The 288,358-nt window shown below is 41.4% G+C and overlaps 11 protein-coding genes and 1 long non-coding RNA gene across 18 annotated transcripts in view; 6 read left to right on the top strand and 6 right to left on the bottom strand.

Moving 5' to 3' along the window:
- The window catches only part of lrrk1 (leucine-rich repeat kinase 1), an 89,397-nt gene extending 85,673 nt beyond the window's left edge, over positions 1-3,724 (bottom strand). The window contains exons 1-2 of the mRNA XM_085463618.1: positions 3,541-3,724; positions 1,361-1,460 (exon numbers count right to left, since the gene is read on the bottom strand). Of these exons, the coding sequence (XP_085319744.1) occupies positions 1,361-1,430 (70 nt within the window). The 5' untranslated portion in view covers positions 1,431-1,460; positions 3,541-3,724. The remainder of the gene's footprint in view (positions 1-1,360; positions 1,461-3,540) is intronic.
- Positions 3,725-22,927: 19,203 nt separating this feature from the next.
- asb7 (ankyrin repeat and SOCS box containing 7) lies at positions 22,928-36,165 on the bottom strand. Of its 3 annotated transcripts, none has more exons than XM_085463589.1 (5): positions 35,911-36,165; positions 34,889-34,985; positions 29,966-30,219; positions 27,360-27,965; positions 22,928-23,452 (listed from the first exon to the last, which is right to left on the bottom strand). In XM_085463589.1, exons 3-5 carry the CDS (start codon positions 30,204-30,206, stop codon positions 23,313-23,315), a joined length of 987 nt encoding a protein of 328 aa, XP_085319715.1. In that variant the 5' UTR covers positions 30,207-30,219; positions 34,889-34,985; positions 35,911-36,165; the 3' UTR covers positions 22,928-23,312. The 3 variants fall into 3 exon arrangements, with proteins under 3 accessions (XP_085319715.1, XP_085319724.1, XP_085319732.1); XM_085463598.1 differs by lacking the exon at positions 35,911-36,165 and adding an exon at positions 35,615-35,891; XM_085463606.1 differs by lacking the exon at positions 34,889-34,985.
- Positions 36,166-36,702: 537 nt separating this feature from the next.
- lins1 (lines homolog 1) lies at positions 36,703-43,069 on the top strand. The gene is made up of 6 exons (XM_085463580.1): positions 36,703-37,079; positions 37,154-37,243; positions 38,578-38,710; positions 38,992-39,582; positions 41,190-41,373; positions 41,633-43,069. The coding sequence occupies exons 1-6, from the start codon at positions 36,723-36,725 to the stop codon at positions 42,363-42,365; spliced, it is 2,088 nt and encodes a 695-aa protein (XP_085319706.1). The 5' UTR covers positions 36,703-36,722; the 3' UTR covers positions 42,366-43,069.
- Positions 43,070-45,580: 2,511 nt separating this feature from the next.
- On the top strand, positions 45,581-48,749 carry LOC146719329 (uncharacterized). 2 transcript variants are annotated; one of them, XM_085463552.1, is made up of 7 exons: positions 45,581-45,680; positions 46,279-46,358; positions 46,483-46,506; positions 46,737-46,990; positions 47,998-48,114; positions 48,189-48,310; positions 48,402-48,749. In XM_085463552.1, the coding sequence occupies exons 1-7, from the start codon at positions 45,615-45,617 to the stop codon at positions 48,474-48,476; spliced, it is 738 nt and encodes a 245-aa protein (XP_085319678.1). In that variant the 5' UTR covers positions 45,581-45,614; the 3' UTR covers positions 48,477-48,749. The 2 variants fall into 2 exon arrangements, with proteins under 2 accessions (XP_085319678.1, XP_085319686.1); XM_085463560.1 differs by having other exon boundaries at positions 45,582-45,680; positions 46,486-46,506.
- A 1,288-nt stretch (positions 48,750-50,037) lies between these two features.
- On the bottom strand, positions 50,038-60,429 carry LOC146719328 (uncharacterized). The gene is made up of 2 exons (XR_014921413.1): positions 60,354-60,429; positions 50,038-50,508 (listed from the first exon to the last, which is right to left on the bottom strand). It is a non-coding gene; the product is annotated as an uncharacterized LOC146719328 (long non-coding RNA).
- LOC146719327 (uncharacterized) lies at positions 59,365-60,689 on the top strand. The gene is made up of 5 exons (XM_085463541.1): positions 59,365-59,609; positions 59,744-59,896; positions 60,018-60,112; positions 60,250-60,297; positions 60,401-60,689. The coding sequence occupies exons 1-5, from the start codon at positions 59,381-59,383 to the stop codon at positions 60,626-60,628; spliced, it is 753 nt and encodes a 250-aa protein (XP_085319667.1). The 5' UTR covers positions 59,365-59,380; the 3' UTR covers positions 60,629-60,689.
- Positions 60,690-62,219: 1,530 nt separating this feature from the next.
- Positions 62,220-78,759, top strand: cers3a (ceramide synthase 3a). Of its 2 annotated transcripts, XM_085463527.1 has the most exons (12): positions 62,220-62,329; positions 63,250-63,336; positions 64,037-64,218; positions 64,701-64,818; positions 68,468-68,586; positions 68,666-68,723; positions 68,896-68,946; positions 69,672-69,764; positions 74,604-74,732; positions 75,332-75,438; positions 75,614-75,767; positions 76,567-78,759. In XM_085463527.1, the coding sequence occupies exons 3-12, from the start codon at positions 64,046-64,048 to the stop codon at positions 76,753-76,755; spliced, it is 1,191 nt and encodes a 396-aa protein (XP_085319653.1). In that variant the 5' UTR covers positions 62,220-62,329; positions 63,250-63,336; positions 64,037-64,045; the 3' UTR covers positions 76,756-78,759. The 2 variants fall into 2 exon arrangements, with proteins under 2 accessions (XP_085319653.1, XP_085319646.1); XM_085463520.1 differs by lacking the exon at positions 63,250-63,336.
- Positions 78,760-87,338: 8,579 nt separating this feature from the next.
- mthfs (5,10-methenyltetrahydrofolate synthetase (5-formyltetrahydrofolate cyclo-ligase)) lies at positions 87,339-92,471 on the top strand. 2 transcript variants are annotated; one of them, XM_085463511.1, is made up of 4 exons: positions 87,339-87,362; positions 87,736-87,847; positions 89,594-89,858; positions 91,716-92,471. In XM_085463511.1, the coding sequence occupies exons 2-4, from the start codon at positions 87,737-87,739 to the stop codon at positions 91,940-91,942; spliced, it is 603 nt and encodes a 200-aa protein (XP_085319637.1). In that variant the 5' UTR covers positions 87,339-87,362; position 87,736; the 3' UTR covers positions 91,943-92,471. The 2 variants fall into 2 exon arrangements, with proteins under 2 accessions (XP_085319637.1, XP_085319628.1); XM_085463502.1 differs by lacking the exon at positions 87,339-87,362 and adding an exon at positions 87,369-87,438.
- Positions 92,472-102,932: 10,461 nt separating this feature from the next.
- minar1 (membrane integral NOTCH2 associated receptor 1) lies at positions 102,933-117,990 on the bottom strand. 2 transcript variants are annotated; one of them, XM_085463482.1, is made up of 6 exons: positions 117,909-117,990; positions 117,582-117,762; positions 113,953-114,838; positions 111,185-112,639; positions 105,677-105,940; positions 102,933-103,955 (listed from the first exon to the last, which is right to left on the bottom strand). In XM_085463482.1, the coding sequence occupies exons 2-6, from the start codon at positions 117,611-117,613 to the stop codon at positions 103,758-103,760; spliced, it is 2,835 nt and encodes a 944-aa protein (XP_085319608.1). In that variant the 5' UTR covers positions 117,614-117,762; positions 117,909-117,990; the 3' UTR covers positions 102,933-103,757. The 2 variants fall into 2 exon arrangements, with proteins under 2 accessions (XP_085319608.1, XP_085319617.1); XM_085463491.1 differs by having other exon boundaries at positions 117,592-117,990.
- A 2,401-nt stretch (positions 117,991-120,391) lies between these two features.
- On the bottom strand, positions 120,392-225,466 carry adamts17 (ADAM metallopeptidase with thrombospondin type 1 motif, 17). Its single transcript, XM_085463471.1, has 23 exons — positions 225,275-225,466; positions 224,620-224,978; positions 208,629-208,800; positions 197,823-198,001; positions 196,848-196,931; positions 189,721-189,878; positions 175,576-175,619; positions 171,249-171,354; positions 167,242-167,382; positions 166,756-166,906; positions 164,591-164,692; positions 164,297-164,442; positions 163,427-163,593; positions 160,276-160,403; positions 156,389-156,509; positions 143,123-143,203; positions 140,560-140,717; positions 133,766-133,925; positions 131,670-131,805; positions 129,212-129,416; positions 128,661-128,813; positions 125,531-125,708; positions 120,392-122,628 (listed from the first exon to the last, which is right to left on the bottom strand). Exons 1-23 carry the CDS (start codon positions 225,327-225,329, stop codon positions 122,477-122,479), a joined length of 3,336 nt encoding a protein of 1,111 aa, XP_085319597.1. The 5' UTR covers positions 225,330-225,466; the 3' UTR covers positions 120,392-122,476.
- Positions 225,467-239,904: 14,438 nt separating this feature from the next.
- Positions 239,905-261,180, top strand: fah (fumarylacetoacetate hydrolase (fumarylacetoacetase)). The gene is made up of 14 exons (XM_085463460.1): positions 239,905-240,052; positions 240,541-240,651; positions 242,008-242,129; positions 246,036-246,085; positions 247,446-247,536; positions 248,585-248,682; positions 249,391-249,443; positions 249,625-249,724; positions 253,241-253,371; positions 255,459-255,534; positions 256,558-256,604; positions 258,563-258,664; positions 258,849-258,966; positions 260,418-261,180. Exons 1-14 carry the CDS (start codon positions 239,972-239,974, stop codon positions 260,492-260,494), a joined length of 1,257 nt encoding a protein of 418 aa, XP_085319586.1. The 5' UTR covers positions 239,905-239,971; the 3' UTR covers positions 260,495-261,180.
- An 11,672-nt stretch (positions 261,181-272,852) lies between these two features.
- On the bottom strand, positions 272,853-273,928 carry ctxnd1 (cortexin domain containing 1). Its single transcript, XM_085456249.1, has one exon. The coding sequence runs from the start codon at positions 273,862-273,864 to the stop codon at positions 273,682-273,684; it is 183 nt and encodes a 60-aa protein (XP_085312375.1). The 5' UTR covers positions 273,865-273,928; the 3' UTR covers positions 272,853-273,681.
- Between the last annotated feature and the right edge of the window lie 14,430 nt (positions 273,929-288,358).

Below are 288,358 nucleotides of genomic sequence, written 5' to 3'. Positions count from 1 at the left end.
TTGCTGGCGAAAGTAATTTGTTACACCACTCTCTCGTTACTCTGAAAAATCAACTAAAACGCATTGTCACATATTTACCAGCCTATAAAACAAATCTTTTGTTACAGTTGCACACATCAACACAAATCTCTATCCTAGTAAGGACAGATATGCAATCTTTCCTTCAGTTTTTTTGTTTGTTTTTTTACACTCATATGAACAGAGAACCTGTAAAACACAAAGCAAGCATGCATATCAGCCCAAAGATACTTTAAAGCGACCGCCACAGTGATTCTACTTCAGAACCATGAACAAGTAGAAATAGGCTTTAACCCTGGCTGCTCCTCACTGCTTGTGTTACCTGTTGAAGATCAGGCTCTGGCTGATGAATGTTTTATTTTTTGTGAGTAGGAGTAGCGCACTACTGTGATCAATGAACTTCCTCAGGGATTAATAAAGTTTGTTTAATCATTTCTTTTCTGTGTGCCCGGCACACATGTAGCTGAAGAAGCTTTGTAACTGTAATGTGCAGGACTGTGTTACATTATTGGGTGAGATTCCTTTGTGATAAGGAAAACCTGCCCAGATTGATGGGTTCCTAACTTATATGTTATTATGTCTGTGAAGGTTCTCAGTCATCCAGGTCATCGTAGTCATAGGAGCTTGCAAAGAAAAGCGTCTGGACTTCTTTAAGTTGCTTGAAGACGTTTCACCTCTCATCCGAGAAGCTGCTTCAGTTCTAAGGTCAAATAGTGGAGAGTCTTCAAGCAACTTAAAGAAGTCCAGACGCTTTTCTTTGCAAGCTCCTTTGACTATATATTATTATGCAAGTTTATAAAGTTTAAGCAAAATGTCTTTTTTTTTTTCTTCTTCTTCTTTTTTTTTAACGCTAAATTAATTTGAATGTCTGTCGTATTATAGTCAGGAAGTCAAAAGATACAAACACATTAGGTTCCTCGTTACAGTGGGGAAAAAAGGAGTAATCAAATTGACTACAAACCAGTTTACAATGTTCCACTGTTCTCCTACCTAATCCCACGTCATCTATTATCATTTGCCACACACTGCAGAGTGAAACATGCTGTATTTGGCAGGAAGAAAATCTAGAAGATGCTTACATGTGTTAAGCGAGATGTCAGGGTGCACAGTTTACTTCATATACAAATGGCAAAAAATAACACTTTTGAAACCATCATAGTTTCAGTTCTTCTTTTTCTAAAAGAAAGAAGTGCTGCTGCCACTTCACACATAGCTACATTTCAGTTTGCAGTAACGTCCTTTCTCAACCTGCCTCATGAGGCCACGACTGCATCAAGAAAACCAAGCAAACCAGCCATGTACATAAGAGAGACACACATAAGATGCTGGGAAGGTTACTTACTGCTTTTTTGCTCCATGTTGCTGGGAATGTCTCCAGAGTCCCGGTGAAGACCAACAGACCAGTAGGACATTCTTCTTGGAGCTACTAGTTAGGTTAACCACTGTTAAAGGAAAGAGGAGGCCTAAATATACCTGTCAGCCTGCACACAGACAAGGTTGCTGTGATGTAGAACAAACACATACTCTTTGAATTCATTAAAAAAGGTCATTCTACCAGTTGATTAGGCACAATTAGCTGTGCAGCCCGAATAATACAAAACAACAACTAAGTGTGCTAAAAGATCAAAATCAAAGAACAGACTTTCAGGTTGAATTCAAAGTATTGAACAAAGGCATTGCATGAAATGTTTAGTATTTGGAGAAATTGTGAAGCGCAGGCCACAATTTAACAAAAATCTTATTGGCCCATTTAACAGAATACATAAAATCATTAAATATGGATTGTTTTTAATACTTGGATGAAAGTCCTTAGTCCTCATAACTATCTAAAGTATAAACTCCCTTGAGATGCTCTGCCAGGCTTATACTACAGTTATCTTCTGTTGGAGCGACCGGGGCTCAGGGGGTTGGGAATCGCATCTGTAACCGGTTCGATACCCTTCTGCCTACAGGTGATGGCCAGAGGGGCCGATGGCGCGATATGGCAGCCTCGCTTCTGTCGGGGCAGCTGTGGCTACAACCGTAGCTGCCTCCACCAGTGTGTGAGAGTGAATGAATAGTGGCATTGTAAAGCGCTTTGGGTGCCATGAAAAGCGCTATATAAATGCAATCCATCATTATTGTTGTTGCTTGCGGTTCTCTCTGCCTTCAGTCAACACGCTGTCATCCATTTGCACATTGTAGCGTTGCCCTATACATTTGACATGATATGGCTAAATATGAGCAAGAAGTATGGTGCTGTAGGATTATCCTACTACTCCTACCAGGACTCACATCATCAATAACCACATGTGTTTGATGGGGGCACAGAGGTAGAGAGGATGCCAAGCTGCTGTGTCTGTGTTCCAATTCTGATCCCCAAGGATCCCCAGAAGGAACCGGTTTCATCTAACTAACAGCCAATAACCTGCCTCAGGACCACATGTAATGTCCTATCAGGCATCATAGTGCCTAAGATAAACAGACATATGGCTCACTACACGAGCAGAGCACTAAAAGGATGGTGATGTCGCGAACAACACTAGAGGCCAACTTCAAGCCAACAGCACAAGCTGCCAAGTGCGGGATTTACCAAGGAGATGTCCTGTCATCAGTACAGACAGATATATATCGTTATATCGAACAGCCCTATATCCTGATAAATATTTTGGTCATATCGCCCTGCTCTACCAACTACAGCAGTTGTTAATAGTCAAAACTGAGGAATCGCACAACCAGAAGACAACACTGCAGTAACACAGGACAGCTACAAGCACCTGGGAATCGCACAGGTAAATGGGAACCATGAAGAGACTACTAGGAAAGCGACAAACACCAAATACCTGCAGAGGGTCAGGCAATGTCCCGAGAAGTCGGATGATTGGGAAGGACAAGATCTGGGCAATCTACGCCTACACCCTACTGTTAGTCAGATACCCTGTTGGCCATAGGAAGCACAGACAAGGAAGCTCCTTACAGAGTTTCACCCCAAGTCCAGCACCTTGAGACTGTACAGTAAACGGAAAGGAGGAGACTGAGCACTAGTGGGAGTCATAACCAGTATCTAGCATGAAATACCAAACATCCAGGTGCGCATCTGGAAGATGGCCTATAACTGTGGTTGGTAAATACCTCAGGCAACAGAAAGCTGGAAGGACAGGCCCCTGCATGTGTTCCATGCTGCATTTTCTAGCGTTAGTCTGCAGTGCCAACATGAGGTATAACGACTGTGACTGTAGCCGCTGACAGTCCAAATGTCTGTGCATGTCTCTGCTGTGTGTAGCTGCGCAGCAATTTTTATACCCCTAGCCAACTTCTGAATAATATCGATAATAACAACAACAACAATGACTGCTGGAACACAAGGTGCTTTCATTTGTGGGACATGTCACAGAAAATGGGGCAGACTTTGTTACTTTTTTTTTTTTAACAGTAACTCTGTCAAAAAAAGAGTTAAAAAAACAAATCACGACAACTGAGTTAGTGGTTCCTGCTTACCACGAGACACAGCACGTCTTAGCACCGCATTAATATCCAACTTACCGCATGCCTGAAAGGTCCAGTGAGAGGCAGAGAGGGTTTTGCAGCGTTGCTGTATATACCAGCCGCGGATTACCTCACAACAATCTTTTACTGGACTTCCTGATTCCACGAAAAAACTTTCCACTCCGGACGAATTTTGAGCAGTCGGGTTGTTTAACACAGAGATTTCCGGTATTAATTTTCAAAATAATATGGATGCCTGGTGTGTTTTTCAAAATAAGGTCCAGAAGGGTTGTAAAGGCTTGTAGAAACGCTTTTGCCCATCAGAGTATGCTTGTAGCTCATAATTATAAAGCCTGGACGGTTTGCCACTTCATTTTACCCGTTAAAGTATGCTTGTAGGTAACATTCACAAAGATAGCATGGTTTGGCACTGACTTTTAGCGGTTCAAGTATGATTCTAGCTCATATTCACAAAGGTAGGATGGTTCGCCACTTAATTTCGTGTTGTGCGCATGCGCAAAAACAACGGTTAGGATGGTTCCCCAGAACACCTGTTGAGGTCTGAAATTGGCATTTTCTTTTTCAGGGATTGTGCAGATTTGATAAGTGTTTTTTTGCGATCGTTGTTTTGTTGCATGATCCAGTTTTAACCTAAGCTTGGTCTCGTGGACTGATGGCCTCACACAGTGGTGCTTTTGATATGGGCGACACGGCGAGGTGCGCCTGCTGCTTGCCGCACAGGGAGGAGGGGCGAGGGATTCTCTGGCATTTAATAACCAGCTCGCAAAATAAAAGTAAATAAAAGAAAGCAACAACCACAAAAACAGAATACATTATGATATAGATTTATAATTTGCACCGATGTGTTTTCTAAATTCTGTCACACATATGCGAAAAGTGAGCCCTCAGTGCGCCTGCTTGCTGCCGATGCTGTGCTGCTGAGGTCTATCACACAACCTCTCGAAAGGGGAGGGGGCAGGGTGCTTCCAAATAGAGCACATTTCATTCATAATGTTGTCAGTTCAAGCCTATTATGTATTAATTATTTCTTCCTGGGCTGTACGAAATCCCAGAAAAAACCCCTATACTAATCGAATCTCTGCACTAAGGTGTAGGTCTGTTAGGTTATGTTGTGGTGATTTTCGGGTTTGGGGATGGGTGTTGATACTGGAGTGCAAAATGAACACCAGCGGAAGATTGACAAGAAAAGGTTAAAGCCATCAGGTGCTCAGTGTACAAAAAAAAGAGAAAAAAGGAGGAGGAGAAACTATCAAAAGATACAGGTAAGCAGATGTGTCATTGGATAATGACAGGTATTATGTATAACATGTATCCTGAACAAGATAACATTTCTGCTTACGTTTGTTAGCCACTGGTCTATCTTAGTAAGCAGTAGACAGACACTGATTGTTGATTTGCCTCCTATTGTCATTGTATGACAAATCATAATGGCTGCTTGTTAGCCATTTGCATACTCTCTCTCTCTCTCTCTCTCTCTCCACACACACACACACACACACACACACACATATATATATATATATAAAAAAAGTATTTAGTCAGCCACCGATTGTGCAAGTTCCCCCACCTAAAATGATGACAGAGGTCAGTAATTTGCACCAGAGGTACACTTCAACTGTGAGAGACAGAATGTGAAAAAAAAAATCCATGAATCCACATGGTAGGATTTGTAAAGAATTTATTGGTAAATCAGGGTGGAAAATAAGTATTTGGTCAATAACAAAAATACAACTCAATACTTTGTAACATAACCTTTGTTGGCAATAACAGAGGTCAAACGTTTACTATAGGTCTTTACCAGGTTTGCACACACAGTAGCTGGTATTTTGGCCCATTCCTCCATGCAGATCTTCTCGAGAGCAGTGATGTTTTGGGGCTGTCGCCGAGCAACACGGACTTTCAACTCCCGCCACAGATTTTCTATGGGGTTGAGGTCTGGAGACTGGCTAGGCCACTCCAGGACTTTCAAATGCTTCTTACGGAGCCACTCCTTTGTTGCCCGGGCGGTGTGTTTTGGATCATTGTCATGTTGGAAGACCCAGCCTCGTTTCATCTTCAAAGTTCTCACTGATGGAAGGAGGTTTTGGCTCAAAATCTCACGATACATGGCCCCATTCATTCTGTCCTTAACACGGATCAGTCGTCCTGTCCCCTTGGCAGAAAAACAGCCCCATAGCATGATGTTTCCACCCCCATGCTTCACAGTAGGTATGGTGTTCTTGGGATGCAACTCAGTATTCTTCTTCCTCCAAACACGACGAGTTGAGTTTATACCAAAAAGTTCTACTTTGGTTTCATCTGACCACATGACATTCTCCCAATCCTCTGCTGTATCATCCATGTGCTCTCTGGCAAACTTCAGACGGGCCTGGACATGCACTGGCTTCAGCAGCGGAACACGTCTGGCACTGCGGGATTTGATTCCCTGCCGTTGTAGTGTGTTACTGATGGTGACCTTTGCTACTTTGGTCCCAGCTCTCTGCAGGTCATTCACCAGGTCCCCCCGTGTGGTTCTGGGATCTTTGCTCACCGTTCTCATGATCATTTTGACCCCACGGGATGAGATCTTGCGTGGAGCCCCAGATCGAGGGAGATTATCAGTGGTCTTGTATGTCTTCCATTTTCTGATGATTGCTCCCACAGTTGATTTTTTCACACCAAGCTGCTTGCCTATTGTAGATTCACTCTTCCCAGTCTGGTGCAGGTCTACAATACTTTTCCTGGTGTCCTTCGAAAGCTCTTTGGTCTTGGCCATGGCGGAGTTTGGAGTCTGACTGTTTGAGGCTGTGGACAGGTGTCTTTTATACAGATGATGAGTTCAAACAGGTGCCATTCATACAGGTAACGAGTGGGGGACAGAAAAGCTTCTTACAGAAGACGTTACAGGTCTGTGAGAGCCAGAGATTTTCCTTGTTTGAGGTGACCAAATACTTATTTTCCACCCTGATTTACGAATAAATTCTTTACAAATCCTACCATGTGGATTCATGGATTTTTTTTTTCACATTCTGTCTCTCACAGTTGAAGTGTACCTCTGGTGCAAATTACTGACCTCTGTCATCATTTTAAGTGGGGGAACTTGCACAATCGGTGGCTGACTAAATACTTTTTTGCCCCACTGTATGTATCGAACAATACAAAATTTTTAATTTACTTTATCAATTTTCCTTCTGACGATGCTGTCTGTGTTGAGCGCTCAGTGGATCTGCGTTCGACTACTCCGCCTAGGCTGCACTGTCGAGCGCAGATCCACTACTGCGCAGAACTAGCGTGTTAGCGCAGTTAGCTAGTTAACGTGTTGGCCGTCCAGCCCCACGCACGGGGCGATCCGCGGTAGCTCGTTAACGGAGATTTGCCGTGTTGTGGCGTTAACGTCATTTCAAATTAACACTGACAGCACTAGTGGGAACACAACGAATATCACTGCACATTTACGCCGACATCATCCTAGTGCAAAGACAAGTGGAAGCAGACAAAAACAACAAGCATGCATGCTACAAACTTTACCCGAGTCATTTAGACAGCCGTTAGCACAGGATTCTCCTTATGGGGACCTGATATGTTTAATATGCTGCTGAGAATATAGCCCAGAAGAAGCGTATAGTGTAGCTTTTATTTTGAAAGAGCCATTTCTCTGTAATAAACTCTCTTTTCCAAAGATGAGTGATTCCTCAATCAGATAGATACTTTTGAGTTAAAATATATATTTATAATTTTAATAAATGACAAATTAGAAAGGCATGAACATTTTTTTGTATCGAAAAAATATCGAACTGTGAATTTTGTGTATCGTTGCACCCCTAGTGTGTATGTATGTATGTATGTATGTATATATACATAAATATATGGGGAACTCAATGTGGATGTGGCGTACAATGCTAGAGGCCAGCTTCGAGTCAATAGCACAAGTCAGTACCAAATGCGGGATCTACCGAGGAGATGCTCTGTGTCCACTGCTGTTCTGCATGGGCCTGACATACATTCACTGATCCACAGCACCAGGATATACAGCAGTGACATCGGAATGCCGTTCGGACTGGAGAAGTCTATCTGGTTAAATTCAGTATGGTTCTGACAACAGTTTTCACAATAAAATATGTTAATGTACAATTCTTAATATGCTTTATGTGTTTATGGTCCCATATAACATGCTTGACTCAATAAATGGAAGGAGCCAGGTCCTGTGGCTGCAAAACAAGAACAAATCATCACCTTTTCGCCACTACATTTGACAGCTGATGTGAGGTATTTGCGCTGTGTTTCAGCTTCACCATATGTAGCACTGTGCATTATGACTAAAAACACATTTATTTTGGTCTAGTCTGTCTGAAGACAATTGTTCCAGAAGTCTTGTGGCTTGATCAGATGACATTTTGCAAACCTAAGCCATGCTGCCATATTCTTTTTAGAGAAGAAACACTTTCAAATAAGTCTTAATCACATGGTCTCACCTCAGAATTAATTTGCTGGGACATTCAATCATTGGAAGATGTGACTAATTAAATGAATTCATTACCTGTCATAAATGTCCTTCATATCTCTCCACTATCATTCATTTGGCCAACTTCCTTAAAGCCTCTTCAGATATAAAGAAATCACATTCTTATAAAAAGAGGCTCACAAAAGTTGTATTTTATTTTGTTCATTCTGAATTTCTATCAAAAGTACAAAAGTATGAGAAAACAAGTGCTGCTACTTATGCAATGATAACATTCGTGCTATGACCAGTGCTGAAATGTAAAAGGCAAGGTCAATATTACCTTGTGTAGGACTGGAAACATTTGGTTATCTATGTATTATATCTGAAATGAAATGAGCATCCTCCTCAGCAGCAAATATTTATATTAGATTAAATTCGGTCAGAACAAAAAAGTCAATTTGCATACATCAGGAATACTGTAAATGGATGGTATTTCTGCCCAGTCTCCCAAATAAAAACGAATGACTTTGTGGATGTTTTATTGGTTTGTGTCTCTCATAAAACCTTCTGTAAGGAAAAGAACAAACAAGGTTAACAGACACATCTATGTAGTCACCAGTGTTGGTCAAGTTACTTGAAAAAAGTAATCAGTAACTAACTACTGATTACTTCCCCCAAAAAATAATCCCGTTACTTTACTGATTACTTATTTTCAAAAGTAATTAATTACTTAGTTACTTAGTTACTTTTTAAAAACACGATTTACAACCTGAAGAGGTGATAGAGCGATAGATCTTTCAGCCCAATTCTACTTTTGCTACATAATCCATCATACAAAATGTAATCAAATGGAAAAGTCTCTTTTTAAAACTTGTTTTATCAGTTTTAATCTTTTAATTTTATGCATGAAGCAAACATTTAATTATATGCAACATTCACTGACTGGAAGAAATTAGTTTAACATTTAAACCTATTTTCTGCACATTCCAGCACATAAAATAAAATATTTTTGTGTTTACACTCAGTCTTTCAAATAGATGCAAGTAAAACACAGCAGAAAATAAATAAAGTCAAAGACTCAGCGGTGCTGTTGCTCTATTTTCACCTGTAAAGCAGGAGTGGGGTAGGCGGAGGTTTACCCTGGTGCAGGTGTGCCGCGGTCAGTTAAAGAATCCGTGAGTGTCTCTGTGAGTTTCCCATTACGTCGTAGCTACTCGGTGCTTGCTCGGAAGTTTAGGGGTTTTTTTCGCTGTAAAAAGAAGTTTTCTTCCCACGCACAGCGGACACTAATGTTTTTGTCACTTTTTATGGAATCAAACTCAAAGTAAGGTCAGTACTTCCACGCTTTAAACGCTGCACGCTCATACTCTCTCCCACAATCGATATGTGATCCATTGTTGATCTGCACACAGCTGTTGTCACCAACGTCGCACTCGCTTACGTCACTGTCATGAGACATTCTCGCAAAAAATCACGGTTTTAGTAACGCAGTAACGCAGCGTTCCTACGGGAAAGTAACGGTAATCTAATTACCGTTTTTGCAATAGTAATCCCTTACTTTACTCGTTACTTGAAAAAAGTAATCAGATTACAGTAACGCGTTACAAGTAACGCGTTACTGCCCATCTCTGCTTACAACAAGCAAACAAGTACTGAACAGGTAGTAAGTGGGGTGCAATGGGATGTCAGGGGCAGGGTGGTCTCAAACTGAGCAAAGAAGGTATTCAGCTCCTCTGCTAGTGTCAGGCTGACCTTTGAAGCTGGAGAGGGCTTGGATGCCTCTCCACACCTGGTGGGGGTTGTTGTGTGTGTATAAGCTCTCTATCTTCCTCCTGTAGGCCTCCTTGTACACTGTACACATGATCCGGTGTCCTGTCCCTACTTGTAGGAAACCTAACATGTTGGTGGAATTTGGGGAGTACAGATGTCAAACGTGCCTTATTGAAGTCCTCAGCAACAACATGGATGCCCTTTGGGTGTTCTTGCTGCTGTTTGCTGATGACAAGTTGGAGGTGGTTGAGGGCTGAGCTAACATTAGCATCAATGGGGATGTAAACAACAATAACTACGACTACCATTAGCTCGCCAGGTAGATAAAAGGACCTTCAGTCAATGGACATTCAGGTGTTTTTTTTTTTTTTTTTTGGTTCTTTGTTTTCTTTGATCCATTTTTCTCACATAGAATTTCACTTTCAATAGATTGTTGTATCTAGATAGTCACACTTGATGATATCACTGGTAAAAGAACCCTGAAAAAAAAAGAGCAGAGACAACTAATCAAATAACAAATCAAACCCACTGACAGCATCTTCGAGGACAGACCAAAGTTTATCAGCTTAGGATCTTTGAGATCAAAGTGAGCTTTGGTTGTACACACAACTGAGATTTTTCCATGCTTAATTTACGTGCTGTGCTCTTTTGATAAGCTAGAATTCCCTGCCTAAACGAGTTTCTAATTTCAAACAATATACAGAACTCACTGTACTTCCATGGAGCTTCACAATAAATTATTGGGGTATTCTTTGAAAAATGAAATGAGACATCATCAGATTTATGTGCTGCCACAATACATTTACCTATGACAAAAACAAAAGTGGACCTTTTAGTGCTCTGATATCTCATATATTGCCCCTACACTGCTTTCAGCATAGTTTGTTTAAAACAAAATTTGGAGTGTGTGGGTGTTAGAGAATTGTGATGTGGTCTCGTGCAACAGGAAGTGCAGAGCACTCGATTTTCCCAGTTCTTCTCAGACGTTTTCTTTCACTTTGATCGTCACTGTTTTCACCTCAGAGTATTCAGCATAGCATATTCTCCACTGAGCGGACAGAGACAACACATGAGAAAAGTTAGAAAATACAGATCCAATAAATATAATGAAAGTGTATGAATAATGAAACAGCTGAGGCTTATACCCTCTAAAGCAGGGGTGTCAAACTCAAGTACACAGTGGGCCAAAATTCAAAACTGGAACAAAGTCGCGGGCTAATGTTAATATTTAATGAAATATATTTATTCCTCTAGATATAAGAATGAATCTTTTCTTATGGACTCAAACACGTTTTGCTGAAAAATTGAATATGGAACAAGCAAAGCTTAGTACTAAACAATATATATATATTAGCTGTATAATACCAGCAGGCCAGCTCTGATAGTAATTTGGTATGGCTTCGCGGGCCAAATGTAATTAGGCTGCGGGCCAAATTTGGCCCGCGGGCCAGAGTTTGACACCTATGCTCTAAAGGGAGTCTGGGGGAGTGGGGTCTCTTTTTATTGACTGTCAGTTCTTTCATGTGTTCAGTAAAGATACAAACCTTTGCAACAGCCCATCCATGGTATAAATCAAATAAATAAACCATTTACTGATATTTAATTATTTGGTTTTCAGTTTGAGTAGAAATAAGCAAAGATTAACATTATAGTTAACCAGTGTTCATGTTCATTTACACAAACTTTAACTTGAACATCCCTCTGCTGTTAGGACCATAAACAGGGACTTTAAGGGACTTACCAGACAGTGCCAGTCTCCAGTGCTGCAGACACAGATAAAGCTTTGTCCACACTTTTTGTAAAGACTGCTGACACTAGGCCATACTGTGTGTGAGTTGCTCTCTCTATGGCCTCCTGTTGGCTCTTGAAGCTGAATATACATTGCTCTGGACCAAAGAAACAGGAACATATTAGTGAGCACCAGCCAGATGTAAAGCATGTAAAGTGGTTCCCAATCTACAACAGTGTATAACACTGAGAACAGAAAATGAATGAGAAATTGCATTTCTTGTTAGTTATTTATGACTATGTTCAGTACAGCAACGACTTTCTTTCTGTTTTTATACATTGTGGCGAGGTGTGGTTAAACAGCTGGTACTGTTTAAGTTACTCAATCAGTACCAGCCTACCTGCCCTGCCAGCCTCTATGGTGCTCAACCCACTGCACCACCCCTCTTATGCAACAGAGCCCCAAACCACACCCCGCCAGTGTATAAAACAGAAATAGAGTCTTTGCTTTATTGAACATAGCTAAGGGCCATGCAGCTATTTTGTTGTGTGTTTTCTTCTTTATCATTAGTAATGAAACAACGTTAACGTTAACTGCATTAACGCGGCAAATCTCCGTTCACAAGTTAGCACGGATCGTCCTGTGCGTGGGGCTGCACGGCATCAGCGCGTTAGCGCAGTTAGCTCGGTTAGCTCGTTAACACTCGACACATCATCAAGTGTGTCTGGGATTACATGAAGAGACAGAAGGATGTGAGGAAGCCTACATCCACAGATGAGTGATTAGTTCTCCAAGATGTTTGCAACAACCTACCAGCTGAGTTCCTTCAAAAACTACCTAGAAGGATTTATGTTATTTTAAAGGCAAAGGCTGATCACACCAAATATTGATGATTTAGATTTCTCTTTTGTTCATTCACTGCATTTTGTTGATTAATGAAAATAAGTGATTAACACTTCTATTTTTAAAGCAATCTTTGTTCACAGCCTAAAACAGACCCTTATTTTCCACAGTATAAGGCATACTTAAAATGCTTTAATTTTCTTAATTTCTTATAATCTGGTGGGCCTTATGTATGAATTCTTGTTGTGCTTACTGACCTCGAACCGATTTTATGTGGTACATGGCTCAAAAAACTGCCAATAAATGTTTAAGTACAACTTCGGTAAGCTACGAAGCCACACCACATGATGGATTGTCGGAGCATTATGACTACAGTAGTCAGAAGCCTTGCGGAGTAATCTGAGTCCAAAACTCCGTCCGTTTCAGGTCCCAAAGTCAAACGAACACTGCAGCATCACTGAGAGTTAAAACTGCCTAAATTCTTTCATCTTTAATAAAATAATGAGCATTGCTGCTTTACCTGGTGTAACAATTAAGCTAAACATCCCGGCATCCATGAAAACAGAATTTATTAAATTTAACAGAATTAGAAGTCAGCAGAACGTTAGCTCGCTAGTTTCCATCTAAATGTAATATACCATGTTCTGACTGAGAGATCGGTCAGACTGAGTCCACTGTTAGAGGCCAAGATCATTAAAAACCTTCACTAAAGCTATTTCTGTATGTGCCTATGTGCTCCAAAACCTGACTGAAACTCTTCAAATGAACCATTTCTCTGCACATAAGTTAGCTGTTTTACAAATACTATTCCAATAGTTTTTGAGATAAAAAGGAAGGTTAGTCTGTAATTAGCCAAGACAGCAGGGCCTTGGGTTAAATCCACACATACTATCTCCTTCACGTCTTTGTAGTGTTCATTTCTTATGCAGTGAGACAAATGCTTAACAAAAAAAATCCCCTGGATCACTGGTTAAGAGATAAAAAAAGAGTAAACAAGCAAAAGGAGAGCAACAAAATAAACACAACACCATCGCAGTAAGTGTAAATAACAGTAAATACTAAATATTGAATACTGGGCACGCAATGTGCTTTGAGGTAGCAGCCAAGAAAGGTGCAGTTTGTGTCTGTGAACACCCGTATGTACACTTGTATGCACACCTGTGTGGATCAGCACGCTTGTGTTCAAAAGGTTTCTCCATGTAGTGATCTGCTAGGGGGTGTGGGGAGCCACAGCCCCGACCCCTAGGGCATGAAGCAAGCATGGAGGAGATCCAGGCCCCAGACATCCAGAGGCCCCCAGACTGCGAGAACCCAAGGAGGACCATCGGAGGGGCAACCATGGCACCCTTCTGAGAAGAGCTGAGGAGAGCCCAGACGAGGGGTTACCCGGCAGCCATGGAGCAAAAGCCAGAGGGGGCTGCAGTGACTTGCCCGTGGGCTCTGCGCCAGAGCAGACCAAGCTCCAGGCCCAGAGACCTGAGGGCCCCCCACCCTCCGGAAGTGGCCCGACCGAACCACAGGCGCCAGCCACCGGCAGGGAGTGTGGTGAGGGGAGATAGGCCTTCATGCCTTGGAGGGCGTGAGATGTTCCCAGAGGGGTGGAGTCTTAGACCCGACCTGACATATAAACACACACGAACAGGCACACACAGACACAAACGTGCATTCCCACCCTCATGCTCACATATACAAACACTCGGCACTCATCCAACATGGAGACTGACACAAATTGACACTGTACACACAATCACACTCCCCAAACATACTCTATACCCCAGGTCCAGGTACCCTCACCCCTAGAGGGGGAAACCGCACCTAGACCCAGGAGATGTTACCCTTTTCCCTGGGGTGGACACAAGCAGACCACCCCTGGCTCCACAGTAGCAGGGAGGCCCTTCACTCCAGATGCCAATCGGACAGTGAGCTCCTCATCCCAGCCCCTCTGCTCCGATGGCTAACAGAGAATGGGGGTGAGTGAAGACCCCAAACCTCCCTCCACCCGCTCATATGTAGTGTTGCTGCGTGCTGTTCTAAAGTGTATTTAAAACATGGGAGGTCATGGTGCTTCCTGCCAGAGGACAACAGGTGTACTTGCTGTGTTGTCGGTTGCAATGTTAGATCACACGATCAGGAAGGGAATAAGCTGGAAAAAGGGCTCTCTTTTTACTGTTTCCCCTCCTGGAAGCAACGGGGGGCTCAGGTATCTGATGTTACCAAACAAAGACGGCAGGCCTGGATAGCAGCGGTGAGACGAGCTGATATCGAGTTCTCTGCCATCCCCAGTTTTTTGTTGGTGTGCTCCCCACATTTTCATTCCGGTAAGTTCTAAAGAAATTCATATTGCTCTTTATAGGCTTTTAGTTTTATTTTCAATGCGCCGAGGTCATAGAAAATTAGAACAAACACCCTAATGTGTGATGCAGCAGAACTATGTTCTGTTTATGGAGTAGCTTATCAACTCCTCCAGAGTAGCAAGTGGAATTTGCCTTTTTTGCGGACGGTGTGTTTATGTTTTCATCTAGAGCAATTTTGGGGGCAGCTGCTGAGGAGAAGTCAATGTTATGTGTAACCTCTGGCTGTATCTTGGTGATATGGTCAACGTACTCACAACGTGGAGGCTTAAAAACGGCCAAATCTTGTACCCAACCGTTTGTGAATTAGATGTGCGCCTCCAGGGATTTATAATTCCGAAACTGATTCGCCGTGTATGCGCTGACTCCACAGACAAGGTACGCGAAGATATCGGGATAGGACAACAGCGGTGGGTCGTCTGGGTTTCCACTCCACTGCCTTATTTCAAACGGGTCCACATTACCGATGCACACTATTTTTTCCAGTTACCGTCTCTTGGCGTCTGAGTGCAATCGGTCGTGATACAGCCCTTTTGCACCTATTATAAGCATGGTTCTGGCAGTCCTATTTCCAACACAGTGTGTTTGTTTTGATTCGTGGCCTTCTGACATGGCGCCGCGATCCTACAATGCACTGCAGCGTGACGTCAACTCCAAAGCCCTATATGTATGTGTTATGAGAGTGTGAGTAATGTGGATGTCTAGGTTGTGGAATAAAATTGAGGCACAGGCAGCCAGAAGAGGACAGAAGGGGAATGCATCCTAGTGACACACCTGCACCCCAAGGCCCTACATTATGGTGGGGATGGGGAGGGAAGAAAGGCAGGGGCCAGTTCCCCTGCTGACTCCAGTAGACACCCCTGCTCTCTGGAATCCACCAAGGTTAGGGGGCCCAGGCCCATCCGAACGGGGGCCCATGGCAGCACCGCCCTGCCCAACAGAACCTGAGGTCAAAGTCTGCCGCATCTGCAGAAAGCAAGTACTGCTCACCAACCTCTTCTTCCTCTGGCCAGCCCAGGGAATATAGTGTCCGAAGTTAAGCATTGTTTCTCCAGCTCCTTGGGGAATCACCAGCTTCAGAAGTGCGCCCACCTTGTTAGGAGATCTGGGTTGTTGACCCAGAGTTTTGAGTTCTCACTATTATTGTACTTTGATTTTGCCTTAATTTATCATTTCTAGTCTTTTGCTTTCTTTGTCAGAGTTCTGCCTTCTGGTTTCTGTTCTGTGTTCCACAGTTGCTTTCTCCCCTGTCTGCTGTTTCCCCTTGTCCCCGCGTCTCTGTGTTATGTTTCCTGTTTTACTTTGAAAGTCCGTGTCTCATGTTAATGTATCTGGTTTTGCTTCCCTTGTCTCGTTAGCCCTGATTTGTCCCAGTCATGTTTCCCTCCTGTTTCCCATTTCTTGATCGCTCCTTCTGTGTATTTCAGCCCTGTGTTTTCTTTTGTCTGTGTCTTGATCTCCATCATCCTACGCTGTGTGTTCTGTCCATTTGCCAGCCAGTTTGTATTCTCAGTTTGTTTAGTTTTCTGTTCTGCCTTGCTATCCAGCAGTGAAGCTGAGTTTGTATTCACGTTTGCCTCCGAATGTCTGCACTTTGGGTCCTCCATACCAGCACTCCTGCCTGCACACATCCCACACATGACACACCTGATGGTAAAGTATGCCATTTTGCAAGACATACTCACTTCTGTTAATTCCTGTCTCCTCTACTTGGTCCTTGTCTATTGCTTGCTGAAAACAGGAAGTTAAACTAGGATCAGCTTTTAGCAACTCTACTATATTGCCAAGAATTTGAAGCCCGAAAGGGAAGTCCGGCTTAGAGTGCACTTCTGGGAGTACTATAGTATGCTGGAACTTTTCCTGTCTCCTTTGTCTGCTACTTTTCTGAGGCTTTCCAGATGCAGCTTCCCTTTCCTCATTAAAAATGGCAAAGCACTGAAAACTTCTGAGGTTTCACTGGACTTTTGAGCTTGAAGTCTAGTAACAGCCACCAGTTGGGGTGAGTGGATAAGCAGTAAGAGAGCAGGGGTCCGTTCTTCGTACCTCGCTTACTACATCCAAGATCAAATCATCGCGCTAACTTTGAGCTCGCTATCCTGGTTCTCCGAACACACCTGTTGTTGACGATTAGTACAGCTGGATGAAGTAATGTGAGATCACTGGGTGGCTTAACAGGGGCTACGCATCGATAGTAGAAACATTGATCGGGAACCCTCTGATTGGTCGGCGAAAATGTCAAAGGAGCGTGCTCGGTATTTTTCGGCAGCAGAGCAAGAACTGTTGATTGAGGGATTTCAGGAGTTTCAGAGTTTAATTAAAACGCAAGAGAACACTGCAAAGGCTGCAAAAGCAAGGAGAGAGGGCTGGCAGGAAGTTGCTGACAAATTAAACTAGTAAGTAATTTAATAATAATAATAATAATGATGGATTGGATTTATATAGCGCTTTTCAAGGCACCCAAAGCGCTTTACAATGCCACTATTCATTCACTCTCACATTCACACACTGGTGGAGGCAGCTACAGTTGTAGCCACAGCTGCCCTGGGGCAGACTGACAGAAGCCAGGCTGCCATATCGCGCCATCGGCCCCTCTGGCCAACACCAGTAGGTGGTAGGGTAGATTTATTATATTATATTACATTATATCCTCTTTCACATTAGAGCCACAACAGGACCCACTAGAACATGGGAACAGGTAAAAGTGAAATATAAGAATATCCTACAGAATGGTAATATTTATCACTTATATTGCTTTTAGTCTCTTGAAAATAGACCCTGAAATAATCTGTTTGTTTATAACAGCAACCAAGAAAAGGGCAGAGCAAAAAAAGACAGGTGGTGGTCCTGCACCCCCTCGTCAACAAGTTGGTTAAGTAAATAATACCCTCACGGGAAAGTCGATATCTCTCTATGAGCACACTGTCGCGCTGAGCTAAAGGATCCTGTCTGTCCTGCAATATACGCTGAATTCTGAGGACTCTCCTTATCAATCTTGCACCTTCCGCAATGGGTGGCTCGCGTATACGGACAGGACATGGCTGCGACAGGCTTCCCAAATCCACCTTCGCTTTTATAGCCGTGGTCTCTCATCTTGATTACACGAAGTAATTTACAATTACTACTCTGAAATATGAATTACATCTGTAATAATCAAATACATGAAATAGAATGATTAATATGGTAAATGGCCTGTATTTATAGCACTTTACTAGTCCCTAAGGACCCCAAAGCGCTTTACATATCCAGTCATTCACACAGACATTCACACACTGGTGATGGCAGCTACATCAGAATCAGAATCAGAAAGGGTTTTATTGCCAAATGTTGAGCAGGTTTACAACATTAGGAAATTGCTGCGGTGCTTCAGTGCAAACATGCTGTCATAAATTGCGCTTAAATAGACATGAAAAAATAAAAGTGCTACGTAGAAAGATATATGCATGAGGTGGTGATCAGTGCCAAAACATGGAATCATGCAGTGAACACAGCGTAGGGTCATGAGTTAGTGGCGGGGACAGTTGTACGTTTATTGTTCATGTGTCCGACAGCAGAGGGGAAGAAACTGTTCTTATGGCGAGAGGTTCTGGTGCGAATAGACCGGAGTCCACATTGTAGCCACAGCCACCCTGGGGCGCACTGACAGAGGCAAGGCTGCCGGACACTGGCGCCACCGGGCCCTCTGATCACCACCAGTAGGCAACAGGTGAAGTGTCTTGCCCAAGGACACAACGACCGAGACTGTCCAAGCCGGGGCTTGAACCGGCAACCTTCTGATTACAAGGCGAACTCCCAACTCTTGAGCCACGATCGCCCAATAGTACATTTCCCTTTTTTTAGGAAATGACCTGTATGTATCTGTATGAAATCAATAAAAGGATCAAGTACTGCATTATCTTTAGTTACATTGATAATATGTATTTATGGTAAAACAGTGGTGGAATATCGCTGTTGCTTTCGTATAAATGAAGCGGACATACCTGCGTGGCTGCGATCTAATCCTGTTTACATAAAGTAAACCTGCTCCCGAGCAGGTTTACGCTTACGGATCTGTTGCTATGAGCTTCGGGGAACCGAACGATCCAGGATCACGCGAAATCGTCAACAATCATATCCAGCTAACTTACTTGGCGAGGTACGAAGAACGGGCCCCAGACTGAACGAGTTAACGAAGGTTTAAAAAAAAAAAAAGGGTCAAACCCATTACTAGAAAAACTTAACTAATAAAGTGTCTGTTGGGCATTGATCAAGCAAAATTGAAAAAAAAAAGGTTTTGTTTTTTTTTTGTTTTTTTGGCCATCATATTACAACACTTTTTGCCAAATGCATAAATAAAAACAGCCTTACATAAGTCTCTTAATTCAGGTAATATAGGACTTTCATAGAATTCCTAATGTACTCAGCACTTGATGACATCAGGAAGGAAAACTGCTGTCTCAAGAGGGCACACAACATCCTGCAGGACGGCACACAACATCCTACAGGACGGCACACAACATCCTGCAGAACGGCACACAACATCCTGCAGGACGGCACACAACATCCTGCAGGACGGCACACAACATCCTGCAGGACGGCACACACCCAGGACACCGGGCGTTTAAGCTGCTTCCGTCTGGCAGGAGATTCAGACTGCTGAGGTTGCGCACAGACTCAAGGACAGCTTTTACAACAGGGCAATAGCCCTAATCAATGCTAACAGCTGACCTCCCTGGGCTTTTTTTCTTTTCTTTAATTTTTTTTTTTTATGATAACAATGTGCAATAAACATACACTCATTCTTTTTATCTATTGAGTTACTGTGTTGTGCTGATGCAGGACAGTTTCCAATCTTGTTGTACTATTGTACTAGGTATGACTGTGCAATGACAATAAAGTTATTTTATTTTGTCTTATCTACCAAAGTGCACCAAAATACACTCTTGAAGGCACAGTACTTGTACAAACCAGACTAACTGAAGTTATCTTCAGAGGGTATGTTTGTTTATTTTGGGCAAGATAATCTAATGATGATGTAGGAAGTTTACCCTATGATTTCTGCCTATATCAGTGATTTATGTATTCAATGATCACGTCAGGCTCAGGTCACGTCTCTCTAGAAATGTGTCTTGTTTTGACTTCATCTTTCCTGCTGTTTTCATCTGCAACTCAGAGATACCTCTATAGCATGATGCTGTCTTTTAATTCAATGAGAAACTGTAAAGAGTGTTATTAAAAAGGAATGACTCTGAATACCTTTTCAATCCACTGCAAATGTAGTTGTGCAGCAACAAAGGCAGAAAAGTGTGATCAGTCAATAACATGATCAATATAAGGTTACAATTCTTAAAACTGTCAGTTTTGCAAATGTCTGAGAAAGGAAATGCACTTGCTGAGTCTTCAAAGAGAGACTTTGCAACCCATTACATGCACAATATCTTTCAAGTTGTGGTCCAAGTTATGCATAAAAAATGTATTTTACTGTGGAAACCACTCGATGCCTGTTGGTAGACATAAAATACCACTTAAATTCAGGTAAAGCTATCCATTTCAACTTGCAGCCTAAAATACAGGTGCTGGTCATAAAATTAGAATATCATCAAAAAGTTAGTTTATTTTACCAATTCCATTCAAAAAGTGAAAGTTGTATAACGTGTACATTCAGTCCACACAGACTGATACGTTTCAAGTGTTTATTTCTTTCAACTTTGATGATTATAACTGACAACTAATGAAAACCACAAACTGCAAATTCAGTATCTCAGAAAATTAGAATATTATTTAAGACCAATACATCCTGGCCAACTGTCAAGTATGAACATGAAAAGCATGAGCATGTACAGCACTCAGTACTTAGTTGGGCTCCTTTTGCCTTAATTACTGCAGCAATGCAGCGTGGCATGGATCTGATCAGTCTGTGGCGCTGCTCAGTTGTCATGTGAGCCCAGGTTGCCCACGCCTTGCATACGTCTGTGCGTAGTGGTTCTTGAAGCACTGACCCCAGCTGCTGCCCACTCTTTGTGAATCTCCCCCACATTTTTGAATGGGTTTTTTTCACAATCCTCTCCAGGGTGCTGTTATCCCTATTGCTTGCACACTTTTTTCTACCAAATCTTTTCTTTCCCTTCACGTCTCTGTTAATGTGCTTGGACACAGAGCTCTGTGAACAGCCAGCCAATTTTGCAACGACCTTTTGTGTCTTGCCATCTGTGTGCAAGGTGTCAATTGCCTTCTTTTGGACTACAGTCAGGACAGCAGTCTTCCCCATGATTGTGTAGGCTATAGAACTAGAATGAGAGACAATTTAAAGGCCTTTGCAAGTGTTTTGAGTTAATTAGCTGATTCAATATTGAACCTTTTCACAATATTCTAATTTTCTGAGATACTGAATTTGCAGTTTTCATTAGTTGTCAGTTATAATCATCAAAATACAAAGAAATAAACACTTGAAATATGTCAGCCTGTGCGGACCGAATGTACACGTTATACAACTTTCACTTTTTGAATGGAATTGGTGAAATAAATCAACTTTTTGATGATATTCTAATTTTATGACCAGCCCCTGTAGAAAGCTGGTGTTTCAAAATCAGCATTTTTCCTAAAAGACAAACATGCAAAATTTAAATATGAAAATAATACTGACGTCATTGCAGATGACTTGATTTGTAAATGTAACATTTTGGGAAACAGAATTCCACCATGCAAGACAAAGGAAAAATCTTAGCTGCACTGTTTCAACGCCAAATCCTGCATTTTATTTTGTAATAAGTAAAAAAAAAGATTCACAGTATCTCTCCCAGAACACTTAACTGCAAGTTTTTTAATTTTAAGAAAGCATTTCTGCAATAGAAATCAAACACACTGATTCCAAACGTTTCATGTATTTGCACAAAAGAAACATGAGTCACAACAAACAGATCACAATACTTTCCAAACTTTAAATACATTTAGAGATCATTGTTTAAATAAATTCTCCAAAAAATATCTCTTGTTCATGTCACATATTTACACTGATCTTAGCTTCTAGTGATTGTATATCCATGTTACTAATTCAGGACTTTATTATTCTTGCTTCCATGAAAACTTTTCCCCATTAACATGTGAAAGATTGACCTCATGCTTAAATAAGCAGCCTCACGGCTCTTTTTAAATTAGGCAATTTCAATTTTACATATTGGTGTCAATACGTAACAAAGAAAACTGGATGCTGTCACAGTAACAGATTATGACTTTGTAGGTCTCTTGTGAGTTTTATCACAAAGACAGCATTTGTCTTATAAATCCTGCTTCTAATTTACACTGATTGAGACGCTGGTCTGTGCATATTTACTTTGCCCGATGTAGAACAGAGATCATCCTTTCTCAGTGCTCGTGTGCAATGAGTGGGGCAGGATAGTTTTGTATTTGCTGAATAAAATACAGACAACACAAAGACATGACAACAGCAGAGAACTCAACTTGAAAAGGTGGTTACACTGCCAATTCTGACAAGCCATCAAATATCTTAATGTAACCTTGTTCTACCAGACACACGATGTCTGAATCTAGCCATGATTAACAGTTATGTAATTGTGACTTATGCTGGAATGACAGGATGTTGTCACTAGAACAGATTGATCAAACCAGTAATGCTATGAATGTCACATTTGAAACACGCTCAATAACTACATATGGCACAGAAACTGAGAGCCCACCTTTTAAGTGACAGAGTTTCAAGCGTTAACCTCGGTTGCAAAAGTCTATACTGGGTATATTGTTGTGTCATAATAAAGTCAAAATATGTCTGCATAGTCTATTGTTGTCCATGACAAAAAAAGCAATGTTGCACTAAATGTAATAAAAACATATTCTTGCTGCTTTTGTCACAGCATCCAGTAGAAGCTTGAAACCTTTCAATTTATTTTAAAATGAACCTCAATCTGGTTGGACAAGCAAACAAAAAACTAGCTGGTATGAAAGTTTGTTTAATTGTTTGGAATAATTTACAACTTGTTTTCATGTTTGTATAGTAGTATTCTACTGTTAGCTATAACACAGAATCTGTATTTCCTGCCCACCTAAAGCTCCATATCTTTTCTTACTCCTTTCAAACACACCTTTCATCAATGTGAGGAATACAGCTGAGACAGGCCTGTTGTAAGGAGTGATTCAGAAATGTAAATGCAGTGCCTTTTGGATTCAGGCTCAATATTGTGCAGTAAAACAAATCAGGGAGCGCACTGGAGAATTTGTTGTTTGCTTCTTTAACAATTATAATTAGCATTCATAGCATTTTTGAAATCATTATTATCATTTTGAAATCATAATCATTGAAGCACTTTGTTTTAAACAAGGTTTAATGAGAAACAAAATGACAATCAATACACTTTGAGTATACCCATGGAGAATAGCATCATGCACATTTACAAAAAGAAAATGAAGAGTAAAAATCCTAAGTGCAGCAAGAATGTTTTCTGCAGTCAAACGAGGTTTCTCTTTTCTACAAAACCACAAAAAACAAACAAACTTGAGGTGTATCCATTTCCATTCTTGGGCAACTTTTCTTATTGTAAAAAGTTTGAATAAAAGTGGGGAAAATGTTTTAATGCACTGAGAACTAGGTGAAGAAAAAGCCCTGTGAACAAGTTCACAATTGGTTTCTGTACCTTTCCTTTCAGATGAGGATGATTGCATAGTCTCTTAAGAGATTTGTCATCTCTCCTATTCTTGTGTTATTGCTTCACACAGTGTCAAACTTGTGTTTTAAATAGTCTTTCATAACCTTTGCAAGTGGTAGATCCTCCAAGAATTTCAAGCTTTGAAGGCCAATACAGTGACGGATTTTTATTCGACACAAATCTTGTAGAGTCCGAGGTTGTCCTGAAAGAAGAATAGAAACAATGACTACACATGACTATCATTGACTCCCAGTAACATGACAGAAACAGAGCAAGAAATATCAACTCTGAGCAAAATTATTAGCAAGAGTAGATGTCTCGTTATTTAACAATTAATACAGTGACAGTGCTCACATGCCCCCATTAGTGCAACACTTCGAGTTTTAATTCTACTTTATCTCACAGCAGTGTTTGCATCCTACTGCATTCCAAGCATAAAATAAAAACAATAAAATTGAGAGGAAAGTTAGATAATCAATCAGGGTGAAGGTGCACATAACATAATATTAATAATATTATCAAATTTTCTTTTTCTGGAAATCAATACACTCTGCAAAAGAAAAAAAACCCCTCACACACGGTCAAAACAGCCGACTGAGTCAAACAAAGGGTTAGAATAGGGAAGAAAGGTCATTCAAATAACTGGATATGGCATGGTTGTTCATCTGCCACACAACCATCTCTCAGGTTTACAGAGAATGGCCTAAAAAAGAGAAGCTAGCAGTTCTCGGTGTGAAAATACCTTGTTGGTGTTGGATAGGGCTGTGCGATATGACCAAAACCTCATGTCCCGATATAAGACATCTATCGTCCGATAACGATATAAATCACAAACATTTAACATTTGCTGTAAATTCTGTGAATCTCGGGCAGCTCGACTTGCCTGAAGTGTTTCCAGCTGCGCGTCGTGTAGCTGGAGTCGAGTGTTTTAACCGATGCATTAAAATATACATTTTTAGACAGAAGTTGTAACGGCGCCGTTTTCTTTGTGAGTATTTATTACACGGCGTGCTGCGGGGGAAACCTGTTCTAACGTTTGAGTCTAAGGTTTATTTTTTTAGCACCTGACGGCTCTTTTTTGCTTCTCATTTGTAAACTCTGCATACTCATTCACATGATTCAGTTTATTTTGAAAAGTCTCAACGGGCTCTTAAGCTTTATTGTGAAAGGTTTACGTGGAAAACAAACCAGCGGACAGTGGAGCCACGTGATGGTTTTTACCATAATTGTTGCTAACGACAGCATGTAAAAACATGTCTGTCAGTAGTGTGGTTTTATTAAATATAAGAGAAAGAGAGAACTTTAAGGAATGAATACAGCCACTACAGTGACATAAGAACCATGAAAAAATATTGCCGTAAACAGTTTATTTTGCGACACCACGAAACAAACGATAGCTTAAAATGAAACGACAGACGTTTTTATATCGTTATATCGAACAGCCCTAGTGTTGGATGTTTTCAAATATTAAATAACCTCAAATTGGTTCTTTCACCAAGTCCAACAGCCCTCTGTGGTGTGGTGGAATAGAAGGATTTGCAGAGGACAAGTCTGCAGAAACTGTGTAATGCTATTGTGTCAGTATGGTGAAACAATGACTGAGGAATGTTTTGGGAACCTTGCTGAATCTAAAGGCAGTTCTGAATAAAAAAAAAAAAAAACGTGGTCCAGACTTGACAATTACTGATTCCTGATCATGCTTCGGTAAGAAACTTAGCTATGTTTGTGGTATGATGTGCATGTAGCGTGCTGTTATGTTGTAAATTGTCTGGATACGCTTGGGAAGAAAAACATTTTTAATTGCATAAAATGGCACTGATCACATCAGCTGATGGGGAAACATTGTTGGTTTTCCTGGAAAATTACCATAAAATTATGCACTACCCACTTAAAATTCATGAAACTGTTCTGAATATCACTTATTTGTTACTTAAAATTATTTAAGTACAATTTGTGTCTCCTTTCCTGTAACCCCCACTAGAGCTGGGCGATATGAGATTTTTTCATATCACGATATGTTTTTTTAATTTCAGGCGATAACGATATCTATCACGATATAAGCCAAATAACTATATTTGTAAGATTTAAATGTGCCGTTGCTCACAAGTAAAATGTGAAATAATCAGCAGCTTGTTTTTATTTAAATATTTATTTCCCATAATAAGTTCAACAGGGTAGATGTACTTAAGGAACATGAGACTTTTTCAGATAAATAAAGGCAAATATTGCAAACTACACAAAAGGCAGCCGCTAAAGCGTTTAAGTTTCAAAACAGAACAAACGAAACAGACTAAACTGTCAATTCCACTTAGAAACAAAATATTAATTCTAAAAATAAATCTTAGTTTGTTTTACAGAAGAACAGACAAAACTGACTAACTTTTGTCAATATCAAATAAACTGAGAACTAAAAGGAAATTCTCAATCTCTCCTTGTTGTATAGCTGAGCTTTTCAAACAGTTTTAACAGTTACTTTAGTCTGACAAAAGCCGAATGACGAATTAGCGCTTCCAGTCAGAGACTGAGGCTACGTCCACACGTACACGGGTATTTTTGAAAACGGAGATTTTCCGTTTTCGTTTTAAAAAATAATCCCGTCCACACATAAAGGCAGAAATGAAGGAAAACGCTGCTATGAACATGCCAAAGCAGCAGGTGGCGCTAGATTCCTAACCGTGCAGAAATATTGGCCAATCAGAAGTCTAGAAGCCTCGGTGGGAAAAAGTAAACAAAGCTGGGGCATAGAAGCAGAACCGAGTCGTATGTGTGGAGGGACAGTAACTGTGTGTATATGTAAGCATTTAAACACTGCAGAGAGTAGAATTAACAGTATTGTAGAAATTCATTTCACCGAAACAATAACGTGGCGCACAGTGTGACGCATGCACCAGTTTATTGTATTTCCAGACTTGCTTTCGGCACAATTTACAGTGCACGCTACTCTGTTTTTAGTCAGACTTGAAATAGCTGAAATACCTTCACACTACGGAACTTCTATGGCTCTTCCGTTTGACAATCTCTCCGGCATTGGAACCATCATCTGTTTTCTCTTCGGTCACGCTCATTTCCTCCATTACCCGCTGGCTGCTTCCCAAACAAACACACGTGCGGCTTGGCACTTGTGCTGTACGTTACAAGTCACGCGACATGACGCTGCGGCTGTGATTGGTTCGGCTCTGCGCTACTTAATTTGGATTGGCTGACCTTTTTTTTTTTTTTTTTTTTTTAGAGGACAAGAGCAGCGAGGTCTATCGCGATAGCTTAATTTCTCTATCGAGTAAAAGTTATATCGCGATACATATCGTTCTATCGCCCAGCTCTAACCCCACCCCCTTGTACGTATGTAAAAAGGGAAAGGCAGAGACTGTACAAAGTTGCTGAAATATACTGACCCCAAACACACAACTCCAGAGCCCAGAATGATCTCAAGACTAGAGCACAACCATAAAAAGGAGATAAATCAGAGATTAAATGCACGTGCCATGAGCCAGTTGATTAATGTATAGACAACACTGATGAGCCATTTCACCACAGTACTATAGTCATTTTGGGCCTTCAGAAGAAAAAACCCAGAGTAACAAAATCTGCATATCTAGTCGTGTAAAACATGCTGACATGTTTTGTACGCTGTCGAGTCGGTTTTCAACCTTACCTTTTTTTTCCTTTAAGAAAAACAAACAAACAACCCAAAACTCTGGCAGTTCACCACTTACTTTTGTTCCATTGCAAGCTATTCATTGGACCTGGATGAGTTGAATTGCAATAACTGGAAAAATTGGGGTGTTCTAAAACTTTTGACTGGTAGTCTAAGTTTGCATAGCTAACTTCAGGATGGTGCTGCATGAGATAACCCATTGTTTTATTTAATGATATAAAGAAATATTTTGGTATCCCAAATATTGATACTGAATGCTATATCTATATTTGTTGCACAAAATGAAACAGGCAGAATATTGCAATACTATGTTGTAGCAATTTTCTTTCCTTCACCCCTAATTTTCTTTCATAGTTAAGAATATTTACTTTTTCCTCCTTTATGCAACAAACACAACATTGGCATATTCTTCACAATGCCACCGGACTTATATGACAAAGAGTGTGTTACTCACTTGTGACCTTCTGCAGGAAATCCAGACAAGGCCGGCTAATCCCTGACATGCTGACAGACACAGCCACCGGAGTCTGGCCCTCGTAATTCCTAGTATTGGTATCTGCTCCATACGTGTAGAGCATCTGGGCACACAACACATCATCCCTTAGAGCTGACAAATGTAAGGGAGTTTGGCCATCTTCAAGGCGTCCAAGATTAGTGTCCGCTCCCCTCTGCAGGAACATGCGGCAGTATGAGTGATTGCCTTTGATGACAGCATAGCGTAGCAGGAAGCCATTTTGAATGTCAATGTTGGCGCTGTGGTCAAGGAGGATCCGTACACAGCTGGAGCGCTCGCGGATTATGGCAAGCTGTAGTGGCGTGGTTCCTTTGTCGCTCAGAGGGTCTACCTCGGCCTTGAACTCGAGCAGCAGCCGCACGAATGAGTCTCGACCATAGTGGGCGGCCACATGCAGCGGCGTCCAGCCATCGTTACTTTTTGCATTTATAATGTCACTTCGAAACTCTGACTCCAGCATCAGTCGGGCAATGCGTGCTCTGCCATGCATTGCTGCATAGTGAAGTGCGGTGAAGCCACCAATAAAGTCCTTCACTGTGGGGTCAGCTGTACAGACGAGTGAAAAGAAAAGAAGAGTTAAATGCAGCAGACGCTTCATATTATAGGATTTATGATAAGCCAAGATAGTACAGTCCAAGAATAATCTGCTAGAAAGAATTTTTCATCAATTCGTATTTACAGTGCATTCCTGCTAGACTGTTATACTTTAAGTGGACATGAAACACGAAGCCCTGCTCTCAGAAACTGACAGATTTAACAGTCTGTGAAGTTGCATTTAGAAAATAAGTGTTCAAAGTTAAAGTTTTGAGAACATGTTGGTTGGGTTGCAGCTAATAGGTTTACATTAGTGTATGTTAGCTAACTAGTAGCTGAACCAATACCTCACTGCCCAAAAAGCTGATTCTGTCATAGCGCGGTGGTGGCAATGGGAAATCTTTCAAAGATAATGGCAGACGGCTTAAGTGGAGTGGCCAAACAGTCAACTTTTAAAAGTAGCAACAGGGTTTTACCTGACTTATTCATGTAGCAATTTAAATGTTTAGTTATGGGCAAACTGAAGCTTCGTAAAACACTGAAACATTTGAAGCATTTGTGCTGGAATTGTACTGGTTTTGAAACAATATCAAACCCATCTCCACAGTGACCCCTGCTGGCCAATTTGGATATTGCCACATCTTAAACAATATTCAGTCAAACAGTAATGCAGACAAGCCCAGCACAATTCCTAACAAGGTTTTATTTTTAATTAATTTAAAAATATATAATTAAATGAAGAAAATAAATGTTCTCCTTCTTTATAAAAAGGTAAGATTTATTTTCACAGGCTAATTCTGACCAATTATAACAGTCCATTTTATGCACGAGTTAGGACAGAGTGAGGAACCAACTTTGAGGGAGAACTGGTGAGATTGTTCTCTCCACCCCGATGATACACCAGGACAAATTCAGCAGTGTAAGAGGAAAAAGAGCTCGCTGGTGCCAGATGAGAGATGGAGAGGAGAACAGGAGAGAATATAAAGACTGTTCTCCCTTTGTAAAGGACCGCTAGAAAGGTTTAACCCTTTAACCCTAACAGGTTAGGGCTACACTGGTGGCAACGTTTCTTTAAACTACTGCAACTCTTGAATGATGTGAGCAATCTGAAAAATGGCAACCGCTCTTGAAAGCAGCAGCTCTGCGCTTTTCAGTGATATTAAGAGTCATTACATTAATCCGAAGCACTGCATCACAGCAGCCCCAGGAATGCAAAGGTTGAGAGAGTGAGCGTGTGCAGTGGAGTTGTGCAGAAAACTGATGTTTTGTTGGACACTTTTCTAATTATTTTATTAGTGTGGTGGGTTTCTTTTTCAGCATTTTCTGCCATGTTTTTTCCAATTGTTTTATTTTTTTTAAGTTCTATACATGACCTATCACCCATTACAAAATATACACTGCCCAGCCAACTTCTAACATTTGAAAAAGCATGGTTGCTAGGCAACCCAACCCATTTAACAGCCTTGCACTTCTGGCCTTTAAAGCACCTGGCCTATGCAGACCAGGTAGTTTTTTGAAGGATGCGGGGCCTGAATTGGGGCACACCTTGACTCTGTGTATGAGACTCACTGCTGCTATGTTATCTTAAATCAGTCATCTGATTTGGATGCGCTAGCCCGTCATCTCCAGAGTGTATGTCCATGGTTTTTCTGATTCTAACAGAAGATGCACGATAATAATCATATTCTGGGGTGACAAAATGGTATCTGGATGAATCTTAAGTCATATGAATAATATCCCAAACGTGGATTCTGTTCATCTGGACATGGGTGAGTGAAAAAACTTTTCTCCCATTGAGAACGATAAGTCCAGATGAAAAGAATGAACTTTTGGGATTTGGGACACTTAAACATTTTTTAAGTGTTTAAGGGATATTTATCTGAATGCTATAGAAGTGACTTCTTTTCAAATTTCACCTAACATAGCTGAATAAATGCCCACTTTTTAGTAACACAATGCCCTGTAGCATTAACAGCAAAAACATTTTCAGGTCGTGGGGTTGGGGGTCTGACCTCCATGCTCCAGGAAAACTCGAACACATCTCTCTTTTCCCTTGGCTGCTGAGAAGTGAAGCAGTGTCCAGCCATTGGCATCGCGGATCTTTGGCGAGTATCCTTGCTCCAGCATTCTCCTAACAGTGTATACATCCCCTGCTGCCACTGCAGCCTGGATCTGCAGCTCTTCATGAAGCTCAGGGTTCCTTCTGCAGTGGTGGTTCAACATCCTGTCACATTTCGGAATGGTAATTTTCATCTGTACCTAAGCTCTGTTTAAAATAAATAAATAAAAATCAGTAAATATATTCAGATTCAGATGGTACATTAAGCATGACTGAAATTAAGTTCAGACTTATGGCCGTGGCTTTTAATCTGAAAAGACAACACTAAAATTGAAAAAGTAGTAACGCATTACTTGGTGATAGAAGTGGCCTAAGAGCCTGTGTCAGTTTAAGTGTTGTTTTCAATAAATTGCATGATCAAAAATTTTTTGGCCTCACTCCCATTTCTTCTTGTTGCATGCTGAAGCTCAACTTGGAACCCTGTTAATATCCAACCATGAAAAATATGATTTTTTGCCATTTTTCAAGTATGTGAATGAAGTCTGCCTACCGCCTCAGTGCAACAAAGATCTACAGTTTAAGCAGTTCATTGTAGATCTGACAGACTTGAATGGACATAAATGGCTGACAAAACACACAAATCAAGCACACACAGGTGGTGCATTAAAAAAATATCTTAAAAAAAAAATCAAAATCAAAATGTTAAGTCATTTTAAGCATAAGAATAGGAATCAAAATAATACTGAAATGGTGTACTAATGATGTTCAGGAGTTTTTAAGGGTTAACATTAATAATGAGCTTCCTCAAATATTGAGGAAGCTTATTTGATCGAGGGCTGAGTGATGAGGAAAATCTAATATCTATATCTCATGATATGTTTAAATAACCTCCAGAATCAAATGTTTTTTTTCAACCACATGAGTGCGGAAGGAAAAACTCTTTTTTTTTTTTAAACAGGAAGAACCCTCCGGCAGAACCAGGCTCTGGGAGGGGCGGGGCATCTGCCGTAACCAGTTAGGGAGATAGAAGGAAGACAGGATAAAAGACATGCTGTGGAAGAGATTAATAACAAGTATGACTCAAAGCAGAGAGGTCTATTAACACATGAAGAAGAAATACTCAAAGCATCATGGGATTTGTTAAGTGTGGATAGTTAAATGCAATTGCAAGTTGTGCCTTGTTCTCAGAAGGACAGCAAGTGGACAGGGACAGGTGAGATGAGGCAATGCAAGGAGGAAGAGAGGCAAAGAGTGATTCAGAGGCAGAGCCTGGTTTATTTCCCACAGCTTGTGTAATCTGTTGCCTTATGGTTCCAAGTGCTGTCACCAATCTTTGCATTTCATTATTATCTCACAACACTTGTTTAATCAGCTACCAGCTCTCCTACAGACTTTTTAAATGTCTACAGTAGGGCTGGGCCATATTATACCGTTCACGGTAATACCGGTATAATGTTAGGCAACGATAGGAAAATGAAATATCGCGATAGAATATGAGTAAAACGCGCATGCGCAGTGCCTTTGTTTTCATACGCACATGGCCGATTGTTGAGTGAAACAGATGAACCAGAACTGGTTTGTAAAAATGGTGCAACTTCCGTGATGTGGAACTGGTTTGGTGTTTGTCCGTCAGATACACAACAAAGCACATTTTTTTGCAGAACATGCAAGCGGCTAAGACTAAGATGCTCTTAAATCTGGGAGTAATCTGGGTCCTAAACTCCGTATTCTTCAGGTCAAACAACACTGCAGCATCACTGAGAGTTAAAAACTGTCTAAATTCTTTCATCTTTAATAAAATGATCAGCATTGCTGCTTTACCAGGTGTAACTATGAAGTTTAACTTCCAGGCATCCATGAAAACAAAATTTATTACATTTAACGGAGTTAGAAGTTAGCAGGAAGCTAGCGGAAGTTAGCTCGCTAGTTTCGCTAGTTACCTAAGCATGATATAGCATGTTCTGACTGAGAGATTTCTGAAAAAAATCAAACGTACAGCTCTGCTATCACTTGCAACATAAATGAAGACAGGAAACTAAACAGCAGTGACGTTTGTAGGGTTACTGAAGTTGGGCTAGCTGGTATATAATGATGTGCTACGTGATCGCTAGCGACACAGCTATGTTAGCATAACATAAACAGTGAAGCTGGAGGACGAACACTAACACTTTTCCACTTATAAAAGTTAACGTTAAGGTTCCTCATGGTTAGAGACAAATGCAATCGCATGGCAGGATGCTGTAAACGGACCAAACTTCAGTCAGGAGAACAACTGAGATAATCCATCCACAATACGAGGTCAGTCATTAATATACATGGGAATAGAGCAGCTGCCAGAGAATTCAACATTAATGAATCAATGGTACAGAAGTGGAGGAAGCAAGAAGAATGAGTTTAATAAAGTTTGATTTATCTGACTGCTTTGTTTCGCTTAATGTGCCTTATAATCCCGTGCACCTTATGGTCCGAAAAATGCGTACTGCACACTGCAGTTTAATGTTGCAAAGCACCTCTTTTTAACTTCAGTGGATATTATACATGGTTATGCTCAGGACATGTCAGCCCATTTCTACTGGAAATGCCTTTTGGTTAAACTTTCAGCAAGGAATTTGCATTTGCACTGTTAAATTTTTATAAAGCTTTAATGTACATAAAAACCAGCTTCTTGTTTAAGTGAAAATAAATGGAAGGTTGTCTTTTTGCGCTAGTAATGTTGTGGAGTTGTATTTTGTCTCGCATCAATTATATCGTCAGTTATATCGTTATCGCAAATTTTCAAATATATATCGTGATAAATATTTTTGGCCATATCGCCCTGCTCTAGTCTACAGTGTCAGATCAACACAGCCCTGCCCTCCAGTACTATCAGGAGCAGCAGCAACACCTCAACAGCAACATTGTACCCATCGGGTAAGAAATAGGCTACCTTTGCTTTGCCTTGTCCCCGCCTGATAACAGTGATATAAAATGATGTGAATCCATATTAGATTTTTGAAGAATGCAGGTTGTTGTTATTCACCCTGGTCCCATGTGCCCCTTTTTAACTTTCAGTACCCGCCCCTTCAAAAATCTCTACACCGCTCTGCCTGAAAAAACAATGCCGTGGTCCCAGAGTCTGCCGAAAAGCGACAGACTGAGCAGGAGGTGTATTCTTGCCTCGACACCCACCTTTGTTGTAGTGTTTGTGTTGCATATTAATTACGTCACAGGACACTTGGACGCATTGCTATGACAATGAAAACGCACATTAGGTGGTACTCTATTATAATGGAAAACCAGTTAATCCAATTCGAGTCGTGGCGAATCAAACCGAGCAGGTACTAATGGGAAAGGAGCCCATCTGATCTTGAGCTGCTTTCCTGCTTCTCAATACTTTCCCCATCGCTCTGGTTAAAGTTAATCTTTGTTTTATGAGTCTAAAAATACAGCTTCTTTCCAGCTGATTCTGACAAAGTTGAATGTGATCTTCTTGTTCTTGAGTGTAACGAGTAGTCTGCAAATTGTTCTGTATTAACACTGATGATGTGTATTGATACAGTGTACATTGATGGGGTCTCCAAATTCTAGATGTCGACACTGATACACATGTAGAGTGTTTTTGATGAAATATTGTGAACAATGTTGTTACAGAAATAACTCTGGCACATTAGTTGTCTGCTATGGTCTTTCGGTGTTGGCTGGCTAGTGCACTAATTGTTTTTAAGGATGTACCACTGCCACTGGCCACTGCCAAATTTCTTACCATCTCTCTCTGGTTTATTGTGGGGTTTTTTCCCAGCCTAGTGATGGTGTACCTTGTGTGCACTGCCATCTGTCTGAGACTTCTATTCAAAAATGCAAAACTACAAATACAAAATCAGCTCTATGAGTCAACTTCAGGCATCTGCTTCATTTGTGATGACATAGCAAGGAAACAAGCCCCATCTGGCAATGAAACTGCTTTGGAGTCAACTGTCCAGTTAATTTTGAGCAGCTAAAAACAGGGGACTACAAGAAAAGGGTGTAAGCCGCTTCTTACTGTACTGCAGCTAGGATAGGCTCCAGCCCCTCCATCACCCTAAATTTCTCAGCAGTTAATCCAAACTCTGAAAAAACACTGACTTAAAGCTCAAAGTCTGCACTTGAACACATTTGACTTAAAATCCAGAGTGGTGGAGTATAGATGGTAAACGGACTGGTTCTTATATAGCGCTTTTCTACTCTGAGCACTCAAAATGCTTTACAAAACTTGCCTCATTCACACAAGCATACTGTACTGTTTCTATCTAAGCTTCCTATCTAACATTTACACGCATTCACTGATGGATGCATCTTGCCCAAGGATATTTGGCACGCAGACTGGAGAGACGAGGATTGAACTACCAACCTTCTGATTAGCAGGTGCTCTACCACCTGAGCTACACTTCAAAAGACCATCAAATCATTTTTTTATTAAATTATTAACAGTTTGAAAATTTGGTTGATCTCAGAATTGCACAAATAATGTATAAAGCAGCAAACAAATCTTTACTCCACGACATTCAGAACTTAGGAGTAAAAACTATAATTTATTAATTTTCTTTAATTCAGTCTTACTGAATAAAAAGCAGAAAACTTGGAATTTAAATAATATAGAGGCAAAACTATAAAAGTTGTATATATTCCCCCCAAAAATGTAATTATAAATGAAGTTATCTGAAAATGTACATGTTTGACGTATGTTCAGGCACAACAGTGGAATTTCAGAGACAGTCACTTTTTTGCTTCAGCTAACAAAGGCTTAACCATTACTTGATGAAGAGGTCTAGCAAGTTTTTTTGGTTTCCTTGTTGGGAGAAATTATGTTGATGTTAAAAGAAAAGAAACAAAAGCTAATGTTTTAGATATTAAAATGTACCTTTGGACCAGCTGAAGAGATAGGCTTCTTTTAGTCATATCAGAGCTGCTTTGCAGATGTACTGGTGCACACTGTGAAGAACTGAGAATTTGTTTCCCTGTGGCACAGTCATCAAAAAGAGATTAGAGGCAATGAAGAGTATTGTGAACGCTAACGGACAGAGTCAATTGATTATGGATACACCCCATTCCTGCCTGTGGCCATCTCCCTGTACAACGCATCCACTTAACACACTGTTTGCTGCTACAGCTACACATGTTTCTTTTCCAAATATTTATTTATAAGTGACTTATGTATGTATGTATGTATATATATGTATATATTGTACTATTCTTAGTTAGCGTATTGTCTGTCTTGTCTTAATGTTGGTTTAAAATGGAGCACTGTAACAAAAAATAATTTCCCCCAGGGATCAATAAAGTATTCTGATTCTGATTTATTGCTGAAAACCACAACAGCCAAACAATAGTAACAACCAGAGAGTTAAATACAAAAAAATAATGATATGCATATACACTACCCAAAGGTAAACTTACTAATTACACTATTTTTTAGCCAACCTGGGAAAACTTTGCAAATGAATGAAAACGTAACTATCTGTCATTACCTTAAAAGTTTGGCTCGTTAGTTTAACTCGTTTGTGATAAACAATAGACATCACCGTGGCTTTATTTGCTAACATGACCAATAATACAAAGCACGCACAAGTATACAGATATAACTTACAAAAGCTCGGCGGTGAAGATAGCTCGTTTCCACCACCCCAGAAAGTGTAACGACAGTAGATCCTTTTAGAATAACCCATGGTCTACGGCTGTACGTTCTTAGAAGGTTAGCTGAAGCTAGTTAGCCAGAAAGCTAACAAACTCATTCGCTCGTTTTTAATTTTATTTGGCTTCATTTGACTTTTTACACTATTATAATTGGGTAGAAATAAACCCCCAAACACAGCGCGTGTGGATATTAAAAGGAATTCTACGCCTTTATTGACAAAACAGCAGCTCTATAAAACAAAGACTTACTTGTCAGACGCTGAACCGACGTGTAACTGAGCCAATCAGCTTTCAGGTATACGGAACGATTGAAGTTGTCAAAGCTGCATTATTCCGTTACTTTCAGCACAAATACAAAACCAAACAAAGAAGCTAGTGTCAAACTTTTATCCATATCTTTGTAGGTAATGACAAGAATAATCTAACTGTTCAACACTAAGACTTAATCAAAGAGTGTCTGCGAAGAGCTTCACCAGCGTGACTCCATCAGCAAAAACAATAACACTTCCGTCTGCAGACTTTCACAATATAAGTATAATTTCCACAGCCCCAAGCACGTCAAGAACTACCATTTGCAAAGCAGACGTATGAAACTGTATTTTAGGATGCAATTAATTTAAAATAAACCAGAAAGGCAAGGAAACGTGCATATATGATGATGCTATTCTGATTAATCAATTTGCAGATTAATGATCATAAAACTAACCTCACGGCCCATTGTTAGTCAGTGGAGCTAGTTTCCATCATTATTCTGCAGTCAGCTGAGATTAAAGGAGTGGTTTGGATGAAGAAACCTTTCTCCTACAGAAAACGTCCAGTTTGACAGAATGAACTTTCTGAAACTAGACACATTATATAAATCCATGGTCATTGTAGTAAATAAAGTGCTAGTATTATATTCACTATTATATATTCCCCACAATGTAAAAACAACAACAACAATATAAAGTTGTGTTTTCATTTATTAGACTTTTTTGTTTTATTTTGGTAATGCTTCACGTATTTTGTAGGGGTACTTCCGTGTATATCACGTGGGAGATCCACGCGGAAGTAGCCGCGCAATGGAGGGCAATATGAGTTGTAAAGACGAAGACCTGTCCGTAATGACAGGGCTTTTTAACTGTTTGACAGAAGCGTACAGATGCTTTCTTGCGGGATCGTATCCCCCCCAAAATGCTGCCGATGTAGCGGGCGTAATATATTCCGGCTTTTGTGGACCTGTCCACGGGAAAGGCAGAGAAGGTTCCCCCTCAGAGTACTGCGGTGAAAACAGTGCGGAGCTGACTTGCATGTGCATGTCTTTCCTCGGGAGGGTTTCTTCCAATCTGACGTCTCAGGGGCTGCATCCAGACGTTAGGTTTTATTATGCGGAGGTCCTAAAAGTATTGCTTGAAGACATGGATCTCATCACGCACCTTGTAAGTGCTACCACTGCTCAGGGAGTAAAGACGTAAAGTTATCTTAATAATTGATTTAATTACCTTTTCCATAGGTAAAGCGGTTCCAAGCCGAGGACCACATTATCTCACATCTGGCTGCAAAGACGGCATCAAACTGTGTTTTTTACCTTATCTGCAAATCTGTAAGTAGTCATTCTTTGGGGATTCGTCTTCAGCAACGACTTTTTGTTTCCGTCTCTGAGATGACCGAAGCGCTTTAGCCTACCTACTGTAAATCACATACTATTAAAAAATATGCAACACTGTTCATTGTGTGTAATGTTAAGAATGGTGAAAAAAGCAACGTTTAAAATAACGTAAAAGGGTAAAACTTCAGCAACTGGTAGGTTGTACGACTAAGACCAGACTGGCCAGCCTGTGCACCACCTGGACTTACAAGAAAGCCTATGACTCAAAACCTCACACATGGAACCTGGAATTCATAGAGCTACACAAGATGAGCAGAACCCTAATAGTAAAAAAAGAGAGGAAAGGTAGTTACTGCAATCCTCTAAGGTCTATCAGAAGGCAACACACTGAAAATAGCCAATTGGGAACCATGAAAAGGCTACTAGGAAAGCTACAACAACCCAGCGAGTAAGGCAGGTCCTGAGAAGTAGGTGAACGGGAAGAACAAGATCAAGGCAATCGCCACCTACACCCAAAGGAGGAGATCAAATCCACTGACATCAAGACAATGAAGCTTCTTACTTATGCATCTAGCCCTCTGAGACTGTACGCTGAGCGGAGGGAAGGAGACCAAGTGTCAGAAGCACTATCCAGGGTGAAACAACAAAGAGCCACATCATTTATTGTGGCCATCAGGAAGATGTATAGTACCATATCACCCCAATGGAGCACTTTGCTCTCAGATTGCAGCTTTACTTGTGGTTACTGGGATATTTAAAAGTAGTATGGGAGGCAGAACCTTCAGGTATCAGGCACCTTGTCTGTGGACCCAGCTTCCAGCTTGGATTTGGGAGACAGAGACCCTTTCTACTTTTAAGATTAGGCTGAGGACTTTCCTTTTTCTGAAAGCTTACAGCTATGGCTGAATCGTGTGACCTTGAATCCACACTTAGTAGGACTTAGCAGTAGACTTAGGCTGCTGGGGTCCTCTCAAGATGCACTGAGCGTTTCTCCTTCTCTTACCCTTTTTTACTCACCATCAACGGCTCTTTCACAGCATGTCTTTTATCTGGTCCCCCGCCCGACTGGTCATGGCAGATGGCTGCCGCGACCTGGTTCTGACGGGTTGGACAACAGTGGAAAGGAACTCCCTTTTAAAATGAAGGTTGAAAGGGAGTTTTTCCTCCCCACTGTTGCCAAGTCCTTACTCATAGGAGGTTATCTGTTAGGGTTTCTCTGTAAAATTTTAGTGTCTTTACCTTTCAGTATTGAGCACCTTGAAGTGACTGTTGTTGTGATTTGACAGTTTAAAATTGAATTTGAGTGCTTGTATGCTTAAATTTCTTAGGGACTTATCAGTCCTGCCTGGCAGAGGAAATGTGAACAAGCATTTCAGAACCCGTGGCCTGGTGCTGAATTAGATGCCTGTTTGTGGTCACTGACTGAAGTCTCCAAAAAACTTCTTAAAGGAGCTCATCGAGGTAAACGGTGTTAGTAATTTTCATTTTCAAGGAGTCCAAAATCCGCGATATCTAAGCTATAATGGTAACAAAAATACAGAAAATTGTAGAAACTGCAGCCAGAACATTTTAAGATTTTGAACATTTAAATGAATTTACTGAAAGATGAGTTTATTGAAATCATTTGTTCTGTAGCTAGGCTAACTCCTTGGGGTAAGATATGGGCAGATATGATGCTTACAGGATGACGGTTGATTTTGTCTACTCTCACATTTTGAATGCCTTTTTTTTCCTTCCATTAGAGCTCATGACACTTCTGGTAGGTTTTGACCTCACTCTAAGTGTTCTATGTTCAAAACTGCTCCCTGAAGAGAAGAAACACACGTCACAGCATTCAGTGGATTTTACCAGAAGCTCACACTGGGGAACATCATTATGTCTACTGCTAGACCTGCTTGAGGTGCTGACTTCTTCTAGTTTGGTATGTGGAGCTGGTGTCCGTTTGAAGAGTCAGAGAGTAACCCACCTTCACTCGTTGGCCCTCCTAAACATCTGCTGCTCCTCAGAGTATTATGTTAAAAAGAGAGTGCTGCTTCTTCTAAAGAGAGCAATCCTCCAGAAGGCTGGAGAGGACTGGATTTCAGGCGATGTGGCGTCAGGGAGGACGTGTGGAAACTGGAGCTCTGATATGAGCATTCTAGCTCGGACTGTGTTAAAAGCAGCTTCTGACAATTGGTTACTGAGTATTCAAATGCAGTCTGGCGCTTTCTTTGGAGGAACCAGGCACATTCTGGGAGATCAGATTCAGAACTGGGATTGCATGATGCTGAGAGCTGTCAGCCTCATTATTCTCAAGTCCATAGAGCTTTGCATCCAAACAGCTGCAGGATCAGGTGAGAATTAAAAAGAAATACCAGCGTGGTTGATGATCTATCATTTTTGCATGAGTACAATTAAAGATGTTGCTGAACTTTAAACCAATTAAATTAAAAACAAATCATTTGAAGCTCTTCTTTTTGATAACTGTGATAGTACTGGGTTTTTTTCCTCACTCAGAAATCTCAGCAGCACATTCGGTGGAAAAACAATGAAAGAGATGCTGAATGTTTTCACTCAGTGTCTGTTCTCTCCCCTGACCAGTCAAATCAAAGACAAAAATCTGGATGACAAATGCTTTGAAAATGACATTTGATATTTCAAATGTTGTGTAGCCAATGATTGTAAATCTAAAGTTATTAAGAAATGATCAGTCAAAAGAGGGTTTTCAGGAAAAAGTGTTAAATGTTCAGTTTCTATGCCATATGTCAGAACAAGCTCCAGAGTGTGATTGAAGTGGTGGGTGGGTCCTTTTACATTTGGAGAGAAGCCGTTCAATAACAGATTAAATGCAGAGTTGAAGCTGCATCTATGTTTAAGTCACCCACAGTAATTATTTTATCTCAACTGAGTGTGATAAATTGGAGAGAAGCTCGAAGTGCCAGGTGGACAATAGATATCAATAAATAAAATGTTTTTTGTCCTGGCTCTCTGCCATCACCCACACCTGGTTATGCGGCAGATGGCTGCTCCTCCCTGGCGGAGTTTCTGACGGTGGTTTCGTCCTTTATGTCCTCCAATGGGCAGGGATAGTTCAGTAGGTAGAGTAGTGGCCCCATGATCGGAAGGTCGGGGGTTCGACTCCACTGAACGGCTACCCTGAGGTACCCCTGAGCAAGGTACCGTCCCTACACACTGCTCCCCGGGCGCTGCACTGGTGGCTGCCCACTGCTTCACTGGGTGAATGGGTTAAATGCAAAGGAACTATTTCCCCATGGGGGACTAACACGCACACTTTACTTTTACTTTTTTTTTTTTTTGAAAAGAGTTTCGTTTTTCCATTCCACTGTCGCCAAATGTTTACTCAAAGGAGGTTGTTTGATTGCTGCAGTTTTCTTTGTATTATTGTCGGGTCTTTACCTTTAATCGCTTTCTCTAAACAGGCCAGGTTTCACCCAGGAAGTTTACCAATGATCTTAAAAGCCTTTATATGCACTCCACACTGTATATAAATGCCACTTGTTTTGCACATATTCAACTCTGTATATTTTATATATTTTATTATTATTATTATTATTATTATTATTATTATTATATATATTTTTTTTTTTTTTTTTTTTTTTTTTTTACTATTTAATTTGTAAAAATGTGTACACACACACACACACACACACACACACACACACACACACAGGAAAATATTTAGTATACACATCCAGAAATGCATATACTATTATATATTGTACATATATTTATTAGTTTCAGGTTGGCCATTCTTGTATTTTGCTCGTTTGTGTTGTTGTGTTTGCACATCTCTGTTGCTTGTGGGGCTCGCACACAAGAATTTCACTCGCATGTGCTGTGCCAGTGTGCCTGCACATGTGATGTGACAATAAAAGTGATTTGATTTGATTTGATTTGCTTTCTGCTGTGGCTTAGGCGTATGATTATCTTCTCAACACAGAAGTGAAGACTGCAACAGAGGTTCATGCATACATGCAGAGTCTGTGGGGCTTCCTGAGACAGTACAGGTTCAAACAGAGAGAGGTCACTCATCTCTGCTGCTGGATCAGCATGCTGTTTGGAGAACAGGATGATGACATGATGGAGGCAGCTAAAGCTCTGCTCTACATATTTCTTCATTACAGGTAAAACAGATACCAGATTTGGGTATGATATAAAAACTATAATGGTAAAGAGGTCCTGATGTTAGTTTACCATCTTTAAAGATGCTTAAAGATAACTTCTACACATGTAAAAGTATTCAGATTTAAAATATACATGTGTGTGTTTCTGTCACTGTTTACTGATACTTCACTGTCTTTCACTTTACCAGAAGAGAAAAATTCAAATAAGCTGTTAGTGTTTACGTGATATGTTCTAATTAGATTTTTCTCTCATTTTTAGACTGATGTCTGGGATGGATGAATTTGCAGTGCTGGAGACGGCCTGTGCATCTGGCTTTAACCCTCACTGTCACTTTGTGCTTCTGCTTCAGAGCATGTCCTTTGACTATAGCATCCTCCTAGACTTTCTGATCTCAGCTGAAACCTGCTTCCTGGAGTACTTTGTGCAGTACTTGAAATGCCTCCGAGATGATTGGCAGGGCTTCGCTGCAGCATGTGGACGTATCACTATGTCAGACTGTTGTCTTTCACAGCAGAAGAAGTTAGGCGCCGATAGGTCAACATTGAAATGTAAAGGAGAGCCAGATAAAGTAGAATCTGGTTCCTGTGTTATTCCACCAGCTGGAAGGCTAGGTATGGCTTCAGAGCTTCGCCTTGTAGAGTATGATACTTCTGATGAGTCTGATTCTGAGAATACAGTGGAATCTGTCTGTGCCTTGAATGGGAAACAATATAAGTCAACAGCTTTACTGAGTCCAAGACCGGAAGGATTATTACAGCCAGTGTTGCAGAGTGAAGAAACATCACATGCAAACATGGCATCTCTGTCATGGCAGCTTACAGGTGAAATATCAGTCAGAGCAGTCCATTGTTTGTCACAGCTTAGAGAGGTGGTAACGAGGCTGCACACAAAGAAGCTCTTCCCATATAACCCTTCTTCACTCTTAAAGCTCCTAGCGCAAGTAGAGAGCTGTTACCAGAAATCACACCTGTCACAATGCAGTAAATCATGAGGATGACTAGTTTCAGTGATTTTGTTTGTTTGCTGATGTGGTGTGCACTTCCTGTTCCTGCTATTGCACATATAAAAATATTATTGTCGATATTATAAATATTCATCCCTTTATCTGTATTTACATTTTGTGTTTCACTAATTGTTTTATATTTCTAAGTACAAATGCTATTTCATTGACAGTGTTACATTTAGTGCTCAGTCTTTAAAAAATATTACCATGTCTTACTATTATCATGTCATTAAGTAAAAAACGTCAAATTGTTTCTGAAGCTATACCATAGGGTGGCAGCAGAGGACTTTTAAGTGCATTCTCAGAAGGCAATTTTAATGTCACACCGGGGTGGATGTACCTCAGGAAGCTTTGGTGTTTTGGTCCCTGGCTGATCCAGTTTGTTTGAAAGATACCAAAGTTGTTCACAGATGCATTCATCAGGGTCTAAATGTTGGATACAGAATGATCTGACTCAGGAATTGTCCCAGCTTTTATAAAGCGCTTTGAGTGCACAGATAGAATAGAAAAGTGCCTTAAAGTCCATTTACCATTCACTCCCAGAGTTGCTATTTTTTTTTATTGTAAAGCAGTTTTGCTCTACGATTATGGCTGTCAAAGAGAACCACATTTTGTGCCATTCCGAGTTTTAATTTTTGTGCTATTTTGGCTGCGCTGAACGAATAAAACCCCATATTTGCTAGTAGATATAATTTTTTATTTTCATTTTAGAATTGTTGTCTCATTTCCTTAAATAAGCTTAAAATGGCTAAGCCATGCAAAAGCCGCCACAATTTATCTTCCGGCCAAAACATGTCCCATTTAAACAAGTGAAAATACAATTTTTGATCCCAAATCAACTAACGAATTCCTTTATGCTAAGATTTCATTTTTGACAACTTGCCTTTAATGTTTTGTTTTTATATTTGTCCAACCAAATGGGTGTCTTGCTAATGAAATGATGAACGTGTGCTGCTAATGATGGTAGATAATTTTGTGTGTGCAAGTCTTTTTTTCTTAGAAGGCCACACTGTGTGTCATAAACTAATTCAATAATAATTACTGATAGGTGACCTTTCAGAGCTTCAAAGCTATCTCAGCAGCAAGAACCAAAGCTCAGGTAATTTATGCAACTGCACTGCAGCCATGGTTAGAAGTATGAGCAGTAGTGCAGGAGCACTCTGCAAGAAGATGGCAAGACTTTACAGCACAGAGGAGCCTCTGGAAAAGACACATCATACTCCTCCGGGCTGACATGGAGGAGGCCTCGGACGTAGAAACAGACCAGCTGGAGTCCAACTCTGACTCATCTGAAGGTGAGAGTGAAAATATGGTTGAAGCAGTCACAGGATGGACTCCTTATCCCCATATTTTGGTCTTCAACAAAGACTGCAATGCTCTACTACCTCCCAGTAGCCAAAGGTTTGCACTGCTGCTGATGGATGAAATCCTGCAGCAAATTGTGGCCATGCTAAAACCTTGAATGGGAAACACTTAGTGGCTTATGTAGGGATGCTCATTTTTGATGGTGTTTACAGGGCAAAACTCTTCTTCTTTAACGGGTAAAATCCAAAAACTATAATATTTGATATTTATATTTCAGGCTGAAGTAGTTTTAAAAGACCATTGGTCATTGGTTTTCAAGATGGCAGCTTGTAGTGAGGTTGTACTAGGGAGTGCTAGTACACCAGTTCGCTGATTCTACACCCATAACTTTAGAAATGCAATTTATTACAAGTTACTACAGTGACATTATCTGTAAGCCTGGGATGAGCATTAGCAGCTACTTTTTGGGACAGTCTGACAACATGCCGTGAAGGAAAGTTGTAATACCCAACACTGTGGGGGACCCCAACTTGCAGAGCGGAGAGGCAAATGAGGGAACTAGCATGGGAACTGATGCACAGTTGAATATTGGAACACATCCATTAGTTTGTGAGGTGATTCAGGAAGTAACTGTGAAGTCATTGAAGATAAACTCGAGCCGGGTCTCCCTGCTATTTACAAGCACAAGGGAAACAACTGGAGGACCATGAGACGCACATAAAGGAAGCGGACGCCCGGATCTTGGCTATGGCGGATGTCACGACGGTGACCCTGGGCAAACTCCAATCATTGAAGAAGTGGGTAGAGGAACTAGCACAGCATGCTGATGACTTGGAAAATACAGGGTGGGCCATTTATATGGATACACTGTAACAACATGGGAATGGTTGGTGATATTAAAGTCCTGTTTGTGGCACATTAGTATATGTGAGGGGGCAAACTCCTCAAGATGGGTGGTGACCATGGTGGCCATTTAGAAGTCGGCCATCTTGGATACAACTTCAATAGGAAGAGGGTCATGTGACACATCAAACTTATTGGTAATGTCACAAGAAAAACAATGGTGTGCTTGGTTTCAACGTAACTTTATTCTTTCATGAGTTATTTACAAGTTTCTGGCCACTTATAAGATTTGTTCAATGTGCTGCCCATTGTGTTGGATTGTCAATGCAACCCTCTTCTCCCACTCTTCACACACTGATAGCAACACCGCAGGAGAAATGCCAGCACAGGCATCCAGTATCCGTAGTTTCAGGTGCTGCACATCTCGTATCTTCACACCATAGACAATTGCCTTCAGATGACCCCAAAGATAAAAGTCTAAGGGGGTCAGATCGGGAGACTTTGGGGGCCATTCAACTGGCCCACGACGACCAATCCACTTTCCAGGAAACTGTTCATCTACATCATCATGTAGCAATTTCAAATATCCAGTGGCCTTGAGGTTTCCATTGATGAAGAATGGACCCACTGTCGTTGTTCCCCATATACCACACCAAACCATCACTTTTGTTGTTCCAACAGTCTTGGAGGGATCCATCCAATGAGGGTTAGTGTCAGACCAATAGCGGTGGTTTTGTTTGTTAACTTCACCATTCACATAAAAGTTTGCCTCATCACGGAACAAAATCTTCTGCGTGACCTGAGGGTCCTTTTCCAATTTTTGTTTTGCCCATTCTGCAAATTCTGTGGCCGATCTGGGTCATCCTCGCTGAGATGCTGCAGTAGCTGGAGTTTGTAAGGGTGCCATTTGTGAGTAGCTAATATCCGCCCAAGGGATGTTGGACTAATGCCACTCTCCAGTGACATGCGGCGAGTCGCTGTGGGCTCTTGCTGAATGAAGCTAGGACAGCCACTGATGTTTCTTCATTAGTGAGTTTTCTTGCTTCCAGATTTTGACAAATCCAACACTGGTAGAATGTGGACCTTGTCATGATGATCATGGAAGTGGTGGCGTCCATCGCTGCTTTTGTCAGATTCTTGCCGCTTGCCAACAGGGTACGATTTCATAAACACGTGCAACTGTTTTATGTTTTACAGAAGGCTGCAAGGCTTGTCATGGTGTCTGCTGTTCTTTTCATATTGAGAAACATTTTAAATGAGTCTGAAGGAGACTTTGTGTTTTTTTTAACACGAGTTGAGCAAGTTTAAATATTCCATGTACAGACAGTCCCTGCGGCAGGCAATCTGAATTACACATGCCTTTGCAAACACTGGTGAAGAAGGACTGCCTGAAATGCACCAAGTTCTCAACCAAGTAGTAATCTTATGACCTGTTCAGCCTTTTGTCCTGGCCCATCGAGCAGGGGAGATCCCTGCAGTTTGAGGCAGCGCTAAGTTATTCTTTTAGTGTTTCTTGCTCAGTGGTTGTTGTTCAATCAAAACTTTGAAAAAGTATAGAAATATGTTTGCACTTATTTCCCATTTGCAAGTTTAAAACCCCAAGATTTTTTTTTCTTTGCCTTGTACTATCGTACAGGGCAGTAAAGAAACTCGCCAGGACAAATTCTTTATCGCCCTGTACAATACAAATCGTGCCTGTAGCACACCCATTGAGTACCACTGTGTTGCTCAAATATCCGTTCTGTTCTCTCAGATATGCATTGAGATGGCCGAACCTGGTGGATTAACACAGGTGATGGAGAGCAAAGTCACCAAGGACTATTTATCTGCTTGGTAAGTGTGTCCCACGATCAGAAGTGAGAAAAAGAGGAAATTTATTTTACGCTGTGTTTGTTCATTTTCTTTAAAGTGTCTTCATGTCTGTCTGACCTTGTGCTTCTTTCTCTCCTCTTCATAGCAGTAAAGCTGGACGTATTGAGTCGTGAGTATCTTTCTTTTTCAGCTTTAGTGGCAGAGTCAAATATACCATACGCTCCTCAAGGTCGTCTGTAGTAAACAGTTCCCAAAGATGCAAAAAGAGCAGCATGTGATTTAGATATAAGCAACTCTAGATTAGGAATTTGAAATGGAATTTCTTATTTCACATGAACATTTTGTGACAACAAACCTCTTTTCGTGGTAACCTACTGGCATCTTTGCTTTCAAATTCAGTTTGAAGAGCCTGAAACAGCGTCTGCAAGACTCTGGTGACAACCTCAAAATGAAAACCAAGAAGACCGCAGAATCGACTGATGCAGTGACCAAAGGTGACTGCCAGGCGGAGAGCCAGAGGACCGAGGAGGAAGCAGGGACCCAGCCCGATGCTGCAGCCGCCCCTGCTGGACAGCAGCCAGAGCCCAAGTGTCCTGATGACGAGACACAGGAGGGAGAGGAGAATGATGGATGGAGCATGGCCGACATTAAAGGTACAAAGAGCTGCTTTAAATCAGCAAAATACACCGCTCTGACAGCCAAAACACAGTAAAGTGAATATAAAAAGACAAGTTGTGATATTTTGTGGCTCTGATCTCATATTTGTGCTCCTCACTGTGCTACAGACATTCAGCCTGGTGGTAGTAATATATTTTATATATGTGGTGTTTAAGAAATGCTCCGTTGGTGCGATGACTATGTCCCACACCATCACCAGCCTGAGATTTTGATACAAGGCAGGATGGATCCAAGATTTCTGACCCTACCATCCTAATGTCACAGCAGAAACTGAGATTCAACAGACCAGGCAGCGTTTTTATTTTACAGCGTTGCTGAGCCTGTGTGAATTGTACCCTCAGTTTTGCGTTCTTAGCTTAGAGAAGTCGAACCCAGTGTGGTCTTCTGCTGCTGTAGCTCATCTGCTTCAGTCTTGGATGTGCTGTGCGTTCAGAGATGCTCTTGTGCATTGTAATAAGTGGTTGTTTGGCTTGCTCTGGCCTTCCGGTCAGCGTGAAGCAGTTATTTCATTCTCCTCTAAACTCAAAAATGCATTTCCTCCAGGGAACTGCCACTCACTGGATATTTTCTGTTTCAGACGGTTTTATGTAAACCCTAGAGATGCTTCTGTGGGAAAATCCCAGCACATCAGCAGTTTTTGAAATGCTAAGCTCAGCAAACATGCCACGTTTAAGTGACTTAAATTATTTTTCTTCTTCATTCTGATGCTCAGTTTAAATTTCAGCAGGTCACCTGACCATGTCTACATACCTAAATCACTAAGTTGCTGCCATGTGATTGGCTGATTAGAGAGTCGCATTAATGAGCAGTCAAACAGGTGTACCTAATAAAGTGGCCGATGAACGTTTCAGCTTTTCAAGTAAATCGAAATCATTTGTTCAATTATTATTGAGTTATAATTGAATGTTTAAATATGTTATAAACCCAGTGGCTCCTGTAGCAGATTCGTTGATGATTAACGTGTCGCTCTTTTCATTTTCAGTTGTGGCTAAACGCAGGAGGGAGCTTGTCGGAGCTGAGGCAAAGCGATCTCGCTCTCAGTCTCCGTGTGTTGTAGCAGATTTCAGACTGCCTCAGTTCAACCCTAACAGCCCCATCGGTCAGACACACACACTCTAAATTCAAATGTGTTGTTAATACTTGTCTAATCTTCCTGTTTCTGCTTCTCTGCAGGTCAGGAGTTTGTGGTCCCTAAATCAGGATTTTTCTGTAACATCTGCTCTGTTTTCTGCCTGAATGAGAAGACCGCCAAGGAACTCCACTGCTGCAGCCAGAAACACTACGACAACCTGCAGGTACGCACGCACATACATATACACGATTCAGCACACAAAATCACACTGTTGGCCTAACGATGTTTGTTTTCTCACTTTTCCCTTTTTTTAGAAATATTATGAGGAACGTCGACAAAGAGCTACAAAAGCTTTGTCTCAGACGTCTCCAGGCTCCGTTTCTGACTGATGGACCTGATCTACTGTATTTTTAACACATAACTGTGCAGAGTGTATATAGGATTAGGAGTAGCAACCGACTGAACAAAACCAATGCTTTTTGGCTTTTTCCATGTGTGAGTTTGCTCTTTGCGACGGAGTGACGGACAACTGGCAATGAGATGGCCAGTATCATGGCAATAAAAGCATTCTCGGACAGTCATGGGGACCTGATCAGGGCGCGTTTGACGCTTAGGAGAAACCCTCAAACTCCTCGCAGGTTTCGACAACGGGGCACATTCACGGCGCACAGCTGAAAACGCAACGCAATGGGTCAACACAAACTCATCTGCGAGAACAGCAGCTTTAGACAACGAATCCACCTTTTGCTCATTGATATATACAACAACATTCTCTGGAAGACACGTTTTGAATTCCTCCAGCAGGACCAATTCTCTTAGCTGAGCAAAGTCCTTCACTTTACTTGCAGCTAACCACTTATCAAACAAGAGAGTCTTCTCCCTGGCAAACTCTACATGTGTTTGGTTGGCAGATTTTTCACACGACCGAAACCTCTGGCGATATGCCTCCGGAACTAGCTCATAAGCCCTTAAAATAGTGGATTTCACAATTTCATAATCCAGGCTGTCATCAATAGACAAGCTCGCACACACTTCCTGTGCTTTCCCCACCAATTTACACTGCAGCAACAAACTCCACACATCCTTGGGCCATTTCAAAGTGGTTGCGATGCGTTCAAAGGCATTAAAGTAAGAGTCAACCTCACTTTCTCTGAAAGGTGGCACTAAAGCAATTTGCCTGCTTGCATCAAATTGGTCAGAGGAGAGTGAATCAGAAGATTTACTCACAACTTTACTCACTGGGGTAGAGGTAACATTGCGCTGCCGGGAAGGATCCAGCTCCATAGCCCTTATGCGGAGATGCATAAGCTCAACTTCTTTGGACTTAGTCGCAAGCTCCACCTCTTTCAGGCGAAGGGCGAGCCCAAGATCCTCCGTAACCAATCCTGTTGATTGTCCGGCTGGGCTAACGTTTGGGATCTGAATGGCAGCAGGAGCCTCCGCCCCTGGCGACACCCGTCCACTGGGAGCTTTTGGGATGGTTGCAGCAGCTTCTGCTCCCGCATCCACCACCAAACCTCCAGTCGCCTCAACCGGCCGAGGTTTCGACTCCGCAAATACCCCCTTATCCACCAGCTGAGCTGTCAGGCACTGCTTAATTTCTGCCTTTTTAGCATGTAAAGGCACACTAACATTAAACAAATCTGCCACCAACAACAAATCCGCCTTTGTGCATCGATCCAACTTATCCACGGTGGGTTGTAGTGCAAAATCATCCACATCAAAAGTCATTGTGACTAGATCACCCCCAACACTACAAGAAAACTGCCAACCAAAAACTGCAGACAACCCACAAAATACAATGAGCAAAAAGAACGGCAAAAGAAAAAAAAAAAAAAGGACGAGCCCCCACTTTATGTTACGCCCCAGTCTAGGGGTACAGGAACGCAACACAAGTTTGAAAGAATTGCCCCGCCCTGGTCCCCAAAACCATACACAGAGGGAAACCAATTTCTTAGTGAATCGTGATTTATTTTTCTGCACTGCAAAAATGAAGCTCCGGGGTGAACAAAGGCCAAAATAACAAACAAAACAAGCTAAGTCAGGAGGAGGTGTTATCTACAACCCTATGTGAAATCAAATATCAAACAAAAGACAAGCGCTACACCTAACTCCCTAACTGAAATAAACAGGAGAAAACAGTGCAAGGAAAAACAATAAGGCAGCTCACCCCTTCTGTTGCAGTGCTATTTACAAGGCTATTTACAATGAAAACTAATGTACACACTATATACAAAACTCCAAAAAAGTCGCACAAAGTCACAGGCACAAAAGTCTCAGGTTTTGGAGGCCAGGGTCAGGTCTGCTGCTGCTGTCAGTGGCTGCCCCGGGACAACTGCTGGTGAGGGATTTGAATGAAGATCACATGGCCAGGGGACCAATCAGTAGCCGTCAGCTCATCCACTCCGGGACCTGCAAAGACTTAAAGGCACAGACAACAACAGCCACCAAAACAGATTATGGACAGGGCCATAACATGTTTGCGGTTTTGTGATTTGTTTCTTATTTCCTGTTTTACTTTGAAAGTTCATGTCTTATGTCAGTGTGTTCAGTTTTACCTCTCCCCTGTCTCGTTAGCCTGATTTCTCCCAGCTGTGTCTCCCTCCCTCCCGCCCATTCCCTAATTACTCCCCTGTGTATTTAAGCCCTGTGTTTTCCTGGGCTCCCTGTCGCGTCGTACCTTCAACCTGCTGTGTGTTTGTAATGTCCAGTCCTCCAGCACCTCGCTTTAGAGTCTTGTTTTCCTTTTGTAAGTTTTATTTTGTCAGTCATTCTTCCAGCAATAAAGCTGCGTTTTCAGTTTATTCCCGTCTCCAAGACTCCTGCATTTTTGCGTCCACTGCTTCTGCTCGCCTGCCACACAGCCAACCATGACAATAGCAGAATCTAGTATAACATGGAAACACCTACCTGAAACACAGACTTTATGTATTTTAAGTACTTGAGTAAATGTTCCCACTACTATCTGCACTCACTTCTGAAGATATTTAGACTAGTGAGAGAACTCTGAGCTCCTCCGCTTCATGTGAGATTCACTTTCCACTGTTTCCTTTCTTTCTTTTTTTAAATCCCTTTCCATTGCATTAATGTCTTGAAATACCAGGAAACCAAGCATCTGCCTCTGGAGACTTTTGACTCAAAAGGCAATAAAAACCAAAACAAATGTAAAAAAATGAATACAGGAAAAATTCCATTTTCACAAATGTCAAAACATTTTTTAATTAAAATTAATCTTTTTTTCCTATTAAAAAGTTGTAAAAATGAGTGCAAGGCCATGATGCCATAGCAGAGGATGTGCTTCCTGAGGGAGCTGAAGAAATTCAACCTGCCAACACGGGCGATGATGCAATTCTACACTGCAATCATCGAGTCCATCCTCAACTCCATCACCGTGTGGTACGCTGGAGCCACTATCAGGGACAGTGGCGGTCCTAGCCTGTTTGGCGCCACGGGCGAACACTCTCTCTGCCCAATGGTGTGCTTGGTTATCCTTTCATGAGTTGTTTACAAGTTTCTCTTTGTTCACAGCCATTGATATGTCGAAGAGGTTAACATGTTAGGAGCGGATCGAAATTGTGTTGATATCTGGTGAACGCAGTAACCGGGTCATTGCAGCAGATTTCAATGCAAGACACCCTACGAGACCACCCATCTCCCATGCTACAGTCCGCAAACTGCTTGCTAAGTTTCGTGAAACTGGTTCTACGGTGGCTGGGAAGTGCAAATCGCAACAAATTAAAAAACCGCAACAAATTAAAAAAAAACCACAACAAATTACAAAAAGCCCACAACAAATTAAAAATCCTTGACGGAAAGGGATTGTCTAAAATACCGGAAGTGACACAACGATTAGCCTAATAGGGCTTTGGAGCGTGATGTCACGGGGGTGGGCGTGTTGTGGGGGTTTTGTATTTTGTTGTGGGCTTTTTGTATTTTGTTGTGGGGGTTTTGTATTTTGTTGTGGGGGTTTTGTATTTTGTTGTGGGCTTTGTGTAATTTGTTGTGGGGGTTTTGTATTTTGTTGTGGGCTTTGTGTAATTTGTTGTGGGCTTTTTGTAATTTGTTGTGGGCTTTGTGTAATTTGTTGTGGGGGTTTTGTATTTTGTTGTGGGCTTTGTGTAATTTGTTGTGGGGGTTTTGTATTTTGTTGTGGGCTTTTTGTATTTTGTTGTGGGGGTTTTGTATTTTGTTGTGGGGGTTTTGTATTTTGTTGTGGGCTTTTTGTAATTTGTTGTGGGCTTTTTGTATTTTGTTGTGGGCCTTGTGTAATTTGTTGTGGGCTTTTTGTATTTTGTTGTGGGCTTTGTGTAATTTGTTGTGGGCTTTTTGTAATTTGTTGTGGGCTTTTTGTAATTTGTTGTGGGCTTTTTGTATTTTGTTGTGGGCTTTGTGTAATTTGTTGTGGGCTTTTTGTAATTTGTTGTGGGCTTTTTGTAATTTGTTGTAGGCTTTTTGTATTTTGTTGTGGGCTTTTTGTAATTTGTTGTGGGCTTTTTGTATTTTGTTGTAGGCTTTTTGTAATTTGTAGGCTTTTTGTAATTTGTTGTAGGCTTTTTGTAATTTGTTGTGGGCTTTTTGTAATTTGTTGGGGGCTTTTTGTAATTTGTTGGGGGCTTTTTGTATTTTGTTGTGGGCTTTGTGTAATTTGTTGTGGGCTTTTTGTAATTTGTTGTGGGCTTTTTGTAATTTGTTGGGGGCTTTGTGTAATTTGTTGTGGGCTTTTTGTAATTTGTTGTGGGCTTTTTGTAATTTGTTGGGGGCTTTTTGTATTTTGTTGTGGGGGTTTTGTATTTTGTTGTGGGCTTTGTGTAATTTGTTGTGGGGGTTTTGTATTTTGTTGTGGGCTTTTTGTAATTTGTTGTGGGGGTTTTGTATTTTGTTGTGGGCTTTTTGTAATTTGTTGTGGGCTTTTTGTAATTTGTTGTGGGCTTTTTGTATTTTGTTGTGGGCTTTGTGTAATTTGTTGTGGGCTTTTTGTATTTTGTTGTGGGCCTTGTGTAATTTGTTGTGGGCTTTTTGTATTTTGTTATGGGCTTTGTGTAATTTGTTGTGGGCTTTTTGTAATTTGTTGTGGGCTTTTTGTAATTTGTTGTGGGCTTTTTGTATTTTGTTGTGGGCTTTGTGTAATTTGTTGTAGGCTTTTTGTAATTTGTTGTAGGCTTTTTGTAATTTGTTGTAGGCTTTGTGTAATTTGTTGTGGGCTTTTTGTAATTTGTTGTGGGCTTTTTGTAATTTGTTGGGGGCTTTGTGTAATTTGTTGTGGGCTTTTTGTAATTTGTTGTGGGCTTTTTGTAATTTGTTGGGGGCTTTTTGTAATTTGTTGTGGGGGTTTTGTATTTTGTTGTGGGCTTTTTGTAATTTGTTGTGGGCTTTTTGTATTTTGTTGTGGGCTTTTTATATTTTGTTGTGGGCTTTGTGTAATTTGTTGTGGGCTTTTTGTATTTTGTTGTGGGCTTTGTGTAATTTGTTGTGGGCTTTTTGTAATTTGTTGTGGGCTTTTTGTAATTTGTTGTGGGCTTTTTGTAATTTGTTGTGGGCTTTTTGTAATTTGTTGGGGGCTTTGTGTATTTTGTTGTGGGCTTTTTGTAATTTGTTGTGGGCTTTTTGTAATTTGTTGGGGGCTTTTTGTATTTTGTTGTGGGCTTTTTGTATTTTGTTGTGGGGGTTTTGTATTTTGTTGTGGGCTTTGTGTAATTTGTTGTGGGGGTTTTGTATTTTGTTGTGGGCTTTTTGTAATTTGTTGGGGGCTTTGTGTAATTTGTTGTGGGCTTTTTGTAATTTGTTGTGGGCTTTTTGTAATTTGTTGGGGGGGTTTTGTATTTTGTTGTGGACTTTTTGTAATTTGTTGTGGGCTTTGTGTAATTTGTTGTGGGCTTTTTGTAATTTGTTGTGGGCTTTGTGTAATTTGTTGGGGGCTTTTTGTAATTTGTTGTGGGCTTTTTGTATTTTGTTGTGGGCTTTTTGTATTTTGTTGTGGGCTTTGTGTAATTTGTTGTGGGCTTTTTGTATTTTGTTGTGGGCTTTGTGTAATTTGTTGTGGGCTTTTTGTATTTTGTTGTGGGCTTTGTGTAATTTGTTGTGGGCTTTTTGTAATTTGTTGTGGGCTTTTTGTAATTTGTTGGGGGCTTTTTGTAATTTGTTGGGGGCTTTTTGTAATTTGTTGGGGGCTTTGTGTATTTTGTTGTGGGCTTTTTGTAATTTGTTGTGGGCTTTTTGTAATTTGTTGGGGGCTTTGTGTAATTTGTTGTGGGCTTTTTGTATTTTGTTGTGGGCTTTTTGTATTTTGTTGTGGGCTTTTTGTATTTTGTTGTGGGCTTTGTGTAATTTGTTGTGGGGGTTTTGTATTTTGTTGTGGGCTTTTTGTAATTTGTTGGGGGCTTTGTGTAATTTGTTGTGGGCTTTTTGTAATTTGTTGTGGGCTTTTTGTAATTTGTTGGGGGCTTTTTGTAATTTGTTGGGGGCTTTTTGTAATTTGTTGTGGGGGTTTTGTATTTTGTTGTGGACTTTTTGTAATTTGTTGTGGGCTTTGTGTAATTTGTTGTGGGCTTTTTGTAATTTGTTGTGGGCTTTTTGTAATTTGTTGTGGGCTTTGTGTAATTTGTTGGGGGCTTTTTGTAATTTGTTGTGGGCTTTTTGTATTTTGTTGTGGGCTTTTTGTATTTTGTTGTGGGCTTTGTGTAATTTGTTGTGGGCTTTTTGTATTTTGTTGTGGGCTTTGTGTAATTTGTTGTGGGCTTTGTGTAATTTGTTGTGGGCTTTTTGTAATTTGTTGTGGGCTTTTTGTAATTTGTTGGGGGCTTTGTGTAATTTGTTGTGGGCTTTTTGTATTTTGTTGTGGGCCTTGTGTAATTTGTTGTAGGCTTTTTGTATTTAGTTGTGGGCTTTGTGTAATTTGTTGTGGGCTTTGTGTAATTTGTTGGGGGCTTTTTGTAATTTGTTGGGGGCTTTTTGTATTTTGTTGTGGGCTTTTTGTATTTTGTTGTGGGCTTTGTGTAATTTGTTGTGGGCTTTTTGTATTTTGTTGTGGGCTTTGTGTAATTTGTTGTGGGCTTTGTGTAATTTGTTGTGGGCTTTTTGTAATTTGTTGTGGGCTTTTTGTAATTTGTTGTGGGCTTTTTGTATTTTGTTGTAGGCTTTTTGTAATTTGTTGTGGGCTTTTTGTAATTTGTTGTGGGCTTTTTGTAATTTGTTGGGGGCTTTTTGTAATTTGTTGGGGGCTTTGTGTATTTTGTTGTGGGCTTTTTGTAATTTGTTGTGGGCTTTTTGTAATTTGTTGGGGGCTTTTTGTATTTTGTTGTGGGCTTTTTGTATTTTGTTGTGGGCTTTTTGTAATTTGTTGGGGGCTTTGTGTATTTTGTTGTGGGCTTTTTGTAATTTGTTGTGGGCTTTTTGTAATTTGTTGTGGGCTTTGTGTAATTTGTTGTGGGCTTTTTGTATTTTGTTGTGGGCCTTGTGTAATTTGTTGTGGGCTTTTTGTATTTTGTTGTGGGCTTTGTGTAATTTGTTGTGGGCTTTTTGTAATTTGTTGTGGGCTTTTTGTAATTTGTTGTGGGCTTTTTGTATTTTGTTGTGGGCTTTGTGTAATTTGTTGTGGGCTTTTTGTAATTTGTTGTGGGCTTTTTGTAATTTGTTGTAGGCTTTTTGTAATTTGTTGTGGGCTTTTTGTATTTTGTTGTAGGCTTTTTGTAATTTGTTGTAGGCTTTTTGTAATTTGTTGTAGGCTTTTTGTAATTTGTTGTGGGCTTTTTGTAATTTGTTGTGGGCTTTTTGTAATTTGTTGTGGGGGTTTTGTAATTTGTTGTGGGCTTTGTGTAATTTGTTGTGGGCTTTTTGTAATTTGTTGTGGGCTTTTTGTAATTTGTTGGGGGCTTTGTGTAATTTGTTGTGGGCTTTTTGTAATTTGTTGTGGGCTTTTTGTAATTTGTTGTAGGCTTTTTGTATTTAGTTGTGGGCTTTTTGTAATTTGTTGTAGGCTTTTTGTAATTTGTTGTAGGCTTTTTGTAATTTGTTGTAGGCTTTTTGTAATTTGTTGTGGGCTTTTTGTAATTTGTTGTGGGCTTTTTGTAATTTGTTGTGGGGGTTTTGTAATTTGTTGTGGGCTTTGTGTAATTTGTTGTGGGCTTTTTGTAATTTGTTGTGGGCTTTTTGTAATTTGTTGGGGGCTTTTTGTAATTTGTTGTGGGCTTTTTGTATTTTGTTGTGGGGGTTTTGTATTTTGTTGTGGGCTTTGTGTAATTTGTTGTGGGGGTTTTGTATTTTGTTGTAGGCTTTTTGTAATTTGTTGTGGGCTTTTTGTAATTTGTTGTGGGGGTTTTGTAATTTGTTGTGGGCTTTTTGTAATTTGTTGTGGGCTTTGTGTAATTTGTTGTGGGCTTTTTGTAATTTGTTGTGGGCTTTTTGTAATTTGTTGTGGGCTTTGTGTAATTTGTTGTGGGCTTTTTGTATTTTGTTGTGGGCTTTTTGTATTTTGTTGTGGGCTTTGTGTAATTTGTTGTGGGCTTTTTGTATTTTGTTGTGGGCTTTGTGTAATTTGTTGGGGGCTTTTTGTAATTTGTTGGGGGCTTTTTGTAATTTGTTGGGGGCTTTTTGTAATTTGTTGTGGGCTTTTTGTATTTTGTTGTGGGCTTTTTGTAATTTGTTGTGGGCTTTTTGTAATTTGTTGTGGGCTTTTTGTAATTTGTTGTAGGCTTTTTGTAATTTGTTGTGGGCTTTTTGTAATTTGTTGTAGGCTTTTTGTAATTTGTTGTGGGCTTTTTGTAATTTGTTGGGGGCTTTTTGTATTTTGTTGTGGTCTTTTTGTATTTTGTTGTGGGCTTTTTGTAATTTGTTGTGGGCTTTTTGTAATTTGTTGTGGGCTTTTTGTAATTTGTTGTAGGCTTTTTGTATTTAGTTGTGGGCTTTTTGTAATTTGTTGTGGGCTTTTTGTAATTTGTTGTAGGCTTTTTGTAATTTGTTGTAGGCTTTTTGTAATTTGTTGTAGGCTTTTTGTAATTTGTTGTCGGCTTTGTGTAATTTGTTGTGGGCTTTTTGTAATTTGTTGTGGGCTTTTTGTAATTTGTTGGGGGCTTTGTGTAATTTGTTGTGGGCTTTTTGTAATTTGTTGTGGGCTTTTTGTAATTTGTTGGGGGCTTTTTGTAATTTGTTGTGGGCTTTTTGTATTTTGTTGTGGGGGTTTTGTATTTATTTGTGGGCTTTGTGTAATTTGTTGTGGGGGTTTTGTATTTTGTTGTAGGCTTTTTGTAATTTGTTGTGGGCTTTTTTAATTTGTTGTGGGGGTTTTGTAATTTGTTGTGGGCTTTTTGTAATTTGTTGTAGGCTTTTTTAATTTGTTGTGGGGGTTTTGTAATTTGTTGTAGGCTTTTTGTAATTTGTTGGGGGCTTTTTGTAATTTGTTGTAGGCTTTTTGTAATTTGTTGTAGGCTTTTTGTAATTTGTTGTGGGCTTTTTGTAATTTGTTGTGGGCTTTGTGTAATTTGTTGTGGGCTTTTTGTAATTTGTTGTGGGCTTTGTGTAATTTGTTGTGGGCTTTTTGTAATTTGTTGTGGGCTTTTTGTAATTTGTTGTGGGCTTTGTGTAATTTGTTGGGGGCTTTGTGTAATTTGTTGGGGGCTTTGTGTAATTTGTTGGGGGCTTTTTGTATTTTGTTGTGGGCTTTTTGTATTTTGTTGTGGGCTTTGTGTAATTTGTTGTGGGCTTTTTGTATTTTGTTGTGGGCTTTGTGTAATTTGTTGTGGGCTTTTTGTAATTTGTTGTGGGCTTTTTGTAATTTGTTGGGGGCTTTTTGTAATTTGTTGTGGGCTTTTTGTATTTTGTTGTAGGCTTTTTGTAATTTGTTGTGGGCTTTTTGTAATTTGTTGTGGGCTTTTTGTAATTTGTTGTGGGCTTTTTGTAATTTGTTGGGGGCTTTTTGTATTTTGTTGTGGGCTTTTTGTATTTTGTTGTGGGCTTTTTGTAATTTGTTGTGGGCTTTTTGTAATTTGTTGTGGGCTTTTTGTAATTTGTTGTGGGCTTTTTGTATTTTGTTGTGGGCTTTTTGTAATTTGTTGTGGGCTTTTTGTAATTTGTTGTAGGCTTTTTGTAATTTGTTGTGGGCTTTTTGTAATTTGTTGTGGGCTTTTTGTAATTTGTTGTGGGGGTTTTGTATTTTGTTGTGGGCTTTTTGTAATTTGTTGTGGGCTTTTTGTATTTTGTTGTGGGCTTTTTGTAATTTGTTGGGGGCTTTTTGGAATTTGTTGTGGGGGTTTTTGTATTTTGTTGTGGGGGTTTTGTATTTTGTTGTGGGCTTCTTGTAATTTGTTGTGGGGGTTTTGTATTTTGTTGTGGGGGTTTTGTATTTTGTTGTGGGCTTTTTGTATTTTGTTGTGGGGGTTTTGTATTTTGTTGTGGGCTTTTTGTAATTTGTTGTGGGCTTTTTGTAATTTGTTGTGGGGGTTTTGTATTTTGTTGTGGGGGTTTTGTATTTTGTTGTGGGCTTTTTGTAATTTGTTGTAGGCTTTTTGTAATTTGTTGTGGGCTTTTTGTATTTTGTTGTGGGCTTTTTGTAATTTGTTGTGGGCTTTTTGTATTTTGTTGTAGGCTTTTTGTAATTTGTTGTGGGCTTTTTGTAATTTGTTGTAGGCTTTTTGTAATTTGTTGTGGGCTTTTTGTAATTTGTTGTGGGCTTTTTGTAATTTGTTGTGGGGGTTTTGTATTTTGTTGTGGGGGTTTTGTATTTTGTTGTGGGCTTTTTGTAATTTGTTGGGGGCTTTTTGTAATTTGTTGTGGGCTTTTTGTATTTTGTTGTGGGGGTTTTGTATTTTGTTGTGGGCTTCTTGTAATTTGTTGTGGGGGTTTTGTATTTTGTTGTGGGGGTTTTGTATTTTGTTGTGGGCTTTTTGTAATTTGTTGTGGGCTTTTTGTAATTTGTTGTGGGCTTTTTGTATTTTGTTGTGGGCTTTTTGTAATTTGTTGTAGGCTTTTTGTAATTTGTTGTGGGCTTTTTGTATTTTGTTGTGGGCTTTTTGTATTTTGTTGTGGGCTTTTTGTAATTTGTTGTAGGCTTTTTGTAATTTGTTGTGGGCTTTTTGTATTTTGTTGTGGGGGTTTTGTATTTTGTTGTGGGGGTTTTGTAATTTGTTGTGGGGGTTTTGTATTTTGTTGTGGGGGTTTTGTATTTTGTTGTGGGCTTTTTGTAATATTGTAAGTAATACTAATTTAAAATTCAATGATATCAAAATCCTTCTAGTCCTGATGTCGAGCGCTCTTTTTCACTAATGTGTTGTTGTTGTTGTTGTTTATAGATTGTAAGAGCAGGATGGCTAAAAGAAAGGCCAGTCCTGAAAAAACGACCCCCATAAAAAGAAGGAGGGTCACTGAGCAGGCTGGTCCTTCCACCAGCTCAGATGCTCATGTGGTCAGGGGAGTCAAGCGAAAGGTCCAACAAGATGAAGCGGGGACAACCAATACAGCAAAAAAGCGTAAACTTCTTGACCATGTGAGCGGTGACAAGGGGCAGGCATCTTCCTGGTTGGACACTGGTAAAGGTAGGCTAATTAGTTGAGTGAGGGGTAGATTAAGTGTACATCTGGTTGCTAGTTTGAAGGTATTAGTGTTTGGGAGATATTTGTGTCTATTATCTAATAAGCTGACGTGCTTTTGGTGTTTTCCACATCTGCAGACTGCAGCATAGAGATTTCAGAGAGCTGCAGTAAAAACAAAAAGGCTGGCAAAAGGAAAGCTGCGGGAGACACCAGGGACCCACCTAAGAAAAAGAACGTGGACCAGGACAAAACCAAAACTGTTGCCAAAAAGTCAGTGGCTGAACAGAAACGTAAGTAGCAAGCAGCTTAGCTTTTATATTCAGGTGAAGAGCAAAATGAACATTTAGGGTACAGCAGAGAGTAATTTGTGTGACAGCTGTAGTAAAACCCAATTTGTGTTTGTCTGTTTAGGAGACTTCCAAGCGAGATACGTGGAGGAGCACCGGCTTGGAGAAGGAGGATGCGGAGCAGTGTTTGCTGGCTACCGCATAAAGGATCATTTACCAGTAAGTGTTCAGATGGTGGTAGTGAGACAGGCAGTAATGCAGATAAGGGATAATATCGTAAGCTGAGACGTGTGCTGTTTTACACCTTTAATTATGTCATACTGAGGAAATGCTCATCAATGCCCTGTGTCTTTTAGGTGGCCATCAAACACATCCCAAAGGGGAAAGTGTACTGCAAAGTGAAGGTAAATGTGCAAGACTTGCATTGTTTTTACATTAGTGGATTGCATGCAGCGTTCACCTGTGGAACGTCTGTGCCTCATCATCCACTTTGTTAAAATATTTCAGGATGACAACGGGAAGAATCTGTCGGTGGAAGTTGCCATCATGCTGAAGCTTGCAGCTGAAGCAGATGGATCAGTGGAAACATCAGCCCCAGTGTCTCTGTTGGAGTGGTTTGACTTTGGCAGAGAGCTGATCCCGGTGATGGAGAGACCTGTCCCCGCTGTGGACCTGGATAAATACATAGAAGAAAATGGAGGATTTTTGCCAGAGGACAAGGCCAAGGCAAGTTGACTTGCCTTAGAAGAGTCTTAGACTGTACATCATTCAATCAAAGCACAGAGTATTAGAGAAACATTAACCCATTGATTGGTTATTGTCTTTTTCATCGTTTCCAGGTAGGGCTGGGCTATATCATACCGTTCACGGTAATACCGGTGTAATTTTGGGCAACGATAGGAAAATGAAATATGGCGATAGAATATGGGTAAAACGCGCATGTGCAGTGCCTTTGTTTACATAACTCATGAAAGAATAAAGTTATGTTGAAATCAAGCACACCATTGTTTTTCTTGTGACATTACCAATAAGTCTGATGTGTCACATGACCCTCTTCCTATTGAAAAAACAAAAGTTGTATCCAAGATGGCCGACTTCTAAATGGCCACCATGGTCACCACCCATCTTGAGGAGTTTGCCCCCTCACATATACTAATGTGCCACAAACAGGACTTTAATATCACCAACCATTCCCATGTTGTTACGGTGTATCCATATAAATGGCCACCCTGTAGAAAAACCTGACTATATAACATTTTTGGTGGCATTGTGTATCCTTAGGGTAAAAAGAGACTCAGTTTTTTAAGAGTCATCTGAATGTTAAAATTTTTTTTTACATTTTCCTTTGTTATCCTAAATGTTTATGTAGGAAAATGAAAAATGAGATCATGAGATGGCTACAAATGAATAAAAAGCAAATAATATCCTCAGGAAATGAGCTGTGGGTTTATGGCCAGGGGATATTATCTTCTGTATATGTAAATTGGAATAAAGTCAGTTGAATTCAGTTTTATTTACAGAGCGTCAAATCTCAGCAACAATTGCCTCAAAAACCAGTGATGTCTCTGTAGCTGAAAACCAGAACTTATGGTTACAAAACACCTCTTTGTTTGGGAAAAAGTTTTTATATACCATCCTCAGGCTGCAGTGGAAGTCTTGTACAAGACTAACTTGCTCTGTTAATATGTCTGTATGTGTGTACTGACCTCCCTAACAGAACATGAACATTTGGGTGTTTTTGCACAAACTTAATGTTTAAAGGTGTTTGTTTCATTGTATTTGGTCCTAATAGGAACTTTTAGGTACCTTTTCATTTTTATGTTATGTTAATGATTAATTTAGAGTCTCATCAAAGCTCTCTATTGGTTTTAGCTTAGTACAGAGTCCTGGTGCTATTTGTTCCGTGTGTACACACACACACCCTAAAGTTTAAAAATAAAACATAGGTAAACTTTAGCAAATATTCTTTCTTTCTTTAGTCTTTCTTTTTAAAGAAATATGTCTATTATATACAGTATCTGGGATATTTTTACATTTTCCAGTTTCTATTCCTGGAGGGTTTGTTCTGTCAGAGAACTTGTCTTTTGTATTTTATCAGGAGCACAGTACAAACAATGTTATTAGATCCTTTGAGGGCAGAGAGAAAAAAAAAGCCTGTGTGTTGTGGCAATCCACTAGCCTACCTCCACTTCCTGAAAGCCCTTCCCAGATAATTGTCGCTGGGTGGGTGTGACCCTAAAGAATATCAAACAAAGACAAGAGTGGCTGATTGCTTGTCATATGGTGGGGGTGGTGGTGGTAAGGTGTGTGAGTGTGTTTGGGGATGGGGTGGGGGCAACGTAGGACTTTCCCATCTGTGTTCATATTCCACAGCAAACACAAGCAGTCAGCTGATGTGGAAAAGTTCCCTTACCTGTTCTATCTGGCTGTGAAAAGGTAAGCTTTTCTTTTACTGTGACCTTGAAATGTGACTAGCAAGCAAATTGCGTGTCTTCCTTTGAATATGAGTAATATTTCCAAGTTTTTGCTAGATATCTATTGTGTTTAAACTAGAACTGTGGGCAGGAGGAGATATTTGATCCAGGCTTTTCTGCAGTAAGTGATGTGGTTTGTAACGAATCGATTCTCTGTTCTCAGCAAGATCACAGTAAATCTGAGTTATGTGGTTTGCCTCCTTGAAATAAAAAAAATAAATAGCGGTAAGCTGTTTAAGAAGCTATATTTGTCTAAGGTCACTTAAAGGATCTGTATAGCATATCACATTTATAAAACCAGCATCTATGAAGAAGGGTAATGGCTTTGACTGTGAAATTATACTTTGACTAGAGGCAAGTTTCCTAACCCTAATGTCACTTGAAACACTAAACAAACAGCTAACAGACCAAGCCTGAGCTAATGGGTGAACAAAGTCAGGTGATTTAAAAGTTTCATTTAGTTTTACTTTGACATTATTATACTCTTTTTACTTTTCTGCACATTTAATACATATTCTTACATTTTCTGTTAGTGCTGTGTTTATTAAAGATAAACTTTATAAATGTGTTAAAGTATTCAAAACTACTCTACGTTGATGACAAAACAGCACATTTAGAGATATGTGTTTGTAGCATGCAGGGTGAACATGTCATGCACACCGAATCAATTCTCAGTAGATTTCAGCTGAAGTATTTATAGAGGAAGTAACAACCGTAATGAAAACTATTGTCCCCTTATTGACTGGGGGTTATAATGCGAAGCCTCCTTAACAGTGTGCTAATATGGCTACAGGGAACTGTTGTAAAGATAAATGTGATGCAAGTGAATCTACAGTAGGTTCGTGGGCATTGACACAGTCAACAACGTTTTCTTTGTGAAAGGTTGATCTTCATAGGAGTATCCTGCCAAGGAAGGTCAATAGCCAAGCTTTATTTGCTTTACCTGAAAAACCCAGTAGGATATAACAGGTATGATGTTAGTTATCAACTCTCTCTGTTAAGCTGGGCTTTCTGCTGAGAGGTTTTGTGCAGGCTAACATTAAAAGAGGGTTGTGTTGCACAAAGTTTCAGCATCAGAATAAGCTGGCACTGAAGCTTTCTTAAAATGATCCCTGTGAATGCAGCCAACTCTAAACGGAGATGTTATGAAACACTGTTGAATGAAATGAAACCGTTTGGTGATGGCTTGAAATCAACTTTTCAGCTTCTACAGTAGAGAAGAGTAGATTACACAGTCCTTTTCAGAACTATCTTTGAAATTCACATTATTTTATTATGTGATTATCATCACCTTATTTGGACTTTATTAAAAAAGTGCTTTCAAATGTAATTATATGTTGCCAAGTTGCAAGTGAGGCACTCCTTGCCTGTTTCAGCACTCTTTCTTTCTGTGTTTAGAGAGGCCTTGTTGAAAAAGTGTGGGAGTGATCTCAGGGAAAGGATCAATAAGTCAATATTTGTTTTCTGAACAGATCTGTATGTAGACTTTAGTAACTGTAACATTTTACCATACTGCTGCCCATGTAAGGTAAAGGAAAGTGTGTGTGTGTGTGTGTGTGTGTGTATATATATATATATATATATACATATATAGTATATAGTACTACATGACTACTAATATCATGACCTTTGCCTCTCTTTTGTTTGTATAACCTTTTGGCTCCCTTAGGGAGGAGGGATGTTTGACACACTGTATGAATGCTTCTGGTCAGACAGTCTATGGTTGCCTGTGGGCCTAACATGGGCTGACCTGGAAGACAAAGAGGGCCGGGTCTATGCCAAAGCCTCCAATCTTTATGTGACTCTCCCCTATGCCTTAGCCTTTTTACTCATCAGATACCTGTTTGAAAGGTAAGCTCCAAATTGTGCACCTAAACCACCTAACCCTACTCCAGTAGAGGAGTGGGTGGTGGTGGGTTAACACTTCACTTACTTGCTTTTCATTAATCGTTCATCGTGAACCATCAACAGTGTTTGCTGGGAGTAAGCACAAATGTAACCAGTCTTCCTGGTTGTGACAGGTGATACTGTGGCTGGATATAGTTATTGCTACTATAGTTCATTTTGTGTTGCTATGGAAAAATTCAGCTTTAACTTGGAGTGTGGCTCTGATAGATTTGATCCCAGCACAACCATCCAGCACAATCGCTACTGCACACACACATAAAACAAAAAGAACAAAACAAACAAACAAATGTTGCAGCCACAGGCCTAACAAACAAAGCGCAGCCATGGCTACAGACAAAGTAACGGCCCAATATACCTGTTCTCCTTAAAATGTCATTTTCCATCATGTGCTGAATTTCATTTTGCTTATGTCTATGGTACTTCAGATGGATAGCAACACCACTTGCAGTTTCTGCTGGAATCAAGCAGAGAGTCTATCTGAAAGCTGAGGAAAATTCTATCTTGGAGTTCTACTACACTACTCAGTGTCGAAATCCTGCTCAGGTAAACCAAGTCACACACCTTTAGTCCTGACAATCAAAATGTTGTTGTTTACCTTTGGTATTGTTAGGTCTGAAAAAATAATTGTAATAATTGTAAAATAATCAGTTCTCGAGTATGTAGAGTGGGGAGCCGAGAAGGATTAGCATCTCTCCAGATGTCAATAAATACATATTATAATAATGCAACTTATTTTCCATTTTTGCTGTACTATATATGTGCTTTAGAAATTTCTAATTTGGATAGCCTTATATTCATGTCCCCTCCACATATCAGCATTGCTTCAGTTTCAGATCAGCTCAAACATGAGCTTATCGAAAGCCCAGTCATTCCTATAGTTGTGTATATATTGGGGGTAGTGGGTGGAAAACCATCAGTTCTCCATTTTACCAATACATATCGGATCTCCCTATCCCTTATATCAAATAAATATTCAAAACACATCTGTTGTGATATTAAAATTGCTAAATCTCTACAGTGCCCAGATCTCTGTGATAATGAATAGGCATAGTAACAAAAACCTTGTTCTAGTTTTTTGTGTTCTTTATCTGACAAACGCGTCTGCTGTAGGAGGGCTGCACGAATCATTTCTTTCTTTACCTTAAACAGTATGTTGGACCTTTTTGTGGGCTGACTATTCTATTTACATTAAAGGAGAGGATATTAACAGTGTTTGCCATTTTTAAGATGGAACATTGTTGTCAAAATAAACATAACAATACCGCTTCTCCAAACTGCTCAGAACCACAGTTAACAAGATAACAATCAAACAGATAATAAGAAAATAAAACAGGATTTTCAGGTCTGTAAGACCTGATGTAATAAGTCAGGTGTGGGCTGACCCACACACTTCGGAGTGGGGCCCAGGATTAGAAGTCCTCCTCGCACAATTCTTCCACACTGCACATGAACCACTACTCCTTGCATCTCGATTAAGCCAAGGCAATAGTTCTAAATATTACACATTTGTCTTGTCTCATAACTCAGAAAGCGTGCAGTAATGGACCGAGTAGTGGGAGCGCTTTTCTCTTCATTCCCAACTTTATCCTTCGGTGATTTGTCACTTGAGTTTGGATTGTAGTTTTAATAGCTCCGTAACAGCATCCTGCATTGTTTGAATCTGCTCCTCCATGTCCAAAATATGATTATCTGCTTCCTTGAGTCTTGCGCTGGTTTTGCACACTTTGGTCTTAACTTCTTCAAACTGTTGCACATTTTCTTTTCCAATTCCCTAATTTCCATAAGTATCGCCTTAAATTGATGAGTTAATATTGACGTTCTCCTCCATTTCATTCTTTTTTGCTAGCATTAGCCCCAGCACTAGCCAAAATGTCGCCATCTTCGTTAGCTTCACTTTCTTCAGTATACATTGCAGTCATAGTTATCACCCTTCTCTTGGTTTTCACCTTGCCGTGTTTGTCATTCACCATAGCCCCATCCTAGTTAGCTTTTTATCTTGTTAGTATTTCGAGCCAGAAGCAGTAGTTCTACGTAGCTACCTCCACTGTGCGACCTGGAAGTCCTTTCTCCAGCACATTTAACACTATACAGTCCCCACTACTGAGAGACTAGTTGTTGCAGATGGGGCTGGACTCCTGGTGTCCTCAATAGCGAACCTCACACAGTTTGTGAGGCTGAGAGACTGCACCTCAGAGACCGTGGTCAGCAGCATTGGTGACCTAAAAATGCTCTCTCAGTGCTCTCTCCTGTCCTTTTTGCCCTGTACATGGCTGACTTCAGCTACAACTCTGCAACATGTCACATGGAGAAGTTTTCTAATAACACAGCTATAGTTGGGCATATCATGGAGGGACAGGAGGGAGAGTATAGGAGCTTGATTGGACTTTGTAAACTGACGTAAGGTAGACTTCCGCAGGGCTAGGCATTCTGCACTACCTGTATCAATTGGAATTTGTCAGTACCTACAGGTACCTGGGACTCTGTCTGGATACCACACTGGACTGGTTAGTGAACATAGATATACTCTACAAAAAAGGGCTGGCTGAGCTTCCTGAGGAAATTGGGGTTGTTTACCATCTGCAGCAAATTCTTGTTTATATTTTACCAGTCAGTCATCACCAGTGTCCTCTTCTGTGCGCTGGTGTCCTGGTGAGGCAGCATCCAAAAGAGAAAGAGAGATGCCAACAGACAAGCTGGACAAGTTGTGAAGAAAGCTGGCTCTTTACATTGGTGGCAGGGAAAAGGACCCTGAACAAGCTGCTGTCCATCATGGACAATGACCAACACTTAATCTTCAACAAGCAGAGAAGCTAGTTCATTGGCAGACTCTTGTCACTCTACAGACATGCTAAGGAAGTCCTTTGTTCCAAGGACTATACATCTAACAAAGCAGTCAGGCGCAGGGGTAAGGTGGACTAATGGGCCCCTTCACAACCTCACCCATACACACTCAAGGACTGTTCATTTTTGCTGGTCGTACATTTCTGGTGGTTAGACTGTCATTGCACTACAGTTATTTACTTATTTCACTTATTTTGGGATAGTTCATCACTGCTCCACAGCTATTTACTGTATTTTAGTTAGGAGGCTAGGTTTGTACAGCTCTTGTACAAATGCTTGTCTTTTTTTTTTTGTAACTTGGTGTAGCCAGTTTGCTTTCTGTTAGTGTATTTGGTACAGTCGTCCCTCATTTGTCGCAGGAGTTACGTTCTAAAAATATTCCGCGATAGGTAAAATCTGCAAAGTAGCCAACTTTATTTTCTACAGCTATTATAGATGTTTTAAGGCTGTAAAACCCCTCACTACACACTTTGTACACTTTTCTCAGACAGGCATGAACATTTTCACACTTTTCTCTCTTGTTTAAACTCTCAAAGTTCAAACCTTAGTAGAAAAATAAGTCCAGTATTAAAGAATGAAACCAAAGGCACCCACAGGGGCCTCTGACAGTGCAAAATCCAGCCACAGGAGACACGGCACGAGATTGATTGACAATTGTCTACAGCCGATCAGGACGCAGAACACAATGCGAAACAGTGAGACCGTGAAAGGTGAACTGCGTTATAGCGAGGGACCGTATATGTCTTTGTGTTCAATAAAGTATCCCTCTACCTACCTACCAACCACCCCTCCCTCTTGATGCATGTTTTTGATGCAATCTCATGTTCCCGTAGAGAGTGGGAACATGAGACCAGACCGGATCTGAACCATGGACTTTCTTGCTGCAGTGTGTACCACTCCACCACTGTGCCACCTTCATTATGAACAAATGTCCAAATATAACATATTTGTTTTAAACTGTACTGGTTTGAGTCAGCGGACATGCACATTTTCCATAAGTGATGTACATTATTAACAGATTACCAAATCACGACAAATTACATCGATACATTTCTGGAGTTCTGCTGACTGCAAGCTACTGTTTCTCGCAGTGAAAGTCAAGGATGTCTCAAAGCTTGCGGATATATTTCTGCTCTTTAATTACCTTCAACAGCCTGAAGTGTGACTCCACACTTTCCAGCGTTTGTTTGCAAATGTGCCTGAGAGATTCCTGCAGTTTTGACAAAACTACATTATTTATGTATCTGAAACGAGCGGGCTAGAGATATACATTTAAGCACCTACACGATACACATATGTAAACAAACATGCATGTGTTTTTGTGTCTGTCTGCATGTGTATTTAATACCAGGTTGACATTGATGGGTTGTCTAAGAAAAGCAGTCTGTCCACGAGACAAGTGGAGCGCTGGTTTAGAAGAAGACGCAGACAGGACCGCCCTGGAGTTCTGAAGAAATTCACAGAGGCCAGGTTACTACGCTCTGCTTTTGTGAGTGTGTGTATTTGTGATTATTCTGATATTAACAGCAACTTTATTGTGTCCCAACAGCTGGCGATTTGTTTTCTACCTGTCTGCATTTATTGGAGGAATGGTAGCACTGCATGATGTAAGTAACATAACCATTTCAACATTTTTCCAACTCAAGGCAGTGATGGTTAAATGATTAAGTCTCTTTACTCATTAGGCTTTTGTCTGAACAGCTCTTTATAAGTTAACATTTCACCACTCTTCTTTATTTTGCATTACCTGTACAAATATAATACCTTTTTTTTCTGCAGAAAGAATGGCTTTATGATACTAGGGAAGTATGGACAGGTTTTCCCAAGCAGGTTTGTTGCATACTCTCCCACACCACATGCCATAATCATCAATCAATCATCAAGAGCAAAAACACAGAAAACCACAAAACCACTGAGGAAACATACGGAAAACACAGGCAAGGGCAATAAAAAAAAAGAGTAAAAAACAAACTCAGAAAAAAAGAACTCAGAATTCTACCAATTATCCATCATCCAATGGGATGATGGATAATTGGATCCATCATCCAATGGGATGATGGATCCAATTATCCAATCATCCATCCCACGCTACTTATAGATGTCCATCTAACATCCGGTTAGGTCCATAGATTTTTGGGCATCACACATTTTTGTAATTTCTCTTCTGTACACCACTACAGATGTGAAGTTCAGCAGACATTCAGACAAAGCAGACGATACATTTATTTATTTTTGCAATCAGTACAAACTGAAAAAACAGGGCTATACTTTGTGAAAGGATTGTAAACCTGCCATGTTTCTTGCCATGTGGGACTTTAATTACTAGTACTCAGATTTCCTTTTCTTTCAGTGTTTAACAGAAGCATCAACCTGTACTAGCATTTACGTGGAAAGCTGCAAATTGGTGTAAACAATAGATTCCTCTGCAGCTTATTTTTAGCCTTAAGGTCTAGGGGAAAAAAACAGAACCTTATGGGACAAACCTTTTGTCTGTATAACTGATTATAATTTTGTCCCGTCTTCTTGAATCTGTCTCTTTGTCTCCCTGTCTGCAGACCATGCTAGAGTCTCAGTACTGGTATTATATCTTGGAAATGAGTTTCTATGGCTGTCTTCTCTTCAGTGTTGCTTTTGATGTCAAGAGGAAGGTAAGTAGTGGTTCTTAGAGACCACAAACTTCAATTAGGTTCATTCATCTGCTTTCTTTTTTTCTTTACATAATATGTAATGTATAATTTTAACCATTTCTAAATATGTGAAAGAGTATTAGTATTAAAAAAGGTAATATTATTTTTTCGAAACTTCAGGCTAATATTAATATTTGAATCTCAACAATACAATACTCAACAAATGCAATTATACATACTGCTCAAGAAAATAAATGAAGACAGCAGACTCGTACTCGTATAGACTGGGTAATTTGTTGGAAAGGATGCTATATTGTTGAAACTGAAATTAAAATGATTAGCCTACAGACACCTGAATTCAAAAGCAGAGAATCAAATTGAAAAAGCGGCAGCGGCAGGCTCGTCCATTTCCCAACATTTAATTGCAGCAACTCAAAGTGGTGCTCAGTGTTCCTGCGTCTCTGGATCTTTGAGTTTGTTGTGGACTCGCGATTCTTTCTGCTGCATCTAAGAGATGACTTAAGTGCTAACTCTGTATAGTTTAGTTTTCTCTGTTGGGTCTGCGCTTATTTCTAGTTTCTGGTTTTTGTTATTCCTAATCTCATCCATGTGTCTTGCCATCAGCGTCTCCTTTGTAGTCAATCTTTTCTTGGTGTCACAAGTTCACTTTCTGTTTCCTGTTTTATTCTGATAATCTCTTGTCTTGTCTGCCTTACGCTCAGTTGTATTGTTACAGTTTTATATATTACACTTCTCTCTCTGCAGTGGGGCTATGAGTTGTGGTGAGAACTACTAGGAAAGGTTTTTGTGTGTCTGTGTGTGAGGTTAAGCACAAGCAATGTCCAAATGTCCACAAATTTAAATCAGTGTATAAAGATGTGGTTTTTATGCAGTACAGGGATGAGGGCAGCATTAAGCTACAAGAGGTCTTTTCAATATAGATATTTCTCGTGTGGTAAATTATCATTGTTATATAATGTATTACATATACTCAGGAAGCAGCTGCTCAGCTACATGACTGAACTATAAATATCTGAAGGGGGTGGGAGTACATAAGTGTTATTTCTTCCCACTCCTCTTCAAACACCTGTTTCACTAGAAGACTGACCTAACCAGAAGACCTCACCCATACCTGGGTATCACTCAGCTCCTCCATGAGGTGCAACCTGGCAGTGTTGGATAAACTGAAACATAATGCCTCAAAGGTGTTCTATTGGACTTAGGTCAGGCAAGCATGGGAGCCAGTCAGTGGTATCAATTCCTCGATCCTTCAGGCACTGTCTGCATACTCTCACCATTTGAGGCCAGGCATTGTCATGCACAAGGAGGAACCCAGGGCCTACTGCACCATGACTTAGTTCAGGAGGTATGGGAGGTTTGGAAGTTTGGTGGTTTGATCGATGGCTGCTCCAGTCTGCCAAGCCAAGTATACTTGGGCAAGACACTAACCCTAGGTTGCTCTCCGATGCATCCACATGAGTATGAATGTGTGTGAATGTTAGATAGAAAGCACTTCTGTGGAGAAATAAAGCATAGAAAAAAGTGCTTGTATAAATAGGTGTCAATTGATAAATGAGGCAAGTTGCATGAAACATTTTGTGTGCTCAGACAGAGTAGTAAAGTGCTATATAAGAACTAGTCCATTTACCGTTTAGCCTGTAGAGGTCTGTTTGTCTCTCCATGGATATTCCTCCCCACACGATCACTGATCCACCAGCAAACCAGTCATACTGAACGATGTTACAGGTAGCTCAGGTAGTGTTCTCCACTGCTTCTCCAGACCCATTCATGTCTGTCACATGAACCTGCTCTAATCTGTGAAAAACACTGGGCACCAGTGCAGGACCTTCCAATTCTTGTATTGTATGGTGAATGCCAATCGAGCACCATGGTGCTGGGCAGTGAGCACAGGGCCTTCAGGCCACCCTCATGAAGTTTGGTTCTGATTGTCTGGTCAGAGACACACACAAGTGGCCTGCTGGGGGTCATTTTGTTGGACTCTGGCAATGCTCTTCATGCTCCCTGCACAAAAGAGCAGATACTGGACCTCCTGATGGTTGAAGACCTTCTACCAGGGCTCCTAGAGTAACAGCCTATCTCCTAGTATCTCCTCTCTTGAGACTTTGCTAGGAGATACAGCAAACCTTCTGCCAATGGTACATATTGATGAGCCATCCTGGATGAGTTGAAATATCTGTGCAACCTCTGTAGGGTCCAGGTATTGCATCATGCTACCAGTAGTGATACTTATCCTAGCCAAAAGGAAGTAGCAGTGAAAAAACAATCCGAACAGATGTGGAGGGAAAAATGTCAGTAGCCTCCACTTGTAATACCATTGCTTACTCATTTCCTTCGGGGTCAACCTTCAGGATCAATAAAGTTTTATTGAATTGAATTGTTTTGGAGGTTGTCTCATTGTTGCTCCTCTTGAAACCGAAGAAGCTAAAACTGATTAACAACCCCATTTACTACCTTACTGACCAAATCAATATTCCAGATGTTTAACTGACATTCTAATGGAATTATTTGAATCGCTATCTGTACAAAATGAACATACGTAGTACTAAGAAATGATCGTGAGAGAAAGGAAAATCTTACAGAAGAGAGTGGGCATACATGAAAGCTAAACAAACAATTAAACCTTACTGTCTGTGTCTTACTGTCTGCATTTTAAAGAGTTCACTTCAACTGAAAATAAGATGCTATCCTTCATAGAAACAGCAGGCTTGGTGAGAACAGATATCCAGCCACACTGATGGACTGATATAATCTTGGCATTTTGGGTGCAGAGCTACTTTAACTGATCAGTCATAGCAACATGGCAAAGAAAACAGTCCAAGCATCTATTCAATCTAATTTTATTACCTTTAAGGTGCTTGGTCCCTTTCTTTCCAGTACACACTATAGCCCTTCTGAAGACTTATGAGTTGTCTTATCAATGCTACCTGTTGTAGAGAAAGATAAAAAAACAAAACAAAATAAAACATGTTTAACCTATTGTGATCAGGCATGTGAAGAAGTTTCCCTTTCTTTCTAATACATGAAACCTCCTGACAGGGTTTTAATAGTTTTGCAATTTTCATTAGTTTTTATTTTTATTTAGTTTTGACTTCAGATTTTCAAATTTATATCAGTTTTAATTAGTTTTTACCATTTGTTTGCTAGTTTAGTTTTTTTTTTTTTTTTTTTTTTAGTTGTTTGCAACATTTAAGTGTAACAAAATCCCAGTTTCATCATATCAGTCATGCTCTTCTGCTCATCCTTGGGTATGTTGCTATTCCAGCTGCCATACCCTGCACCCTGGACAGGTCGCAGGGCTAACACGCAGAGACAGACAACTCACATTCCCACCTATGGGGAACCTCTGGGTTCTTAAAAAAAAAAAAATAGGCCAGATGAACAACCATTGATAGCAGGCAACTATAAAAGATAAATCTTGGCCCCAATGAGACTATTAACTTTTGCAGCACCAGGTGTTCGTAATTTTGGTTCAAGTGAATTGCTAAACTTTTTGAAGGCAACTGACTCACACAGTTGTGTAGATGTCCCCGTCTCAATAAACATATTCATCAACGCTTCCTCTCGCTTGTGATGTTCCTGCAAATTGACCAACCAGCAGCCATCGGCTCGCTGTTGCAACCACTGCATTAATGTTTTTTGTGGAGTTGTCTCGGGATGCATCACGCTGCCTTGCCCGGGGTTAGCTTCTGTTTCTGGGGATGAGGGTTGAGTGTGCTCCCTTACCTTCTCAAGGTAAGCTAGGTTAGCCTTCTTGTGCGAGCTTTTTTTTTCTTTTTTTTTTAAAATTAATTAATTAATTAATGAATTTTTATTGTATATATGTGTGAGCTTTTCAAGTGCACTTTAAGATTTGTGGGATTTTTTCCCCTTTAGAAATGTCCCTCATAATTTGTCTCTTTCCACTACAAGACACTTGCTTTATCCAAAACACAGTCATATTCAAAGTAATCCCAAATTGGATTCGACTAACGTGCTGACACCTGCTGGCATAATGTGACACAGCAAGAAAAAACCCTGAAAACTACACTTCATTTTCACCCTTGACTATTGTAGGACACGCACACATCAATGAAAACTAAACACATTTTCGCTATAAATTTAGTTAATTTTAGTTAGTTTTGTGAACACTCATGACAGTTTTAGTTGGTTTTCATTTTTTTGCAAAGTCTTGTTTTTATTTTTATTTCCGATAACGAAAATGATTCGTTCTAGTTGTTATTTCGTTAGTTTTCGTTAACGATAATAACCTTGCCTCCTGTTAATTAGATTCTGTTGGAGTGTACAAAGATAACTATTAGAATGCAGGAAATGGGGAAAAAGTTCTTCCTGTCTTTTATGGTATTTTTTATATTTCAAATCAAATCAAAATCAAATCAAATCACTTTTATTGTCACATCACATGTGCAGGTACATTGGTACAGCACATGTGAGTGAAATTCTTGTGTGCGAGCTTCACAAGCAACAGAGTTGTGCAAAATACAATAATGTAAACAAGCAAAATACAAGAATGGCTACATCTGAAACTAATAAATATATGTACATATTTAATGGTATTATTATAATTGATGCATTCTGAAACTTGTTCCACTATTATGAAAAGTGTAAATAACGTTAGAAATGTTTATTTATTTATTTATTTTAACTTGGCAGAGTCAGCGCTGTTTTCTGCGTCATGACTTTCTGTATTTCTCTCTCTCTCTCTTTGCTTTTCTTGTCCTTCTGTCATTTAACAACATGTACCTTTTTTTAATATGCAAACATGATTTGTGATGAAACAGTACTCCCTGTGTTGATTGGAGTTTTCTTTGTGTGTTTTTGTGTGTTTCTTATCTCCATCAGGACTTTAAGGAGCAAATCATCCACCACTTGGCCACTCTGGTCCTCTTATCCTTTTCCTGGTGTGCCAACTACATCCGTGTAGGAACACTGGTTATGCTTATCCATGATGCTTCCGATGTTTTCCTAGAGGTCAGTCTCGGCCACATGTTTGGTGGCCACATGAAGGTATAGATTAACCTTTAGTAACTGGACACTGCTTACAGTTCAAAATAAATCCACCTGGTATTGCAGGTAAATGAAAATAGTTGTGACACAAAAGGAATCTTAGCTCAAAAACGAGCAGCATGGGTAAAAATGAGACCTCACCTAAGCAGTAACGTATTCTGAACAATGACCACATGGTGATATTTTTCAAAAATACACTTTTTGAAGTTTTCTCTTGTGAATTGTCAGAAAGCAGATAAAACATGCAAAGTGCCAATACCTGTTTCTGTTACTTTGTGGTGTGTCACATATTAAAGAAAAGAAAATATTTGAGATCTAGAATATGATGGAAGTGTTTCTACTTCACTGAACCCTTTTCACTCTCCACCAGTCGTGGGAGATGGCTGACCTGGTTCTGCCAGAGGTTTCTTCCTGTGAAAAGGGAGTTTTTCCTTCGCTGTCACCAAGTGCCTTCTCATGCGGGTCAACTGATTGTTGGGACTTACTGGGTCTTTATCCTACATAAAACCTGCTGTGTGTATATGTGTGTTGTTAATTAATGGTAAAACTCATTTTTCTTTTAGTCTGCCAAATTATTCAACTATGCCAAATGGGAGAAAACCTGCAAAACTCTCTTTGTTTTGTTTGCCATAGTGTTCATGGTAACACGACTGATCATCTTTCCATTTTGGTAAGCCGATAAATAAGACTTAAGTTGTGTGTTTTTTTTCTTCAAATTAAGTCTAAAGTAACCAGTGAACTAAGTTTATTGGTCTTTGTTCATTCATACTCAAGCAGATTTCCTATACATGTATTACATTTAGTATGTAACAGATTTTTACATTTTTGATATGCTTGTGTTTCAGGCTGATCCACTGTACTTGGGTCTACCCTGTTCTCTATTACCCTGCCTTCTTTGGTTACTACTTCTTCAACACAATGCTGGTGGTCCTGCTTTGTCTGCACATTTTCTGGGCCTACCTCATTCTACGCATGATCAGGAAATTTATGTTTGGCACAGTAAGTCTGCTGTGACAGTATTTATCCACGTCTCTCTTTACACCCCACACTCCTAAAGAACACCCACAGGATACTCAGAGGGCCATAAAATACATGTGGACTGGGTGGGCAAACTCGAACGTCCTTGAGATGATAAAGAGCTGGCCCAGTGTTCCCCAACCAGAATTAAAACATGTACCCTGCGTTCAAAGTTTGACTAATGAACAAACTCTGCGATGTTGCAGAGGCATGTCAACCAAGACAGCCCTACAACATCCAGAGCCTTCAAGAACTCAGGTAAAGGCCAGACCATAGGTTTTAAGTACCTTACTGACCTAGTTTCCCAGTGATGTAAGAAAGCTAATAAAACATGCAATTTTCAATGAAATACTCCAAACATACCACAAACATGGTTCAAAAGGTTAGTTAGTAACTCAAACCAACACGCCTAGCAAAAATGGATCTTTTAAATAGCAGGTATGTGGTTCTTTGCATCCTATAAATGCAGATCACTCTTACGTGGTAACTTTAAAATGCATCATTTCGTCCAAATATGTCACTACGTTGTTAAAAAACCTGCATTGTGATGAGCAAAATGTTAATGTCCAGGCTTCAAAATGCTCAACAAAGCTTTGTGTTTTACATTGAAAGGAAGCCAAACTGCTACCCAGAGTTCTCTGCTGCATCTCAGATTTCAAATCTGCTTTCAAGTAGACATTTTGTCCTCTTTGGCGGCTTTTTTCTAAATACAGTCTCCTTTTCTGTTGATTTTCCCATCATGTTTTTCATTCTGTATTTTTACTGTAATCATTTCATTCAGCTAACCAAAGATGAAAGAAGTGACAATGAAGAGGAAGATGGGGACGAAAGCAGCTCAACACAGGATGAAGTTGAACAAAGGCACAAGCCTGCCGGATCACTGGTGGCTGATAAGAAGTATGACAAGAACGGAGGGTCTAGATCCTTATCTCCACCAGAGAACATCTGCTGGTCAAAGACTGTGTGCTGACTCGTATTCACGACTCTGAGTACAGGAGAATAATCCTGAAATAGACTTTGTGTTTTGCTTATCAAAAAAGTCCAGCGAGCCAAACATATCACATATACATGCATTAAGTAACACAGCCCAACTGTTGCCCTCCACAGACAAGAAAGCTACACTTAAACATTGTTTTCAGATTTTGAAACTCAAAAAGCTCTGACTATGCAACAGAATTCGAGTTTGAAACATGCCTCATGTGAGCAAAACAGACTCTTACACAGAGCACCTCTGCAAAATCGTGCTGTAAATGTGTTTAAAGCTATTTTAAAACAAAAAATCTGGAGAATATCAGGAGAATCAAGTTCCACAATTTTACCTTTCTTACATGCAGAATACATTAGGAATAGCCGAATAAAAACCAGTTTAGGATAGTGTTAAGACAGCATATCGAATGCAGAACAAAAACAGAAATCAGGGAAGAAGCAGGGAGCTGAAAAATTGAAGATTCAGAGCTGTATTTATGTCTGAAAACAACTTCAACACGAACACATGACCAGGTTTAGATGTTTTCAGATTTAAGTTAATTATTTTCCCTTCTTAAATGTATCTATTACAATCCAGTTTTCTATTAGACTTTGCAATACCTGCTTTGGTCAACCACACAAAGATTGCATTATAACAAAAAAAGTTTTAAAATGATTCCCATATTCAACTTTTTTTTATTGTACTGGTACTGTGTTTTTAGAAAGCATGAATAGAATGCTGATAATGAGCACATTTGTATCACATTTTTTCTTTTCTACCAAAATGAAACCTGTTTGTTTCCATTCCAAAGTGAAAAAAAAGAAAACAACCAAACAAACCACTCCCACTAACACTTGGAATGATGCTTAAACTTGGGTTGATAACTGCAGTAACTGTCACTGACCAAATCAACTTTGACAACTGTCAACTTCGAATCCTAGCATGTTAGGTATTCATTCAAAACACAGAGAAATCCCACAGTCACCTGATTATGGTCATAACAACATTTTAGTGTAAGTTTACAAGATGAGCTGTAGGGAAAAAGTAGCATCCTTGTTGCCTCTATCAGCTTTTCAGATGTCATGGTCTTCCTGGAAACATAAGCAGCAAGTTCACTGTCTGAAAGAGGCAAGTTACAGAAAAGCAGATGAGTTTTGAAGCATGTGTGCATTAGTAACTCAGGGGAACTGAAATAGTTTGTTTGGGACTGATGTTTTACTTCTTTAATTTTATTTGTCATCTGTCTTTTTTTTTAACATCTGGTTCTTATTCAGCGTGACAGTAAGACAACAATGCCACCATGAGGCCAAAGAGAAGCATCGTGCTACTTGTTGCTGTTTCTCCAGTGACTAAAAAAAATAAAAAGTGTTATAGGTTTTAGACAGCAAAATGAAAAAGCTTTTTTTTTTATTTATATGGTCAAAACCCAGTTGTGAGGAATTGTCATTGTCACATTTGTCACAATTTCACCCCAAACCAGAATTTGTCCATAAACTGTTGTGTTCGTTTTCTTTTCTTAAAGGAAGTACATCTTTTAAAAGATGGAATTCGCTTCAGCAGTTGAAATTATAACTTACAATGTGCTGGACCTTGATGTGAACCAGCAGTCTGCTCCACAAAAAGGATGACCCTTAAAGCAGGCGATACAGTTTTATACTACAACAAAAACAAGTATTGATACGTCCTGTACTTCATTCTCCTCTTCCTCTGCCCATCAAGTTTGTTTTGTGCTGTAGCTCTAATCATATCGCTGTCACATCTGTACCCTGGACTGTTTTTTGACATTTGTTGACTATAGTATTCATAGTGTTCTGTATTGTTCAAGAGAGCATCAGCAAACTTGTTAAATTAAATTTCTGGACATTGAAGATTACCTGGCTGATCAGCTGCATATCAGTGTTACTGTATAATGTCAGGAGCCAATGGGCTTTCCAAGTGCAAAAGAAAAAAATCTGATAAAGTTTACTCTTACATTATCCACATTGTGTAAGAGAATTATTATTATTATTTTATTGTCACTGTTTTTCATTTCAAAACTATTTAATTCTATATATTCTATATAATTCTAGGACACATTTCATTTACCTGATCTCACACATATACAGTGTTTTTAAAAGCTCTTTTCCTAACTTTCTCACACATGCAGTAAGCAATGGGGTAAATAAGGGTTTTAAGTATCCTTGGGCGAGATATTTAAATCTATTGCAGGAGCCGGGGATCATTTCTGCAACCTGTGGCTCAGTTGACCCACTCAGGTGGCACAATGAGTTTCTGAAAAAAATATTACTTGATTTGAAAAATCTCATTCAGAATGAAAATAAAATGATGAGTTTCTGCCTTTAAGTTCATTAATACTTTTTCAGGGAAATTGCTCTGACTCCAACTCTGAGTTCAGCTAACAGCAAATCCTACTAGACTTTGCCCTTTTTGGGGGTGGAGGGTGTTAAAAACAACTTCCTGCTCTATTTGTTTTGTCAAATCTGGATGATCTCTAATTTCCTGCTTTCAAATTCAGATAAAACTGGGTTATTGTAGCTTTCAGTTTGGATTTGTGAGACTGACACCATCTCTACTTTCACAGTTTTTCCCCATTGTTTGACAGGCCACTGTACTGTCTGTAGTAAGTGTAACACAAAACAAAAAAAGGCTTACAGTAGTCATTATGATGACTGGAGAAGAAATGGTCATAGTATTTTACATTAAGCACATCAGTGTTCAACTGGTGATGGGTTGTGTGTGTCATTTGAAAACAAAATACCATTTTGAGAAGAAATTACATTCTCCAAAAGTTGGTTCTGTTCATCTGGACGCAGCGTTTTCAGTGGGAGAAACATTTCATCATCATCATCAGGTGACGTCTTCAGTCTCAGCTGACTGCAGGTTTCACCCTTATAAACAGTACATTTGCATAATGACTGAAACCAGCGAATGAAGGAACAATGGGCTGAGAGGTCAGTTCCTTATTCATAGTTATGCAAATTCTCATGACCACTGATCAACAAAGCCCACTGATCAATGGCCATGAGTCCCATTCACAGAGAGTTGGGGAATGGCTGCAATCACAGCATTGTAAGATGGTGACAGATGTACCCTTAGGCCCCTCCTCCATTCAGAGATGGTCTTTCCCTTTTCACGTAAATGGCCTCCTTGACTCCGCCCTCAAACCAGCGTTCCTCCCTGTCCAGGATGTTACATCCTCATCATTGAAAGAGTGTCCACTGGCCTGTAGGTGTAGATAGACTGCAGGTGACTCTTCTGTGTTGTAGCCAGAGGTTGTTTGGTTTCCCCGACGTATAAATCCTGGCACTCCTCCTGCACTTAACAGCGTACACTATGTTACTCTGTTTGTGTCGGGGACCCGATCCTTGGGGTGCACCAGTTTTTGGTGCAGCGTGTTTTGGGGTTTAAAAGCCACAGAGACCTGGTGTTTAGAAAAAATGTGTCTCAGCTGCTCCTATAGTCCTGACATATACAGGATCACTACAGGTTTTCACTTGGGCGGCGGTTGTCCTTCTCTCCTGGATCAGCTGGAGCTTTCTTCAGGTGCCTTCCCAGCTTTGACAAAAGTCCAGCTGGGATAACCACATTTACTCAGGGCCTTCTTGATGTTCTTCTGCCTCCCTGGCTGCTGTGTCAGTGGGGATGGTGTTTGCTCTGTGTTGTAGCGTCCTGATGACGCCCAGTTTGTGCTCCAGTGGATGATGAGAGTCAAACCTTAGATACTGATTCGTATCCGTAGGTTTCCTGTACACATCAGCTTTTAGATGTCCCCCACTACTGATGGAAATCTCACAGTCTAAGAAGGCTAACCTGCCTCTTTTCATATCCTCCCTGGTGAATTTGATGTGTCGGTCCACCGAGTTAATGTGATCCGTGAATTGTGGTATGAGATTTGATTTTCACCCCGGTGTCATCCACATACCTGAACCAATGACTTGGTGGTGTTCCAGGGGAGGATAGCAAAGCCCTCTTTTCCACTTCCTCCATGTACAAATTGGCCACGATGGGTGAAACTGGGGAGCCCACGGCACACCCATGTTTCTGCCTGTAGAACTGACCCTTGTATGTGAAGTAGGTGGAATGAAGACACAGTTCAAACACACTTGGTCGGTGCTGAGAGTGGTCCTGTTGCTGAGGTTGGTGTCATCCTGTAATCTCTTACGAACTACCTCCAACACTTCCATGACTGGGATGCAAGTGAAGAGAGATGTAACGTCGTACGAGACCATGGTTTCATCTGCCTCCATAATGACATCTCTCACCTTCCCAACAAAATCCAGGGTGTTCTGGATGTGGTGCTCAGAGTTGCCCACCAGCGGGTTGTGTCACGGTCCTGGGTCTTATGACCCAGTGTTTTGAGTTTCAGTTCTTTTGATGCTGTTAGTGTATGTTCTAGCTTATTATGTTTCCTATGTGCATCTGTTTATCAGTTCCCCCTTGTATTGTCATACCCAGTGAAGTCTCCCTTGCCCTTCGCTTCGTGTGTTTCTTATCTATGTGTCTTATGCTGTCAGGTCTGCGTTTCATTAGATTTCCTGTTTTATTTTGAAGGGTTCCTGTGTCCCTAGGTTCGATGTTGTTAATGTTACGCTCCCCTTGTCACGTCGTTATGTTCATGTGTGTCAGCTGTTTCCCCATGTGTTCCCACTTTCCTCATTATCCTCCTGTGTGTATTTAGTCCGCGTGCTTTCAGTCATTCCTGGTCAGGTCGTCTGCTCATCCATGTCTCATCTCCAGGTATCTCTGTCAGTTCACTATGCTTAAGGTTTTTCATGTTTAGTTTTAGTTCACCCAGTTTAGGTTAGTGTTTAGTGTTCACCAATGCCCTATTATTTGTACCCTCGTTGCTAGCCTCAATAAACGGCTTGTTTTTGTTAATCCACGCCACGTTTTGGTCTGCGTTTTTGAGTCCTCTTTTGCAACACATACAGTCTGCCCCAGCCAGACTGTGACAGTACGACCTGACCAGGAATGACTGAAAGCACGCGGACTAAATACACACAGGAGGATAATGAGGAAAGTGGGAACACATGGGGAAACAGCTGACACACATGAACATAACGACGTGACAAGGGGAGCGTAACATTAACAACATTGAACCTAGGGACACAGGAACCCTTCAAAATAAAACAGGAAATCTAATGAAACGCAGACCTGACAGCATAAGACACATAGATAAGAAACACACGAAGCGAAGGGCAAGGGAGACTTCACTGGGTATGACAATACAAGGGGGAACTGATAAACAGATGCACATAGGAAACATAATAAGCTAGAACATACACTAACAGCATCAAAAGAACTGAAACTCAAAACACTGGGTCATAAGACCCAGGACCGTGACAGGCTGAGGATTGAAGCCAGAAACTTGGAGATGTTATAGGTGACAGAGTTGATCATACAGACAATCGGTCTTAAAGGTGCACCCTGTTTATGTAACTTTGGTAAACCTTTCAGACTTGGTGTAGACCCCCCTGGATATAGCCTGTGGTATGAGGTCCGGTTGATAGCCTTGTCTTGGTCTAACTGCTTCAGACAGTCTCTCACCCTCTTCTTGTAGCCACTTCCTGGGTCTCGTTTCGGGGGCTCATAAGTATTTTAGAATAGAATAGAATAGAATAGAATAGAATTCAACTTTATTGTCATTGCACATGCACAGGTACAGGGCAACGAAATGCAGTTTGCATCCATCCAGAAGTGCTTTAGTGATATAGATATATTACAATATATATTATAATATAGATATGTGAGTATATTACAGAAATGGGTCTATTATGGTATGTTATAATGTACACGGTATGAAGTATGTTGTGAATATTCTATAACTATAAGTATGTACAGGCTGTAGTGAGTACAAGCTATGTACAGGCTATGAACAGGATATAAATATGAAAAACTATACAGAATATGAAATAAATAACTTTACAGAATCTGAGATATACAGCTATACAGAAATGGGAACTATGCAAGTTGTAAACAGTTGTAGGATTAAAGATTATCGAATGTACAGAATGACTATTTACACAGAGCTATACAGTAGTGCAGTTAAGATAAGTGAGGGTGTAGATAGTTTCTACAGAGGCTATATAAAGTGCTGGTGGTTGTGAGTGGTGGTTCAGTCCATGTTATTATTGTGTGTTTGAGGGTACAGTTGTCCATTGTGGGTGTGTGTATGTTCAGTCCATGTTTTAACGTGGGTCAGATGTCAGGAGGCAGAGTTCAGGAGTCTGACAGCTGTGGGGAAGAAGCTGTTCCGGTACCTGGTGGTCTTAGTCCGGAGGCTCCTGTGGCGCCTCCCAGAGGGCAGGAGGGTGAAGAGTCCATGTGATGGGTGACTGGGGTCTTTGATGATTTTCCCAGCCCTTTTCAGACACCGCTTCCTGTAGATGTCTTTTATGGCAGGAAGTGGTGCTCCGGCGATGCGCTGGGCAGTTTTCACGACCCTCTGCAACGCCTTCCGGTCCGAGGCAGAGCAGTTCCCGTACCAGACTGTTATACAGTTGGTCAGGATGCTCTCGATGGTGCAACGATAGAAGTTCACCAGGATGTCTGAGGACAGGTGGTTCTCATGATAGTCTTTTTGGTTTAGCAATACTGTGCACCTACCCTTGTCCGCCAGAAGGATGATAATGTTGTTGTCATCACTAAGTGATGTGAGTGCCTTCCTCTCCTCCATGGTGATGTTGGACGCTGGGGGCTTTGCATTGCTGAGACAGGCTAAAACTTTCGTCCGTAGTTGCTCTGCTTCCACTTCTGCAATATTGTTATTTCAAATTGCTGTTTCTGTGGCTGTGATCAGGTCCACTAGCGGGATTTGTCTCAGCGTGACAGCAAAATTCAACCCTTTAGCAAGGATGTTTTTCTCTGTTTGGGTGATCTGTCTGTCAGACAAATTCTTCACCCAGTTGTCCACATCCTCGGTATCATATCCTCCTCTCTTCTGGCTGTTGAGGACACTCTCCGTATTTTGCTGTGGTTTCCGACGTACAACAAGTCAAACTTATTTTGTTGCCTGGTCTTAGACTTCTTGTAAGAAGAAATTACATTGTTTTGAATGTAGAGTTTCATTTTGCAGGACAATTGAAGGGTTTTGCCCATTTTGTGTGTTTTTTTGATTTGTGTGTAGTGAGGCATGCTTTCAAAAAATGTGTGTAAACAATTGGGAAAAACTGTAAAAGCTGATTAAAGGCTCAATTATAGAAAAGGATTAGGGCCACTGGAAAAAAAGTCTTTGTTTTTTGTTTCTTTTCCAGAATTCTGAGAAAAAGTCTGAATTCTGACTTTTTCCCCAGAATTTTTTTTTTTCTCAGAATTCTGATTTTAATCTCAGAGTTCTTGGAAAAGAAGAAAAAAAGACATGCCCACTTTTTTTCTTTTTGTGCCCCTAATCCTCTTCCATACTCAAAAGCTCAATGTTTGCTGATGTTTTAAATGCTGTCTGTAGCGCATCTGCAAGCACTTAGAACTGAAAGAGTAGGTTGAAGGAAGATTCTCTCTATTAAAATACATTGTAAAATGAGCTATCCAACTGAGTCCCAGCAAATTGTTGGGTTCATTTTCCTTATGAGAGGAGACAAATAAACTCAAAAGCTTTCAGAGTTTGTTAAGTGGTTGATGTTTTGATGTTAAGTTAGTTTCACATGGTACAATGGAACTCTCCTTTAACAGAGTTTTTATAACATGGTGGATGTTAGAATTATTATTATTATTATTATTATTATTATTTGTAATAGACTCCAAAAATGTACAGACAGCTAATGTTTAGAATGGAGTTAATATTACTCCCTCCCCCCCCCCCCCCTTTTTTTTTTTTTTTTAATTTCCATGTACAACAACATCATGCTTGACCAGATGTTTCTGTTTCTGGTGAAAATGCTCGAACTTTGCTCCTGGATTAAAATATTTTCAATGTTAGCTTTAATAAATTGTTAAAATAAGAATAGCACATTACTACACCAAGCAGTTAGGATGAGCAAAGATTAATTTCCAAATTTACCGACAACTCTTGAGTGAGACATTAGGGTTCAATAAAACTAACTTTAATCTTGGCTATAACCGATTTGCTCGGAATCAAATAAAATACTGAAATAAACCAAACATTATTTGTCAGCAATAATGTTTAATTTCCACTGAGTGTTGAAAGCCAGTGGGGGTTTTGAAAACAATGTGCTGGGTCTCAGGTGTTCTCAGCAGGTATCATGCGGCTTAAAACAGCTGGAAACCTGTGTGCTACAGTAAATACAGCAGTCTTTTCTCTGTATGTATTACTTTATAAATTGAGTTATCGCTCACAATAACTCGCTTATTAGCTTGTCAGAAAATACTGAGATGAGCTGGTGATTCACTAATGAGGTAGGTCAGCAATCCAGCGAGGAATGACCCTCGGCCACTGTCTTAAGTAGGGGGTAGTGACTGCTTGTCAGAAACAGGTGGGTGTCGATCCACAGGTGAGGAGGGTGGGGACCTACACATGACAACTGATAAAGAGAGAGACCGCTTTGGGCACACCTGGCTAAACAGCACACTATTTATTTTAGGGAACCATTGCACTTGAAAATGTGCTGTGTATTGTGGAGATAATGAGACAGTACAGCATGCTATACTACACTGTCGAGAGGCATGAGGAAAAAAGAAGACAACTGGTTCAAAGCCTAAATAGAATTAAACTGAAACTAGATTTAACTGAGTTGCTTGGAAATAACTCAAGAAATAAAAGTTATCACACAATACTTAAGACAAACACATTTGTATGATTGGATCTAATCCTTATGCGACATCCAGTCCACACTCCACTCTAGTTGGTGGCAGTAATATACCAATTCATTGTTTGTTAAATGCCAATAAGCACCAAGAAGAAAAAAAGGTAATAAAGGACGAATTCAGCCTTTATCACTCTCCTCCGCCATTGCCGCGTTTCCGTTTTGGACGAAATGCATTCTGGGATATTTGACTGCATCAAGTCTACACCAATCAGCACCGAAGCGTGCTCGACAGAATGGGAGAACACATAGCAGGCAATTTTTGTTTTTTGTTTTGTGCATTTTATGTTCAATATAGGTATTTGTTGTGCCTGAAAATGAACAAACAAATGAAATGATAGCGAGAGCACATCCGGGAATTTTGAGCGTACTTGGCTACTTGACGCATTCTGGAACAGTACTTGGTCCGCGACTGATGACGTATCACAAGTCCACGAGAAGGCAAATACAAACGGCCCTAGTCACTCAGAATTCTTAAACACCTATAAATTTCCAGCCACACCCAAAGAATATGCCATATTATTTGATGCAATACCTACGGGTATTATAATGCTTTTTAAAGGTATTCAACCTTGCATATCATCTGTTTCTCTCCCCAACCCTTTAGATTCACACATAGGAAGAATCTGTCTAACAAACCACAGTAAAAGTAATAAGAATGTTCAGGACAGAATCTCTAACTGTCCCACATGTGGTCTCTTACTGGAATTTCTTTGTCAGTGACATTAACTGGAAAAGAGTATGGACAATTCCTAACAAGTATCTGGTGACGAATAAAGTGAAGGAAGTCCCATTTAAAATACTGCATGAATTTTATCCTGCTAATCATTACATGACGAAGTTCAAAAGGGACATAAATGTGAGCTGTGGATTTTGTGGAAGCCATCCTGAGACTGCAGCACCTCTTCTGGATCTGTTCATACGCTAGAACATTTTGGAAAGACTTCAGTAGATTCATTGCTGGACATCTCTATAATGACTTTACTGTGAAACGGGAAAATGTTGTATTTTGTTTCTTTCGAAGGCAAAAAAAAGAAGATGTTTACTTTATAATAAACTTGTTAGTTATCTTAGCTAAATTTTATTTTCACAAATGCAAATACAGTAACAAAAAACCTCATTTTAAACATTACTATAATGATGTTTTATGTTACATAAAATTGATTAGTGGATCACTTAACAAAAAGGCTATGAAAACTATTACTATTTGTAGTAATTACAAATTATTTGAATGTTTGTAATTCTTTGTATTACACCCCCTGGCATATGTTAATTTTGTTCTGATTGTATACATGTTCTGTATACTGTTTCTTAATAAAGTTTAATATTTTGGAAAAAAACAAACAAACAAACAAACGGCCCTAGTCAGCCCCAAGCAATCAAATTGCATAGATTTTTAGAAGAGTTTGATTTTTCTTAGCCCCTTATTTAAGTTATGTGTCTTGTTTATGGAACCTCACTTTTAGAGATTTTATGATCCCCCTTGTCGTCTTTATTTCTGTTCCTTGTTTTTCATTCTTTTTTTATTGTTATTTATTTTTGTATTGGTTATTCGTCTTTTTATTTTATTATTATGTAGATGTGTGAATATGGATGTGTATGTATGCATGTGTATATGCATATATATGTATATATATGTGTGTGTATGTATGTATGTTTACTTTCAGTTATTGTCGATGTCATCGTGGTGTACAGGAGATGTGATTCTGTTCTGATTTGTGGCTTGTCTCTTTGAGATTGTCATTGTTATTGTTCTAAATAAAGTTCATTAAAAAAAAACGGCCCTAGTCGATAGTGGCTACGTCATCAGAAGTATGCGCGCGCACCCTTATACGTCGTCACTGTTTAACTGTAAGTATAAAAAAACGCAGTGATGATGACATTCCAACACTCGTGGGGGCAGCAACGTGGCAAAAACGAGGACGAAGTACGTTTAAAATACAAACGAAGAAACATGTTCGGTAGTGGTGTCCACCACAGCTTTACTGTAACGTTTACGGATCTTTTACGGTTCAGGGCCGTCCTGATTTTACCTCGTTTACTCGTCACAGTGCCAGTCTTGTGTTGATAAGCCTGTTAGTGTTTAATGTTGGGACAGTTGCATGAAGCAGAATAGATGTCGAAATCCCGCCTGTTACACAACTCGGCACCAAAGGTTTTGCCAGTAGACGTGCTCAAACGCAATGTAAATCATCTCTTTTCCTTTGGCTTAATTAAATGTTAGAATGGCCGCATTGCGAGCAGCAAAGCAAGCCCTGAGGAAAGAAGTAAAGCGACGGGTTGCCACAGTGACGGACGACGAGAAACGACGGCAGTCTCTGGTCGTTTCACAGAAGGTAAGGAAATGTTCATGGAAACCAGTCTGTGTGTCTCAGATGTTGCATCCCCAGATTCTAACATTTCTGCGAGTATTATAAAGACTTCGCCGAAAAAGAAGATTGCCATTTTTACATATATGCAAAAACATGTGTATACAGATGTGGCAAAAGCACAGACATGCTGTACTTAAGTAGAAGTAAAGATGCTAGTGTTAAAAAATGATTCCAGCAAAAGCTGAAGTACTTATTCAACGTCTTTACTGAAGTAAAAGTGAAAAGGTGCAAGCTCTGAAATGTACAAAAGTAAGAAAGTTTAAAAAGGACACTTCCACCAACTACTTTCACGCACTGGTAGCTAGACCTTCTCATATATTACTGTAAAACAAAAATAATGTTTATAAGAAAATAGAACTGTTATGTAAATCTAAATTCTAATGCTAATGAATGTACTTATTTTGAAACGTTTATTTATGACACAAGCAATAAGGGAATAGAAAAAAATAGTTGGGGGTGACTTTGCTTCCACACCTAAACAGGAAAATGACAACAGTCATCAGATTTAGCAGGTGGAGTAACACAAAGATCTGTTTTAGTGGCTCAGTGTGGGGAACATGCTAACAGCTCACAATCATTTCTAATGTCAGCTACAGTCGATTTTCTTAGTGGCTGTGAGCCGCTAACCTGCCGCTACACACGGATCGAGTATCTGTTTAAAAATTATGGCCTTCCAGGTCATTTTAATTGGTACACTTGATAAATTGGTAGTTTATCAAGTGTCACTGAGCAGTCTTTACGTTACATCCTTCACTCCTTTCTCTGTCTGAAAATTCAGCAGCTGGACCTTTATCTAGCAATACACTGTGCAACAAACAAACACAAAATGCAGTTTGTAATAAAGGTGTTTATTATTAAGGGGGGGGGGGATCCAAACTTACATGGACCTGTGTGAAAAACTGCTGCATTATCCAGAAATGGCTAAAACGTGGAACCTGACATGGAGGTCTGCTCCGGGGCCTCCTCCCAATGGGAGATACCCGGAAGCCTGGCCTTGGCCCTGGCTTGGCTACACCTAGAAATTCTGTCTATAAAAATTATGAACAGAATCAGTGACAAAGGGCAGCCTAGGCGGAGTCCAACACCCACTGGAACAAGTCCAACTTATTGCTGCCAATGTAAACAAAGCTCTTGGTTGTACAAGGACTGATTTTTTCTCATAGTAATGGACAACACACCCAAGGTGAAACTCATCCCATTCTGCAACTCTGTAGGCCATTTATCTGCGTTCACACTTTTGTTTTTACTACATAATTCCATATGTGTTCATTCACTGTTTTGATGACTTTAGTGAGAATCTACAATGTAAATAGTCCTAAAAATGAAAGAAAAAAGTGTCTAAACTTTTTACTGGCAGTGTATCTTAGACCCAAAAACCTTCTAAAGATTACTGCTATAGGAGTGAAATAAATAAGTAAAATTAAATGATATAAATGATAGTAGCAAGTCCTTATTTGCAAGTCGCAAAGAGTGGCCCAACAAGTTAAGTTGGTCAAAAATAATACGTTGAATTAACTCAAATGTAAGAAAATGTTAGATAAACTTGAGCTTTTTGAGTTTTAAAAAATAATTTCACATTAGTTAATTTATTTAATTCTTTTGAGCATTCAGATTTACAGGGTATTTTCAATTAAATTAATAAATTAATTTACTCATGGAAGATTAAGGATTCAGAACCTTGATTTTCTCTTCATCTGCATTTTCTTTCAGTTGTTCAGTCACCCCAAGTACATGTCCTCTCAGCGGATTGCTGTGTTTCTGAGTATGAAGGATGAATTAAATACTCAGGAAATCATCAAGGACATGTTTAAGTGTGGTAAAAGCTGCTTCATTCCTAGATATGAGAGCACTAGCAGTCATATGGACATGTTGAAGGTCAACAGTCTGCAGGACATAGAGACGCTGCCTCTGACCTCCTGGAATATCCGACAACCTGCTAAGGAAGATGACAGCAGAGAGGAAGCATTGGCTTCAGGTTAGCATGCACACACACAAGACACTTTTATTAATAAGAGCAATAGGGGCAGACACAACTTAATACTAACCAATTGTTACACTGAATGTGGGTGGTCTAAAATTCAACTTTCAAATCAAATTCTCTGTTACACTTGATGTAACCTAACCCTGACCATACATATACCATATATATATATAATGTTCTTCCCCCCCCCCACTATATTTGCACATGTCGAGGAGCGTGTCAGGTTACATTTCAGTGTGTGTTATACTTGTATAACTATGCATGTGACAAATAAAGAACCTTGAACCATGAACACCACAGCCACTGCACACCAGTTCAAGACAGTGCTTTACTTTGAATTCACCACAGTATTGCAAGCTAACGTGTTTATCCTGCTCTAAACCACAGAGTATACGTGGTTTGAGTAACGCAGTTTATTTTGCAGGGCATTTCAGAACATTATATTAAGATCTAATATCAGATTTTTAAAAATCAGGACATTTATGTTTATGTTATGTATTTTCGTTGTTTTTTCCTATCAGCCGACCTCTCTGACATGTCTCCCCAATGTGATGTTTGTGTAAAGTTGGTCAGAAGGTTCCTTTGTAAGTGCGCATGCGCCATTAGCGTGCTGCCTGCTGTAACCCTAATTTCCTTCGGGATTAATAAAGTATTCTGATTCTGCAGAATGTACTATGCAAAACTATACATTACTGAAATAGAAACAGGAAATGGAAATGGCAAAACCAAAATAATTTCTTTGCTTTTATAGAAAAGGGAGATGCGCACCACTTGTAACAAGTGATTAGCAAGGAAGAAACAGAAACAGCCATAAACAGGATGAAAACAGGGAAAAAAGTTGCACCAACTGATGTATATAAAAAAACTAAATTGCTTACCCCGTTCCTAGAGGCGTTGGCCTTCAAAGGTTGTCCTTTACCTCCTTCACTATTTACTTTAGCAACTGAACCCTTTGCAATTCGATGCACAACTACGATGCAATAAAATAAAATATATAAAATAAAAAGAGGGACTAAAACAAGAAGACAATAAAAACAACCAAAACAACAATTACTAAGTCTGTTAAAACAAAAAATGTTTGGGTCAATGTGTGCTGAAAGCCTACATTTGTCTTCAGTAATGATTCAAAAAGTTAACCAAACGCAAAAAATTAGTTTTTGGTTGTTTTTTTAAGAGACTAATGAATCGACAGATCTCAAGCTTAGGGGAAGGGAAATCTAGAGTCTGGGGGCCACAGTGGCAAAAGCTCTGTCTACCTTAGCTCTCAGCCTTGTAACAAGTAGGCCCTGATTACATGATCTCAGGGCCCTGCTAGGGACACAGAGTGTAGAATTACAATAATGTAAGCTGGTGCTTGTCCACGAAGAGCTCTAAAAGTCAGAACCAGAATCTTAGAATGAAATGTGAGTTCAGGGTCCATTGCTGCAGCATTTTGAACAACCTAGAGGGAGTTTTTTCTCAGAAAAATCAATATGAATTACAGTAATCCAGATGTGATGAACTGAATGCATCAATACCAATCTACAGTTCAGTGTGTGATACAACAGGACTTGATTTGGCAGTGTTTCTTACGTGATAGAAGCAAAACTGAACCAGAGACTTGACATAAACATCCAACATGAGACCGGAATCAAGGGTTACCCCAAGTTTCCCGACAGACGATTTAGCAAATGTTGAATGGGGACCAAGAGCTTTTATTATCTTGGGCATAAATCTGTCAGGGGAACATACAAGGACTTCCTGTTTAATCTGTATGTAGGAAGGAAAAACTGAATTTTTGAGTTAGGATGTATATGTACAGACACAATGAGAACTTTAACAGTAATTATACTGTCTACTTGCACAATCCAGGAGGTCTGGACCTGATTCTGATGCCAGGGCTGGGCTTTGACCGCGCCAGGAACCGACTGGGACGAGGGAAGGGTTTCTATGATAACTACCTGGAGCGTTGCAAAAAACACCCCAGAGGCAAGCCCTACACAATTGCCTTGGCCTTCAAAGAGCAGCTTTGTGAAAAAGTACCTGTTGATAACCATGATGTGCCCATAGATGAAGTACTGTATGAGGATGAAAAATAGCTAGTTGTCACTAGGGCTGGTCTATGAACTCAGGAAGTCCACTAACCCTTTAAACATGGCCTTTCCATTCAACACCAGGGTTTTGTAATTGTTAGAGTGGATGAAATTCGAAGGATGTCGTAATTAATGCCGTTATTATCAATGTTATCACTTCAGTCTGTGGTTGTCCTGATATGAGACAAGCTAAGGTAATATGCTCAAGGCTACAGTCAAGAAGTAACGTGTCATTTATGAGATGCATTGTCTGGTTAGTTTGTTCTTCATTCAGCAGCTCTCTCCAGTGGACTTAATTTCCAGCCAGTTTTCCGAGATGTTGTAGAATGTGATCAGATGTGGAATGCTCATCTTCAATTCAGGTTGAACTGAAGTTCACAGTGGACCGACTTTGTCAAATGAAGTCACCAGGCTGTTTGTCTTGTCATAAAAAGCTTTTAAAAGGTATTTTATGTAATACTGTCTAAAATTAAATATTAATTTCCAGATCATAATAAATTGAAAGCAGCAGCAAATAAAGATGTTAGAAAATGTTTTCATGTTGCCTTCTTATCAACCAGTATTTTGTATGATGTGTGATTAGCTTGGTTATCTGGTCACTGTCTCCACACAGGCTCACTGAGACAACCACAGTAGTGGGTGTCAGCCAGCAGTTCTGAGGGAAAAGTTCACAAAACATCGTTTCAACTAATTCTTAACATAAAAAGGTCGAATGAATTAATGTAAGCATCATCACACTGTGTGTTTCTTAACAAAAGTCATTGAAATTAATGTAACTAAATAACTTGTCATTGTCCTCCATGATATTATTCCTCACTAACTACTGTTGTTAACTGGATGGAAGCTTTAGCAGTGAGGGAGCACATGCAAGTTACTTGAGAAAAAGGAAAGTATGAATTGTATTTACATTTTTGTGGACTTATTAACTATTCTTACCTATTTACAAGCTTCAAAAACATTAGCAAATGTAACTTAAATCGCTGGATTAGATAGAGCCCACATTTCTTTGCTTTGTATTTGTAAATAGACCTTAACATCTTTTTTGCACACGCACAGTCTAGATGCACAAACATAACATTTTCAGATGTTTTGGTTTACAAGGTTGCAAAACTCGGTTCATAACTACGCAGTCTGATGTACAAGTACAAAATATTTATGAGTTTTTATGAAGTTTGAGCCCATACACCTCTTTCTCCCAACAAGGTTTAAGTGTTTCCTGTGTGAGGTGATCCTGTCCATGCCCTTGCAAATTCACTCAGTAATTTAATGAAAATGGTTTTCTTCTGATATCAAGAGGCATTTCTCACATTTCCATCTGAAGTGTAGCTGTTGGGGTTGATTTTGTTGCACCTGTACAGAGTCTTAAAGCCTGGTTCTGGATGCACTCTAACTTTTTAAAAAACAAACTTGTTCCTGCGTCTACTCCACGTTGTGATTCAGGTCCTATTTGAATGATTTCTTGATTGAGAACAGGTGTGGCAGTAATCAGGTCTGTGTGTGGCTAGAGACTCGATTTTCCAAAGACAGTTCATCTATGTTATAACAAGATGGGCAATCAGCTTTTCACGCAGAGCTAGGTTTGAATTTTCTTTCCTGTTAATAGTAAACACATTCATTCAGAAAACTGCATTTTGTATTTACTCGTGTTGTCTTTGTCTAATATTTCAATCTGTTTGATGATCTGAAACATTTTAGTGTGACAAACATCAAACTCAGCACCGTGGGATACCACAGATATACAGTTCATGCTTTGAGCCATTTGTCTAATTCAATTAAAATTTTAGCCTCAGTCTTACTGCAGTTTTTCACCTTACATTGAATGGAAATTAAATATGATTTCTGAATCTCATTCAAGTATTTCAAAAGTATAGTGTCATGTCTAAAATATGACCACATGTATTTTGGTAATTTTGCTTTTGTTGATGTACTAAAACAAAAGTTGGACAAAACCATTTCCCGACCCCCCAATTCTACTAAAAACCCCAAACCAAACAGAGCACAACTCCCCCCAAAAGGCAACGGACATACTAAAATGTATGTTTTTTTAACACGCTATTGTCTGCCTATTTTCATACTGCAATATGATGACGTCAGCCTGCTTTTATTAAAACATTCTGATGCCTGACCTTTAACTTAAGACCTTGAATCATTACAACTCAAAAAATCTATTTTATTATCTTTGCCCAGACTTCCTCCGTGAATTGTGACCCTATTGTAGTGAAGGGGTTTATTTGTTCTTGTTGTTTTGTTTTTTTCTCTTGGACAAAAATACAGGGGAAGAAACCCTTTGTGACCTCAAAGATAAGTAAAAGTCATCATATAAGTACAACTATTTTACTGTTCCTTGTGATGTGAGGAATGGAAGAGCTGCACTTATATAAATTCCCTTGGGCTTAAGATTATTTGCTGTTTCTAAATAAACTTTAAAGGGGGTAATGAAACCAGACTTTTTGTCACCAGCATGGCCCAATAATTAACTGGGAGAAAAATGTGTTGGGAAAACTACAGCCTGTTAAGGAGAAATATAAATTTTGACATTCCTCATTGGAGCTTGTCACAAAGTCTCCAGCAGCTGGGAAACAGAATTGTATGGGGAAAGGGAAAGGCCATAAAAACAGGCAGACAGGAAGACTTAATGATCTGAAAAGGTCACAACATTTTAACTCGGACACAAAAGAGGTAATGGGAGGAGAAGTAGGAGGAAAGGGGGGCGGCAGCACTGCTGCACATTGGTAGCAAAGCACATGAATAGAAATGAAGTAATGTCATCCGCTGGCTTGTATAACATTGCATAAACCTAAATAGGAATGCCAGCTGTGCACAGACATTACAAAGCATGTTGCATTTAAATTGAATAGCCCCTGAGACAGAGCAGAAATGCTGACACAAATGAATATGGAATAAAGCAAAGGAAGGCTTAAAGTGTGTACTGTCGTATGAACCTGCAGTAATGAAGTAGCCGAACCATTTGGACAGATGAACAGCTTCAGACGCCTACTGCTGAAAGATCACTGGACCAGCCCTTTATCTTCTCAAGCATATTTGAGGGTGCATGGGAGTTTTCCTGTGATAGAAGGAATCCAACACATGCAGCATTACAGGCACTTGAACATTTTCTGTCCAGTGTTTTTTCACTTTTCTGCTTGTACAGTTTGCCAGCTGCCTCTCTAGTGCAGCACACCACCCTGCTATCAGGTCCCAGCATCCTGTTCATACAGGGCAAGCATGTTACAAGAAAGCACATGGGTCAGGTTCCCCTGACAACCCACTGCTCCACCCCTCCCCTGTAGCTGAGCCACAAACCACACCCTGCCACATACCCCCATTGCCCGAGTTAGGCTGGGGAGCCATCTGTCCTCCTGCGAGGGACACAACCATGTAGGAGTGTGATCTGAACAGAGGGTGAAAGAGCAGTCCATGAGGTAATAACAAAGCTAGTCGACGATGTGAGTGAAGTTGGCCCCCCCACCTTCTTCAAATCCAACAAAAGTGGTATCAAACGTTTGTGCTGGTTTGTGCTGCAAAAATTTTCGTTTGTGCTGCTTCTGTTTTAAAGATATTAATAAAAATTTCTAGAGGTCATCAGAGGTCAACCAGCCCCCCCATATTAATGGAATCAAACAAAATTGATGTCAAACGTTTGTGCTGCAAAAATGTTTGTTTGTGCTGCTAACATTTTAAAATGTTAATAAAATAACATCTTGATGCGTGCTTAATCATCCAGGTAAGTAAATTCCAAAAGGTTGATTCTGTTCATCTGGACATTTTCAGTTGGAGAAACGTTTCATCACTCATCCAAGTGACTCACAACTCTTTTCCAGAATTTTGGACATAAAAGAAAGTTTAGAAATTGGCCTGCAGTTAGAAAGAGCATTTGGATCAAGAGTTTGCTTTTTAATAATGGGTTGCACAACAGCATGTTTGAAAGCATCTGGTAATGACAGGGAAGCATTAGAAGTAAAATACTAGGCCCAATAACGTGAAGAGCTTCCTTGAAAAGGTCAGAGGGAAGAATATCCTGTGGGGGATTAGAAGGTGATCAATGACTTCCTGTAAGACAAAACAAAGTCACATGCTCAAACTGCTGAAGAACAGCAGAGCACTTAGCAGGCAGAGGTCAAACACTGCCTGTGAATGTGAGACCTTAAAGCAGAGTTTTCTGGCCCATGCCCACACACACATCACCAAAATAAAACTTAAACAATAAACAAGCATTTCTAGCACTCAAACTTCATCTCTGAATTTTATATGTATCAAACTTTGATTTTGATTTAGCTTTGATTAAGAATAAAAATGCTTTATTATTAGGAAATAGACAAAAGCTCTGTGTTAGCAATCTGATCATTTTTAATCACAAAGGCTGAATATTAATGCCTTTTACGCTCTCTTAGCTGTGATGTAGCTGTGAACTAAGGCATTTGCTTGATTACTTGAATATAAAAATGTTTGGTTAATATAAAGATATGATGTTCAAGTTTGTTACATGATTCCTTCTTGTTGGTTGTATTTGAATCAAAGAAAATTCAGAGCAACTAGATCTATATGTGTTCACCCAATAAGTACTTGAAAACAGTGACTCTGTCGTTGCTAATGATTGTGCATGCTCCACACTCCTGAAAAAGCTAACTAATCCTCAGAGCTACCATTTGCAGAAATACTTTTTTGTATCCCTGATGCCAAGGGTATAGCTATAGACCTGAATGTATTTATTTCTGTAGGAGTGAAGAGTAAATGTAGTTATTAAAGTTTTGTAATTGTATAGTTAACAAAGCTAGCTCAAACGTGTGCTTTGTTGTTCTGTTTTCTAGTTTACTCCAGGTATTTTTTCACAAGTGAATAATAAAGAGAAAGACTTTGTGTGGAAATCTATTTGTATTCTCTTGATTAGCTACTGTTAGCCTCTGTGCTATACCTGAGACTTGGCGGCGACTGTTATGGTCACCAGCTTCAAAGGCCAAAGCCCCCCCCTCCGATCCTCCTTCCCCAACCCCTGACACACTAGCAGAGGGGCTCAACAGCTTCTTTGCCTAGCTTGAGACCATCCCTCCCCCGGACCCATCACCAGGGTCCAGGGGAGGGATGGAGGGCGAACCAGTTTGGTGATAAAGCTCATCTTTATCACCAAACTGGTTCGCCTTCAGATCCCCTCTGCCATGCCTTCAAACGTTTGAAATGTTGCTACTCTTATGAGTTAGACATCAATGTCTTCATCCAGGATGTGTTGGTCCTCACTTGTTTGTTAGCAATGCCCAGGTGTCTGGTCTGAATAGAATAGAATTCAACTTTATTGTCATTGCACACGTCACAAGTACAAGGCAACGAAGTTCAATGAAATCTGCAGTCACATCTGCTTTAGTTGCAGTTGTTGCAGTTGTTGGGTTCCCTCGCTCAAAATAAGCATAAAAGTTGTAGTGGTGTTTTGCGTTTTTTAAGCTCCTCTTTAGCTTAGCCCTGGCTGTATGGTAGGCCTGTGCATCCCTGACCTGAAGGCGTTATTGCGGGTCCAGGGGCCCGTTCTTCATACGTCGCTCACTACATCCAAGATCAAATGACACATCCAAGATCAAACCATCGCGCTAACCGTGAGCTCGCTAATCCGGTTCTCCGAACACACCTTCCGTTGACGATTAGTACAGCTGGACGCAGTAATGTGAGATCACTGGGTGTCGTAAAAGGGGATACGCATCGATAGTAGAAACATTGATCGGCAACCCTCTGATTGGTCGGCGAAAATGTCGACGGAGCGCGCTCGGCTCGGTATTTTTCGGCAGCAGAGCAAGAACTCCTGAGTGAGGGATTTCAGGAGTTTCAGAGTTTAATTAAAACGCAAGAGAACACTGCAAAGGCTGCAAAAGCAAGGAGCGAGGGCTGGCAGAAAGTTGCTGACAAATTAAACTCGTAAGTAATTTAATAATAATATATTGGATTTATATAGCGCTTTTCAAGGCACCCAAAGCGCTTTACAACACCACTATTCATTCACTCTCACATTCACACACTGGTGGAGGCAGCTACGGTTGTAGCCACAGCTGCCCTGGGGCAGACTGACAGAAGCGAGGCTGCCATATCACGCCATCGGCCCCTCTGGCCAACACCAGTAGGCAGTAGGGTAGATTTATTATATTACACTATATTATCCAATATTATATTACATTATATTATATTGTTATATTATATCCCCTTTCACATTAGAGCCACAACAGGACCCACTAGAACATGGGAACAAGTAAAAGTGAAATATAAGAATATTCTACAGAATGGTAATATTTATCACTTATATTGCTTTTCGTCTCTTGGAAAGAGACCCTGAAATAATCTGTTTGTTTATAACAGCAACCAAGAAAAGGGCAGAGCAAAAAAAGACAGGTGGTGGTCCTGCACCCCCTCGTCAACAAGTTGGTTAAGTAAATAATATCCTCACGGGAAAATCGATATCTCTCTATGAGCACACTGTCGCGCTGAGCTAAAGGATCCTGTCTGTCCCGCAATATACGCTGAATTCTGAGGACTCTCCTTATCAATCTTGCACCTTCCGCAATGGGTTGCTCGCGTATACGGACAGGACATGGCTGCGACAGGCTTCCCAAATCCACCTTCGCTTTTATAGCCGTGGTCTCTCATCTTGATTACACGAAGTAATTTACTATTACTACTCTGAAATATGAATTACATCTGTAATAATCACATACATGTAATAGAATGTTAATAGTACATTTCCCTTTTTTAGGAAATGACCTGTATGTATCTGTGTGACATCAATAAAAGGATCAAGTGCTGCATTATCTTTAGTTACATTGATGTTATTTATTTATCGCTGTTGCTTTCGTATAAATGAAGCGGACATACCTGCGTGGCCGCGATCTAATCCTGTTTACATAAAGTAAACCTGCTCCCGAGCAGGTTTACGCTTACGGCTCTGTTGCTATGACAGCAAGTCCCGGATGAGCTTCGGGGAACCGAACGATCCAAGATCACGCGAAATCGTCAACAATCTAATCCAGCTAACTTACTTAGCGAGGTACGAAGAACAGGCCCCAGTTCATCCAAAGCTTCTGGTTGGGGTACATGGTGATCTGTTTCTGGGTGATGACACTGTCTGTAGTCGTGGAGATGTAGTCCAGTACAGATGAGGTGTACTGGTCCAAGTCTGTGTGGATGAACGTATTCCAGTCTGTGGTTTTGAATTGGAGCACGGCATCTGTCCCCTCTGGCCACACTTTAATTGTCTTCACAGCAGGTTTCACGCATCGGATGAGTGGTGAGTACTGAGGTGTGAGGAACAGGGAGAGATGGTCTGTTGTTTGGACCTGAGCCATCCACCAGAGCTCAAACACATGTTTGAAGTCTTGCAGAGGATATTTTGGAATCTTGATGTCATCCAAGATACATCCTCTCAAAGGCTCTTTCTCACCTGTTTATTAAACAGAATTTTACCCCCTCATTTTCATGTTTTTCTCCACAAATGTCTCTTGTAACCAAAACTACAATCTCAATTCAGGTTAATGTGTTAAACCCACTTGATTAACTTGTTTATTTTTATGTATACAAATACAAAATATTTACCTTACACATGGCAGCTTTACCAAGTCTGAAAGCCAAAAGGAAAAGTTTGTACCTAATTGTCGGTAGCAGTAGTGAAGTTGTGGAGGTGTTCTGAAAGTCTCAATTCAGTTCAGTTCAGTTTTATTTACACAGCGCCAAATCACAACAACAGTCGCCTCAAGGAGCTTTTTATTGTAAGGCAGACCCTACGGTAATACATACAGAGAAAACCTTACAGTCGTATGACACCAAGCATTGCTAACACCAAAATCATGTATGTATTATTTAAGAATGTCGTAGTGTCTGCCAGGTCCTTTGACTCATTGCTCTACTGTGCCTGTCAATTTCTGGATTAAGTAACAGGTTGAAATCTCTTCCAGTTCAAATAAGTGTGGTGTCAGACTGATCCAAAAATAAAGTGAAAAGGGCATTAACAAAAGGAGGGATCACCAAAATTTATATTAAGTATATGAACTACACATTTTGTAGTGTTGAGTGTGTGTGTAAAGGTGTGTGTGTGTGTGTGCCTGTGCTTTAATTGTGCAATAACTCACACAGTCCAGCCACCCAAGAATACGTCTGAAATGATCTCAAATCAACAGCAATAACAACAGGAAAAGGCAGATATGTCTATAATAGACACGAAGAGAGAATTAGAAAAAGGCGTTCGACACAGGATCAGCACAGCCATGGAGCGGTGTTCTGGTCACGATAAAGTTGACTTTAACATATAGCGTATCAACTGCAATGACATCATGAGAGCCTCCTTGGACAACTTATTTCAAATCAGGACCGTGCGTTGCTCCAGGATCCCCTTAGGAAACTGGTCGTTGAAGTCCCTTCCTCTCAGTTCCTGGCTGTGGTCTGGGTTTGTGTCAAAGCTGAACAGGTTTTTATCTATAGATTCCAAAATATCGACCATGTCACTGTCTGTGGAGAGAGACCAGTTCCAGGGAGTCTTCCTGGCGGCTTTTCTTTGTGGATGGAGTACCTGTTCTTTTGGAGGGAGTCTCTGTCTTGTTTGGTTTCCCCATGATGACGCACTCAAAACACTCATCAGTATAAAGCTGTAGACTGTCCAGATCATATGTTGTTATGTTTAAAGCTGCCTGGCAGAAGACTGTTGGTGAAAATTAGTGACAGAAATGTTTTTTGGTGAGTATGTTCAGTATGGCCAAGATTCCCAGTGGGTCTCACATTACTACAGTACAGCATCCTGTGCAATTCAACTTTGACAGTTCTGCCTCAGCACAATTTAAAAGACGAGTAAAGGCTGTGTAATTGTGTTGGTGGAAGCACGCCATTTTGACAGGAGGGATAATTTGCTTTTGAGAAGAATTTCCTCTTTAGTGGCGAAGTGTTCTCGGGTATGAATGCAGTGTAGGAATAAGAAAAACACAGATCCATTAACAGTCAGAAGAATTTGTTTTTATTACAATAATTTTTCAATTAACACTTCAAGCTGGTTCAAATCTCAACAATATTTACAGACTTTCACAGTTTACTGCAGCTCCGAGTTCAAAGCAATAGATAGTAAAAGGAGAGAGAAACACGACACAGTGGGTGCCTGCTTAGAGCTGGGTTTCCAGCAGATTGATATGGTTTGCATTGAGGATCTAAAACACAACCATTTATTTAGAAGTATTTAAGAATGGGGAAACTGATGTCCTGATCACTGACAAAAGTAAAGCCAGTTAGCCAGAGGGGTCTGTTGAGTAAACACCTATACAGAACATGAATACTGGATATGTTCATTTTGTGTCTCTAAGTAAAAATAAATAGTTTTTTCTTTTCATATTTTACTGAAAGTGTCAATGAAACTGTAAAAGTTGCTATCATGGCGCGCAGTATGGACATGCTTTCAGCACATATTGTGCAGTAATATATTATCTGTCTGCCCGTATGGCTACTTTTAGAGGCCGTGGAAAAAGCCATTCAACGGGTGGATAACATTCAAATTAAGTTTATAGTTTCAAACAAATGTGAGGGTATTGCATTGGAATGCATTCATTATTAATCCATTTGTGTAATAAATGATTAATATTTTACATATTTACAATAAATTAAATGAACAGAATGTACAGAATTAAAAAAAGTGTAAAGTCAAAAGTAGACTGATAATTTCATCTGTAGTAACATGTATCTGGCAGAATAGCTTGGGTCTAAGACACTGAGTGGAGATCAGTTGGATAGGAAGTTGGAACAGATTAGCGAATGTATGTGAATTGTTTCAGTTGAAAATCTAGCAGAACTAATGTTCTGCTAGATTTTCAACTGTTCAATAAGTTGAAAAGTTGAAAATCTGGAATGCAATGTTGTAGTCCAATGAGCACCTACACATAAAATGTGTAGGTGCTCATTGGACTACAACATTACAGCTGTTCTGTTCTGTTTACACATTTGGCTTCACTAAAGAAGCTGGTTCAGTTAATTGTCCAGCCCATTTAATCCTCTTAGGTGAGTTCGCTAGCTAGGACACTGATGTAGAAATATTCACTGAACAAATGCCTGCAAAGAAATGAACAAAGCCACAGTTTCTTTTTTATTTAAAGGACATGTGCTTTTGGCTGGTTACAATTCAGAAAAAGAGGAGGAGACTGCAGCAACATTCAAATGTAATTCTCATTCTTCACAAGTAGGCTAAAAGTTATCAATACATTCACATTGGCTGTACAGTCATACTGTACATAGTCATACATCTACTTTGGAGTATAACTGTACTTAGGCTAAAGGACATACATATTTCTATTTAGAAAAATGTGTAGCATAAATGTCATTACTCAAAATGCTTGTTTTTATTGATAAAGATAAATTCTCACAACTAGATAATTAATCAAAAAATAACTTTGAACAAAATAAAGTACAGTAATCATATGAAAAATAAAAAATATATACCCTATCATAAGTTGCTATATGTTGGCTAAAATTACAACAGTTTTGTTATCATGTGCTGTAGTTGTTTAAGATGGACAATTACATCAACTACCTTCCATCTAGCATTACAATGAACTAGAATTGTTAAAATAGATAGATAGATAGTAGGGGTGCAACGATACACAAAATTCATGGTTCGGTTCAATACTTTGGTGTCACGGTTCGAAATTTTTTCGATACAAGAAAATGTTCATGCTTTTTTAATTTGTCATTTATTAAAATTATAAATATATATTTTAACTCAAATGTACAGTTTTTAAATTTAATGTTGCTGAAACAACAAAATAATAAAAAAAAAATCTATCTGATTGAGGAATCAGTCATCTTTGGAAAAGAGAGTTTATTACAGAGAAATGGCTCTTTCAAAATAAAAGCTATACTATACGCTTCTTCTGGGCTATATTCTCAGCAGCATATTAAACATATCAGGTCTCCATAAGGAGAATCCTGTGCTAACGGCTGTCTAAATGACTCGGGTAAAGTTTGTAGCATGCTGCTTGTTGTTTTTGTCTGCTTCCACTTGTCTTTGCACTAGGATGATGTCGGAGTAAATGTGCAGTCATATTTGTTGTGTTCCCACTAGTGCTGTCAGCGTTAATCTCGTTGAAATGACCTTAACGCCACAACACGGCAAATCTCTGTTAACGAGCTACCGCGGATCGCCCCGTGCGTGGGGCTGGATGGCGTCAACACGTGAACGAGCTAACTGCGCTAACGCACTAGCTCCCACCCATGTAATTGAGCATTGTGTGGCACATCCAACATACTGTTTTACTTTAGTCCATGACTCGCTTACCTTCAGGGTCATGCGTCACATGAAAACCAAAATAGTTCCAAACGCCAGATCTGAATGAGGGTGGGGGAGGTTCAATTTGCCATGTTGCAACGAGCTTAGCTTCTGTCTTGCTAGCTTGCCCTGCGCTCAGTGAATCTGCGCTCACAGTCTAGGCAGAGTAGTCGAACGCAGATCCACTGAGCGCTCAACACAGACAGCATCGTCCGAAGAAAAGTTGATAAAATAAATTAAAAATGTTGTATTGTTCGATACATATGCGTACTGAACCGAAAGCACTGTATCGAACGGTTCAATATCAATACGAGTATCGTTGCACCCCTAATAGATAGACAGATAGATATTATGCACTTGCTGATTTTATAACCTTAATATTTCTACATTGGCAATACTCCCAGATGTAAACACCATAAAAACAAAAAAAACAATGTAAAGTCGTACATTCTCATGCTGTCACTCAGTTTGCTTTGCACTTACTGGTCCACAAAAAGAAAACACCTACAGGTAGAAGTATAACATCCATTGTGCATGGCTACCACCTTTCTCATTTATTCATGATTTCATGGTGCAAATTGGAACAACAATAACCAGGATCACAGTGCAAGTAGCAGCTGCAATCAGTGCTCCAATCTTACACGCCTTGGCCCTCCTAAATTCTGCCTCTTTCCTCTTGAGCAACGAGTCATAGCCTGGGGTGTAGATGTCCTCCATCCAGTACTCCAGATTATTGGGGTTTAACGACTCCTGGGTCTGATGAAAGACACAAAGACTATAAATAACAATTAGGGATGTTTTCCATTTGGCTTTAAAAAAAAACATTTTTTAATTAAATGCTGTGTTGAGGCTGTTATTTTTAGCATCTGCATGGATGTTAAAATCACCCACAATAATTGTTTTATTGTGAGTGAGAAGTCAGACAGAAACTCTGTGTGAGGTCCAGGTGTACCATCGGTGGTAGCAAAGCTGGGGCGGAGGAGGCTGAGCATCAGGCTTTCAGATGAGTCTCTAATTCAATGATCCTGGTATCCAGAGCTTCCAATAGGCTTATTACTATAAACGTCTGAATGAATAGTGAAAAGCTCATATTCTTTAAATTACTTACAGAGTGAAATTATGTATTTTAAATGTCTAAACTCAAGAATTTCAAATGAATAACCAGAATATCTGTTGTGTGTGTATGCGTGTGTTTGTGTGTGCGCATGCATGTGTGTCTGTGCATGCGTGTGTGTCTGTTAGTGTAAGTGAGTGAAAGTGGGGAATTGTTATCAAATGAGCAGGAAAAAAAGTTTTATTTTAAAACTGTGTGTTTGTGGGGAGATAAACTATGTCTGATATCAAAATTATCTGTCATTACCATACATTTAAATTCACCACCCATTGCTAATTAAATAGGTCAATCAGGAGCTGGAATTCCAACCGGACCATGCAGCTTGCCTGGTTGGAATACACCCAAAACTGCATGACCTGCTGGTCAACTGGTCTGCTACCTTTTGAGGCCTCCATATGTTACCAACATCCACTCTGGAAGACCACCCAAGCAGCCTTCCTTTGGACGAAGGAGCAAAATAAATGGCTGCCTGACTGGAACAGGACTACTGCACTTCCCTGTACTCGTCCACCTCGGCCTTACACAGAGTTTGTCTGATTTCTCAGACTTTTTATCTGATTTAGTGCTCAGCTCAGTTAAAACAATTATTGTGGGTGATTTTAACATCCACGTAGATGCTAAAAATGACAGTCACTCTCCCCCTTTCTGGTAATCGCACGGAACAAATCAATTTTTGCCTGTTCAAAGCACAGCACACACCTCTTTTTCTGGGTCACCCCTGGGTACGATAAAAAAACACTGTATTAACTATGACAAGGATTGTATCTCGGGTTGGAGTAATAGCTGCCTTAAGTGTGCCCCTCTATACGTCCAAAGTTGCAAGACCTCCTCGTGTATGGTCTTAATTTATTTATTTGTCAAAGTACTGTCCTTGGTGCTGAAGACTGAAGAAGTCAGTTGATGAGTGACCAAATGTTTCTGGAAACGCTACATCCAGATGAACACAATCAACTTTTTGGGACTTGGTGCTGAATATAAATGGCCAGGATGGATTCTTGGCTCCTTTTGGACAATATCATTGTGTGATTGTATTACGAAACAAAACAACAATTAGATACTCCAACAGATTTCATTACCCACTACTTCTTGTTGCTTTTGGTGGGATTGAAGTGAAATGGTTTCAATAATACATGCATATTTTTGTGAAGATTTTAAGTGATAAGTATGTAAAACACAAACTATATGAGATAGAAGACAGAATTTAATGAGTGACAAGAGGTGAGTGGAGAAAAAAATGCTCAGTGGATCATAGAAGGACCCCCAGAAGCCTGAATCTACAGCAGCATGACTAGGGTATGGTTCAGAAATTAAGTTGCTCGACATTTCATAATATGCAATATGTATGCAGAGCCCAGAACTGTACCTGCAGGTCAAGAGCAGTGAGCTGCTTTTCCTTCTTTCCTGAATTGCGTTTGTATTCCTCAATGGTCCAGGATGGCTGGCCACGTATCCCAGCTGATGGACTGGTGAGCCTTACATCAGCGTACAGAGAGCTGTCTTTCATATGGGCCTTGACAGAAGGGTTGAAGTGATGCGGTGAAAAAACCTGCTCAGTCAGGTAGGAATCCTTTGATTGTTTTTGGAGTCGTTGCACTTGGGGAAGCTCATATTGACGCTTTCGATCTGTCTAAGAAAACAGCGAAGGATAAACACAGCAGATTTTAATCACCGCAGAGAAATATTTACAACCATCTCACAGATATATCATTACGTCCAGATACTTTCAGCACTACTTATGTTCTTTTAAACTTGTTCCTGAGTTAACTTCAATATTCACTCCCTCCAAATGATCGATTTTTAGACACCATTGCTACAAGAATGCTCAGAAAAGTCCTATTCACTTTTCAATTAAATTCAATTTTATTTATAAAGCACCAAATCACCTCATGGTGCTTTATACTGCACGGTCATGACCCCACGATAATACAAAGACAACAGAAAACCCCAACAATCACTTGATCCCCCTTTGAGCAAGTGCTTAGTAACAGTGGAAAGGAAAAACCCAGCTACACACACACACACACACACACACACACACACACACACACACACACACACACACACACACACACACACACACACACACACACACACACACACACACACACCCAAGAAACACCTGATTCCAGGTCTCTCTTGGAAATTAGATCTCAATGAGATTTTTACCTGGCTGAATAAAGGACTAATAATACCCACGAACCCACTATTGACACACAAAGACACACACGCACACACTGACAATCCCCCCGGCGGTGCGGTAAGGAGACGTCCCTCTGAAACAGCAAGCCAGGACGCAGCCACAGCGCCCCACAAACGACCTGTAGACCCCCGCACCTGGCAGAGTGTGACACAGTGTGCTGTGGAGTGTGAGTGTATATACGGGATGACTATTACTGTATGAAAACTAGAGTGCTGTTGGGTGGGGGACGTGACACAAACACCCCACTGCTGAACAGCAGTACTTACACACATCCCCCAGCCGATGAGAAGAACTTTAAATTGTATTCTGGATTTAACAGGAAGCCAATGAAGGGAAGCCAACACAGAAGGAATCTGCTCTCTCTTTCTAGTCCCTGTCAGGACTCTTGCTGCAGCATTTTGGATTAGCTGAAGGCTTTTCAGGGAGTTTTTTGGACGTCCTCATAATAACAAATTACAGTAGTCTAGCCTAGAAGTAATGCAATAATATGAATCCTACAAAAATGAATACTTCAGTTTTGAATATGATTAGTCTATCTCTATTACCCCCACAACCTCACCTGCAGTCAGCCTGGAATCCAGAGCCACACCACTGTGCCAGCCTCTCTCTTCACATGTTGCCTCCTGTGAGATTCCTGACACCCCTCCCCCACCCATCACCTTCACTCAATACCAGGTTGAGATGCAAATGAGGAGACTTCACTCAGGCAAGTCTGCTGGACCAGACGGAGTGAGTCCCCTCGTCCTCAAGACCTGTGCCCCCCAGCTGTGTGGAGTCTTTCATAAACTGTTTATGCTGAGTCTGAGTCTGCAGAGGGTCCCGGTGATGTGGAAGACATCATGCCTCGTCCCTGTACCAAAGACGCCTCGTCCCAGTGGCCCCCAGGATTACAGGCCCGTGGCACTGACCTCCCACATCATGAAGACCCTGGAAAGGCTCATCCTGGACCAGCTGCGACCCATAGTAAGACCACACCTGGATCCCCTTCAGTTCGCTTATCAGCCTCGTCTCGGAACAGAGGACGCCATCATCTACCTGCTCAATCGTGTCTACACCCATCTGGACCAGCCGGCGAGCACTGTGAGGGTCATGTTTTTTGACTTTTCCAGTGCTTTCAACACCATCAGGCCGACCCTCCTGGGTGATAAGTTAGCAGCGATGCAGGTGGATGCTTCTCTGGTGTCCTGGATTGTTGATTACCTGACAGGAAGACCACAATATGTACGTCTCCCACAGTGTGTGTCTGACAAGGTGATCAGCAACACAGGGGCACCACAGGGGACTGTCCTCTCCCCCTTCCTCTTCACCCTCTACACCACAGACTTCAGCCACTGCACAGAGACCTGCCATCTTCAGAAGTTTTCTGATGACTCTGCGGTGGTTGGATGCATCAGCAGGGATGATGAGACAGAGTACCGGGCTGTGGTCGACTCCTTTGTCACGTGGTGTGAGCAGAATCATCTGCAGCTCAACGTGGCAAAGACCAAGGAACTGATCGTGGACTTCAGGAAGACCAGGAAACACTTGACCCCTGTTTCAATCCAGGGGGTCAGTGTTGACATTGTGGAGGACTATAAATACCTTGGAGTACACATTGACAATAAACTGGACTGGGCTAAAAACACCACAGCACTTTACAGGAAGGGCCAGAGTCGTCTCTATTTTTTGAGGCGACTGAGGTCCTTCAACATCTGCCAGAAAATGCTGAGGATTTTCTATGAGTCTGTTGTGGCCAGTGCGATCCTCTATGCTGTTGCATGCTGGGGGAGCAGGCTGAGGGTCGCAGATGCCAACAGACTTAATAAACTGATCCGTAAGGCCAGCAATGTTGTGGGGATGGAGCTGGACTCCCTCGAGGTGGTGTCGGAGAGGCGGATGCTGTCCAAGATAAAGACAATGTTGGATAACACCTCCCACCCACTCCATGACATGTTGGTCAGTCACAGGAGCTCGTTCAGTGAGAGACTGAGATTACCGAAAAGCACCACTGAACGACACAGGAAATCATTCCTGCCTGTGGCCATCTCCCTGTACAACGCATCCACTTAACACACTGTTTGCTGCTACAACTACACATGTTTCTTTTCCAAATATTTATTTATAAGTGACTTATGTATGTATGTATGTATATATATGTATATATTGTACTATTCTTAGTTAGCGTATTGTCTGTCTTGTCTTAATGTTGATTTAAAATGGAGCACTGTAACAAAAAATAATTTCCCCCAGGGATCAATAAAGTATTCTGATTCTGATTCTGATTCTGATTAACAGGCTGCATACTACAGGCTTTTAAGCTGGCAGTAAACCATTGCATAAAAAGTGTCTGTGAAGGTTCTCAGTCATCCAGGTCATCGTAGTCAAAGGAGCTTGCAAAGAAAAGCGTCTGGACTTCTTTAAGTTGCTTGAAGACGTTTCACCTCTCATCCTTGCATAAAAAGCCATCACTTGACCCAGTGTCTTAGCTGATTATAGACCAATCTCTAACCTTCCTTTCTCAAAAAATCTCAAAGATTCTTGAAAGAGTACTTGTAAATCAGCCAAACTGATAATCAGAAGAAATAGTATATCAGAAAAGTTTCCCAATTCTTAGTTTCCAAATTATAGAACAGAAACAGTAAAGCATACACGTTCTAACGAGCTACGGTGGCATTACCTTACTCTGCAGCAGCACTGTGAGGAATCTTGGAGTCATTTTTTAACCAGGATATGTCCTTCAATGTGCACATTAAACGAATATGTGGGGTTGCTTTCTTGTATTTGTGCAATATCTCTAAAATTAAAAAAACATCCTAACTCAGAGTGAAGCTGAAAAACCTTCATGGGAGAATTCGAGGCTATATGAAAACCTTTCAGGTGATTTGAAATGCTGCAGGCAAAGTACTGACAGTGACAGGAAAGAGAGCAAATGTCTCTAATGCTGGCTTCTCTTTATTGGCTACCTGTTAAATCCAAAATCGAATTTAAAATGTTTCTCCTCATACAAATTCTTGAATAATGAGGCCACATCTAATGTTAAAGACTTCATAGTAACATATCACATCACCATATCATAGTACCTACACCCTGCCAGTGATCAGATAATCAGCTGGCCAAAGGTGGAGACAGAAGACACTGACATCAAGTGGCTGGACGAGGATGGACTGAAAGACAGCTAAGAGACACTGATCATGGCAGCACAGGAACAGGCTCTAAACACAAGATCCACAGAGGCTGGGGTCTACCACACCAGGCAAGACCCCAAAGATGTGCAACATAACTGGGTGGCCAAAATAAGATACAGGAACATCTGTGGTGTTTCCTGGAAGTCAAGGTCAAAATGGGACACGTCCTCTAGTGTGGTTGAGAATGACAGAGCTAAGATCAGGTGAGACTACAGATACAGACACAAACTGGTGATGGCTAACCAACTGGACATTGTAATGGTGAACAAGCTGAGGAAGACAGTGATCGATGTAGCTATCCTGAGTGATAGCAACATCAGGAAAAAGGAACATGAGAAGCTCAAGAAGTACCCAGAGCTGAGAGATGCCAGCTTCTTCCTCTGCAGCTCTGCCATACGTTCTGTATTCTGTTTCCAGTCCACTTACTATTAAGTCATTCATACTGCAATAGCAACTTCTGTTGTTTGGAGATATTAGAAAACTCTCCTGACATACAACATAGAGATTTCTTAATCCCCTCAATCTCATCCTCAGAGACTGTACCCATCTTTGCTCAATTAAGATATAAACAAACACAGTTAACCTGTTTAGTTGTTGCTTAGCAGGAAGTTGACAGTTGGCTTCCACAATTCACAGTTGTTAAGGAATGCTAGATGTGTCAGCACTAGAGGGAAGCAATAGAAACCGTTCCCCTTTTGATTGTTACGCTAGTCGGACACCACAAAAGTGTGTAACTTGAGAATGTCAAGCAGATTGTTGATATTAGCCGACCTTGTTGGTTTGTGACGCCAATCAGTTGATAATGTGCAAATGACAAGGCACAGGAGCAAAACATAAGGTGCTTTGTGAAGGGAAAAGTAGGAGCATTCACTGTCCACAACCCTAGTCAGTCTGTCTTCTGCAAAAATGGCTGGAGGCTAATAAGGAAGCCTGGTCCTGGGCTATTGAAGCCTGGTTGTGGCCTGGTGGCTGAGCTTGGTGACTGCTGGAGGATCCTGGGCCTGATGTTGGATAAGAAGGCCTGACTCACGGTCTCTGCTCTGACTCATGCCAAAGGTGTTCCATCAGTTAGAGGTCTGTCCAGGCCAATCAGATGTTTCTACACCAGGGTCACCAGTAAGACACAACACACAAGCTTGTTAAGGTGACCAAAATGCAGCCAAGACTAAAACAATGACTGGTTTCTTATACTAACTCCAGTTCAGCATAATGCATGATCTAACATCACCTTCACAAGAAGAATGACAGATACAAATAAGAATGTGCATTTAGTTAAGTAGACGAATATCAGCAGTTATACTTATAAACCTACTGCCCCGATATCTCGTCTGATCATACAAGTGATAACTCCAGGACACAATATACATTCCAGATTGTTTCCCTTTAAAAACTCTCTCATGCTTTGTGAATACAATGTAAAATGATTCCATAAAATCTACAAGTGCCATGCAAAATTCTTGTTACTGAATTTGTGTTTCTTTATACAAACACACACACACACACATACCTCTTTAACCTTCCGATGCCTATCCTTGTCTCTGTCCTCAGGGTGACAGGAGTAGGACACAGTCCCCCGGTCCTGTAGAGAGTTGGTTATGCTAGCAACCTTCGACTCGGTAGCCATGGGCTCCTCGTTGAGTGAACAGGAAGACCTTCTGAATAGCATGCCTTTCTTCACAGCCTTAATCCCAAGAGTGTTGCTATTACTCCCATCTGAGCAACACCACTCTCCGACATATCCATTGTCTGTTTTCACATTGTGACCAGTGGTGTTGCACTGGTAAACATGGGGTGAAAGAGCAGTACTGTTGAAATGTGGCTGTGGGTAGGGTTGAGCCTTTGTCGGTGTGGCATTGGACCTGGATGATGATGATGATGCTTTCTCCCCGTGCCTCCCATTGGCCTCAGGCTCCTGGATCTTTTCATCCAGTTTGTTGAGCTTGGAAAGTACCTGGGATATTTCACTGCGAACCCCCGACAAAGACTCCAACTTCTTCTCAATCTCACCAATTCTCCTCACAAGCTTACACACACTTGTTTTGAGCTCATCATCGGTGTTTTCAAGTGAATGGAACAGGCGGTCTACCTTAGACTTGGCTAATCTGACTGTGTTGCATTCAGGGGAGCTGTCACCTTCTGACTTTACCTGAGACAGAGACCCATTACTATTGTAACATGATGACTGAACAACACCCAGAGAGTCACAAACACTCATATCATCCAGAAAACGAAAAATATCACTTATGTCATCACTAATGACCTCACACTCCTCAACTGAGCGTTTCAAACCGTGCCTTTCGCTGTCGTTATACTTAGATTGGTATTCTTTCAGCTTCTTCTGTTCAATCCGCTCAGTTTGTGTTCCAACACTAGAGGTGCTTTCCCCTTCTTGAAAGGATGCATTCTTCGTATTTTTGTCCCCAAACCTTTTGGCTACGTCTCCATTGTCCAGACCTCCGGGTCCCCTACCCATCAGTGATATATCCTTGGGTTTTATTTCAGTACTTTTCTTTGCAAAGCCAGGTGACGCTGATACCTTTTGCATCGGGGTGTGAAAATATTGCTCACTCTCAGTGGTAATAATGTTACACTGATGGTTTTCTTTGAGTGGTCTGCTGCTTTGAAAAATCCTTTCTGAAACAGGAGGGCCCTCTTCTGCGTTGAGACTGAGGCTCTTCATGGGCCATACTGGCTGTTTCCCTGCTTTGTTAATGTGCTTCTTGCTACTAACACACTCAGAGACGGTGGTTGGACCAAAATAAGTTGACACCTGTAAGTCATCCAGGCTCTCGTGCTTCACCCTCCGTCTGTCCTGTAGGGGGGAGTTAAGTGGCGGTTCAAAGTAGGGGTTACTGTAGGGCAGTTCGAAGCTACGGTTGAAGAAGGTAGCAGGCTTACGTAACTCCCTATTGTGGTAACCTTCAGCAGCCTTACTGCCCTGTTTGCACTCACTGGTGATGACCTGCAACAATAACCAAGACAAAGATGGAGTTGGCTTAAAGGCACAAAAATGCAGCAATTATCAATCATAACTCGGGGATTAAGAAAGTTTAGAATTATGAAATAACACAATACTACAGAGAAATCTGGGCAATAACTGATTTATAAAATACAAATGGACTAATTAGATCTTCGGTGTAGAGAATCTAGTCACATCATCCATTATGTTACTATTTTTTAGCACATCAATCAACTTTAATTACAAGACAATAGAGGTGTCAGGAACATCTGTATCAATAAACTGTACAAAACCGTATACAAAACATTTTTATTATACTATGTGTGTGTGTTATTGACAGGACATCGAATCTTTCATGTTTAGTTCGTTTAGAATATTTGGGATGTGAGATTATTAAGATAACACTATTATTCACTAAATCAAAGCAGGTATTGATAATAGTGGGAGAAAATAAGTAAATATTAAAACACTCTCGTGTGTGTTGTACACAAGGTGCCACTTTAGCTCAGTGGGTGAGCAGGAAACCACATGACCGGCGGGCAGCAGCCCAGGTGTATGACCTGTGGCCTTGTGCTGCATGTCCACCCACTCTCTCACTTTCTGTCTGTCTTTACTGGTTCACAATTCTAAAAGAAGCAAAACATTTTCGACACGGTCAGTTCAGGGAGCCAGCATATGATTAAGGGTCGCAAAGGGGAAAATGCACTCACTCAGTACTTGCATATTCTTTATAATTTGTCTGTTCAGAAAATGGAGGCTTAGGTTAGCACTTGTTGTTTTTGTGACAATGAATATTTCATTGGGTGGCTGTTACATTTCCTGACACCAGCTGTATTTGTCAGTGTGAGGAATGTTTACTTTGCTAAAGCAGAAGAGTCAAAGTTGAGGAGAAATACTTGTGGTGTCATATCATAGTATTGTGTTGTTTGGCCATCAAACTAGTGAGCAGCAAAACATATGATCAAGGCCACCGGCCTGTGGGTCACACTTTAACAACCTTGTATTATTGTTTTTTTTTCATCACTGCATTTCAGAGGACGTAAATAAAATGCCCATAACATTGCCTTCAAATGTTTAAAAATGTTTTACATATATGTTTACGTGTTTGTGTGCATTTTTGTGTGTCTACAAACACGGGTTAGGGTATAATTTAGTATATTTAAATTATGAATCTCCAATAGACTATTCAACTCAAATGAAACTCAAATTTCCATTTCGTTTACTAAACTTGTGTACCATCTCATATGTCACCTGGCCGTCTCCCTATAGACATCTGTCTCAGTAATTCCTTTCAACAGCACCCTAAAAACACAAACCTGTGGTGAAAAAGCCACAAAATTGTGAAAATCCTTCTTAAAATCGTTTCTCTTCTGGATGCAAGTGTGAAGAGAGAAGGGCTCTGGATGTCCCATGTTCTGCAGGGACTCCTGGTCAGTGGTGGACTCGGTGTCTATGTCCATAGGAAAGTAGGTGCTCTGCATTTCACAAGGTGGTGATGGTGGACTGCTGCTAGAGTACTGAGGCAGATGATGCAGCTTGTCCAGAGAGCCTGCTCTACATTTCATGTCTTTCCTCATGCCCAGGAGGAAGTTTGGTCCTGAGGAGACAAGAAAGCGCTGCCGGCTGTTGCAATCAGAGGAATTAGCACAGGGAGGGGCGTTCTGAGCCACAGGATGCTGCTGAGAGTGGTGGTGATGGCGCCCTTCCCTGGGGTGATCCATGTGCTCATAACCAATCCCCCTGTCACAGTCCTGATACTTAAGGTGATCACTGTCAGACCTGCAGAACTCCACTGACTGACTCTTGTGAAACGTGGCTCTTTGAACTATAGGAAGCTTATCTTTGGCTATTCCTCCATTCATGTGGATCAAATTGAACATGGTGACAATGTCCGCTGCAACCATGAGCTTTTTGGACAGCGGGTCCTCAGTGGAACAGCGCATCTTGTCCTTGAAGAGGGTGGCTGGGAAGGCAGGGTCCAGGCAGGCTGTGTGGAAGAGCAGGCTGCGGAGCTTGGCCAAGTGCACCAAGTCAAAGCGAGCACACAGAGACTTGCACAGGTCCTGGTAGGACATGGTGGTGTGCTTGGTGTCCAACTCTTCCAGGATCCGAACCAGGAACAGAGAATACTCTGGGAGGGAGTCCATGGCTGCTGGATGGCAGGAAGAAAGAATCGGTTCTTCCTCAGGAGAGGCTTGACACCTGGAAACAACACAGTCAAATGTTCATTCTGTGCTAATCTGGTTTTCTGTGAAATAAGACACATAACAGAATCAAACAGACACAATGCAGACAGGCCACAGTCACAACAACGAATATAATGGACGAAAAAGTTAACACAATTCCTTCCCATCCAATCGATAACCTACATTCTGACAATAACAGCAATAGTGACATGTCTGTCAAAATCAATAAATACAAATCAACATTTCACGTTTTTAGTTGTATTCAGGGGCGGATCTACTGCGGTGGCAACTAATCTCTTGTCATCCTTGTGCCATTGTAGTTTTGCATATGACAGTGTTGTCTATTGCAGTGAGATTTTAGATTTCAACACTGTAGAAATGGAATGAAGGTGTGCGGTATTAACCCTCTGGGGTCTACGGACACGTCATCGCCTCCAAATCACATGACATAGCAACAAGATGCAGACTGACTGAGTCGTCATTTCAATTTCAATTTCCTTTGACAGTTCAGACTTCAAACTATATAGTAGTTTTTAAATTGTGTTAATACGCCATGTGAAAACAGAGTTATATATATATAGACAATGCTTTTTTCTGAATACTATCGTCACGTTTTGTGCAAGAAGAAATTGTAAAAACTGCATTTTCTAAGGACAGCACAAAACAACAACATGAACAACAACAACAAAACGTCACTACTTTCCTATTGGTGGGGAAATGTACCATGTCGACCTTAGGAAGGTGAGAGAGCTTTGGGAGTGACGATGGTGAGAGCAAGTGAGCGAGAAAGAGGAGACATCAACAGTGTGGTTTGAGATTTGAGAGATTTGTGACATTTAGCATGTTTGGAGTGTACAGTTAGTGTATAGTGTAGTCATTGTTTTGTTTTGTGTGACACTGAGGGCACTGCTGGATGTCACAGTCGCTGCCAAAAAGTCATCAAAGGCAGATTGCAGTGTAAACGCTGTCTCCAGGTGGGAAACAGGAGTGATACACTTCCTGTTGTCATACCTGCAGGTTTCAGGAATGTGATGTGCTCCTCTGTCTTGTGGTGGACAGAAACTATTTTTTGGAGTGGCACAAATAATTTGTGTGGCATCTTATTGTGACACAAAACAGTGAAGAAGGCGCAGCAGCGCCTCTTCTTTCTCAGGAGACTGAAAAGATTCGGCATGAGCCCCCGCATCCTCAGGACCTTCTATCACTGTGCCATTGAGAGCATCCTCACTGGATGCATCACCACCTGGTATGGCAACAGCACCGCCTACAACTGCAAAGCTCTCCAGAGAGTAGTGCGGTGCTCTGAATGGATAATTGGAGGTGAGCTTCCCTCCCTCCAAGACATCTACAGGAAGCGGTGCCTGAGGAAAGCGGGGAGGATCATCAAGGACTCCAGTCACCCCAGCCATAAACTGTTCAGACTGCTTCCATCAGGAAGGAGGTTCTGCAGCATCCGGTCCCGTACCAGCAGACTGAGAGACAGCTTCTTCCATCAGGCCATCAGACTGCTGAACACGTCATAGACACCTCAGCTTCACTACTGGAACTTCAACATTATGCACTCCACACTGTATATAAATGCCACTTGTTTTGCACATATTCAACTCTGTATATTTTATATATTTTATTATTATTATTATTATTTTTTTACTATTTAATTTGTAAAAATGTGTATACACACACACACACACACACACACACACACACACACGTAGGAAAATATTTAGTATACACATCCAGAAATGCATACACTATTATATATTGTACATATATTTATTAGTTTCAGGTTGGCCATTCTTGTATTTTGCTCGTTTGTGTTGTTGTGTTTGCACATCTCTGTTGCTTGTGGGGCTCGCACACAAGAATTTCACTCCCATGTGCTGTGCCAGTGTGCCTGCACATGGGATGTGACAATAAAAGTGATTTGATTTGATTTGTATAATTTTAGTTTTAGTAGTAGGCTCAAATAGTTGTACAGAAAACACAGAGGCCTTGGCTGCATCTTTAGAAAAATAGTTGTTTATAATTTTATTGTATGCAAAATTTGTGCATAAGTTTTTAAAATTCACAGTTTTCGCTAAACATGTTTGTGGCTTTTACAGTAACAAAATACAACTTTCTTCTACTCAGATTTTGTGTTTTTTGTGTGATTTTAGATTATTGTGCCCATATTATACTATGACAGTATGCCAGTGAAAACATAACTGTAAATTCAGATTGTGCTGAAATAAAAGATACCACACAAGACAAGGTAAATAATTTTTAAAAGTGAAATACAAAGGTAAAATGAAAAGCAGTCAAAAATGGCCAGTTATACCCTGGCCCTCAATAAATTATGACAAATTAGGTTTAAATTTCAGGTGAAAAATCTTTTCATGACAGTGCAGATTTTGTGTAAATGTAACCTTGTAACCACGTGGTTATTTCTAATTTAACTAAACCACCTCATGTTGTGTAGATTTCTGAATTTTGTACTTATTGGGCTATGTTTATTTATTACACAGGCTATACAGTACATGAAATCTACATTCACTTGTTTTATGTAACAGATATTTTCCATTTGTTTGGGCTAAAGAAAATAAGAACCTACGAAACGTGTACATTTACTGCGTTTGACGTATTTTAACCATATATAATGCATATTACAGAATGTATGTAAAGAAATTGCTTTGATTTTGCCACCCCATTTGATTCCTATGCCACCCTAAGAAAATTTCTTTAGATCCGCCCCTGGTTGTATTTGTACAAAAATCACTTACACGGACTCACTGTGAACAGAGCTGAGAATCATCTGATCAGCTGGGTGCGGGATCGAAACGGCACGGCGCTCGTTAGAGCCAAAAAACGGGAAAATGAATGGAGGATCATCTGGATGTGAATCCGCAGCGCGCACCCCGCAGCATCCAAAAACGCCTTCAGCCCGTTACATTATCCGCCAGCCTACAGAGGAGCAAACCAAACCCACACGCATGACCACAGCGAACTGTGAACACAATGACATTTAGTGTCCCGGTTGGTTTAAACGTTAAACACGGATCCACGCTCCTGCCCACGCAGAGCGGGCTGTAGTGAATCCATTGACCTACGTTTTCCCTCCTGGTTTACTGCTGACTACAGCTGTGGGTCTGTCGCGAAGGGCCTGGGTGGAAATTCAAACTGCCTGCTGTGCGAAGCCTGAGTACTATCACATTAACTGGACACCAACAGCACTGATTTCCGCTTTCAGAGGAAAAGCTTGAGAAGTAACACAAACACAAAAACACGTTTTCACTTAGAAGCAACAATTCTGATCAGCAGCAAGAATTGCATCAGCAGTTTGATTTATCTTATTGCTTTCCAGCAACGTCATCAGTGTTTTTAATGCATTCATCTATTTGTTTGTTTGCATTTCAGTTGAACTTTGCTTAATTAGAGCAGATTTTATCTGCCAGACACCCATCGTTACAGTATTTAATCGCTTCCTTCATGTTGTTTTGCAGTAACAACATCGCTTTGACATGTAATGTAGCACCCGAAGAACCGCGTTGAAAAGATGCGGGCATTTATTTTGAAGGCGGAGAGTCGTATTTCCGTTCACAGACTGGGTGATGCTGCGGGGTCGCTGCGGTTCTTTGTTTCTACTCAGAATGATGTAACTACACTTAGCATCCGACACAATATGCCGTCTGCGATCTCACACGCGCTATTATTTCACAGGATGCTACACTTGACATCTGTGACTGCTGACCAGTAATCAGTGTAGAAAAAGTAATCATTATACAAACAAAAGTGTCATACGTATCTCATTATTATTGAGAAATAGTGCGTTTAGGTTGTTTGTTGCTGTTTTGATTTTTTGTTTTGATTTTAAATCAGTGTGTCACTAACTTTTGTTCCTTAACCATATGCAGTGTACATTTGATCTGCAGTGGGCTGGTCCAGTAAAACCATTGTACATAACCAATAAACATGAAGCATGCTTGAACAGGAAAATAAATAATATGTATTTTGTGCCGTGCAGTGATCGACATTAGGGTTTGATTAGCACGTAATGTTAAAAACTAAAGTTCTTGTTCTATATTTGAAGTATTTATAAATGTACAAATATTTTTACTTTCTCTGAATTCTCTTTATTTAAATTAGTTTGTACCTTTTAAGATGTCAGTAAGCATAAAATCATCTATTTATTTAAGCTTTTTGCTATTTATGGAGGACAACATGACTGCGGTATGACACAAATGTGGGTGTGTCCTCATCTCCCAGAGGAGTCCAAATTGTCATCAAACAGACCAACAGACAGAAAAAAACATTTGAAAATAAACAACCAAACTATGAGCTGTGATTTAATTACTTAATTACTACTTGATTTAATTACTTTATGATCTCTGTGAAAATTTCTTCCACATCATTTACTGTATATTTCACAGCACTGTAGGTGCAGTGAATGCTTAAACTGTACTGACTGGAATATACCTGACATTCAGTGACATTTAGTATACTTTGTTGGGATTTGGCTGGGTTTTGATGAATTCATCATCCAACTTTTGAGTATTACTTTTCAAACTGAAGAAATAAAGACAAGCATCATGTAAAAACATAAAATAAAACCACACATTGTCTTTGATCATCATTTATGAATCTATGCACTCACATATTAAATAAATTAACTTAAATCAGTAGTGCCATCTCCGGTCTTGGCAGAGGGCAGTGATATAAAGAATAGGAGAACTGACAGCTATTCTTAAAAAAATAAAAATAAAAAATCCATTTACCTATTTTGAAAAAACGATTTTGGAAATCGGAAAATGGTTTTTGAAATGAGGTTTTCATTGAGAGTTTAATTCTTTTTTGTGAAATTAATTAATTAATGGATCAATAATTCATCCTTGTGTACAGGAGGTAAACAACACAGACTCAAACACAGGCTGAGATAACACAACTAAGATCACTGAGAACTAAAGAAACCCAAAAACATGAACAACAATAATTAAAGAATTACAAAGACTGAAACACAAATACTGGATCGCAGTTTCAGTACCGTGAGAGTAACAGTGTGTTTTAAACAAGACTTAAAAACAGCCTGGTGCTTTTCTGTCACCAAGTGGGTCACAAATCTGGGACACTGTTAACATAAAAATCACACAGCTGCTCAGAGTGATGTCAGGATGGTTGTTTCTCTTTTCTGCTCTCAAATCGTGTACACGTGATGGTGTACCTGTATCTTAAACATTTCTCCCTATATACTCATTGTGTTGACCGACAGCGGTGTCAAGAAGTGTTTGAACCTTTCCTGATTTCCTATTTTTTATATGTTTATCACACATAAATTGATGATCAGCAAAAAATGTAATTGTTAGACACAAGTCAACACAAAATGCAGTTTCTACCACCAGCATATCTCACTGTTTATAAGTGAATTCTAAATTTACGTGGCGAATTCTAAAATATGAAAAAATGTCAAATTTCAAGATTTACATTTAGTCTTAAAAAAAGACCACTTTCTAGGCTTTTCCAGAATTTTCAGCTGCACGTCACAACCTTTTAATCAAGTTTCAGGCAAAAATGTTCATAAATATAAGAGATACTTAAATCACAGCATAAAATATTTTTAATACTTACATACAGTATTCTTCATAGAAAGTATAATTTTCATTTTATTAAATTAACCATCTATGACACGTCTTTATGCATGAATATACAAACAAATGCATGCATACACAAATACCCAGCTCTCAATCAGCACGGTGAAAAACACTTACTATTGAAATTTTATTAATCAAACATGGTGTATGTGCAACTAACAAAGAACAGTACAAGAATAATAAAGAATATTTATACCATAAGAAAAAAAGTATTGTCAAAACAATGGTATCAATCCACCAACAAATAAAAGCAGACAGCCATTAATTGTAAGGATCATACACGGACATAATCTGAATTCCACAAATGTGAAACAAGTTATAAGATAGCACCATTCAACCAACTGTAAAACACGTTTATCATATGATGATATACACACCAACACGCATGTGTTCTCCCTGACTGTATAAGGGAAATGAACTGGCATTCATACAGCACCTTCTAGTCTTACAGCTAAAAGCATTAAAGACCCCATAAAATTCATCAAGTATTACATTTTTTGGCCATTTGAGAAAAAATATTGTATCTGGCTATTTTATCTGGATAGTAATCACACTAGTAACTGATGTTCTTTTGAGCACCTCATACTGAGGAAAATAAGTGCTTATAACTTTTGATTGGCAGTTTTAAAAGAGGAAGAAGCAGCACCAGTGAGGTTTGAACAGGCTGAACAGAATTGTCAGCTGTGTCTACAACAAATACTGGTTCTGACTTGTGTTTAGCTGTATATGCAACTATACAGGTTAACTAGCTTCAGGTCTTGGTGCATCTAATCAGATACTGCTAGCGAAATAGTTATATTCTTGCTCCTGATCACTACAGGCAGTTTAAATGATTGAACTGTAAAATCTTACTATCAAACTAAAAAAGATTAGCTGACCTAATTCCTTTGCACAACTTTATAAAAACAAAAACTACCAGGATCAAAATTGACAGCAACTGCTATCACAACTAGAGATCAATGAGGTACATGAACGCTACGGCAAGGGGAAGCCAGGACTTTAGGTCAGGACGAGATATTGTGATCCCCACCCTCTGAGATGGATACCAAGCCCCCCCAAAAAACTGATGCGTTCAAGGTGTTCAGTATGGCAGCTGGAAAACTGGACCCTTTTGGTCGATTACCAAGAATACGTGAAGTACGCTCCCAAGGTGTGACCATCACCGAAACCAACCAGCTCTGAATATCTCAGGCGGCAGTAACTTGAGAAAGAAGAAGAGCAAGTAGAGGAACCATTTTGGAAGGCACAGAGGCACTAATCATGTTTGCACAGGAACAAGCAAGATTGATAGAGGCTGGGATCTACCACACCAGGCAAGACCTCAGGTGCAGGCTGTGCAAAGAGGTCCCAAGATGCTAGCAGACAGGGCATGGCTGGCATAGTATACAGGGATATCTGTGCCAAATATAGCCTAAAGTCCCAAGGTCAAAATGGAATACCCCCCTTAGGGTGGTGGAGAATGACTGAGTGCAAACCAAACACTACCAGAGCCCCAGAATTTGTTTTCATCGTTATCTGCTACATGAGCTTTCCACACCCGAGTAAGATCAGTGTGTCTTCTATTATAAGCTGGAGTGATTCAGTAGAGTTCTACAGTATTTTACAATGGCTCCTGATCATAGGCACATATTACAGTAATTTATTAATACTTACATAATGTTACTTAAACATTAAAAAAGTGACCAATGATTTGAAATTTGCTATATAACAGAAACAATACAAAAGAAGGAGAGGGGAAAGTTCATGCTTACTCTGAATCACATGTTATTTAGTGGACCTGCCAGGTTATTATATAACACACATTTGTCAGTTGCTGTGTACAATAAAGTTTGTTCTTTGTTTTTGTCTACAGCAAGTAAAATATCAGATATTTTCTAATGTGCATTAAAATTACAAGCTAAATATTCTTGTTTCCAGTATACATTTATGTATACTTACCTTTTTTGTTTTAAATTAAAAAAAACCCAAAGAATTTCTGTAGATTATTTATCAGTATTATATAACATTTAAAAGGGAGTATGTGCTTTTGGTTATTAGCGCTTGTGCAGTATTTTGTTAGCATAAAAGACCCGACAGGTTTCACAGCATCGTTGGTACCACCTCATGTCCTGACAAAGGTCTTTATCCCGGATCACATGACAGTACACTGTCCACCTGTCCCCCAAGCACTTGTAGGTCAGAGCAGCTGTTGGGGTGGAAGAGAAGAAAGCAGCAATTCAGTATATTTAGCAGATGTGAGAGTCTTGTTAAATGTTAATAAAAGTGTACTTCATTAGCAATGCCTTCCCAGCAATCAATCGTATCTTTTTACCAGTGTGACAAATTGAGTGGGATCATTCCATTTTTGTTCTAACAATGTCCTCCTAAGCATTTCTTTTAATTCCCCATTATACTACTTTTTCTTGTAATTAAATTATATTGCCAAAAATGTTAACCCACCTAAATAATTGATGTTCTAATCACTTCCACATAACCACAAGCGTGTAAAGTTAAGCAGCTAGGCATGTAGAATGCTTCTACAAACAGGAGTTCATTGAATTCCAGCATGGTGCTGTGATGCGATGTCACCTGTGCATCCCATCGCAGGTGGCATCCCATCACAGCACCATGCTACTAAATATTCCACAGTTAGTGGCAAAGCAGAAGTGACTGTGAATGATAGCAACTCAGCCATGAAGCGGTAGGCCAGCATCCAAGGTCAGTGGATACTGAGGCACATAATGTGCAGGGGTAGCCAATTTTCTGCAAAGTTGCTACAGACCCCTAAACTTCATGGGGTCTTCAGATTAGCTCAATAACAGTTTGGGTTTCTATGGTCGAGCCTTACACCACCAAGTGTAGAGCAGTAGAGGCGTGTTCTCTGGAGTGTTGAATCACGCTTCTCCATTTCAGGTTACCAGCTTTGTTGGAACAGTTTGGGAATGCCTCCGTCCTGCTCCAACATGACTGTGCACCAGTGCAAAAAGCAAGGTCTATAGAAACATTCGCAGAGCCAGTTTGGTGTGGAAGAACTTAACTGAGTCCTGACATCAACCAGACAGAACACTTTTAGGAACTAGAGCATATACTGAGAGCCATGCCTTCTGTTTGATCTGAAAAATGAGCTTCTGAAAGAATAGTTTAAAAATTCCCATAAGCATACTCCTATACCTTGTGGAAAGCCTTCACAGAGGAGTTGAAGCTATTATAGCTGCATAGGGTGGGTCAACATCGTGTTAAATAAAGAATGGACTGTCACTCAAGTACATATGCATGTAGAGATGGAATTGAGAACCGGTTCCCAGTCGTCCAACTCCTTGGAACTGCTATCAATCTTATTTACCGGTTCAATTTGCATATGCACTACAATCAGCTGATTTCAATTCTCACTGGCTCAGGCTACAGTATGGATGGGGACATAACTTTCATTTTTATTGCACAAATGGATAAGAGCATGGTAGGTGGAAATTGCATCCAGGACAGAAACAACTCCATTATGCTGCAAACACACATTTGGCTCGTTGCAAGCATCTGGACAGGCAGCATGCTAATGCTAAGTTAGCCAGCTAGCATGCTAACGCTTAGCTAGCCAAGAACCCAGAGTGACGCTAGAGCCGAGTGTTTGCTGACACTAGCCCAACAGCCAGACGCTGAACTTCACCAGGTAACACAAATAAAAGAGCAGTCATTTGCAGACTCTTTATGCTTAGAACTTTCCTTTTTGCTAAAGCAAATAATTAGGGCTGGATCAGGTAACTCTGAATCCTCCCTTAGTTATGCTGCAACAGGTGTAGGCTGCGGGGGGATTCCCATGAGTATTTCTTCGTCAGTCACCTTTCTCACTCAAAATGCGTTAATACAGTGGTTCCCAAACCTTTTTTGCTAGGCCCCCCTTTGTTTTACAAGAAAAATGTTCGCGCCCCCCACCACCTGGGAACATATTTGGCGATGCTTCATCTCCTGCTTTGCTTTTGTGTGGGAGCCCTGTCAAAAAACCTGTCAATTATGGTGACAGTGTCCTCATTTTTTTTTCTTTTCATACCGCGCCCCCCCTGCAATGGCTCTGCGGGCCCCACACTTTGGGAACCTCTGCATTGAATCGTACTTATTATTAATCTCTGTCTCTCTTCCACAGCATTACTTTTGTCCTGTCTTCCTTCTCTCACCTCAACCAGTCATGGCAGATAGCCCCGCCCCTCCCTGAGCCTGGTTCTGTTGGAGGTTTCTTCCTGTTAAAAGGGAGTTTTTCCTTCCCACTGTCGCCAAAGTGCTTGCTCATAGGGGGTCATATGATTGTTGGGTTTTTCTCTGTGTGTATTATTGTACGGTCTACCTTAGTGCCCTGAGGTTGTTGTGATTTAGTGCTGTATGAATGAATTGAATTGAACTGAACCACACAGGGGGTGGGTAGAATGGGGCTGTCATGGTGGGAGAATGAATACACACACTGGAATATATTTTGGGTTTTTTTGTGAGGACCTTCACTGAGATTCCTCTTACCCCTAGGTTTCACTAAGAACAAACAAATACTCTAACATAAACAACCCTAGCATAAATCTCATTCTAAATGTTATCTTAACACCAGGCTTTAATCGTCATACATGAGTAAAACCTGGTGAGAGCCAGTCATAAAGTTCTTTTTGCATCTTGCATTTTTAGCATCTCTACAATAACTGATGTTTTGTTCAAATCAATTTTATTTAAACAACACCAAATCACAACATCAGTTGCCTGAAGGCAAGGATGGTATTATAACCAGTTATTATAAATAAATAAATGTTGCAGTGAACACAAACACAAATTTCTGTTTATTTTTCCAAAAGCTATCATAATTAATCTATGAAACACATTTACATGCAAGTTTAATTCTGACTTTTCTGTATATTTATTAATCAAGCAAATTACTCAACAGACCTTAATCATTTGTAAATTGAGCTTGTGCCTCGGAGAAAGTGTTCCAGTTCTTTAAATTACAAAGCAGCTGTTTTCTTAGTGTTCTACAACTTGAGGAAGCTTTAGCTGTTCAGTAGGTATAGGTGAATCTGTACTGTGTGCAAGATTTCTTTATCCTTTAAAAATGCAAACTGCAATTGCGATCAGTGTCTCACCTAGCCTAGGGGAGGTGATGGTATTCGCATTAATTTTCTCATCACAGTTCCCACTGTGACAGGATCGATATGTTGGTGGTCTCAGCATCACAGAGCAGTTGTTACCATGTCGACCGGTCACCTTGTGCATACACTGAACCACCCGTGACTGCAGTCCCTTTCCACAGGATGATGAGCACTGAAACAGCAAACGAAAAGTGCCAGTTTGCAGAGGTTTTACTAAACTTGGTTGATTTTTAAATGGAACAGTAAAATTATCATTTTACAGGTGAGAACTCTTAAGAGCAAGGAAATACTACAGTAGGAATTAATTTATTCATCTTTTAACAGCATTGTTTTAAACAGAGGTAGATTATTTCAAACACTTATTCCCAAAGCTATAACACAGGGTGAATAGTCTACACACATTCTACCATGGGAGAGATTCATTTGGCAATGATTTATGTACTTCACTGCAGAAGTATATCTGTTGTTGTCATTTTCATATATACACATATTAACCTTGAGCATGATGACGAGGAATGAGGAATAATTTCCTTAGGGATTAATAAAGTATTCTGATTCTGATTAAAAATGTAAAGTGCATTAAAATTATAAATGAAAATCAGGATAGAGTCAAGAATCAAGATTTAGCCAACTTCAACGTTATACAATAATAAGAATATTAAGATTAAGAACCGGTTCACAGCAGTTGTAAGTCTGCTTGCCTATGGATCCTACTTATAGGTTCCACTTGTGCTAAAATCAGCTGATTTCAGTTTGTGAGCCAGAAGTGAAAACTAGTGGTGCAGTCTACAGCGTGGATATAGACATCACTTTACAAAAGGATGAGAGTACAATGGTAAATTGCAAACTGTCCCCAGAACAGAAACAACCACATTATACTGCTATAACTTTAGCTCTTTACTCCAAAAGTTGATTCTGTTCATATATATATATATATATATATATATATACATATATATATATATATATATATATATATATATATATATATATATATATATATATATATACACACATATATATATATATATATATATATATATATATATATATACATACATATATATATATATATATATATATATATATATATATATATACATACATATATATATATATATATATATATATATATATATATATATATATATATATACACATATATATATATATATATATATATATATATATATATATATATATATATATATATATACACACATATATATATATATATATATATATATATATATATATATATATATATATATATATATATATATATACATATATATACATATATATATATATATATATATATATATACATATATATATATATATATATATATATATATATATATATATATATATATATATATATATATATATTAGGGGTGCAACGATACACAAAATTCACGGTTCGGTTCGGTTCGATACTTTGGTGTCACGGTTCGATATTTTTTCGATACAAAAAAAATGTTCATGCCTTTTTAATTTGTCATTTATTAAAATTGTAAATATATATTTTAACTCAAAAGTACAGTTTTTAAATTTAACCCTAACCCTTGTGCGTGTTTTTTATTTTGACAGTGAATGCGCACCTGCGGACCACTTATGTGCAGCCCTGGTTATTTAGCTCGTCATATTGCAGCCACAGAAATTCTTTTGTCCATGAAACCATAAAGCTGCACTTTCTTTTTGCCTTATAGTCTGATTTGTCATAACTTCTCCGTTTTGTGGTAAGCTTTTCTTTGGCTGTCACTTCTTCACCCTGACCTGTCTTATTTGGCTCAGCAGAACTAAAATATATATCCTGCTGCTTTTACACATGCACTCACATAAGCTCAGCGATTCTCTGCGCGATCAACCTCTCACATGTTTAAGCTGCGGGAGATTTCACTTGTCATGTTTGCATAGTAAGCTAACGATTAATAAGACGATGTCAGAGGAATTGGTGCACAAATTATCATCACTCACAGATCAGTGCTGTCGCTCTCTATACACAGTTCGCACGATTGCAAAGTGAAAGCAAAAAAACAAGCGCAAATTCAAACGCGACTTCAATATGTCACATATTGACAGTGGCTCATCGATGCCAATGACATAATTACCCAGCTACATTTCTGAAAGAATGCAAAAGCATTGACATATATTTTTCCTACAATAGTCCGACGGGCAGGGCAGAGATAGATTTTGGTAGCCCGACTGAAAAAATCGCTAGCCCCGGGACATTGGGCTAGCGATATTGCGAGCCCTGTATCTGATTGAGGAATCACTCATCTTTGGAAAAGAGAGTTTATTACAGAGAAATGGCTCTTTCCAAAATAAAAGCTATACTATCCGCTTCTTCTGGGCTATATTCTCAGCAGCATAAGGAGAATCATGTGCTAACAGCTGTCTAAATGACTCGGCTAAAGTTAGTAGCATGCTTGTTGTTTTTGTCTTTGCACTAGGATGATGTCGGAGTAAATGTGCAGTCATATTCGTTGTGTTCCCACTAGTGCTGTCAGGTTAATCTCGTTGAAATGACCTTAACGCCACAACACGGCAAATCTCCGTTAACGAGCTACCGCCGATTGCCCCGTGCATGGGGCTAGACGGCCAACACGTTAACGAGCTAACTGCGCTAACACACTAGTTCCCACCCATGTAATTGAGCATTGCGTGGCACATCCAACATACTGTTTTACTTTAGTCCATGACTCGCTTACCTTCAGGGTCATACGTCACATGAAAACCAAAATAATTCCAAACGCCAGATCTGAATGAGGGTGGGGGAGGTCCATGTTGCAAGGAGAGCTTAACTTCTGTCTCGCTAGCTTGCCCTGCGCTCTTCCTTCTGACGATGCTGTCTGTGTTGAGCGCTCAGTGGATCTGCGCTCGACTACTCCGCCTAGGCTGCACTGTCGACCCTAGGCAGAGTAGTCGAACGCAGATTCACTGAGCGCTCAACACAGACAGCATCGTCAGAAGGAAAGTTGATAAAATAAATTACAAATGTTGTATTGTTCAATACATATGCGTACCGAACCGAAAGCACTGTATCGAACGGTTCAATATCGATACGAATATCGTTGCACCCCTAATATATATATATATATATGAATTTGCTTTTGTCATACCTTGGACCAGTCTCCGGTTTTCCATTCGTAACATTTGGAGAAGTCCTCACAATATTCTTCTTGAGTTGGCTGGGATAATGGATCACACAGACCCTGAGGGTTTGTACACAACACTGTACGTCTGCGGACACCTTGACCACAATTTGATGAACACTGGAGAAAAGAATAAGAAAGAAATGTCTTGATGCAGTCTCAATCATCCAGGTAAGTAAATCTCCAAAAGTTGATTCTGTTAGATTAAAATCCAAGGGTTTTTTGATCCTACGCTACTTAAAGGAGCTGACATGAACATTTGCATTCTTGACACTGCAGCAAAATTACATCTGAAGGAATCTGGCAGATGCTTACAGAAAAAGGGCGCATCATACACCAAATGACGTGACTTCCAAATATTCTGGGTGAGGAATTTGATTCAGTTTTCAAATCAGTACACCTCTTACAGGATGCCCTTAATCTTACAGATTAAATACATCCGGTATACTCTTAAGGGCTCTTCTTACAGTTTCATGTTTTCTTAAAATTAAAGTACAGAAAGTGTGCATGTGCCATACCTTGGACCATTCTGAAGCCTCCCACGCTGTGAGGCAAAGGCGGCCCTCGCAGCCCTGTAAAACAGGAGGTTTTCCTCCTTGGCAGTACAGGTCCCTGGTGTGGATGACTGAACCATTCTGTAGGTGGTAAAGACACAACACCTCCCTCTGCTGATGACCTTTACCGCAAGTGACAGAGCAAGGCCCCCACTCACCTGTCATCCACCTGTGAAAAATATCAGTTGTTTACATTTTGAGTTCAATCATACCAATGAATGGTAGAACAAACAAGGATGTAACTTCTGTGATGTTATCCACTGGTTAGAGCAGTGTTTCCCAACCTTTTGGAGCCACAGCACATATTTCACATTATAAAAGTCACAGGGCACAGCATCAAACAAAGATGTCACAGAAAGCATATTGATCATTTTTCCCTGTGCACCAGGCGTAGCGGATTTGGTTCGGTTTGTCCCCAGTATACCTTTTTTGCTTTCTTCTGACCACTGCTCATACTAGGGTCTTCATCTGAGTCAGTTTTCTCCAGGACTCAGGTCAGACTGAACACTTTTTCTTTTCAAATACAGTGGAACCCCAACTTACGAAATGAATTTGTTCCAGAGGGTCTTTCGTAAGTCACAATTTTCGTAAGTCGAAGCACCTTTTTCCGTCGCCTTTTGAGTGAGGCGATGCTGGCTGAAGACGAAGTTCTTGGTGGAGGAGGAGGTGGCAGAGGTTGAAGAAAGCATACGTATACATGCATACATACGTACGTGTACATGTACATAACATTATTGAATTTAATTTATTTATTTTTTTATTTTCTATTTTATCTATTTCATTACGCGGGCATATTGCCGTTCAGTGCCTTCGTAACTTGAATTTTTCGTTAAATGGGGTCTTCGTAAGCCGGGGTTCCGCTGTATTTATCTATTGCTATTTATCTATCTACTGCGTCGTCTTACGGCGTGACTCATTTAATTAGAACAGGTAGTTGTACTGCCCTCTAGTGGAAGAGAATGTAAGTGTTTTGCCCATCACGCTGATTGCTTACAGTAGTAATCAGGTGGAACCAGATGATCTTCCATGGCACACCTGATCATGTTTCACGGCACACCTACGGGCTCTAATACTGGGTTATAGAATATCCATTGTGAAACCTTGAACTGATCATTTCTGTCATCACTCGGGTGAAGTTATTTTCCTAAATTACAAAACTACCAGCAGCATCTAGTGCTCTGAAAATGCAATTACAATGACACCTCGGTGGAGAAAAAAAGTAGATTGTGTTATCTCACCAGGATTGGGGCTATTGGGCCCCACCGTGAATAAGGGTCAGACTCAGGGTAGGGACTCCATTGTCCCCAGTTGGGTCACTTTCCTACTGTGGGATTTCCATGCGAATGTGGGAAATAGCCCCATGGTTAGTGAGGGCACACTGTGAAAGTCTGGAAGAGACCCTGGTCTGTGAGAATTCCCACTTCTAGCAAAGCTTCAACAGCATGCAAGTTGGGAGACTGGGGCCATTGAGTCTGAGTGGACCATGATCCATACCTGCACTGTCAGAGCTCTGTCCCCAAGCTCTATAGAGCTATAACGGTTAGTGATGGTGATGGAATCGAGAACCGACTTGCCAGCCTATATCTATCCTGCTTATCGGTTCGTGCACTCTCGCTACGATAAGCTGATTTCAGTTCGCGTGTCGGAGGAGTACAATAACTGCGTGGTTTCCAGCATGGATATGGACATTACTTTTTTTTATTGCACAAATAACAAACAAAAAAACAAAGTGGTAAAGTGGAGACTGCTTCAGGACAGAAACAACTGCATTATACTGTTAACAAAATTTCGGCTCTTCGTGAGCACCTGCACAGACAGCATGCTAATGCTAACCTAGCCAAGAACCCAGAGTGATGTTAAAACTGAGTAAATGCTGAGCCCTGCCCACTACTGTGATAAAGTGAGCCATCCATCTAAAGTCGAATCACCATGGTGATCGCTGTGAAGTCTCTTTGTCATCTTTGAAAACAAACAGGACACAAAAAGAAATTACTTCATCTTATTGTGCTTCATAGTGCAATGAATGCTCCTAAAACCCCCAAAACATTGACCTATTGATAACAAACTCTGTATAGCACTTTGGTCATCCTGTGTTGGTTTTTAAATCTGCTTATAAATAAATTGTTTGATTGACTGAACGAACTACAGTCTGAATATGGCCTAAAAATGATTGAGAAAATGAAGTATGACCCGAGATTTCGTGTGTTTACTGAGTTTTGTAGGGAAGTATACGTATTTTGTTATTTGTATCTTCTGTTATGTTATTATTACAACTACATCATCACTGCTGTAGCAAAAGAATTTCTAAAAATGGGCTAAATAATGTATATGTATTATGTCATACTGTATCTATTCCAATGGCTATTTGTTTGTGTGTGTGTGTGTGTGTGTGTGTGTGTGTGTGTGTGTGTGTGTGTCTCACCGGTACTGGCAGGGGTGAGTGTTGCAGAGACGTACTTGCGGTTGCGGTCGGTTTTCAGGTTGACAGTAACTATTGTTGACAACCTCCATAGTTTTGTTGACTATCCTCATACATGAAACCACTGTCCTCCTCTCTCCTGTACAAAACACACACAGACACACATACAAACACACATATGTGTAAGTGCTATACCTTATCCCACCCGTTATAAAATACCAGAAAAGAGCAGGGAACAAGAATTTCTTTATCCCATTTCTGCTGAGGTACCCATAAAAATCAGCGTGGCTGAGAGAATTGAGTGAGGGACTTAAGGGGGAAAATGCAACACCTTTTTAATAACACCATATTAACTACTTTATATTATAAAGTAGTGTCTGAGTTTTAACTAGTTGGACTTAGTGCTTACTGCTTTTCTAGTCTATTGGAGCACTCATAGTGCTTTATGCAAGATGCCACATTCCCCCATTCACCTACAGTGATACTAGAATTTTACTCTACAGCAGGGTCGGCAACCTTTCTGATGGCGAGTGCCATCTAACATTTCCTCAGAGGTCAGTGTGCCATATGACTGCATTAGCAATAAATTTAATAACGCGCTATATTAACAGTTACACACTATATAGAACCACTTTATAGAATTATATTTGTTGGCAGATGTTGGCAGCTGTCAGCGAATAGTTATCAGCTATTTTGAAACAAAAAAAGACTTTTTATCCATAACAGCAAATGAACTGTACAACAGAAAATGCAAATGCTATTTATGGTCTCCTCACAACAATGATAAGAAAAATAAACTGAGCCAATATAACATGTCTGAGGAAATTTTAGATGCACTCATCAACAGAAAGGTTGCCTACCCCTGGTCTAAGAGAAACGTCACTCATCCAAGTGACTTCTTCAGTGTCAGCTAACTGCAGGTTTCAATGCAGGAGAGAAGAAAGACAACTGCCATCACAGTGAAAACCCTTAGTGATCCCGTATGTGTCAGGAGTATGGGAACAGTTGAGTTCATTTTGTCTAAACACCGGGTCTCTGTGGCTTTCAAACCCCTAAACATGCTGCGCCAAAAATTGGTCCACCACAAGGATCGGGTCCCCCGACACAAACAGAGTAACATAGTGTACGCTGTTAAGTGCAGGAGGATTGCCAGGATTTAAACATCGGGGAAACCAAACAACCTCTGGCGAAGCAAATAGCACAACACAGAAGAGCCACCTCGTCAGGCCAGGACTCTGCAGTCTATTTACACCTACAGGCCAGTGGACACTCTTTCAATGATGAGGATGTAACATCCTGGACAGGGAGGAACGCTGGTTTGAGGGCGGAGTCAAGGAGGCCATTTATGGTAAAATGACCTTCTCTTTAGAGTAATTAAGTAACATATTGCATTGCTTTTAAGGAAAGTGTAATATCTGTACTACGTAAATTTTTGAGCAGTGACCCTAACACAGATCACAACAACATGGGGAAATACCTCCAACATGCACAAACCAAATAAGCCAGTAAGAACCAAATGAGAATCAAAGGAATCAAATCGAGAGGTGATTTCAATAATTGAATCGTTATTGCTAAATTCTTATCAATTTCCATCCCTACCTGCTCATCTGTTTCCTATTTCCAAATTCATCTCACAACATTTCTAACATTGGCTACAAGTTCCACTTATTTCTCTTCTGGCCTGCTTCTAATTAATGACCTGCCTTTTTGGATTCATCCCTCTGGTTATTTTTGTCTGCATCCCTGTTGACAAAACTCGAGCCAGTTTTTTATCCTTCCAATGTGTCCTGCCTAATTTGGGTCTATCAAGTCTACAGTACACACATATGTTGTCATGGTTGTGAAGGTTTACGCACTGTCTGGTTTTGTTTTATTTTGAATTAATTTGGAAATGTATTTGTTAATTGAATCGTGTTTTTGTTTTCCTTAGTTCCTGGTTATAGTTTTGTTTATATAGTTCTTTGAGCATTTTCCTGATTAGTTATATTCCCAGTTCCTGGTACTTTGGAGTTTAGCTTCATCCTTTTGTGTCAGTTCCCCTGTATTACTTCATTTTTGTTTGTTTCCACAAAGCAAACCAAATAAAGCAGAGAGCTTACCTCCTCCACAATGGACATTACAGTCTTGCCAGCTGCTATGTGTCCAGATGTAGAGATACTCTGGTTCCCTTTGTTCCTCACTGCTCCTGTTCTGACCTGTGTTTAAAGACACTGTGTACTCATAGTGGATCCCATAGCTCTGGTCATGAAACAGCAGTACCTGTTAATATGACATAGAAGGGTTGAAAGACAAGGGAAGTTGTACCTATAGCTTACCAAATTTCTCTACATTTGCTTTTCTAGCTGTAAAATATTGTTGATAAACCCAGTCAAGTGTATAGCTGTTCTTTAAACGTTTCTTTTCTGTTCTTTAAACTTTAATAATAAAGCGCGTCAGAGATTTATAGCTGCACCAGAAGGAAGGTGGCTATTTAAAAAGGTAAAACTCAAATGCCTAATCCATTTCAATAGAGACATAACTTATATCTTTAAAAAGACTGACAAAATCTGAGGGATGCAGATTGACCGGCTGATGGACTGAGATAGGACCACCATAGTCAAAAGAAGACTGCTGTTTCCGTTTGAATTGTTTAAATACAGTAACAACATGGCTGTGTTCTGGGTAGCTGCCCTTCTATAAAGTGGCTAAAATGGTATTTATAATTGTTTATTTGCCAAGTTGTCTGTTAGGGTTATAAAACTGGTCCAACCCTGGAGTTGGGTGCCTTTTTAATGCTTGAATGAATCACAGGTGAGCATTAAGTGGCTTAATAAAAAAAAAAGTCCTCTGATTCAGTGGTAGATACACTGAAAAAAAAAAAAAAAAATATATATATATACATATATTGTGGAGGTAAGCATCAACGACACAGCTCTCAGTTCTCACTCCTTCTTTATTCGTCTCCAACATCAACTGCGCATATCGCGCCACAAAACACAGGAACACACTTCCTCTACACTGGGTGTGAGTGGAGCCCTCTATTGGTCCACCACACATGCCCCCCCCCGAACACCCAGCAGAACTAGTCCAGGACCCGGGGCTTAAGCAAACGGCCGGAGCGGCTGAACTGGGGGGGTGGGGAACTGACAGAGGGCAACCCAGCCCGGGAGCGAGGCTGGCACTGGCGGTCAGAAAAAGCTGAAGACGACTCGGACTCCGTTGATTTCGGGTCGCTCCTGGGGGAAAAAACAGAATCCATCAGCCCGGTGGCAGGTGGGCGGCCGCGGCGAGGGGCCTGGGCCTGGACCACCTGATCCTCTTGCATAACATGTGCAGGCTTAAGTCTGTCAACAGAGACAACTTCCTGCCGACCGCCAAAGTCCAAAACGAAATGTTTGTTGCCTGGTTTAAGAACCCTGTATGGCCCGTCATATGGTGGACGCAGCGGAGTCCTATGGGCATCGTGCCTGACGAAAACGAAACGAGCAGAGTCCAATGAACTCGGAACAAAGGTGTCAGGCAGGCAGTGGTGCACAGGACCAGGAACAGGAAATGAGTTTCTTGGGGGGCGAAAAGGCAACAAAGAGGTATCGAAACATGGGGGAGGGCTCTCAGGTAAGAATTCCCCGGGGACCCGGAGAGGCTGGCCGAGGACCAGTTCAGCCGGGGAAACCCCGAGGTCTTCTTTAACCGCGCTACGCAAACCCAGCAAAACCCACGGAAGACGTTCGACCCAGTCGCCACTTGTCAAGGAAGCACGGAGCGCGGCCTTAAGTGACCGGTGAAACCGTTCGCACATCCCATTAGCTTGCGGGTGGTATGCTGTGGTGCGGTGGACCTTGACTCCCAGGCCGTCAGCCATAGCAGACCAAAGCTCGGAAACAAACTGGGGGCCCCTGTCCGAGGTAATGTCAGCAGGGGGGCCGAAACGTGAAACCCACGTTGACAAAAATGCCCTGGCCACCGTCGCCACTGTCGTGGACGCCAGGGGTACCGCCTCCGGCCACCTGGTTGTGCGGTCCACCACAGTCAAAAGGTGCGTGAAACCCTGTGACTGCGGCAAGGGACCAACCAGGTCCACATGAACGTGATCGAAACGCCTACCCGGGACACGGAAAGGCTCGAGGGGTGCCTGTGTGTGGCGGTGGATTTTCGAGCGTTGGCATGGGATACAAACCGCCGCCCATTCTTTCACCGTCTTGCGAAGGCCCGGCCAAACAAACCTGGCGCTGACCAGCTTGACCGAGGCCCGGACGCCGGGATGACAGAGGGCATGCACCGAGTCAAAAACACGACGACGCCACGAAAGGGGAACCACCGGGCGGGAAACGTCGCAAAGAAGGCGCGGACCGCCGTCCCACACCGGGGTGTCCTCCAGCACGAGGCCCGTTTTTGTTGACTGAAGGGCAAGGACGTCCGGGTCAGCACGTTGCTCGGCGGCCATGGCAGCGTAGTCGATGCCGACATACACCGGAGAAACCAACACACGCGAGAGACAGTCAGCGACGTGATTGGACTTACCAGCCACATGCTGAATGTCTGTGGTAAACTCAGAAATGGCCGCCAACTGGCGCTGCTGGCGTGCGCTCCATGGGTCAGAGACCTTGGACATCGCAAACGTCAAAGGTTTGTGGTCAACGTACGCAGCAAAGTTGCGACCCTCGAGGAAAAAACGAAAATGCCGTGTTGCGAGGTGCAGGGCCAGCAACTCCCTGTCAAAAACACTGTACTTGCGTTCAGCATCCCGGAGCGTACGACTGAAAAAGGCGAGCGGTTGCCAGAGACCTGAAACCCGCTGTTCCAACACTCCGCCCACTGCCACGTCCGAGGCGTCGGTGGTCAACGCGATCTCCGCCGACGGAAGCGGGTGGGCCAGCAGGGCGGCGTCAGCCAGCGCAGACTTGGCTGCGGAAAACGCACAGACGCGTTCAGGCAGCCAGTCAACCGGATCTTTGGCTGTTTTACCTTTTAAGGCAGCATAGAGTGGCTGTAGCAGGTGGGCAGCTCTGGGGAGAAAGCGGTTGTAAAAATTTATCATCCCCAAGAACTCCTGCAACGCTTTAAGTGGTCGCCCCATGATCGGAAGGTCGGCGGTTCGAATCCACTTAACGGCTACCCTGAGGTACCCCTGAGCAAGGTACCGTCCCTACACACTGCTCCCCGGGCGCCTGCTTAGTGGGCTGCCCACTGCTTCACTGAGTGAATGGGTCAAATGCAGAGAAAAACAAGTAATTTCCCCATGGGGATCAATAAAGTATCCATTATTATTATTATTATTATTATTATTATTAACCGACGTGGGACGCGGGAAAGCCGAAACGGCCTGGACTCTGTCGGGCAACGGAACCACACCTTCAGCGGAAATGCGGTGCCCGAGGAAATCCAGAACAGGCAACCCAAACTGGCACTTGGAAGGGTTGATGATCAGGCCGTGCGCTTCCAAACGCTGGAAAACCTGGCGCAGATGGGACTCGTGCTGGCTCGCTGAGCAGCTGGCCACCAATATATCGTCCAGATAAACAAAAACGAACGGCAGCCCACGCAAAACGGAGTCCATCAGCCGCTGAAAGGTCTGGGCGGCACCTTTCAGGCCAAACGGCATGCGCAAAAACTCGAACAAGCCGAAGGGGGTAATGACAGCGGTTTTAGGAACGTCTTCGGGGCGCACGGGAACCTGGTGATACCCCCGCACCAAGTCAATTTTAGAAAAAAATCGACGTTCCGGCGAGATTGGCAGAAAAATCCTGAATGTGGGGGATGGGGTAACGGTCATTCTCCGTGGCATTATTTAAACGGCGGAAATCTCCGCATGGCCGCCACCGACCGTCCGATTTGGGCACCATGTGAAGCGGAGAGGCCCATGCACTGTTCGAACGCTGTACAATGCCAAGGCGCTCCATGGCTGCAAACTCTTCCCGAGCGACGGACAGTTTCGCGCGCGCGAACACCGGGGGCCCGACCGTGGGAATATAATGCTCAACCCCATGCTTCGTTACCGTGCTAGAGAAATTAGGGACAGACAGCGATGGAAACTCTAAAAGCAAACGCTGAAAAGCATCCCCGGAGGTCACTACATTAGCCCGAATCAGGGGCTCGGCGGCCCGAGTAAAACAGGGTAGCGAAGAAAACGAGAGAGCATCGATTAAACGTCTGTTAGCGACATCGACAAGTAGTCCATGAGCACACAGGAAATCAGCACCCAAAATAGGTACAGAGCTAGCAGCAACAACAAAGTTCCACTGGAAATCCCGGCCATGAAAACAAACAGTCACCAACCTTTCCCCAAACATTTTGATGGGAGAGCCGTTAGCTGCAATGAGCTGCGGCCCACAGTTCGCTGCTAGTCCGTCGGCAGTGGTAGGGGGAAGGAGGCTCTTCTGGGAGCCGGAGTCCATGAGAAAACGTCTCCCGGAGCGCGAGTCCTCTATGAAGAGCAGCCTTTCTGTATTGCCAGCGGTCGCGGCTGCTACGGCGCGCTGGCGGGTCCGTTTCCCTGGGCCGTGAAAGCGCAAGGCGGCAGGCAGCGACGCGCTCTGTCGCCAAAACGCTGATGGTAGAAACAGATGCTCTTTCCGCGGTGCCGGCGTGTAGCAATCCCTGCCGTCAGCAAGGGGGCGGATGCTCCGGGGGAGGCAGGTGGAGGCGTGGAAGGTGCCGCCGGCGTGTCCGTAGCCAGGGCGTGAACGTCGAAAGTGCGGCTAGCCAGGAGAATGCGATCCGCTTCTTCAGCCAGGGAGCGATAATCCTTCGCAGGCAGAAGCGGAGAGTTCGCGAGGACAGCTCTCACGGCGGCCGGTAGTTGGCGAAGGAAGAGGTGCACGAAGAGGAAACCACCGTCATCCGGCCCGAGCAACGATAGCATGTTCTCCATGAGCTCGAGCGCGGTACCGCCACCCAAGCCTGACAGGTTGAGGAGCTTTTCGGCTCGTTCGGCGTCGGAGAGGGCATAGCGCCGAAGAAGCAGCTCTTTGAGGGCGGCGTATTTCCCTTGGGCGGGTGGGTCCCGGAGGAGCGCCATCGCGCGACGGGTGGCCAGCGGGTCGAGCGAGGCCACCACATGGTGATACTTCGTGTCGTCAGCCGAGATGCCGCGAAGGGCGAACTGAGCCTCCACGTGTACGAACCATGACGGGGGGTCATGGAGCCAAAAGTCCGGCAGTTTCAGCGCCACAGCGAACGTAGCTGCAACAGGAGGCGGAGGTCCGGCGGCCGCTGATGCATCCATAGCGGAGTGTGCGTTATCTACGGCCCGTTGCATGCTCGAGTCAGGGGTCACCAATGTGGAGGTAAGCATCAACGACACAGCTCTCAGTTCTCACTCCTTCTTTATTCGTCTCCAACATCAACTGCGCATATCGCGCCACAAAACACAGGAACACACTTCCTCTACACTGGGTGTGAGTGGAGCCCTCTAGTGGTCCACCACAATATAAGTAAAATATGTGAATTCAAGATATATGAAATTATGAAGCAAAGAATAAATGAATAAATAACTCTGAATATTCCTGAAAGTAGCCACCCTTTGCTTTGTTGACAGTGCTGCAAACCCTTGGCCTTCTCTCAGTAAGCGTCATGATGTAGTCACCTGAATTGGTTTTCCCTTCACAGGTGAGCCTGTCAGGGTTCATTTGTGGAAGTTCTTGCCTTCCTAATGCAGTTGGGAACAGAAGTCAGGTCGGTACACAGCTGACAGCCCTATTTGATAACTGTTAGAATTCATATTATGGCAAGAACCAATCAGCGAAGTAAAGAGAAACGACAGTCCATCATTACTTTAAGAATTAAAGGTCAGTTAGTCCAGAAAATTGGTAAAACTTAGAGGTTTTTTGTGTCCCCAAGTGCAGTTGCAAAAACTATCAAGCCCTACACTAAAACTGGTTCACATGAGCGCCGCCCCAGGAAATGAAGACCACGAGTCCCCTCTGCTCCTGAGGATAAATTCATTTGAATTACCAGCCTCAGAAATTACAACAGCACCTCAGATTAGAGCCCAGATAAATGCCACACAGTAGCAGACACATCTCTACATCAACTGTTCAGAGGATCCTGTGTGAATCAGGCCTTTAAGAAATGTCGACTAAGGAAAAGCAACAAGCAGAAGAAATTTCTTTGGGCCAAGAAACACAAGGAATGGACATTAGACCAGTGGAAATCTATGCTTTGGTCTGAGGTGAGGATGGTCTCTCTACATGCATGGTTCCCACCGTGAAGAGCGGAGGAGGAGGTGTGATGGTGCGGGGGTGCTTTGCTGGTTGGGGATTTATTCAAAACTGAAGGTACACTGAACCAGCATGGCTACCACAGTATCCTGCAGCAACATGCCATCATTATTTCCGGTTTGATTTTAATTGGACCATCATTTATTTTTCGCTGTGGACAATCACCCCAAACACACCTCCAGGCTGTTGAAGGGCTATTTGACCAAGAAGAAGAGTGATGTGAAGTGTTGCACCAGATGGCCCGGCCTCCACAGTCACCTAAGCTAAACCCGTTCAAGATGTTTTGGAATGAGATGGACCGCAGAGTGAAGGCGAAAGGACCAACAAGTGCACAGCATCTCTGGGAATTCCTTCAAAGCTGTTGGAAAACCATTTCAGGTGATGACCTCATGAAGCTCATTAAGAGAATGCCAAGAGTGTGCAAAGCAGTAATCAAAGCAAAGAGTGGCTATTTTAAAGAATCTAAAATCTAAAACATTTTTGAGTTATTTCAGACATTTTTATTTATTACATAATTCTTCTATATGTATTCATTAACAGTTTTGATGCCTTCAGTGAGAATCTAAAATTAAGAAAAAACATTAAATCAGTATATGCGTCTACCTTTTCAACTACCAGTCAACTTTTTACTGGTAGTGTATCTGTGTGTGGGTGTGTGTGTTTGTTTCCATGAGTAGCAATACAAATCAATTTACCATTAGATATAAAGGAGTCTTAGTGGGTCCCTTGGCAGACATCTTCTCCCATATTCCTCTTCTAACATAGCGCACAGTGGTTCCAGCCAGCTCAAATTCTCCTGGAAGTTCAATTTTCCAGTCATTGTTGATGGACCTCTTACTTGAGTCTTTGAGAGCTATAAGTAAGATACAAGAAGTTACACACACACATCTATCTATCTATCTATCTCTATATATATATATATATATCTCTCTCTATATATATATATATATATATATATATCTATCATATATATATATATATATATATATATCTATCATATATATATATATATATATATATATATATATATATATATATATATATATATATATATATATATATATATATATATTAGGGGTGCAACGATACACAAAATTCACGGTTCGGTTCGGTTCGATACTTTGGTGTCACGGTTCGATATTTTTTCGATACAAAAAAATGTTCATGCCTTTTTAATTTGTCATTTATTAAAATTATAAATATATATTTTAACTCAAAAGTACAGTTTTTAAATTTAACCCTAACCCTTGTGCGTGTTTTTTATTTTGACAGTGAATGCGCACCTGCGGACCACTTATGTGCAGCCCTGGTTATTTAGCTCGTCATATTGCAGCCACAGAAATTCTTTTGTCCATGAAACCATAAAGCTGCACTTTCTTTTTGCCTTATAGTCTGATTTGTCATAACTTCTCCGTTTTGTGGTAAGCTTTTCTTTGGCTGTCACTTCTTCACCCTGACCTGTCTTATTTGGCTCAGCAGAACTAAAATATATATCTGTCTGTGAAGGTTCTCAGTCATCTAGGTCATCGTAGTCAAATATATATCCTGCTGCTTTTACACATGCACTCACATAAGCTCAGCGATTCTCTGCGCGATCAACCTCTCACATGTTTAAGCTGCGGGAGATTTCACTTGTCATGTTTGCATAGTAAGCTAACGATTAATAAGACGATGTCAGAGGAATTGGTGCACAAATTATCATCACTCACAGATCAGTGCTGTCGCTCTCTATACACAGTTCACGCGATTGCAAAGTGAAAGCAAAAAACAAGCGCAAATTCAAACGCGACTTCAATATGTCACATATTGACAGTGGCTCACCGATGCCAATGACATAATTACCCAGCTACATTTCTGAAAGAATGCAAAAGCATTGACATATATTTTTCCTTCCTATGATAGCCCGACGGGCAGGGCAGAGATAGATTTTGGTAGCCCGACTGGAAAAATCGCTAGCCCCGGGACGTCGGGCTAGCGATATTGCAAGCCCTGTATCTGATTGAGGAATCACTCATCTTTGGAAAAGAGAGTTTATTACAGAGAAATGTCTCTTTCCAAAATAAAAGCTGTACTATACGCTTCTTCTGGGCTATATTCTCAGCAGCATATTAAACATATCAGGTCCCCATAAGGAGAATCCTGTGCTAACGGCTGTCTAAATGACTCGGGTAAAGTTTGTAGCATGCATGCTTGTTGTTTTTGTCTGCTTCCACTTGTCTTTGCATCTGAATGAGGGTGGGGGAGGTTCAATTTGCCATGTTGCAAGGAGAGCTTAACTTCTGTCTCGCTAGCTTGCCCTGCGCTCTTCCTTCTGATGATGCTGTCTGTGTTGAGCGCTCAGCGGATCTGCACTCGTTGCACCCCTAATATATATATTAGGGGTGCAACAATACTCGTATCGGTATTGAACCGTTCGATACAGTGCTTTCGGTTCGGTACGCATGTGTATCGAACAATACAAAATTTGTAATTTATTTTATCAACTTTCCTTCTGACGATGCTGTCTGTGTTGAGAGCTCAGTGAATCTGCGTTCGACTACTCCGCCTAGGCTGCACTGTCGAGCGCAGATCCGCTGAGCGTAGTGCAAGCTAGCAAGACAGAAGCTAAGCTTGTTGCAACATGGCAACTGCCTCAATGCTAGCCAAAATTGAACCTCCCCCACCCTCATTCAGATCTGGTGTTTGGAACTTTTTTGTTTTTCCTGTGAAGCATGACCCTGAAGGTAAGCGCGTCATGGACAAAAGTAAAACAGTGTGTCGGATGTGCCACGCAATGCTCAATTACATTGGTGGGAACTAGTGCATTAGCACAGTGAGCTCGTTAACGTGTTGACGCTGTCCAGCGCCGCGCACGGGGCGATCCCCGGTAACTCGCTAACGGAGATTTGCGGCGTTATGGCGTTAATGTAATTTTAATGAGATTAACGCTGACAGCACTAGTGGGAACACAACGAATATGACTGCACATTTACACCGACATCATCCTAGTGCAAAGACAAGTGGAAGCAGACAAAAACAACAAGCATGCATGCTACAAACTTTACCCGAGTCATTTAGACAGCCGTTAGCACAGGATTCTCCTTATGGGGACCTGGTATGTTTAATATGCTGCTGAGAATATAGCCCAGAAGAAGCGTATAGTACAGCTTTTATTTTGGAAAGAGACATTTCTGGTATCTAATGTCTCAGCGTGTCTAAAAGTGAGCGGCATTGTTGAGAAGAACCACAAAGTCATCTGGAAAACACAAGCATCATTACCCAAAAAACTATGTGAAGGTTTGTCCTCCACTACTCTGATCCTTCTAGCTCCTGCAGGGATCACCACAGCTTCGATATAGCCTGATAGAGACACAGAAGCAGGACAGAAAAACTATCAGAAGCATAAATGGTGGGCAAAAAGGGATGGGCTGGTTATTTCTGTCTACATCGGAGTTGTCTATTTAAAGATAAATTTAGTTGTTCAAAATCACACAAGGCTGGCCGACATGACAGACGGTTGGCAGGGCTGTGAGTACTCAGACTGTGTTTTGAACGCAATATGGATAACATCTTGGAGAAGAACAACGGGAATTGAGAGAATTGGTGACCAGTGATAGACATTAGACCAATTGTAAAAATTGGATGCAGTTGTTTGCACTAAACCCAAATCATTCATCTTCACTCATGCGGCTATCCCACTGGCGCCAGCTGAAGGCCTGCCAAGGTCTAAGCTGACTGGAACAACAAAAATCTCCATGATAACAGGATTGTTGTCAGGACTCTTTGTTCCTCCTTCAAGGCCGTCCGCGTTGATTGAAGATTGTTGACTTTTGCTTAACCGGGTGAAGGGACACTTTCTCTCAGTTGACACGGAACACACAGACACACACACGCATGTACACTGACACAGACCTACACTCACCCCCCCAAACGCCTTCGAAGCTTATGTCATCTATGTTGTGAGATGTGATGATTCATGTGCTGAGGTGTTTTTTTTCTGTTCTCAAACTGATCTCCCTGTTGGAGCTCAGTCTAGGGCAGACCTTCCCAAAGTGTGGGGCCCGCCCCCTATGGGGGGTGCAGAGCCATTGCGCGGTATGAAAAGGGGAAAAAAACAACAACAAAAAAAACAAAACAATGCTTGGACACTGCTAGCACGGGGCGCCCACACAAACGCAAAGCAGGAGATGAAGCGTCGCTGAATATGTTTCCAAACCAACTTCATTCTAAGCCAAAGACTAGAAAATATGGTGAAGCAAATCTGCCCTTTGGCTTCACCTGCACAGGTGCTGAGGTAGGTCTCCCTGCAGGGTTGGTTTTCCCTTCGTCGGGAGCAGCGCTGGGCTCTTCAAATCAAACAGTATCCCATATTCTTGATTTTTACTTTACAAACACTTCTTGTAATGACTAACTACTCCTGACATTTTGGAGATGTGAGCTCTTTATACAGTAAAGTTACAGCTGGATACAAATAACATCAGGCTGATCCTGCCACGATTTGTTCCCCCGGTTCAAGTCACGGACAAACAGGATCCAACAGCTGTTTATGTTTTTAAACCCATTTTGCACAGAGAGGCATTTTTTGAAAAATGTATTGATGCAATGTTGAACATTATTACAGAGGGGAAAAAAACAACAACACATAAAATAATGACACCGTGACGCCTCTGCCTTTGTAAATAGAGGGACAGTAACTGCGTGTTTATGTAAGCTTGTAAAACCTGAAGATGGAGACAAAATACTGTTAATCTGAATATCTGCCATTTTGCAATTCATCTCCTGTAAACAATAACGTGGCGCACAGCTGTTGCGTGACCAACTCTGTATTCCTCGTCCACACGTAAACGCAAAAAAGGAGTTTAAAATTTTTTCGTTTTCAGTGATTCGAAACGCCGTTTACGTGGACGAAACAGCTGCGTTTTCAAAAATACCCGTGTAGGTGTAGACGCAGCGTAAAAGGGTTAGTAGTTTATTTTATTACTACCTGTCATTTATTGCTGTTTACTTGTATTTGCTTAATTGTTTACTAAATGTTTGAGGTGTGAAATAAACCGCAATGGAGCAAAATATGGGCGCGTGTGGTTGGAGGATGTGTTTGTGCGTGTGCTTACGGGGGGGGCTTAGTTTCTTGGAAAACTAAGGGGGGGCCCAGCAAAAAAAGTTTGGGAACCACTGGTCTAGGGGGAGTTCTTTCTTCTTCTCGTCTTTCCTCATGTTGTGCATTTTCCATTGTTATACCTCTCTGACCTGTATTCCCCATGTGATTTTTGTGTAATGTATGTATGGTCGGAAGGGTAAGATGGCGCTGGCACAGCTGGCAGCCTTAACCCAACTTCCCTCGGGATGAATAAAGTATTATCAATCTATCAATCAATTATTCAATTCAACTTTACTTATACAGCACCAAATCACAACAACAGTCACCTCAAGGCGCTTTATATTGTAATGTAGACGCTACAATAAATATTATGTGACTGAAATACTGTAACTGCAATAGGTTTGTGCATGATGCAGTGTATGCCTCTGCATTTAAAAAAGTGCATAAAGCACTTTGGTGAGAAGCAGTATGGCTTAATACTGAAAAAGGGAACGACACATGGGATTCTGACAGTGTTGATGGAGAAGTATAGATGAACTGGGAAGAAGCCACACAGTGTTTTTGTGTATCAAGAGAAAGCATATGATCGAGTGCCAAGAGAATAGAATAGAATAGAATAGAATTCAACTTTATTGTCATTGCACATGCACAGGTACAGGGCAACGAAATGCAGTTTGCATCCATCCAGAAGTGCTTAGTGATATAGATATATTACAATATATATTAGCAATAGTATAGATATGTAAGTATATTACAGAAATGGGTCTATTATGGTATGTTATAATGTACACGGTATGAAGTATGTTGTGAATATTCTATAACTATAAGTATGTACAGGCTGTAGTGAGTACAAGCTATGTACAGGATATGAACAGGATATAAATATGAAAAACTATACAGAATATGAAATAAATAACTTTACAGAATCTGAGATATACAGCTATACAGAAATGGGAACTATGCAAGTTGTAAACAGTTGTAGGATTACAACTTGCATAGTTGCATAGAACTGTGGTGCTGTATGAGGAAGTCAAGAGTGGCAGAGAAGACAAGTCAGACTCGTGCTGGAATAAGCCAATTGGATCGCCTCAACAATCCAGTGGGAAATGCGTTTTTTTCTAACGGGCTTGCCAAGATGTGGTTTAGCCCAGGAAACAAACAGCTGATCCGACCTCCTGGAAGCCTTCGTTCTCTCTATATAGGTACATAAAGCCCTAACTGGACAGAGAGCATGTAGGCGCTCCTGTTCAGGGGAGGAGAAAGGAGGAGGGCAAAAAGCTTCCAGCTCCAATGGGGTGCATTGGAGATAAGGATTTTTGGGCACAAAGGCCGGATTTGGCCTGAGTGTGCCTCTAGAGTTATCCCGCGTGAATCGGGTGCACTCTTTGTGTACTGACAGCGCATGAATATCACTGACACGCTTCGCAGATGCGAGAGCCAGGAGCAATGCAGTCTTCAAAGACAGGATTTTTATTTCCACCTGGTTTAGTGGTTCAAATGGTGGCTGTGAAACTGCCCCCAGCACCAGGGATAAATCCCACGTGGGAACGAGAGGTTTAGACACCGGGTGGAGCCATCGTGCCCCTTTCATGAAACGGCAGACTAGCGGATGATGGCTCACTGGGCCATCCATGAAGCCCACATGGCAGGCTGAAATGGCTGCTAGATATACTTTAATCGTGGAAAAGGCCTTTCCTTTATCTAACAGTTCTTGGAGAAAGGAGAGAATTGTTGTCACGGAGCACTGAAAGGAGAGAGTGTGAGACTTTCCACACCATTCCTCAAATACCCTCCACTTGTTCTCATACAATGATCTTGTGGAGGGGGCTCTAGCACTCTGAATAATAATAATAATGATAATAATGATAATAATGGATTGGATTTATATAGCGCTTTTCAAGGCACCCAAAGCACTTTACAATGCCACTATTCATTCACTCTCACATTCACACACTGGTGGAGGCAGCTACGGTTGTAGCCACAGCTGCCCTGGGGCAGACTGACAGAAGCGAGGCTGCCATATCGCGCCATCGGCCCCTCTGGCCAACACCAGTAGGCAAGTAGGGTAAAGTGTCTTGCCCAAGGACACAACGACCAGGACAGAGAGCCCGGGGATCGAACCGGCGACCTTCCGGTTACAGATACGCTTCCCAACCCCCTGAGCCATGGTCGCCCCTTAGTGGCTATAACAACCTCTCACGGGCCAAGCCCACAGGGCAAGGCGCTCGGGGTGAGGGTGAAAAATCTCGCCCCTGGCTTGGGAGACTAGGTCTTGTCGGAGAGGGAGAGGCCAAGGTTCGCTCCACAAGAGGAGCATAATCTCCGCTAACCAATGGGACCTCGTCCACCTTGCGGCGATCAATATCCTTGTTAGCCCTCTCTCTCTCTCTCACTCTGGTTAGAGTGGGAGAAATTAAGGCCAGTGTCCAGCCTCCTGGACATTAAGTCTGCTCCCAAGTTCAGAGCTCCTGGAATGTGAGCAGCTCTCAGTGACAACAGATTGATGCTGCTCCACATGATCAGTCTGCGAGCCAGCATGTGCAAAGGACGGGACCGTAACCCGCCCTGTCTGTTGGTGTTGTCTGTTCTGATCAGAACATGGTGGTTTCTCAACAGGGGAAGGAAGTGTCTCAGTGCTAGAAATGCTGCTAGCAATTCTAGCCAGTTTATGTGAGCACCCCTCTGTCGTGAGTCCCAGCTGCCACTCACTGCTCTGCCCTCGTGAGTGGCACCCCAGCCCGTGAGACTCGCATCCGTGGTCACCACCTTCCTGGTGGTGACAGCCCCCAGTGACACCCCCTGAGTGAGAAATGTGGAATTTCTCCAACAGTGGAATGCTGCAGTGCAGTCTGCTGTCACTCTGATATGGTGGTGGGTATGGCGCTTTTGATTGAGTCTCAGTGATGCAAGCCATCGCTGAAATTCCCTCATATGCAGTCTGCCTAGTGGAAGTCAGTGAAGACGCCATTAATCCCAGCATCTGCAGGCATCTTCTGAATGGGAGATATCTTCCCTCCTGAAAAATGCCGGCATGTGATAGCATTTTTTTACTCTGTCCACAGAGAGACACGCTCGGTATGAGGTGGAGTTTAGAGCTATTCCTATGAAAGAGATGGCCTGAGCTGGCTGCAGGACACTCTTTTGGTAGTTTATGGTGAAACCCAGAGCCATCAGATGATCCACTGTCAACCTGGTGTGCTGTCTGACTCTGATATCAGCAGCCAATTGTCTATGTATGTTGCTATGCAGATGCCCCGCCTCTTCAGTGGGGCTATGGCTGCCTCTGTGCATTTCACAAATACCCGAGGGCTCAGTGAGAGACCCAACGGCAGGACCTGGTACTCGTACATTCTGCCCTGAAACGCAAAGCGCAGGAATTTTCTGTCAGGCGGTTAAATAGGGACGTGAAAATATGCGTCCTTCAGGTCTCTTGATGTAAACCAATCGCCTGGGCGCACTACATGCAGCAGAGTGGTGGTCGTCAACATCCTGAATTTGTATGACCTCAGATACTGATTCAGAGCCCGTAGGTCCAGTATCGGACACAGTCCCCCTCCCTTCTTTGGCACGAGAAAATACTTTGAGTAAAAGCCGCATTGGCTGTGCTCCTGGGGTATTTCTCGTACTACTCCCTTTGATAGCAAGGCAGTTATTTCTTCTTGCAGGATCCTGGCTGATTCGCCTTTTGCAAGAGAGAAAATCACTCTGTGAAATCTGGGAGGGGTGGTTGCGAATTGTAAACGATAGTCTCGCTCTAATGTCCTCACAACCCATTCAGGCGCAGCGAGAGCTCGCCATCTCTCTATTCTTGCTGACAGCGGCCCCAAAGACAGCGCGGGCGGCCCACGCTTGACCAGTGCTCATGGGGCCGGACACCACTGAGGGAATCGACCCCGGTGGTGTCTGGGTGCGTGGGGGCATTATGTTTTTCAACATACTCTGTGTTTTTCACACATTTTTCCCGTGCCCTTGGCAACATGCCTGGATGCAACGGGTGAATTTTTAATAAACAGTGTGTTTTTGTGAGACTGTGACATGCTTGATTCAGCTGAACAGTGTCTCGTCATCTCTTTGTTGAAATGCGCTCTGTGGGATCCAACTCGAGTCCCAGGCGCTGAAAGGTGGAGGCAGAACAAATTTCTCCGAACGGGCTCCGGAACTGAGCCCTGGAGTGAACTTGGAGCCCGGGCTGGTCCGGCTCCGATCTCCCCGTGGGGGATGTTAGGCAGTCCGCTTCTTCTTGCAGTCCGACTTCTTGGCTGGTGATGGGGCACCCTGAGTGGCAGCAGGCGGGACATGTTGTGGTAGATGCTGCCTTTTTTAGTGCTAAAGTCCATGATCCATAAGTTCCTTCGCGTAAATGGGATCGCTGGCTAGACCCTCTGTTATTTCCAGCGCAGGAGGTGCCCCAGGGCTCCACAGGATTTTCTCCCTTTGAGTTACTGTTTGGCAGGAAGCCGCGGGGGGTGTTGGACCTGATTAAAGAAAACTGGGAGGAAAGTCAGAGGCTGGCTGAAAAGGAGAATCAGCACGACCTGGACCTGCAAGCAAAGCTGCTCACTTTGGGGAGGTTGTCACAAGAAAATTTGCTCCAGGCCCAGGAACATCAGCAGCGCTTGTACAACAGAGGGGCTAGGTTCAGGCAATTTTTACCAGGAGATAAAGGGTTGTATTCCTCCCTTCTAAAACTTCAAAGTTACTCACCAAGTGGGGAGGACCTTTCATGGTCACACGGCGAATGTGGGACGTAGACTATGAGGTGGTATGGTCAGACAGAGGTGGAACCACACAGATATTTCATGTTAACCTCCTTAAAGCATGGAGAGAGGCTGAAACCACTTCTCTGGTTAGCCTGGTTAAGGAAAGAGAACAGTTGTGGTCAGTGGTGCTGAATTCCTCTATTCCTGCCTCCCTCCATTGAGATGACCATCTCACACAGGCCCAGAGAGCGGATGTTGCTGCATTGCAACAGCGGCTTGCAGAGCGGTTTGTTCTTCTCCAAGCACAACAGACAGACTGTGAAAAAGGAATTGGCACAAATGCTAAAGCTGGCAGTAATAGAAGAGTTGCACAGCGCTTGCTGTAGCCCCATAGTTCTTGTAGTGAAGAAGTATGGGTCTATACGGTTCTGTGCTGCAAGGTGAACTTGGTCTCATGGTTTGATGCTTATCCCATGCCCTAGATGGATGAGCTCCTTGACCGGTTAGGCACTACTTACTTTTTACGACGCTGGATTTAACCAAGGGCTACTGGCAGATTCCTTTGTCTATGGAAAAAACGGCCACCCAATACGGTTTGTACGATTTTGTCACACTTCCGTTTGGCTGGTTTGGAGCCCCTGCCACTTTCCAGTGCCTCATGGACCGGGTGCTGCATCTGCATATGCTGCCGCCTACCTGGAGGATGTTATCATCCATGACAACACCAGAGCGGAGCATGTGTAGCAGGTGGCCGCAATCCTGGAGTCCCTGAGGCAGGAGGCACTCACGGCCAACCTAAAGAAGTGTGCAGTTGGACTGAGGGAGTTACAATATTTAGGGTACCACTTGGGAAGCGGGCAGGTACGTTCACAGATGGATAAAACAGCAGCCATTGCATCTTGCTCGTGTCCTAAGACAAAAAAAAGGTGAGGCGGTTTTTGGGGCTGGCCGGTTACTACCGCCAGTTCGTGCCCATTTTGCAGAGGTGACCAGCCCCCTTGACAGACCTCAGCCGAAAGGGTGCCCTAGATCTGGTCCGGTGTAGGAAGCAGTGCAAGGCTCCATTTGTGCAGTGGAAGAAAGCTTAACGTCAGAGGGCTGGGGGCTATTTTGTCACAGGAGGTAACAGCTGGAAACTGTCAGAGTGGGATGCCGGGTACAGGACCATGGAAAAGGAGTGCTTGGCCATCCGGTGGGTGGTCGACTGCCTATGTTATTACCTCCTGAGCCACCGTTTCACCCTCTGATCACGCGCCACTGCAATGGCTCCACCGCATCAAGGATGCCAACACCCGGATCACACGGCGGTATCTGGCCCTCAAGCCTTTAAAGTTCAAAGTGACTTTACTGGAAGCAGGGGTGCAGATGATCCTGGCAGATTTCCCCTCCCACTCTAGGGGGAGGTGGGCGCGGATGGGTCCCTGCCCTAAGTTGGGTGGTGGGGGTGTGTAGCGGAGTGTGGTTGGTGGCTTCTATGCAGGGGAGGAGTGGAGCAGTGGGTTCAGGGTGTGGTGTCAAGGAAGGCTCCAAGCCCTCCTGGGTTTTAAATGCACCTTAGAACACACATGCATCAACATTACAATGAGCGGGTGGAGGGAGGTTTGGAGTCTTCTCTCACCCCCATTCTCTGCGACCTGCTGGAGCAGGGGGGCTAGGACTAGGAGGAGGAGTTGGCCGTCCGACTGCGGTCTGGAGTGTGGAGCCTTCCTGCTGCTGCGGAGTCGGGGCGGTCTGCCTCCCCCCACCGCAGGGAAAAGGGTAACACCACCTGGGTCTGGGTGCAGTTCCCCCCTCCAGGGGCAAGGGTACCTAGACCCGGTTTGTAGAGTACGCTTGGGGAGTGTGATCGTGTGTACAGCGTCTCTTTATGTCTGTCTCCACGTTGGTTGAGTGTGGAGTAAGTGCATATGAGAGCATGAGGGGGGGAATTCAAATTCAAATTTCAAATTCAAATTCAAATTTTATTTGTCACGTACACAGTCATACACAGTACGATATGTAGTGAAATGCTTGGACAACTGCTCGTGACCTAAAGAGAACAAAAAAGGAAAAGGCTATGAATAAGATAGGAAATAAATATGAAAAATTAAAAAGGGTAAATTTAACTAGGAAGGAATAAAATATAAATTAAGGTTAAAAATGAAATAACTGTACAACACAAATTAGAATGAAGGGTAAATTTAACTGGGAAGAATAAGATAAAGATAAATATATAAATTAAAGTTGAAAATAAAATAACTGTACAACAAAATACACAATATAGAACTATATAAGAATGTATGAAGAAATATAAATAAATAAATATATACACAATAACAGCAGCTGTACAAGTATTAACCGGAAATGAAGAATATAGTGACCAGTGTTGTGCAAAACCAAAGTCCAGAAAGTCCAGTGTGTGTGTAAGAACCATATGTGTGGGTCAGTACTGTGTGGTGGTGTGATTGAGAGACCGTATCGCCTGCGGGAAGAAGCTCCTCCTCAGTCTCTCTGTGTTGGTCTTCAGGGAGCGGAATCGCTTTCCTGACCTCAACAGAGAGAACAGTCTGTTGTTGGGATGGCTGAGGTCCTTCACCATCTTCCTGGCCTTGGTCCAGCACCGCCTGCTGTAGATTGAGTGCAGGTCAGGGAGCTCGGAGCGGATGGTGCGCTCAGCTGACCGCACAACCCTCTGTAGAGCTCGTCTGTCCTGCATGGTGCTGTTCCCGAACCAGGTTAAGATGTTTCCCGCCAGGATGCTCTCTATGGTGCACGAGTAAAAGTTCCTGAGCACCTTGGAGGGCAGTTGGAAGTCTCTCAAGCGTCTGAGGTGGTAGAGACGCTGTCGGGCCTTTTTCACCACGGTGTTGATGTGACAGGACCATGACAGGTCCTGCGTGATGTGAACTCCGAGGTATTTGAAGCTGTCCACTCTCTCCACTGGGCACTCGTTGATGACGGGGGTCTGGTAGTTCCTCTCCTGCTTAGTGCTGAAGTCCACTATCAGCTCCTTTGTCTTACTGACGTTTAGAAGGAGGTTGTTCCTCTGGCACCAGTTCTCCAGATTCCTAATCTCCTTCAGGTAGGCCGTCTCGTTGTTATCAGAGATCAGGCCCACCACGACGGTGTCGTCAGCAAACGTGATGATGGTGGTGGAGCTGGTAGTGGCCACACAGTCATATGTGTACAAAGAGTACAGCAGGGGGCTCAGAACACACCCCTGGGGGGCTCCAGTGCTGAGAGTGGTGGAGGCTGAGACATGTCCGCCCATCCTTACTGCCTGTGGTCTGCCAGTTAGGAAGTTGGAGATCCACTGACACATAGATGAGCTGAGTCCCAGATGCTCCAGCTTGGTGGTGAGTGTGGAGGGAATTATGGTGTTAAATGCAGAGCTGTAGTCTATGAAGAGCATTTTAACATAATTCCCCCTTCTAGTGTCCAAGTGAGTGAGTGATGTGTGGAGGAGATGAGAGATGGCATCGTCTGTGGAACGATTTGGACGGTAAGCGAACTGTAGTGGGTCCAGTGTGTCTGGTAGTGAAGAAATGATGAAGTCTCTGACCAGGCGTTCAAAGCACTTCATCACTACTGAGGTGAGGGCTACAGGGCGATAGTCATTGAGAGAAGCAGGGTGATGGACTCTTTGAAGCATGTGGGGATCACCGACTGAGATAAAGAGATGTTGAATATCTCAGTGAACACAGGAGCTAGCTGGTATGTGCAGTCTCTGAGGATACGACCTGGGATGCCGTCTGGTCCTGCTGCTTTCCTGGTGTTCACTCTCTTGAAGGCTCTCCTTACTTCATGCTCGGAGATGACGAGCACGTTTCCGGTGCTGGCAGTATCTTCCTGTCTGCAGCCGTTAGCGCCGCTAACACTAGCATTGTTGGAGACCTTAGCTGCAGCCTCGAAGCGAGCATAGAAAGTGTTCAGCTCGTCTGCCAGAGTCACGGCCGCGTTCGTCATACCGGTTGTTGGTGCTTTATAGTCCGTTATTGTCCTTAGTCCCCGCCACAGGCTCCTAGAGTCACTCTGTTGGAGTTGTGACTCTAGTTTCCTCCCGTAGCGCTGCTTCGCCTCTTTCACCGCCCTCCGCACGTTATATGACGCGGCTTTGTACGGGTCCATGTCCCCCGTCATGAGTCCCGTGTTGTAGGCAGCGGTGCGGGATCTCAGAGCGTTGCGGATGGTTTTATCCACCCACGGCTTCTGGTTGGGAAACGTTGTGATAGTCTTTGTCTCCACGGTATCATCCGCTAGTTTCCCGATGAATCCCACAACCGCTTCCGTAAACACGTTGACATCATCGTCGGAGCTGTTTCTGAACATGCCCCAGTCTGCGTCATCGAGTGCGTCGTGTAACGCGGCCACCGATTGATCCGTCCAGCGCGCGACCTTCCTCTGAACCGGAACTTCCTGTTTCAGCCTTTGTTTGTATTTTGGCATGAGGAAGATGGCGGCGTGATCAGATTTGCCAAACGGGGGGCGGGATTGTGCCTTGGATGGATGTTTGTATCTGTGTGTGCCTGTATGTCTGTGTCTATATGTCAGGTTGGGTGTCAGGCGCCACCTCTCTGGGGACATCTCAGGCCCTCCAAGGTATGGAGGCCTATCTCCCCCCACCACCACCACTTCCCCTGCCAGTGGCGGACCCCCTCAGACATCGGTGCGTTGGTGGTTCTTTGTGTCCGGGGATGGGCGTCCAGGTACACACCGGCTCACTCCTTGGCGGCTGCTTATCGGGGCCTGGAGCCTGGGGCTCGCTCGGGCCACTTCGGAGGTGGGGTGCCCCCGGCCTCTCGGCCTGGGGCTCGGTCACTCAGGCGCAGCTGGCTGCCGGCGGAGCTCACGGGCGCGTCACTGCAACTCCCCCTGGCTTCTGCTCCGCGGCTGCTGAGTGAGCCCTCATCTGGGACTCTCCTCAGCTCTTTCTGGGACAGTGGCGCGGCTGCCCCTCTGTTGGTCTTCCTTGGTCTCTTGTGTTCTGGGGGCCTCTGGATGTCTGGAGTTTTGATCTCCTCCATACCTGCTTCATACCCTGGAGGACGGGGCTGTGGCCCCCCCACACCCTCTAGCAGATCATTACATGAAGGAACCTTTTAAAAACAAGTGCGTCCATGCTCACAGGTGTACACACGGGTGATCACACCCACAAACTACACCCTTTTTGGCTCCTACCTCAAAGCACACTGTGTTCTGTTGATCTTATGTGCTGCACAATAATGTTTAATATTTAGTATTTACTGTCATATTCCCATATATCATCGTGATGTTGTTTATTCTATTACTCTTGTTCTCTTCTGCTTGTTTTCTTTTTTCTTTCTCAGCAGGTGATCCAGGTGATTGATATATGCATTTTTTTTTCTCTGCCCGTTCTGTTGGTTTTTGGTTTTTGCCCTTCTCCCCCGTCCCTCTTCTCAGCTGTTTCTCTTTCCCTCTTTCTTTCTCCCCTTCTTTCCCCCAGTCAAGTCTGTCCCGTATTCAGTAAGTGAAAATAAAATTAACAATAAAAGGTGAATCAAATGGACCATTACGGCAAGGCTGGGATGGTCAGTTTGGTAAAGTAAATCCGTTGGGCATCTTTCTTTGCCTTTAGACAATAATTCTGATGCAAAAGAGCCAAACGGGACAGGCAAAAAAAAAAAAAAAAAAAAAAGGAAGGCTGGTTTTCGCAGCCGGTGAGCATCATCTAATCATGCATTCTGTATTTCAGAAGCAGCTGGACTGGAGAGGAGAGAGAGCTGCTGGAGCAGAGAGCCAGCTGCAGTGCTGCTGAGCATTGTGCACTGCAAAGTGCTGAAGCGCAGAGACCGCAGGTCATTTGGGTTACAGTTAGGTTTAGGATAAGGGCTAGGGTTAGGCATTCACTTTTGATGGTTAGGTTTAGGGTAAGCGGCTAAGGAAATCATTATGTCAATTAGATGTCCTCACTAAAATATAAAAAACAAGTGTATGTGTGTGGTTGTGTAGGTGTGTACGCAGATGCTTGAGGGGAGTGTTTAAATGTGTGGGGGTAAAAACACCAGGGGTGGGTTTTGATTATCGATTTATGGATATTGATCTCGATGTCCTGGACTGGAGATCCAGGACAGTAGATATAAAAATATAGATATGTACTGATAAGTGATCAGAATTATAATATTTCTGACTGTCTGAGGCAAAATTTACCTGATTCAAATCGAATCGTGGATCGAATCAATTCAGGACCTTGTGAATCGGAATTGAATCGATTCTAGAAATCAGTGATGATACCCAGCCCTAGTAAACACATGCGCATGCTTAGAATTTTACATCTAATAATCTCTCAACTATTAAAGTAACTGGTGAGCAGTAAATAAAAACCAGGGACAATTTTACTAACTAAAGAAAGGCACATTGGTCCATTAATGTAACCAAATAAACAATACATATTGAATACCAAAATGACTAAACTGACTAAAATTAACTTGCATCTCATTGTGTTGGAAAAGAAGCAAATGCAAAGACAGAAACATCCATCATGTCACGTTTATAAATGGGTGTGACTTTAAGTTGAAGGCCAGTATAATATACCATTGTAAAATTTTAATAAAACAGAAAACATTAGAATATGTTGGTTTCACCTGAAATATTTATTTAGGATCGCTTTTGGAAGAATCAATTTAAACAACCCATCAAACCACATCAAACCAGGAGTCAATGGCAAAGACTGGGTACTTGTTAAAAAAAAGAACTACAAAAAAACATCTGAGCAGCATACTAGCTAGACATGAAAAAATATATACCCACCCATTCCCCTAGTGTGGTTGAAGTCCCCTGTCACTATTTTACAGGACCGTCCATCTCCATTACAAACACCGCAGCGGTCCTCTTTAGCAGATGAGCCAATGATGCTGTCACAGCCGATTTTCTGTCCATAACAAAACAAAACCCAACTGTAAAATGGAGGAAGTACATTACAATTTACATCTTTGTATGCATATGTAAAATTATATCCTTAGGTCAACACACAGCAGTCGCCAAAAGGATTGTATATTACCTTGAGCATGGAATGAGTTTACCACAATATTAACAGATGAAATAAATGATATAATTAACCATAATTTAACAGTAAATAATTGAGGTCTTTTTATTGTTTTTATTGTTAGGACTGAAAAAGAACAGGAATTTCTTAGGTAAACAGAAACTGCAGCCCATTAAAAAAAAGATCAATATTAATTAGTCTATTTCTTTGCCTCTCTCCTAGCATGCCATTACTCACATGCCGGATTTAAAAAAAACAAGCCTCCCACTATGGCGTCATTTTTGTGCCACTATTCTGAGCGCACGTAAAAACTATTTGCAGGTGCAAGTGTTGCATTTTGAGGAGAAATTTATTTTGAGAGAAGAAAAGCTAAATTTGAGTGAACAAACTTCATTGCTGCCTGCAAAAAATGTATTTCAGTGTTTGCTATTATCCACACAGACACAGCAGCCCCTCTCGCTCAGTTTTTGCATTTGCGCTCGCTCGCAACGTGTTGCTCACGCTCTCAACATTTCTGCCCGTGGACGTTCAACTCTTTCTCTACACCGTTATGTTTGTGCCACAAAACCAGCCAATCACAGACTTGGATGCAAAAAAATCTGATTGGTTGTTTTGGTCTCCAATCAGCTCGAAATGACGAAATGCAGCATCCCAGAATGCATTTCGTCCAACACTCAAACGAGGCAGTGGCGGAGGGACGCACAATGGCGGAGTTTGAAATATTACTCTTTCTGGATCACAAAATAAACTTTTAAAATATTTTCAGTCGAGAATGGTGCTGCGTAAACTTCAAATATCTGCTCGATTCATCAAGACATATTTGCAAAAGTGCTCTAACGTTTTCGGAGATGCCTGTTACCCACCAGACATCTCCGAAAGTGGTCAAGGCGCGGCTCCCGGCACATCGTTTTCACATATTTCACACATATTTTCACGGACCGGCCTTAACGTTTCGTGAATAAATACAACAAAATAAAATGATACGACCAAAACAAAAACTGTGGTATTTTGAAAATATAATAATCAACACAAATTCACGGCGTAATTGTGTAACTTTATTAGAAGTGTCCTCCTGAAATGCGCCAACAACATTGAGAGTAACATCCTCCTCTCTCCCCCTTTGGTCGATATGGTAACGCCTAAATATTTATTTCAAAATAAGACACACAACTACAAAACAAATGTAAAGTACGTGAAAATTAGAGATGGACCGATCCGATATTACGTATCGGTGCGATACTGACCTAAATTACTGGATTGGATATCGGAGAGAAATAAAAAACGTTATCCGATCCGAAGTATCACAAAATCACCTCACAAAAGGCGCTACTTGGCCTAACCCAGCTCAGCGCATCAGAGCAGTATGTGATAGAGCTGCTGTTGTCTGCAAGAAATGTCAGTGGTCTGGTGGAGCATTTGGAGCCTTGCTACCTGCTTCCAAACCGCAGCATTTCATCTCAGAGAAAACTATCCCAGAGAAGTAAAACAAGTGTGTAAGTGCATCTCTGAATGTTTGCATAGTATTTCAATGTTTACCTTAACAACTGATATATGGAGCCACAACTGGACTGGCCATCGGAGTTTCATATTGAGGCGAAAAGGAAGCGATTTTTCCCGTACATCAGCTAGAATGAAAAAAGGCACAAAGCTGGAGTTATTCTGTCTTTGCTGCACAGCTGCCTCTTCTTCTCTCATTCTCTCCCCTCCCTCCTTGTTGCTACTTCAATTAAGAAACTGATCAATGATCAGCTGATTGGCTTTTCTGTCGCAAGTCCCGTCTTACTTATTTGTTTATCGCCCACTTCACGCCAGAAAGAGGAGACCAGCGGATAAACAGCAGCAGCACGTTTGATCAGCTGTTGTTAGAATTTATTTAATATTAATTTCTAGTATCAGCTGATGTTTGCTGGAGCCACAGCTGTAAAGCTGCTGGTCATGATGTTGGTTTGGATATGTGGTGAGAGGGAAACATGAAGATGAAACCAGGAGATGTCCTTACTGAACCATCAGAGCTGAACAGGTGATGGAGAAACAGGTTTACCTTTTAGGTGACATGAATGAGTTGAAGTTATGAACTGTTTCTGAGAGACAAATAACACCAGGATCCTTTTCTAAGCAGCTGACAGCTGGTAACTGTGCAGGGGCGGGTCTAACAAAGTGTTGCCAGGGGGCCAGGTAGGGCATTAACAGGGAAAGGGGGGCACAAGGAAATAATTTTCTTTGTTATTTCATTAAAAATGACTAACTTTTAATAAATAATAATTCTCTTAATCTTAACCAAAATGGTCATCTGATTACATGTATAGAAGTCCATTACTGTATATAGTAACTGTTAAGTCTAATATACACTAAGCTATAGTACTTGTACCATCTGTGCAGTCTGCAGTTCTGTTGAAGAAAGATGTTGAGTCCATTTAAATATTGTAGAAAAATAATTGATTTCTGTGTATTTGTTTTACACATGCATTAAATTAAAGTTGATTATGTTGATTAAGCATTGTGAGGTAGAGGGTGGGGGGGTGGTTCCCTAATATTGCTGATGGGAAGTGGTAATCCTATTAGTTAGGCTGTTTAATATTTCTGCTAAGTGCTCTTTAAGAGACCAGAGTAGGGAGGATGGTGACAGGTAAGACTTAAAACGGTCCAGTTATGAAGCTGAACTTTAATCTCAGCCAAACCGATTTACTCATGAACAAATCAAACACTGAAATAAACCAAACATTAACATTTAGCAGTTATCTAAGTGACTTATATATCGTGTTTAACCCAAGTAGCGAAAGACCGCAGGGGGTTTGAAAATGATGTGCTGGGAGTCTGCGCCTTGACCACCCAAATAGCCAGGGCTGGACTGGGACAAAAAATCGTCCGACTACACCACCAGGTGTTACAGGAAAAACCATAAAGCCTTTGAACTAAAACAAACGCTGTTGTGACAGTGATGTACACTGTCTTGTTGGTATATATGTAGGATTTGTATACAGTGGATCACCTTCATGTTTCCAAACCAATATCATGACCAGCAGCTTTACAGCTGTGGCTCCAGCAAACATCAGCTGATACTAGAAAGTGATATTAAATAAATTCTAACAGCTGATCAAGCTTAAACGTGCTTCTGTTGTTTAGCGCGACATCTGCTGGTTTCCTCTTTTTGGCGCAAAGTGGGCGATAAATACACAAGAGAGAAAAGCCGATCAGCTGATAGGAGAGGGAGAGAATGGGAGAAGAGGCAGCTGTGCAGCAAAGACAGAATAACTCCAGCTTTGTGTCTTTTTTTTCCATTCTAGCTGAAGTACGGGACGGATCACGTTCCTTTTCACCTCAATACGGATGTGTTGTAATTTCTCCAGCCCACAGTTGATCATGACCAATTGGCTAATCCACCACCTTTCATTCTTTATACCGTTACAAAAACAAACAAACAGAAATGAAAAATCACCATCGGCCCACCAGTATGCCCAATGGCCAGTCCAGCTATGCGCTCAGCTGGTGTAGTATGTCACAGTGACATCCCAAAGCTTTTTTTTTTGCTCGGGAATTACTGAATCTATCTAGAGCTGGGAGGTCCCCAGAAGACAGAAGTCACGAATGGAAAGAAGTCAAACTGTATGTGGTCTATTTCATCACATATGTGCAATATTGGATACATATGTACCTGACATCTTCCATTAACACACAGGTCCACCTCATACGGTCCACAGGGAGTCCCATCCATTACTCTGTCAGCCATCAGAACTGGGATGTCTCGGCCCACTGGGCTGCAGAACAACATGCATGGCTTATCTGCTCATAAACACACACAAAATCCAGTTGTAAGATGTATGCATGTATGACAGTCAAGTCTGATTTTGAGCCGGTGTTAATTCAAAATAATAGAAATATTAATGGCATGGTGAACTGGGTTCACAAACAATGACTTCTAAAAGTATTCAGTGACAGAGTCGTGTCAGCTTTGAATGTATTGCTGCCTGACAGGCTGAAGATCACAGGCATCCAGTACTGATTTCTGTTGATTACATTATGTACTATAGATGATGAATTACTCACAGAAATCTTTCTAGAATTTGTAGCTGCAGTTTTTAAACTGATTGGTGAAACTCAGCCTGGTACCATCCAACCTAATTAGTTTCAATTGTTCTTTGTACGGTTTCTTTTTAGTACCACTTCATTTTCCAGCCATTTGTTTTCCCGATAAGTGTTGCTGCCATCAAATTAAAAGTAAGCTAATATTTTTCATGAAATAGTAAAATGTCTCACATATTTCCTGTGTTCTCTTGGGAATAAATTACATGTTTGCTCAGTTTTATTGGCATTTTACACAGCCTCCTTTTTTTCTTTTGTGGAATTGGGGATGTACATTTCTACATTCAGTATAATTAAAAAAATACGGGCAGCTGCCAGTTCTATCCCTTAGCTGTCCAGTAGATACACTTATGGTATCAATTTAAAATTCCCTTCGCTTTGTTCTCAAGTTATCACATTCACAAGATTTTCAGCTAAGGGGTAAAAACTGTATTCAGTGTTATTCTGGAAAAACGAGTAATGTAGTTATTCAGAAAAAACATGACTGGAGGACTTTACCTAACAGTTCTGTGCATACAGTGTGAGCTTTTACTTTTTACACTCCAACTGGAGTGATTTAAGTGGTTTTTCTTACCTGTTCTGTACCTCTGGGATCCAATCACCCAGGGGTCTAGAGCAGGGGTCCCCGAGGGCCGGTGTCCTGCAGGTTTTAGATCTCATCCTGGGTCTACACACCTGAATCAAATGATTAGTTCATTACCAGGCCTCTGGAGAACTTCAGGACATGTTGAGGAGGTCATTTAGCCATTTGAATCAGCTGTGATGGATCAAGGACACATCTAAAACCTGCAGGACACCGGCCCTCAAGGCCTGGAGTTGGGGACCCCTGCTCCAGAGGATGCTCTCACATTTAACTTATTTAATATATTTGTGCTGGCATCCAAATCAGTTGAGTTGATTGGTTTGCCCCAATTCAAAACTACAATATTTTTAAACGAATGCCTCGTACACAGCAGTGTACCCATCCCAGACTCAGTACTGGCTTGTTAATGGCTAAAACTGTGGGAGCAGATATTGGGATAAACAAAGCATAATCCAATATGATCCATTAACCTAACCACTCATGTTACTGACATTATGGATTAAGAGTTACATATGATATATGTCACGGTGCTCTGTGACCCACAGTTCTCTTTATGGTCTTGTGCTTATGTTATAGTTTCAGTCTTTAGGTTTCTGTCTCGGTGTTTTGCTGGGTCTCACTTGTTTCGTGGTCTCCGTGCTCCACGCTCTCCTCTGTCAGTCTCCATGTCACAGTGTCAAGTCCACGTCTTTGTGAATGTGTCATGATTCCTGTTTGATTTTGACACTTCCTGTGTTCAGTGTTTTCACTTTTGCTTCCTTGTCTTATTATATGTAATTAGTCCCAGCTGTTTTTCCCTCATTATCCTCTGTGTATTTATATAGCGCCAAATGACAACAACAATCACCTAAAGGACAACCTTTATAGTACTCTGACTGTTTGTCAGCCTGGCTACAGAGCTGAAGAGAAACCTTCTTATTGTCTTCAATCAGTGATGAATAGTAAGATGTTCTGGCTTTGCGGAGGGCTTTCTTATAAAGCAGCAAACTATTTCTCCAGGCTAAATGATGATCCTCTAAATTTGTGACACGCCATTTCCTCTCCAGCTTACGAGTCATCTGCTTTAGGCTACGTGTTTGAGAATTATACCACGGAGTCAGGTACTTCTGATTAGAGACCTTAGTTTTCACAGGAGCTACAGTATCCAGAGTCGTACGTAGTGAGGAGGTGAAATTATTAACAAGATAATCGACCTCTGTTGGGGTAGCGTTCAGATAGCTGCTCTGCTCTGTGTTGGTACAGGGCATTGGAGATGATAACAGTGGGTGGATTATATTCTTAAACTTAGTTACAGCGCTTTCAGAAAGATCTGCTGTGATGAAGCCTACTCCTCCTGATGAATGTTATCAGGAAATGATCAGACAGGAGAGGGTTTTCGGGAAACACTTTTAAGTGTGTGATTAAATTGGTGGGTGGGTTCTTTTACATTTTGAGAGAAACCAAATGAGTCTATTAACGAATGCCGTGCTGAGGCTGTCATTTTTAGCATTATTTCAGCGAGAACTAAATCAGATAAAAAGTCTGAGAAATCAGACAGAAACTCTGTGTAAGGCCCAGGTGGACGATAGATGACCACAAATAAGACTGGTTTTTGAGTTTTCCAGCTGTGGTGGACGAGGCCAAGCATTAGCCGCAGGGGTCCAGAGAGGCGTCAGCCACGTCTGGACCCCAGAGTTCTTGAATCCATTCAGCCTGTTCAGTCGTCTGTCTACGCTTGAAGCTCAGCCGGGCAGTCTTAGCCTCCTGTCTCCACTGAGAGCTCAGGCAAGCCAACCCAGCCTCCTCTGTTGTCTGCTGGGGAATTGGGCGAGCTTATCCAGCCAGCTACTTACTCGGCATTGCTGTCCGAGCCTGAGAAGTGTCCTGAGTGGACTGTGTGCACTACGCAGCTCCAACCAGCTCTGTCTCTGCCAGAGGCCTCCACACCGTCTGGTTCTGATTCAGCTCCGCTCGCACCACACATGACAATATATGATTTGAAAAGCATTGCCATAGTTTTGAAACTGACATCTGATGCCCAGACATGCTTCCAGACAAATTTATAAACTGCCGATGTGCTTCAGAGTTTTACAAACACACTATTGAAAGGCACTGATTGTAATGATTGTAACTGTGCAGTACGACGTTCTATGGAACTCACCGTCATTAACAATAGCAGTCAGCATGCCGCCCTTCTTGTTGGCTTGTTGGTTATAGGATAGACACTGCAAATCTCTGAAGCTGGGTGACCCCTTGGGACAGGGAGGGGCTTCACAGGCCTTGTGTTCCACACTGGCCTGTGGGCAGTGTCGCCCACCTGGACCAGGTCTGTGCCCACGCACACAAACACATACAGTGTGAACACTTAGTTTAGAAAACAAGAAGACTGGAGCGTTAGTATTAAAGTAACACATGTAAGCATTACATACATTTCATAATGCCTGTAAGGACCTTTTTAGTACTAAAAGCAGTATTTATTTAAACCTTATTCAGTAGATTAATACCTGCAAAGTGCCTTAAACCTCATACTTCTTTTTAATAGCCAGCAAGGGGACACCTCTTCTGATTGCAAAAAGACCCTTGCTATGTGACCACACTTTATATTAGCTTGTGGTCTTAATCAGCAGCTGCAGTGTTTCTGTTTCACAGTCAGCATATGTAATATATAAATGAATACATTTTTCAGAAATTGGACATTTCGGTGCTATAAATCCTTTGTAGACTGATCTCATGAAATATTCTAATCATCTGGCATACTTACCTTTGAATTGTTGTGGGATAAAAGCCACCATCAAAATTAAAATGAAACAAAAAAATCTCAAGATATGTTAAAGTTTACCTTTGAGATTCATTCACAAAAGAAAAGTTTTTGCAATATTTTAATTTTTCAGTTATATTAACTTCAAATACTTGTGATGTTAATGAGACCAAATTTGAAATCATAACAAAATGCCCCCTCTTTGCTTTCTGGTCTCAGGTAGGCGAACGTGTAACATTAGTAAGCAAATACACAGACAAACTGGTGACGTACGGAGGGTTGTCACATTTCCTCTGTCTGAACTGGACTCCAGTACCACAGGTCCTGCTGCACAAGCTCCACTGGCTCCATGGACTCCAGTCACCATCCACATGCTGAGGGATGGGAGTCTTACTGACACATTCGCCTGCCCTGCACCACTGACAAAAACATATTGAGATGTTTTCACAAATACTTTATTCGTAATTTTTTCAAGCTAACACGCAATATAAGCTACTGGCCTGAACGACCTGTAGCTCTGAGGATTGGTGAATGGATGCAGATTGTTTTTGAGCAAAACAGTCCTACCTTGTCTGCCCCACACTCCGTTCCGTCCAGGGGAGGATCCAGTTTAGTCTTGCAGGATGTCTCTCCCTCTATTAAGCACCACAGCCCAGCACACATGAGGTGCTGAGACATAAAGATGATAACATGAATTCCCACATAAATGCGGGTGTTAACATAATATGTTCAATGTTTCGATTAATTTACCACCAAACTCTTTCAAAACATATTGTTTCTTTTCTCTTGTCTTTTTAATCAGTAAAGTAAACACAAAACTTCTTGTTAACATCCCACAATAAAAACAAAGCATATGAGCATCTACTGCCGATGACAAGATAATAAATATATTAGACAGAAAAACGAAAAGGAAAAAGGGACCTGTCTCCCCCACAACTCGAGCTTGAACACATGCACGTCATCCCCAGCAGGTGAGAGGAAGATTTTTATACATACAGTATTTTTAAACCATTAATTTTGTTAATTTCTTCCAATGAAAACAAATGGTTTTGTGGAATTGTTAGACCCTTACTTTTCATACTAAAAATGCTATCAGCTGGTCACAGGCAAAAATATTTGAAGGACATTATTGAAAAAGTTTGAGAAACAATATCCTAGTGGTCGGTGTGCATATCTCTAACCACCAAATCATGTAAATATACTACACTGTCCATCAACCCACCAATATGGTGCTGAAAGATGGCTTTTGCATTCCTCAAGCCAAATGCCATCACATTCTAGGAATACAACCAAGATCAAGTAATAAAAGCTGTCACTTCATGTGCTCTTTTTGACAATGCACCTGTCAGTAACATTTTCTGATCAAACCACAATAAAACTTTTCCTCTTTCACTCTTTTGCACCAACAACCATGGAGCATGTACTCTACCTCAGCTTCTAGACATTTATGGTTCCAAAGACAAACTAAAAATGCTGGAAAATAGGCTGTGCATCCCCTACATCAAGGTCATGCTCCACTCAATCTGTGCAAGAAAGCACATCACCTAGCAAACACAGATACTGTATTTCAAAATGAGTTTACAAGCCTGAGCTTCAGGCAAATGGTCCGGATTCCACTAGCTACCAAAAGGGGACTGACAACTGTATCTCCTCCTTGACAAATAGGAGAAGACATGACAAGGTTTTAACAAATTAACATGAAATAACTTCACCGACTTCTGATGACCAGGAGCTGAAATCACATAGTTCTTGGCCTATAATGGTGAACTCACCAGTGGAGAAAGAGCCAAGGACTAAACTCACACAACTTAGCGCAGCGATCATATCTCTCTTTTATTTTAGCCGGTGATGCAACCAATGTCTCCCTTGCCAGCTCACCTGCAACAAATAAATTGTTGCCTGAACCCATTCACATAGTCATTTGGGCTGGACTGCTGCCTGATGGAGAGGAGGACACCGCCACGGCCCTTCTGAGGGTGTTCGACTCCGACACTGACAACGAGGATTTCTTTGGTTTTGAAAGTGACAACAAAGGAGAGAAGCGGAGAGTGGATGACGAAGCCACCCTGAGCCTGTTCGTTTCCGACACTGGAGGAGAGGACTTTGGTGGTTTTAGTGCGCAGGAAGAAGAGAAAGATGGTGAGTGACTGACTTTTCTTCTTGTTAAAGCCGTGTCACTGCACCTGAGCCTAAAAGGTAGTCCGAATCTATTTTTCTGGTGTGCTGTAGGTTACTGTTATGTACTACATGTGCAAATATGTACCCATAACTTGTTTTTCAAAATATTAATAAAAGTGATGTCTCCAAACAGTCATCTCTTTCCTGATTCCCTTTGTGCATATTCTCTTACATATGATAAGTCAACATTGAAACACCTGCGGCTTTTAGTCAGGTGCGGCTAATGTATGTACAAAACAGGATTTTCCCCTGATTTTAGCTTGTGCGGCTAATATTCAGGTGCGCTTTGTAGTCCGGGAAATACGGTAATTTAAAAGGATGGTGTCTTGTTATTGCTTCATCCAAAAGCACAAAGCGGGAAGCATGGGACAAGGTGTCTTATTTTTATTATGAGAATAGTCAGAATAGTACTTTCTGAAGAGTTTTAAAAAAAAAGCAACCATTAAACTATTTTGCTATTTATGGGAAGATTTCTGAAATTTTAAAATCCCACCTCCTTTAGTAAAAGCTGCCTAATATATCAAATATTATACACAGGTGCAATGGGATTGTACCTCCATTTCACTGCAGAAGGTTGCATTGGTTCCAAAAAGGATCTGGCACTGTTCAACCACACTGTAGTGCATGCCGGGCAGCTTGGGGGGCAGCTGGACCTGGTAACGCCTCCTGAGGTCTGTGTGAAGTAGGCAGGTGCTGGTTTTTGATCTGTTTGAAATACCAAAAAGAGACATTGATCAGGTTTGCTAACAATAATCAATTTTACTTCAAAAAAATTCTCTTTTCATTTTCTTTTTATTGTCCCATTCACAAGAGACTTGGCATTTACAGCAGGGATATTTAAACAGTATTTTTTCTTTTGAAAAGAGATATAGGTGGTAATTGATGATATCAACATCCACAATGCATGTTTTTTATATTTTCATTGTAACTTGACTTTTTAGACAAGACACTATTCCTTGGCAAAGACTTTAGCTAGCTATGTAAACAATGTAAAACAACAATAACTCGAGAAGAGAGACTTTCCAACTTGTGTTTTGTACCTGAGGAAATTCTCCAGGTCATTGCGACTGCAGGACGACCAGGAAAGATCACTGGGATTTCTTCCTTTCACCCACTCACCAGACATTATATGGGAATAGCCAATGCAGGTGGCGTGGTCATCATCATGGCTCATTCCCATGCTGAAAAGACAGGATAGTATACATAGAGTAGATTGAAGATGATCCCGGACTTCCCAAACTCCCAATTTTTGTACTTGATCACATCGATCGAATCTGAAGCATTTTCTGCACCACAGTCAGCATGTTAAGAATTGCATTCAATCCTCAGGTCTCCAAACATGAACGCTACCATCATTAGTCAGGCAAAGATCCTACACTCCCATAGGTAGACCTTAAAATAGTCCTTGGCAGAAGAAACCCCACTCCATTCATAGTACATTGTGACCAAATGGGCTTTGTCTAGGCCAGACAGTAAGCCAATGATACACTTGCACTAATAAATAGAATAAATTATTGCTCCATCAAAGTCCAGATCAAAATGTCTGGACACAAATATGCTGAAACACTTTAAAAATGACTAAAAGCCACCAACTTACAACATATATAATACAAAATTCTCCACAGAACACACTATACAGGACAAAGGTTGTTCCAAATGGGTGTTACACAATAAAACATATGCACAGATTGCAAAGACAACTCTCCTGAGAGCTACTGTATATGTCATTAAAATAGTCATTTTAAAGTGATTTTCAGTCCTGTTTATTTTTTTACTACATCTTTTTTTACATTATAATCATCACTTAAAGAACTCTTGAGAATATCGCAGTATAGGTTTCAAAGGTCAGTATAGTTCCGGTGAAGTTTTTGGCTTTGTTTTGGTTTGTGTTTTTGACATGAAATAACTATTGCGATCTATTTTATTTGGGTCTTTCTATTGGATGTGATCAGTAATAAGCATGGTGCATTAAAACACTCATACAGTACTGTCTGTTCTAAGTTTATACTAACAGCATAGTGCTTTGACACCTTTGTGACACACACACACACACACACACACACACACACACACACAGACACACACACACACACACACACACACACACACACAAACACACACACACACACACACACACACACACACACACAAACACACACACACACACACACACACACACACACACACACACACACACACACACAAGAGAATTCTCTTTAGTGTGTCTGGATGAATCATGAATCTGTGCGTGCACTTATGTAACACCATTGCCCTGTTGTGCATGTTCATAGACTGCACTGAGGTACAGTGTGTGCCAGCTCATTATTTTTCCCCAAAAATGGAAGAGAGCTGCTGACTGAATGACTTCTGTGGTACTTAGAACAGCCACAAAGCTTCTTTAAGCTTTTATACATGATTCCCAGGTGAATGTGGTGTCAGCTTTCTGTCACTGTGCTGTCAGTCAGTTCATGTGCACGTGTATAGTTACAGCAGGATGCTTATTTTAGTTTCAATGAACCAATACCCGAGCAGAATTGTCAGAATCCTTGAATCACAGCCTGACGAGCTGGTGTGGCAATAATCTTCCGCTCCAGCTAATTAATCAACCAACAACACAGACAGAGTTTTAGTTCATTTGGAAACCTAAAAATGACAGCCTCAACACAGAAGTTTATCTATATTAGACTCAAATGGCTTCTCTCAAAATGTAAAAGAACCCATAACTTTAATCTCACTGTAGATCTTGTTCTGACATATGACACAGAAACTGAACATTTAACAGCATTTCCTGAAAAGCATCTTTTGTCTGATCATTTCCTAATTTCCTTTAAATTTACAATAATGCATTACACAGCAGCAGTCTTCATCACAGTAGATAGCAGTCTTTCAGAAAGTGCTGTAATTACATCTCAGGATAAAATTCATCCACTCTTATCTTCTTTAATGGCTTGTGTCTACACAGTATAGAGCAGCAGTATGAGCTCTACTCCCACATAGGCTAATCATCTTGTTGACAATTTTACATCTTCACTGTGTTGACTGTAGATTCTGTAACTCCTCCAGAAAAGAAAGCCTCAAATCAGAAGTAGTTAATTTCCTTGCGTAGCATTCAAACGTGCACCTTAAAGCAGAAAGCTGTAGCCATGCTGATGGAAAGAAGAAATGGCACTTCAGTCATTTAGAGGATCATCATTTAGCCTGGAAAGTCAGTTTGCTGCTTTATAAAAAAAAGCCCTCCTAAAACATTATTATTCATCACTGATTAAAGAAAATAAGAACCCTAGATTTGTCTTCAGCACTGTAGCCACGCTGACAAAAAGTCAGAGCTCTGTTGAGCCAACCATCCCTTTAAAGTCAACTCATGGTAGCTTCATTAATTTCTTCAGAAATAAAATTTTAACCATTAGGGGGAAAATTACTCATAACAATCCCATAGATGTAATGTTACAACTACTTTAAATTGATATTCATTTAGAGTCTTTTTCTCCAATAGATCTTTCTGAGTTAACTTCAGTAATTACTTCCTCCAAACTATCAGCGTGTTTTTTTAGATCCCATTCCTACAAGACTGCTGAAATACATCCCACGCTGATACCATCCATCCATCTATCCATTTTCTTCCACTTCTCCAGGGTCCACCCTTCTCCCCAGCTACCTCCTGTAGCTTATTTGTCCCGCCGAGGAGTTCCCGGGCCAACCAAGAAATATCTCTTCAGCATTCTGGGTCTTCCCCAGAGTCTATTCACTTTGGGACATACTTGGAACACCTCACCCAGTTGGCACACAGGAAGCATTCTTTTAGATGCCTCCAGCACCTCGAGTCGCTCCTTTTGATGTGGAGGAGTAGAGGCTCTACTCTGCAATCCTCCCAGATGGCTGACGTACTCACCCTATCTCTAAGGGAGAGGCCCTTCAGAGAAAGCTCCTTTCCACCATTTGTACACACATTCTCTTTCGATCCCTACCCAAAGCTTGTGACCATAAGTGAGAGTAGGGACGTAGATCGACCAGTAAATTGAAAGCTTCACTTTTACAATGAGCTCTTGTTTCACGACAACACACGGTTACAGCATTCGCATCATTGCAGCCACCACACTAATTCGTCTGTCGATCTCTCGCTACCCTCTCCCCTCACTTGTGAACAAGACCCCGAGATTCTTTAACTCCTTCACTTGGGGCAGCAACTTGTCCCTGTGCTGGAGTGGGCACTCCACCCTTTTACAGCTGTGGAGCTTTGCTTCAGACGTGGAGCTGCTGATTCTCATTTCTGCTGCAAACCACTCCAGTGGGCCACCACCTGATGAAGCCAACAGAACTACACTGTTTGTGAAAGGCAGAGACGAGACTAAAAGTTACGAACAGAGTCAGTGACCCACTGTAGCATTGGCGGAGTCCAAAACCCACTGGAAAGAAGTCCAACTTGCAGCTCTTGCAATGGTTGTATATGAACCAAATAGCGTGCTCTGGCCACCTTGCTGTCTAGGGTGAGTCAGCCCACATTGGGATGTCTAGTCTGCGTCTCCAGGGCTCATGGGTGCACGTAGGCCAATTGGACGGGGTGGGGCACCCAGTTGAGGACGTGACCATTGCTGGGTGTGGGAGAAATTGAAGAACGCTATACTTCCCACATACTGTAGCTTGAAAATATGCATTGTGCATGATTTTAATTGTTATGCATACATTTAACAGTTGTGGCTGAAATGGTAGAGTTGGTTTATTTAGTGAAAAGCTGGTGGACCAATTCCCAGCTCTTACAGTCCCTGTGTATCTTATGTGCATCTTGGCCAAGATATCAAACCTAGACTTTCCCCCAATGCATCCACTGGAGCGTGAGTATGTAGGAGAGTGTTAGATAAAAGACCTTAGGTATGAGATAGAGATAGAGAAAGAGATGAGGGGCGTCAAACTTGATACTTGTATAGAAAAGTGTCATAGAAGTGCAATAGAAGTATTAATCCATTTATGATTTACAGCATTTTTAAAAGATAATGCAGGATAATAACAGGATATATTGATTACAATACAATTGTTTAAAACTTGAACCTACTTGTGTCCCAGCTCATGAGCAATAGTGAAAGCCAAATTGAGACCATTGTCCTCAGCTAACACACACTTCTTCTTCGCACTGCAGACACCACCCAGATAAGCAATACCTGTAATACAGTTGGGTAAAATGACAATGAGTTTTATGAGTTACACTTATGATTGTGTTTTAATGTTTGACAGTGTTTGAGCAGTTAGTATAGTTAATATAATAGTTAGTATAATGAAGTTTAAAAGGTGTTTTACCTAAAACAGCTTACTGTGGATCAGTTTTTCTGTCTCGTCAGTTCAGTAGCTTAGTAAAAGGTAAATTTGTACCCATTTATTTAATGCAACACAGCAATCTGTGTTAGACGTGTCTGTCACAGGTCCCTGTTTAATTGATGCCATAGCACGATCATATTCATTCACCGTGACACATTCAGAATTCAAAGAATGCACTACAAATCTAAGACTACAAGATGTGAAAAGATCTGTCATATCCCCTGACTGCCGAAATTGGTTACATGGATATGGAATAATAGGGCGTTACTCATTTCACAGCATTGCCATAAGATAAGATAAGATAAGATAAGATAAGATAAGATAAGATAAGATAAACCTTTATTAGTCCCACATGTGGGAAATTTGTCTTGGTCACGACAGAGAGTGGACAGTACCAAGTTAAGAGCACCAAAAATTAAGAAAAAAACAATAGAATAGAATGAGATAAAATAGAATAACATACTATACAGACTAGAATAAAATACTATGTTGCCTCAGAAAAATTGCACATCAGGGAGACAGACCTAGGCTACCGTGGTGTACTGGATGTGTGTGTGTCTGTCTGCATGTGTGTGGTCATCTTTGTCTTTGTTGTGGAGTCTCACAGCAGTGGGGAGGAAAGACCTGTGGAATCTCTCCGTCTCACACCGTGGGTGCAGCTGCCACTGAAGGAGCTGCTCAGTGCTGTCAGTCTCCTGCAGATGTTGTCCATCAGGGATGACAGCTTAGCCACCGTTCTCCTGTCACTCACCACCTCCACTGGGTCCAGAGGGCATCCTAGAACAGAGCTGGGCCTGCGGATCAGCCTGTTCAGTGTCTTCCTGTCCCCAGCAGAGATGCTGCCGCCCCAGCAGACCACACCGTAAAAGATGGCAGAAGCCACCACAGAGTCATAGAAGGTCTTCAAGAGTGGGCCCTCCACTCCAAAAGAGCAAAACAGCCTGCTCTGTCCTTTTCTGTAAAGAGCATCTGAATTGTGACTCCAGTTTATTGTTCAGATGAACACCATGGTACCTGTAGCTGTCCACAGCTTCATGTCCATGCCTTGGATGTTCAGTGGTTTCAGTGGAGGATGTTTGTTCCTGCGAAAGTCTACAACCAGCTCCTTGGTTTTTCTAGTGTTGAATATGATGCTCACAGTGCTCCCAGCGGTCTCCAGGTGAGAGAACAATGTAGGAGGTGAATGATGGCATCATCCACTCCAGTGCCAGGCTGGTAGGCAAGCTGAAGTGGGTCCAGTGATGAGCTCACCAGGGGCTGAAGCTGAACCAGGACAAGCAACTCCAGGGTCTTCATCAGGTGGGATGTCAGAGCCTCTGGCCTGTAGCTGCAGAGGTCCTACAACTACAGGCCGGAGTCCAAGCCTGCAGAGGTCCTTGGGACGTGGGGTCTTTGGCACTGGTACCACACAAGAGGTTTTTCAGAGCTGTGGAACTCTCCATAAGCTTCAGACTGAAGCTTACCACACAGTTGATTTGCGCAGGACCTGACAACCCTTGAGCTGATGGTATCTGGTGCCTTATTGGCTCCTTAGTTCCCTCCTAACCTGGATGGCTGACAGAGACAGGCTGGAGCCGTGTGTTGGATGTGTACTGGATGCTGTGGTTGGGGGTGGGGAGGAGTGAGCAGGTTGAGTGGAGGAGATGTGAAGTGTCTGAGGTGTAACAGCAGGAGTTTGAGTTGGTGTGTCTGCAGCCGATGTTGAAGACTGCATCAAACCTGTTGGTTTGATTCAAAGCTGGTTTTCCTTCTTCTGCCTTTAGCTCTCCTTCCCATTCCCGATCAGTCCTTTCAGCTCTCTCTGCACCCTTTTCACCCCCTTTCTTGTCTCCAGATTTGAAGGCCCTCCACTTCTGCTTGAAGACAGCTTTTATTTCTGGGGTAATCCAAGGTTTGTTGTTGGACAAGCACCGCACAGTCCTGGAGGGCACGGGGTTATCCACACAGACGTTAACGTAGCCCGTAACGCATGTCACATTTTGTTGGCGCTCCAGAAGACCCTGGTGGTATGTGTCCTCTATTGATGGGAAGCCTGCTCCTGTGATGTACTGATTAAATGATTAAATCACTGTATACACATTCCTTCTGTCAGTAAAGTCTTCCAGCAACCTAATAGTAATGCACATAAGGCCAAAAAATGAAGAACCCAAACATTGTGAAGCCCACAGACAAAGACGTGTGATCCACAGTGCTGTTAAATAAATATATCAGTGATATATTTTGACTGGGGTCTGATCAAACAGTGATGTGATGGCTCCCAGAGCTGGCAGCACAGTGAGCCAAACAGACTCATCAGGCTTCTGGGCTGACCACACTGTACTTCCCACCAGCAGCTTATCGTGGTTGATAGGAGTCAGCGTGGGCACTCTGACTGTTCTGCAGCTATGCAGACACATATGCAACAAACAAAGTGTTGCAAATACTTTGTATTCTGACATCTTTCTATCAGAACCAGCATCAATTTTGGGGAATCTGAGCTGTAATAGCTTGCCTGTTTGATTGGACCACACAGACCAGCTTTCACTGCATGCATACATCAGTGAACCTGGGCTGGCCGTGACCCTGTCACTGGTTCACCATTGTTCCTTCCTCAGACCGTTTGACAGATATATCTATTAACACCCATAAGAGCTGCAGTTTTGAAAACCTTGACCTACTCATCTAGCTATTACAATTTGACTATCGTCAGACTTGCTTAAATCCTTGCTTGATTCATGTGTGCTCATTTTTCGTGCTTCTGTTAGCTGGGTCCCTCATAGATCCCACCCACCAACAGGTGCTATGTCCATCAGATATTCTTTTTTTTTTCAATTCACCTGTCAGTGGTCTTAATGTTATGCCTTATATCAATATATAATCTATAATCATTTTAATTAATTAATTTTTTTTATTTTTAAAATATTACAGAATGGAATAGGACTGGGGGGGAGGAGAGGGAAACACATAGACAAGAGAAGTTGGGAAGAACCTCAAGAGAAGCAGAAGGAAAGAAAAACAGAGGGGAAGAGGGTCGGGGAGAAAAGACACTAAAAATCTTCTAGATCACCTGTTGGAAAGAACAAGCAAAAAGAGAACAACACAGTAGGGAACCCACAGCAATAACCTAGATAAGCACAAGTAACAATAAATAATAAATACTGAATGCTACTGAGCGCAGATTAGACCGAAAATGCATGATATGCTTAGAGGCAGCAGCCAAGGAAGGCACACCTGTATGCACACAGGTAGATATATATTCTATTTTGTAACTTTGTAATATATTCTGTTATTTAATTTATTTCTGTTACTGTTCTTATTATTGGAGCAATTAATTTCTTAATTAATAAAGTATTCTGATTCTGAAAAAGAGTTTTGACAGTGTTTTGTATGCTTAGTTTTTGAGATCCAGTATCAGAGAAATATTAATACTCAACTCAAAATGTTTTGTCTTGCCATGAAGACAACTGTCAGAATTGTTGTCATGTCTTCTTATTGAAGAAGACATGACGATCACATTTTACAGTATACTCATTCTGGTCAGACTTTTCAGTCACTCAAAAGTCTGTAAGCCTGATCTTTGCTTGCCAGTCATACTAGCAATAATGATGACATAAACTGTGCAACTGAAATTGTAAAATGAGAGCTTTTGCATACGGGACACTTGTCCTTGTATGAAGAGACAAAAGCAGGGAGGCTTGTTTTTTCTGGTAAAGTGAAATTAATGATTATAAAGAACTCAGTGTGAGGTTTGGGGTCCTACAGTTTACTATTATCTATCATTACATGTTCCTTCAACAGAAATAATCAATGTGACAGAAGCACAAAGAAATCTTCCACATTCATCACGACGTATTACAGAGATTTTTATAGTTGAGGAAAACATGAAAATAAATGGTTCAATTTGATCAAATGTTTAATGATCTCATTTTTTTTTGCATTCAATGGACTTTTGAAGTTTAAAGCATGAGGGAAAAGGAAATGCAGGTGGCAGGGTTTCTTGCAGCTGAACCTTTGAGTTCTGTGATTATAGTGAGGGTTCAAGTATGTCTTATGTCAGCTGAGTGAGTGAGTGAGTGAGTGGTACTCACCCACAGTATCACATGGCTCATCTTTGTGAACACAGAAATCTGTTCTGAAAGAAGAAAAGAAAGAATTTGCAACACTGATTTACTGAGATTAGTTAAAACATTAAAGTAGAGTACATTTACACTTAATATGGATTGTGCTAGAAAAATGATGTCACGGTCCAGCGGCAGACCGTATGGAGCGTGAGTGGAGGACCCAAATGCTTGAACAAAAGGCGAGCCTTTATTGGGCTAATACAAGAGAAACATAAATACAAGGCAAGATCCATGTGGGGTGAAACTAAAACTAAACATAAACTGGAAAAAAATAAATAACTGACAAGCTGTGATGAGACTGGGAAACAACTATGAACCTATAAAACTATGACAATAACTATGACAACTATGACAAGAGGTACATGACTAGACGAGAAGAACGGACATCCTTACAAAGACTGAATGACCACACAGAGACTAAAGACACACAGGAGGTATTTAGGGGAAGTGGAAACACACGAACGTCATGACACCCACAGGGAAAGTGAAACTAAAACAATGAACATATCATCACAAGACCTCTACAAAACAACACAGGAAACGCTGAGAGACGTAGACATGGCACCGGCTTGACAACATGAAACCACACACACAGAAGACATGAACAGACTTATACCAGGGGATATGAAGAGACTCATAACTAAGGAGACATGACAGGACCTAAATAAGACATAAATAATCCCAAAATACAAAATAACTCAACTAAACCCTTAACTTAAAACTCGCACATGAATTAAACACAATATAAACATAAGAAAATAATACAAAATAACACAAAACAATATATCCGATTGGGTTTAAATGAATCTAAATGATTGAAGCCACCTCATAAGATGTGTGTTGTTAAAAAATTTTGCAGCAAATGCAAGTTGCTCTTCTGGACTTCACGATAAAGGGAAAACAATAAAGCAGTGAAAGCTAACCAACTTTGGTGCTAGCAGTATAGACCAGTAAGCTCACAAATTATACTGAGGAAGACAAAGACAGAAGCCAAATAGGTAGATTAGGACAAGATAAGGAAATGGGCCCACCACACTCTGGACACAACCTGTTACAACTCCTCCCCTATGGTAGGCACAGAGTACACCAAAACAACCAGACACCTGTACAGCTCCTTGCTACAGACCATCACTCTGGTGATGACTCCACCACACCTGCTAGTGAATTACAGTGTGCCATATGTACTCCTAAACACCTGATTCTGTTCACCTGGACGTAGCATATTCAGTGGGAGAAACATTTCATCAAACACTTCTTCAGTCTCGGCTAAATGCAGGTTTCCCCAACATTATAAACAGTACATTTGCGTAATAACTAAGAGGGCTATGAGGTCGTTTTCTTGATCATTAATTGTCATCACCATTGATCAATAGCCACTGATCAAAGATCACTGATCAATGGCCATGAGTGACTTGACTCCCTGCTCAAACCAGCATTCCTCCCTTTCAAGTATGTGCACATCATAATGAAAAGAGTGGCCACTGGCCTGTAAGTGTAAATAGACTGAATATATATGTTTTTAAATTCCCCTCTTGCCCCTGTGGGCAGTCGATCCCTCGAGCTCGGGTTCTACACCAGAGGCCTGGGAGCTCGAGGCTCCTGCACAGCATCTTTGCTGTTCCTAGGATAGCTTGGGGGTTGTTGAGTGCTCTTATTACCACTGGGACCACTGTTACCCTCACCCTTCACATCTTCTCGAGTTCTTGGTACTTCCTCAGCTTCTTCCTGATGTTACTGTCATTCAGTATAGCCACATCTTTCACTATGGCTGTCTTCTTCTGCTTGCCCACCAATACTAGGTCTGGTTGGTTAGCCATCACCAGTTTGTCTATCTCTATCTGAAAGCCCCACACCATCTTAGCGCCGTCATTCTTGACCACCCAGGAATCCCATTTTGACCTCGGGACTTCAGGGCAATACTCGGCACAGATGTTCCTGTACACTATGCCGGCCACTTGGTTATGGCGTTCCATGTATGCCTTGCCTGCTAGCATCTTGCACCCTGCTGTTATGTGCTGGATTGTCTCTGGGGCATCTCTACACAGACTGCACCTGGGGTCTTGCCTGGTGTGATAGACCCCAGCCTCTATGGATCTTGTGCTCAGAGCTTGTTCTTGTGCTGCCATGATTAGTGCCTCTGTGCTGTCTTTCAGTCCAGCTTTGTCCAGTCACTTTTAGGATTTCTGGATGTGAGTCATTTTTTTTCTGTCTGCCAGTGGTCTCTCCTTCCATGATGGTTCTTCTCCTCGCTTCACTTTTTCTTGGGTTTCTGCTGTCTCTGTCTCTCTGATTCTGATTCTGACAGAGCTGAATTTTAAGTATAATGGCAAAGGCTGTTAAAACTTTATATTATAATTTATAACTAATATAAATTAGCAAAGAAATTCATGCAAATTGATAGGTTTGTAGCTTAAACCTATTCGCTGGAACGCTCAAGACAATTCAACTGCACAGCAAAAAGCATTGAACACCAAGCAGAGCTCTTTATGATTCTTGTACACGAGGGAGACCAAGTGGACAAGCGCCGTTCCTTCGCTTGACCCCAGTCGCTCTTGTCTGCTACCCTGTAACACTGCTCTTTTATATAGACATAGGTTCATTAACATATGACGTCTACATACACACAAAGAGTACCTTGCCTGTGCATTGTGTAAGTGTGTGTGTGTGTGCGTGCGTGCGTGCGTGTGTGTGCGTGCGTGCGTGCGTGCGTGTGTGTGTGTGTGTGTGTGGTCAGTGTGTGACCCCATAACCAACTTCCCTAAACCTGCTGGTCTAGAAGTCCGGACGTTTATCCTACCATGAAACAATAAGAGCAGGTAGACCTCTCCCATGCTCCCAGGATGTGGGTGTGAATGCCAGAACCCTCTGGAATGCACACAAAGTCTTTGCAGACTGCTAAGGATCAGACCCCAATCAATATGACATCGACTATAAACTCTAAGCATATATGAGTAAATATTTCTAAGCATAAATGACAATCAACAATACAAATCTAACATTTATTGCACATACAAACATCAGGAGATAACCTCAAGGATGAGAACTTTTCTGTAAGTGTGATTGTCTTCATAAGAAGTTTGTGAGTTCCCAAGGAAAGGTAATACATCATGAGCATAAAGGCTTACTTTATGGTCTGTATTTTCAGTTTTAACTTGACATTTTGTCGAATTGGTGCTGCTAGTGGCTCAATGAAAATGACAAAAGTGAGGGGGAAACTGGACAGGCCTCGTCTGGCGCCTCTTTGTAGCTGGAAGCTTTGGGAAGTAGGATGGTTAGTTATAGCACAAGCATTTGTGAAGCCTTATAGTGTTTTGATCCAATCGATGAAGAATGAACCAAATAGGTTATAAGTAAGGTTCCCAGTCGAATCCTTAATAGAGTAAATCTTTTTTTTCTTTATTTAGCTTTGACTGGTTAACAAACATTTTCCAGATTTATTACCATGTCCAAAGTTCTCCAAATGCAACCTGGTGTATTAAGTCTTCCGTAGAGCTGGGCGATATATCGAGTTTTTTAAAAAATATCGATATATTTTCATACGAGATATAAGATGTGACAATATCGTTTATATCGATATAGTCTATGTTACGTTGTGGAGCCGCAGGTTTGCCTCTCTTTCGTCCACTTTTGTCTCTATGCAACGTTACTCGGCCTCGCCTCTCCTTCACTGAACACAACTCCCCCTCCCCCATAGCTTCACCTGCAGGCAATGACAAGATGAAAGCGGAAAATCTCCGTTAGCGAGTTACCGCGGATCGCCCCGTGCGTGGGGCTGGACGGCGTCAACGTGTTAGCGAGATAACCGCGCTAACGAGCTAACCGCGCTAACGACTGTACGGCCTAAAATCCTTTCATTTTCTCAAAACTCGACAGTGCGCCTTATGTATGAATTCTGGTTGTGCTTACTGACCGCGAACCGATTTTATGTGGTACACAGCGCTCAGCAATCTGTCAAAAAATGTTTTAATATGACTTTGCTAAGCTACGGAGCTGCACTGCTTGATGGATTGTCGGAGGATTACGGCTACCGAGGAGGAGCCTCGCGGAGTGATACGTACTGTGCTTCAACGTAATATTACCGTACTGTGTGTGTATAAGGACCACAAATGGCTCCTGTTCAGAGACGTGGTGCAGCTGTGAAATCTGTCTCTTTGTTATTACGCTCAGCGTCTATTAGTTTACATTTTGACTGCACAATTGTGAGCTTTTTGTTATGCACAAAAACAACATTGTTTTCTTTTATTTATGGACCATGATTATTTAATAAATGCTGATAATTTGGAGTTTTCTCTATTTCGGGCTAGGCAAAAATACTTCGAAGATGGAGATAAACCTGGCAAACTGCTTGCAAGATATATTAAACAAAAAGAAGCTCAGACTATCATAGCAGCAATTAGAGCACAGGATGGCACTATGGTGTCAAAACCCTCTGAAGTGAATGAAGCCTTCAGAGATTTCTATATGCAACTCTACTCCTCAGAAATACAAGCAAACTCTCAGGAAATTAACAGTTTTCTCTCCCCCCTCAACCTCCCAACTCTCTCTAGGACACAGGTGGACTCCCTGGACGCCCCAATTTCAAAGGAAGAGATCTTAAGGGTAATCAAAAATCTCCCAATTGACAAGGCCCCTGGGTTGGATGGGTTTACAGCAGAGTTTTACAGGAACTTTGCAGAGGAGCTCTCCCCTTTACTCCTGCAAATGTTTGAGGAAGCCCTGGATAAGGGCAGCCTGCCACCAACACTGTCAGAGGCACTTATTTCCCTTGTCTTAAAGAAAAACAAAGACCCGCTTGACTGTAAGAGTTACAGGCCAATAAGCTTGATCAATTGTGATTGCAAAATTTTAGCCAAGTTACTAGCAACCAGATTAGATAAGGTCATGACTTACTTAATACACCCCGACCAAGTTGGCTTTATTCGGACTCGCTGCTCTGCCGATAATATTAGACGCCTAATTGATATTATGTGGGCAACCCAGAATAAATCCCCTACGGGGGACTTTTCTCCAGCTATAGCCCTCTCCCTAGATGCAGAGAAAGCATTCGACAGGGTGGAGTGGCGTTTTCTATTTTGTGTAATGGAAGCATTTGGCTTTGGCCCAAAATTCATAAGGTGGGTCAAACTTCTCTACAACAATCCAAGAGCATCAATACTAACGAACCGTATTATATCAATCAATCAATCAATCAATCTTTATTTATAAAGCACTTTTCATACAGAGAAAATGTAGCACAAAGTGCTTTACATAGTTAAAAGCAGCCCACCCCACCCTCCAACTCACTCCCCACACTCTCAATACACATATATCCCCCCACCCACACACACATACACACACGCGCACACTTAAAGAGTAAAAATTGGGCTGGGCTCGCATGAGCCAAGTGAGGAAACATTATAACAGGGAGCCGTCTGCACCGGGAGCCGGTCACAGACCGCAGCCTCCAGGCTGGGCACACAGCAGGAGGGAGGCAAAGGAGCCCCCCAGCCAGGCTGAGAGGACCCCAGAGACCCAGCAGCCACAGTCAATAACAGCCCCGGTGCAGAGAGCGCCCTCCGAGGAAACACTGGAGATATGACGCAATACAATATATATAGGGTAAAATGATAAAATAAATAAGAACAGGATACAATATAAATATAAATAGAATAAGAAGATTAAAAAATGAATAAGAATAAAATCAAACAAATATTAGGTAAATCCTAAATTAATAATAGAATAACAGGATAGAATAAATAAGCATAAAAAATAAATAAACGCTAAGTAAAAGCTAAATTAAAAAGGTGGGTCTTGAGCCTGTTCTTAAAAACATGTACGTTCTCTGCGGCCCTGAGCTCCTCCGGCAGGCTGTTCCACAGACGAGGACCATACCACTGAAACGCTGCCTCTCCGTGAGTATGTGTCCTGACTTTAGGGACAATCAAAAGGCCAGTACCAGAGGACCTCAGGGTCCGCGAGGGTTCGTATGGTAAAAGCAGATCTGAGAGATAGGAAGGCCCAAGACCATTAAGACATTTAAAAACCAATAAAAGAACTTTAAAATCGATCCTGAAACACACGGGGAGCCAATGCAGCGATTCTAAAACCGGTGTAATGTGGGCCCGCCCTCTGGTCTTCGTCAGCACACGAGCTGCCGAGTTTTGCAAGAGTTGTAAAGTTGAAATATTCTTCTTAGGAAGACCAGAGAGCAGGGCATTACAGTAATCAATGCGACTGGTAATAAAAGCATGCATCAGCATCTCCGTGTTGGCCCGAGAGAGAATAGGGCGACTCTGGCTATATCTTTTAGATGATAAAATCCAATTTTAGTTACATGTTTAATATGTGGGATAAAACCAAGCTCAGAGTCAAAAATAACACCCAGGTTTTTCACTTGTAGCGAAGGACATAGTGAAAATGCCTCTAATTTAGACAAGAGTTTCTCTCTCTGAGCCTCAGGACCGACAATTAAAACTTCAGTCTTGTCCTGGTTAAGCTGTAAAAAGTTTTCTGCCATCCAAGATCTTATATCCAAGATACAGTTAAAAAGGGCATCCATTGGTCTGGTGTCATCAGGAGACACGGAGATGTACAGCTGCGTGTCATCAGCGTAACTGTGGAAGTTCACTCCATGCCTCCTGATGACACCGCCGAGAGGGAGCATATACAAATTAAAAAGTACAGGGCCTAGAACCGACCCTTGAGGCACACCACATGTCATTTTATGGATCTTAGAGGAGCATGTATCCATACTCACCATAAAAGTTCTGTCAGAGAGATAGGAAGTGAACCAGTTGTGTACAGCACCAGAGAGGCCCACCATGTGTTTCAGTCTGTTTAAAAGAATAGCGTGGTCTACTGTATCAAAGGCTGCGCTTAGATCCAGCAGCACCAGGACTGAGAGCTTTTGGGCGTCCCAGTTACATCTAAGATCATTTAAAACCTTTAGGAGAGCCGTCTCTGTGCTGTGGTTCACCCTAAATCCAGACTGGAATATCTCCAGGATCTGTCTATCATTGAGAAAATCAGTAATCTGAGTAAAAACAAGTTTTTCTAAGACTTTACTTAAAAATGGTAAGTTGGATACAGGTCTGTAGTTATTAAAATCATTACAATCCAAATTGCTCTTCTTCAGAAGGGGCCTCACCACCGCCGTTTTAAAGGCAGCAGGGAAGACACCCAACTGAAGAGAGCAATTCATCATGCATAAAAGCTCAGCCTCAAAAAATCCATAAAGTGTTTTAAAGAGTGAAGAAGGAATTGGATCTAAAAGACATGTGGTGGGTCTCACTGTGGAGAAAACTTTCTGAAGGTTCTCAGCATTAACCAGGACAAAGCTGTCCAGTGTCTCCTCAGGTACAATCGAGCCCTCAGATGTATTTAAAATCATATCACGATTAGATAAAATATCAGATCTGATGGCGCTGATCTTTCCCCTGAAGTGGTCTGCAAACTGCTCACAGAGCGAGTCTGTGGGGGTTCTTTGGGAGCTGTTAAAATCAGGGTTAAATAAGTGATCTATGGTGGAAAAGAGGACCTTGGGATTATTTTTGTTAATACTGATTATTTTGGCGAAGTATGAATTTCTTGACTTCCTTAATGTATTATTGTACACTTTAAGTTGCTCGCAAAATATTTGATGGTTGATATTATTTTTAGTTTTCCTCCATCTCCTTTCTGCTGCCCTGCAATTTCTTTTGAGTTTTTTGACTTCTTCGTTTCTCCAAGGTGATGCATGTTTTACGTTAATCTTTTTGGTGGTGAGTGGAGCAACGGAGTCAAGGCTTTTCTTCAGTTTGCTGTTGAAATAACTAAAAATCAAATCGCAGGGTGCAGGTAAAAATCACAGGGGGGCATTCGTCTAAAACCCTGGTAAAATTTGCAGCCACTTCAGAGGTTAGATAGCGCCTCCTCACAGTTCGCACCGAGGTCTCCCGCTGAATAAAACCGGTGATGTTAAAAAACACACAGTAGTGGTCAGAGACAGCCAAGTCAACAACAGAGGACACGCTGGTGGACAGCCCATGGGTGATGACCAGGTCCAGAGTGTGTCCTCTGTTGTGAGTCGGCTGCGTGACGTGCTGGGTAAAATCCAAACAGTGAAGAATGTTTAAGAATTCTTTTGCTGCAGGGTCAGAAGGATTATCTATGTGCAGGTTAAAATCACCGGTTAAAATTATCATGTTATATTTTGAATGTATGTTTGTTAAAAATTCAGAGAATTCCTTGATAAAAGCAGCGCTGTCTTTAGGTGGTCTATAAACTGTGACAGATAAAACTGGAGGGCTGCTGAAAACAATAGCATGGAATTCAAAAGTGGTAAAATAGTCAAATAAAATTTGTTTGGAGGTGAGTGTGTTGTTGGCTAAAGATGCAGTCCCACCACCTTTCTTACCACTTCTAATAGAAAAAGAGAAATTAAAATTTGGTGGGGAGGCCTCAGTGAGAACAACTGGTGCATCCGAGCCCAGCCATGTTTCAGTTAAAAATAAACAGTCAAGTTTATTATCTAAAATTAAATCATTAATAATAAAAGACTTGTTCGACAGAGAGCGGACATTTAAAAGTGCCATACTGATCGAGACTGGTGGATTTTTGACAATAGAGTTGAATGGATGTTGATATTTTTGAAGAGGCCGGAGGTTATTAATATTTTTGGAGTTACTGGATTTATGATAATTCTGTTGCTCTCTGTTTGTGATTATGACGGGTATTGTGTTGACTGTGGGAGAGAAAGGTCCTAGTCCAGAGTTTTGTGTATTACTGTTAAAAGTGGAACAAATATAGGAGCTGGGACCAGGGGAACATCAGTCAGTGGCAGACGGATCAGCAGGTAATGTCAGTTTGGGGTAGTGACAGGGCGATGTGCGGGAGTGCTGTACGCCAAATGCCAAATTGGCGGACAGCAAACGGCGTCCCCAGGCGTTGAGGTGGAGCCCGTCTGCCCCAAAAAGATGCCTCCTCTCCCAGAAGGCATCAAAGTTGTTAATAAAACCCACGCCGTGGGAGACACAGGCGGAGGAAAGCCAGGTGTTAAGGCTGAGCAGCCGGCTGAAACGGCCTATCCCTCTGCCACAGGTGGGGGTGGGCCCAGAGATAAAAGCACTCACCTGCAGCTGACCAAGGAGGCTGAAGAGTTCGAGGAAGTCCAACTTCAGCAGCTCAGATTGCTGTTTGGGGATGTCATTGGTGCCGATGTGGATGATGAGCCGGTTAACCTGTGGGTGGGATGCCAGAATGTTGGGAATTCTGTCCACTATGTCAACAACAGTGGCTCCCGGGAACGACAGCGTGAGCGCCCCCCTCATCCGCACGTTCCTGACGATGGAATCCCCGAGGACCAGCGTGGAGAGAGGAGGTGCCACTGGGGGCTGTTGGCCATCTGAGATGCCCGCGCCGCGACGCCGGGGGTGTTCAGATGGAGATGCGCCAGCCGGACTTCGTGAGTGACTCCCAGGTAGCCGCGCCGTGGGTCCTCTTCTCCGAGGAGCCGGGGTAAAGCACAGCTCTCCGCGGTGAGTTTGCACCACAGCGTCGGGTTGCCCGCCGCGGCTCCGGGGGCGTAGTGGTGGAGATGGCGCAGACCTCTGTGACACAGCGGGATGGCGAGGGCTAGCAGTCAGAGGAGGAAAGTCCACAGGATCCAGGACATTGAATTTATTCTCCAATACTACCTCACCAGAGGGGTGAGGGTGCGAGAGACGGATCCTCCTGCCCTCTCTGCAGCCACCACGCGTCTCAACCATGGTCCATGGCGCTGGTTGGAGTGGAGTGGAGCTGACCAGAGCCTTGGGTCTGGCCCCTAGCTGAAACCAGGAGTTCTCGTCCTTGGCAGAAGCAGCAGCGACGCAAGTTGAGAGCCTGTGTTGACTGTTGGCGGGATCTTGGGACACAGCAGCTGGATGGTGCACTGTGTCGGCTAGCTCAGCGCTAGTAGCGGTGGTTTGAGCTTTGCCAAGGAGGATCGTGTCAAGCTCGCATTCAGCCCCCTGGATTTGGTATAGCGTGGATATCCTTTGTTCCAGCTCGATCACTTTTTGGCTCAGGTTGATGCAGCTTTCACAGCTGGATGTTGAGGTAAGTGGTGCCATTCCGGAATCTCGTACCGGCGACAGCGTCAAAAACAAAAACAGACACTGCCACTTTAGCTTACGTTAGCTAAACTCCTTTGCTAGCTTGTTCCCAGTACTGAGGTTTGTGATGGTCTTCCAATTCTCCGTAAAATATCACAGTCCTTCGACCTCCACAGGGGTACAAGACAGGGCTGCCCACTGAGTCCTCTGCTTTTTGCTTTAGCTTTAGAGCCTCTGGCAGCGACAATACGTAGAGACCCTGATTTTCCAGGTATCCAGGTCCACAATAATAACCACAAATTGATGCTCTATGCTGATGACGCCCTGGTCCTAATATCGCAGCCAGAACGATCTCTACCTGCTCTCTTGAGAATTATTAACCAGTTCTCTAATATATCAGGATATAGAGTAAATTGGTCAAAGTCTGAAGCGCTCCCTCTGACAGCCTTCTGCCCCAAAACCCTGTTCCAGCCAGGGGATTTCAGCTGGCCTCAGACTGGTATTAAATACTTAGGCATTACATTCCCCCGTTTGTTACACAACATAGTCCAGGCTAATTTTGAACCTCTATTGGACAAGTTCAGAACCGACATAATTAGATGGTCCCCTTTGTTCCTCACCCTTTGGGGTAAAGTTAACATCATCAAAATGAATTGTGCTCCAAAATTTAATTACCTACTACAAACACTCCCGCTAAAAATCCCATCAAAATATTTCCATCAATTTGACAGATTATGCAACCAATTCATATGGAATAACAGACGCCCTAGAATAAAGCTTAAAAAGCTACAGCAACCAGTGGAGTCGGGTGGCCTGGGGGTCCCAAATCTACTATTTTACCATTATGCTTTCAGTCTGAGACACATGGTTCACTGGGCTCTCCCTCCAGAACGAGCCCCCCCATGGCTTAGTCTGGAGAGTACTTTGTGCTCACCACTCCCTCCGATGCACACTTTAACCACCAAGCTCCCACCAGATATACAAACCCACCCCATTCTTTCTTTCCTGCAGACGGTCTGGAAGAAGGTGGCCTTGCTACTAAATTTTAACTCCCACCTTCACACTGAGGCTTCCATATGGCTCAATCCCAAACTCTGCATTAATAAATCGCCGTTTTTCTGGAGACTGTGGGTCCAGAGAGGGATACTTGTTCTCGGAGACCTGTATCAGGGGAGGATTCTCAAGTCCTTCAACGACCTTAAAGCACAGTTTCAGTTGCCACAAAGTCAGTTTTGGAGGTATTTGCAGCTCCGGCACTTATTGCTCAAAACCTTTGGTTCCTCCTCCACACCACCTCCAAATATTGAATATCTCAGCTACATCAAAAAAATCTTTTGGGGGGGGTCGTGAAGTCTCTAAATATTACTCAATGCTTGTTACGGGCACGAGTAAAGGACTACCTGCCCTCCGGTTAGCTTGGGAATCTGACCTTGGTGTGGCTTTTACAGATCAGGAATGGACTGCAATGTTGCAGAATAGTAAAAAGGTGTCCAGGGAACTTAGAACGAGACTAATCCAATTCAAATTACTACACCGAATTTACTGGTCGCCACACAGACTGTATAGGGCGAACCTCATTCAGTCCCCTGAATGCTGGAGATGTCAGACTGGGGTAGGCACATTGACCCATATGATTTGGAGCTGTCCTAAAACCCAAATCTTTTGGACTGAGATACATGACTTTATCAAATCAACCATACGATGGGATATTCCTTTTTCACCAAGACTATTTGTGTTGGGAGACCCATCACTCCTTAACTATGCTCCACCTAAGGCTGCTGAGTGGGTACAGACTGCATTGATGCTGGGGCGTAAACTCATTATCTCCCAGTGGAAGGCCCCCTCCACCCCACCTGTCTCTGTATGGCATATTCAACTAGGGAGACTCGCTGCACTAGAACAACTCTCATACAGGCTCCTGAATAAAGTGGAGAGTTTCCATCTGAAGTGGGATCCATATCTGTCCAGAATAAAACGAACAGACTAGACCCTAGAGTGGGATAGTCATTGGAATTCTGATGAAGCACTCTCAGGGATGTCAGAGTGTGGCATGCAGTAAGACCCACATAGTCAAAGGCTGGCTGTTTTTGTTTCTTTTTTTTCTTTTTTCCTTTTTTGTTTGTTGTTGTTTTTGTTTTTCTTTCCATGCTTTTGTTTATCTCTTGCTTTGTTTGCCCCCCCCTCATTTTGGTTTGGTATTCTCTACTGTTCTGCTGCTATGCTGATGTTTTTTTTATGCGATGTAATCTGTCTCCGCAGTGGACTGTAGTGTTCTAAAAAGTACAATAAAATATTAATCATAAAAAAAATAAATGCTGATAATTTATTTTTGAGTAATTTCTTCATGTACATCTACGCTGTATGTAAAGAAAATGCCCGTGTGACATCTGGGACACAGTGTGACTAAGAACTCTCTTTTTGTTCTTAACTTATGGCTTTTAAAAAAAAAAATCAAGATATATATCTTATATCGCCATCCAGCTAAAAAATATCGAGATATGAATTTTGGGTCATATCGCCCAGCCCTAGTCTTCCGTTCTTAATGGGTGGTGTGACTGTTTCTTGTGTTAGAGAGGCAGACGCTGGCACCACTGATGTTGATCAAATGAATATGAGTGTCTGTGATATCCTTCATAATGGAGCTGCTAACTTAAAAACGGTCTAAGCGAGAATGTGCATGGTTTACTGGTGAAAGGAAAGTGTAATCAGACATGAGTGTGTCTACGTTGTATGGTTGTATGTGTCTGTGCTGTATATTTATGTAGTTAACTGCAGCACTGTGGACAAAGAAAACATGACGGCTGTGTAAATGAACTGCTTATTCATCAATGTTACGACTCTAGAAGATTATTTTGTTGCTTGTATACTAAGATGCAGCTTTCTTTCTCCTGTGCCAACATTATGCTTGACCCTGTCGATCGGAGAAGTGCAAGTATATGGGATCTCTTTTAATGAAGCGATATCCTGCTTCCTGCCTCTGGGCAGTTACGTTCTGACAGGCACTAATAAAGATTTAGGGGGGACCCTATATAAGTAGAGCCCGGTTCCTTTGTTCAGTTGAATTCTTCACTACAACGCCAAAGTGCCTTGTGCTGACTGAACTCCTTCTTGCAAGAATAAAACCTCCTCTTTAATGCACTCAATTTCCACAACAACTTGGTATCAGAAGTGACACCTACACTGATACAGACAACAATTAAACATTTAGAGCAGAAGGATTCTGCTCTAAATGTTTAATACTCACACGAAGCTTTTCTCACTTATACTTTGATTATTACCGGCAAAGATATTGAATGTAGGATAGATTCTGGTGCCACGCATTCATCATCAGAGCAGCTGACATTCCTGAGCAACCTGCTCTGAAAGGCCATTTCATGTGTTCTGTGCAGAGATTGATGTCTTATTTTACACCTCATGGCATTAAGGGTTATAAAAACAGAAAACATTGTCACATCTCAAACTTTGACATGATTGAGGACCAGTATATATATGAATGGCTGCCGGTAATCACACTCTTTGTGCAGCTGTTCTTCAGAAGGCTCATAAGCATGTCTCAGCATCTCTCACAGAAGTTGATTTTATGCTACCAACAAACTTGAATTGTATTGCATCTCTGCAGGTCCTGACATAAGATTTGAAACCCAGTGGTTAAAAGTGTTTAATTATGTCATCACTGCTGACTGCATGTACTGGCAAGACAGCACGTGCTTCTTCACTGTCTGTCTCACCCCACCTCAGTGGGAGTTATTCAGTATTTATCATTCTGCACCTCACACATCTCTGAGCAAACAAACATAAATGCTGCCAAGACATTGGTGTATTTGCCTATAAGTATCAGGCAGCACATGATTGGACCCTAATAGAACAAGACAGAGTTTTCTATTCACCATCTTCTATGGCACTGGTCTGGCCTGGGGAGTGGGGGAACTGCGGAGTCACATTTATATAATGCTCAGGTTTTTTGCTCTGACGGGGAACAACAGTCAGACTCAATAACATGGCAGCTCTCTTCCTCACAGTGAAGTTCTAAGAAGCTTTAAAACAGTTCATAGCTGCATACCTGGTGACCAATACAGCACTGTCCACTGGAGGGATATCATCTCTTCCACCGGGAACATGGTTGGTACCAAGGTACCAAGGCCCACCAAATTCTTGATGCTGCCAGTGACAGAAGCTCTCCAGAGATCTTTCTCCATGATGGCCCACCTTTAGCTTTTCCTGGAGAACAAAGACACTAAATTAATTTAATTCTGATAATAATGAAAAAAAAAATTGGGACTTATGCACAATGAACATTATGTCATTAGGCTAGTTGGTTTGACACAACAAAATGGCTGAAGGCGAAGCCAATAGGTGCTTTGATAACCTACTCAAAAACCCAATGGCCAGTGAGGAGGATAGAACAGCATGTGAGTCCGTCTGCTGTAAGGAAGCTTCCTTGGATCACTTGTTTGGGGATCTTCCCTGCATAACCATGATGTTTTAGAAGGGACACACATCTTCCAAAAAGTTAAATTTTTATCTTATCAGTCCACAGAGTATTTCCAAAAATGTTTAGGGGATCGTCAAGATGTTTTCCGGCAAAATTGAGACAAGCCTTTATGTTCCTTTTTCATATTAGACCTCCATTGTTGCTCAGTCTCTTTCTTATGATGGAGTCATAAACACTAACCTTAACTGAGGCAAGTGAGGGCTGCAGTTCTTTGGATATTGTTCTGGGGTCTTTTGTAGCCTCTTGGATAAGTCACCGCTGCACTACTCTGGTAATTTTGCTCTGCCAGCCACTCCTGAGAAGGTTCATCACTGTTCTATGTTTTGACTTTATAGCCTTTCCCAGACTAAGAGATCTCAATTACTTTGTTTCTCATTCGCTGCTGAATTTCATTGGATCTGCAGATGGTCTAATGATGCTTTGTTTAGGCAGGTGAATGATGAATGGTAAATGGTAAATGGCCTGTATTTGTATAGCGCTTTACAGTAGAGTAATCCAATCTTGAAGAAACAAAAGCATGAATAACAGTTTCCAAGTCTGTTTGCGGGATAATATTACTTAGCTTAACAATATTTTGTAACTAATATAAACATGAATTAACCAGAGTATGAACATGAACATCTGAGGGAAAACCAGACTCAAAATTTGCCCCGATGTTTCTGATGGAAGACTTGGCATAAGAGGCTAACGGACCAAGAGTTTCCATTATTGAAATTTACGCTCTTCTGGAGCACAATCAGGAATTTCAGCTTTTCCTGATTAAGTTGAAGAAAAGTTCTATCCATCCAGACTTTTACAAACCCTAAGCACTTGTGTAAGACATGCAGATTCAATACCTCATTAGGCTTAAAATGGATGTATAAATGAATATCATCTGTGTAGCAGGTATATGAGACCTCTACTCAAAATGTGTTGAAGAGGGATCATGTAAACCAGAAATAGTAAGGTCCCCGAAAAAGAACCCTGAGGTACACCAAAATTAAGATGGCTTAAGGAAGACCTATAATTGGAAGCAGCCACACAAAGAGAACAATCAGAAAGATATGAAGTAAACAGTTGTAAGGCAGATCCTGATACACTGGCCCAATACCTCAACCTGTCAAGATCTGGTGATCACTGTATCACCAGATCTCGCTTGGTTGATACAGTGGTTGAGAACAGAACAATTTCCTGTGTCACTAGACACTCTGACAAGAGCTCTCTCCTTTGAATGTCCTTTACAGAACTCAGATTGAAATTTATCAAGAATGCTGTATTTATCTAAAGCAGCAGTTAGCTTAGCTTATCAATAATCTTGGTAAGAAATGGTAATTTAGAGATTGGTCTATAGCTGACCAATAGAAGGGTCAAGTTTGGGCTTTTTTTTAGTATAGGGTGAATAACAGCATTCTTGAAGTAAACCGGACTTAACCAGAGGCCAGAGAGGGATTAGCCATGTGCGTACAAGAACAGATGGACCGAAAAACATCTTTAAACAGGGATCCAGGTAAAATGTCTAAACAACAAGAAGAGGCTCCACAGCATATGGTCATAGTGAATTCTGTCTCTAGCTTACTAACATAAACCAATGTAAAACAGCAAACCAACCAACCTCATGACATAACATTCTGTAATGACAGAAGACGGCGCTAAACATGTTTTTTAAACTTAAGTTTTAAGCACTTATTTCTTACATTCAGCTTCACAGACAGTATTTAACAATGCTCGAGCATGGTTTAAACTGGCTTTTATAAATGTATGTCTGTGAAGGTTCTCAGTCATCGTAGTCAAAGGAGCTTGCAAAGAAAAGCGTCTGGACTTCTTTAAGTTGCTTGAAGACGTTTCACCTCTCATCCGAGAAGCTTCTTCAGTTCTAAGGTCAAATGGTGGAGAGTCCCAGATATAAACCTAGTGGGAGTGACCCCCCCACAGAGGGACAAAAGGACCCCTGATGATCCTCTAATCACATGAGCCAAGGTGGGAAACTGGGTGTGGGTCCCAATCAGCCAGAGTTTCGGGTGTGTTCATTGTGAAACCTGGCCCCACCTTATCATGTGAATTCCTGAGGTCAGATGGCCCAGGATGTGAGTGGGCGTTAAGGCGTCTGGGAAGGGATCTCAAAACTGGATTATAGATGGCAGAGAGTTGGTGTCGTAAACCCCCGCCTCTGTTCAAAGATGGTCGCTCACAGTGGACATAGATGGCTTCTTTCACTCCTCTTTCAAACCATCTGTCCTCTCTGTCCAAAATGTGAACATTGGCATCCTCAAAGAGTGACCTTTGACCTTTAGATGCAGATGGACTGCTGAGTCTTGTCCTGTGGAGGTGGCTCTTCTGTGTTGTGCCATGCGCTTGTGAAGTGGCTGTTTGGTCTCTCCAATGTAGAGGTCTGAGCATTCCTCGCTGCACTGTACAGCATACACCACATTGTTAAGTTTGTGTTTTGGCGTTTTGTCTTTCGGGTGAACCAGTTTCTGTCTGAGTGTGTTGCTGGGTCTGAAATGCACTGGGATGTCATGCTTGGAGAAAACTCTCCTGAGTTTCTCTGATACACCGGCTACATAGGGGATGACAATGTTGTTGCGTCTGTCCTTCTTATCCTCCCTCGCTGGTGTCTGGTCTTCTTTTCTGTGCCTCTTTGCTGACTTTAAGAACGCCCATTTAGGATAGCCGCACGTTTTGAGTGCTTCCTTTACATGTGTGTGTTCCTTCTTTTTTCCTTCAGGCTTAGAGGGAACATGTTCTGCCCGGTGGTGTAGGGTCCTGATTACTCCAAGTTTGTGTTCCAGAGGGTGATGGGAGTCAAAGAGAAGGTACTGGTCCGTGTGTGTGGGCTTCCGGTAAACTTCGATGTTGAGTTTGCCGTTCTCTTCAATGTGCACGGCGCAGTCCAGGAAAGGCAAACAGTCGTCCTTTGTGTCTTCCCTGGTGAACTTGATGTTTTTATCCACAGCGTTAATGTGCGCAGTGAAGGATTCCACTTCTTGTGTCTTGATTTTGACCCAGGTGTCGTCCACATATCTGTACCAGTGGCTGGGTACTCTTCCTTTGAAAGAGCCAAGAGCCTTTCTCTCCACTTCCTCCATGTAAAGGTTGGCTACAATAGGTGACACGGGGGAGTCCATGGCACAGCCATGTTTTTGTCTGTAAAAGCCTTCGTTGTATTTGAAATATGTAGTGGTGAGGCAGAGGTCTAACAGTGTGCAGATCTGATCGGGTGTGAAGTTGGTCCTGTCCTCCAAGGAGCTGTCTTCTTGTAGTCGTTTTCTGACAGTCTCCACGGCCTCCGTGGTGGGTATGCAGGTGACAACATTGTCAACATTGTCATCCCCTATGTAGCCGGTGTATCAGAGAAACTCAGGAGAGTTTTCTCCAAGCATGACATCCCGGTGTATTTCAGAACCAGCAACACGCTCAGACACAAACTGGTTCACCCAAAAGACAAAACGCCAAAACACAAACTTAACAATGTGGTGTATGCTGTACAGTGCAGCGAGGAATGCTCAGACCTCTACATCGGAGAGACCAAACAGCCACTTCACAAGCGCATGGCACAACACAGAAGAGCCACCTCCACAGGACAAGACTCAGCAGTCCATCTGCATCTTAAGGTCAAAGGTCACTCTTTGAGGATGCCAATGTTCACATTTTGGACAGAGAGGACAGATGGTTTGAAAGAGGAGTGAAAGAAGCATCTATGTCCACTGTGAGCGACCATCTTTGAACAGAGGCGGGGTTTACAACACCAACTCTCTGCCATCTATAATCCAGTTTTGAGATCCTTCCCAGACGCCTTAACGCCCACTCACATCCTGGGCCATCTGACCTCAGGAATTCACATGATAAGGTGGGGCCAGGTTTCACAATGAACTCACCCGAAACTCTGGCTGATTGGGACCCACGCCCAGTTTCCCACCTTGGCTCAGGCGATTAGAGGATCATCAGGGGGTCCTTTTGTCCCTCTGTGGGGGGAAACTCCCACTAGGTTTATATCTGGGACTCTCCACCATTTGACCTTAGAACTGAAGAAGCTTCTCGGATGAGAGGTGAAACGTCTTCAAGCAACTTAAAGAAGTCCAGACGCTTTTCTTTGCAAGCTCCTTAGACTTTTATAAATGTAGTGTTTCATTTTCACTTTAACTTTAAGTACTTACTTTTTAAGGTTTTTAAGAACATGCTTAGCACCATCTTATGCCAGTACACGATGTGATGTCACTGGGTTGGGTGGTTGATTGATTGGGTTCAACTGACAAACATTAGTTCATATTAGTTAACTAACAAAAGCACCAACAACTCAGGGGAAAAATAAGGACACTAAAACTAAAAAAGCAGTCTAAGGAGGTCACGTTTCCACTGCTCCTGGCTGCAACAATGAGTTTTATGTTAAGAAACCAATGATTTCAGTCTGTCTCTTTAGCAGTAAGTGCTTCTTTGATGTTTGACTACCTACACAGACACAGGGAAATCCACCTGTTAGCTGTAATATTTAGGTTTGTAAAGCACTTTATAAATGAGCACTGTGTGGACGAGAGCCTGTTTGAATCAGGTGGTTCGTGGGACCGACAAGCTGGAGACTCTGGTCTGGTCGCGTGTACTGAGCTGATGCCATAAGCAGTATTTTATGCAATACAATAATCTTAAACACAACAACATAACAGCTTACTACATGCAAATCACACCACAAACATAACTATGTTTCTTACTGAAGCAGGATTGGGAAAGAAAAGACGTTGATGTATGCGATGAAAAAAGCAAAACAAAAAACAGACTCAGAGGAAAAGATGCCACGACTTTTTTAAAGACCTTTTTTATCCCTCAAGTCATGTCCCTGAATGGATTACTTCATATTAGAAGTGAAGAAAAGCAAAGCCCAAATGTGAGCGAGTGACCCCTTTTTACTAAATTTAGAGTGTCAGACACCAGGTTGTTGGTCTGGGGACTCAAAAAGATTCTGCTCAACGCTATACTTATTTACACTGTGGAGGAGAGTGCTTTACAAACCTGAGCATTACAGCTAACAGGTAGATTTTTCCATTTCAATGCCACTAGTGTTAAAACTATGCTTCAATAACAGCAATCCTGCCTACCTTTTCATTAGGCCCATTTTCTTTCACGAGCAACCAGCTAGGCTCGGTTCAGAATATCTGGCGAGGCTCAAATCAACATCGCTCCGATTCTGCTCGCCAATGGTGATCTTCTCCTCAACTCAATCAAGCCCCATGTTGGGTGCAGAATTGTCTGTTTTTTTATGAGAGAGAAAACAAATATGCTCAAATTACAAGTTTTCCCAATTTATTATCAAACGGATTTCAGATTACTTTTACATGCCGCCATGGACCTCCATCTCTCTGGCTCAGAGACAAAAGGCTGGTACACCTAGGCAGACAAAATAATTTCCCTCAGGATAAATAAAGTTCTTATCTTATCTTATCTGTATGTATGTTAAGATGATTGGTCAAAAGTTGGAGGAAAGCCTTTAGACCTCATGTACGGCTCACGTTTCAACTTCTACACATTTCTGAACATCTCCTTTTATAGAGATGAAACTTTTGCATGCAACAATGCCATCACCATGGCAACTGCCTCTTGTCCTCTGGTCAGGCCTGTAGAAGGTGGGAGGAATGCATTCCCAAACACCAGAATTTATGGCCCTGTTTTCTTGTATGTATCACAACCCTCACCCACATACCTGACAGGGGGTCATAGTGTAACAGTCTGCATTCAAAACTACCTGATATTACATACATTTGTGCAGTAAAGGATAAACCATATGTGTGATGCAAATTATGAGGTATATAGCCTTAAAGATAAAAATAAATTCTAACACTAGCCAAACAACGGAAGACCCACTTGGACAGAACTGAAAGTGGACGGCATATTCTTCATTTGTTAACATGAAACTTGTTGTTGCAGCCAGGGGGAATACCAAAGTGACCCCCGAAACCGAATTATAGTTTTAGTCTCTTTATATTCCATTTAGTTTTGGCTTTGGTTATTAATTAGCTTACATAAACTAATGTACGTCTATTAGCAGCAAACAACCAACCAACACACCCGCTGGACTACAGTATGTGTGCTTTTTTATTAGTCCTTTATTTATCCAGGTAAAAATCTCATTGAGATTAAAAATCTCATTTCCAAGAGAGACCTGGCATCATGGCAACAAAAGCTACATACCACATAAGTACATAACATTTAAAACAAATACAATATCCCAACATGTGTAAAATAAATAATTTTGCTGCCATTTGTTGTCTTTGTGCGAACTGGAATCAAAGATAGTGAGTTACACTATATGTAATCATTGAATTGTATACATAGTACACCACATTTTAAGAAAACAAGGTTATAAAAGTGAAAGAAATGTCATCATAAAGCAATTTTAACACACTGAAAGGATGCACACAAGGCACACCTTGAGAATAAATCTTTGCATAGATGAAATTTAGAAAAAAGCCTGTAAAGTTTGGCAGATTGTTTTGAAAGAGAAAAAGGGGATTTTTTAATTTCTTTTCTCACACACACACACACGCACACACGCACGCACGCACACACACACACACACACACACACACACGCACGCACGCACGCACGCACGCACGCACGCACGCACGCACACCTCAGAGAGAGGTAATCTCACAAACCTATGAAACTCAGGTTGTTAGGGTTGAAAGCAATTTTAATGTGGGTCAAAGAAGGCGAAATGTCAGACTTACTGGGCGGTTGTAAAGCAGCATCAGCTTGGTGACTCGAATGTCTAGTCTAACTCTGAGACTCGGGTGATGAAACATATTGTAGACCTGAAAGAAAGAATTAGTACAACTGAACCATGTGAAAGGTCATATAAAGGAAAAAAATCATCAACATACTTGAGTGAATGTCAAAATTTATGGGACAATTTTCTGATAACATCCATTAGAAATAATGCATGAATGGATGGATAACCTGCTAATGCAAATAAACAAACTGACTATTGCAAATGAATATTTTAATCCACTTGGATTAGATAGTTGACATCAACATCACACTTTTCTATAGACATAAATTAAACAACTCTACCTAACATAGCCTAAACAGATATTAACTGGTTATGTATTTTAAAAGGTTTGGGGTTTGTTAATTTGGTTATGAGAAGCATTATTGTGCAGTGGTGCAAACACACAACTAGCTTGTCATGTTAACTGGTGATTCTAAATTGGCTCTAAGTGTAAGAGAGTGTAGTTGCCTGCATTAATGTTGTGAGTATAAGGGTAACACACTCGAGTGTGTAAAGTCGCCTGATGATAATGTGATAGGCTTCAGTCCCTCTGCAACAAAATTGTATAAGAATTTAGGAAAATCGATCTGTATTTAAAGTGCACTGGGTTTCCGAGGTAGTATTGTAAGTATGAGACCAAACAGTACACAAGAAGGCTGAAATTGCAAATTTCAGTATAACTTTAAGACAGTTATACTGGCAAACACTAAAAAAGTTATTGCTACTGCTACCATGTGATGGTTTTTTAATGAAGTTGACTTAAATGCTCACATATTAAATACAGAGTAACTTCTTTCAACATTTTTACTGGTTTAGAAATGCATCAGTCTCTGTATTTAAATAAACACTTATATGTATTTGAATAAACAGTTTCGGTTTGACTTAAACTCAAGTGAGGGAAGTCAAAAACAGCGTTTGATTCTAAAAATCTTACCATATTCATAACAGTCAATAGGAACCTCTGTGCTGCCTCACCACCATGGTACTGGACCATGTCCGAATCTGCTACCACCACTGTCTCCAGAGTGTAGACTTCGTGCAGGCGTATGGCATCTCTCTTCCCACGACCCTCCTCATTCTCTTGAACTCTTGAACTGCTTTCTTTCTTCCTTCCTACCACAAAAGGAAGACTAAATTTAAAAACAGTACGCCAGAAGTATGTACAAACCATTTAAAAAATAACTACATCCTATGAAAAAACTTCCAAATAAACATTTTAAAACTTAATTATCTTAGATTCAGTGTCTTTGATTTGAAAAGATGCCGTACTTAAACACGAACACTTTGATCATTTATAATAATAATAATAATAATAATAATAATAATAATAATAACAATAATAATAAAGAGATGTAGTGTTTTGTAGAAAAAGAGCCTGATATTGCCTGGACCAAACTTCTAGAATTGGGAGAACTGTTCAACAGATTTGTACGCCTGCTAAAATGTTCAATATCTGCAAAATTCCTCTAATTGTGAATAGTTTAATGATAACTTTTTAAAATATAAGGTAAATAAAACACTAGCATAACATATTACAATAATCAATATCACTTACACTCGATGGCTGTTACCTAACGACAAATGCAACATCCTTTTTAGCACAACTGTATTTAGACTTTTATATTTGCTGTTTCATTTTATTCTGCGGATGAATGATGAGGGAACGCATGTAAGAATGTATGTATCAGTGTTGGGCAAAATACTATGAAAAGGTAATTAGTTTTGGTTAATAGTTACTTTTTCAAAAAAGTAACTGGGTTAGTAACTCAGTTACAATATTATAAAAGTAACTAATTACTAGGAAAAGTAACTATTGGTGTACGTAAAATGACCAAAAACATAAAATCAGAGTAGAAAAAGGTTATATTTTTACTGTAAGAACCACAAACATGTTTAATGAATCATTAACTTGAAATGCAAAGATAAATTATAAACTTTAAGAAGTTATGAACAAGTTTTGTAAACAACAAAGTTTTTTGCAGCTATTCACCTAAAAATGCACCCAAGGATTTTTAAAATAACTATTTCAAACTATTTACAGAACAATCAGCTGTTCTACATCAAATAAGATGCCACAAAATGATTTGTGCCACTCCAAAAAATAATTTCTGTCCACTATGAGATAATGGACCTCATCACAAGCGTGGTACCTGCAGGCCTGACAGCAGGAGGTGTATCACTCCTGTTTTCCACCTGGAGACACCGTTTACACTGTAATCTGACTTTGGTGGCTTTTTGGCAGCAACTGTGACAATCAGCAGTCGCCTCATTGTTCTGACACACACACAAAAAAATATCGACTACACTACACACTAACTACACAATCCAAACACGCTAAAGGTCACAAATATCTCACATCTCAAAACTCTCTCTCTCTTTCTTTTGCTGTCTCTCTCGCTGCCATTGCTCCTAGAACTTTCCCCTCTTCCTGCCATGTTGCCAAATCATTTTTGATTGGTCAGTATGGTACTTCTTTTTTTTGGTCACAAGCGCTATCCTTACACAGTAAACACATCAATAGTATTCAGGAAAAAACATTGTATATATCAGCGGTCTCCAACCTTTTTTGCGCCACGGACCGGTTTATGCCCGACAATATTTTCACGGACTTTAAGGTGTCGCGGATAAATACAACAAAATAAAACTAGTACCGGTACCGAAAAAAAGAAAATTTATTCATAACACACATGAAAAGACCCAGGAAAACCGAGTTAATGATAAAAACGATAACAAAATAACGCTGGAAACCGATAAAAACCCTGAAAACCACACATTTCACACCTGAACGTCAACTCTCGCGGCCCGGCACCAAACGACTCATGGACCGGTACCGGTCCGAGGCCCGGGGGTTGGGACCGCTGGTATATATTTTTTATCATGACTGGTTTTACGTGGCCTATCAACACAATTTAAAAAACAGGTATATAGTTTGAAGTCCACACTTTTAACACAAAAATAGAGACTCGGGCTTGTCTTGGGCTGACATAGCATCTTGTTACTATGTCACCTTAAAGAAGTCATGTGATTTGTTTAACATGATTACTTTTCTTTCTCAGCCAATCAGCAGCACACGTGCGATTGTTTCAACCCCTAACTCTGAATAAGCTGAAGACAGCTTCAACAGTGTATTGAAAAAGTAAAAAAAACAGTAGTAACGCATCTGCACCTTGTTAACAGTAACAGCGTTGTAATGATAGAAATAGTAATTAATTAGATTACTAGTTACTGAAAGCTGAAACATTTACAGCATTAGTAACGGCGTTACTAATAATGCCGTTATTCTCATCACTATGTCACTATGTATGTATGGCATTCTGCTAAAATGTTAGCTCTGCTCCAGTACAGCACAAATAAAGGAATCACTTTTCACATTGGTTTAAATAGGTTCCACTTGGATACATGGAATTGTTATTATTAAGCACTTATTGTGATGGAGGGGTTTGTGTGTCCCAGGGATCCCAGGGGCTAGGTTGTTGGGGGGCCTTTGCCCACCTGGTAGGGTGTCCCATTGCAATTTTGTCCTTTGTGAGGGATAAGACAAAGACCAAAAAGACTCCTACGAGTATACAACCAAGGGAACAATTCACCCTGCCCAGGATAGGGTTACTGAGTTAGTGCGTGAGGTTGAGAGGTACCGGCTAGATATAGTCTGGCTCACCTCAACGCATGACTTAGGCTGTGGAACCAGTCTCCGAGAGAGCGGCTGGACTCTGTCTCAGTCTACAGTTGCCCTAGGTGAGAGGCAGCAGGCTGGGGTAGGTATCCTAGTATCCCCTCTGCTGCCTGTACATTGGGGTTTCTCCCTGTGGATGAGAAGGTTTGTTCCCAGCGCCTTTGGGTCAGGGGAACCGGTCTTGAGTACCCAGCCTTCTTGGAGAATAATGTAAGCGTTTAGAAAAATGTACTTTTTATTGCACCATGTTCATTCACTCATGAGCAGCTGTAACATGAATTCAGTGGTTGAATTGCCACCTCAGCACCCTGATCTACAGTGTTCTATAGAGTCTTGCAAATGACCTACTAATATTATTGAGGTGTGTGGTAGCAGGGACACTTGTAAGTTTCAGGACACTGGCCCTAAAGGACTGGAGTTTGACACCAATGCTGTAGATGGTCATTATTTGGTTCCTGGCTCTACAGATTGTTGTCATAGTCAATGCTCCTCACATGGTTTTTAATAACTGCTTTGCGCAGTTATTAAAACCCAAGGTCCTCCCTCTATAAGACAGCTGTATGTCATATAGAGGCACCCACGAGACAAGCAGTGGGCTTGGGTCCAGCAGATCTCACCAGTTTTTAGTAAACCCTTCCAATTTTTTTCATCTGGAAGTCATCCCTTCCCAGAAACACACTTAAACATTTCATCCCCTCCCTGTCCCACTGTAGCAGAGCTGGCATTTTTGGTTTCACTTTATTAATCCACTCTTCTGGCAAAGGCCAACACATTTTGACCAGCTGACCTAAACAACAGAAGCTGGTTCATATAATGCTAATTTCTGAGTGCTGATTTTATTGTGCCCGGTCATAAAGACTTTTACATCATCAGCATATGGTGACAAACTCACTGTGGCCTTTTTCTCCCACAAAAGGTCAACCCCGTGAGGCTCTGTCTGGGTTGGTTTAGATGGGACTCAATGGCCAGAGCATATAATATCCGGCTCAATCTGACTGGTTCAATCTGAGAGACATAAAAATAGTTTTGAATTCTCATATTCTGAGGTATTTTGGGGCAGTCTGAGACCAATTAAACTGGGTGACACTTTTTTACATTCAGTACACGGTGGAATGGTTTTAGTGGATAACCACACTTTGTGACCTGGAGAGTGCTTTGAACCAGGAAGGTACTGATTGTTAGAATGTTTTTTCTTTGGGGTGTTTATGAATAAAAACTGTATGTCCCTAATTTCTGCCTTTACATGTATGTAAACTACAGACATCAGACTGTTCATCTCCACTATCCCCACTTTAATTTTATATGTATTTTGTATGCTTTGTACTCGACTTTGTCTACTCTGTGGTCAAAATGGCTTGGTCCCATTAAAACTTTTAAAATCCTTTTGCTTTAAAAAGCCAAGAAATTCGATGCAGTGCTGAGGAACTTGGATTTAGCCCAAGCAGAAGACAAGGCCAGTTATGTACTGTCGTCACTGGCTGCGACCGAGGAAGAGAAGAAACAGGTTGAGGAAGCAACAGTTGGACAAACAAAGAATGCATTGTGGTAATAAATTAATTCTGTTAGGTGTTAAGCAAGAAATTTTAGTGAACTGTGTCTCCTAATTTGTGTTTCTTTATAAAAGGCTGGTATATTGCAAGAAGACTATCACAGCTAGCAACTTTGGTTTGGTCGTGGGTGCACTCCAGGGGAGCTCATACCCTCCTTCATTATTTAAGACTCTGCTTGGCCGGTAGAACCTGACAAAAGGATGTAAAGTAAGTTGTTAGTAAAAAGGGGTCTGTGCTTCTAAGAAGCATTTATGACTAAGAGATATTTTCATCCCCAAAGGCATGTGATTGGGGGATCCTTTATGAACCGAAGGCCAAGCAGCTGTATACTGACTCTACTGGAGCAGTTATCAAGGAGGAGACTGTTTTTATCCAACAATGGGCTGCTTGGTGGTTCTCCAGATGGAATAGTCAAGTTAAGTCAAGTCAGCTTTATTTGTGTAGCACATTTAAAAGACATCAAGTCTCAGCCACAGTGCTGAACAGGGGTATAATGTAAACAGATAAAAGAAAGAATTAAAATAAATGAGGTTAATTGTATACACACACACACACACACACACACACACACACACACACGTGGAGATTCCCCCCCCCCCCAAAAAAAGATTGACACACAGGAAAACCACGTTAACAATAAAAATGATAAATAAAAAAACAATACAAACAGATGAAAAGCCTGAAAACCACAAATTTCACCCCCGAGCCTCAACTCTCGCGGCCCGGTACCAACGACTCATGGACCGGCCCGGGGGTTGGGGACCACTGCTCTGCATGATTACAGTAAGTAACTAAAGTTTATTTATTAAGCACTTTTCATAGACAGGCAGTTGCAAAGCACAGCACACAAAGGTTAAAATAAACAGAGAAGTAATAAAATAGACAATACAAAGGGATAAATGTAAAAACAAACAAACAAATAAATAAATAAACAGCATTGATCAACAGAAGGCTTGTTTAAACAGAAACTTTTAACTGCTTTTTAAAGGATTCCACAGAGTCAACCAAACGCAGCTGTGGTAGGCTGAAAGGCTCTCTGCCCTTTAAAATACATAAAAACTGATGCCATTAAATAATAATATACTCACAATGTTGTTTTCCATGTTGTTAGTGAAAATATTGTCAATTAAGGTGGCACAGTGAGGTGTAATTCTGCTTGGCCTGGTTGTTTTAGGATGTAACCTCAGACTGTATATAGTGTTTAAAATTCATTGGTAATTTTATGCTTATTCGCATTCAGCAGATCATTGTTAAAATCACCATGATAAACATAACTTTTGATTTGTTTTTGAGAACATTTCTTCTATGAAGTCATTAAATACATGTATGCTTGAGCCTGGTGCTCGATATAAACAGCTAATTATTACATTTTTCACTTTTTCCTCATAAACTTCAGTTGTTATATACATTCTAATAAGTTATCAATTGTAGTTGTCATACTTTTCTCCACCTTATAATTAACTTCAACCCCTCCAGTTCAAGATCCAGTCGTTTCTCTGCATTGATCATGTTTTAGATATGGCAATAATTCCAAATGGTTTTGTGAATTGATTAAAATATTGCTTTATATTATTGAAACTGCCACATAGACTTCTGCTATTAAATGGATTATTGACCATTTGTTTTCCGTGTTGATGGTGTGACTACACTGTTCATCAGTGAAGTAGCAGCGGTTGTTGCTGATGTTGTAGAAGAAATTATTTTCTGGGTCTACATCGATTTCCAAGTCCACAACATTATGGTCTGTGTATTGAAATGTTCTCAGTTTCAGTTGATCATAAAGCGAATTCCATTGAATTAAATTGTTATTGTTGTCAGATTCAGATGAAATTCTTTCAGATTGTGCCATGTGGTGTGTTGTGTCACATCACATGTTTATTCATACCGCCAGTGTAAGAGTAACATCAGTATTTGCCCAGTTCAATGTTTCTAATGACCAACACTTTGGCTTGTTCTGGTGTTCCCCTGAGCATAGCATTAAACTCAAGGACCAGCCAATATTATCTAAGTGCTCCTCAGCCATTGTGTTTTCAGCTGTCCATCTCTATGTTGGCGACAGAGTCTGATCAAGGTTTTATTTACAAAGTGAACAGTTAAGAAACACTCGTCGGGTGCAAGTCAAGATGATCAAAGAAAAGTGCGCCTTCAGTCAACAGGATGTGTTATGGAGAATTATTTGGAGATAAAAAAGAGAAATACTTGATTCATTATGAGACCAGAGAATAAAGAATACTGACTTCTTGCAAAACTTAAAGAAGAAGAACCACAATCTCCCAGCAATATGAGACAGCTGAAGGGCTTTGTAAAGAACAAGAAACAGACAAAATTAGAAAGACCCCAAGATGAAGTATGGAAAACAAATGGGGAAAAGGAGGATTGATTTTCACCGATCCAGAAACACAAGTCCCAACTAATGATGCAACAAAAGCCCTACATCAAAAAGCAAGAGAGGAACACGTGAAAACCTGGGGCTCAAGGAAAGTTGACGTGAATAAAACAAGAGCTCTTCCGATGACAATACCAATACTGTGTCGAACAGTTGTTAAAGGGAAGAGGCAGAATCAACACAAACACAAAGCCAGTGTCTCAAAGCAACTGAGGTCAGACCAGCAGCTACAGAGCCCGAACATAAGGCTCCACTTTTATTTCCATCTTTGTCAGCAAGTTCACTTCCACAAAATAAAGTGTAACTCCTGAGCACCACCCATGCAAGCCCCACTCATCATGGTGACAGGTGGAGTTTTAGAAGACAAGGGAGGCCTACCACAAAAATATTTCACAAGATCTCAGACACAGATCGAACAAGCTCAGAGCTTTCCTCCAAGGGTACACATGCCACTAGGGCAGGGCAATGTGACCAAAAATATATACTTCACACGAGACAAAATACTTTACAACTCCACAACTTTATTCATGCAAAAAAAACCATCAATGTATTTTCACTTAAACAAGCAGCTGTTTTTTATCTGCATTAATGTTATATAAACATGTAACAGTGCAAATGCAAACTCCTCGCTGACAGTTTAACCAAAAGGCGTTTCCAGTGGAAACTGGCCGACATATCCTCAGCATAACCATGTATAATATCCACAACACTTAAAAAGAGGTTATACACACACAATACGGTAATATCATGTTGAGGTGCAGTACGTATCACTCCGCGAGGCTCCGCCTACGATAGCCGTAACGCTCCGACAATCCATCAAGCGGTGCGGCTTCGTAGCTTAGCAAAGTCGTAGTAAAACATTTGACAGATTTTCGAGCGCCGTGCACATAAAATCATTTCGATGAAACTATGAAAAAGACTTTTTTTAATACTTGTGTTAAGTTTTGTATGGTAATTACACAAAATTCAGGTTGTCAGGTTAAATCTGACAGAAATAGTTTACACTGACATCCATTAAAGCATGAGTGTCGCGAGAAGCTGTGTTTGCATTTATTTGCACTGCCTTCCTCTCTTGATGTCTATTTATTTTAAGCTTTAAGTATAAAAGGGTCCATTCTACAAGATACGAACCCCAAACTGCTCTCCGATGCATCCATCGGAGTATGAATGTGTATGAATGTCAGCTAGAAAGCACTTAGAAAAACGTGCTTGTGTGAATGGGTGAATGCAAAAGTTGTATAAAGCGCTTTGAGTGCTCAGAAGAGTAGAAAAGCGCTACATAAGAACCAGTCCATTTACACGTGAATTAAAATGACGTATTTTAATCATACTAAAATTAAAAAAAACCCAGCAACAGTGCATTACCTTTTTGTCATGGTCCCCGTGACTGCCTAGCCGGCCCTGCAGGGCTACATGTGTTTTGTATTCTCTCTCTCTCCTTCACTGCTCTGCCTGGGCGGAGCTCACTGTGGGCTCCGCCCTGCTGTCGACTGTGACACTTTCATTATTCTAAGAAGAGTCGATATACAAAATACGACTGAACAGAGAAGCAGTTTGAGATCTTCTTTTTCAGTTTTTTAATTGGAATAATTGCAGTTTTTGTTTTTTCTGTTTTTTGTTTTTTTTGCTGTTTTGCAGCATTGGCATTTGAACAGCGTACACATGTTAGAGGGTCAAATTCATAGCTCTGGTTTTGCACATTATAGAACACGACTGTCTCCTTGATACTTCAAGACTGTTACTGAACATCACCAGAAATTGCTATTGCAGTTTTACTCAGAGAAAACTGAGTCAAATGTTTAAAGATTCAAAGATTTTATACTATGACTGTTTGCATGTGAACCATACCTGTGCTGACCTAATTTGGTTTTGTGGAGGAAAAGACTTCCTGCCTCAGACGGGGTCAGGAACCTGGTAAGATTAAAGTTACCAGTGACTGTAATAGGACACTGGCTGAACCTAACTCAGGTACTTGTGTGGTTAAGATGATTTCTTAATTTTGATCTTGATTCAATAAAGATTTTGATATAAATTGGTGTTATTCTTAATTAAGTTGCAAATGGATTTAAATTCATACTGTTGGGTAAGTTTCCATAAAAACTGTACCGCATTAATAAAGTCTACTGTTTAATTGGCTAATTTACTCTCAAAATACCGTTGCAGGTTTGTTTGTTTGTTCCACATGACTGAGGGTGGTACAGAACAGGGAGGTGTTAGGTATACACACCTCCCCTGTACGTAGAAAGTGTGGTATCCTGTATCCTGCACTTTCATTCTTAAATAAACAGGTTAAGATTCTTGGAGTATGCTGGAGGACCTGGAAAGTGAGGATGAGATCAAGGATACTGAAATAGGACACTTCCTCTCATGTGTTAAAGGTTTCTTGTTGTCTTTCACTATGTAACAATAGTGTGATCAGACATTTCCAGTTGACCTCATGTTGCACTCTTTTGATAAGCTAGGCTTATAGCCTGCAAGTCCAGTAACTATTATTAAAAGAATGACAGATTATTCTTTTAATCAATTTACACCTTGAAAGGTATAAAAGGAGGGATTTATTTTTATTTTTAGAGCTAATGCCTCATCATTGGCGTAACATTTTTGTGTTTTGTCTATTGTAGAATAGTTTTGGATTCACTCTGATACTAACAGACTACGACCCCTTCACAAAAATGTGGAGGTTGTGGTACGTACAAGACAACAAGGCCTTAGATTAGGTGCTGTTATGAAATGCACCCCAGCTCCGTGTTTATGCAGGTCTGACTGGAGGAAAAGAGGTGGTTGTCATGGTAACAGGAATGTATCTGGCAGAAGCATGAAGTGCGTTTCCAAATAATGAGATGCCCAGAAAGTTGCAGAAGAAGAAACGTGAGCTGACATCAGACCCAAGGCCACCCCGAACTCTTTCCACCAATCATGTTATCGTTATGTTTTTGTGACGTGCAATAGAAACGTGTTTAGCGCCCGGGCGCGGCAGCCTTTTGTCTCTGAGCCAGAGAGAGAAGGTCCATGGCAACATGAAAAACTAAAGTGAAATTCTAACCGTTTTGATAATAAATTGTGAAAACTTATAAGTGGAGCACATTTGTGTTCTCTCTCATGAAAAACCTACAGTGACTGTAGCTCAGGAGGCAGAGCAGGTCATCCACTAATTACAAAATTGGTGGATTGATTCCCTGGCAGCCAGTCAGCAGTGCTGCCTTGGGCAAGATACTGTGAATGTGTGTGGATGTTTACATAGAAAGCATTTAGGCAACGTGCTTATAGGAATTCACTAATTTGAGTAAATGGGGCACGTTGTCTAAAGTGGTTTGAGTGCTATTACACATATTTCTCTAAAATGGTCTTCTCGTTGCTGTAATTTCATCACTTGCAATTTCTTGGTCTTTTCTGGTGAATCAATTTTTTTTCCCCCAATTGCAAATTACTACGGAGCCCCGCAGGGGACATGGGAGAAAAAAAAATTAAGATGGACTTTTGCGAGATCTCGCAAAACTAACTCGGGATCTCGCAAAAGTTGAATTCCAACAATGGCAGCAGCTACTTAGTTGTAATGTTACTCTTTCTGGGTCACAAAATACACTTTTAAGATAGTTTGAGGCATGAATGTAGTTGTGTAAACGTCAGATACCTGCTCGGTTTACAAGACATCACATATTTGCAAAAGTGCTCCGACGTTTTCGGAGATCTGACACCCACTAGCTCGAAGCTAACGGGAGGTCGAGACCTACTACAGCCGGGAGGAACACCGCTTTCCCGGCACATCGTGCCTCGACCTCCCAGTCGGCTTCGAGCTGGCGGCCTCCAAAGAATGCGGCTAAAACTTTTGCGAGATCCCGAGTCCGTCTTAATTTTTTTTTTCTCCCATGTCCCCTGCGGGGACTTTTCAAAGTCGAAAAGTTGGCTTTTGTCATTGCTTTAGAGTGTTCTAACAGAATGTACATTTAAACAGTGCTGTACCTGTGGAAAAACACACATACACATGAATGCATTTGTACAAATAATTTTAACCGTGACCAATCATCTTGTCAACCTCATCCAAGTTCCTGAACTATCATTCTAAACCACTTCTGCTGTCAGTGTCACTATAACCATATGACCTCCGCTATTCAGTCTCGATGTGTCACTCACCTTGTACAGCCCCACAGTAGTTGGACCGCTTAAAATCTAGACCAGATTTGGTCTTGGCTGAACGTGATTGCCGCAGAAGCTGGTGTTTAAGACCGGAGAATGACAGGGATGGGTCATGTACAACAGCAGGCTGGATAAACAGGCTCTCCTCTCCCATCTGGATAAAACCCATCTGTCAAGACATATACAACCTGAAATTATTATGACTGTGTTGGGAAATCTGGTCCTGGAGCAAGAAAAGCATGATTTTAAAAGTTATATTTATTGTAAATTTACATTGTTTATTATTACAACCAATAATTCCAACATAGTGAAGATATAACAAAGTACTACATTTGAAAGAGCTCCATTATTTCTACATTTTTAAAATAAATACAGAATAAAAATAATGCAAAATTTTGGAAAGTTAAAATAATTGCAGGTATTTGTTTGTACTTTTTAAGTAATTTCTGAGAAGAGTTCACATTTTGCTGTAATGTTAATTCTGTTTACCTAGTGTATTGCTACAACAATTTTTTCCCACATTCAAAAAGTTTGTTAACACCTTGGATTGGGGCCAGATTAAGTGTGATTCAAAAAAGTCCAATGATGATAAACGCAAAAAGACACCTGGCAGATGTGGCTGTTTCTCTGGAGAACAAGTGTGACAATTTAGAGGCCAGATCAAGAAGGAAAAACATCAGGATAATGAGGGTTCCCGGGACACGCCTGCTCTGCATCCCGTTTCGGCACTGCTGAAGGAAGCATTGGGCTTGAAAGGAGCGCCGCTGCTGGACAGGGCACACAGATCACTTCTACAGGCTCCCAAACAGGGGGCTCCACCACGGATCATCATTGCCCATCTCCACTACCTGTAAGAATGTGCAAATATCCTGCCGCTTGCTTGGGAAAAACAACAGATCACTGTGAATGGCCTGTCTATTTCCGTTCTCCCGGACTATACCACACTCATGACTGTTTAGTTCATGCTTTTCTATTCCATCTACAGTACTGTGCAACAGTTTTAGGCAGGTGCTGTAAGCAAAGAATGTTTTCAGAAATATAAATGATTATTTATTGGCCCCAAATGTATTCTGCAGCAGGACAGCAAACCCAAACGTACAGCCAAAGTCATTAAGAACTATCTTCAGCATAAAGAAGAAGAAGTAGTACTGGGAAGGATGCTCTGGCCCCCACAGAGCCCTGATCTCCACATCATCGAGTGTGTCTGGGATTACATGAAGAGACAGAAGGATGCGGGGAAGCCTACATCCACAAATGATCTTCCCATCCCAGAAGTTAATTCTGAAAACTGATTTTTCTCTTTTGAATATTTATTATTTCATAGTTCATAAATTTTATGGACAGGATTTCTAGGCGCAGCCAAGTGGCGGAGGGCTTTCGCTTTGGTGGCCTCAGAATCTCATCTCTGATTTTTGCAGACGATGTGGTTTTGTTGGCTTCATCGGGTGAGGGCCTCCAGCTCGCACTGGAACGGTTCGCAGCCGAGTGTGAAGCAGCGGGAATGAGGATCAGCACCTCCAAATCTGAGGCCATGGTTCTCAGCCGGAAAAGGGTGGAGTGCCCACTCCGGGTCGGGGATGAGTTCCTGCCCCAAGTGGAGGAGTTCAAGTATCTCGGGGTCTTGTTCGCGAGTGATGGGAGAAGGGAGCCGGAGATCGACAGACGGATTGGGGCTGCGGCTGCAGTAATGCGGACACTGCACCGGTCCGTCGTGGTGAAGAGGGAGCTGAGTGTAAAAGCGAAGCTCTCAATTTACCGGTCGATCTACGTCCCTACCCTCACCTATGGCCACGAGCTGTGGGTAGTGACCGAAAGAACGAGATCGCGGATACAAGCGGCAGAAATGAGCTTCCTCCGAAGGGTGGCTGGCCTCTCCCTTAGAGATAGGGTGAGAAGTTCGGCCATCCGGGAGGGGCTCAGAGTAGAGCAGCTGCTGCTCCACATCGAAAGGAGCCAGCTGAGGTGGTTCGGGCATCTGACAAGGATGCCTCCTGGGCGCCTCCTGGGTGAGGTGTTCCAGGCATGTCCCACCGGGAGGAGGCCCCGGGGCAGACCCAGGACACGCTGGAGAGATTATATCTCTCGGCTGGCCTGGGAACGCCTTGGTATTCCCCCGGATAAGCTGGAGGAGGTGGCTGGGGAGAGGGAGGTCTGGGCCTCTTTGCTTAGGCTGCTGCCCCCGCGACCCGGCCGCGGATGAAGATGGATGGATGGATGGAATATTTATTATTGCTCATTAATAAGACAAAATGATTTCTTATTAGAGGTCTTGAAGGTAATTAAGTCTTTAAGAAATTCCTGTGGTTTAACTAATTGGCTTTTTAATCACCTTTTCATCACGACTTCTGAGCCACATGGACACCAGAACAAGGGTTGTTCGTGTTTACCAACAGCAAACACCCATCATACAAAAATCGACCAGGACCAGAAGCGCTGTGTGGAGTTAGGTTGCTACGGAAACCAGGCATCCAGTCCTCGGCATCACCTGATGCCAGTGGCCGAGGGATGAGTCGCCAAAAGTGATGTGTGAGGAAACGGAGGGGCGGCAAATGCGCTGGGGTCTGTGCTTGGCTAAGAGCAAATCCAAGCTGGTTGGCTCTCCCATCCATCCTGCTCTCAAACGCTCGCTCACTAGACAAAATTAACTGGACTACATCCAACTCCAGCAGACTACACAGTGGGAATTTAGGGACTGCAGCATTTTTGTTTTCACAGAAACATGGCTCAGTTCCGGACACCACCATTCAGCTACACAGGCTCACCTCATTTCGTGCCAACCGAAATGTAGCTCTGTGCGGTAAGACTCGCGGTGGTGGCTTGTGTATCTACATGAACATGGAATGGTTATGGACAATCAGACCACTTGTGTGTTGTGCTAATTCCGGCATACAGACCGCTCATCAGATGCTGCAGACTGGCTCTGAGACAGCTGAGACCCTGGCCTGCAGGAGCTCTCTCTGCGCTTCAGGACTGTTATGTTCAGGGAGGCTGCAACAAACCAACCACACCATCTTGGAGGTGTACACATCATCGGTGACCAGCCACATCAACAAGGGCATTGATGATGTCACTGTCTTCCAGGCTATCACAATACACTCCAACCAGAAACTGTGGATGGCTGCAGAGGTGGGTGAGCTGCTAAAGACTCGAGACCACGCGTACAGAGCAGTTGACAAGGCGGCTCTGTGAACAGCAAGGGCCAAACTGTCGAACCACGGACACTTCCAGACCAGCGGCGACACGCGGCACATACGGCAGGGCACAGAGGCCAACACCTCCCTGTGATGGTGACACCTGCCTACCAGATGCGCTGAACAACTTCTATGCCCTATTTGACGCTCAGAACAACATAATGGTGAGGAAGACTACCCCTCCTCACAATGACCAGGTTATGTGACTGACCTCGGCTGATGTGAGAAAAACACTTCGCAGACTTAACCAACGGAAGGCTGCTGATCCAGATTGATCACTCTTCCACGGATGTAGAGCAGCTGCAGATTTCCTCACTGACATCTTCAACCAAGGCCACCATGATCGTCTCTGGAAGTCTCTGGTGTCCTGCTTCAACGACTACCGTCCCATTACACTCACACCCATTATGATGAAGTGCTTCGAGAGGCTTGTCATGAGGCACATTAAGACCATTATTGGCTAGCTTAGCGTTAGCATGCTGCCTGTGCAGGTGCTTGCAAAAAGCTGAAGTGTTAGCAGCATAATGCAGCCGTTTCTGACCTGGAGCAGTCTCCACTTTACCATCTCTCATGGTCTCATGCTTTTATCCAATAAAAATAAAAGTAATGTCTATATCCACGCTGTAAACACCATTTTCCTCCTTCAACACACAAACTGCAATCAGCTAATCATAGCGAGAGTGCAAGAACCGATAAGCGGGATCGATAGGCAGGCAGACTAACGATTCCAATGAATTGGACTATTCCCATCCCTAATTAATAGTAACCCTGAATTCTTGATCACCTGATTTGGTGCTACTTGTATACAATAGCAATTCAAATTTAATAGCCGAGCTAACTACATTTGATAGCCTCCTACACAGGGCAATCCTGTTTAATTTGAAGTCTTACAGATTTTTTCAAGAAGCATTTGACAGTTTTATTTTCTATTTTGAATGGCTTCAAATCAGTAAAACAGAATAAGGTTTAGTATAGTATAAACACAATGGACAATTATACTCTGCATTTACTATAAATAGGCCTCCTCTGACTATAATGGTGTGGTATGCCATAAAATACAGCTCAGCCTGTTCCAGCATTTGTGCAGACATTCCACTTCCAGCTGAACCTCAGGACTAACAAATGATGTTAGCCAGCAGAATGTGGTCTGGAGGATGGATTAAAGGATTTCTACAGCTCCATCAACATATGAATATGATACCAGTCAGTTACTGGAGAGTAAATATATCAAAACTATGCAAAGTATGTAAAGATAGCTGTATTTGGAGGGATGTGTGGTAACTTTAAAACTTTCTCTATTCTCAGAGTTTCAAAACTTTTAAAGAGATTAAATTGATTCATGAAAGTTTGATTTAACCTATCAAGTGCTGCACAGCGAAAGCAAGTGAGAAATGGGTTTGGTTAAATGATATAGTGTAACTGTGAGAATATCAAATTTTAGAACTACTGCTCTTTCCCATGCTTTTTATACATTATTACACTGAAATACAGTTTATTTATATGGTAAAATCCAGTTTTTAAGTATGAGAGATTTGAATCACCTATGTTTAATTCTTATCACAGTCTCATCAGTCACTACTGGGGATGGAAATTAGATAAGAATTTAGCAACTATCGATTTCACTTATCAAGTCGATTGTGTATCGAGTCTCTTATCAGTTGTCGTTGGGTTCTCTTTGGTTCTGTTTGGACAGTCGCCTGAAGTAGCAATAAAGAAAGTCCTCTCTTGCAAATGAATTCATGCTGTGGGTTAAATGTTTGTGCATGTTTTTTGTGTTGGAGTCGTTACTCAAAAAAGTCATGATTGCAAATATTACATCCTCCTCCGACCACAGGCACAACATGCCCAGGACCCACTACAGTTCGCAAACAAGGCGGATGTCGGAGTGGAGGATGCCATCCTGTACCTCCTGCATAGAGCCCACTCACACCTGGACAAGTGAAAAGGCACGGTCAGGATCCTGTTTCTTGACTTTTCAAGTGCCTTCAATACTATCCGGCCCTGTCTGCTTCAGGAGAAACTGAACAGGATGCAGGTGGACCCCTGCCTGGTCGCTTGGATCTCAAACTACCTCACCAACAGACCACAGTACGTCAGGCTGTGACACTGTGGTCAGCAGCACCACGGGGAGCTGTGCTGTCCCCTCTTCTCTTCACCCTGTACACCTCTGACTTCTGCTACAACTCTGAATTATGCCACATTCAGAAGTTTGCAGACGACACAGCCATCATGGGGTGTATCTGGGATGATCAGGAAGAGGAGTACAGAAGTCTGGTGAGGAACTTTGTCGCATGGAGTCACACAAACCACCTGCAACTCAACACCTCAAAGACCAGGGAACTGGTTGTGGACTTCGGGAGGTCTAGAGCAGGTCTTTCAACATCTGCAGGAAGCTCCTGAGGATGTTTTACCAGTCAGTGGTTGCTGGAGTACTTTTCTATGCTGTGGTGTGCTGGGGGAGCAGCACAGCAAAGAAGGACTCATCCAGGCTGGAGAAACTGATCAGGAAGGCTAGCTCTGTGGTCGGCATGAAGCTGGACACTCTGGTGACAGTGGCAGAGAAAAGGACATTAAAGAAACTGCTGGACATTATGAACAATGCTGGGCATCCTCTGCACACGGCCATTAACAACCAGAAGAGTCTGTTCAGTGACAGGTTGCTTCTCCCCAAGACAAGAACTAACAGACTTAAAAACTCCTTTGTCCCACACGCCATCAGACTGTTTAACTCCTCTCTGGAGGGGAGTTTCATCTAATCTAATCTAATCTTTCACGTTACTCTGTAAAACAGCTAAAACACACTGTATCAGGATCAGCCTTTAACAATATAAACCTGAGGCTCCAACCCCACACACCAACACAAATTCCTAATGAGGACATCCATCTCTAAGATCTTTCTCTTAGTAGAATACAAAGCTGACCACACAAAGCAAAGATGAAAACCAGCACATGCGATCAGAAACATGAGGTAGAAAGAGAGGCTGCAGCCTGACTGCTCATCTGCTTGTTACTTGCTGAACTTAAGGATCTGGCTTTTGGCTTGCACTCAGCTTTTGCTCTGGGTTCATGGCTAGCTTACCATTAGCATGCTGTCTTGGCAGATGCTTCCAAAAAAAAAAATTTAAAAAATGAAGTTGTGTTAGCAGCATAATGAGGCCGTTTCTGTCCTGGATGCAGTTTTCCACTTTGCCATTTATCTCGTCCTTTTGTGTTTCCATGCTCTCGACTGCATTGCTATTTTTCTCCTCTGACACGCGAACTGAAATCAGCTGATTGCTGTGGAAGTGCAAGAACTGATAAGTGGGATCGACAAGCAGGCAGACTAACAATACCAAAGAATTGGACTACTGGGAATCGGTTTTCTACAAGAACCAGTTCTCAGTTCCCATTCTTTGTCACTACATGTCATTTTTCGATTTGTAGCACTTTAATAACCTACCTTCTGCCTCATGTTTATATTACCAGTATGTAAGTGAGTGGCTATGCCATACATGAAAGGTTGGATGTTTCTGATTAGCTAGCAAATGACCAAACCGAGCATATTAAACTAAACTAGACAAAATTAAAGTTTTTGGCATTGGAGTCAAGATCTCTGGCTTTGATAGAGCAATATCAAACAATATAAACTAAAACCTGATCAATCCAAAACCAGTTTGAATAAATACCCAAATAAGTCTGATTATATGATCTTCAATTAGAATCACATATCAGTATTTAGATCTTTTAAAATAAAATAACTGATGATAGAGAGAGCTAAAGTGGTGCTATTAGCAAGTACCACTGTCTACAACGTGAACACATTGATTTTCTAATCATAAAAAATAATCACCAAATCCAGTTTTAATGAAAATGTCAAGCTGCATCTCAATAAGCAAAACCAACATTTTCTTTGCCATTTCTGTACTGAAGAACATGCCAGAACAAAGCTGAAAGGGTAGACATAATGTCATGGTTCTGGGTATTTTACACAGTGTTTGTGAGTTGTTCGTGCACGTTTCACTTTTAGTTAGTTCATGGCTCGTTTTTTTAAGAAAGGATTTATGCTTATAGCTTTAGTCTTCAGGTAATAATCTGACCATTACCTTGCACAAGCTGTCAGACTGATAAATGGACTGTGCCTCCTCCCCCTCCGCATCCCCATCCGCACAGCTACACTGTGAGCTGTAGTCCATGAATAGCATTCTCACGTAGCTCTTCCTTTTCTCCGGATGGTGATGGTGATGCCATCCTCCGTGGACCAATTTGCTCTGTAAGCAAATTTGTGGGTGTCAAGAGAGGGTGGTAGGCAGTCTCTGATGTGCTGACGCATATCTGCTCGAAACACTTCATGAGTACAGACATGAGGGCTGTAGTAGTCTGTAATCATGGAAGCTGTCTGTTGCAGTCTTCAGACGGGTGGGAACAGTGGCATGAGTCAGACAGGTTGAACAGGCTGGTGAGGATCACTGCCAGTTGGTGCACGCAGGCTTCAACCACAACTACTGGGATGCTGCTGGGGCTGGCAGCTCTCCTGGGCTTCACCGCTCTCAGTCTTCTCCTCACCTCATGTTCCTGGAGGGAGAGGAGAAGTGTACCAGGTAGGGCGGAGGTGGGGGGCAGGAGGTGCCAGGGAGGGGCGGTCTCAAACAGCTGTTGAGCTCCTCTGCTACTGTTAGGCTGCTGTTGGGGGGCTCTGTCTGAAGGTTGGAGGCTGAGGGACAGAGTTTTGACGCTCCTTTTGATCCCCAAGGCCACCTCTGCCAAACAATTGAGAGCAAGCTGTGACTTGTCTTTCTTGTCTTAGATACACCCTAGAGCACAACCCAAGCAACAAAGAGCAGTTTGTTGCTTTGATGCAGTATTTGACAACCATGCAGAGCTTCCACCTCCACAGAGTGCTGGCATTTACCAACACTTGGTCTATGAACCGAGAAAGCCAGACCAGACCAGAGTAGTTTTTGACTCGCACAAAACAACGGCATCTCTCTGAACAATGTTCTACTCACTGGACCAGAGTTGTACCTTCTCAGATGCTTCAACCAAGGCCATCAGTGCTGTAGCATACCTCAAAACAACCAAGACCACCATACCCAGATTAGACCTCAGCAATTTCCACAGCCAGCACTGCTGGGAAGAGCTTATTGTCGAGGAGACAGCCTTGGAGTTATGGATGGAAAACAATAAGAAATTAGCGATTTCGATTCCATTGCCGATATAACTTTTCGAGCCGATTCTTTCTCAGTTCTCACTGGCTTTGAGCTTGATGCAGTCTATATATGCACTGGACCAGCATGCTTGTATAAATCACACAAAAGCTCTGTTGAGCAGCAAGATACCTTCAGTCTTGTTGACCCAGACTTTAGCCATTACTAAAAGGTTTTCCTCTTTATTAGTGGCACATCAAGTCAAATGTGTATATGATCCAACTTAAGCTTTATCAAACAGATATACATGAAGTTGTATTAAATCATTACATTAATCACCTTGCTATTGTATTTATTTATTTTTTTTGCTTGATCATTGGCTAGCAGCAGATTCCCTTGACTCCAACGTCTACGAAAAAATTTGCTTTCTCCATCCCTTGTTTTTACCAATTCTGTCTAGTGTCTGATGGAGAGCTGCATCAACATGCTGCCGTGTACCTGGATGATGTCATGATCCACAGTGACACCTGGGCGAAGCATATGCAGCGAGATGCCGCAGTGCTGCAGGGGTTCATCACCAACCCAAAGAAGTGTGCAGATGCAGATGGAGAAGACTCCAGCTGTTGCATCCTGTTCTCATCCCAAGACCAAAAAAAAAAAAAGAGATGCAGCAGTTCTTGGGGTTGGCTGATTACTTCTGTAGGTTCATCCCAAATTTCGTGGAGCTGACCAGCCCTCTGACCAACCTCACACAAAAGAGTGCCTCTGAAAGCTATCAGAGCATGATTTAACTAGATTTACCCTCTGGGATCAATGGACACACCCAAATCATATGACCCATTCAAGATGACATAGCAACAAGATGCACCCACACTGAGTTTCCATTTCAACTTGTGCTGAAAGTGCAGAGTTGAAACTATGTACACAACAGTTTTGAAATTGTGTTGATAGCACATGTAAAACAAGACAAATAAATATCAGGTTTAGTGTGGCAAGATACAGTAAAAATTGCATTTTCTAAGGACCGTGAAAAAAAAAAATCCATGACATTTCTTTCCTATTGGTGTAAAAAAATAAAAAAATAAATAAAAATTACAAATTTCAACCAATCAAAAATATTCTACGCCAACATGTGGCGTTTAGTTGTTTAGGAAGAGAGAAACGTTTTGGGAGAGACGGCAGCGAGAGAGTTTTGAGATGTGAGAGATTTGTGACATTTAGCGTGTTTGGAGTATATAGGGGGTGTCCAAATTCATGGGCTGCATCCTCCTGAGGCCGCATTTGTAGACCAATTGCGTCACAGCGACGCGCCGAAGGCTGTCCAAATTCGTAGACTCCTCCGAATGCAGCCGACAAATGCGTCCTCCTTTTCCCCGAATTTGAAGGATGGGTCGGGTGCGTCCTTCGTAGCCCACCATATCCCAGAATTCATAGCGTGGCCCAGCCAAACTCCAGTTTCCGGCAATGGCGGCCGCTACTAAGTTTTAAAATTACTCTTATTAATCTTCCTGGGTCGATAGCTAGCCGGGAGCTCGAGGGTCATTAGAGCCGCAGAGAACGGCAAACTCCCGGCACATCATGTTCAGATCACCGCGGACTTTTGCTACTCAGGTTAAATGTAATATATAAGTCACTTAGACAACCTAAAAATGTTATGGTTTGGCTTATTTCAGTGTTTTGTTTGTTCGTGAGTAAATCGGTTTGGCTGAGATTAAAGTTATTAGATTAGATAAAATAAAACTTTATTAATCCCCCGGGTGGGTTCCTCCTTGGTTTTCACACAGCTGACTAAACGTCAGACAGAAAACTGATTAAACAGACGTGTGAGATGGTGGAGAGTTTACTCCAGTGTCCTGTTATATTTTAGATAGCAGGGAGCAGACGGCTGAGTTTATTAAACTCCACCGAGACAGCGGTGACGCTAATCTGAAGGCTGGACCGTCCAATTTCACAGCCGCTTACTTCCAGCCTACCCGACCTTCTGAGGACCCGGCCCACGTAGACCGCGAAGGCCGGGTCCTCAGGAGGATGCAGCCCATGAATTTGGACATGACTATAGTGTCTTGTCTTATGTTAATTAGTGTGAAGTCAGAACAAAAAGGGCACTAGTGAATGTCACAGTTGCTAGCCAAAAAGTGACCAATGGCAGATTGCAATGCAAACCCTGTTTTGTGATGCAGAGAAACTATTTTTTGGATCTTATTGTGACGCCTAATTGTTCTGTCATTTTAAAATTGACAATTTATATTTGCATTTCAAGTTGTGAAAATGTAAACAGAAACATGTTTGTGGTTTTCACAGAAAAAAAAACTTCATAAGTAATTTAAATTTGATATTTTTCGTGCACTTTTAGATCAATTGTGTTAACACAGAATGTCAAAATGAAAATGTAACTGTAATTTCAGACAAAGGTAAAATCAAAAGTAGTCACAAATGTGTAATTATACACTAGACCCTAGGGGATTAAGAAATTCAAGCACAAAGCGACTGCACTTCCTGAGACGACTGAAGAAGGTGCACCTCCCCAAACCCATCCTTATCCTTAGCACCTTCTACACAGGCACCATAGAGAGCATCTTAACCAGCTTTATCACAGTCTGGTACGGAAACTGAAACGCGTCCAACCACAGAGCCCTCCAGAGGATTGTGTGGACTGCTGAGCGCATTATTGGCAGCTCTCTACCCAGTCTACAGGGTATTTACACCTGACACTGAATTTGTAAAGCCATTAGCATCATGGCTGACCCGCATCACCTCTCCCACCCGGAAGATGACTCTGCAGCATCAGGACCAGGTAGTTTTTTCCCACTAAGCAGTCCGGCTCCTGAACACCATGCTGCCCTCCATCACACATATAACACTCTCACTTCCAATACTTGATCTATTCCATATTACACTGTTCCACTCTTGTATTTATTTATTCTCATTTTTCTATTTTTTATTCTATTTCTATTCAATTACAGTACTGCTGTACTTATTCTTAGTTTATCTTAGTTCTGTATTGTTGTATTTGAAATTTTTAGTGCTGTCAAAATTAACGCATTAACACAAATTAATCCACTACATTTTTTTAACGCAATTAACGCATCTGGAGTGCAGAATGACTCAAAATCCCTGAAATGTTTCTGTCAGCGCATTTCGGGCAGTTTGTCCAAGTAAAGTTACCCTCGCACATGTGCAAATGGGCAGTTGATCTGGTAGTGACGGGCAGCTGAACCAATCAACTCAATATGGAAGATGATAAACACACATTGGCCCTCTCGATGGGAAATTTCAGTATTAAAAAAAATAACAAGATGGAACAGTCGACCGACATAAAGTATTTTGCACATTGTGCAAGAAGGAATTTTCTTTTCACCGAAGCACTTCCATCTTAAAATATCACATTGAAGCGAAGCCTACGTTAGTCAGGGATGCTGCTAGCACTTTGGCTAACGTGTCACCCAGCTTGCACCAAACCAATCACGGAGCATCGGGGGCTCGGTAAGTCGACCTCGGACATATTAACTGACACAATTGCAACAAACTGCAGACCTGTTAATATCGTTGAGAAGAGAGAGGATAAATGTTCACAGAGTTTTGTTTACATGAAGGTTTAAGATGTTCAATAAACATGTTAAGTGCCTATATTTTCCCTTTTTTCTGTTTGCTCATGCAAACTGAAATGCGATTATTGGAACAAGTCTGCCAGAGATCAGTAATATCTTCCCCACTCGCTGTCTGAGGAGGGTGCACAGTATCCTGCGGGACCAACATCACCCTGCGCGCCACCTTTTCCATCTGCTGCCCTCAGGGAGAAGGTACAGGTCTATACAGGCCAGAACATCCAGACTGGCCAACAGCCTGTATCCACAGGCTGTGAGGCTCCTGAACTCTCTGCCCCCCTCTCACGGACAATAACCATATCCAACTTCTTAATAGCAATGAACTGGTCTGCATTGGTGCATCATATCTTTATTCTCTTCCCCCTCCTGCCCCCCTCTTTCTTAAATAGATAACTATCATATCTGATATCATATCTCACAGTACAATAATATTGAATGGGTTGCATTGTTGTATTTTGTCATGTTTCTCAGGTCTTTGTCTGAATTTCTACGAACATTATTGCTAAGGATTGTCTTATTGCATTGGAGTCACACTGGGTTAAATATGTACACTTGGGTTTTAAGGGGTATTTATTATTTTCTTCTTTTTTTTGGGTTGTATGGAAGCCCCAAACGCAATTTCATTGTTCTTGACAATGACAATAAATAAATAAATACTAAAAATACTAAAAAAATATAGAATAAAAATGAATGATATTTAATTGTGATTAATCAAAATTAATCCACAGTAACCCTGTGATGAATCTGATTAAATATTTTCATTGTTTGACAGCACTAATATATATTATATATGAGTGTATACTTACTTCTTAGTATATAGGTTTTTTAAAAAGTTGTATTTCACAGGAGAGAAGCTGTGTTAAAAGACTGAAACTATTCAAATTCTCTTTGAATTTAAGCATTTAACATTTTTTGTGTTTATTCTGCTTCATTATGTTGCATAAATGTAAGTTACAAGCTTAAATATAAAGTTGAAAAAGTGTAATTGCAGCCAGGCTATTGATCAAGTAATTGCGATTAATTACAGAAAAATTGTGCGATTAATTAGATTGTTTTTTGTTTTTTTTAAATCTATTGACTAGAAATTTTATTTTTATTTCTACACTTTGTAACTTCGACCCAGGAGGATGACATTTCATCCAACTGTACACTTTGAGTGTATAATGTTGGGTTGACAATAAAACTCTGTTTGACTTGAAATTCTTTGGCCAAGGGTCTGGATTCACAACAGTTACGAATCACCAACAACCTGGAACTTTTTTGTAATTCAATGTCTAGGCCTGTTTTTGGAGAGGGAGAGGAGTCTTCATCAGCCAGTGAGGAAGTTCTGGATGAACAAGAAGGACTGGATGGGTCCACAAAAGCCCCAGTAGTCAGTGAGTCAGAAGAAATCCAACTGAAAGCAGGCAGGGACCAGACCTGCAGGCAAACTTCAAGTAAACCTTAATTCTCATCAAAACACCTTCCCCCTTCTTCCTTGTCCTGGAATATTTGAAGGAGATTTGATCACCCAAGTAATGCTTTATCCAAGTTATGTGGGATGATCTGATTTCAACAAGTGTTCGGCGATCACACACCAACGGAACAAACTCATCTTTACTGCAAATACAGAATAAACATACTGCAAACAGGGAACCAGTTTAGGTCACTGGTCAAACGTGTGCCCATATGCCTTATTGCTAGAAAGCAACAGCCGGGGTTTGAGTGCGACCTGTGGCCTTTTGCTCTGTCTTCCCTTGCCCTCCTATCCTGTCTACTCTGCAATGATGAATTTTGAATACGGGTTAAAAAAAATAGAAGAAAGAAATGCAGCAAACCATAATCCAAGCAGACCTGACAGATGGCCATGCAGATATCAGTCTCATTTATGCTTCTTGGTCGCACAAGGGCAAAGTGGGCTTGCACTCTTATGAAATTTATCCAACCACAAACAGTTCAACTACCAGATCAACTGAGCAACATGGTTAAATCAACTCTGTGCACGTGTGTGTAGGCCAGGCTATCTCACACATATACACAGTAAAGTGCGACTGACAGGTGTCCCAGAGCTTGACATGGTTACCATCCATTGCCATGGGTCCCAATTTAGAAATAAATACATTTTTAAAAAGGAAACGTTTCTCTTTCTCTCAGCACAGTGGGCAGCGGTTAGCACTCTCACCTAACAGCACAAAAGGGTCGTTGGTTGTAATTTACCAGCTGGCTTCTTCTATTTGTTAGCCACACCATAAACTGGGAACCTGGCAGGGGTGTATTACACAGCCAGAGCAGGTCAGCCACTAATCAGAAGGTCGGTGGTTCGATCCCAGGCTGCCTCCAGGCTGCATGCCAAATATCCTTGGGCAAGATACTAACCCCATGTTTGCCTACTGGTGGCGCCAGTGTCCGGCAGCCTCGCCTCTGTCAGTGCGCCCCAGGGCAGCTGTAGCTACGATGTAGCTGCCATCACCAGTGTGTGAATGGGTGAATGACTGAATGTAGTGTAAAGCGCTTTGGGGTCCTTAGGGACTGAGTAAAGCGCTATACAAATGCAAACCATTTACAGTCCCACTGTGGAGTCAGCCAGTAGTTTTTATCCAATTTCCACAAAACACTAATCATGGATAAAGTTTGCAATACATTTATAAACACTGGACAAGCAACTGAAACATTTTCATGCAGATTGCATTTCTGCTTTGTTGCTTACAACTTTTGTGTTATTACTTTGGAACATAATTTCTTCCAGTAGTAAAAGCAGCACTAACTGAACTGTGGCATCTTTAGCAGGAGTTTTTATTCCCCTTGCTGCCTCAGTGTTCTTTCTCAGTAACCTGCTCTCCAACCTTCGTCCAGCTGCTTGTCCTGGAAAAATTAAACTTTGAAGTGATATTGTGTTATCATCCCCTCAGTAACCCATTTAGGGTTGGTTTACTTGTAAGTCAGATGTAATGTAATGTGAATGTGAGTTTACAGAATTACTTACTGTAAGCACACATTTACAGTGAGTAACGTGTTTCTGGTCTTTGACCACTTAGCCAATTTAGAATCGCAGAATAAGCTACCATGCAGGAGGATATGAGGCTGTAAGTTCATGGATTGCAGCTGCCAAAGTTTTTGTTTTTCCATATGAACACACTATGTGTCTGTTCACTGCTGGACAATGATCTTCTCATTCAGTGTAGGTGGGTTTAATGCTCAAATGTGGCTACTAAGACTATACAGAGAAAATAAAGAAGCACAGCTTTGAGAACTGACCTCAGGCCTGTTGAATCCAGGAGTCCAGGACTGAACCCGGACCCCTACCTGCACAGTCCCATTACATAAGAGTATTATCAAAATACCAAACACTAACCCCACCCCATTCCTCCACGAGTGCCTCAGAGATCAGTGACTGCTATAGCTAGTAAAAGTACGTGACTCAAAACATTTTAAAGTGATAGTTTCCGATGGATGTTGGCAAACTAACAGATTTGACTATTTAACATCCAGTATTTTGTAGTTAGGCAGTATTTTCCTTGCAATACTTTAAGACTGAAGCAATCGCCTTATTCCTCTGTCACTAATCAAGATGTGGACAAAGTGATTACGTAGCACCACTCAACACACACAGAGCATGAAAGAAACACAAATTGTTAACTCCTGGCCTGCTCGCTCAGCTTACAGGTATGTTTCACAGTGGAAGTTGCTAATCTTTGACTCACTGAGGAGATTGTAAGAAGCAGTTGAGAACTGCTGAGTGGAACTTGAATTACAGTGTTTTGCCAAGCCCTTAATATACAGTTAGTATCGAGCTGCATTGTGCGACTTTGAACTGACTGACCCACCATCAGGTCAGTGGGGTTTAAGAGATTAGCAGTTGTTACAAAATCATGCTTCAGAGGTGCTTCACTAGGTGACTGAAGTCTCACTAGCCAGTTTGCTGTAACGTAGTCTTTAGTTTTATGAAAATGAATAATATGACCCCAACTGCTTGAATCGAATCATATGACACCTATTAACAAGTCCAAACACACACACACACACACACACACACACACACACACACACACACACACACACACACACAAAGAGAAACTGCAGACACATTTACCAGACCACCGCAGGTGCTAACTGATGCCAGAGAGTCTGTATGGTTAATGATGGCTCCAGAATAAAAGCATAGCTGGTTCTTGGATAAGCTGTTTACCACAGCGCTTTCGCCCTTGTACCTCTCCTCTACTACAAAGTCCTTGGACAGAAACGTGCTATCCCGCGTTAGATTTAAATGCAGGTTGCTTCCGAAAGCGGGCAGTAAGACGATGATGTTTTCTGGTTCCGAGCGTCCTTCTCTCGCGGCGTCCAGGGAGCGCTGACCGCGGCGCAGGGTGCGGGTAGTGTGGTCGGATAGGTGCGCCTCCTGGCCATACAGCAGCCTGGGAATTACTTCATCTGTCTCCAGCTCAGACTGGGCTGTGGATAGAGACAGCCTCCATCAAACAGCGACCACATTGGACAAAAATAGTCTATCCTAGTCTGCGTGAGGAGACAGTCTGCTCCGGTGCTCCCTGACTCTTAGCACACACGTTCAACATCCGAGCTCAGTTTGTGGATCTCAAAAATCTAAAGCCTTCGACTATTCGTAACAGAATACAAGTAACTGGTGAGAAACATTTGGATTTTTAACTGCAGAAAGACATTTCTTCAGCTGCCCTGTGTCAGCCGTCGTACAAGGCAACGAGTTCATGCGTAAGAGCTGTTATACTTACCAGTGAATGCGATGCAGAGGAGAAAGAGCAGAGGGACAACATGGCTGTTAACCATGATAAAAACAAAGCAGCGCAGAAAGAAAAACTAAAAGTGCTTTATTTTGAGGAAACCGAAGCGCTCAGCGAAGCATAGGTCGGAAACTCTACTTTTCCAAAGTAGGAGAAGCTTCAGTAACTCAGGCTGGAATTACTTTGCAGCGCAGGACACGCCCACACAGCTGGAGTCCGCCTCTACTCGCGTGAGATTGGGTCCGTTAAACCTTAAGGCGACCGAGGCCGAGAAATCTCTCTATTCTCATTGGCCGGCAAAGCTGTTGGAAAGTGTCGTGGGTTGAAACCCTACACGTGGTTTCAAGTGGGGAGAATTGCTGATAATTGTCAAAGGTTTTTTTTGTATTCTGCTTTTCATTTTTAAGAGAAAACTTTACATAGACGGGAGGGGATGAACAAACGATTGTTGGACAGTAAAAATACAAATAAAAAAGGAGATCATTTTTAAGACTACATAAACCAGAGTTTTTAGGAGTAACTGCATAAATTGTACTTAAATAGTTTTTTATATTCTAATTGTGCTCTCAAGAAACTTTTTATTTCAAGCCTCATCTGACAGTCACACATGACACAAATTCCATAATATACTTTGAATTGCAGTCTGGAGGAGCCAAGGATTGAGGCACCACTCTCTGGATTAGGTGACCTGCTCTATCTCCTAAGTCACAGCTGCCCCATAAGGAGGCAACCTATATAATCAACACACAAAATTAAATGATTCAACAGATGCACTCCAGCTCTAAACCTTTGTAGAAGTTACCCATCAAGAATTGAACACTAAACAGTCTTTAGCCTGCTGGCCTCCTAACACAGCATCTGTGCGATGTCCTATATGTGTGAGAACAGTGCAGGTAGTTGCCCGCTTCATTTGTTGCATTTGCTGTATATAAAATATGCCCTTGAGTCTGAAAAATTAAGTTCATATGTAAATTCCTTTAACCTGCATTCTTTTGAATGATTAGTTGTTACTAACTATGATTACTGAAAGAAGTCCAGCTATATAGAAATCAGTGGAGAAATAGAACTTAGCTCCCTTGATTCATTCATTCATACAGTTGGGGTGACCGTGGCTCAGGGGGTTGGGAAGCGTATCTGTAACCGGAAGGTTGCCGGTTCGATCCCTGGGCTCTCTGTCCTGGTCGTTGTGTCCTTGGGCGAGACGCTTCACCTACCGCCTACTGGTGTTGGTCAGAGGGGCCGATGGCGCGAAATGACAGCCTCGCTTCTGTCAGTCTGCCCCAGGGCAGCTGTGGCTACAACTGTAGCTGCCTCCACCAGTGAATGTGAGAGTGAATGAATAGTGGTATTGTAAAGCGCTTTGGGTGCCTTGAAAAGCGCTATATAAATCCACTCCATTATTATTATTCCCTTATTAATCAGTGATGAGTATAACATCTCAGTTTTTAGTTTTAAGGCTTTTAAACACAGCATGGTATTCATTATGTAAATAATGGTCCAGTCCACATTAGATTCCAGATGCACAATAAGTACTTTAATCATTTAGACCTCTTTTCAAAATACATTGAGACAGAAATGGCTTTACATTAATATTGGTCACAGGTTTTGAATATGTGAAATTCTGAAACATTTATTTGATACAAAGTAAATGGATCCCTGACCCTGCATACTATCATCTATGGCTACACTCAGTGGCCGAGATGGCCTGTAGGTGGGAGTGGACCCAAGAGCAGACTCAACGGACAGTTAGGTTGTGATTTAAACAAAGCCTTATTCAAATTAGTGACGTGAACTGTAGGTGTGGTGGTGAGAGTCCCTATCGAGGAAGCAACTGGAACAGAGGGAGCGAATAGTTCATTTTAGTGAACGGGTGAGGATGACTGAAGGCAAGTAAGAGTTGGGATGATGAAGCCTTACTTGTAGGTGGATGAGAGTTTGCTCTAGGGTAGAGTATGACCGAGTGAGCGTCTGGCTGACGATGTACGCGAGCTTGCAGTTACAACCTTTTGTTTCCAGAGGTCCAGCGATGGTGCAGCAAGCAGGAGGGCAGGCAGGTGGGAGCAGCTGAGTTTCCAAAGAATGATTTTGCAAGCTTACTTGGAAGGTTTAGCATGAGGAATGTGTCTAATCTTTCCAGCCAATTGCTTTGCCAAAAGGCAGATCCCACGAAGCCCTTTTTAACAGCTCGTTTGAAAGTACTGACATCTGTTGGTTATTCAACGTACAGCAGCCCTGCTGTGGCATTAAATGTGTGCTTCATACCAGTAGTAGGTATGTAAATGTAATGATGTACGAATTATAGAATACCCATATGAGGCTACACATATTGGTGTACACACACACACACACACACACACACACACACACACACACACACACACCCACACACCCACACACACACACACACACACCATGACTAGTGACCAGCATCCGGAGGACTGAGTTACCGGTAAGTTGAGACTGAAAGGATCTAGAGGCATAAAGACACAGGAGTGGGTACAAGGCAACACTTGTTTAACAACAAGCACCATGAAGGTCTAGTTACAACCGTGATGACAAACGCTGATTGTTGCTGACGGACGACAGGTAGCGATGCAGGTGTGGAACCAGGGGTCTGCTCCAATGGGTGGACACAAGAAAAGCAGAGCCAAAACAGAAAAACGCTGGACACTCACTCGGGTCATGACAACTAGCCTGTATAGACAATTGCAATCTCTAGTACCTTGCCACATTCCAGAATACTAATACGGGAAAAATCTTTTTAGCTCAGACTTACAATGCTGCTTTAGATCAAGTTGTTTTGTGGAAGAATATACAAATAAACTTAAAAAAGACTGTTGCAGAAATAGTGGTGGCAGACCTGCAAATAAGCACACGGAGCAGTTGGATGAATTGTTGACAGGAATAATGGAGAACCAACAACCTTTGGAGAACATATCAGATCTAGAGAGTTCAGACGAGGGATCACGCACACCTGAACTGAGTATATTAATGCACCGATTTAGCCTTTCTCTCATTTCACACCATTGTTGGTCATCAACAACTGTCTCATTTAATTTGTTCATTTGATCATATGAACTGTTCTTGTGTGTAGGTGGAAGTCAAATGGACAGAACCACAGTGTTGCAAGGCAGTTTACCCTTTATGAAGGACCGCAGTAATACCAGCAGTGAATAAAGAAATGTTCATTACATCATATTGTTTTCCTTGTTAATATACCAGACAAATACACTTCAGCGTGTGAAAATGAGTATTTCAGCATAACAATGAAAGCTAAATGTCTAACGCTGCTACTTAAAGTGGCACAATGCAAACGCACCTCTATAAGAAATTGTTTCTGTGGTTTGTTAGAACTGAAGGTTGATCAGTCCTGCCTGAGCTGTGTTCATTGTTTTTGTTTGTTTGTTTTGTTTACCTTGTTTTACATTTTATTCTTTTAATCATTTCTTGTAATGCTGTTAACTTTTCAGTACTTATCTTTGCCAATAAAAAGTTAAATTGAACATTTTCAAAACAAGCTTTTGTTTAACATGTCCACCTAATAAATTATATGTATCTAGTTCTTTCATGGACAAGTTGTGACTGACAAAATCTCTACATTTTGTTTCACCTTATAATATTTTTAACCAAATTATATTTGACCTTAAAGTATTAAAGTTGCTTTCCAGGGCTTGTATAAGATGATAGTTTTCATCACATCATTCTGTATCATGTGGTTGCCACAGTAGCTTGACTTACGACTGTTACTGCTGTGTGAACAGGATGTCGGTGTAATAATGTATCAAAATAGAATTCCAGTGATGACTGTTAACTCTCTCCAGGCAGGCGTTGCCGATTTGCAACAGTTAAAAACTAACAACCTGATCACCCCACATACATATTTTATGAGTTTTTTTTTAACTCAGAAGCACCACTGCAGGACTTGGTTGTGCATTAGCAACAAAAAGTTTAATTTGAGCCTGAGAGGGTTAAACACTTGGTCTCCATGTGTTTTTGTTTCCAGATATATACCATGCACCCAGCTCTTCTAATAAGCAAATCTTCCACTTCCAGGTCTTACTGGCTTCTGATACAATTTATCATCAGTAGCATACAAGACATTTCTTCAAAAATTTAGTTGAGTGTCTCAATGCAATAACTCAACTAGAAAATGTCTGTATATAATTTATCCAAATTATTATTTTGATAATTATGTGTGCCAATGTAATACAATTACTAATAATTTTTTTGTTTCAAGCCCAAACCTTTTGATCTCCATGCATAACACACGCATCAAAATGTAACCAGTGTTGTCCTCTTTCAGCCAGTGTCATAGGATTTATGGTTCCCTCATGAATTCCACCAAAACACAGACTCCTGCAATCACCTTGATCATAGAGAATAATTATAAAACAGCTGCCAAATTTTGTAAACTCCACACGTCCATCTAATCCACAAACATGAAAACAGAGAATTTTGTTTGTGGAGCAATCTCTGCAATAACTTAGAGTTTGCTCTAAGTTATTGCAGGGACATCCCTGCCTCTCCCTGATGAGTGCATATGTAGATGATACCCAGCTTTATCTATCCATGAAGCCAGGAATGGGATGATAATGTGGCATTTGCCTGGTGGGTCAACGCACTAGTGGGCCAATGAGTCAACAACATTTTTTGTTGTTGTTGTTGTTTTTTCATACACATACATAGGTAGAGGACATGCCCCTTAGAGACCTGGCAGCGATGGCGGGGCTATGACAGAAAGAGGAGGGAACCCATAGGGTTAGGTGACACATGCCCTATGGGCTCAGAAGTGGATTAAGCAGGCAGGATGAAAAACTCTAGGAACGCAGGACGGATACGATTTTCTGGAGACATCAGAGACTGGGGCTGCTTGCTGGAACACCCAGCTGGCGCTTGAGGCTATGGCTGCTCGGTAGGGCATGCAACCAACGTTACAGGTGACAACGACTGTGGCTTTTCTGGCATGGGATCCACCGAGGCTCCAGATTTAACTGGGAATCCCAGCTGGGGAATAGACTCTGCACATGCCAAAGTCCCTGATGGGGTAAGCTTTAGAAACAGAATATGCAGTCTTGGGGCAAGGTATCAGAGTGAGCCAGCCGGGGAAGACGAAACACAATTCTTTCCACATTGAACAACAGGGAAATGAAACAATCAGAGGCCAATTCAGACACAGAAAAGTCTAAATACTTTCTTACCGGTCGACACAGGAACACCAGGTAGTGTTCTATTTGTGACAACAGTAGCACAAACATCTGTACCTTTATTATTCGGCCAGCTCAAACACATCTTTCTCAGTTCTCAAGTGAACTGACTCATGAACAGAGAAGACACCAACTAACCCATTAACACTGACTGGCTTGGAAACTAAAAACTCAGAAGCAAGCACAATATTGTTGGTTTCAAAAATAGAAATCATAGTCATTACCTCAACTGGGATAGCACCACACAGAACAGTTTTGTTACTGAACTAGAATTAAAAGCCCATCTTTATTCTGTCAGGCTCAGAGTGACCATGGAGGCACACGTCTTTTTCATTCACCCTTCTATTGGGTCACGGAGGCCTGACATTGGCTGATGCAATTGGAGGCGGGCACAGGCTGGAAAGCAGTTGAGAGTGGTGACTAACACCTGGGCCCTGTTTCAGGAAGCCGGTTTGGAAAACTCAGAGTGAAAAACGATACGCAGGGTTGAGTAACCCCGAACTGTCCAACTCGGAATATTCGGTTTCAGAAAGGCTGATAACAATTAGTTCAGTCAATGCGGAGTTGCTTTAACCCCAAGTGAAGCGCGCGGACGAGGATACATAAAGCCCTGATAAGCGGAGCACAGATTAAGCGAGTCACCATGGAGACGGAGGGAAAGAAGGCGCGGTCAATGTATTTCACAGCGCTTGAGGCCGAAATTCTGATGGCAGTATATGCCGATAACATGCAAATTCCGCGGAAAAAAGTAACACAGCCACAGCTGCAAAAGCATGCATGGCAAAACATAGCCGACAGAGTCAATGCGTGAGTGTTAATTTAAACATTGATCTAGGGATTTCCACCCATTTAACACGTTATTTTATCATATGTTATTTTATTTGTTATTTTATACATTTTATTTTGTGACGTGATGTGAGCGCAGGTGCAACCCAACAGGCCCCAAACGTTCCTGGCAGCAAGTAAAAATGAAATATAAAAATATAGTCCAAACAGGTAAGGTGTAATTGTATTATGAGCCATAGTGCTTGGTCTGTTTGTCCGATGTAAATCAATTGCAGTTAGAGGCTACATTAATTTTCTTTCTGTAAGCACTTATTGAAATTATCTGAGCACATTACAAGTACATATTTGCTTACTCTGTATGCTCAAATGTGACCCGTTATAGCCAACAGAAAAAAAGCGGAGGCCCGAAAAACAGGTGGGGGTCCTCCACCACCACCACTCACAGAGGCTGAGCAGTTGGCCCTCAGCCAAAACAGTGGGCGCCCTGTGGCCGAAGGCATCTCTGCGGGGACATCCTCTGAGTCAATAACCCCGCAAGACACAAGTGCCTACATAAGGGGTAAATTCAAAATAATACATGATGTGCATACATCCTTTCTTCACAGTCACCTTTGCAGTGCTGCTCATTCATTTGATAAACTCTTTACCATAATGGATTATTTTGTAGTGAAGTTATTTTCCTACTGATTTTGCCTTCCCTCAGTCTTGGTTGTCTTTGAGAGCATAATGACAATGAAGTGTAAGGTGCTTGGTATGTTTGTTAATTGCCATTTGGTCCCTTGTAAGTTATAAGTGACCTGTGTAAACCTCATATTCTATCAGTTGATGGTGATGGTGTACTGCATCTGGTGCAGCCTCCTGTTGAGCCAGACCAACATGCAGTTGTGAGTAATACTCCACAGATTATATGAGTTTACAGTAGAACAGCAATGTTGTTTATTTCTTTACTACAGGAAAATAATGAAGAAACATTGACAGCTGTTACAGAGGAGGAAGCAACAGAGACACTTTATGAGGTTTACATCTTGTAATACTTTGTGTACAGGAAATACAGGCGACCAATAAAGCCAGTTGAACAAAAAATCTGTTTATTCTTCTTTCAACATGTTGAGGTGATGGGTCAAAAGAAATGATTGTGACATATGGTGTCTCTGACTGCTCTTCCATCTTGTATGTCCGTGGGAGGGTCAGGATGTTCATGGTTTGGATCACTGCTGATGTTTGGTTCAGAAGGACAGTGTTCTCCTCTAATTGTGGCAATGTTGTGAAGAATCACACATGCCACAATAATGTCACATGCCCTTTCTGGGGTGACCCTGAGTCTTTGCAGGCACTGGAACCGGGCCTTAAGCATTCCGATAGTCATTTCAATTCTGGCTCTTGTCCTGCAATTAGCCAGATTATATCGCTGCTGTGGGCCCGGTTCAGGGTCAGGGTAAGGGGTAAGCAAATAGGGTAAACATGGATACCCCCTATCACCAAGCAAGTAGCCAGTGAACTCTCCTAAGACAGAAGGGTACACTTCAGTTCAAATGTCCCTGAAGCAATTGGTCTTTATATATTTTACAGTATTCTCAACTCACCATGTCCAAATTTTGTGCTCAGTGTACATTCACGGAATATTTGTGAGTCATGGACAGAGCCTGGCCACTTGGCTTCCACATTTGTGATAATGTTGGCAGCATCACATATGATCTTCACAGTGCAGAGAACACAAATTAGCATCCATTACTATAATGAAATAATTTGTTAGTTTGAAATGCTACAGGGAACTATGTACCTGTACATTAATGCTGTGGAAAGACTTCCTGTTCACATAGTCTCCTTCATTTACTGAAGGAGCAATGATTGGAATGTGAGTGCCATCTGTACAGCCAATCACGCCTGGGAACCGTGAGAATAAATGTAAAATTTAAGTAGTAGTTCAAGTATCACCACATCATACATTAAGTTTTGGTCATCCTGATACCTGCAATTTTGTGGCATCCCTCTTTGATAAATCTTGTGGGTCTATGACCGGGGAACACCACAAACGAGTACAGGAGACGTTTCAGTGCAACTGTAACATTCCTGACTGCCCGACAGACGGTAGCCTTGGAAACGTGCTCAGCGTCACCAATATTATACAGAAAGCTCCCGTTTGCAAAAAACCGAAGTGCAATACAAATAATATGTAATGAACTGAGAGGATGTCCGCGATGTGTCACATGAGCAATATTAGGCCTGAGGATGTTATCCAAATAACTTATAGATTGTGCTGAGAAACGGTAACGTTCGCACAGAAAATCATCAGGAAATGATAAAATGTCCAAACGCGCTCTAATCACTCTCTCCCGGCGGAGAGCTCTGCGGAGAATTTGGGCTTCACGATCTACTGGCTCTTCAAGGAAGGGGCACGCCATGTCCGACACTTCCTACTGTCAGGTTTCCGACAAAGGGGCGGAGACAGTCAGGGTTAGTTGTAGTAAACCTGCTAGGGGGCAGGTTAGCTTCACGGAGTGTGTCGTCATAGTGACTCACTCAGGCTGCAGCTGAACTCGCTTTGTGAAACCGAAAACCCAGAGTTTTCGTTAACTCAGGGTATACTTACTCAGTTTTTCCACTAAACCGGCTTCCTGAAACAGGGCCCTGCTGTCATAATCTGATGTGTTTTGGTTTTCCTGGAGTAGTTTTCCCATTTCTCTCACTTCAGCTCCAACTTCAGACTCCAGGTCCACCTCACCTGCAGTTCACTGACAGCAATCAGCACGGCAGTATTGAAAACCAGCTCAGAGCTTCACTCCCTGCCAGATCGTTAGTGTTACATTTACGCTCCAACCATTCACTCAGCTCAGCCAAGAACCTGATTCCCTCTTATGCTGATCCCCTCACGCTTGCTGCCTGCCTGTAGCGCACCTGCTCTTTGCTTACCTCTGAGCCGCTCAGAAATCTTGCGTACCTGCCTTCCTGCACACCTTAGTTCACCTCCGCTCTAGAAAGGAAAGATCAGAAATCAGACAAATTGCTTCCCTCATGCACCTCGAGAATCACCCACCCCATCCTGTCCACGTCGCTCTAACAACAAGTGAGAAAACCTCGCCTTATTTCCTTGAACAACATCACTCCTCACATCAAAAACTCTGTAATTAACTCACCTCTCCCTTGCAGTGCTCCCCCGTCCAGTGAGACTAGATCTCTACTTTGCTTTAGAAATTCCTGTGTTAAATAAAAGACTTAATTCAAATTTTACAGTGTTTTGAGTGTGCTTTTGGGTCCAATCTTGTACGCCGGGGGCAAGAACATTGCTTCTGTTGGGAAGATGGAGCCAATGAAACTGGTGCAGCAGAAACAGAGGAAGCAGGCTCCTCTTCTTCAACCTATAATTTCGCCAGAAAGGAGGCAGGAGGACACTTGCTGCTACAGTGAGATAGACTTGTGTCCTCTACCTAGTTCCTCACTGTACTCTAGCAAACCTGAGTCTGCTGGGTCCTTTGGTATCCTTCTGTCAAGACTGTGCAGGCAGGAGTTGGACCCAAATGCAGGACTCAAATTAAGGGGGGGTAAGCTAAAACAGTTTTATTTAACTTGAACTGAGTAAAAAATAATCAACGCAGGTCAAAACACAAAAAGAAAAACAAAGAGGAGGAGGACATGAAGAAGAACAGAAAAAAAACAGGATTTAAATACACAACAGAAAATGACTACAAAGTAGAGACACCTGCGGAAACACAATTGAACTAAATCTATCTAATGCGACAAAGGGAAGAGAAACTGAACGCAATGCACAGGAGACGAGGTCGCTATTGTAGTGACTGTTGAGAAAACATGACGGGGAAAAAAGGATGCTAGAAATCAGCAGTGGTCCGTGTGAATGCAGCAGCTCAGTAGTCAAGTTGTTGTTTTGTTTGTATTCCCTTTAATGCAGTAAAGTAGTGTTATTATTTTTATTGTTATGAGATTCATATGAAATATTATCTCATTAAACGTTCACATCAGCATCTCTGCAAACAACACATGCTGTTTGTGTGCAAGGAGCTGCTGTTCTGATCGTTATTTCACAAAGAGAGAAATCAGGAAGGTATTTCTGCCTGTCAGACCGAAAGTTAGATCAGAGACTAATGGAACTATGTGTTTGCAGAGACAACAACTTATAGTTGTGATCAAAAGTTTAAATACACTCATCATGAGCATGAATGTCAGAGTGGTGAAAAAAGGACCAAGTGAAGGCACTGACTTTACTCTGAGTGAGCTTTATTTACAGTGGATGAGACACAAACAGAAGCAGAATGTCCCAAAACTAAGTTACAGAAAGTAATACAGCCAAAAACCTGAGCGGAGACATATAACATGGATAAAACACAGACGAACAAGCAACAAACAGCAGAAGACGCAGAGCTTAAATACACCAGGGAGTAACAAGGGAATGGAAAACAGGAGGTAAGCACAGCTGGGGCTGATTTGACATGACGAGACAAAGGAAATAAAGCAGAATATATTTGACACAGGACACAGACTGTCAAAGTAAAACAGGAAGCAAAACACAGAGACACAGACTGTCAAAGTAAAACAGGAAGCAAAACACAGAGACACAGACTGTCAAAGGGATGCATCTGACAGGGAACACGGTGTAAACAGTGACAAGAGCGACGAACTGCGACGTGGAAACACGACTGACTGGAGAGACACATGAACGTAGACAAGAAAACATAACTGACTAGTCGTGACACATGCAGGCACAGCGCAAAACCTAACCTAGTCTTTTTTTTTTGCCTGTCCCGTTTGCCATCAGAATTATTGTCTAAAGGCGAAGAAAGATGCCCAACGGATTTACTTTACCAAAGGGACCATCCCAGCCTTGCCGTAATGGTCCATTTGATTCACCTTTTATTGTTTATTTTATTTTTTATTTTCACTTGCTAAATACGGGACAGATTTGACTGAGGAAAAGAAAGGGGAGAAAGAAAAACAACGGAGAAGAGGAACGGGGATAAAGGGCAAAAAACCCCAAAAACCAACAAAATAAGCAGACAAAAGATACATCTATCAATCACCTGGATCACCTGTTGAGAAAGAAACGACGAAAAAGAGAGCAATAGAATAAACAACATCACGATAACCTAACCTAGTGTAATAAATGGAAACAGAGAATATAAATACTCAAAAACCATAAACACTGAGTCAGAAGACTCAGGACCATGACATCCACGTTCGTTTGAGGGTTTTAATGATTTCTTTGAATCATTTTCCATGTTGGAATGATTGTACAGCATACATCTTCAAAAGAAAAAAACAAGAATTGGGTACACAAATTAAAATTTATTTGAGATTTTCTCTAAATTATACATGCAGGTTGAATATATATCTACCTCCTCACTAATGTTTGGTTAAATGCCCCTTAGTAAGTGGCACCTCATCCACACACCACCTTCTTTCATGGCTGGATGTTTGAACATTCTTGTAGTAAATTTGTTGAGTTCTTGGCACTTACACAACTTTTAAGCTGGTTTTGAGGCAACTGCTCAGTCTTTTTTCACTGGGATAAATACAGTATCTGCTCTGGGGCAGATATTTGTACCAGAGCAAACACAACACACACATTTATTTAACCTTAGCTGTAAACTCATACCATCTTTTCCAACTAGTTTACCATAAATGCAAAACAGATTTTGTTGAGACAATTGAATGACAAGACAACTGTGGTTAATAGACACAACTGAGTAGTCTGATGGAAAACTGGAAGAGTCAGTCTGCTTGGGAGCAGGTTGCTGAGGGCCAATAAGCAGTCTTGATGTGGAGCTACATGTTTGTTACTATAGTTATAGGCCTGCACAGGACTGGTGATGGGAGAACATGAAGCACATATGTGGGAAACGCTAGATCAGGAGCTGTGCTGCTGTCACGTTACTACCTGTTAGATATTGCTGTCCAGGAAAGGACACTAGTTGACATTGCTACTTATGGGCCCAATCCTGTGAGTAGCCTGAGTTCCAGAGGGGCATTAGATACTGGTTACGGCTGTGCCGGCTTTAGAGCAGCCAGACTCCCTTTGAACCAGAGTTTTTGTCCTTGTCCAAGAGTCGCTGGTGGAGCACACCTGAAGGTGTTAGTCAGCTGTGGGTTTGGTTGTTACAGAGAGAAGAGATTAGGCTTCAAAACAGCCGCTGGACTAAAGATTTTGAGCACTGGAGTGTGCAGTACTTGTTTGCTGGACTGATGTTGCTTTTGTTTTTTTCAACCTCAATCAGGATTTTTATTTGTCTTTATGCATGAAAAGAATAATAAAAATCCTGATTGAGGTTGTCCTAATTCATGCATGAAAGGGTTGAATAACAATCATTACAATCAAACACGTCGCACATCACATGCTTTTGCTTTTAACTGTACACAGCAAAATCTCCAGTGTTAAATTAACACTGGAGATTTTGCTGTGTAGACTCTGGTTGTGCTGCTGTCCTAGTAACCTTAGACCTGACAGCAGCCTCCGACACTGTCGATCACAACATACTGTTATCCCGCCTAGAACACTGTGTCGGTTTGAAAGGTACTGTTTTAAAGTTTTTCCAGTCCTACCTGGATAACAGGAGTTTTTCTGTTCACCTCGGTGAACTGTCATCTCCCAGAGCTCCTTTAACTTGTGGTGTACCTCAGGGGTCCATTCTAGGCCCCCTGCTGTTTACTCTGTATTTGCTCCCTCTGGGCGATGTGCTGCGCAAACATAATGTGTCCTTCCACACCTTTGCTGATGACATTCAGCAAAGGTGTGGAGTCCTACCTGTGCAGGAACGATCTAGAAAGGGTGGTCCATGCTTTTATTACTTCACGGCTGGACTACTGTAACTCCCTTTATGCTGGTTTAGATCGTTCCTGTCTGCATCGCCTCCAACTGGTGCAGCACCCTGCTGCTCGCATGCTGACCGGTTCCAAAAAGAGAGACCACATCACTCCGGTCCTCTGCTCTCTCCACTGGCTCCCAGTTGCTTTTAGGATTGATTTTAAAATTTTACTGCTGGTTTTTAAGGTTCTTAACGGTACTGCACCTCCTTACCTGGCAGAGCTTCTTAGCATTTACCGCCCCAGGAGATCTTTGAGGTCAGCAGACCTGATGCTTTTAGATGTTCCCAGGTACAGATACTTGTACATAAACCACTACATTGGACAATGTGTGTCAGCCCATACCTGCCTCCCACTGGTTGTTTAATGTTACTATAGATGTCAAGTCAAGTCAAGTTTATTTATAAAGCACATTTAAAAACAACCGAGGCTGACCAAAGTGCTGTACAATAAAATACAAATATAAAATACAATAAAACGCAAGTGCATAAAACACCTCACTGATAAAACAATAAGTTAAAACAATAAGTTAAACCTTGCTAAAAAGCCAATGAGAAGAGGTGAGTTTTAAGAGCAGTTTTAAAAGTTCCTAGGCTTGTGGAGAATCTGATGTGAGGAGGTAAACTGTTCCACAGTCTGGGTGCAGCCACAGCAAAAGCCCTCTCTCCCCTATCAACACTGACACAAATACAAGAAAACAGCTTTTGAATAGCTGTAACTGTGGTGACCACTATGCATGAAAGAGATACGAAATGGTGTCTCGTCAAAGCCAACCTCAGGCATGCGTTTGTCCACAGCTTATCACAGCAATCAAACCCATGTGTTTTTGTTTGTAGGGAAGTTGAACTGAATTTTTTACTACTCCTCACTTCAGTCTTTCATAAGCAAATGTACTGTATTAGTGTAAACTTCACTTTGTTTCCAATTCATCATTAAGAAAAGGCTCTCTGTTTGAGTGTGTCAATCTGTCAAACCCTTAAAAGGGAAATGTGTGAGAGTGTGTTTGTGAGAGGAAGGGGGAATTGAAAGATTTAAGCGCAGAAGTTTTGACCGCCACTGGCAAAATAATTTTGTGATTAAATTTGAAGCCCAAAATTTTTGCTTTCCTTTGGGCTGAAACTCCTGATAGACAATTCAGCAATAAATACAACAGACGAGTGAAAGTCTGTTCATGGAGAAGAAAAGTCAAAATGCACGTATGATTACACAAAACTTCAGTTTTAATGAGGGTAAGAATGGATTTGGTGTTATCTGTTATATTTTCACTCTATTAGACTATCATTGTGTGTTTCAGTATACTTTTTTTGACCCACTACATCACAGAACTACACACATCAACTTTTGGGACAAATTTTTTAAACACAAAAAGTAACTGCCTCTGTGAAGTGCCACTCGTTCAAACTCATTCATGTATCTTCCTGATGGGAAGCACAGACATCAAAGGCAAATTATGTGTTGAACTTTATTGAACTAAAAACATTTGGTAACACTTTATTTAAACTCTATAAGACTGACAGCACATTTTCTATCAGTAATACTGAAACAATAACGATCTGTCACGATCATATAAGTGTTACTTACTTACTTGTGGCTTTTTCATTCAAAGTTAACACCTGAGAGATCTTTAACATTTTCTACTAAGGTGCATGAACTTTCCCTCTCTCCATACTCCACCAAGAGATGAGGCTACAGTTTTGCTGAGTCATTTATGTGGCTGTTTTGCATTAACTTCCAGGGACCTTAGCTAGAGGTGGATACTCTAGGCAACATGTGATTGGCTGTCCAGTAGGAGGTGGGGCCTTTCTAAAGTTAAACATCTGGAAGAGCTTACTGCTCAGTCTTTTGGTTAGTCAGTAAGCTTCAGTTGAATCCAGCTGCCAAAGAGAAGATGTCCTTTATAGCAGTAGATCCAACTTCTGACTTCTCCTTCCACAACCTTCCTTATGGAATATTCTCTACACCTGACAGTGTAAGTGTAGTTTGCTTTTTACTACTATTCTAATGAAGGAATATTGCGTAACCTTTCAGTAACAGAGATGACAGCAGAGCCTCTTTTTCTCCAAGTAAAAACCTGACCCATGGGAATGTTCTGCTCACAAACACTAGTTTAGTCACACAGACAAAGAGAGTTGATTAAAATTGAATGAAAAACCTCAACCCTTCCCCCCATACATACATACATACATACATTCAGTGTCTATGTTTTCTTGCCTGGTATGGGTCCACTTGTCCCTTTACAAGTGGGGTTGGATGACAATGCTTCCATCTACAGGACACAATGAGAATTAAATTAATGTGAAGAGAGAACAGTGGTATTAGTAGGGAACTATTATTTGCATTAAAGGGAGCCTTTTGCCCTGATGTACATAACACTGGTGGTGGAACTGTGGTGTATGTGAAAGCATAGTAGATAATCTTTAGTCACGTGTATTTCTGTGGATGCATGTACTTCCCAAGCCCAGACATCGCATTGGTGTTGCGATTGGGGACCAGATCCTAGACCTCAGTGCAGTGAAGTCTCTGTTTAGAGGACCTGTGCTTTCCAAACATCAAGATGTCTTTGACCAGGTGAGTCTAAACATTAACCAATAACACAGGTTACCTGTTTAATCTGACATTAACTAAACAAAATTTCAGTAAATGAAATACAGTGACTTGCAAAAGTATTCGGCCCCCTTGAACTTTCCCACATTTTGTCACATTACAGCCACAAACATGAATCAATGTTATTGGACTTCCAGGTGAAAGACCAACACAAAGTGGTGCACACGTGAGAAGTGGAACGAAATTCATGCATGACTCCAAACATTTGTTACAAATAAATAACTGCAAAGTGGGGTGTGCAAAGTATTGACTCAGGGCTGAATAATTACGCACACCCCACTTTGCAGTTATTTATGTGTAAAAAATGTTTGGAATCATGCATGAATTTCGTTCCACTTCTCACGTGTGCACCACTTTGTGTTGGTCTTTCACGTGCAATTCCAATAACATTGATTCATGTTTGTGGCTGTAATGTGACAAAATGTGGGAAAGTTCAAGGGGGCCGAATACTTTTGCAAGCCACTGTATTACTGCCATACTATGTCTCTTCATCATACAGTAGAATATCAATACAATCCAGCAAGTTAATTTTTTGTGTCAGTTAAAGATCAGATCGTTAATAGACAATCTTATGCCTTAAAAAAGGAAATAAAAATGAAAATAAAGATTCCAGGAATACCGCAGCTTCAGATTTTACAGATTTGGCATTCTCAGTAACATGACAGACTGCAGGTCTCGTCCTAAACATCATTTAGAAAGACAAATATGCATTCTTAAAACATAATAACCTTTCAAATGATGATGGTGTTTTTTTAAATGCTGCCGTTGGTGGCAGTTCTTAAACAAGTTAAATCATCATATTTTGTATTTACAAAGGTTGTCTTTCTATAATATTAAAACTTATTAAAATATTAAAATCTATTTGATCTGAAACATGTAAGTGGGACAAATATGACAAACAGAAAGGGGAGCAAATATTTTCTCAAAGCAATGTAAATATTTTCCTTTGTATAGAGATGAGTCAGGAAGAATCACATTCTGAACTCTGTGGATCATATATTTTAGATATCCTACATTACAGGACAGTAGAAATGTTTGAAAGTATATTCACTAATTAAGCAGCTTTCATTAGAACAAAAGGGTTGTCATTACTAGTTCTACTTTTTGATATGTTCACAGTACAACAGACAAAGCTGGAAGTGATCAAGTGGTTCCTGTGTACATTTAGTCACACAGAACCCCTACACTTGGATTGTGGTCTCGCCCACTAATGTATTGTGCATCAGCCAAAGTTTTATTTGCTTCATGTTCCATTGAAGAAATGTACCAAAAAGGCTACTTGGTGGATCATATACTAACCTTTATCTGTGTCCCTATAAGCCTACACTGAATGCATTCATGGCTCTTGGTTATGAGGCCTGGAGGGAAGCCAGAAGGACAGTGCAAATGCTGCTGTCAGCCAATGAGAGCACACTGAGAGATGATATGAGCCTTCGGAGCAGGTCAGTCTGTTTACAGGAGTGTACAGTACAAAGCATAGTCTACACTGCATCTTCATCCTCAGGCTACTGTGTTGTTTTTCTCTTAGAAAATACATATATTTTTGTGCTTTCTATTACAGCTCTGTAATGAAGTAGTAATAATAGGGTAACAAGGCAGAAACATGAACGTAATAATGTGCTGATTTCTAAGTTATTACCACTTAATTACCAAAGTAATAACCACTTAATATCCAAGTAATACAATGGTAGCAACAGTGGTTACAGTTGAGTAATATTGCACATAAATCTATGTATAAAGCAATAAATAACCTGCTTCCAACTACAAAATCCAAAACTGCCTGCTTCTATTTAATAACACATTAATACCCATGTTAATAAGCTTTTAAAACAAGCTTAAAGAATAGTGATGACCAGGAAACAACTGGCAGTTTTGGTGTAATAAGCAGCAATTTAATACCATGGCAATGATAACTGAATAAAACACGAATCAGAAAGAATCAGGAAGTCTGGAATAAACTGGAAACACATGCTAAATGCTAATAGTTAGGTTTAAAAGAATTATACATGTGAATATATTAGATTTGCTCTTTCACAGCATCTGGATGACAATACATAATATGGTAAAAGTATTTCAGGCAGGAAAGAAGGGGGAACACATGTTTAAAATGTCCAGTAAACAAAAATAAGATACCATCCATGTTTTCCCAGTTGTCCAATTCAGTGTTGTGAGGTGTGCAATCAGGACACAGATTATTTTGGGTTATTAACATTAAGATGAAATTATGTTAATTAGGGCAATAGTCAGTGTGCATCCCTTTAAATTGCCACTTCAACACTAGACACTGTTGCAAAGAGCCAGCTGCCAGTAGGTGGCAGACTGCTGCTTATCGGGAGTCTGCATTTTCTATTATAGCCCAGGATGAAGGAAAAGAATTGAGGCACCAACAGTTAACTTTAGCTGCCATTTTCCTCTGTGGCTTGCCTCACAGAACCATGCTTACATAAACCAATGGGTTTCAACAGCAGCAAACCCCACATTCTAGCTACTGCTCAGGACTGCAAGGTAGCTAAAACCTTTTTTATTTCATACATTATATTTAGGACTGTCTCTTGTAGATATTAACTTATACATCATACTATTAACTATTACTAACTATTAATACCCCTGACAGAGTAGTTAAAGGTAGGTAAGTAGCTAAAGTTAGTATGATCAAGTAAACTACCATGTTATAAAAACTTGAGTTCCTGACCTCTTAGGGTCCTGTTGATATTGTACAGTTCGACGTATTCTAGGATCCAGGTGTGGGGCATCGAGTCATTGGCCTTCTTCTAATCAATCGAGGCAGTGCACAGGTTGGTCAGCCTGCTCTTGCAGTCTTGGACGACTGCTCTGTCTACCAGGAGCTGTTGTTTTGTTCCTCTAGTATTCTTGCCCATTCCTTTCTGTGCCCCACATCCATCTATCTATCTATCTATCTATCTATCTATCTATCTATCTATCTATCTATCTATCTATCTATCTATCTATCTATCTATCTATCTATCTATCTATCTATCTATCTATCTATCTATTATAATGTGGCTAATGGTATTTAGAATATTCGCCCAAAATTTAAGCACTCCAGTTGTAACAGTTTAGGTGAGGAAGTTGGAGATGTGGTGTACTCAGACTCCACCACCAGTGAAGTTTGTAGTGGTTATTTTCTAATGATAGAGCGAGCTACCATAGAAACTATGCCTGTTGTCAACTAGACTGAAAAATAACTTTGCTGTCTGCACGTGCCTAAATATCTTTAGGTGTCTGCAGCACCAGGAAAACTTGCCATATTCAGTGTGGCTCTAAATTTAGTGTACCCTAGGTTTAATTACTTGCTGTTTTTTATGGCTCATTACAGTTTTTCTCAGTCGCTTTGGTGCGTTTCTCAGAACACCATTAACATTTGCACAGCAGTTAGTGCATTTCCCAAAACAATTAGTGCAAACTGCAAAACCTAGTGGATAGCCTGCAAAAGCACGTCACATGCACAGAATTGATTATCCATACCTCAAAAGCAAGTATCCATGTCAATGAAACTGTCAGTGCCATCAAAATGAAAAGTCTTGACACCATCTTTATGAACAAGATAGTCAAATGGCATTGTCATGTTTCCACTATGACAGTTTATAATTTCAGTGTTTCCCATTGCAAAAACAATTGGTGACACCTGAAAATGCTGACAACAGCACTATGGCCTACCTGTACAGCCATTTGAAATGTGCAGTAAAGTCACTGTAGATGTTATGGGAGTCTTGGGAGTAACTAAGACACTGAATACGTACGTTTCACATTTCCATTGTGTAGAAGTGTTTGTAATCCTACAGAATTGTGCAAAAGAAAAATATGCTACAGTCACTTGTTCACTGTAGAATACATGTAAACATAAAATCACCAATTTGGTAGAGCCTCCTCATGAGTGACAGCTGTAATTCACCTGAGATCAATTGTTCAATTTCGGAGACATTTCCAAGAACAATGATACAGAAAGGTATAGGATTTGCTTGACAGATGGCCAATATTTGGCATGTGATAACTAGTTCAACAATTTTGTGTGTGATGACTTAAGCAATGGATGTATGACTATTAGTTTTATTGGGAATGACCATTCAGCATCCATAGGTATGATTACTTTTGACTGACATGACATAAGCAAATGGAAATGTCAGAAAGCAGCAGGGAAATGTATGGAAGCAACTGATTCATGTCCAAAATCATTTGCAGTTTGTTCAGAGAGAGGAGAAATTGCTACTATGATGTGCACAAATGACTGAGTGTTGTGGAGGTTGAACTAATAGTTATGAGAATTTCAATTCTGATCTGAGAAACGCACCAAAGCGACTGAGAAAAACTGTAACAGCCATTTGAACAAAGCACTTTCGTTTTTTTTACGACAGATTGTTAGAAGTTTTCTGTTGTGGTCTGTTTGTTAACAGAATTAAATGCTGAGGCAAAGCAAGTAAGTGTGTCCTAATTATTGAAGAGATGGCACTGTAAAACAAAATCTCATTGTTCTCTAATTTTTGAAAAAGTTATATAAAATGATAAAATGGTCTCTTTCAATATTCATATTGATCAGTATGTGCATTATAACATCTGTAGTTAACAATATATTATAATTACAATAACAAGGATAATTTTTAAAGGGTAAATCCATTAACTTTATGCTAGAATACACGTAAAAACCTATTACACAGTCCGTATAAAAATAAACAGTAGATTGCTGTATTTTTAAACCACTGTACCCGTTTAATAAAAATATTGTGACTTTTGTTTAATGGGCGGTACAGAATATTATTGCATTAATTATGGATAAAAAGTACAAAAATGTTCACATTAAATTACTTAATAAAGCCCAACTAATAAGAGTACTTTTCTGCTGTTAGAGGCCTGATAATTGTATTAGATCAGTGTTTTACCATATTAATAGGTAATGTCATTGTTTTTAATACTACTACTGCATTTATTTTTAATATACAAAGTCTGTGATTCTAGTAAATTTAAAGCTAAAACAGCTGCAGTCTAATTTAGTATCCCACACGTCACACACATTTATTGTATTTAAATTACAGAAAATTTCCACAGTTTTACGTGATGATAGATTTTGTTATTTTCAGATATTTTTCTGGTGCAAAGCTGCCAGAATATTAAGGGTTTTTTTTTCTGGATTCTTTTGCACTCTACAAGTGTGTCTGTGTTTGTAAATGCAGTTTTGTATTGTTTAATCCCCTTTGAGCCACATATAACAAAACAAAGCAAAACGTATCTTTGCATTATTTAGTCTTCAGGAGATTTTATGTCCATAAGTGTGTGTATCCTCTTTTCAGAAAGCTTATTTTGCTAATATCCACCTCTTTCCTTTGTCTGTGCAGAGCATTTATCCATCAAAGCGCAGTCATCATGCACCTTCCTGCAAACATTGGTAAGCCTCACCTAAACTTCTCTTATCAGAGATTTTGTTGTATGAAAATGGACTTGCTTTTGTATACAGTCACAATTAAAAGTTAAAGACGACTTGAAAAATGGCAAAAAACAAACATATTTTGCATGATTATTGAAGAGATGGCATTGCAAAACAAGTTTCCAAGTAGAGCTTCAACATGCAACAAGCAGAATTGGGAGTGAGACAAAATATTTTTTGGAGCAATTTATTGAAAACAACACTTAAATTGAAACAGGCTGTTTCACAGCTGATCAAAAGTTTAGAACCACAGGCCAAACCTGTGCAAAAATGTGGCTTCATTGTCATTTTCTGTCAGGTAATCACGCTATCATGATGTTTTGATAGCAAAGGCAAAAAACGGTTGTTAAACTGCATACGTAGGGTCTCTGGCAGCGCGCCGTAGCTGCTGAGTCTGGACGCAGTGAGAGAGTCATTAGTCTCTCTTGACTGCAGCACTTTTCTAGTCTTTAAATCTTACTGACTGCCCAAAGAACTTCAGAGTACACTTATACACACTTGTATATACCATTCATTCATGAATACATTTTCTTAACCGCTTATCAAACTTCAGTTAATGTGATTTAATGTCATTGTACTTGACCTGTCTGAGTTTAATGTTGTGGTTGACGAGTTTATATAAACTTCCACTCAAAATTTCAAGGTCATGTAGAAATATCATTATTTCCAAAGAAAATGGCAGGAATGGTGCCTGCAAGCACCTTCTGCATTGTTCTGATGTCATATCTATACACACCTGTGTACAAAGCCTTTTTTGATTAATTTCACACTGTAAACGACCACGGCAGGCCCGGTGGCATAAACATGCTTTTCAACATACTTTATTAACACTCACACGGTTGCTATACATCCACACACAGCTGCAGCTAGCCCGCCACCAGCTCAACACACCAACAACCACATTGTTAACCACATCTCCAAACTTTTAAGCAGGCGAGGCGTCATTGCAGATGCCGCGCAGGTGGATCAAGCGCACCTGCAGCAGCATCGTAAACCACGCCCCACCACACACACATCAAATAATGCTGTTTCTTCTTTTACAAGGACATTGCTGGTTCTATAGCAGTGGCTCAAGACACTTGCAAAATTCAGAACACATTTTTACAGCCTACTACAGCTGTGACAGAGCAAATATAACTGGGTGGAGAACCACATAGTGGACCCAGAATGCAGGCGGCAGAGAGTACAAGCAAAAATAAGCTTTTTTATACTTAATCTCGAAATGGTACACTAAATCAAGTGCCTAGGCATGCAGACCGCTCCTGCAAATGTTTGTTAAAGAAAGCATCCATCCCATTCATGAACTGTCTGTTTTTCATAGGAGACTACACGGACTTCTACTCCTCCAGAGATCATGCCACTAATGTTGGGATCATGTTCCGGGGAAAGGAGAATGCTCTGATGCCAAACTGGTACATGTGAATCCAACCAACAGTAAACACTTGATACAATGAAGAAAATGCTGACTGGGAGGCCTTAATGTGTAGTAATATTAAAAGAGATCATTTCAAACTGTCCACAAACTGTGGCCACTACAAGGTTTGCCTAATTAATTTGTACTTCAGAGCTTTGGTGTGGACTTGCAGGAATCCCCACTGAATCCCTCTGACACACTGTACTGGATAATTTCATCTCAGGCAGTGAAGGTTGCATAAAGTTACCTAACACTTCATTTTAACAGTTCATTTATAAAATGAAGCAATTTAAAAGCTCCAAAGGGCAAATGGTAAACCACAACATGTCATATATTGTATGGGGTCCCTGGTTGCTACCAAAACACCTGCCAAACTAAACGCCCATACAGTCTTTCTGAGGTTACTGCCTGAAAATGACATGGCCAAAATGAGTATTTCTGTAAACCACAGTAATCTGTGTAAATATTACAGCAGATGTGACTGTGTCAAAGTTACTAAAGCGAATTTATTTTTGGATTTTATTGCATATAAACACTTTGAAAATATGATTCAGAAGACAATTAAGTCCAGAAAACCAGCAATCAAACTATGAACGTGACCAACGATCGATGCTGCTGAACTGAAACAGAAATGCTACCGTGGGGTTTATCATCTCAAAGTCAGACATTTTGCCATTTAGCAACATATGTGATTTGAAATTTCTTAGTATTCAACATTATTTACATGCCTAAAAATGCTTGTTTTTGGAATATTTTGTGAAGAATTACCCACACGCTCGCGTACATTGAGCTTTTTTACATAATTAAATGAGTCATTATTTACTATGGTTAATATTTCATCTTCAACTATAAGTACCTTTGTCTCATTTCTGCAGGTTATGCCTTTACCCTTATCTTCTTCTTGTTGTCACTAACTGTACATTTCGAAGATAACTGGAAATGATGCAGCTTATTTGCCAGAAATCAATTTCCTATCCATTTTGCACATTGCAGACTTAAAGCGGCACAGCAGCTTGTTGTAGTGACTTGAGTTCTGTATTATGCAGGTTGAGGCTTCCTGTGGGATACCATGGCCGGGCATCATCAGTGGTTGTTTCTGGGACTCCCATCCGCCGCCCTTCAGGCCAGATGAGGCCTGATCAGAGTAAGATCCTTATAATTCAAGGATTCTTTATTGTATTCGCATCACATGTTTACATGAGGTGGAACGAAATTACGTGCACATGTTCCCTCAGCGAAAGAAACAGAATAACAAAGAAACAGAATAACAAGTACTAAGTAATAAATTAGTCTCAAGTCTTGTGAAATCAAACCATTTACATCTTAAGAGTTCATGTAAACCTTTACTCATCAAACAGGATAAGTAAAGTAAATCAATGCTAATTTAATGAATCAGCAGTGATATCTAATGCTAAGGAATTTACAGCAGCAGCAAATAGTAAAAAAGTTTTGATAAATCACTTTACACTATGTGTTCAGCAAGACGCAAAGTTAGAGACTAGTAAGTGAACTGAATTCGATCGATCTATATTACCCCGATGGACCAAATCAGAGGTAAAGCATCCAAATTACATTCATCATATAAGTGCTAAAAATCCTCAAGGCTTCCCCTGATCTAGTTTCAAGAACTTTATTTTATTTTTGTTTGTATGTTGCTTAACTAATTTGTGTTTTATTAGTAATCAGAATATCAATTAATGCATCTTTAGCGTCTAAATCCAATCATATGCTGTATATAAACCATTTACTTGTCCACAGATATGACTGCGTGATGTGCTTGTGACTTTGAGCAGCTTCGGCACAGTCTCACCTCGTAGCTGACGATAACTGTTGCCTTTGTTCTTCTTTTTAGCAAAACCCCCAGTGTTTGGCCCATCTAAGAAGCTGGACATTGAACTGGAGATGGTGATTAATGTGTTTGTTTAATCTAACAGCCCAGGTGTATTTTATTTGTAATTGTATTAATTTAATTTCAACATCTGAATTAACTGAGAGAAAGATCAGAGTTTCTCTGGTCAGAATATTCAGTATTGTACTTCAGTATTTAGTTGTTTTCATATTCACAACTGCTTCTGTTTGTGATCAGGCATTCTTTGTTGGAGGAGGTAATCTGCTAGGGGAACCCATTCCTATCCAGAAAGCCCATGAACACATCTTTGGAATGGTACTCATGAATGACTGGAGTGGTAAGAGTCTCTAAACAATACACCTCACCAACATTTTCATGTTGTAAATGCTTGAAGATGGTTTTACTATGCAACAGAAATGGGAATGTTTATAGTAGATAATCTGCAGGAGAAGAAGGGGGGACTCCCAAAACGTTACTAGAGAACACATTGGTACGCCACCAACTGCAGTGCCATAGTCAAACTAAGGTTTACACAGAATCTTACATTTCACATGTGGTTGTGACGCTATTCAATAAGAACACCTATGAGACTCAAATAATTATGTTCAAATGACACATTGTATCTGGTTGTAAAAGCTAATTGTCCTTTTATATTCATAGATTGTAATTTTACATGCTATGAATGCTGCAAGCTGTTTTCATATTTTCATAGCTATAGCTACTAAAAGTGTAACTGAAAGTTTATTTCCGGTTAAAGTAAAGTGAAAAAATAAGTCATGAACTTCCACCCTCCACAACAAACCAAGTCTGCTGTTTAGTCTTATATGTATGCACTCTGTAATCCTCTGCACAACACTGGGTGAGTTACTTCTGCCCTGCCCGGCTGTGATTTGGGAGGCTATTCAGGGAGTACAGGTTGTGCCTTTTCAACACAACTACTATTGTAGCTTTGTCTTTTATTGGTACTTGGAGAGAGGCTACATGAATCCCATGTGTCTAAAGTACAGGAGCAGATATTGCTGCTTTGTTATCCCAAGATGTTCATTGAACATAGCAACACAAGACTTTCAAAATAAAACAGGAAACATGGAGAGACATAGACATGACAACACAAGCTTGACACTATGGAACACACAGACCTAAAACACATGACGGACTAGACAAGAAACAAGACACAAAAACCAAGGAGACAGATGATAGTAACGGCTCAACTCAACTCAACTAGACCCTAATAAGAATAACACAAACCTTACACAAGAAACTCAAAAATACAGAACAAACTCAAAACCCCTGACAGGTGGGCCATGTGAAATCACAGGGCAGTGGATGCTGAGATTGACATTGCTGAGGAAGCACTTGACTAGCCTGCACAGAGTCCTCCTCTCAGCTTGATAGAACACCTTTATGATGAATCAGAGCGGAGATTGTAAGCCAGGCCTTCTCGTGTCTGAGTGTCAGAGAGATACAAGCCGTAGGAAAAAGAAAAAAAGCTAAATGTACAAAACCTTTGAATTTAACTTTACTCTTAAAATATCCAGTAAGTAGGGAGTTGTCTTTAGGGAACATATTCTCTGGACTTTTGATATTTCAAGCACATCCTGTCTTACTAGTGAACTCTTCACTTTAGTCCTCAGCTTTTCCTCCTAACAGTACAGTGGTAAGAGGTTTTTCAGCCTGTGACATTTCTGCTGAATATGCAGCTTGAAGGTGAACTGATGTCACTTTTACTTTATACACGACTGCTGATGCCCTCAGGACATCAGGCTGCAGACTTCACCACAGACTTTCTATGAATATTTGCCATGTAAACTTTCTCCCATAGAACTGCACAATAAGCTAAATGCAATGCTTTCTTCTTGTTTATAAAGTATTTTTTTCAGTGGAGAAAGCTCAGGCAATGAAATGTATCTGTGTGCAAGAACAGAAAAAGATTCTGAAAGAAGACTGGCATTAAAACTATAGCCAGCACGAAACAAACATTTCAAAATGGACCCATACATTCTTTGAACATCAAAGAATAAGTAACCCAGAAAGAAAAAGAAAGTGCTTTCATTCACACACATTTTTAATCTGATAGATGCATCAGAGAACAAATTGAGGTTAGTATCTTGCCACAGGATATTTGCTATGCAGACTGGAGCAGCCAGGCATCAAACCACCAACCTTTCAGTTAGCGGAGCTGCTCTGACTCCTGAGCTACAGTCACCCCCAAAGCAGAGAGTTACTCTTCGTAAGTAACAGTCCTGTTACACTGCCACAGCTCCATTTGAGTCATTGTTTGTGAAAATATATACTTACACAAACTGTTGTATAATATACTTAAACAACATCCACTGTCTAATTATGAACTGCAGCTAGATTTCATGAGAGGAACCAGCTTCATTAAAACTAAACCTGTAGGCGGCCATGCTGGTACCTCAGTAGCTAATGCAACTTTGAACCAATCTAGACGATTTAATTAGACGGTCTCCACTGCAGCTTTAAATTGTAGAAAATGTTTTCTTAATTTAATTAAAAATATATTTTTCTAATCACTGATTTGTTAAAGATGTAATTTTAAACATTAAAATGTTGTGAGATCAAAAGAAATCAGTTTCTAAATGAAGTGGAATCTGAGGAACAGTGAATATGAAACTTTGGATTACAACAATGAATTATGGTACCAGGTATGAACTGGATATACTAACCTTTCAAGATCAAGATTAAATTTAACTTGTCAACAGTTTGTTTTAGTACATATAAAACATTACTTAGACTAAACATGTGCTTGTGCGTGTATTTTAGAAATGTCCCTTGGAAAATTGATTCATTAATAAATAGAATGGATGAATTGTCCCTTACTACCAATTCTCATGGCAAAACATGAAAAGGCCGTGACAAGGCAATGCATTTGTTCGTGTTCACTGACATAAATACACAAATCATTACACTCTGCATGATTTTGAAACAAAGATATTTAATCTGGACGTATACTTGTCACGGTCTGGCTGGGGCAGACCGTATGTGTTGCAGAGGAGGACTCAAACGCAGACCAAAACGTAGTGTGGCTAAACAAAACAAGCCGTTTATTGAGGCTAGCAACGAGGGTAAAAATAATCGGGCATCGGTGAAAACTAAACAATAACCTAAACTGGGTGAACTAATAACAAAACATGAAAAAGCTTAACCATAGTGAACTGACATGGATGAGCAGACGACCTGACAACAAATGACTGAAAGCACACGGACTAAATACACACAGGAGGATGATGAGGGAAGTGGGAACACATGGGGAAACAGCTGGCACACATGAACATAATGACGTCACAGTGGGAGAGTAAGACTGAACACGATGAACACAGAAACACCAGACCTCTTCACAATAAAACAGGAAACATAATGAGACATAGACATGACAACCCGAACTTGACAACGTAAGACACAGACATGAAACGCATGAAGAGCAGGGGAGACTTAACATAGTTGGAAACACGAGGGGAAATAATAAGAACTAGAAACACCTAGGCATGATAACAAATGAACTTAGGAACCCTGAAGGGCTTACATAAACTAAAACTCAAAACGCTGGGCCAACAGACCCAGGATCATGACAATACTATGTGCGACCAACGTATAGACTATCTCAGTATACACTTGTCAATGTGGCAACGAAGAACACAAAGTTTTATGAATGGACAACCATATTTGAACTCTTGTATTAACCGATAATTATGCACTTTGGAAATTTGTGTCCTGGAATACAACTTATTAAATTAAAGGTTTGCCACAAGAGTGGATTGAATAATCTGCAAAGTAATTTGGAAAGAAAAAAGAATAACCTTCCTAATTTTCTCTCACTTGTGTTTATTCTCAGCTAGGGACATCCAGGCCTGGGAGTATGTTCCATTGGGACCTTTCCTGGGGAAGAATTTTGGGACAACTATTTCACCTTGGGTCGTCCCCATGGAGGCACTGTTACCCTTTGCTGAGCCTAACCCCATTCAGGTGAACATAAGGTTCTCAATTAACAACAACAAAGATGAGCGGCATGTAGTACATTGCTCAAAAAGAATTAAGGAGCACATTTGAATCAGACTATAGCATCGAGTCAAAAGATGAACTCAGCTTGGGCGTCTATTGTCTTATGCAGTCTGGGAGTTAACTGCATGGATGGGGCTTCCTCATGCTCTGTGTGGCTTGGTGGTGCTGCTGCTGTGGGCCTCAGTCTGGATGGGCCCAGGCACCCACTGTCCTTGGTGGATATCAGGGAACGGCTCACACATGGGGGTCGGGGGGTGAGCTGACTCCAGGAAGGGGCTTCCTTTCTTCACACACCCCGTTCTCTGTTTGCCATCTGGGGTGGAGGGTTGGGAGGAGAAGCTGGTCTGAGTCTGGGCTGGTGGGCTTCCCTGCTGTTGCAGGACCCGGGGTGGTTTTCTTTCTCCACCCCAGCGTAAAGGGAACCATGTCCATGGTCTGGGATTGCTCCTCTGGGGGTGCTTGTGCCTGGAATATAGAGTATGTAGAGGGGAGTGTGAGCGTGTGTACTACATTTATTTCTGTGTGTGTCCATGTTGGGCAAGTGCTGAGTATTTGTATATGTGTGCATGAGGGTGGGAACGGATCTTTGTGTCTGTGTGTGCCTGTTCATCTATATCTAGGTGTTAGGTCAGGTCTCAGATTCCACCTCTCTCAGAACATCTCAGGCCCCTCCCACCACACACCCTCCCAGTGGCTGGTGCCCCCAGCTGCCGGTGCATTGGTGGTTATGCTTGGGTGAGTACTGGCTCACTCCTGGTGGCATAGCCGGCTGCCAGTGGAGCCTCTGGGCCCGTCGCCCTGTGGCTTCTGTACAGTGGCTGCTGGGTGACCTCTTTCTAGGACACTTCTCAGGTCTTTTCTGAGTGGGTGGTGTGATTGCCCCTGCGGTGGTCCTCATGCTCTGGGCGGCCTCCAGATGTCCGGGGCCCGGATCTCCTCCATGCCTGCTTCTTGGGGGGGCGGGGCTATGACTTCCCACACCCACTTTTTGACACAGGTGTACACACATGTGTTCATACAGGTGTAGAAACATGTACTCAGCATTCAGTATTTATTATTTACTGTTACTTGTGCTTATGTTGGTTGTTGCTGTGGTTTCCCTGCTGTGTTGTTTTCTTGTTGGTTGTTTTTTTCCAGCAGGTGGTCAAGTAGATTTTCAGTGTCCTTTCTCTCTACCCGTCTTCTCCTTTATTTTTGTCCCCTCTCATTCGTTTAACTCTCTTCCCAACTTCACTTTCCTTCTTCTTAATCTTCTTTCTAGTAATAACTTAAAGTAAAGAAAAATCTAATCAAGTGGACCAGTCAATCAAGACCAGTTTAGCAAATACGTAATGGTCCACTAGGGAAAATAAATCGATTCGGCATTTTTCTTGGCCTTCAGACAATAATTCTGATGGCTACAGTACTGGACAGGACAGGCAAAACAAACAAACAAATTAAAATAATGCTGGACAAGGCGGTAAAGGTCCTTAACCCATCAGCAGAACAGGAGCTTGAACTCTAGAACAGTGGAGACGTGTCTCTGAAGTAATGAATCGTGCTTCTGTCACTCTGATAGAGGAGTCTGGGTTTGGTTGTTGCCACAAGAGTGGTACTTCACTGCCATTGTGCCAAGTGTCATTTTCTTAAAGGAGGGAGGATTATGGTGGGTTTTTTCAGGAGCTGGGATCAGCCCCTTACTTCCAGTGAAAGGAACTCTTAATGCTTCAGCATTCCAAGTCATTCATGTTCAGTTTCATTCAGTTTCATGTTCCCAACTTGATCCCTTCCTACATGACTGTGCACCAGTGCACAAATCAAGGTCCATAACGATGGGATTGACTGGTGAGATTGACAAGGAAGAACTTGACCTGCACCGAGTCCTCATCTCAACCTGACTGAACACCTTTGCGATGAATTAGAGCAAAGACCACAAGCCAGACCGTCCCATCTGACATCACCTCACAACCTTTTTCTTCCATCATTCTAACCTGTGAAATGAAAATGTGTTCTTTTTCATCTCTTTTTGCTCACTGTTCTTTTTCAGCTTTGTATTTTGTGTCTTCCAACAGGATCCAGAACCCCTCCCATACCTACAACACCATGATGCGTATACTTTCAATATTAATCTGTTTGTTTCACTAAAAGGTACCATCCACAAACTATCATGATATCAATTGTACATATACTCATGGTCAAGTTCTCTCATGAGGAGTAGCACTGTCCCTGCCAGTGTTAAGTAATATATAGTAATAGAGTTTCTGTGATGTTTCAATATGCAGGCAGCATCCTAATGCAGCTGGTTAAGTGAGTCTCATTCAACCTTCTACATACTGTTGGGTAGATACTTTAATGAATGCTCATACCCTAATGACTGGGTAGCATTAGCACTTAATAGACAACAATCTTCTGCTGTTTGGTTTGGGAATAAAATATTCAAAGAAATACAAATTTTTCTCGTAGTTTGATCAGATTTTTTTCAAAAAATGAGAATTTTCTGGCCTTAAAAGTTTAAGATTGGGTTGACCCCATTGGATTTTCTGGTGTAAAGCATTATTTCTGTATTTACTGTAAACTGGTGGTTGCCTGAAAACCAAATCTCCAAATGAAATAAAAATAAAAATTAGAAACTACAAGACTACAATAACTTTGATCCTAGATTATTATTATTATTTTTGTTTCATTTGGAGGTTTTGTTTTCCCTTCAGTTTAGCTTCAGTTCGTTGCCAGAGTAAGTTTATTCTTTTCAGTTTAGCTTTTAGTCTTTTTAGTCAAAATATTTTATTTTAGTTTGCTTTGTAAAAGTGTCAGTGCTACTCTGCTATTATAACATAAAGGAAGTTGCACTTTTGTTGACTCACAGACACACTGACGGTCCAGGTCAGGCAACAAACACAACTGACCAAACTGTCACAACCCTAAAACAAGCTCATTTATTATATACTTTCATTTGAACTTAGTTATTTTAAAAGTACACAATGCTGCTTTAATTTCTTTTATTAATTTTTTTTAAGGATAGTTCTTATTTCTACTAAATAGAAGAAGATGGATGCGATTTTATTTCAGTTAACCATTTGCCCACATTTTTAGTTTAGTTTTAGTTCACTATAATAATGCTCTTGGTTAGGAGAGTAACATGTTTTGAAATGAATATCTGTTCTGTTGTTAAAGGCAAAGGCATGGCTGAAGCTGTGAACATCTGCAGATCCAACTTTAAGGTAAGATTCATGGTTGCAGAGCCAGAACCACTATATTACATGTTTTTAAACCAACAAACCGTATTATATAAAATACGATTAAAGAGGACTTGACATGTTGCTGTCTCAGCTATGCCTGTTTTGCCAGCATTTTATGGTTGCTTCATTCTTAAATGATTATATTTTATTATATTCTTTGGCTGCACCACTAAAGAAAAACAGCATGTATAAACAAAAGTAGTAAGCCATCTACACATTATATATGCAACAGATGCTCAGTCATGGAGATCCATGCTGTGAAGCTCTCAGCACACGGTTTTTGTGCTGATGTTAATGCCAGAGGGATTTTGAAGTTATCGAGTCATTTAAAGCCTTGGCTCTCAGCAATCCTTTGATTTAACTTGACATGGATTGCTCCGGTTTTTTGAGTTGCTGCAGCAAAGAAACAACATAAAATTGGCCATGGAATAAGGGAAGTCTAAGGAGCCTGGTAAGAAAAGCGTCTGGACTACTTCAAGTTTCCCTCAAGACGTTTCACCTCTCATCTGAGGGGGTCCATGTCTCTCTTGGGGGGACACTCCCATAGGGCTTAAAAGCTGTGACTCTGCACCAGTTGTTCTTAGAGCTGAAGAAGCTTCTCGGATGAAAGTGAAACGTCTTCAAGGAAACTTAAAGACGTTCAGACGCTTTTCTTACCAAGCTTCTTAGACTACAATGACCGGGAGAACCTGGAGAACCTTACCAGACATGGAATAAGGGAAGCATTTTTATGAACTGATTTGAAATCCTGTTACAGCACCACACTCAAAGTCAGTGAGTTCTTTAGAAAGACCGATTCTCTTGTAAATGTTTGTGTTATGTAAAATGTGTTCTGACATTTTTATCTATTTAGTGTAGCTGTAGCAATTTTGACATTGTTGACTTCTTCATTTCTCTCAGCTGGTCAGAAGACTGCAAAAGGAAGGATTGGCCTTTATTCGTTAGGAGAATGGAGAATCAGTATAAAGTTTCAGTTGCTCTCTTTTAGAATAGAATAGAATAGAATAGAATAGCCCTTTATTGCCAATGTACATCTACAACAAAATTATGGGTGCTCGATGCTAACTGTGTAGGAATAAAAGGTAAATAGAAAAACAGCAGGAATAAATAACAAACAGGTGAAATATATACAGTCAACAGGAATATATACAAAACAAGAGAAAGGCACCCACTGGAGAACCATGTGCTTGGAAGTAGTGCAAAGGATTTGCTCTGAGTATAGAGTCCATATTTGTGTGGCACATGTAACATGTTGTTGGAATTTGGTACAGAGCACAGATTTAAACATGACTTCTGAAAGCAAGATTATGGACACTCTCCGGGCGCTCTCTCTGCTGTTTGATGCAGCTGCCGTTAGCTTGTGAGGTAAATTAAAGGGCCTGCACTTATTTGACATGTGAGTAGTGACTGTCCACAATCCTATTGTTACGGCACCAGTCCTGAAGCACATAAGCACAGAGCACCCCCCCCCCCCCCCCTTCCTTTGTTGCGGTCCTGGCAGTGTAATGTCTGACCGGTAACTCCGCTGAGGGATCAGGGATGTTTGTGAGGGAGCTGTCATTAATGAGGAGGATGAGGATGGATGGAGGGGTTTGTGTTGTTATTTTGACAGCTGGATATGATAATCAGTTCTCCATCCCCACTTTTGTTTCCTCTCCCTCGGCTGTCTGTTTCTGACAATGTACCACAGAGCGCTGGGTGGTCTCACAATCTCAGGTGGGATAATGTCGGTCGAATCTGAAGTAAAGGCCAGGTTCAGGCTGAGGCTGATGTCTGACGACTGAAAGTGACAGTGTGTTGCAGGAAGCTGCAGTAAAAAGGCATAAAAAAGACAAAATAAAGTGCACAGTAGAAAAGCGTGCTGTGCCGCTGTGTACCATGACTGTCCCCGTTTTGAATTCACTAATGTTTTATTTTTATTTCTGTCTCTCTGACTCAAGTACATGTACTGGACCATGAAGCAGCAGCTTGCCCATCACACGGTCAATGGTTGCAATGTCAAACCAGGAGACCTGCTCGCTTCAGGCACCATCAGTGGACCTGTGAGTGTCCACATGCACAGTATGCTTAGGACTCGATGACTGTAATGTGTACCTTTTTGTCTGTCAGTTCTCAGTTTGTAAGCTAGATTATATAACATCACTCATTAGCAAATTCTCTTGTGGGCTTTTCACACTGTTGTTGCTTTTCCATTGTCCTTATTGCAACTGGTTTGTTTCATGGCAGGATCCAGAGAGCTTTGGGTCCATGCTTGAGCTGTCGTGGAATGGCTCTAAGAACATTGACCTGGGAGGAGAAGGAACTAGAACCTTCTTGAATGATGGAGATGAAGTCACTATATCAGGTTGGTCTGTTTAAAACGTATGCTTTCCACTTCATATCATTTGGATTTATGTGACAATATTTTTAGAAGTAGCAATAACATTTTTGCATCTTTACATAATGCCAACATGGACATAAAGATAAGGTTAACTACAATAGACAAAACATAAGGATTGAAGAATTAGAACATAACTGTCGGACTCTCGTGTGCTTCAGGCATTTCCAGATAAACTCTTATCTTAATTTTGCAGCTGAAGTTTGGACTTGTTGAACTTGAAAATTTAATCTGGCTGACATTATGAAAGGAATCTGTTCAGTTTCAAAGTGTATTTCAATATTTTATTATTGTTGTTAAAAACAAATAGTTAAATAATAACAATAATACATAAACAAATGTAGCTGTTCGAGATAACGATATCGGCTCGGATGATGATATGAAAACATCCATCGTTTCATATCACGCTACCGTTTGTTTCTGTCATGGTGCTGGGTCGTTGACCCAGCGTTTTGTGTTTTGTGATTATTTCCCTCTGTTCTAGTTATTCTGTGTCCTCCCCCCTTGTGTCCGGTTCGGGTCCTAGATTTCCTGTTTTGTTCTGAAAGTCTGTGTCTGTTGTCATTGTGTTCAGCTTGTGTCCTCCGGTCCTCATGTGTATTAGGATCAGCTGTTCTTCCCTCCTGTGTGTGATTACCTGATTACCTTGTGTGTGTATATTTAGTGGGTGTCGGTCTGTGTTCGTTGTCGGCTCGTCTGCGTTCCTCCGTGTATCTCTGCGTTCTATGGTGTTCCTGTCTCTGCGTCTCTCTGCCCCGCACGCCTTTTGTATGGTCTCAGGTTTGTCATTTAGTTCTCCCAGTTTAGGTTTCTTCAGTTGTTCTGTCATACCTCTCTGCCTGTTTCTGCCACTACCACTTGTGAATAAACATCACTCGTACCATCAGTCACTGCTGCATTTTGGGTCCTCCATTTCCTCCACACCACACGGCTCACCCCGCCAGCCGTGACAGTTTCGTGGTGTTGCAAATAAACAATTTACAGCAATATTTTATCAGCGTTGTGATGGTCACTGTAGTGGCTCTATTAATTTCTTAAAGTTCTCGCTTTTTTTTTTTAGATATAAGCGGCCTTTACTACTTATATCAGAAAATGTATAGTTTCATGCATGGGTCAAAAGACTCAACACCCAGCTGAAAACATTTCATGCAAGTCGAGATTCACAGAATTGGCAGAAAATCTAAAATTTTTCTGATATATATCGTTGTCAGGACAATAAATGTCTTATATCGGGATATGAGATTTTGGTCATATCGCACAGCCCTAAACAAATGTATGACTACAAACAGATGGCTCACTAAAGTAGAGAAAGTTTTACTTTTATATTGCCTGTCAGAAATTCAGCTTTCGAGCTTACACAGTATTACACAGCATCATGACACTGGTCATATACGTGTCCAATGGCTTCCTCTGTTTAGGTTACTGTGAAGGAGATGGCTACAGGGTGGGCTTTGGGACGTGCCAGGGAACAATCCTTCCAGCTTTGCTGCTCTAAAACAGATGTCTACTCACACAAGTATTTCACTTGGCTTTGATGACAACAATGGAAAACTGCAACATGGACCTTCCCCCTCACTCTCCTCTTCTCTTTAAAGGGGCGCTATGGGCTTTAGTAAAGAATGAATGCAGATTTCTCTCAATGTGATCTCTGACCTTGTTACTGATCTATAATGAAATAACCATCCAGCAGAGAGATTGTCCTGTATCATATCACAATGTTACTGCTGTACCAGGATCAGTGTTACTGATGTTTTGTATCCCCTCTATGACGAAATCATCCATTTTAAATTTGGTTCTGTTATTGTCTTGTTTTCATGCGGACTTACTCAGCCACCTCAGGAACACAGCTGCATTCAGAATTATCCAACTGGAGCTCTTCCACTTCCATAGAAGTTGATCTGAGATGAATATATTATCTCTCTATGTCACCTTACAGAGCAGCAGCTTAAAATTGGTTAAATGTAAATGTTCAGGTCATTCTGATTTTTCAGGACTTGTAAACATTTTGACCTTATTATCTGAAACTCCAGTGGAACAGGATATGCATATGACCAAAAATAGGAAAAAGATGAATTGGTAAACTTGAATACAGGGTAAAGATGATGCAAGAATGAATGCTTCCAAAAATCTGACAATCATTTCTGAAAAGCTGAATAAAAAATGAATTAAAAAAAGCTGTCTGGAGGTGGTGATTCTGTATTTGCTTCAGTGTGCAGTGAAGAAGAAACAGCGTCATGACACACTGTCTCATTATTGCTAAACAGTAATTGATTTTGTAAGCAAGGTTTCAGGTAATATAAGAATATCAGAATCAGATGTGTTCACCCAAAGTTACACTGAATCCAGGTTAGGAAGAAGACTTCTGACATTTAAATAAATAATACCTTTAACATCACAAGGAGTACTCAAACATTTGTAATCTGGACCAGGATTGGGGTGTACATTTCTAGATAAAAGTAGGAAAAGAGCAATGAAGCATTTTCTTTTCACAGATTTTTGTAGATTTCTTCTGGGACCCCAACTCTTTGAGAGGTGAGAGTATGAGGAAATAAACCAGTCAGAAATAAACAAAACAGATGAAATGAGATCTCCCCTGATGATCATATTTGAAAAGCTTCTAAAAGATTTAAAATCCCACTTTTCAATTCAATTCAATTTTATTTGTATAGTGCCAAGTCACAAAAACAGTCACCTCAAGGCGCTTTATATTGTACAGTAGATCGTACAATAATAGATTCAGAGAAAACCCAACAATCATATGACCCCCTATGAGCAGCACTTTGGCGACAGAGGGAAGGAAAAACTCCCTTTTAACAGGAAGAAACCTCCGGCAGAACCAGGCTCAGGGAGGGGCGGGGCCATCTGCTGTGATTGGCTGGGGTGAGAGAAGGAAGACAGGATAAAGACATGCTGTGGAAGAGAGACAGAGGTTAATAACAGGTATGATTCAATGCAGAGAGGTCTGTTAACACATAGTGAGTGAGAAAAGGAAAAACTCAATGCATCATGGGCAGTGTTGGTCAAGTTACTTGAAAAAAGTAATCAGTAACTAATTACTTCCCCAAAAAGTAATCCAGTTACTTTACTGATTACTTATTTTCAAAAGTAATTAATTATTTACTTTTTAAAAACACGATTTACAACCTGAATAGGTGATAAAGCGATAGATCTTTCAGCCCAATTCTACTTTTTCTGCATAATCCATCATACAAAATGTAATCAAATGGAAAAGTCTCTTTTTAAAACTTGTTTTATTAGTTTTAATCTTTTAACTTTATGCATCAAGCAAAAATTAAATTATATGCAACATTCTCTGACTGGAAGAAATTAGTTTAACATTTAAACCTATTTTCTGCACATTCCAGCACATAAAATAAAATATTTTTTGTGTTTACACTCAGTCTTTCAAATAGATGCAAGTAAAACACAGCAGAAAATAAATAAAGTCAAAGACTCAGCGGTGCTGTTGCTCTATTTTCACCTGTAAAGCAGGAGTGGGGCAGGCGGAGGTTTACCCTGGTGCAGGTGTGCCGCGGTCAGTGGAAGAATCCGCGAGTTTCTCTGTGAGTTTCCCATCACGTCGTAGCTACTCGGTACAAGTAACGCGTTACTGCCCATCTCTGATCATGGGAATCCCCGGCAGCCTACACCTATTGCAGCATAACTAAGGGAGGATTCAGGGTCACCTGGTCCAGCCCTAACTATATGCTTTAGCAAAAAGGAAAGTTTGAAGCCTAATCTTGAAAGTAGAGATAGTGTCTGTCTCCTGAATCCAAACTGGAAGCTGGTTCCACAGAAGAGGGGCCTGAAAACTGAAGGCTCTCCCTCCCATTCTACTTTTAAATACTCTAGGAACAACAAGTAGGCCTGCAGAGCGAGAGCGAAGTGCTCTAATAGGGTGATATGGTACTACAAGGTCATTAAGATAAGATGGGCCTGATTATTTAAGACCTTGTATGTGAGGAGCAGGATTTTGAATTCTGGATTTAACAGGAAGCCAAAACAGGAGAAATCTGCTCTCTCTTTCTAGTCCCTGTCAGTACTCTTGCTGCAGCATTTTGGATTAACTGAAGGCTTTTCAGCGAGTTTTTTGGACATCCTGATAATAATGAATTACAGTCGTCCAGCCTGGAAGTAATAAATGCATGAACTAGTTTTTCAGCGTCACTCTGAGACAGGATATTTCTAACTTTAGAGATGTTGCGCAAATGGAAGAAAGCAGTCTTACATATTTGTTTAATATGTGCATTGAAGGACATGTCCTGGTCAAAAATGACTCCAAGGTTCCTCACAGCGTTACTGGAGGCCAAAGTAATGACATCCAGAGTAAGAATCTGATTAGATTTTCAGGGCCGAGTACAATAACCTCAGTTTGATCTGAATTAAGAAGCAGAAATTTAGCAGCCATCCAGGTCTTTGAGTCTTTAAGACATTCCTGCAGTTTAACTCATTGGTGTGTGTTATCTGGCTTCATGGACAGATAGAGCTGGATGTCATCTGTATAGCAGTGTAAATGTATGCTATGTCTTCTAATGATGCTGCCTAAGGGAAGCATGTATAATGTAAACAGAATTGGTCCTAGCACTGAACCCTGTGGAACTCCATAATTAACCTCAGTGTGTGAAGAGGACTCTCCATTTACATGCACAAACTGGAGTCTATTAGATAGATATGATACAAACCACTGCAGTGCAGTACCTGTAATACCTACAGCATGTTCTAATCGCTCTAATAGGATATTATGGTCGACAGTATCGAACGCTGCACTGAGGTCTAGCAGGACAAGCACAGAGATGAGTCCACTGTCAGAGGCCATAAGAAGATCATTTGTAACCTTCACTAAAGCTGTTTCTGTGCTGTGATGAGCTCTGAAACCTGACTGAAACTCTTCAAATAAACCTCTGCAGATGATCTGTTAGCTGTTTGACAACTACTCTTTCAAGGATGTTTGATATAAAGGAAGGTTGGAGATTGGCCTATAATTAGCTAAGACTGCTGGGTCTAGAGATGCTTTTTGAGTAAAGGTTTAACTACAGCCAGCTTGAAGGCCTGTGGTACATAGCCGATTATTAGAGATAGGTTGATCATATTTAAGATTGAAGAATTAATTAATGGCAGGACTTCTTTGAGCAGTTTTGTAGGAATGGGGTCTAAAAGACACGTTGATGGTTTGGAGGAAGTAATTATTGAAGTTAACTCAGAAAGATCAATTAGAGAAAAAGAGTCTAACTTAACATCAATGGTACTAAGAGTAGCTGTAGATAATATTACATCTGTGGGATGATTATTGGTCATTTTTTCTCTAATGACAAAAATTTATTTGTGAAGAAGTTCATGAAGTCATTACTAGTTAACGTTAAAGGGATTGTTGGCTCAACAGAGCTCTGACTTTTTGTCAGAGACCTTAGTTTTCACAGGAGCTACAGTATCCAGAGTCGTACGTAGTGAGGAGGTGAAATTATTAACAAGATGATCGACCTCTGTTGGAGTAGCGTTCAGATAGCTGCTCTGCTCTGTGTTGGTACAGGGCATTGAAGATGATAACAGTGGGTGGATTATATTCTTAAACTTAGTTACAGCGCTTTCAGAAAGACATCTACTGTGATAAAGTCTACTCTTCACCGCTGTGTAATCAATTATTGTAAATGTAAATGTTATCAGGAAATGATCAGACAGGAGAGGGTTTTCAGGAGACACTGTTAAATGTTCAGTTTCTATGCCATATGTTAAAACAAGATCTAGAGTGTGATTAAAGTGGTGGGTGGGTTCTTTTACATTTTGAGAGAAACCAATTGAGTCTAATAACAGATTAAATGCCATGTTGAGGCTGTCACTTTTAGCATCTACATGGATGTTAAAATCACCCACAATAATTATTTTATCTGAGCTGAGCACTAAATCAGATAAAAAGTCTGAGAAATCAGACCTCTGTGTAAGGCCCAGGTGTATAGATGATAACAAGTAAGACTGGTTTCTGAGTTTCACAGCTGGGGTGGACGAGGCTAAGCATCAGGCTTTCAAATGAATTAAAAGTCTGTCTTAATTAATAGGCTGGTGTGAAAAATTGCTGCCACACCGCCCCCTCGGCCTGTGCTTCGAGGTTTCTGGTAGTTAGAATGACTCGGGGGTGTTGATTCATTTAAACTAACATAATCATCCTGCTGCAACCAGGTTTCTGTAAGGCAGAGTAAATCAATTTGTTGATCAATTATTAAGTCATGTACTAACAGAGACTTGGAGGAGAGAGACCTAATTTTTTTTTTTTTTTGCCTGTCCCATTTGGTTCTTTAGCCGTCAGAATTGTTGTCTAAAGACCAACAAGGAGACCCAATGGATTTACTTTGCCAAATGGATCATCACGGCCTTGCCGTATTGGTCTATTTGATCGACCTTTGTTGTTATTATTTCTTTTATTTTATTTTCAGTTGTTACAGATGGGACAGACATGACTGAGGGATAGGAAAGGGAGAAAGAAAGAGGAAGGAAAAGAAAACCAGAAGGGACAGTGAGAAAGGGCACTTAAAAAGAGAAAGAAGAGAAAAAAATCTCCTGGATCACCTGTTGAGAGAAAAAGAAGAGAAAACAAACAAAAAAACAGAGCAACATACTAAACACAACACCATCACGTTAATCTAGCTAAGTGTAAACAGCAGTAAATACTAAATATTGAATGTTGTTGTGTAGCACGCAGGACCGACAGCGCACAATGTGCTTGGAAATAGCAGCCAATAAAGGTGTAGTTTATGATTATGAACAGTGAACACGGTGTGCCGTGCTGGTTTTTAGTTAGTTTTTTGTCTGTTTGGGAGCTGACACAGTCTCTATGGAAATGGGGTTTTGCCCTTTGACAGGACTAGAAAATGTGTTTTTTTAAGTATATATAGAAAAATATAGAAAAATATAGAAAAAATACATGAAAAAGAGCTGCTGAGGGTAACATGCTGATAGACACGTAGCAGAAATCCACTCGGTTTGAAAGCTAATTCAGTCCAGGTCTTTGGTCCAGTCCCAGCCACATGATGTTGTGTGACATCACATGTTGACCTGGAAATCAGTTTGGATGGAGATATTAAACAAAATCTGACCACATAAAGCCTACAACCTCGTTCTGTTTTCTTTCTTTCATTTTCTTTTGTTTAATTAATTAATGAATTAACTTGAAGTAAAATCTGAAATGTGTTTTTCTGAGTGTTAGAGGATGACCTGTCCTGGCTACTGCACCGAGAGGAACCTAGGACCCAATGTTGGACCTGTCAATTCTCAAATTCTATGGCAAATCTCAATGAGACTCTGTGGTGTTGGGCAGTGCACACAGGGCCAGTAGAGGGCACGGGGCCCTCGGGCCACCCTCATGAAATGTCTTTCTCATTGTTTGGTCACACCAGTGGGCTGCTGGAGGCTGGAGGCATTTTGTTGGACTACTTGTGCAACATTGATAGGGTCCAGGTATTCATGAAAGTTTAAATTAATTACAAATAATTAGCAAATTACATAAGGCTCTTTGGCGCCATACAGAGGCCAGTGACAAATGCTGTAATCCAGACTGGAATGTCTTGATGCATCCTCCATCATCCTGGCAAGGAAATCCCTCCCTGCATTTCACTTACCTCGACACAGGGAAACTAATCTTTGCATAACAGAATTTGAGTCTTCCTGTTCTCAGCTTTGGCCCCTTAGACATCCAGGCAGCAGGACAGTGTGCTCTCCACTGAGGAGCAGTAGAAGGCCAGCAGCAGCTTCTGGTCGAGGTCATTCTTCCCGAGGACACGGAGGAAGTGCAGCTGCTGATGGACTCAGGGTGAGTGTAGTGCATCCAGGTGAGAGCGGCTGATATATGGGTACCCAGAAACCTGAAAGTGGAGACAGATTCCACCTGTTCTCCAGTCATAATGAGACAGGAGTGGACCTGTCTGTGCCTTCTGAAGTCTATAAGAAGTTCTTGAGAATATCACATAACCAAAGATAAAGACCCTGTTTCTGTGAAAGCTGTCTACAAGACACAGGAATTTTCTTTTTATGTGAACTGGATCTGAGGTAATTCTGAGGATCATCACGAGCTTGCAAGGAGACTGTAAGCACATTACGGAGCCACCAAAAAGGTGAAAAATACCAGCAGTTAGGGAGCGTTTAACATGTCATTTCCCAATAATAACATACGTCTTCTGAAATCTCAGAGGATGGTTAGTTAGAGAGGTGTGTTTGTGAGTAATTGATCGGAATTAATACTACTACTACTACTACTACTAATAATAATAATAATGCAATTTCTCAAATGGAAACCAATGTTTAATAGTTCAACTGCAAACAACAACTAAAAACTAACCCTTTCAGTGTATTTACATGGCATATCAAATGTGCAGTAATGTCAAATAAAATAAGGTATACTTGTGTCTCCTGTGTGTCCATGTGTGTATTTTTGTGCATGTGTTTCTGCCTGTGTAAGTGTTAGTCTGTGTCTGTATTGCTTGTATGTGGTTGCTGCAGTAAAGAAAAGTTTGCCCTGTGCGCTGATGCAACATGTTATACTGCTGAAAATGACTCATTGTGATGGTGTAGATGTTAATAATTAATGTTAATATTAATTCGCTGTCCAACCCAACAGCCCCTCAGCTCAGAGTTTTATTGGCCCATGTACATTTTTATTGATCTGTGAAAAAATCTTTCATTTGTACATTTTTACTAATACTATTACAGTTGGATGCTGGTCTGCTGCTGTTGTTTGAATCTCCCTGCCTGCACGTCTCAAGCTGTGCTGGGATTCTCCTTCCCTTCATGGTGGAGCTTCCTGGTTTCTGGCACTTCAGCTGCGACACATGTTGTCCATCTGGCTGATCTTCTCCAGTCTCCATCAGATCATTTTCCTCCTTCATGTGTTTCTCTATTGGCTGAAGTCTTGAAGTCTTTATACATTTTGTCGTCAACAAAATGTCATTTTGGTCAACTTTTGGATAACAGCTTCTCACCCTTGAAAAATACAGTTTTATTGCTATAATACTTTTTATTTTATTTTATTTCACTTTAAATCACGTCACTCACTGCTCTGGTTCTTGTATAACATTTTTCTGCTCTTTGTGAACACAAGTTTTGAGTCCAGCTCACAGATAAAAAGTAAGAAAAAAAATTTGCAGAAAGTCTTAAGATACTATACAAACAAGTTTGTATAGCTTGTAAATGAAAAACTGTGTAGTTCATTGTGCATATGGGTATACAACCTGAATGATATAGCAGTGCGTTATTTCACGGTGTCCTTCCGAGTGACAGCCTGAGGGAAGAAACTGTCTCTGTGGTTTTTGTAAACAACACCTGCCTGAAAGCAGCAGTTGGAATAGTTTTTCCGGGGTGTGAGGGGTCTGCAGAGATGTTTTCTGCCTGTTTCCAAACACTGGACCTGTACAGGTCTTGGATGGAGGGAAGATCAGTACCGATAATCCTCTCTGCAGACCTGATTCTCCATTGCAGTCTGGTCCTGTCCTGCTTCGTAGCTGAGCCCAATTAGACAGTGATTAGTGGGCACAGGATAGACTGGATGATGGCAGCGTAGAAGATCACTAGCAGCTCCTGTTGTAGGTTGAACTTGAAGTCCGATAACACACACCAAGTAGTTAAACTGCAGGAATGTCTTAAAGACTCAAAGACCTGGATTATCTCTAATTTTATGCTTCTAAATTTAGTTAAAACTGTGGTTATTGTGCTCGGCCATAAAAACCTTAGAAATATGGTGTCTAACCAGACTCTTACTCTGGATGGCATTACCTCAGCCTCCAGTAACACTATGAGGAACCTTGGAGTCATTTTTGACCAGGACATGTCCTTCAACGCACATATTAAGCCTTCAGTTTTCAGGCCTCTCTTCTTCTGGAACCAGCTGATAGTTTGGAATCGGGAGACAGACGCTCTTTGTAAGATTAGGCTTAAAGCTTTCCTTTTTGATAAAGCATTTAGTTTTGTTTGGATCAGGTGACCCTGAATCCTCCCTTAGTTATGCTGCAATAGATGTAAGCTGCTGGGGGATTCCCATGATGCATTGAATGTGTCTTCTTCAGTCACGTTTCTCACTTACTATGTGTTAATAGGCCTCTCTGCATTCAATTATTTGATGTTATCTCGGGCTGTCTTCGACATGTGTCTTTGTCCTGCCTTCCTCCCCTCACCCCCAACTAGTCGTGGCAGATAACCCTCCCTGAGCCTGGTTCTGCTGGAGGTTTCTTCCTGTTAAAAGGGAGTTTTTTTCCTTCTCACTATCACCAAAACTCTTGCTCATGGAGGTCATATGATCCTTTCATCTGTTTTCTTTGTATTATTGCAGGACCTTTACCTTACAATATAAAGCACCTTGTGTCATGGTCCCCGTGTCTGCCTCAGGTTGGCTACATATGTTTCTTGTTTACATCTACCTCTCTCACGCTTGCCGTGTCTCGCCGGGGCAGAGCTCATTGCGGGCTCCCGCCCCTGGCCCTCGCACCTGAAGTTAATCACACACCTGTGGCTCATCGCCTAAATTCATCCACTACTTAAGGCAGTGGTTGGAAACATCTCGTTGCTGGACTATTGAGTAACCTCAGTAGTAAGCTCCGGAGTACTAGTCTCTTGTTTCCTTTTCGTGTCGCTGACCCTTTGGATTAATCACTTGTTGTCTGTAAACAGGAATTCCGTTTCCCTGGAACCCTTGGTGTGCGGGCTGCTGATGTGCTGTGTTTTTTGTGAAGTCCCTCGTGTGTGAAGAGCTCCTTTCCCGGATTTCCCTGTGCCCTGGATTCCCCCCGCCCTCTCACTTGTATATATTTGCACCTGGTGTTGTATAGTAATAAACAGAACTGTATTCTAGCTGCCTTTTCTGCACTTGAGTCCATCCCACTTCGTGACACCTTGAGGCAATTGTTGTTGTGATTTAGCGCTATATAAATAACATTGAACTGAAATGAAGTAAATATCCAATCGGTTGTCACAAAATGTTGCAGCATCACCTGATCCTTTCAGTGATCATCTGTGTTTGTCTTTTAGTTTGTTGCCTATCTGTTTGTTTCTTGGTAGTTGCTAGAAGGCACGCACACATTCACATGAATGCATTAAGGGCAACTCGGCTTCAGTATCTTGCCCAAAGATATTTGGACATACATACTGTAGTAGCTGGACACTTAACCCCTCAGTGGTAGATGACCAGTTCTACGAGTAGTTAATGCCTATAGAGTGTAGCCCACAGACTCTGGGATACAAGGTAGAGCAGGTCATCTACTGATTGGATGGTTAGTGGTTCAGTCCCTGGAGGCTCCAGGCTGCATGTCAAATACCCTTGGGCAAGATACCACCCCCAGGTTGCTCTCTGATGCATGTATCAGAGTATGGATATGTTTTCTGGTAGATGGAGCATGGCTGTCTGTGGAGAAAGACACTATACAATTTTGAAACCCGAATGAAAAGTTGTCCAAGGACTTTAAAGGATTTGAGGAGCTGATCTAGAACTCTGTATTAAATGGCTCCTCTGTTGTTTATTATGAGCATAGGCACTTCATAACATGCATCTTACATTTCATACATGATAAATGCAGTCTACGCACAAATATAAGTCAGACATATGCAACAAGAACACCCAGCTTATTTTAAACTAGTGGCTGAGACAGGCAAAGGTGTCAGTGCTATACTGCCCTAAACCGGGACACATTCAATCTCTGCTTTGGAGTTTATCTTTGCATGGACACGGTGTGTGCATTCCTTTCACCACCAGGAGAGGAAATCCTATGCATCAACATGCATTAGCACATAATCAAGCAAGACTGCTGTCGTAAAGGCTACAGATTGTTTGAGCATTTATCCTCACAGACACTACATCAAAAACAAGCTATAATTCTGTCAAGTCAGAGTTATTTAAAAAAACATATAAAATTTTCACATGTGGCTGACAGCGAAAGTAATATTCAAAGGCCTCGTTATGTTGTATTTGTGTAATAAGTGATATAAAGGGGCACTCTGGTGATTTGGCTTTTCATCTCCATGAGTCTGGCAACTTGCAAGGGTCATATTTAGAAGACTGAAATTGCTGCAATTTATCTGTTAGTATTGGTGAAAACCTTAAAAACCTTGGACCCTACAGGTCCAGTAATGCAGTTTGTTTTCTGTAGAGCCTGGTAACCACTCATATGTTATCTTGTTGTCCGTTATTAAGTTCTGACTAGTACTTGAAATTATTAGTAAACTTGTTTAATCAGTTAAGTGCCATTGTCTCTGTCCAGAAATGAATCATTTTAAAGTATGCTGGTCTAACCTTTTCTTTTGTGATGACAGCATTGAATATTTAAGTAACTGGGGCTGTTGCATTTGTCTACTGTGGATGGCCAAAATAACATTACATCATATGTCAAAATCACATCATACGATATACTGTCAGCACATAACAGAGATCATGGCTAATGTTCTTAACACAACTTTGTATTTTTGCAGTTTTGTAGGCCATCATTTCAATAGTAATAATGAGACCTGGGACCAACACAACTTTACTAAAAGGTCAAAAGGTTTGTTAAAACCATGACCTGCCATGTAATTAATCAAAATTTAATTACATTTTTTACTTAGAAACTTTGGGCCTGTAGTCAAAAATATGATTATTTAGGTATTCGTTCCCTGGAATTATATGGCAAAACAAGGCATTTGGCAGGAAGACGGGAAAGTTTTGGGAGTGACATCAGGCAAGAGAGAGCGAGCGAGCGAGGGAGATAGCGTATTTTCACATTTAGCGTTTTAGGAGTGTGTAGTTTGTGTGTATTGTTGTCTTATGTAGTTAATGTGTAGTGTAGTCATTTGTTTGTTTTGAGCGTCAAAACAATGAAGCCACTAATGAAGGCAGATTGTAAACGCTGTCTCCAGGTGGAAAACAGGAGGAGTGATACACCTGTTGTCAGTTTTTAGACCTAGGACTGTTCCTCTGTCTTGTTGTGGGCAGAAAATATTTGTTGGAGCGGCAAAAATGGTCAAATTTGTGTGGCATCTTATCGTGAAACCAGATTGTTCTTTAATTTAGTAGTTTTAAAGGGTTGTACAAAAGCGCCTGAGAAATTGGCTGCATTTTTAGGTAAACAGCATGTTACTTTGCTGTTGGCAAAATTTGTGCATACGTTTTAAAAATGTGCGATTTATATTTGCATTTAAAAGTATGAAAATGATTCGCTAAACATGTTTGTGAGTTTTTTCCGACTCTGATTTTATGTTTTATGTGTGATTTTAGATCAGTTGTGTTAACGCAGAATGGCAAAATGAAAAATTGATGAGAGGTTGTGCTAAAAAATTATAGCAAACAAGGCAAGACAAATAGTTTTTTAAGGTGAAATAAATATAAAAGTACGATCAAAAGTATTAAAAAACGGCAAATTATGCCCTGGGCCGCAGAGGGTTAATGGTTAACCTCGTGGCTGCATCACATCATGTGATCTCTTGACTGAAATTTGGTCAGTTTTCAGTGTCTTGTCCTTTGCTGTTGGGGACCAGGTAGCACATGGCCCAACTTAAATAACCCATCAAACACTGCTGTTGTTTAGTTTTTTCTGTCTTCATTTCTCTTCAGAGCCTTTAGTTGTTCTGCCCCGAGACCACACACTGTCTCACCACTTTTAAATCACGTCTCAAAACTCATCTATTTAGAATTGCACACACCTGATCTGTCTTAGTCCATTTTTACCTGCTCAGTTTTTATACTTGCCTTTATGACTGATTATGTCTAAATTTTATTTACCATGTTTACTATATATACATATTTTTTTTTATGTTTTTATGCTATTGTTCACGTGTCATTGTAAGGTGACCTTGAGGGTCTGAAAGGTGCCAATAAATAAAATGTATTATTATTATTATTATTATTATTATTATTATTATCTCCAAAGTAATGGCAAATCTCTATATTTTAGGCTTTTTTTAAATAAAAATTTTTTTAAAAAAAAATCAATCAGGTGTCCATGAGGTTAACCTCATGGCTTCATGATTATCTACTGCTAATTTCTACCAAAGTTCCAAAAACAGGGAAAAACAATATTTTGGACAACTGTAATAAACTGTGGTTGATGACTACATATAATTATCAGTCATCAAATGATGACTTTGATTTAATCTGTTCCAATATCTTCAGACGTTCCATCATATTTGTCAGCATTCCAGAATTGTAAATAAAACACCAAGAAATAAAACTTGCAATAAACTAAAATGATACTTTAGATTATTCTTAAACATTGCTTAAGTTATGTGTTATCACTATATGGTATTTTTCTTTGTTTCCACTTTTGTGAAAGGGTCCTCTGCTTTATATCATCGTCTGCTTTTTTTCTCCAGTCTGTAATGTTGTAAAGGGAAATGTGCGGTCAGTCAAGTGTTTTGTCCACTTGTAAATACTAATAGTGTTTATTACACAAACAAGAATTCAGGCTCTGGAAGACATCCCTAGGCACAAAAGCCAAGGTTATTGTATCGGTTGTATTAGTGTCACTCCAACAATGGTTTTTCAAACAGCAGCATTTCCTTCAATCTTTGCTGATGTGTAAATTCCATGTTTATGTCTGGATTTCATACAATTTTCGATTGTACAGCAGTACATGTGTTCTGGAGCTTCAACATTTTAGAGAAGAAAAAAAACACACACTGTCATTTAGTGAAATGAAAAACCACCACTACCCCCTTGTATATGTATATATGTGTTTCAGTTTGTTAGTCATCCAAGTGCTGTTCCTCCCATGTGGAGGTAGGAATCGCACTATATGGGTCCATTATGACCTTGGCACAGCGGATGATCATGGCCATCAGCAGTAAGCAGAGGAAGGCGACACAGGCTAAAGTCAGGCCCTGGTCCACATCCACAAAGGCTGGCTCAGCAGTACCTTCCATCTCCATGACTGCTGTTCACTGCTGCTGCTGTCCTCAGACACGCCCACATACCATGCTACCATCCTGAAGACCTGACTGGAAGCACAACAAAGAGATATGGTGAGTATTATACTATAGATATGTGGAGGCTCCTCATACCCTGCTCATAATCTCTTCAAACTGCTGCCATCAGGCAAAAGATACGGACACATCAGAACAAAGACTAATAGACTAAGAAGCGGTTTCTACTCTGACATATGTGTTTTATCATAAATGATTATGCACAAGTCATGTTTATTATAGTGTATTATATGATTTTATTTAAAAACTGAACAAAGAAAAAAGAACAAATAAATTTTAAAAAGAAAAATGTTTATTTATAGCATATTTAAAGGACATGTTGTTCTGTTTCAGAGCTGCAATGGTAAAAGTCTAATTACCTGTAGCAGCAAGTCTGGTACATTGAACTATGAACACCTACTCATCAGCTGATCTAAGTATTCAATAAGGGGCATGTCAAGGTTCGCAGGGCAAGCCGTGTGGAGTTATTAAGAAGGGCCCAAAATGCAGGCACTGGCTGATGATGCAAGTAAGCTTTATTAACAGGAGGTGAAAACAAACAAAAGCGAGGATGGCGAGGACAGAACTAAGAAAAGATCTGAACTGGGAAAACTAGAGAACAAACCTGAAACCATAACATGCAGGGAAGAACACGGGATGATGAACAGAGATACGAAGAGAGACACCAGGAAACACAGGCAACCGCGCACTGTATACACACACGGAAACAAGGAATGGCAAACAGGAGGGAGGCACAGCTGATCCTAATTAACGCGACGAGACAAAAGACACAGACCTTCAAAGTAAAACAGGAAGTCCACAGACACAGAGACACGAAACAGAGCACAGAGAAAGCACCTGGACAGGGATAAGTAGACACTAAACAGAGGAAGAAAGCCTAAGACCTAGAGACCCTGAGAACAAAACCTGAACACTAATAGAGAATGAATGAAATGAAAAAAATCAAACATCAAATCAGAACAAATCTCAAAGCACTGGGTCGCCAACCGAGCACCATGACAGGGCATTTATTAGTGAACAAAAGGATTTTAAGATGAATTCTAGACAGGACCCAAATGCAGGACTTGGAGACCAAAAAAAAAAATCAACTAACACAGCAGCTTTAATACTGTAGCTTGTAAACACAAAAGTAGAACAACCAAAAACTCACACAAGACACAAAACGAATCTGAGAAACCAGGATATGAACGGTTACTGTGTAACCTCGGTTCTCTTCTGCTCTGTTACATATCCCGCATGTACAGGAGAATGACCCCCCATTAGTCAGGTTGTATAAAATTCTTGAAGACAGTACTGCCACACCTCACAGCTTAACTATAAAACAGCTGTGCAGACATGAAATCGCTGATAGTGTCATTGGGACGTGTTTCCAAGTGTCCTTAAAGTTGGGGAGAGAGTTTCTCACTCAGAGAACCAAGGTTGCAAAATAACAGCATGCTTTCTATCACATCAAGACTATCTGTCCGCTCATTTACATATTCCATATGTAAAACAGCGCATGGGGAGACGGTGCGGTCCAATACCTTAAGCACATGCCCACCAGGTCAGCACCCTGCCAGAAATGAAGGCCAACCCTAAGAAGCAGAGGAGCTATCAGTCTGAAAGACACAAGACTGACACAAAGGGATCCCGCAAGATCCAGGTACCACACTGTAATGGAGTAACTGCTCTGCTGACCCGCATGATACCAGGCTGACTGTGGAGACAACACCTAGTTGGCTACCGCCAAGATACACCCAACACCCACTCTAGAAGGAGGGGCTGTCTGCTCCCTCTTCCTGTCAATGCTGTAAAATTAGAGTTCAACAAGAGTCCGAGAAAAGTTCAGGGGGTCGACCCAGGGGTCGACAACACAAAGACCAAGACAGTTCTGGAGGCCGGCCGTGCACACGGCAACGGCGGCGCCGCAGGCAAAACCAATCAGGAGGCCGACCACTTGGAAGGCAGTGGCGGCCACTGAGCAGGTCCGGAGGTCGGCCACGATGCCAGCGGCGGCGACAAACTTTTTCAGGAGGCCGTCCCCGAAGGCCATGATGCTAACTTAGAGGCCCGGAAAATGGCCGGCAGAGGCGAGGCGGAACGGGTCGAGTTGGCTCTGACGGCGGTGTGGCAACCGCCGGACCAGACGAGGCAGGACCAGACGAGGACGAAGACGAGGCAGGACCAGACGAGGACGAAGACGAGGCAGGACCAGACGAGGACGGTGTCACGGAGGCAGGACCAGGTGTGGATGAAGGCACGGCTGCGGAACCTGACAGTGGTGATGCTGCAGTAGGTGATGCTGCAGTAGGTGATGCTGCAGGAGGTGATGTGGATGCAGGCAACGGTGTAGAAGTCACAGGGGATGATTCAGCAGGTGGTGGCTGAACAAACTTCCCCGGACCGTCAGCAGATGTGAGGATGTGCTTGCTGGGTCCTCCAGGACCCCCAGCAGACGAGGTGTGGTGCTGGGTGGGCTCCTCAGACCCACCAGCTTACTTGGCTTAAAGCTGGACGGGCGTCTCGGGCCCTCCAGCAGACGACACTCGAGGCTGGCTGGGTTCACCTGAACCCCCAGCTAACGTGGCTTGAGACTGGACGGGCTCCTCTGGCCCTCCAGTGGAAACAGACACTGAAGCAGCCAGTACGCAGACCTCTGCCAGTGTGGACACTGGCTGGGACTGAGCAGCACAGTGGCTAGACTCAGGCAGCAACAGTGGGATGCAGTCCTCAGAGGGCTGAAAGTGTTCCCCAATACACTCAGCAGAGGACGGAGGCGGACGGATGAACTCACTTGAACTCTCAGGGGGTGCTGAGAGCCGAGACTGTTCTGGTGAGTTCTCCAGTGAGGCTGCTGGCGCTGGCGTCTTGACCTCTAGGGGTCCAGAGTTGGCTGGTGACTGACACCCAGCCTCTGGGGAGGCCCTAGAGGGAGCAACTGTCTCTGACATGGCCAGCTTAAGAGAACCAGCAGATATTGTGGTGAAGTGTGTTCCCTGCTTAGAATTAGACAGTGAAGATGGAGGCTGAATGAAAGAGTGGGTAGGCTGCTGAACTGGTGGCAACTGAGCTTCAGGTAGCGAAGTTGTAACAGGTGGTGGAGCGGCTGACTGAACTGCGGTTAACTGAATTGCAGACCCAACGTTAAACTGTGGTGAAAGTGTGGATGGAAGAACATGATCAGGAAAAACTGTTTCGGTGAGGTTTACAACTTCCCCTGAATGAATCAGCGCAGGTAAAAAAAGGGTCCCAAACATTTCCATTCTCTAAATTCATAATACCAGGCTTGGAAACAGAATGGAAACAGTCATTAACACAGAGCGTGGGCTCAGGAGAAACAGACTTTGAAGCAGTGGCCATGGGTGAGACAGAAAAATTGTTATCTTCAGAAGACACACAAAAAATAGCTCCAGAAAACACAGTCACAGAGTCTGACGCAGCAGAAAAAGCGTCCCTTTCACTCACCACAGCCGATTGTTTACATGTGGGGTGCCACGCCGACAGCGCAAACGTCGCTTCTTTCTTGGAGACGGCTCCGACAGGCCGGGTAATCCTTCGTCCAGCGGTTCGGACGGCACGTCCTCCATTGAAGCGAGCAGGCGAGCGGTAGCAGGGGGGCGTAGGTGAAGCTCGTGGAGAACGAAATTCTGCACGAGCGGATGCAGAGAGTCCAATAACCAGGGATAACCGGAAATGAGGTGTTGTAGGTTGGCTTCCACAGTGTAAAGAGGGGCTTCTCCCTCATGCTCTAACCACTGGTAAATTAATTTAGAAGCAGAGTCGATAACGGCCTCCTGAAGCTCCCTGGGTGGTGTGACTGCCGCTGGATCCATATCTGGCTATTCCGTACTGTCACGACGAGTGAGATGAGCCGTATGAAAATAATAAATGAGGATTCAATCCCATGCAGAAGTGGAGGAGTGAAGGTGGTTTATTGAACACAATGCGCCAGTGGAAAAATGGAAACAGAGATCACACTAAACTATACTGGAGACAACTAAACTACTGAATACAAACCGGAACTCAAACATGAAGCAAGGTGGACGACGGTACAAGATGGTGACAGCAGGGAACACATGGATGAAACATGGTGGAATACACAGACAGACCACCAACTACAAAGACTTTAATGCACACAGAGAAACACAGGGAGATTACACACAGGTGGGGGCACAGCTGGGAGTAATCAACGAGACGAGACAAGAGGTAAAACTGAACACACTCACATGAGACGCAGACCTTCACAATAAAACAGGAACAAGAAACCACTAAACAAAGATGCAGACACGACACAGAGACAGACAGAAAATGACACATGGAACTAAACTAAACCTGCAAAAACATGACAACTCAAAATACTGGGTCAAACTGACCCAGAACCGTGACAAACTAAATGCAAAAATAGTGAAAAACACTCGGAAAGATAAGGAGGGCAGCAATGTTAGTAGCATGTAAAACCATTTCCTTTTTTGGGGTTGTCTCATTGTTGCCTCTCTAGTGCACCTGTTGTGAAGTTTGTTAACACCAAAGTAGCTAAACCTGGTCAACAATCCCCTCTGCTACTTAACTAGCAGAGTACTATTCCTGAAGTTCATTGACTTCATGCTATACTCTGATTCAGAGGTGTTTTTACATTTTTTGAGCAGTATCAATAACTTCCTTGTACAATTTTGTGACTTGTCCAGGTCCGGGTCACGGGGGGAGCATCTAAGCAGAGAAACCCAGGCCTCCTCTTCCCAAGCCACCTACTGCAGCTCATCCAGGGGATTTCCAGGCCAGCCTAGAAAGATCTAATCTCTCCAGTGTGTCCTTGGTCTATGCCCTGCTCAGAGTAGGACATGCCTCAGAGCACCTCTCCCAGGTGGCACAGGGAGGCATCCCAGTGAGATGCCTGGACCTCCTCAGCTGGTTCTTTTCAATATTGAGGAGCATTGCCTCTAGTCTTAGTCCACCTCGAATGTTTGAGCTCCTTACTCGGAGAAGCCATTCACCTTTCTGAGAAAGTTCATATTCGCCACTCACATTTGTAATTCTTTCAGTCACTACTTAGTTAATGATTTTTAATTGCAGAAGTATTTTAGAGATTTCTTTCAGCTACTCGCTTTAGGGGTCACCACAGTGGATCTTCTGCTTCCATCTTATCTCAGCATGTACTAATCCGAGCATCCACTTCTGTCACACCAACTGTAACATGACTCAGTGTTATTCTTGGCCAGAACAACCCAATTTACAGCATTGCCTTTCCAGGATGTTATGGCAGCTAGCTCATATTCCCCATAATACTGAACAGCAGCAGCTGCAGCTGTTCCACACAGACAGTTGCTCTGTCATGTCTGCTGTCTGCAGCTGTCCACTTCCAGCTCCTCTCCTCTCTCTTCTAGTTTCTGACCGGTGCTACTGAAAAAGTGGCGGCATGACTTAATGATGACCACCAACTGTGCTGGCCAGCCTCCCCCGGTACTGCCACCTGAACCCACTGCACCACACCTCCCCTGCAGCTGAGCTACAGACCACACCCACCATTTGCATCTCCTCTTTCACTACTTCCACGAGTCGTCTCTGCGGTATCCCTCATATACCTTATCCCTTCTATATATTTGCAAACCATCTCAACCTCGCCTCTTTAACTTTGTCTCAAAACTACTTAACCTGAGGTCTTGCTACTGGCAATGTGCTCAGGGGGGGTTGTCATTAAGTAAGTTGCGACCTGCCACCTAGGGGAATTTCACTCCTAGGAAATATAAAGATGGAATATTTAAGCAAATTAAATAGAAGGCTGCACAGGTTTTAAAATGCAACCCAGTGAGATACATTGGTTTAAATATTAAGATATATTTATTACATGTATAAAAAGAAATTATAAGCAGTTGCAGGCTGGATCACTATCAAGAGTTGACTGAAGCAGATAAATCTGTCCAATAATCAAGTAAAAACAAGAGAAAGGCTGAGCTGGACTCACCAGTTGCTCAGGACAAAAAGAAGAAGAAAAAAGGAGCACATACAAACTCACCAACGTTACACCCAGGTACTGTAAAACAAAGGGGGGGTGGAGAAGGACCACCACCATGGACCTCGCATGGCTTCAGGCTTATCCTCCTGGAAGCCAATCCAGCCACTGAAATAATCCACATGAAATGGACATTAAAAACCACAAAAGGTAGTAAGACATTCAGCACAAGACTTTGAGTTTTAATATACTTTGATGTTTATGGATTATGTTTAAGTTCACTTAGTCATCTTAAGCTCCTGTTTCCCAGTTCTAGTTCTTTGTTTATTAGACCCCTTGTGTCTAAGTCTCCCTTCATGTGTTTCAATAATGTCTTTGTCCACCGTCTCCTCCTCTTGCCCCCCCCATGACCCATTCCATCTACTATGTGTATTTTCCCCCAGCCATCATGTTCTTTTTGTACTTCGTTATGTCCATGTCTCATGTTCCCTTTTCCCTCTGAATATATCTACAGTGTGTTTCTCGTCTGTTCGTCATGTTAGGTCTGCGGGTCTTAATCTCTCATGTTTCATGTCTGTGTGTCCTATGTTGTCAAGCTCGTGTTATCATGTCTGCATCTCATTATGTTTCCTGTTTACATGTACAACAAGCTTATGGGTGTTCCACACCGCTGTGAATATATGCAAAACAAGAGAAAGGCACACAATGGACAGCAAAGTGCTTGGAAGAAGTAAGGACGTGGTGTGAATATAGAGTCCATATGTGAGAGGCCTGAGTGATGAGGGTTACTGAGACCATAGCTCAGATTGGTGAGGTGGGTGGGTAGGGGTGTGGTGTGGGGTGATAGTGTTTGTTAACAGTCTGAATGGCCCAGAGGAAGAAGCTGTGAGTGAGTCTGGAGGTGTGGGACCTGACTGACTTGAGGAGCAGACCAGAGGGCAGCAGGTGGGCGGGGTGCAAGGGGTCACCTGTGATGGCCCTGATTTTTCTGAGACAGGAGGATCTGGCAGAGGGCAGCCAATGACTTTTTGGGTGGTGTTAATTACTCTCTGCAATAATTTAATTAATTAATTCAACATATAATTAATTACTTCGTGGCATATTTAATTCATTCATTTTGGTGCCTCTGGCCCTCCACGGGTCACAGCTGCGTTAAAGTGTTACAAAAACACACTTGCCTACTCAGGCTATAAAAACTCTGAACTAGGGGTGGATTCGGATGAGCACGAATATCGTGTTTTTTTACGAATACTTATTTTGAATAAATATTTTTAAAAATATTTGTGTTCGGGAACAAGAAAAACTTTATATCAAAAAGCTGAGTGTCCTTATTAGACCGCAGTGCATGTAAAAGGTGAATGACACAGGCTGCTCCACGCAGACAAGACTGAACTGAACTGCATCACTATGTTTGTTGAATAGATTTTTTGGACCTTAACTGGGTTCCGGAGGCAGTTTGTAACTTTAGCGAGGATCGGGAGATGATTCCATTACGCTGCATTATTGACGTCTGCAGTGCTCTCATGTTCGCTCTGTTTACGTAGCTCTGTTAGTAATTTAGACCAGCGGTCCCCAACCCCCGGGCCGTGGACCGGTACCGGGCCGTGAGTGATAAGGTTCGGTTGTGAAATTTATGGTTTATAGGGTTTTATTCGTTTTTATCGTTACCTCAGTTTCCCTGTGTCTTTTCCCGTGTGTTATGAATACATATTTTTATTTATTTATTTTTGGTACCGATACTCGTTTTATTTTGTTGTATTTAAAGTCCGGTCCGTAAAAATATTGTCCGTGGCGCAAAAAAGGACCGGATTTAGACAATAGGCTGTTGACAGAGTAACGTTAAAGTTCGGTTTAAAAGGATAAAACAATGCTTCTGTTGTGTCGAACTGTATGCACCTGTGGGAGTTATATGGTACATATATGTTACTCTGTCTTTTGCAGACAGCAAGATATAGGCTAGTAGCAGAGCTTTCCGTCACTCATTAACTTAGCTGAAACTCCCCACATGGAGTTGGTCAACCAAACAGAAAAGAGTGCTGCTGCTGCTGAGCCACCTCTTGGTCCTGCACCAGCCAAAACAACTTGATCAACTTGTGTGGAAGCATTTTACACTCAGTGCTGCAGATGAAACCAAACTGTTATGTAATGTGTGCAAAAGTCAGATCAGCAGAGGCAGTTATGTCAAACATCTGTCAACATCTGTTATGCATAATCACATGCACTTAAAGCATCTTATTCCTGGTACTGTCTGCCAACCCCCCCATAAGCACCAATCCCCCCCACCGGCACCACTACTAAAGAATACTTACACTAATGTTAATTAGAACTGTAACACAAAAAAACTGGATCTTTACGCCTATTTTGATACTTCCCCCCCTCAACAAATACCAATACCGACTGCTTTGCACATCTCTGCTCTGAACACTGAATTCACTAAAAGCTCTTTCAACATCATGCCCCCCCCAAACACACACACACCCTTAATACCATACATAATTCTTATTTACTCATTTATCTGTATCTGTATGTAATTTGCATCCATTCCCTTTATATGTATTTATTTGAATATTTATGGAGATGTTTATGTATTATAGATACTCAGCGGTCCCCAACGTTTTTTGCCCCACGGACCGGTTTATTTCTGACAATATTTTCACAGACCAGCCTTTAAGGTGTCGCAGATAAATACAACAAAATAAAACCAGTACCGGTACCAAAAAGAAAAGAAGCAGATTTATTCATACCACATGGGAAAAGACCCAGGAAACCCCGTTAACGATAAAAACGATTAAAAAAAATAATGATAAAAATCGATAAAAACCCTGAAAACCATAAATTTCACACCCAAGCCTCAAATCTCGCGGTCCGGTACCAAACGACCCCTGGGGGTCGGGGTTTATTCTTTTTTAAATGACCTCCAACAAGAAATGTTAATGTCTGCTGTTCAATACTGAAGAAATGTAAACTTAGAAATGATGCCAGATCATCATTGCCAAATTGGATCACTATAGCATCCCTGACATCACTGCCATGCTCCAGCAGCTGCGTGTGGGATTGTGTGTCCCCTATGAAAGATCTGTAAATCCTAAAATACATTTGGATGCAGGCAAATGTCTGACAAACACATCTAGATTCTGTAGTTCCACAATTTTCAGGCAACCATATATAATAAGGTCATCTAAACCCTTGCATCTTGTGAGTTATGATCTGCCACAGCCAGGTGTTGGGGTCATTACTCAAGAAAAATAATGCATTACACATTACTCATTACTTATCATAAAAGTAATTGAGTACGTTAAGCATTAGATTACTGTGTTACTGACAAATGTATTACACCCAACACGCAAAGTCCAAACTGGCTTCCACCAAAGAGCAGGAAAAAAGAGTACAAAAGAGTTCCCTATATACATCTTAGCAGTCCCAGATGCACCACAGGTATAACATCAACATTTACATGGCACAATTGGGTTGCCTTTCTTTAACCAATGATATAGACTTGCCTGTATAACATACGGTAGAGTAAAGATTCATAAATTGTATCTGGAACGGGAGATCACCAGGGCTAAGCTCTCTAAACTTTGCTCTGTGCTCATGAAGTTGCTGTTGTTGTTTTTTAAATGAAAAAAGTTATCGACTGTGCAACTGAATCATACACAGCCTGCAGAGCTTTCAATGCACTATTAGTTGGAATTCTATCACAATGCCAACTATTAAGGTTTCTCCTGTCACAATGGGGGTGTACATCCCTAGCATGACTCTTGTGGGTCAATATTTTGTCATCAGCTAAAGCTGCTGTTTCAAGAACATTAGTAATTTTGTGCTCTGATATTCAGTTCTTAAATTACTATAAGACAAATAAATCAAAAGGCCTTTCAAAAGCATTTGCAGCAGAACACTACTGATTAAAATTAGCCAACAAATCATCATCAAATTCCACATTAGCTTGCCAGGACTGAAAGTGGTGGCTGGATGTCTGTAACATTAACTCAGACTTTAGTTCAAGCTACCCTCTGTGCTTAATGCAAAGTGACCAGCCTGAGCTTTCTCAGTAAATAAACCATTGAGCAACAAAGTTTGTTTTGAATTCACCCACTGCCTCAAATTAGCCACCTGCTCAAATAAAGACCAAATCAAACATAGGCATGAGACACAAGTTCGTCCTGATATGAAACGTATCAGGACGGTGGCGTCAGTGTCCGGCAGCCTCGCCTCTGTCAGTGCGCCCCAGGGTGGCTGTGGCTACAATGTAGCTGCCATCACCAGTGTGTGAATGGGTGTGTGAATGGGTGGATGACTGGATATGTAAAGCGCTTTGGGGTCCTTAGGGACTAGTAAAGCGCTATATAAATACAGGCCATTTACCATTTACAGGCCATCCTGGCCACACTGTCCCTGCATCAAAAGCAGCTCCTGCTGCTCAAAATTAAGCCTTGTAGTCACCAGAGGAGCAACTACTGGCTCTAAACCCAAACTATGTTCTCAGCTACAACTTTAATAACCTTTGTCTTGAAGACCATAACCTTAACGTCAGTTCATAGTGTCCAGCTATTTTCAACAGCTGTTCCTTGGTATATTTTCTAACAAGATCCAAGAAGGAGAGCCAACAAAAGCTGCGACTGAGGCCATGGTATAGGATGACACAAAACATCAAAGATAGCAAAACCACTAGAGTTTTCCACTATCTGCATAACCACAACTAACACTACACCCCTAGTCTTTATGTGCCTTTTACACAAGTAGGTTTGTAAAGCAACCTACAAGCTGGCAACCCCACAAATTCCTGTGCACATGTAGAATTGTCCAGAGGCAACTGACACTAACCATGACACCACAACACAACCAGAATGTGGGAAAGAGAAACGATGCAACCCAAATGACTAAAGCTCATCTAAGCAAACACCAACCATTGTTCTCAAGGCGTCCAAACATCTAATCTCTGATGGAAAACAAACACACCTTATTTTGAACACCTAGTGCATCCACCAAAAACCAGACCAAACCTGGCTTAATGCACAACATGATCAAATGAGCTAATTAGTACAAACTCAAATGCACTAAACTGATCAAACCTGGACAAGCTCTCATTTTTATCTGAACCTGGAGATGTACTCTAGCAGTTAAAAGTTTGGACACACCTTCCCATTAAATGTTTTTTCTTTAGTTTCATGACTATTGACATTGTAGATTCTCACTGAAGGCATCAAAACTATGAATGAACACATATGGCATTATGTGGTAAACAAAATGGGCGATTGTGGCTCAAGAGTTGGCAGTTCATTCTGTAACCGGAAGGTTGCTGGTTCGAGCCCGGGCTCTCTGTCCTGGTCGCTGTGTCCTTGGGCAAGACGCTTCACCTACCGCCTACTGGTGATGGTCAGAGGGGCCGATGGCGCGATATGGCAGCCTCGCTTCTGTCAGTCTGCCCCAGGGCAGCTGTGGCTACAACTGTAGCTGCCTCCACCAGTGTGTGAATGTGAGAGTGAATGAATAGTGGTATTGTAAAGCGCTTTGAGGGGTCCTGAAAAGCGCTATATAAATCCACTCCATTATTATTAAAAAAGTGTGAAACAACTCAAAACATGATTTATATTTTAGATTCTTCAAAACAGAAACCCTTTACTTTCATCAGTGCTTTGCACACTCTTGGCATTCTCTTGATAAGCTTCATGAAGTCTTCACATGAAACAGTTTTCCAGCAGTCATGAAGGAGTTCCCGGAGATTGGCCCTTTTGACTTCGCTCAGTGGCCCATCTCATCCCAAACTAGGTTTAGGTCTGCTGACTGTGGAGGCCAGGCATTCTGGCACAGCACTTCATCACTCTCCTTTTTGGTCAAATAGCCCTTACACAGCATGGAGATGGTCCAACTAAAAGCAAACTGGATGCGATGGCATGTTGCTGCAGGATGCAGTGGTAGCCATGCTGGTTCAGTGTGCCTTCCATTTTGAATAAATCCCCGACAGTGTCAGCAGCAAAGCTCCCCCACACCATCACACCCTCTCCTCCATTCTTCACGGTGGGAACCATGCATGTAGAGACCATCTGTTCATCTTTTCTGTGTCGCACAACGACACGGCGAGTGGAACCCGAGATCTCATCAGACCAAAGCACAGATTTCCTCTGGTCCAGTATCCATTCCTTGTGTTTCCCGGCTCAAGCAAATCTCTTTCGCTTGTTGCTTTTCCGTAGTCGTGGTTTCTTAGCAGCTACCATAAAGGCCTGATTCGCGCAGTCTCCTCTGAACCGCTGATGTAGAGATGTGTCTGCTACTGGAACTCTGTGTGGCATTTATCTTTCTACAATGTAGAAAGTGGTAAAAATAAAGAAAAAACATTAATAAGAAGGTGTGCCCAAGCTTTTGACTTGTAGTGTAAGTCATGAAAGGGCCAAATCAGAAACCACAGTTTTATTTTGAACAGAAACCAGGAGTGTGAACAGGCTATCTGCAGCGCAACATCAACAGCAGTCAACTTTCAAATCTGTAGAGATACAGGAAGGAAACAGAGTTTACGCAGGGAGGTGATGGATTCTGGAACACTTACAAAAGGACAGTGTGCAGTTTTCAACCTTTTGGAAAGGAAGGTGAAGACTTCTCAAATAGCCAGTAACAAGAAAAAGGCCATTTACAGTTTGAACCAGGTGAAGGATGACAAATGGACCTTTCAAGATCAATCAGTGTAAATGTTTAATTTCAGATACACACCACTCTTTTGTTTTTTGACCTCCACTCATGACTTCTGCATGCAGCCTTAATTAAGGGTTAGTTTTTAGTTTAACCAGAGTACCTGTCTAAGTATTTCTCTTATTCCACACTTCATCAGAAATGACAAATGCATAGGCAAACTTAACCTAATCTCTTTGGACATAGACACTATGCTGGTGCAGGTGTAACAGGCAGACCCTCACTACCCCCCCAACACACACAGACACACACACACACACACACACCCTGTTTTCTATTTCTCCCATCTGTTCTAGTCTCAGGTACGGAAATAAGACTGGAGAATTGCAATTACAATCCACTGCTTCCTTAATTTCTACAAAAAAACATCTCACACAGTGCTGCTCAAATACAGCACTGACAACAGTTGGGGTTTCTTACCTGCTTTTCCTCACATCCTGCAGCTGCTGAAGGTAGGACGGCTCTGCTCTGCACTGAGGAGCTGCTATGACTGAGAGTCGGGGGAATGGGACAGAGGAGTGGATGAGGAGACAAGGAAGGATGACAAGTTAATGGAAAGGATGTACAAAGGGAGGGCAGAGGAAAAGATGATGTTGGGGGCAGATGGGCAGAGAGCAGGAGGAAGAGTTACTGGTGGCTGCTGCATCTCCGCTCTGCATCTGAGTCTTATAAGCATAGCAGTGCAGAGTGCAGCACACAACCCTACCACTGCTCCACTCTCACTCTCAGTGTGCAGCTGCATGTGTGTCCACCTAACAGATGCAGCAAGTATTTATGGCACTGTATTTGCTGAACTGCCAACAAAAGCTCTGGTGTCATATGCTACAACTGATAGAATGTTTTCAAAGGTTAACGAAATTACGCCATTTGATGATGTGCATTTACACTTTGAAAAGGGGGATGTATTATTTAAGGCATTAATCAGGCTAAAAGTTAAATCTGCTTTAAATGAACTGGGGATGTTTGTCTGAATCTATATTTTTCTTTTGATCAACAATAAAAAGATGCAAACAAAACATCACCTTATCTAATAAGAGTTGTGTATCCAAGCTCTGGCATACAATAGCATTACACACTTCCTTCAGAACTGTCAGCTACACATTCACATGAATTTCTCCTTCTACCAAATCCCAAACTCTCTTGAATTGGCCAGGGGAGGACATCTGAGTGCAGCCAAGTCATTGACAGGTTCAAGAATCCAATCAGAGATGATCTGAGTTTTTTGATCTTACGCCACACTCTCCTGCTGGAAACAGCCAAAAGATGGGAACTCTCTGGGATAGAGATGATGGTCCGCATTAGCACTTGGGTAGGAGGTGGCGTTTATATTAAATTGAAAATTGCTAAATTGGGTGTGGAAAGTGTGCCAAGAAAATATCCCTTGCACCATTACATCAAAATCATCAGGCTGAACTGTTATAAGCAGGCTTTTATGTCGTTATGCCAAATTCTGACCCTAGAATAGAATTGAATCGTTTATTTCAAACTTGTAAATATAACTAAAACAACAAAAGGAAAAACACTTAAAGGCATAAATTTTGCATGAATGTCTCTATAGCTACACAATAACATTCAATAACACTGAATATGTTATTTATTGTCAGTATGGTAGAATATATGTCATTCCCAAATGTTATGAACTTTAGCCAAGCCAGGACCCACAGCGAGTAAAAATCATTCAAATCATTTGCAATTTTTTTATGTCACTGATTATTGTATTTTGCATTTGGAAGTTGTTTAGATAGTCCAATCCTTTAGTTCCTTTGTTTACAATATTATTGATTACTATCCATATGCTTTTCATATTATTTTTATTTTCATCTAAAAGCTTAC

The sequence above is a fragment of the Copadichromis virginalis genome, linkage group LG1 (assembly GCF_057382275.1).
Source record: "Copadichromis virginalis isolate Kocher_CV1m ecotype Utaka linkage group LG1, C_Virginalis_male_GT1.1, whole genome shotgun sequence".
In the NCBI taxonomy this organism is placed as follows: Eukaryota; Metazoa; Chordata; class Actinopteri; order Cichliformes; family Cichlidae; genus Copadichromis; species Copadichromis virginalis.
The sequence above is the reverse complement of the archived record's forward strand: the minus strand, read 5'-3'. Positions and strand labels throughout refer to the sequence as shown.

Excerpts from the sequence above, each read along its gene's own strand:
- LOC146719327 (XM_085463541.1), top strand. The coding sequence starts at position 59,381 with ATGGCTAAAAGAAAGGCCAGTCCTGAAAAAACGACCCCCATAAAAAGA. Across the intron at positions 59,897-60,017 it reads GTCAGTGGCTGAACAGAAAC|GAGACTTCCAAGCGAGATAC; the intron begins GTAAGTAGCAAG and ends TTGTCTGTTTAG. Across the intron at positions 60,298-60,400 it reads AAGTGTACTGCAAAGTGAAG|GATGACAACGGGAAGAATCT; the intron begins GTAAATGTGCAA and ends AAAATATTTCAG.
- mthfs (XM_085463511.1), top strand. The coding sequence starts at position 87,737 with ATGGCCGCATTGCGAGCAGCAAAGCAAGCCCTGAGGAAAGAAGTAAAG. Across the intron at positions 87,848-89,593 it reads CTCTGGTCGTTTCACAGAAG|TTGTTCAGTCACCCCAAGTA; the intron begins GTAAGGAAATGT and ends ATTTTCTTTCAG. Across the intron at positions 89,859-91,715 it reads AGAGGAAGCATTGGCTTCAG|GAGGTCTGGACCTGATTCTG; the intron begins GTTAGCATGCAC and ends TGCACAATCCAG.
- lins1 (XM_085463580.1), top strand. The coding sequence starts at position 36,723 with ATGGAGGGCAATATGAGTTGTAAAGACGAAGACCTGTCCGTAATGACA. Across the intron at positions 38,711-38,991 it reads TCTTAAAGGAGCTCATCGAG|AGCTCATGACACTTCTGGTA; the intron begins GTAAACGGTGTT and ends TCCTTCCATTAG. Across the intron at positions 39,583-41,189 it reads CCAAACAGCTGCAGGATCAG|AAGTGAAGACTGCAACAGAG; the intron begins GTGAGAATTAAA and ends TTCTCAACACAG.
- asb7 (XM_085463589.1), bottom strand. The coding sequence starts at position 30,206 with ATGAAAATTACCATTCCGAAATGTGACAGGATGTTGAACCACCACTGC. Across the intron at positions 27,966-29,965 it reads AGTTTTCCTGGAGCATGGAG|CTGACCCCACAGTGAAGGAC; the intron begins GTCAGACCCCCA and ends TCGTCTGTACAG. Across the intron at positions 23,453-27,359 it reads TTTCCTGCAGAAGGTCACAA|GACAACCTCGGACTCTACAA; the intron begins GTGAGTAACACA and ends TTCTTCTTTCAG.
- ctxnd1 (XM_085456249.1), bottom strand. The coding sequence starts at position 273,864 with ATGGAGATGGAAGGTACTGCTGAGCCAGCCTTTGTGGATGTGGACCAG.
- adamts17 (XM_085463471.1), bottom strand. The coding sequence starts at position 225,329 with ATGGTTAACAGCCATGTTGTCCCTCTGCTCTTTCTCCTCTGCATCGCA. Across the intron at positions 171,355-175,575 it reads TGAGCCATGTGATACTGTGG|GTATTGCTTATCTGGGTGGT; the intron begins GTGAGTACCACT and ends ACTGTATTACAG. Across the intron at positions 167,383-171,248 it reads GCTCATGAGCTGGGACACAA|CATGGGAATGAGCCATGATG; the intron begins GTAGGTTCAAGT and ends CTGTCTTTTCAG.
- cers3a (XM_085463520.1), top strand. The coding sequence starts at position 64,046 with ATGTTTGACACACTGTATGAATGCTTCTGGTCAGACAGTCTATGGTTG. Across the intron at positions 64,219-64,700 it reads ATCAGATACCTGTTTGAAAG|ATGGATAGCAACACCACTTG; the intron begins GTAAGCTCCAAA and ends ATGGTACTTCAG. Across the intron at positions 69,765-74,603 it reads CTTTTGATGTCAAGAGGAAG|GACTTTAAGGAGCAAATCAT; the intron begins GTAAGTAGTGGT and ends TATCTCCATCAG.
- fah (XM_085463460.1), top strand. The coding sequence starts at position 239,972 with ATGTCCTTTATAGCAGTAGATCCAACTTCTGACTTCTCCTTCCACAAC. Across the intron at positions 240,652-242,007 it reads ATCAAGATGTCTTTGACCAG|CCTACACTGAATGCATTCAT; the intron begins GTGAGTCTAAAC and ends TGTCCCTATAAG. Across the intron at positions 256,605-258,562 it reads TCTGCAGATCCAACTTTAAG|TACATGTACTGGACCATGAA; the intron begins GTAAGATTCATG and ends CTCTGACTCAAG.
- minar1 (XM_085463482.1), bottom strand. The coding sequence starts at position 117,613 with ATGATTCTCAGCTCTGTTCACAGTGAGTCCGT. Across the intron at positions 105,941-111,184 it reads GGCATCGGAAGGTTAAAGAG|ACAGATCGAAAGCGTCAATA; the intron begins GTATGTGTGTGT and ends CTGTTTTCTTAG. Across the intron at positions 103,956-105,676 it reads TCACTGCTCTTGACCTGCAG|ACCCAGGAGTCGTTAAACCC; the intron begins GTACAGTTCTGG and ends GTCTTTCATCAG.
- LOC146719329 (XM_085463552.1), top strand. The coding sequence starts at position 45,615 with ATGATGATCATGGAAGTGGTGGCGTCCATCGCTGCTTTTGTCAGATTC. Across the intron at positions 45,681-46,278 it reads TCTTGCCGCTTGCCAACAGG|ATATGCATTGAGATGGCCGA; the intron begins GTACGATTTCAT and ends CTGTTCTCTCAG. Across the intron at positions 46,359-46,482 it reads AAGGACTATTTATCTGCTTG|CAGTAAAGCTGGACGTATTG; the intron begins GTAAGTGTGTCC and ends TCCTCTTCATAG.